This window comes from Aythya marila, assembly GCF_965140915.1.
Source record: "Aythya marila genome assembly, chromosome: 3".
NCBI classification, from domain to species: domain Eukaryota; kingdom Metazoa; phylum Chordata; class Aves; order Anseriformes; family Anatidae; genus Aythya; species Aythya marila.
In genome coordinates this window covers 22,715,558-22,962,910 of record NC_139044.1, presented here as the reverse complement: position 1 = coordinate 22,962,910, position 247,353 = coordinate 22,715,558, and the positions used below count along the sequence as shown (strand labels likewise).

Genomic DNA, 247,353 nt, shown 5'->3' with positions numbered 1-247,353 from the left:
CTGCTGCGGGCGGCGGAGCGAGCTGCGAGCGGCCCCTCCGCCGCTCTCCCCTCTCCTCCCTTCCCCTCTTTTCCTCTCCCTTCCTCTCCGCCCTGGCGTGTGAGGCGCGGGGCTGGCTGCCGACAGTGATGGAGGCGGCCGGGGGGCTTCGCCGAGGGGTGGGTGGGTGTGTGTGGGGGTCCTGTCACCTGTAAGGCGGTGCCTTCCGTCACGACCGCGTGTTTCTGATGGAAACCATATCACGATATCACGATAGTGTGAGCGTGGGCTATGAGCTGAGGTCGACTTGAGCCAGATCTTGAAAAAATGACTTGCCCAAACTTGCTTTTTTTATTATTATTATTATTATTTTTAGTAAGAACGGTAAATCCGTTCCGAGGAGGCCCCTCTGAGGAGGAGAGCATGGCCAGACGAAGGCTGAGGCACTGCCAGGGGTCACCTCTCCGCAGGACAGGCAGAAACGGCCCAGGGGCGATCTGACTGCAACTGAGCCGCTCAGCAAAGTACTGCCCTGAGATTCTTCCCCACAAGGTGAAAAGGATGTTTGCAGATAGGGTAAATAAACGGCAAAGCCGTTTTAAACGACAATTTGGGAGATCGCGCTTTGTGACTTCTGGGTATTTGCAATATCCAAACAGCTAAAATACATGTTTAAAATGAAGGGTAAGCCTCTTCCTTCTTACCTGGTCTTTGACAGCTCCCATAGTGTCTCCAGACATGCCTTAGCCATTTCTGCAGGGAGTTTATTTAAGATTTACAGCCAGTTCTTCTGTCTCTTTGTACCACAGCAGCTGGCAATACAGCAGGTTTGCAGACAAACAAACAAACAAACAAAAAATCAGTAGAAAATACCACAGGTCTACCTGAGGACTAATCTAAAAATATTCTGAAAACCATGGATGAAAGCTATATGTTTGCAAAGTCTTTACAAAACTTAAAAGAATTTCAGTTCATGGCATTATTTTCTATCTACGGGTGGAAGGGACTAACTTGGTTAAAATTATGGTATAGAATTTTAAACATAACATGCACTTCTACCATGAGCGAAGAGTGCTGACTTGAACTGAGTGTCAAGGCTGGTAATTAATAAACCAATCAGGAATAAACTGATGGAAATAACCTTTTATAAGTGAGCTGCTCTGGAATGTGCATGTGATTTGGTGATTTAATTAAGAAGGACAGAACACAGCAAATAATGAGCTTTGCTGTCATACAAAGATGCAGTAAATGTATTGTAATTCCTTGACCTTTTTAATTGCTTTGTATCTGAAATTCTGCAGAGCATAGACTTGAGAAAGTAAAGGGTTTACTCATAACCACACATTTTAAAAAGAGCTGAAAATGAGCTACAGGAGCAGCTTTGGATTTTATGTATTTTTTGTTTTATTTTGTCCTGGTTGCTTTAAAACCTAGATATACATTACCTATGCTAAGACTCATCACAGAACACCCAATGCTTCCAGGAAAACAAAAATAAAACATTTCCTTCTGGAGCACTTATGAGCATGTATGTATACACACACATATATGTATATAAATAAAAATAAAAATATTCTATGGGCATCATTAAAGACAGACATGGAAGCAATGATTAAGTATAAATTTGGAATCTAAGGTAAATATTCTCCTGTTTTCCACTGCCTCTTATCCTCATTTACATTTCAGTTATGTATTTGGAGCTGTTTGATGAACACACAGGTGAAATATGTTTCTCATTTTGCAAAGTGACAGTTCCACATCCAAATGCTTCCAATATTGCACAGTCTTTCCTGATATTGATTTCAAAACATGTATTTCCCATTGGCCCTACTTCTAATCATTAATCATTGTTAATGACTGACTAATTACAAGAATTCCTGATTAAAAAGTTAAAGAAAAAGCTATCAAGATGCTTGTAATATGTTTTTGTCCTATCACCTTCTTACATTATATTATATTATATTATATTATATTATATTATATTATATTATATTATATTGTATCTATACATTATATATACATTATATTATATATATTATATCCTGAGATATTTAACTGATGGAAAACTGTGGAAAGATTTGGCTGTCACTTAGTACATCTCTGAGATTTGTCTAGGCTACACAGTAATCACTAAAAATGGCTTCCTTATCTCCATCTCATTAGAAACTCATTACAACTTAGTGTATGATGCGGACCTCACAGCAGGGAGCCATTCCTATGTAATTTCTGAACTAGATTTCTGCAAATCATGGTAAGTGAGGCAAAAGGTGAAAATAATTTAGATGTGCCTGCCATTTTTTTCACTGGCTTAAGCCCTGAGAACACAGCAGGAACATAAGACTGTCTATTAGCTCTACATTCACTTCTAAGGTCTTAGTCCTAACCTTCAAATAAACTAATGGTTCTGATCCTAGCTTCATGAGAAATTACAGTCCAGGACCCAGCTGTTCTCCTTTGAAGTAATGCACATCACAGAGACCGGAAGGGATGGTTTGAGAGCTGAGGGTGCTGCATTATCAGCTGAAGGGATCTGGAACAAACACAGCAGATGCACAGAATATGATCACCTTTAGAAAAAGAAAATGTTATTTTCAAAACTGTTGTTTTTACACTGGCAACTTTACAGTTGCATTTTACGGATGCGACTTTAAAATGTTGTAATTCATTATTTGAGCTGCATGTTATAGGAAGTCCTATAGCAGGAACCCCTTGCTGCTAGCCAGGCTAGGGGAAGGAGAGGAATTGCAATGTTAAATGATATAGTCTGGTCCAAGGGTGGAGATTGTGATGGATGTACTTTTAAATTGTTGTAAACCGTGATCTTATTTGCATGTTATAGGATGTCACATAGCAGGAACCATTCAAACCAACAGAGCATGAGCATCACAAGAAGCAGCACAACTGCAGCAGCGACACGACCTGAGCTGGCTGTGATGTTCATCTACTGCACACAACACACTGCCTCTCCCATCCTGAGTGACCACCACAACAGAGAAATATAAGAATCTAAGTCATGGGTTAAAAGAACTCAGTGGATATTTTGTGGACATTTTATGGACATCTCACTGGGGTGGTCCATAGACTAAGGGAATGATATTTGTGTGTTTGTTGAAAGGTGGTGATTAATTAGAATGTCTTGTAAATGTGGAACCTGAGCATGACAAAAGAGGCATGGAATAGGTGGTGTATATAGTCCTAGTTTTGGCTAGGATAGAGTTCATTTTCTTCTTAGAGGCTTGTATGATGCAGTGTTTTTGATTTTTTTATGAAAATAGTGGTGATAACACACCAGTGTTTTCAGTTGTTGTGGAGCAGTGCTTGCACAGAGTCAAGAACTTTTCAGCTTCTCTTGCTGCCCTGCCAGTAAGCAGGCTAGAAGAGCACAAGGAGCCAAGAGGAGACACAGCCAGGACAGTTGACTCAAACTGACCCATGACATATACCATACCACATGACAGCATGCTCAGCAGCAAAAACTGGGGTAAAGAAGGAGGAGGGGAGAGATGTGTGGAGTGATGGTGCTTGTCTTCCCAATAAACTGTTATGCATGATGAGCCTGCTTTCCTGGCAGTGGCTGAACATCTTCCTGCCAATAGGAAGCAGCAAATTAATTCTTGTTTTGCAAGGAATCTCTGGGTTTATCACTTCTGACTAGCTGAATTCCTTCAGAGCTGAAAATGGAATAATAAATTTTGTGAATAAATAAGCTACGAGAAACTCTTCAGCCGTCACTGAAGATCTAGCAGAGCCTTGCTGGTTGCTCCTACCTACTGCAGACACAGTTAGGTTCCACTTCATGTCTCCATCATTCTAAAGAAAGAAGCCAGAACTAAGTCAAACATGTAATGTCCTTCTTCTGAGCTCTTCTCAGAAGGAAATGAAATTTTCTCACATTAAATAAAATTTTCTTCTTTCTCTCTTTATACAGAGACTGCTATTGCTAATGCATGCTCATCCCTATTATCCAGAAAACAACAGTCTGATGCAGTAGAACAAAGAGCTGGTATCTTTGCTATAATTTTGAGAATTTTCAGTATTTCACCAAACTGACATATGTGTTCTATCTCAATTCATGGTCTTAGTCATTTTTAACTTGCATGCATAAATGAGTAGCTTCAATATGGTGTTCATAAATAACAGTGTTGACTGATGAATACATAAACATTACTTTGTGTCTGTATTTATTTATTTTAAAAAGTGTGTTGCCACAGGTTTATGAGGGGTGGGTACATCCACAGCATGAAAGGAAGGAGAGGCTACACAGACATTAGCAGGACATACTGCAGTGTCAGTACAAATGGACTGGTTGCCAGCAGTTCAAGACCTTGTAGTTTTGCCTCATTGTCCTCTCCATCTGATAAATTAGTATCAGTTTTTACTTATCTCATTTTAAAGAAGAAAAAAATCAATATCTCAAATCCCAAGAGTTGTACTATTACCATAACAATACCAGAAGTGATTATCAAATGCTGAATTTATTTAAAGATTGTCCAAACTGATCCCCTAAGCTCCTGCAACTTTGAAACATATTCATCATGTTTTGCCAGCAAGAAAACCAAAAGCCCATAAATGGGGATCTTTTTTTTTTTATTTTAATTATAGGAGTTAAACTAATGATGTAGCACTGTATCACTTTGAATTTCAATTCCGTCAAAGTCCCTCATAAAAATTATTTTAGTATTTGATGAGAGCCAAAGAATTGATTCGTAAATTAGGAAAATACCAGAAGAAGAGGTTGGAGGTGGCAATGGAGGAGTGGGAACATGTTTAATAAGAAGTCTCATGAGAATGGCAGTGCTGAAAGATCATTCCTATTCTAAATATAAATCTTCAATACATTAACCATCCTGTTTTTAACAACATATGAAATACTCCTAGTCTGAAGCAGAAGCAGCAAGAGTAAGTGATTCTTTGTGATTTATCCATCTCTTACAAAGAAGAGAAGGAAAAGGTCAGAAATCCTGGCTGGAGGTTCTCGTACCATTTATACCACAAATATATTCTCTTCATTTGGATTCTCTACTTTTTTTTTTTTTTTTCCTGTTATGTTGAAAAGTCTAAATAAATTTGCCTAGACCACAAGGTCAGATAATGAATGTTTGGGTCTAGCTCTAGATTTGCTAGATCTTTAGCAAATATTCAGAATGCTATCTGGAATACTCATTTTAATGGTAGAAATAGCTACAAGAAACAGTGATTGTGATACAGGCAATAAAGACAATTCTTCCCTCTTTTGATCTATTTTTGGAAATTATAAAATCTATGTTATTCTGAGATGCCTTTTGCCAAGTTCTATATATTCTGTAGCTATTTCATGACTGATGACATTAATCAAAAAGGACAAGGTACACTTACTTTTGTTAAACCAATTGTTACTTTAATTTCAGAGGCAAAAGTAGCTGAGCAGCAACAGTTGTCAGCACTAGTCATCCATTCTTTCAAATGGAGCTATCTTGTGTTATTTCTTAAAGACTTTACTTGTCACTCAGTACTCTGAAGCAGTTGTTCACTGGAAGATCAATGAAGCACAAGCCTAAGAAAAATGGAAGAGATAAATGTGATCTTAACTAATCATTACCTGGGAAGAGAACAATGACTCATGTCAACTTCATAAAGTTAAACAGCCTTTAAGAAACTATCATGACTCACAAGTATTGCATACACACACACAAAATAATTCTTAGTTCAAGGTATTTAATTCTTCTATAGAGAAACTAAGTTATCTTCTACATAAACCTTTAGCAGCTACACATTAATGTAATTGCCCTGGCATCAGCCAGCTAAGTGAGTCAGAGTAGTAGAAGCTATCACTATGTTTCTTGCTGACCAGGTTACATAAATTGTTGACCTAGTGGAGGGGGGGTTGTTTTCTTTATTTAATTTATTTTTTTTTTTGGGGGGGGGGGGGGGTTGGTTTTTTGTTTGTTTGTTTGTTTTTACCTAACAGATTTAAGAGTTTCCTTTAATTGCAGTTCAAGCAACATTCAAGATCAAATTGACTTCAGGCAAGTTTTCCTTATGGACTTTTACATGGTTATCTAAACTTTTTTTTCCCAGCAAATATCTATGTGGGAGGTTATTTGGTTTTCTGAAGCATTCATTGTAGTGACAATAATCCTGTATCTATTGAAACAATTATCATAAGCAATATTATTCAGTTAACCAAATCTAATGAAGTCAACAGGCTTGGGCTTGAAGCAGAAGCAAAGATGACAAAGCTTTTGACATGGTCTCCCACAGCATTCTCCTGGAGAAGCTGGCAGCCCATGGCTTGGACAGGTACACTCTTTACAACTGAAAATTGTCATCAAACATGGAAAGGAGTTGTTGCATTAACATGGAAAAGGAGTTGTTGCATTAAAGGAGACTTATCAAATGTTTGCCTGTTTCAGAGCCCTGCTAAAGACTTTCACTGAGACAGCTTTGCAAAGTCAAATGTATTTAATAGGGCGACAGATACAAGATTCTGAATTGCCGTTGACAAATATACCTACTGCAGTAGCACTAACAAATGATAACAGTGCTAGCAAAATGCTGTCCTGGGTATTCCTCACCAAATGTGAAGGCCCTGCATGGCCTACCAAGAACCTGTCCTGGTTCTATCCCCTCCCAGCTTCTTGTGCACCCCCAGCTTCCTCGCTGTCAGGGCAGCAATAGAAGTGGAAAAGTTCTTGACTCTGTGTAGGCATTGCTCTGCAACAACTAAACCACCAGTGTGTTATCAACATTAATCTCCTCCTAAATCCAAAGCATAGCACCATACCAGCTACTAGGAGGAAATTTAACTCTGTCAAAACCAGGATGAAGCTGATGGGGTTGAGGGTCCCAGTCTCTGAGCTGTGGTGGCAGAAGAAATCCAGCGGCCCTCCAGATGATAAAGGTACAACCCAGATCTGTTTTCTACTTTTCAAGTTTTGATCATCTGACAAGAAGAAAATATTTTCCTGCTGTCTGAAACAATAGCAATTACCTGTAAGATCATCCTGTTCTGTACGGGTTAGAAGGTATGCAGTTAGAATTTACCTATTTTATCCAATGAGTGATTACATTTAAAGTAAGTAAACAAGCCTGGAAGCAAAAAACTACTTACTTAGGCATGCACCTAACCAGCTGAACTTACACTTCAGATAAGTAAATGATTCCATGAGTAGTTCTCAATTAATAGATTTCTCAGATTGTCTGCCTAATTGCTACTTGTCATTGCATGTTTTCAAATAAAAATCAAATCCTGAAGCACTTCCAAATATAAAGAATATGTATATATTACATACACAAATAATAGATCTACTTTTCAGACTATTCCCACAGATACTCTGTGTGAACCACTCACATAAAGAAGGATTTTGAATCAGATCCATTCCTCACAGTACACATTTAAATCAAATACTCAAAGAACCATGCAGGAATATATTTGCATTTCATTTTTATTTTGTAGAAGATTTTAAACTAAAAAAAAAATAAGTTGTAAGAAATGTCTTCCTAAATTTAGTATTAGAGATAGCAACTTTCTGGGTGTGAGCTTTGAAGCCTATAGCACCAAAGCGGGGAAGGGAAATGGGTGATGCAAATAGGGTGACAATTGACAGGAAAAAGGTGTTCTACTAGCCAGATTTCTACATTTGTAGAAATTCAACCCCCCCTTTCATTACTGTAGCTCCTGAGAAGAAAAGAGGTGTTTTAAAAAATATCATTGGTGTAAAGAAATTCAAGGAATTAAGCTGTCAGTACGCATAACCATGTCAGTGTTACAAGCACGGCCCCGAATGCTGTCGTTTTAACAGAATTATGCAGATTTGGTGCCCCCTGCTGTCTCTTCTTTTCCTGTCAGAATGACTGATTAAAAATATTCACACTGAACTGCACAAAACGTCCCCAAAGGGCAAATAAAGGATGCTGCACAAAAAGACACATTTAAGATGGAGTGTGAGCCCATATGCTGTTTGGGTGAGGTATCCTGGAGCTACGAAGAGCAGAGTGCTGTGGTGGTAGAATAACGAAGAGAGCAGCACGGAGACTTGAGCTTCAGCCCTGGCACACCGTTGCTCCCAGCAGGCACAGAAACGACTGAGCCTCTTGTGGTGATAAAAAACAAGTGTGTGAAATATCGGCAGTCTGTCTTTCCTCACTCAGCAATGCACCTGCTACAGTCCCACCTTTTACCCTCAAATGGAAAGTTTAAAAAGATTCCAAATACTTCTGTGTTATGGTAGTGCCTAGAAATATGTCTCAAGAAATATTAGCGCCAGGGTATCCCCATCTACATGCTTGTACATCTGCATAAACTTTCTAATGAACTGAACTGGAAGACAAGCCCTAGAAGCCTTCCCAACACACCCACTTCCTGCTCGGGACAAACCTAGAGCTAACCCAAAATAAAACCCCTCCGATGCATACCATGTGGCTCTCAGAATGGCAGCACAACTTGTTTCTCTCCACAGACCCAATCCTCTTGGGCCACACTGGGTGGTAGAGTAGATAGATGACCATTCCCCCGCTGAATGTCACTGCTGCCAGGGGCAGTTGTCTAACCTTCCATTCTGCTAGCTGCTCATTCCCAGTCCATCCATTTTCCTAGCACCACCAACCATCTGTCAACACACATGGCCTGTTTAAGTTACAGACTCCATTAAATACTAATTTTTAGCTAGGTCAATTTTACTGCGTGAGTAAGAAGGGGGAGGGGGAGGAATGTCCCTTTTTGCAGCATTATTGCATGTCCTAGATTGGCTTCAATTAATCTGAAACTTCTGCCCTAAATCAAATAAAGATGTGAGGTGCCAACAGATGCAATGGCATGTTCAGATTAATACAGCACATTTCTAGCACAGCTGGGCTGAAATCCCCGAGTGATCGATGGCTTAGATTTTATATACCTAACTTTTTTAATTTCTCCATTGTTTTCTTTCCTCCTTCCCTGTACTTCCCCAGGAACAGTACACAATCTAAGTGATGACGAAGCAAAGCTACAGTACCCCATTGGAGCAGAGCAGCAGACAACACTTTTTGAAGAAGAATGCCTGGTTATATGATTTTCTATTGTCAATCAGCAACCAATAACTCTGTGTGCTTTTTCTCAAAGATTTCTCTTTAAACAGGACTGTTCAGTAGTTACAGCCATGAATTGGGCAGTTCATTACTTCTTCCCTTTGGTATCTGTGCTTTAAGAGAAAAAAAAAAAAAAAAAAATACAAACAAACAAACAAACACCACACACAAAAATAGCAAAGAGAAGGGACAGTCCTGCCTTGCTGACATAGATGTGTTTCAGTAACGCAGAAGAGCACCTGTTTTCCCTGGCAGCTTCCACTCTAGCACTATTTACAACTCACAAGATCCTTCCTTGATTACTAATGAGTCGATCAATCCAAAATTCTGTCAAAAACATTTGTGTTTTCTCAGTTGTGTTTTCTAAGCTCATGAATTGCAAGTCCTCCATGTAACACAACTGTTTTCAAATCTTCCTGAACCAAATGCTGCACTTGCTCCAGCCAAGTTTGTTTGCAACTTTGAATTAATGTTTGCTCTTATACACGGCACAGTGACCGCGACTTGTTCTGAGCATGCGCCTTTTGGCAAAATGATTGCACAGAAAACACTGGTAGTAGGAAGGCACTGCACTGTGCTTCAGGTGGATGTGTGGCAGAGAATACATAACAATTTCATATTCAACTCATGATGGAAAGCTTTTCAGACTGACATCGACACTACAAGTCACAGCATGTTCCGGGAGGGTTTTCTGGGGAGCAAGATGAAATTTCTGTCATTTGGGGTCTGAGAAGGTCCTTCAGCCTCAAGAAAAAAAGGATTTATCCATCTTCTATGACATTTATTTATATACACCAACCCTAAAAAGCCATTTTCAACTTTTGAACTCCTGTGACTTAGTAAGATGGCATGATCTGTATTACATCTGCTGTAGCAGTATTTAAACAAACATACTTTAAAAAATCTTGCTCACACCCAGTGTCCAGAAATCCTATTTTGCATGTATTATTTTTATACCTCAATATTCAAAACACAAGAAGGCAGGAATTTGACCTGGTAATTGTTAAATGTTATATCCTGATACAGAATCAGCTTGCTTGCTCTGTACTCCACACTTGTTATTTTATTCTGTGTACCATCTGTAGGAGCCAAGTCTAACATTCACGTCTATCTCCTGTGACTGCTGTGTAAGTCAGCAGCCTGTCCTCTTTTCACCCCTCTTCACATTCACATGCAGCCCTGTCAGGGGTTGTGCAAGAAGCAGATTATGAGGGTGGACCCACTTGTTTTGATCTCCTGACAGAGCTCTCCAGCTCACCCTGCTCTCAGCTCTGGGGCTGCTCCCACAGTCACCTTATGGCTTTCATTTTTTCAGTCCTAAGCTCTTTTCTTCTTTCACCTTTTTTTTTTTTTTCTTTTTCTTTTTTTTTTCCTCCCTGAAATACATTAATAAATGAATATGTGCATCTAGCAGCCATCAGCTGCAAAGTGCTGGTTTGTCACAGAAGTGTAGTGTGGAAGAGGGATGTGTCTAGAAGTTTAAGGCAGAAGGCTGCACTATCACTAGGTCTCAGAGCACCAGCTAATCAGTCGGGGTGCAGCTTTATTGAAAAAAGTGTATATTATGATATTTTTGCATGTAACTGAAACATTTTGTTTCAGTGAAACATCAGAGAGCCTTCATCAACCACTGGCCTGCTACATCGTAGTCAGTAATAAAAATTAACCAGAGATTCTCTTCCTGAGCATGCCAGGCCTGGTATGAAGGAAGGAATAAAATACAACAACACTCATGCCAAACATGCTCTTCCCAACACATACACTAAGGTAAATACCTACACACATGTCAGACTTCATTATTCTTTCAGCATATTCTTTTTCCTATGAGTCAAGTATTGGAATATGACTCTTCCAGATAGCACATACCTATATCTTCTTTAATCCGAAAATGCAAATTTGCACAATGTCAATTGTAGTTTCTTATTCATAAGACAAGAAAACACTTTTGAAATAAAGAATATAAAACCATGCAGATGTTAAAAAAAAAAAAAAGGAAAAAAAAAAAAAAAGAAAAGAAAGAAACAAACAAACACTTCACAATATAAACAAAAGATCTTGACCTTACTGCAATCATTAAAATCCTGCCTAGAATAGGATGGCAAAATGCCTGAGACTTTGTTTATGCTGGTTAGCAAAAAATTCTGTAAATAAAGTAAAAGACAAACTGTTTTCTAACATGATTTGTCCATTCTGTGAGGACTAAAGTCAAGCTTTTTAAGGTGAAAAAGCAATGATAACAAACACAAAAACCGCAAGTGAGGTTGAACCAAGCTACCTGTAATATGAAAGAAATAAGAGCAGGCATTATTGATAACCCAGACCCAGCATTCAAGTCATTTAAATATAGATTAAACAGTGAAGGAACACAAAGCAAAAACAAATTTTGGTAGCAAACATCCCTGTTTCAGGATTTATCTCAAGAGCAAAAGATCCATTCACCATCTGCTTCTGAAGACTAAACCAGAATTGCACCAACTGCAGACATACATCGTACATCAGTAAGCATCAGTATACATTCTTGTTTGAACATTATGTCATGTTCCTTTATTCTTATCAGAAGGTGGAAGACAACCACTCTGCTTTTTCTTTGTAGTTCAGTTCAGAACACCATGAGAGAATCTTAGTCAGTGTAGTAAACAATGCATTTTTAGAAGTAGTATTTAATTTTCTTGGGGTGCTCTCCTAGCCATTTCCATCTGTTGTTGCTTATGGTATCTTTAGACTGTAAGCTTTTGGGAGTAAGGACTAACTTTTCTTTGTGTCCTTGTAAAGATTAGGACAACAGGATCTGAAAACAGAGCAACTGGGGTTTACAGGAATCCAAATAATGACATGCAAAAAAAAAAAAAAAAAAAAAAAGTGTTTTTCCTTTTAAACTGATTTAGCTCCAATATTTTAAATATTCCAATATTCCAGTTGTTTTAAAGTATTCTTACCTTGAGTTCGGTATTTAAGCATTTTGGTTACAATTAAATATTTTCTGTCATATGCTTCCATTAAATGTGAAATATTTATGGCCATCAATGACTAAAAAAATGGTGTGAAAAATGTAATATTAGCTGTGGTTTCCCTGCATGGAAACCAAGTAGAGACGAATAACTGGTGGAATTCAGATTTCACCCCTATTCTGGGTGTAGAAAAAGCACACACTCAGGGAGCTGAAAAGCACTCCTGAGGCACACACTATATACATAGCTAACACAGCCAAGAAGAGGGCCCTAGGCAATAACTGACTTTGCAGCCTTGTCTAATCTCCAGTTTTTTAACTGGGTACCTTTTGATGTTGATCCTCTTGCTGTGTAACTCTTTCTGCCTGCAAGGAGAAGCTTCTTTAGTTCCATGAGACATTCCCAAACAACAGATGGAACAATATATATAATGAGCATGTGATGCTGGGTCCACTGCAATTAGATGTTATGAATTTTGATGGTATTTTTTTTTATTTAAAACATGACCAAGAATAAATGTTTTAAGTTCAGTGACCCATAAACAAAATAGAATTGAATCTCTCATTTGCTGCATATATGGGACTAAATCTGTATCCAGTGCTCTGCAATAAAACACAGCACATAAATTAACATTATGGTTTGTAGTATATATGTGATGTATTCAGCACAGAATAAATGGCACAAATAGTTGGAAGTGAATGACTGCCAGACTAATATTAATTACACCTCACACCTTTATGAACATGCTGACTAAAGTACTTATCAACCATTCACACAAGCAATTTGCTCTAAGTCACATAATGAGTCAATGGCAAACAAAGGAGGGGAAAGAAGGTCCTATTATCCTGCAGGGTTCTGCACTTGCCAATAAGCATTAAAAGCCACTGCGTACTTTGCAGTGATAAAGTAATTATTTAAAGTTGCCATACATCTGAGCTGTAAACTCAGCATCACAAGATATAAAAACGCTTTGTATGAGTAAATACAAATATATATATATGTTAAATATAGTAAAGCATAAACTAAATGGATGAAAAATTTATGACTCCTAAAACAAAACTAAATGGACGAAAAATTTATGACTCCTAAAACAGTTTATTTTTACTATACGTACACATTATCGAAGAAAAGAGTAGTACTCTTAGTAGCACACATTCATTGTGCAAACCTCAGTATCTTGTGCAGCCCTTAGGTTCACTGCAGTCATTCTGTACCATATTTCTATCGTTCTTCCAATGACCACTGGGTGTCACAGTTATCAACAGGAAACTGCACTTAGAGGTTTTCTGCAGGTTTCTTTCAAAACACAGTCATATTGTCAGAGGTAATACCCGTTCCTGCACCCGTAATATTCATAGCTAGACCCATCCCAATACTAGAAGACAATTTCCTTAATAAAAATAAAAATCAGTTAGCATTAATATAAACAGTGTTCTTCCAGTAACGTCAGCGAAATGGAAATATGTCCTTTAAATTTAGTCTAGCTGTAAGATCCTATCATACTGCATATTTGAGAAGTATTTTCTCTACTGGAGTGGAATGAGACAATTCTAGACTTCATTGGCTGGAGGAGTGGTTTCCACTTCAAAAATTCTGTGATAGAGGAATCACTTCTTTCCTCTCCATTTTTTAAGAAACCCACTCACTCAAAGAAAATCTAACCATTTTGGCAGTATATATAACAATCCGGCCTTATGGTTCACATCCCAGCTCTTAGAATCATGCAACTAGCTGAGCTCATATTTTTGAATTTACAAGTAAGTTTGTGGTCACAGAAAAGAAAATGTGACCCCAGTATAATCAGTGCCTATTCAAGGTTACAGACTGCAACTTCAAATTGTATGAACTCCTTCATGTCTTCGTACAGTTGTCAGCTCCAAAGGGCCCAGCCAGTGTTATCCCCACCAAGGATCCTGCTGGATGAGGAGATGTACTGGTTTCACCCACCCACTTGCAGACCTTGTATCTGGAGTACTGGAGAGCTGCTCCCTGCATCCACAGCGTACAAAGCACCATGTGCAACATTTAAAGTAAATTATTTGCCATCATACAGACTAACATACTTTAAATTTTAATCCGTCTAACCACTAAGCTTCAGTGCAGACTCCAGACACTCGCTCTCAAGAAACACCACCAAGAAGGGCTAACATGGCTATGGACGCTTGGGAGCAGGCACACAGGATAGCCAAAGTGTGTCAGGACAAGCAGGCCAGTGCTCCTAATTGCCCAGGGACACTGCAGCGTCTGCAGGATGCCTGGGAAGTACCTGCAGTATGTGTGCTGAGGAACAGCAGCTTGGAGTGCGTGATGAGATCAGTCAGGGACTCATGGTGGGGATCACTCTGGACAACAGAGTTTTGGGGATCTTTGCCAGGACATACAAGATGTGAAGAAGGAAGGAGGAAGGCATTTCCTGGCATATGCTGGAGTTCAACAGTTGAGGGCTGAATGAAGGAGCCTGGGACTAATTCTGACCCTTCAGTTTCTGTCTCCACCATCTGGGCAACTTGTAGCTGCTGCAACATTCCAAGATTTCTCATTTCCTACTTTTTCTTACCCATCTCTTATTTCAAGAAGTGAGAGAACTAAAAAAGGAAGCAGAGAAATAACTTAATCCCTAAAAATCAGGCTCAACAGAAGCAGCTGGCCTCAGTTCAGGTGACACTTTCAAGATACAGGCTGAGACATGGGCAGGTGAGACAGAAATGCCAAACAAGCTCTGTCATAACAGATGTGTAACACATGGCAGGCATCAGCCTCTCTCATATGCAATGTGTTTGGGGCCCTAGATTGCCTTAAGCAAATCTCTGTGCCCTGCCCAGCATTTCCAACTGGTAGCTACATAATGCTCCATCTCAGACACTTGCTCCCTAATTGGCTAAAAAGACTCTCAGCTAGAAACATATTTTTTCTTACTTTTTTCCTTTAACCTATTTTCCTCTGAGCCTAAATGTACACAAAAAGGCCTACACTATATTCACTTAAAAGAATGTAAGCATTATCTAATACAAAAAAGATGGATGCAGAAAGGAAGAAAATTAAGCTGTTCGTGCCCAGCATGGCACAATGAGAAGTAATAGGTGTAAACTGCAGGTGGGAGGTTTAGATTAGATATTAGAAATGGCTTTTTAACAGTAGGCATAGTTAATGACTTGAATAGATTGCTGGAGGAATTTGTGAAGGATTTAAAAAACAGGTTGGGCAACCATCTATCAGGAATCGTATTGAAATACTTGCCCTCAGACTGGTGCAAGGAATAGATTGCTCAAAGTCTCTTCCAGTCCTGTTATCCTGTGATTTTATGATCCAGGGTGATGGTGTATATTCTGCCAGTGGTCAGACTTAAACAAACGTCACAGCAAAAATAAAGGCAGATTTTTTTTTTTAAACTTATCATAATCCCAATTCCCTTTCTCCTTACTCAAAAAAAGCCCTCCTACTCTTTAACATGTTCAAGTGCACAGTTGAATGCAGCCATTAAAATACTTAAAGCTTTGTACTAGCAGCACTGATAACTTTGCAGCAATAAAAGAGCAAGTAATCTGAAATCTGTATTTCTTTTGACCAAGTTCTAGCCCCTTATACCCTTGTCTCCTCCTCCTTGTCCTCCTCCCCACCCCAACACAATACCTAATTTTCTAAATTACTGGAGCTATTATGCACACTTTCATTAACATAGCAGGTGCAGTTATTTAGACCATTAATGTCCTAGCAATAGTGTAAGTTGTGAGTGACCCCACTGCACATTAACAGTTCAGACACAAGAGGTGAATTGTGTTTTAAAATACAGCTGGAAATCTTCCACTGTACCCAAACAGGACTCAGTCCAGGGTCCTTTTCTGAAAGCTGCTCCCTTACTATCAGTCACTTGAGTTGGAGGAGGAAAGTGTTATGGATTAATTGGTTTTTTTTTTCCCCTCCTCTCCCTCCCTTTTTTTTTTTTTTTTTTCTTTTTTTGAATTAAGAGGCTCTTTTATTTCAGCTGAAGTTAAAGCTGCCAGCAAGGATCAACAATGTATTTCAAAATTTTGGACTGACTCCTCATGATTTACCCACAGACTTCTTCTCCCCGTGCTATTGTATTACTTCTACACAGTCAGTTACCAAAAGCTTCTCTGACTCAAAATTATTCTTTCTGCCCCATCAATTCACACTAATGTGACACTATTTCTCCTTTTCCCCCTTCCCATCCCTCCTTGGTAATAGCTTCCTATCCCATAGTCTGAAAGACTGATGCCAATGTTGTACTGAATATCTGTGAAAATAGGGTTCATCTTGCCTTGTCCTATAGGGATTACTGGCACACAGATATTACACCCACTGTGTTTACATACTGTAGGTAATGGGATGAAATGTCGATTTGTGGTTATTACTACATACCTTACAAGGAGAATTGAAAAAATAAACAAAACAAAACAAAACAAAAACCCTCCAGGAATTCTTCCTGAAAATAACAAAAGAACTGTGAAAAACTAGATACAAAAAGCACGGTATGATACATCATACTGGGAATGCTCCTGTGCTGTTTACAGCCACATGTCAAACCACACTGACAATTACTGAACACAGCACTGGCCACAAAGCGGGGTCCCGCGGCACCTCTTTGGTATTTGCGTCACTTGTGCTACATATTCTGAATAAATTTGGTTTAGCTACCTGACCAATTACTCATTTAAACCTACAGTTAAATGTAGGATATGACAGCACGCCTCAGCGCAGCACTCCTACCAAACTAAATCCAAAACAAGATGCTGTACAGGTGTGTCATCAGGGCACTCCACCCGACTAATGAGCATGGCCAGCAGCTCGGAAGGCAGCAAGTGCCAGGGATCTGCTGCTCCCACTGCCCCAGGAGACTCTAGGAGACTGGCTGCTTCCACTGCCTAGCCAACAGTTCAGTGTCTGCAGGAACTGGAGTGAGGAGTATGCCGAATGTTCAACCCACCTCACTTCAAAGACTCTAAGAAATAGCCTTCTGATGTCTGTGTCAGACTTATGGATGTAAAGATCTGTCTCTTTTTTGGCTGAGGGACCTCTTTAGGTCAGATTCCAGTCCAGGTAGGCACAGCCATCCTTCTTCTTCCCAGCAGAGTTATAAGGATAGCAATGTGATTAAAAGTTGCGGTAGGTTGGGTTATTGGGTTATTGCTTCATTACATCATTCAAGAAAATGGTCACTTATTTCAGTGGACTCTCCGGTGGCTTAATTCCACTAAGAAATAAAAAAACAACACAACTGCAATGAAGCCAGAAGAATTACACAGGTGCTAGCCAGTCTTACACTAGAATTCAGAGTGAAACTAATGTAAATCTCATTTAAGTAAACAAACAACAGGTCCAATATACCATATATATATAAACTTACTCAAATAGAAACCTATGCAAAGTATCATTTGGGTTAACCACCATAGGCCACACCCAGTGAACTTCGCTCTGATTTTACTTAGTCTTCCTCACATAAGACTTCCATACTGTAAGAAAAGCAGGATTAAGCCAAATGATTCCATGAAATCATTAGCTTCTCACCACAAAAACAAACCAGACACGCGTAAGAATAAAAAGCCAGTTTGGCGAGATACCATAATGCCAAGCCAGGTCAGTCAGGTTATAATAATTTCTAATTAACACTCTTCCAAGTTTCAGTGTTATTTATTTCCATGTCAGTGTCACTAAGAACAATACGATTCTCTTCCCTGCCTTTGAAAACCTCTAAAACAACTGAAAGAAAAATTTGCAGCCTGATCTGTACAAATAGAATATAATGACAAATAAAAGTGATTGTTGAATTTGACAGCTCTTGATGAAAATATCCTAAGAAATGAAAAGACTGATACAAGTCTACTGATTAAGTAAAGAAAAGCACAGATCAGCATAGGTCAAATAACACAGGAGAGATGATTTCTACATCTTATTTTGATTATGTTTACAGAAGCAGCAAAACTTCCCCCACTTCAGAGGTTTTACTGTGCCTGGCCCCTGAAAACGCTCTCTTTTGAAACCTGGAGCAGTACTGTTCTCTAACAATTACAAAGGCCCAATATAAAATTGTGCAGGTTGAACCTGCTAGAAGGCTTCAATAAAAAAAATATTTTAATTATGTTTGGGAATTGCCTGGTGGTACAATAGACACCTACGCAATATTATTCAAAAGGACTTGCTTCAAAAGTGAAGTCATGAAAGCAGTACTGCCGACAATCTGAATCTGCCTCAACTTACCGTATTCAAAGTATCCAAGTTTTGTTTCATACATTAAAGTATTTATAATTTAAATTCACGTTTATAGATACATTTGTTACATAGGTAAAATGATAAAAGACATTAGATGTTGGGAGGCATGGATAAAATTGTAATTCCTATGACAAACCTTAGAGAATATGTAAAATAGCATGGACTATATTTCATGTAATAGCTGCCATACATTTTTGTTAACAATATTAATTTTTATTAATAATATTAAAAGATTAGTATTTAATCAATGATAAAAGTAAGCAGTAGAGTAATATATTAGTTCTGTATGAAAAGACAGATTAAGATGTTTTAGCAATAAGTATCCCACAAGATTTCTACAAAGTCATAATGTGTTGATACCAGACATTTTAAGGTATCTGTATGGTCAGGCATTTATAACAATGAAGTAGATTTCCCTAAGTCTTTTCTCAATATTGAAATAACGCCACTAAAATATTGCTGAAGAAGGCTTTTTAAGTATCTCTTGTGGGGTAAATGACCTTATTAAATTTAAAAACAAATATGAAAAAAGAGAATTGTTTTAGGGAACAAATGGGCATGTTTTGTTAAGAAAGCTTAGCCCAGAAGGCCAACTGCATCCTGTGCTGCATTAAAAGAGAAGTGACCAGTGGGAGAGGGAGGTGACTGTCCTCCTCTGCTCTGCCCTTGAGAGGCCCCACCTGGAGTGCTGTATCCAGGTCTGGGGCCCCTCAGCACAAGAAGGATGTGGGGCTGTTAGAGAATGTCCACAGGAGAGCCATGAAGATAATCAGAGGGCTGGAGCTCCTCTTCTATGAAGAAAGGCTGTGAGAGCTGGGGGTGTTCAGCCTACAGAAGATAAGGCTCCAGGGAGACCTCATTGCAACCTTTCAGAACTTGAAGGGGACTTATAAAAAGGTGAAGAGCAACTCTTTGCTCAATCAGATATCGACAGGATGAGGAGGAATGGTTTTAAACTAAAAGGATGGAGATTTAGATTAGAAGTTAGGAGGAAATTTTTCACTCAGAGGATGGTGAGGCACTGGAACAGGTTGCCCACAGAGGTTGTAGATGCTCTATCCCCGGAGGTGTTCAGGTTAAATGAGGCCAGGTTAGGTGAGGCCCTGAGCAACCTGATCTAGTGGGTGGTGTCCCTGCCTATGGCAGGGGGTTTGAACTAGATGATCTTTGAGGTCCCTTCCAACCCGGGATACCTGATACCTGCCACTGTTCTTATTTCTACCAATGGAAAGAGAAATGAGATAGACAATGACAGATCACCGAGAAGTGATGTGTCAGTATGGCTCCAACACAGAAATCAGCTCTGAACAGCTTGTGAACTGCATGCAGTTCATGAGCCACAGGTTGGCCTCCCAGTAATATGGGAGTAGGTGCTCAACTGTCATACCTTACTGTGACTGTCAGTGTCATATTGGCATCTTTGACCCATGATGACACTCTTTGCAAATTCAAATCTACCATTAAAGTGATTGAAGTTATGCCAGAATATACCTCTTTTAACTTTACTCACCAAGACAGTGATGTAGTCTAATATAGCTGGACTAGGCTCCCCCTAATGTCAATGGAGAGAGGCACCAGAAGGTGATTCATCCCATCCTAAAATAAGTATCTGGGATGAATCACCTCTGTAAGTGACTCCATTTCTCCAGAGGATACCTAGAAACATAGCTTGGGCTAGTTGCTTAACTGACAGATATAGAGAGTCAGATGAGATGAATATCAAAATGTATGTTTTTGTTATTGTGGTTGCTTGTTTGTTTTTTAAAAAAGTTCTGTCAAAATTTTCCTGCTAATAATGCTATTACAACAGTAACAGCAAAATGGATTTCTCAAACTACCTACTTAGTATTTCTGTCAATGCTCCTGGCAAAATGGAAGCCATCCTGTTCAGCTGTGTCATTGGCACTACATGGCTTTGGCACCACACTTCTAACAGCACATGGGGATTCTGTTAGCTTCAGGGACAGGAGCCTTTGTTTTCAGGATAGAAAGTCAGAGCTCATTTCAGAATGTACTGTGAAGTTTCAAGTGGCTACAGTGTGCAATACAGCAATAGTTAAGTCTTACAAAATCTTCTAGGTTGGAAGAGACCTCCAAGATCACCGAGTCCAACCTCTGACCTAACACTGACCAGTGCTCCACTAAACCATATCACTAAGTTCAACATCTAAACGTCTTTTAAAGACCTCCAGGGACAGTGACTCAACCACTTCCCCGGGCAGCCCATTCCAATGCCTAACAACCCTTTTGGTAAAGAAGTTCTTCCTAATATCCAACCTAAACCACCCCTAGCACAACTTTAGCCCATTCCCCCTCGTCCTGTCACCAGGCACATTGGAGAATAGACCAACTCCCACCTTGCTACAGCCTCCTTTAAGGTACCTGTAGGGTGCGATAAGGTCACCCCTGAGCCTCCTCTTCTCCAGGCTGAACAAGCCCAGCTCCCTCAGCCACTCCTCGTAAGACTTGTTCTCCAGATCCCTCACCAGCTTCATAGCCCTTCTCTGGACATGCTTCAGGGCCTCGATGTCCTTCTTGTAGAGAGGGGCCCAAAGCTGAACACCGTGCTTGAGGTACGGCCTCGCCAGAGCTGAGTACAGGGGGACATCTTTCAGATGATAGGTTTGTTATAATTCATAACACTAGGTTCCAACTGTGACAACATGGCAAATAGTACTACACATGGAAGCATGTCTATGTAGGCACTGAAATATGCCTTTGGGACCATGCCTTTGGTCCCAATTTTGAAAATCTTCCCTTTCCCCCTTCCAGCTGGAACTACTCCCAACCATGCCTCTCAGCGTTGTGTGGATCCAGCAGGACATGCTCCACTCTCAGATGTGGCATTCAGAAGAAGTGCTATTAAATAGGAGGTGCTTAAATAAAAGACATTGGTATTTATAGAGAACTGAGAATGAATTCAGAAATTTTATAGGCCTAACTGACTATCTTGTATTAACATGCAGTGACAGATAAAAATAGAAATGGCAATATATAGAGTGTCCTCCCTATTAGTCAAACTGATAATGCCAAATGAATGTTAGCAAAGCCCTCCTATCATGCCATGCTTCAAAAACTCTCTTGGCACTCTTCTTTAAGAGAGAAGCCACAAAAGCATAAAGGTTTAATTTGCATGTATTTGGAATGACTATATTATTTACGAGGCAAAGATTCAAATAACTCATATTAGTCACCTCAAACAAATGTCAGTAAAAAAATATGTCCACCTATATTCCACAGACTGTATCCTCTTGAAAAACAAACAAACAAGAAACAGCCAAGTAAGTTAGAAAATTTGGGGAACATTACCTTTCCTATTTGAGAAACCAGGTTGTTTCATTACCTACGTGTAAAGCCCAAATATTTTTGTCAGAGACAAAAATAAAAACAAAATAAATAAAAAAAAAATAGCAGTTATTTGAAACATTACAAGGTCTTAAGTATGACTAGTAGTGTCAGAGCTGATGCATTGTAAAACTATTACAAATTCAGTGAAGTGGTGAAGATTTTTTACCATATAAATGTATGGAGCCATGTGAATGCATTTTTTCTGTAACTTCATGGCTTTTTATTTCTAATGTAAGTAATATGCGACAACAAGGATGGAGAAGTTTGTGGAAGAAGTTGTACTTTAAGCAAAGACACAGTTGCAGCAAAAACTAGTGATTTCACCTTAAAATAAGGAGCAAGCACCTAAATAGTAGTGCAAAGACATTGTGACTATAACCTTTAATCTCTTTTCCAAAACATGTAAGGAGGGTCTGGTGGTTCGCATACTTTTTTAAACATGGAGTTTGGAAAAACATATATTCCTGATTAAGAAGGAAAAAAAAAAAAGATTACTAAATAATCCCTGGGCTCCAAGGAGCTATTCTGAATCTTAACATTAAGATATAATCTGCTGGTGATTACGTAATAACTTCCCCTCTCTGCCCATTTCAGAGTGGATATGCGATACTACAGCCAACATGCCTGGTCTTGAATTTTTAGTTCCAGGTGCAAGAGCTCATTGCAATATAACCCTCTAGAGAAAACAGAAAAAGGGGAGAGAAAGGACTACCATACATGTCACTCTGGGAGAGGCGGGGCATAATTCAGTGGCTAGGCAACAGAAAGCACAGTGTTACCCCACTCAGGGTTAAGCTCTAGGAGCTATGTAAGAGTTGGCAGACACAATTACCAAGCCTGAAATAACAATTGCTTTGAGAGCAAGCACAAAGTAAAAGGCAGGGGAGCAACCCGCAAGTAGGAAAAGCAAACTAACTGCAACAATAGAATGATAAATCTAGTCTTGCACATAAACACCAGCAACCCATCTGAGTTCTGGACATGAACTCTACACACTAATATTAAGGACTACACAGACTACAGGAGACACTCTAAACAATGGGCCTGGAAAACCCCACAGAACGAAATGAGCTTCTACTGCACACAGAGTCAGAATGTGATTCAGTAAGTGTTAGAATTAACATTTACGCCTATCAAGGTGTCAAGAGAAAAAAAAAAAAAAGTGCAAGGATGCTGCTATTCTGCCCGTTGCAAGTGTGGAAACATCTCTCGGTGACCTACCATCTTTCCAAATCCAGGCTACAAATAACTTTCTAGTGTATCTCAACGTGACTGATATAACACAGTACACACAGACAGATTTTGCAGGCTGATATCTAGGATAGTCCCAGACAGATAAATCATGCATGCAAAGCAAGCCTGACACATAAGAGTCACAGCATATGTGATATTGTCTTGCTGTACATGCTTGGAGAAGTTGCACAGTAAGTACAAGCCTAGCTTCAGACCTCTTGCAGATCCATGCTTTATCTGCCCATAAAGATAAATTCGACTTGCCCCAATACATGGCATCCTGGGCATCCAGAAAGACACAGGAAAATACATGTCATGTATCGTATTTATATGAGAAGTTGTATTGACCACGACAGATTGTCTTAAACAAGATATTCCATACTACATGGACTCTTCAGCACGTTCTGATATTTTTGTTACCATGTTGTGTTGTGATTGCCTAGGAGAGTGCAGAGGTCATCATCAGTCTAATGCACATGACTTTGGTGGACAGAAGACAGAGTGTGATTACCTAATATTTAATTAAGTTGCAACAATAGCTCTAATGCCCTTATCTTTGCCAACACAGCATCCTTACGGAAGCTTTGGGGCATAGTATCAGTAACCCCTGAGACATGACACTTATTGAGTCACAAATATTGCTCCCCCAAACCACAGGGATTCTTCCAGGAAGTATATTTAGCATCGTAGCCAAAAAAAAAGTTGGGAGAGATCCTCTGCAGGTCACTTATTCTACCTCTAGCTGTCTTCAAAGCTAGACAAGGTCGCTCAGAGCTTTGACCAAGGCCTTGTCCAGTCCAGTTTTTAGTATGTCCATGGACAGGAAGTCCACAATCTCTCTGGGAACCTGTTCCAGCACATGACCACTTTCACTTTGAATTTTTTTCCTATGCACAGTTGGAATTTCTTCAGGTGCAACTTCTGATTTTTGTCTCTTGTCCTCTTGGTGTGCACCCTGAAGAGAAGCCTTGTGTTGTTCTCTCTGTGATTGTCCTGGGGAAGCTGACCACTGCAGTTAGATCCCGCTGCAGTCAAACCCACTTCCTCAGCTTCTCCTTGTACACCACCTGCTCTAGTCCCTACCACCTTAGCAGCCTCTCCTGACCTTGCTCTAGGCTGCTCTATGTCTCTTGTACCGGAGGACCCCAAACTGGACACTGGATATCAAATGTGGTCTCTCCAGTGACACACAGAGAGCATATACCTGCTGGGTACAGTGATAATGCAGCCCTATTTCAACACCTGTTGAAATTCCCATGCTGAACTTCCCTTGTCCACCAGGATGGGCAGTCTTCTAGTCTCCTCTACACTCTGCTACTGGCCACAGAAGCTAGGGAAATGCAGGATTTTCTTCCAATAAAGGCCAAATGAGGCATTGAGAATCTCAGCCTTTTCCTTGCTCTTTACCGCTAGGTCAGTGACTAATTCTGCAGCAAATTTTCCTTCCCACATTTTTCTTCACCTTCCTTTAGCTGCTGCTTCTGTAAAAGCCCTTTTTGTTGCACCTCACATTTATTCTTTTTCTGTTTCAGCTCCAGCCAAGCTTTGGCTTTCCAGACTCTCCTCCTTCACTAAAATAGTGACCATCTTCTGCAGAAGGCAATGGCCCAGTGTGGTTTGCTTATAAACCCTCTATCTACTGATTGCTTTCTAGGAATGCTATGTAAGAAAAGTGGTTGTTTTTCACCTGTGTCTCATCTTTTGAAAGTTACAAGCATAGGCAGGTGTCTGTTATTTATTTATAGCATTTATTTAGTTGGTACTATGCAAAATTCCATTATTCTAAACCATTCTTTCTTCCTTTGTTGTTTCTAGTTGTTTTGCTTCCAGTAAACTCAAATTCAGTGCAGAAGGAAAAGGAAACTGTGTGTACAGTGGTGGTGGTAAGGCACAGGGGACTGAAACTCGATGATCTTTAAGGTAGGTGCCTTCCAACCCAACGCGTTCTATGATCCTATGTATACACACATACATCTGACAAGAGGAATCAAGTGGTTCCTTATGCTCATAGTGTAGCTTTGACTACTAACCCATCTCTCCATGATTTTCTCTATTTTGTAGCATTTCAGTTCTGCCTAAGCAGCTTTATATGATTACCATCAAAAAAACAGCCCCTTAATGAAAGAGTTCCTTCCTATTATTCAGATCAGGACTTCCTGCCCCATCCTCTAAAGCAAAACGTACTGTACTTCAGTAACATGGTTGATATCATCATAGCTGTATTTAAGGTTGCCTCTTTTTTTTTTTTTTTTTTCTTGTGTGTGTTCATAAATTTGTCACTTTTCATTGGTGTACTGTTACATCTCTACTTTTGGGAAACTGAAGTTGTCTGGGCACGATGAATGCATAATTCATAATAAAGTCTTCTGACACAAATGAGATGTGTTGTATTTAACTGCTGATTTGCCAAATTGCTCAGTAGAAGCGTGTTTATTTGGACTGCCATTAAATTGGTTGTCTCTCATGAGAGTGTGAAGTAGAAAGTTCCAAATCAGTGCTCAACTACTGACACATTTCCCAAGCACGGTGTCATTGTCCCTTTCCCAGTTCTCCTTTTCCTTTTTGCATTATAAGGAGGAAGGTCTGCTAAGCCACAGACCTGTTTCAGGATCCCCTCTTGGTGATGAAGAGGAAAGGAGCAGGAACTGCTCCAGGAACTTTCCACACGTGGGCTACGATCTGGCTGAGGCACGCTCTCCACACCAGGGGCTCTGAATCATTCTCCTACACTTCTGTGTCAGCTGGGATCCTGAGAAACTTTCAAATGTCGTGTCCCAGCTTCCCCTGGCACGGAAGCCAAGGGCCTGTGCCATTCCAACACCGAGTTTCTTTCTCCAGTTCTTTGTGTTTCTGCTGGGATATTTCCTCCCCCAGGGAAGGAAACAAGGCAGGGTGGGGGGGGGTGTAAGAACTTTCACCGTGATTAATGCAGTAATATGTACCTCTTAAAAGCGGTATTTTAGATTCAACTCCAAACACCGCTCTTACTCCCTTAGAATATTTAATTGAAACGAGTGGGATACATTGCTACTCTGCAGGAGCCTTTCCCACCACAGACAGGTACATAGAGCTGCTTATCCATATATCACCCAGATACAGTAAAGGGATTCTTCTGTCATCACAGATGTGCTCTTCGCAGACTCATCAGCATCTTTCCTCCTTCCAACTCCTCCAGTGTGACTGACACAGCACAGGAGTTGGTGTGTGGGAGCAGCAGGCTACATGCAGGTGATCAAAGCAGTGACTGATGAGGGAAGGCCAGGCTCTCCAGGCACTGCAAGAGGAGCACGGCAGATTAAAGCAGCTGGAGGAACAGTCTCACAAACTGGTAATGGTGGTAAAGGGCTTTCATCCCCTGGAGACTGAGCAGGAAGGAAAAATGGGCAACTTTACCTTTCTAAAGAAAAAACATATTGCTCCTTAGTTTGCTTTGTAAGGCATCGCCACAGGCTCTATGTCGCTCTGGGTGCTGTTCCTGCAACCTTACCCCAGATCATTGGATTATAGGCTCAATCGTGGCAACTAGAGAGTGAGAGGAATGAGGAAGATGACCTCAAGAACGAAGAAGAGACAGAGCAATGGAGATGAGAAGAGCTAACAGCTGTGCTGAAGTGGCTAAAACATAAGCAATGCATTCTCCAGCAGTGGCTGGTGAACTGAGGAATACAAAACCTAAACAGTCCTCTCTCTCTGGAAGACCAATATTGAATTTAATCCTACAGCCACACCTGGGCAGAACTCTGTGTGACAAAGCTTTTTCCAGCCTCTCCCTCTGATTTAAGTGTGCTTCAGCTGTTGCTAGTCAAATAGCTTTTGAGACCTATAAACAGGGGCAAGCTATGGTATCTACTTCAACTGCCCCCATGCAGTCTGGTTTTCTCTAGTTTCATCCTTTTCAAGTATTTTGTCTCTTCACAAACTTCTACACTGGTCTCAAGGCGTTTTCCCTCAGTCAGCCTTCTTCAAAGTTGTACTCCGAAGAAAGCACTATTGTCCAAACTTATCTTTTTATCATTAATTGGAAATATCCAGTGTTCTTTAAACCTTGCTTCCTGAAAGCAGATGATTAGATGTTAATCTCAGCTCCCATTAATGAAAACACTTATTTTGCCCTGCGTTTTGGAGAAAAGTTTGAAAGCATCCAAGACGAAAACTCCAGGCTCTAAAACCAAACACCACACAACGTATTCTTTCACGAAGCTGTTTTCAAACAGGATTTTACTTGTCTCATGACTTTTGACCAGAGGCTCGGCTGGGGGTTTGAGCCGCCATCACACGGGAGGCAGACAGAGACACCTCCGAGGAAAAACATGGAAACCCCCAAACAGCCCATTGTCTTCCTGGCAAACACACCCCACACCTCAATGCTTCTGTACTGTAAAACATCAGACCCCGTGCAGAAACACCATCTTCTCCCTTTTTGGTGCTAACTCACATCACGACTGTGGAAGCCATGCCCAGGTCCGAGCCCTACCAGTGACCCCCCTTGGCAACAGCAGGGGGTGGCTGCACATACCCTCGGCGTATCCCCTTTTAAAACATCTCCCCTTTTTAAACATTTCCCCCTTTTTAAACCCAACCAGACGCAAGCAACCCCCAGACTCCCCCTGACCGCTCCAGGAACTTTCTGCACACCTCCTGCACCCCGGGGCCGCCCAGCTCCCCCCTCCCAGCCCCGACCCTACAGGCTCAGGGCAGTGCCCCCGGGGCCACCCCGGACCCCTCCACCCACCACCGGCCCTAGAGCCACCCTCGCCCCCCTGCCCCTATAGCGCCCGCACCCCACCCCCAGCCGCGGGCGGCGGAAGTGTGTGTAGGGGGCAGTATAGGAATTTCCTGTGACGTCCCGGCCCGGACTCCATTAGGCTGCAGCTGGGCTGCGAGGAGCCAGACCCGGCGGGCAGCGAGCGGAGCGGGCCGGGCGCCTGGGGCTGCCGAGCGGGGGGGGCTCAGGGCAGCGGCGGCCATCGGCAGAGGGAGCCCCGAGCGGGCGGCGGCGGCGGCGCTGCCTCCGGGACCCCCGGGGGCGCAGGGCCCCGCTCCGCCTCCCCTCACCCCCGCCGCCTCCCCCCCTTATCCTCGCCCTCCTCCCCCCGGCTTCCCACCACGGCCGCTCTCGGCGAGGAAACTCTGGCCTCCGCTTCCTCCTCCTCCGACTCGGACACCGGCGGAGCCTCCCCGCCCCCGCGGAAGAAAGCCCGGGCCTCCCCGGCGGCGGCGGCGGCGGAGGGAGCAGGAGAGCCCGGGGCTTCCGCGGCCAGAGCAGGCCTCACCTCGTCCCAGTCCCCCTCGCTCCCCGCCGGGCTCGGGCTCGCCCCCGCCGCCGCCCCTCCGCTCAGAGGCAGCAGCAGCAGCAGCAGCGCTCCCAGCGCCATGCAGGCCAACGGGGCAGGAGGGGGCCAGCAGCAGCAGCAGCCGCCGCAGCAGCAGCAGCAGCAGCAGGGCCCGGAGCTGGGCTGCCTGGGCGCCCAGAACGGCGAGGCCTCGGCGGGCACGGCCGCCGGCGAGCAGCTGGCGCACGCCAACGGGCTGCTGCCCGCGGCCAACAGCCCCGGGGGGCTCAGCGTTAACAACGGGGTGCCCGCCGCCGGGGGGCCCGGCCCGGCCGCCGCCGAGCTGGGGGGTGGTGGCGGTGGTGGCAGCGCCCTGAAGAAGAAGAAGCGGCTGTCGCAGTCCGACGAGGACGTGATCCGGCTGATCGGGCAGCACCTCCACGGCTTGGGCCTCAAGTAAGTGGCCGCGGGGCCGGGATGGGGCCTCCCTTGAAGCGGGGGGAGCGGTGTGGGGGTAGGGCCCCTGCCGAAATGGAGCTGCGGGGGCCTGGCCGTCGGAAAGGGCCAGGCCGGGAGCTTCTTCCTGGGCCGGCAAAATGGAAGTCGAGGCCGATAAGGCGGATCGATAGCGGGGGAGAAGTTAGCTGGGAAACGGAATGGAGCCCGCACAGCTGGGCGGAGAGACGGGGGGGGGGTGGTGGTGGTTCTGGGGGGAGGTTTCTGCAGATGAGCTCCAAGGTTTGGCTTGTCAGCTGGCAGGAATTGAACCCCTCGCTGGAAGAGGCCGGCTGGGTGCTGCGGGAAGCCTCCTCGTCCCTGCGAACGGTGAAGGGCCTTTGCAGATTTGTTCCGGCCACATGTTTTTGATAATAATCTTATCTGGGGGCCGGGAGCGAGCGTGTTGGCTGTTGAGATCGGGATAAGGAAAATAATTTTACGGTATAGCAAAGAAGGCCTAAGAATTTAATCACAACATTTGCGCGTGTGCGTGAGTAAAGCTAAAGGCAACACATCGTCATTTTGGAGCAGGAATCCAAAGTCTTCACGTAGCTACCGCAAAACAAGTCTTCAAAACACTGCGGGATGGGTCAATTATAAAGAGCTTAGTACATAAAATAAATTGCCCCTGACACAAGAAGCAAGTTTAAAGCAGCAGCAGACAACTCGTGACTGTTCATAGACGACGCCACAGTAAATAAGCTATTTTTAGTGTAAAAGGGGGAGGGCTTACAGGTTCACGAGTTTGTTTATTTTATTTTAAGGAGCCAGGCTTCTAATACACAATAAAGAAAAAATTAGGCCTGTGGTAGATGCAGTAGCTGTCTGTGTTGTTTTATGGGAGGTGGGGAGGGGGGCAGGGGTTAGTAGCCAGTAGCTAACAGGTTTATGGTCTGTCTCTTCCTTCATGAAGCCTATCTTCTATGCAGGGCTGGCTGTTTGTGGTGGCTGGTAAGTCACATACTTCATGGTACTTCAGTAAAGCTCTCAAACTAATTGATGACATGTTTTAGACGTAGGCAGCTGTTTACGTGTCTCAGGCAACTGAGATAATCTTTTGGACAAGTGTCTGCATCTGGTCATAGTGTTCTTACTTTATTAAACTTACGTTTGAATATGGCTAACTGTTATCATGGCAGGCGGTGTATTTGTGAGGGTAAAACTGGTCAGGTTTTTTTACACTGTATCTCTCCTGCAGCCAGACTGTTGATCTTCTCATGCAAGAGTCAGGATGTCGTTTAGAACATCCTTCTGCTACCAAATTCCGCAATCATGTCATGGAAGGAGAATGGGATAAGGTAACGTAGGGATTATAGGACTGTATTAACCACTGTTTAAATTCATAGTATCTGTGAGAGTATTCAAAATTCACCCTCCTTATATACTTTTTGTGTTGTTTTTTTTTTTTCCTTATGCCAATTTCTGCAGGCTGAGAACGACCTGAATGAACTTAAGGCCTTAGTGCATTCTCCGCATGCAATTGTGGTAAGAGACACGCTTGAACTCTTTCAGAGCTGAATAGTTGGACTAGCTGTAGTAGTATAATCTTGTACTATGGAGCTAGTTGTCCATAGTTCTTGTTTTCATTTTTTTAAAGTGGCTTGCATGCTGTCTCAAACATCACAATAATTTTAACTTTTAATTCATTTTTGGAATGTGAGATAGAGGCCCAAAAGTATTGAGACTAGTATTTAGTGTACTGAATGTTTAAATATTGATAGGCATCGTTAACTGGTAAAATATAAATCCTCTAACAGTTCTAAAATAAGTCAGTTTCCATAGAAATTGCTTGCATTGAATACTAATTTCAAATTTGAAATAATTCTCACAGTTGCTGTGTTTATTGAAGTTAGGCTTTCTTAAGGAAAGAGAAAAACTTGGAAGTAAAAGTAATACAAATGTGGAGTTGGCATTGTAATAGCACATCCCAGGCATATAGAGGCTGCTATAGAACATGAACAATACTGTTGCTTTTCCAGATGGCTTCTAAAGAGCAAATGTATTTGTATTGCTGTTTGGGATTTTATTTAGAGCTTTTTCTCTTTGGGTGGCTTTTTTCAAAGATGAACCTAGAAATAGACAGATCCCGTGACTTGACAATTACAACGGCTGTTACGATTTCTGTTACTTTGAGGAAAGTGTTTCTTGGTTTATTTTTTCTGTCTTGAAATCAAAAATGACTGCTTAGCTTTGTGGACTGCTTGTTCTGCTGTGTTTGTTTGTTGATTTTAATGACATGAAGTTAGGACAACCATGGTTACTTAGGACGAAAAAAAGTGGCAATGTTTTTTGAAGTGTCTGTGCCTGTAAACAATGAAGAATCAGCTGATGGCTGCTTAGTTCTACTTCTAGCTGATTCATTTGTTGTCAAGACTATTTCCTGTCTGGTGGGGGAGGGAGAGAAAGAGAGAGAACAGGAAGTGAAGTAGGGAAAACAGATGTTTAACAAAACATCAGAGAAGTTCGACTTGAAAAGTTCGCGTTCTGTTCTGTTAATCTGACCAAAACTTAACACTTCTTACTTAGACCAGTTGTACACTTTTTCCTAGCTCAAAGACTTGATGAAAGTAAGATTTATTGTTCAAATAGTTTAGAATATAGCATGCAGCTTTTGATAGCATATGAAGACTGAAAGTATAAAACCACTGTGCATGAATATGAAGGTGGTCATCTGAAGCAAATTTTCTCATGTTTCTAACTTTGGGAAGTTACCAAGTTTCTTCATAGTATTCAAATGTTTTATGTCTCTGAGAATTGAGAGGGTTTGACTGTGTATCACCACTGTACTCTCCAGAAAAACTTACTGGGGGGGGGGGGGGAAGGGACACTTGTCATCTGCTGTCTTGGACAGCTTTGAAAGCATGCTCCTGTTCTTTAATGTTGATGTTTAACTGCTTGAATAAAACTTGGTACAATACCGATACTTGATTTAAACTGATTTTTACCTAAGCCAAATATTAACTATTTAAGTCATTCTTTTTTATCTAAATTTTATCTGATTGAAGACGGATAAGTTTTAAACATTTTATGTCTTCCTTAATACGACAATGTTAATTTGAAAGGATAAGTACAGTTCTCTCTATCCTCACCCCCCTTCTTCCCTATTTTCTTGTATGTGATTTGAGACGATGGGTGGGAATTGTTGTAGTCAGCAACTGGAAAACTAGTACAAGACCATTACAGGTAAGAAGGGATGCTTTATACTCTGTAGGTAATCCAGACTGCAGCGAAGACAGAGCTAATGAAGATGACATGTCCAAACAAGATGCTGCTGCTCATTTTCAAAAACAGAAAATGAGATTTTTGGTTTTGTTTGACTCCTGACCTGTTACTCATACTGTATGACTGGATGTCTTAAAAATGTGTGCATACAAGAAGAATGGGTACCTAGAAGCTTAGATGACGCAGTGTTTAACAAAGTAGGGTGTGTGTGGTTTATATGTGTTTTTTTTTTTCTTTATGTGACCTGGTCAGAATAACCAGGATATATAACTTCTTTTGAAATGTCTATTCAGTGAAGGGGTGATACATGTACCTTGAAAACTCTACTTCTGTTTTAGTTTCCGTGTTTCTGCAAGGTGCTAAAAGTTCTGCAGTTGATAGCACTGATGATGAAATGTCTGCTCTCAATTTGTAAGCTTTTGATGCGTTTTAAAAAGTGGTGTGTGGATGTATGTGTGGGAAGTCTACTATTTCTGTTTGCATCAACACAACTGACGGCTGTATACTATCAGTATCGTCTGATTAGTCATGTTTATTTTTCCAGCATATAAGATACAGCTGTCTTGAGACAAACTGTAGGAAAACCTCAGAGTTGGTTCAAGTATGATAATTGCAATTTTTGCTTTGGTTACCCATAGGAAATACCAGCTGTAAGCCAGCCCAATGTTTTGCTTAGTGTAGGGCTACTCAGATGTACTACAACATCTCTCTTGGGTAACTAATTGGATGTGGGAAGGAATCTGGGGATCACGCATGTAATTATAGTCTAGAATATACTTTTCAGTTGTCTGCACTTTACTTCTTTTCACTTCTTTGGGTTTTCCCCAAGTTCTGGAAGTGTACAACATGCAGCAGGCAATACAACATAGGTTACCTATCTTGTCATGTGAGTGAAGTGCTCCACCTGCCTGTAGGGTGCCTCTCTTGCTACCAGCATTAGGGACAGTTCCCCATTGGAGTAAATTACTTTTTAAGTGACAAGACTTGGTATGGTTGAAGCCTTGTTAAATTCTATAGGGCAGAAAATAGTCTGGCATAATTTTTTTTTTAATTATTTCTATTTTCAATTATTCTTACATTATCAAATCTTACATTTAGGTTTGGGATGGTTTTAAGTGTTTTTATTTATCTGTGTTGTACTTTCACAGGACTATCAAAGTACTAAAGGTAAAAGTAATGGAAACAGGAGTTTTAGTGCTGCAGGTTTATAAGAAGACAGCTACTGTGTTGAGTGTATGTCTTGAAACAACAGGTGATGATTTGAGCATGTTTTTTGGTTATCTTTTTTATTTCAACAAAGAGTTGTTTCAGCAGCATTTGTGTTTATTTTGAACTATCGACTCTTAGTACAGCAGTGAAATTGTTTTGGAAATTGTCAAGATATGGAGGTCATAAATAATAAGAACCTAATTTTAAGGATTAGATTTTATGTGTCTTAGTCTTTAAACTACTGAAGATTTGCTACTGTAACCAGCGATCAGAATGGCATATTTTCTTGACTATGGTGGGATTCTTGTCCTGTCGTTTTTTACTGTTGTTTTGCTGAGGCTTTTGCCTTTAGCTAGTACTGGTAAATAGTGCTTCAGTTAGTGTTGGTGTATATAAAACTTAGGTTCTGCAAGGGGCTTTATTACAAACAGTAAAGAACTAAACCTACATGTTAGTAATTGAAGGCTGTAGTTCAGAGAAAGCAAAATGCTAATAGTATATACACTTAAACCAAACCAAAAACACAACTCTAGTTCTATTAATTCTGTCTTCATTTTGTCCCGGGATGACCAGAGGCTCAGCTTACACTTGTATAGTAGCTTCTGGAAACAGTGAAGTGATGCACTTTATCCTCTTCTGCTCTATAGAGTTGAAAGACAGGATGAAGTGGTACTAACTGAACAAGAATAGTCACACTGCTATGATGATACTGTTGCATTGGGGTTCTTCCATGGCTTCTGTAGATTGAAGAATCTATGCTATAAGCTAAGTGATGGTAGTATCTGGATTTACGTTGTTCAACAGTGAGGAGTGTAATGATGTTGAATTTCCATTGCAAACGCTGAAATGAGAACAACAAATCCCAGGCCCTTCTGTTATGTTGTACGTGGTTTAATTTGGATTATAATAATTCTCATTTCCGTTTTTCAGAAGTCAGCTAACGAATCTGGATAATGAGTAAGCTGTATTTATGTGTGCATTGCATCTGATCAGTTTTATGCTCATTGTGTTCCACTTAAATAGTGGGGTTTCTGCTTTTACTCCACAGTTGTTAACATTATAACTGATTCTTTTTCATCCTAGAAGAAATTCCTTGGGCTCTAGAAAAGATGTTGTACTCAAAGTGGTCTTATTTACCCTGAGAAAATGGTACTGCAAGTAATTAGCAGTGCTATTACTAGGGCATATAGAAGTAGCTGAGAGATAATGAAGGCAAAAGTAACTTATTCAGTGAAACGTTTGTTAGACAAGAGACAGTAGTTGCGCAAAAATAAGCGCTATGAGGGATGGAATTTCCTGATATCAAAAATGGTTTGAAATACAAGGTCACTGAAGTCTGACTCTTTGCTTTAAGGAGGCTGTATTCATAGTGTTGTTTGAGCATGCTGTAGGGTAAGTTTTGGAGCGCTCAAAATAGCATAGGAAACCAATTTAGTTTCCCTGTCAACATTTTCGATAGCATAAAGGCAGGGACTGAGTTCTACAATTTAAAGCTGATTTTCTTTTATTCTTATTCTCCATTATGTTAACAGTAGACTTCTATACGAAGGGTATGGTACTACGTTGTTTTGGATGCTTTTGTATTCTTAATATGCCAAAGTTGCACATGGCACTGTGATTTTTCTTGGAAGTTACATTTTCTAAACCCAAACTGAAGTTCTGTTTCTCTGGATGGCTTGGCAACAGCATTCTGCATGGTACTGTGCCTGTAATGGTTCCATGCAATTGGAGTTGGGATTATCAATGCAAAGAATGTTTTGTAGGTTTTTCTTTTCTTTGTTTGTTTGTTTTTTAAACTTTCCTCTAAAGAAATGAAATTGACATGCCAAGTTCTAAAAGTATGAGAGGGAGTAATTAGTAACCATATGTGTATCTGTCTTTAAGGAAAAAGACAATATAAATTTAGTAAGCACTTTATGTAGTGACTAGAGAAGAAGAGTTGGAGGAATTCTAGTTTCTGTTACAAACTGGAAATATGAGGCAACTTTTACGTGGTTATCATCAATGTCAGGTGACAAAGAGGAAAGAAAAATTGTATGTGACTACTGTCTGAGCACCTTCATGCATCCTTCTGAGCTTGTACACAGCTAGGAAAGAAAGCTCTTTTCCCTCCTGCTGCTGCTATATAAGCAAACAGCGTGAGGTCTGCTGGCCTAGTGCATGGAATCAACCACTGAGGTCAGTGTGTTTTTTTTGGTTTTGTTTGTTTTTAGTTCTGACCATATCTCCAAAACAGTATAAAGCTGCTGTTTTACCTGGAGGAGGGAAAGAAACAAACAAACAAAAAAAAAAACCTGTGCAGTTATGCTCTGTTTTCACACGTAGTTCTAACAATTCCAAATAAACTAAAGAGATCGATAGGGGATGTAATCCAGGAATGCATATCACATAGAGGACAACAGAGTGCTACAGGCATGTTTGAACATATCATTTTTTTTATATAACAAATATAAAATAACAAATTTTCTATGCAATGTTTTATGCTTCACAGAGTAGTGAGGTAATTTAGTAGCCTTGTATATAGAAATACTATTCTTTTGAAGAACTGAATGTCTCTGGAAGTTGAAATTGCTTTGTTTTTTAATTTTAGTTTTTACGGGTTTGAAGCCTTAAACTTCCATGCAAATGTTAATAGGACAGGGACGTCTTAAACTTCCCAATTAGCCCTTTATTTAAGGAGGCTAGCAGTGTGTTTGAAACTAACAAGTAAACATTGACCAAATATGAGCATGAAAATAGTGAGGTACTTGAGATCTGACGAAGCAAAGGAAACTGGTAATTAAAATGGCTGTGTATTCATTAGTAAAGGAGATGTGATTTGCTGCATTTGATATTTGTTCTGTTTCTCACTGGTATGTTTAAGAATGTACATTTTCCTCTAACTTGGTGAGTTCTTATAAGAGGAAAAAGACATCTCTAATCAACTGCTAGCAGTAATGCAAACTATGACTACTTTGCAAACACTGCAATGCAATATATACAAATATATAAATATTCATATATTTTACATATATATATATATATATATATATATATATATATATATATATATATATATATATATATATAAAATATGCAAACACTGACTAGTTGGTTTTGTTCAGAAACAGTCAAACTATCTAAGAACTTAGTATAAATAGGAATTTCCAGGACTTTGGCTTTTTGAACCTAATAAATTAATGCCTGCTTTTTTATCCATAGATATTAGTTGTTAGAGTAGCAGGCTTTATTATTATTTTTTTTAAAGAATCAAAAATTGTACAAGATGAAAAGAAAACTGTGGAATAACAGTGATTACTTCTGATAACTGAAAAGTGAAATGATTCCTAAGTGTAGGAAACTGTATTTTTTTTTTTTCCTTTGTACTCCTGAAAAATGATAAAGCACCCAAGGAAAACAAATTAACGTGTATTATAAAACATGACAATAAAAAATGACATTGCCTGAGGTCTTATGTTATGCAGCTATGCAAACAATCCATGTCCGCTTTGGTGTAAGCAGTTTGAGGACTTGTTGAGTTGGCCTGCTGTGTTCTGTGCTGTCATGCAGTCTTAAATAGGGGGTCAGTTGCTTCTTTCTTGTTAGAATCTAAGATTGGGAAGCCTGTCTAATTCCATGTTTGGAAAACAGTGAAAAGGGTGTGAATATGAAATTGAGACAACTTGAAGGGGGGATCTGAGAAATGAGGTAGGAGGATACCTACATCAGTAACTTAATTGCTATAGTGTTGTTGAAATCCAACAAAAAGAAATTGAGTGATGAAACATTACGTATAGCTTGATTTCTGAAGGGCATAGTAGAATGGTTTCTACTGTTCTGTTTAGGCTCAAACGTTTTCTGAAACTTCAGTCAACCTTTTTCCCCTGACTGCTGCTTTCTGTCATGTCAGAGGATGAAGTTTTTGCTGCTGCAGCAGAAGTACCTGGAGTACCTGGAGGATGGCAAGGTCCTGGAGGCACTTCAAGTACTACGCTGTGAACTGACACCTCTGAAATATAATACAGAACGCATTCATGTCCTCAGTGGGTAAGTGTTCGGACTTTGAGAGCTCTTTCTATGGAATTTTTGAAGAAATGCTGTAGCTTTTGTTAGGTTATGCTGTCTCTTTAAAAAAAAAAAAACAAAACAAAAAAAACCAAAACAAAACAAAAAAAAAACTCAGTTTTAAAGCTATTACCCTTCTGATAAATAACCAGTAGTGAGATGTGCTATCTAAAGTGGTAAGTAAGGAAAAGTGTTCAGTAGATAATGTTCTGTCTTATATGCATCAAAATAGCAATGTGATTTATGTATCGGAATCCAGATGAATACATGTGTGCTCATCTGATCTTGAGAATTGTTAGTTTGTAATCGTACAACTGAATAAGCATGCTTAGGTAGGTGAAAATAGTCTGGATTGTTTTTAGATGAAACTCCTACGTTTTTAACTTTCCAAAAACCTCTTTGGGGCTCTTTTTTTCTATTGACAATTTGTAGCTATCTGTTCTGAAATATGTGTATGTGTTCCTTGCCTCTGTTCCTATCAGTCTAAGCTTAAGTGATTTCAAAAGACATGAACTGGAATCAAATTGAGAGCGTTATTTATCATGTGGGAAGAATGTTTCCAAAAAGACTCGGTTTGTTGGTGTGTGTATGCTTTTTATTTTCTTTATTTTTAACAGGTATCTGATGTGTAGCCATGCAGAAGACTTGCGTGCAAAAGCAGAGTGGGAAGGAAAAGGAACAGCTTCCAGATCTAAACTTTTGGACAAACTCCAGAGTAAGATGTTCTGGTGTTTAGAATTTATTCCTGCCTCTGTAAATCCAGTACACATTACATAATAATGTATTCCAGGGAATTGATTCTAAGTGCATTTACTAGTTGTTTCTTTTTAGTTCTTCGTTAAGGCACCTAAAGGCACCCCCATTAACACTTATTTCTTCTATATCTAATCTTCATCTCTCATTTCTTAGCTCTGTTGCATGCATTAATAATACAGGTTGATGATTAAATGCATGTTTTGGGGTTGGGGGAAGGTTGTTTTGTAAATGCCAGCTGTATTGAAAGGTTGAAACTAAGTGTGTCCTGGAACCACTGTGAATACCAGTACTGACTAATAGTGGTCTGAGACTGTAGTCTCTGGATTTTGGTTTCTCCTCTAATTTCTCGTGACTGGTGTAAAACCATGGATTTTGCAACTAGAATACTATGCTGTAAAATAAATTGTTCATTTTGATAGTACTACTTGAGAATTCCTCAAATGAACACAACTGATACTGTTTTATAATTTGATAGATTTTGTTAAATACTGTGTTGCGAGTGAATTTGTGTAAATGATGCTTGTTTGCCAGGACAGTATATACTGTAACTACAAATAACTTGTATACAGCTCTGCTTACCAGAAGTTCTTGCTTGTAATTCTGGGTGTATACATGTAAATATGATAAGCTGTGTGCTCTCTTTCTTGTAGCTTTTAAGCTTTATTTACTAAAGTTTATTCTAAAAACTTTCAAATCAAGAAATGCTTTTACTTGGTCTTGATAAATGTATTTTTCAATTACTTTTTTTTTTTTTTTTTTTAAAGCATACTTGCCCCCATCAGTGATGCTTCCTCCAAGGCGTTTACAGAACCTGCTACGTCAGGCTGTGGAACTACAACGGGACCGGTGCCTATATCATAATACCAAACTAGATAGTAATCTAGATTCTGTCTCGCTGCTTATAGATCATGTTTGTAGTAGGTAAGAAGCCCTTGCTACTTTTAAGTTGGACAGCAATGTCTTTATTTCTTAAAGTAATTTAATTGTACCTAATATTTACAGAAGCATGAAAAAATATTCTGGTTTGGTTTAACAGCAGTTGACTGGCAAAAGACAGCTCTTGATAAATGAGTGAAGGGGGGATGGAGTAGAAACTGTGTATGAAAGACTTTGGTAGCTGGTTATGGGCTAACGGGGTCAGACTGAAGCTTTAAACAATTTTAATCAGGTGGGTATGAATGAATAGAATATATTACTATTCTAAGCCTTAACTGCTTGTTGCTTATTACTTTGGGTAGCCAGTCTGTTTATACATCAGTACATGACTTCTGTTTTGACTGGAGAATCACTTTTACATTACGTACTCAGAATCTGCGTTCAAGCTTACTGGAATGCAGAAAGACTACCGAAGCACACTTTGTGAAGTCAACTTTCAGCTCTTGATAGTAAACAGAGAGGTGCTTTTAGACAAAAGTTTGGACAGAATAGAAATGCACAGAAAACACTTGTGTTTAATATATAGTATGAATGACAAAAAAAAAATTGCGAAAGTAGCGCTTTATAAGGTAGTAAGAGGTGAATGTATCTACATGTGTATCAGTGTTGCTTCTGAACATTAGAAATATCATACAGTAGACATAAGCAAGATGATGTTGGGGTGGTGTGTTAGTTTCCTTATTTATTTATTTATTTATTTTTTTAACAAATACCTGACTTGAATGGTTTTCTTCATCCATTGAAAACTTGGCCAAGGATCTTAAAAACTACATGTAGCTTCTATAGAATACTGCTCTGCGTGGTGTAATACAGGAATAAGGGTTAGGACACCTAGAAAATAGGGGCCATACATGATCACATATGATAGATACCCTTGCATGTTTTTTCATGTAGTAGGCTAACACTTGGACTTATGGAGGACTCTGAGTTAAGGTTAGTTCATCTGAGGAAGTTAAGTACTGTCTGATAAACTTTGTTTTTAGAAACTTCCTAAACTCAGCTACTTTGACTATATGGAATCTGCTTTTAAAGATGCAGTCTTCACTGAAGCTGTCTTAAGGCTTTAAAATTGTTATAGTTGGTACTTCATTCAGGAAACTTTTTTTAGACTAAATTATATTTGGCTACGTCACGTTAGTCAAGTGTCCACACACAAGAAACTGCTAGAATATTTCCCAATTTAAGAGCTATTGGAAATGGTTAGACGCAGGAATTGTGGCTTCCCTATTTCAGAAGCAAGTCTTAAAATCAGACCAACAGAAAGTGGCTTAGTCTTTCCCCAAGTCCATAAATAGCACTGGATATTCTGTAGGGGGTTTAAAGTGATAGATCAAACCTTAAAGAGCATTCAAGTCAGCTGTAAAGAGCGTGGTGTACTGAAGATGGACTAAATAGATTTGGATATAAAAGATGCCATATGTGACAAAGCTGGACTTGATTTCCACCTACATGAATCTATTTGCTGACATAAAAATTTGGCCAAACTAATACCAAACAAACAAAACATTTCAAAATAAAGGCTTCCATTCTGTCCTCAACTCAACCTATTGTACCTACCTATTGCAGGGGTCTGAGATCAGTATGTGGTGTGCTGTACATGCTGCAATGCTTGGGCATAATGAGGTGAGTTAAAGACAGTGGAAGCCAAAATTTGATTAAACTGACAGAAGTAACAGTAGTCTAATAGTTTAGACAATTTAAGTTCTGTAATATCTTAATGATGGAACACTGACAACTTTCCCTTGTTAGTTAGAATCAATATGTTGTGGATTTCTGGCACTATTTTGAGCAAGCATGCTCGAATTGCACTAATGGGTAAAATGTTTAACTAACTCTTCACTAATCACTTCATAAGAGTGGGAGGTAGAAGGGAGAAGCTGCTGGGAGTGAAGGTGAGACTTTCAATCTTGCTGTGCATCAGATTTTGGTAACAATTGATGCTCTTGGAGGTGAGCATTTATATTTATTTATATATATGTTTATATATATGTGTGTGTATGTATATATATATATATATATATATTATTTTTTACCTTGAGAGTCTTCAGGTTATGTGGTTTGTTTTTGTTCCTCCCTCCCCCCAGAATTCTCTCTTCTAGCTTTCATGTAAATATACTGCAGTCTGAATTTACAAACAAATAATGAATCCCAAATGAGAAGTGAATGCTGTTGCATTCATGCATGCTTCTACTAGGTCAGTGTAGCATTTTTGAAAAAGAACTGTTGCAGAAATTGAAAAATAAGTCTTCCATTCTACATAAAGGGAATAAAAAAGCATCTGTTTGGTGTTAAATTTAGAATTTTAAATTTCTTTATATACAATAGTAGATAACATATTAGATATTTTGAGTATGTGAACAACATGACTCAACTGTGTTGTGCTGAACAGAACAATTGGAAATAGAACCAAAAAAAAAATCCAAAACTTTGAGCTACAGTAGCATCTAATTACCTAGACAAGAAACTGTTGAATGACTGCAGCATTATTTAATGTATTCTTTGCTGTTCATGAAGCCAAACGTGCTGGATTGTTTCATTAGTTAGATCACAGCTCCCACAGAAAGTTCTGACTGGATTGTGAATAGCATGGTTCAACATGGGATATATATGCACCAACTATATCGACTGTGCTTGCTACCCTTTTAAGAAACCTAAATGACACCTTACTCTGAAAATTATGTGCTCCAGCATTACACTGCTTTTTTTTTCCATGTCTTTAAGAAAAGCAGCCAAGGTTTTAACCTTTACAATACAAGCACTTCTTTTCTATAGAGTATTTCTTTTAATGAAATATACGGAAAAGACTTTCCTGAGACAGAGTGTGCCCCTTGTACTTTGTATGAGTTACGAATAAAGAATCTTACTTTCCATAAGGAATTGCTGCTCTTAGGAAAAAACATTAACTTATTGTAATATGGCTAAATAATAATAAAACCTGTAGGTGTACGTGTCTGTGTAAGGACTTGTCTAACCTCCCTCTAGACTTCAAGGAAGAAAAATTTTATTTCATGTGTGGGGCTTTTTACCTACGGCTTGGGGTAGTTCTAGTGACAATCAGCTCCTGGTCAGATTAAGGCAGAATAAGGCGAAGTAGACCTCTATCTACTCACTTTTTGTACAAAAACATAACCGAGGAAGCCAAACGCAAATATGTATATATACGATGTGGTTATCCTTGTCCGTCATAAGACTGGGAGTGAGGGACAGCATGGTGGCTTAGTGTTGCTCAATGGTCTTCAAGCATACGTTAGAAAGCATCTTCAAGTAAAAGAAAATAGACTGAGAGAATGTAGTCACCATATTAAGCAGAAGTTCCTGCTTTAAAAAAAGCATTTTCCAGGTGTCTGTCAGCCTTGCAACCACCGAAATGCACTTCAAAACATAAATGTAGAAGTAATTTTTTTTAGGCTATCTATCTCCAGTGATAAATGAAACCGTACGTTCACATAGATTATTGTTACAGTAGTCCCTTCATGTCCCCGTAGAGTTGTGTTGCTTTGTGCTGGGCAACATAAAAGCTCATCGTAAGGCTAAATCCCTCTAGGACCCCTGCAGTTCAGAAAAAAGTGTCAGTGGTTAGGCAGCTAACTGCTAGCTCATCTGAATGGGAGGGGTTGGAACTAGATGATATTAAGGTCCCTTCCAACCCAGACTGTTCTGTGGTTCTAGGTTCTATCTTGTGATGTTTAAAGTTGCATGTGGTATTCTGCAAAGAAAGTATAATAAACAAACACGACTTACTGCAAAATCACATTCAAGAAAAAGACTATCATTTTATTCAACTTGTATCTAAAATTGTTTCTAAGGATTTTGCAAGATATAGCTCAGATGAATAAAAAAAAAAAGTTTACATGTAAATAAAATACTTCAGGTATGATTCAATGAGTATGTAACTCTAGTATATTCTGTACGTCACAAAAATCTATATTAATAAGCTGTTACTGCCATAATGAGGTCAGTTTTATTCCAAGTTATATGAAGCAAAATGAATTATGTGAGGGGAAGAAAAGTAGCTCTAAGCTCTTAAGATTAGTTATGATTGCTTGGTGATAAGAGGTTTTTACCAGATAAGACACTTCGTTCTGTGCTTATTTGAAGCAGCTGTTAATTGAAGACTTTCCAAGTGGTTTGGCTTCTAAATACATTTTTGGCTTGTTGTGGTTTTTTAATCTAGCTAGTAAGAACTATCTCTTACTGCTTTCTTATTAACCTGTTTAATGTGTCCTTTTCTTTTTCCTAGGAAACAGTTCCCCTGCTACACACAGCAGATACTAACGGAGCACTGTAATGAAGTGTGGTTCTGTAAATTCTCCAATGATGGCACTAAACTAGCAACAGGATCTAAGGACACAACTGTTATTATATGGCAGGTTGATCCAGTAAGTGTGCAGCATGTCTTAAATATGTATGACTTTTGTTTTTTTTGCCTCTTCAATCTCTATTTTCTCTTGGTTGGATGGCTTGAATTTTGTAGGACAGGCTAGTATGTACTGTAGCCTACTGACTAGCATATTTGGAATATAAAAAAACGAAGATCACAGTCAGTATAAGTTAGTGAAGGCACTTGAATACCTGATGCCCTAATGTACCAGGTATTATAGTGCCTGAAACGTTGACTGCCCTGGAACAGGAGATCCTGTGCCCCTAACCAGCACTGCTATGTAGAGCCTGCTGGTGACTTCAAGGAGAGCTTCTCAGCTTGAAGGCCATGAGAAGTGTTGGGTGAGAGTGGAAGGAGCATGGCAGTGATGAGAAATGATCTCTTTTAGAACTTCCAAGTCACTCACTAAGAGTACTTCAAATATGTGACTAAACCTCTTCAGTTATCCTGTTATTACTAGGGTATTTGAGTTTAAATATCTATTTCACCATTTATTACATTATTTGAGTAATAAATTGTATGCGCTTAAGGTTGCATTGTTATACCACTTTGTGCTAGCTAGTTGCTGTTGTGTGATTTGCTTTGTTTTGAGATGAAGATTCAAACACTTTGCAGAATTCACTGACACACAAAGGTATACCCAGCCACTTCCATACGGACCATGTTTTTAGTTTTTGATATTGACATGTGGCACTATTCCTCTTATATTAAATATCTATACTGACACAAAATTTATATTTCCTACCTGTGTCTATACTTATGTAAATAAAAGCTTAAGCAGTAAATCTAAGACTGTTTTAAATTGCGTTTTAGAAATATCTTACAGTATTTCCATATATTTCATAACAACTGACAACTGTGAATAAACTAGAACGTATGCATACAATATTTGAAGTTGTTAATGCTTGTAAAACACTATCAGAAATAAGATTCTTAGTTCTTAATTATACATCTGCAGACTGGTATGCTAAGTGGAAGATGAAAAGCTTTTGCAGTCCCATACTAGCTTTCAGTAGGATTTGAGAGCAGAAGTTGGTTCTTTTCTCCCACTCTGGGTTTTAGGAAGCTATATAATTTTGAGTCCTTTCTTCTCCTATGAAGATATAACAATTATATACAAGCAAAATGGTTTTAAGTTCTTCTATATCTCTTAAAAATTAACAAGTGTTAATTTTCAGGAGTAGAATTGTTGGGGCTTGTTACTGGAGACAGTGTGCTCTGAGCCAAGAGATACACAGCTGCATAATCTGACTTTTGTACTTTGATTTTTACTGATTTTTATTAATAGACAGATCAATTCCAAGTAAATTGAGGATCAAATGATTTTGCTGTTGACCTGTTATTTGACTGTAGATGCACATCTTCCTTTTATATCAGTGGGTTTTAATACACAACAGCTTGGTAGTATGTTTCATAGTTACTTGCTAGCTAACATCTAGTTAATTGAGCCAAATAGATGTTTTGTGAGTGTTTAAATTATTTTAACACTTTAGCCCATGGGTTTTTATGGGAACAAAATCTGTAGTAAATAATAGGAAAGCTGTATAGAGTTCTATCTTCCGTATTTGAGTACTTTCAAAAAAACAAACACCAAAAACCCAACAACTTTGAAACCATTTCAAGGAGGTAGCCTTATAAATAACATCAAGCCAGATAACTCTAATTGATTTCATATTTGCCAGAGAAAATTTCCTGTAGCCATTGTTGACAATGTCTTTTGAACAGTTTAGTTTAATTGGGTTTTCAAGGCTTTACGCGTTTAGAATTATTTAAATCTGTATATAAAGGATATAAGGAAGCATCCATCCAACTCTAGGCCAGAGAAATGAGCATACTATTTTAAATAAAGTATTCTTTCACACATTAATTACTATACTGTGAAAAGAATCCTTTGTTTCCCCCCTTTTTTCCATCACCCCTTCCTAAGCATAATAACCTTGTTTCCTTGTTTTTTCTTCATGACACTAACTTCTTATTTCTTTTTAAGACCTATCTACATCCCTTCTAAACTCTTATCCTGTGCTTCTGTTTTCATTTTCATTTGTTCACTTCACTTCTCTTATGCAGATTCAGCAGCATTAAATAATATCTTGAGTGAGCTAGGTCTGTGTGTGAAATGCATTATTTGACTTAAAAAGTGCAGCAGAATCTCTAGAACACAAAGGATGGGCACAGCAGGCATATCTAGCGTGCATCTTCTTTGATAGAGCTCTCCTTTAACTTGTTTCCTACAGAAACTTTTCTTCTTTACTGCTCTTTCTAAAAGCTATTGATGGGTGTTTTGCTTTTCAGCCAAGGACTTGCTCAACTACTATGGACTTAAATTGGTAGGCTGAATAGTTTTTTGTTCTGCATAACAAAAATCTGGCAAGCTGTGTGTAAGGGATAGAAGTACGGAGATTGCTTCTGGTAGAGGGTGGGAAGCAAAGTGACTAAATTTGGGGATGTTTGTCTGAAATACCATTGACTGCTGTTTCAGTGAGAGCAAAATAGGGTATAGCAGTTCTGCTATATGTGGAGGAAAGTATGAGAGCAGCATGAGAGAGAGATAGTCCCAGGTCCTATTATTAGAAGAGAAATACCGTATGCATCCTGTTCCTCTTGCCTCTCCAATGAGGTGCAGTAGAAGTGGCTGTCTACCCTTGCACTGGGATTAATTTAAAGGAATGCAGCAGTTGCAGGCAAGCCCCAGGATGTGGGATGAAGTCAGATGTGACTCAGTTTCTTTGCAGATCAGTGCAGCAAGAGACACAGCAGTATCTAATGCAGACCTGGAATAATAAAGGGATCTTGAGGAGTTCCATGCATTTGCTTATTTTGTCTGTTCTTTGAAGATTATTCTTAGCCTACTTTCTATTGAAGAATTTAGTTTTCTAGCTAGCAGAACTATCAAAGCTGCAGGCTGACTGAGAATCACTGAATCCCTCGCAGCTGGTCCTAAGAAACCGACCTTTGTGTCAGACTGTTTCTCTGTTGATAATGTTCTTCCTATAGAATCCCAAGTCAAGAGGTGCTCTGCTGATTAATGCTAAAACAAAAGAAAGAAGAGAATTTGAGAAATCAAGCTACATCTTCAAATGAGTCAGACTCCTTTTTGGAGAAGTATGAGGTATAAGCAACGCCCCCCCCTCCAATCAAAAAACAAACAAAAAACAACCCACAACCACCTTTTCCAAGCTACTTCACAAAAACTGTTGTAAGCGGTTTAACGAGATCTGTTCTATGCAGCATGTTTCTGTATTTTGGAAGCTTGTCAGTCTACAAATTCATTTGGAAGCTATGGTTTCACAGTATATAACTATATTACCTTCATAAGAAGCTGCTTGAAAGTAAAGTTCCTTTGACAAGTCATCAGTAGAACAGTTGTAGTGTAAAGGTCATGTAAGATAGTCAGTGTGAGAAAAGTATGCTTTATTCACTAAATCTGGCAGAACGAAAGCACAGCTTGCTGTAGGCAGCATTTAGAAAGAAAAAAAAAAACACCTCAAGTATGCTTTTAAAAATATTTTTCTGTAAACCTTTTTCTTGAGCAGCACGTAAGATGCTCTCAAGATACAGTTTATAGAAGCATTAGCACTTGAAAGTTTTCCCTTCTCAGCAAGCGTGAAGGTTTTGGTTAATTCTGTTTAACCATAATAATTTTCCAGCATGATTGTGCTTTATGTTTAAGAACTAACTTAATTCTATACAATGTGGGTAATAGTACTTTTATAGTCCAGTAGGTACATAGACTTGTTCTAGCATATGAGGTTTCTGTATTATCAAGTATAATTTAATGTACAACTCTGTACACAATTACATTTTGCAAGCTCCACATTCAGAATCTTGTAGGTATTTTGTTCTAGTCTTCCAAATATTCTTGTTTTGCACATCAGATTTTAGCAGCTTTCACTTTAAGGTCCTACTCTGTAAACTAGCAGCTGCTTTTTCAGTGAGGACTTGTTCATGTGACTGACAAAATGCAAAAAGCCAAGTGTCCTTGCTGTGCTTGGACACACTGTATATGTGAAGTTAGTAGGAGCTTGTTTCTATTGTCTCAACAGAATCTCTCTTTTTCAGGATACTCACCAGCTAAAACTACTTAAGACGTTAGAAGGTCACGCATATGGTGTCTCTTATATTGCTTGGAGTCCAGATGACAACTATCTTGTTGCCTGCGGCCCAGATGATTGTTCTGAGCTTTGGCTCTGGAATGTACAAGTAAGTAGTGACTAAGAGTTACAAAATAAAACTTTGTGATCAGCCTACTGCCCATTTTTTTTTTTTTTTTTTTTTTTTAGTAAATATATATGTCTCTATAAAAAGCATGAAGGAAGTTACTTCCACAAAACTTGCTGTGCAAAGGTGCAAGTGTAAAAAAAAAAAAAATATATATATATATTCTTCTCTCCATAATTTGAGAAAAAACTGTGTCAGTCTACAAATTCTGTACTTGCTTTGCACAGATACTGAAAATAGGGTTCAAGTCTGATTGCATGGGACTCTGCAGCAATTCTAGTGCATCTCTTCTAGATAAATAGTGTCTAAGAAGGGATTGCAGAAATCCCAAGGATGATAGGGAACTGCTGAAGAGAAGAAAAGGAAATCAAGAGAAAGAGATAGCAGAATTATCATCTAAGGGGAGGAATTTATTGCTGAAGATTTTAACAAGTGGCAAAGTAAAAGATACTATTTTTATTTTGTGTATCCCTCCCAGTGGTACTAGTGAAAGGTTCATAGAGACTTAGACTTCAGATTTCAGAAGTTTGTCTTTCAGTCAAATACTAGGGCATTTGTCTAGTTCTTCTGACTTCCTCTATGACTTTGGAAACCTTTTCCCGCTGTTGATTTTTATGGGCAGTTGGGCTGATACAAAAGCATCCCCTGCCTCAATTGCAGGCTATATAGTCTTGTGCTGTCTTGGACTCTGAACTAATTTAGTTACCTAGAAACAAAAAGTTTCCTTTTTTCATCCTTTGAATGCTTTTTTTTTCTGTTTTAATTAATTAAATTGGCTTAGTGAAATAAATTGGCTTAGTGGGGAGAACTCGAGCTGGCACAAGGGAATAGAGAGAAGTCCTTACTGTTTTGGCAGTGGTAAGCCATTTGTTGGCTCAGTGTCTTGTGAAGCAGCAACAGTATGAGCTGGAGTGAAAGTTTTGGCATGGAGAGCTTCAGCTCACGGAGGAAAATGTTGTAAATATTATTTTTACTAAATTGTATTTTTGTCACCTCAGTTTTCTTTTGGCCTACTCCTGCCTTCTCACTTTCCATCTTTTATTTTATTTTTACTCGTCTCTTCTTGTACTTAGGTTTTCTCCCAACTTCTTTGAGTTCCCCTCTTTAAATTATAATCTTACAGTTGACTGACATACCCACTACTTCATCTGTCCTGATCTGAGGGACAAAAAATAATCCCTAAATCAAATATGAGGTCACTGGAAATACTGTGGTAGCTCTTGCCCTTTTATTGCATTATCCATAATTTTTGTGTTGCTTTTTAACAAAACTGTTTAAATTTATGTACCTCCAAACCCTATGTATGTCAGATAAAGTTATCAATGTCTTCTGGGGAGAGGGTTCTCCTGGCTGGTATAAGACCTTGTTGCTCTGTTTATTTTCTAGACTGGGGAGCTGAGGACAAAGATGAGCCAATCTCATGAAGACAGTTTAACAAGTGTGGCCTGGAATCCTGATGGGAAGCGTTTTGTAACAGGAGGTCAGCGTGGACAGTTCTATCAGTGTGTAAGTTCTCTGCATCTGTCCCACTGAAAATAAAGCTAGAAAGAAACATTTTGTCACAGTCAAATCTGAGGTTCTATTTTTTTCTTGTGCGTGTACACTAAAAAATAACTTGATTTTCAGACATAGAAGTTTATTTTTAAAACAAAAACGTTCTGATCCTTGCAGCACTTCTGTTTGTGTGTAATAGTTAGAAGGGTTCAAGAATTTTTTTTGCAAAGAGATTCCTCTGCTGAAAGGAGGATTTGTGGGCTGGAATTTTGTCATAACTGCTCTAGAAAATATGCTAATGAAAACGTTTCATGTTTATGCCTTTGCCCACAAATATCATTTATTCCACAGAATTTTGACTATGTCATTCTTAGTTTTTTGCATGCTGTCTTTACTTAGTGCTTAGAAATTGGAAATTTTCAATACACAAATAGAGTTGATTTTGGATAGTGATTTGAAGCCTCACCCATACTCTTGATTATTTGTCATCTGAATTGGTGTTCAGAATGATGCAGCAGTATGCAAACCTCACACACTGCACAAATGAGCTTGCGGATCTTCTCCCCAACACGAAGTAGTTTTTTTTTTTTTCTCATCTGATAGTGCAAGGAAAGGGATTCGCAGCTCTCCAGGACTGATGCCTACAAGAGTTAACACAAGTCATGTTTTTAATTCATTAAGCCCTCTCTGTTAAAGGGTAAGATTGTGTTCACGTGGCTGCTACAGAAAGCAAAGTAAAAAAAGATAGTTGTCAGAGAACTCCTCAGAAATCTGACCCTAACAGTTCAATTTATTTTTTTCTAATCAGGATTTAGATGGTAATCTCCTTGACTCCTGGGAAGGGGTGAGAGTACAATGCCTTTGGTGCTTAAGTGATGGGAAAACTGTTCTAGCATCAGACACACACCAGCGAATTCGGGGTTATAACTTTGAAGATCTTACAGACAGGAACATGTAAGTACCTCTTTCTTTGCTTTTGAATTCCTAGTTTAGTGCAAGAAGGTGATTGAGAAAGGGTTTGTGGGGCAGGATGAGAAATAAGGTCTTAAAAATGCTCTCAGTATTAAAAGAGGAGAATAATATGGGACAAGAACTAAGTGATTTCCAGTTGTAGCTAGAAGCATTAGATCAAGTATTAGAAATAACTTTCTATGCACTGGCATAAGTTTCTTAATGTTTTGGCACCTCCATCATTAAGAGATCTTTACCTCACAATTCCTGATGTATTTTAGTAGATCGTGCTTTAAAGTTAGGAGCTGTATTTGAGCCTTCAGGTCCCTTTTGGTCTTGGGTTTTATCATAAGTATTAGCAAACTAACAAACTGTTGCAGTCCTGGCTTGTATTGACATTGAGATATACCTAATTTCAAATATAATTTCAAATTCAACACTGTCTATACCTGACAATAATATTGCAGAGACAGGACATACCTTTTGTCTTGGTGTACGTTATTCTTTGATTAAGTGTACTCTTAACGTTGATGTGTCTTACGATTTCAGAGTACAAGAAGATCACCCTATAATGTCGTTTACTATTTCAAAAAATGGCCGCTTAGCTTTGTTAAATGTAGCAACTCAGGTGAGTTGGTGATAATAAATGGAAATGCAAATAAGGCTGCTTGCAAGTACTAACTGTTTTTAAATATTTTGATGGAAGCTGGAATACTTGCTGTTATATAGTTGTATTTATTTAATATGAGGCCTTAATGTTCATAATTGTATTGTGACATTCTCTGACAAGAAGGCGATCTTAGTCTTAAGACTGAATTTTTGACTTTTTTGGTAAAGGCTTTGATACTATGAAAAATGCATTGTTAAATCTTAGTATCTGGCAATAACATTGAGAAGCCAGATGCAGCAAGAATTGTGGCAGGTTATGTTTAGTGGGGGGGTGGGGAGAGGTGTTAGAATTGAGGGGGGGTTGTTTGTTTTTAATTTTATTTCTACTTTGGGAACCTTCTGTGAGAATGAGTTCTCAAAATAGAAGGGACCATAGATTGGAAGTTAAAGCTAATAATCTGGTATATGTTTACTTTCTTGATCTAGTAAAAATACTGAAGTCAGCTGAAGTATGTTTTCATTGTGTTTAAACTCATTTACTATTTCAAAAGAATGCAATGGATAATGTTCAATTGAAGAAAAAAAATCCTCTGTACTTCTTATTCCCAGGGAGTTCACTTATGGGACTTACAAGACAGAGTTTTAGTGAGGAAGTATCAAGGTGTTACACAAGGATTTTACACAATTCACTCATGTTTTGGAGGTCATAATGAAGACTTCATTGCAAGTGGCAGCGAAGGTAATATCATTCCTTTTTGTGCAGAAAACTAGAACACTTTATCCTTCCTTCCTATACCTTAGTTTTATAATGTTGTTAGCAGCTGTCATCTCTGAAAGTGAGCAACTGGAACAAATTTTTCACGTACTCCTCTAAAGCATCTGAACTGTTTTAATTAAAAGTGGGTGGGGTGTTCTTGAGGGCTCTTTTATTTTTGTGGTATGACTCTTAGGCTTATGGTTTGAATCAGAAATACTTCTGGGGAGTAACATCTTCATTTCCCCTGTTGAAGATACAGGTGTGGCAAGATTATTTTAATTTCAGTAGATTCAGCTTCATTACAAAGTAGTTATCTCAAATCAGGCAGTTGTTGACACTGTCTAGTAGGTTTTCTTGGTAATCAAAGGCTTTGTGGTGTATTTTTATTCAACTGTCTGTGGCAAAAAAATAAATTAGTTAATAGGTCATGTCTGGAATTGATTTGGTTCTGTCACTATAGTGCCATCACCTCCTGTGGAGGTCACTTAATATTCAAGCCTATGCAGGGCTAAGAATTACACTTGAAATGTGTATGTAATCACTGTTAGTACTTTGTAACACACAGCTGTTAGGACATAGTGTTGCCTAGGATGTTAATGTTACTACTATCCTTTTTTTTTTTTTTTTTTTTTTGGAATAGCAAATATGTCCAAAATTAAATTTCACTCTTTACCAGACCCACTGGAAGATAATGACTGAAGGACAGTACTTCCAATTCAGTGTGAATTTCTTCATGGTTGAACAAAATTATTGGTTTGGGGCCTTAGAACCAGAAAGTTCAAGATTTGTTGAGAGTCATAAAGATGCTGTGAAATGTGTAGGTGTGAATACTACAGCGCACCTATTTTTTTTCTATTTATTTATTTAGATGTTTGGTGTCTAAAACCACCTAGCACTGGTAGAAGCTGAGGGTTACTTAGATCAACTTAGACAAATCTACTTACTTAGGTTTGGACTGTCTGAGGCTGTTGTCTCTGTGACAACTTGTAACTGTTGAAAATGTGGCTACTCAGAAAACCCCTCTCTATGTTTAAACAAACAAAATAAAGCAAAGAAACAAACAAGAACTTAACAGATTACATTGTGGTGACCTCTTGAATTTAGGAAGATGCCTTGTCAGCTACCTAGTTTTTTTTTCTAACACTTTTATCAATAGGAAGAAAATGGAGGTCTCTTTCTGAGAAGGAAGTTGACCGCTGCCTTAATCTAGTTAACTGTTTTGTGTTTTTGTTTTTTTTTCCAAAACAAAATACAGGCATTCTGACAAGCACCAAAATACTGGTTTGTGTTTAGGCTTTGATTCTCCCAGGCAGCAGAGGCTTGCGTGTCCAGTGTTAAAGCAGAGAGTGAATTGTGTTATTTGATGAATAGCATGGATATTTAGTCTCTTGAAATCGTAAGTGGAATGTAAACTCAACCAAAATGTTTGCATACATGTGTATATAAAGGTGTTGTACTCAAATGAGCTGACTCAGCAGAAGACAGTTAAGTTATAATATGATTCCATGATGCTATTCTAGCAGGTAGGTCAGAGAGCAAGTTTGTTTTGTAAGGGGCCGGGAGGAGGAATAGAGAAAGATTGACTTGTTTGCTAAGTCTTCAGAATGACTTCTGCATTGAAACCATCCAAATATATTGAATTAAAGTATTTTCATCTGTTAGTACTAAATACTAAGGTTTTGTGTAATATTAGTGGCACATACTTTTTCAGTTTATAAAGATGTGTTTGGAATATTCCAAAGACATTCCTAGAGAGATCAATCCACAGGTTTGTTAAAGGCTGCTAATCTACAGTTGGAAAAAAAAAATCCTGACTTAGTCACTTATTCTTAAATGTGGTTGGTTATAAAATGCTTAAAAACAAACAAACAAACAAAATGCAATGGAGTGTTTGACTCCACTATTCTAATTCAAGCATTTTGCTAAAAGAAAAATGATTAAAAGCTTCCTATCACAAAATAAGATCTATGGGATTGTTTATTGCATCTGCTTTAAGTACAAATCAATGTCTTGAATACAACGCAAGAATTAATTGTCAGACAGTAATAGCTTGCGATTTCAGACATTGAGCCTTGTTGTCATCACTCGCTTTCTCAGTTTGCACTTGCAGTGGAATATTTCCAGGTCTTCAGTACCAAGACGCATTTCATTAACTGTAGAGCTGTGAACTTCATAGAATCTTAGAATGGCATGGGTTGGAAAGCACCTTAAAGAACATCTAGCTCTACTCCCCTGCCATAGGTAGGGCTGCCAGCCACCAGATCAGGTTGACCAGGGCATCATCCAACCTGACCCTGAACACCTCCAGGGATGGGGTATCCACAACTTCTATGGGCAACCTGTTCCAGTGCCTCACCACCCTCTGAGTGAAGAATTTCCTCGTAACATCTAAATGTCCCCTCTTTTAGTTTAAAACCATTCCCCCTTGTCCTGTCATTGTCTGTTGGAGTAAGAAGTTACTCCCCATCTTTTTTATAAGCCTCCTTTAAGTATTGAAAGGCTGCAGTGAGTTCTCCCCAGAACCTCCTCTTCAGGCTGAACATCCCCAGCTCTCAGTCTTTCTTCATAGGAGAGGTGCTCTAGCCCTCTGATCATCCTCATGGCCCTCCTTGGGACCTACACCAAGAGGTCCACATCCATCTTGGGTTGGGGGAGGGCCCAGACTTGGAAGCAGTACTCCAAGTGGGGCCTCACAAAGGCAGAGCAGAAGGGGACAATGCCCTCCCTCACCCTGCTGCCCACTCCTCTGTTGATGGATGCAGTTGGCCTACTGGGCTGCAAGCTCACACTGCTGGCTCATGTCAAGCTTTTCCTTCTCTGCAGGGCTGCTCCCAATGAGTTCTTTTCCCAGCCTGTACTTAGGTCTGGCATTGCCTTGACCCAGGTGCAGCACCTTGCACTTGGGCTTGTTGAACCTCATTAGGTTCCCATAGGCCCACTTCTCAAACTTGTCCAGGTCCCTCTGGATGGCATCCCTTCCTTCTGTTATATCAACTGCACCACTCAGCTTGGTGTCATCTGCAAACTTGTGAGGGTGCACTTGTTCCCATTGTCTGTGTCACTTCTAAAGATCCTAAGCAGCACTGATCCTAATACAGACCCCTGAGGGACACCTGGACATAGAGTCATTGACTGCAACTCTCTGGGTGCAGCCATCCAGTCAATTCCTAATCCACTGAATAGTCCACCCTACAAATCCCTCTCTCTCCAATTTAGAGATCAGGATGCCCTATGGGATACTTAGGTATTACTCATCAGCACTTCATTACTTCATACAGTCAATATCCTGCCTTAACACTTGTGACTTTATAATGCGTGTACTAATCTGTAAATATGATTGTTTAAAAAAAAATTCTGCAAGTGTTCCTTTCGAATAATGTTACTACCCCATGTCCTTAATTTAAGAGTAGCTCAGTTTGTCTTTCTAGGTTATTTGCACTGCAGTTGAATGTTTTTCTTGCAAGTCTTTTAAAGGAAGCATGCCCCTTTGTGGTAGAACCTTGCCCATGTTCTTTTGATCATTTTTAGAAGAAAACGTTTAGTGCCGTTGCACATTCAACAGATGTGGGTTTTAGAATTGACAACATTAATGCTTTTTTAGGTGTGGAAGTGCTATTTGATATGACAAATTGGTTTGTGCGGAGCAATGTTTCTCATGTTTTTCAAAATGCATATTTTGTTTAGATCACAAAGTATATATTTGGCACAAGCGTAGCGAGCTGCCAATTGCGGAGCTGACAGGGCACACACGTACTGTTAACTGTGTGAGCTGGAACCCGCAGATTCCATCCATGATGGCCAGTGCCTCTGATGATGGTACTGTTAGAATATGGGGACCAGCGCCATTCGTAGACAACCAGGATATTGAAGGTAAGGGTGTGTGTGTGCATGTGTGTATGTTTTCTAATCAATAAAAATGTATGTCAAAGGCAGCTGGTTTGGTGGATTTTCTGTGCAATAATAGAATAGAAAAATGCCCACAAGTCTTGGGTTAGAATCATTGCCTTTACAGAAAGGTCCTATAGAAAACAGTGGTGTCAACTGAGGCCGTAGTATTTTATTAACTGACTTAGGTAGACTTCTTAGAAATGCCGCCTTTAATGCTTTAAGTGCATGCAATGTTACTAAAATTTGAATAGTGCATTCTGACTACACTGGAAAACAAATAGTGGTGTTACTGTGCTTATAAAAGTAACCTCCAAAATGTGGAGAGACTGAAATTTTTCCACCCTAAAATCTGTACACCACTGATTTTTTCCTAACCATCTGATGTTATCAGGAGAGTGATGCTTCTGAAATAAGTGCAACTTTTTTCACTGTCAAAATGCACACTTTTTCCCAACCCTTCTTACCTACCCCCCTAGAACTATTAACAAGATGACGACTAGGGGATTGTTCTGCAGCTTATAGGCTTCTGTCATTACACATCCAATCTCATGCTAAAAACTTACAGTGAATACTAAGCATGGACATGAGTTCAAGGGGAACCTGAACAAAACAATCAAGGAGAAATCCATGAAGTGTGAGTAGACGAGTAAACACCTCTAGTTTAGAATGTCCACTAGATGAAAATGGCTGAAAGTTGGAAGGATATATAGAAGGATTACTTCCTTTCTCTGTTTCTGTGCTTTCTGACACATCTGCTTCTAGTATTGGACTAGGTGGACCAGCCTTGCCAGTCCTGCTTGTAACATCTTGAACATACATGTAGGGACTCAGAGCCTATCCTCCAGCTGGCTTTACTTGTGTTTTTTTGTTTTTTGTTTTTTGTTTTTTTTTGCTTTTGTTTTCTCCCAATTACTTGCCTGCTTATTCTTTCTCATTTTCTCCAGAAAATGAGCTTGTAAACTTCATAAAAATAAAAATGATACAAACTGAATTTCTTGCGGTAGTGCATCTATAAAAGGTATAGGTGCAGAGAATAATGTCCAGCAACTTAGGAATCTTAAATGGATGACAGCTTTGTAATTAGCACGAGCCCCTGGAACTTAAATGTAAATGTATGTAATTTATTGATATCTTCTGCAAAAGATGATTTCTTTGTACCAACAGATAACATGATAAATTAACCTTTGAATTAATATGAATAATGATACCTAAAATTGCTAATTTTTAATGTAGGGTTTAGTTACACTATAAGTTCCGTTAAGTAATGCATGCTCAGTAAAACTTATGTAAATATACTGTATTAGAGACCTTATAATAGGAATGTTAATTACTGATAAAATCTTCAAGGTGTGATTTTTTTTCTCTTTTTTTTGTTTTTGTTCAGAGGAATGCAGTAGCATGGATAGTTGATGGCGAATTTGGAGCAGACGACTTCAGTTTAACTTAATTAGTCGTATTTTAAATGGCTTGGGATTTGGTGCAAACAAACATGATTGATAGCTGGACAGACATGCTCGTCATGAAAAAGAACCATTTCTGAAGCCCGATTGGGGCCAAACATTTACCACCTTGCTTCATAGTAACCAGTCGAGATGAAGCACGTCGTTAGAACGTTGTTGGACACCGTGTTGAAATTACCCCCCCATCGGTTGTGAAGAACTGTGCTACATTCAGGCTAACCATTGAACTCTATATATTTTTCCCTCCTGCCTTTTTGTTTGGCAGGCTACTGTTCTTGTTGCTCTTCTGTGTAATGAAGTTTAAATGCTTGTTTGGAACACTTTATTTAACAGTTTAGAAGGCTTGATAGAAAGAGTGCTTTAGTCTGAAGAGTATACATTGGATAGGAAAGTATTTCCTTCTCTTGTTTCTCAAATCTCTCCGCCTTACTTAGCTTGAGATCTTTGCAGCTTGGTTCATGGATTCTAGCCTTGCCCGTTGCGCATATAAATTGAGATAAACCAATGAACTATGTCAAAAGCACTCTGAATATCACATTTGACAAAAAGTTTTGTACTTTTCACATAGCTCGTTGCCCTGCAAAGGGGTTAACAGCACAATTTTTTAAAAATAAATTATTTATAGGATTAAAACGACTTCATTTGTATACGTTTGGAACTAAAACGATGCAAGAAGTGTTGTAAAATGTGGTATCACTGATGCTCTTCCAGAGTGTCTTGAGACCCGATCAAAAGCAGTGGCTGGAAGGAACTTTATGTAGTCAGTAAAGGTTGTTTTAGAAAGAGAAACTCACTGTCCATATTAACAGATAAAATCGTATTATTTAGCAAAAAAAAGAAGTGTTCAGAGTACACCACCAGATTAAGAGTTTAAACAAGACAAGGTCTTCTTTTTAATTACATAAATACATGCAACAATACGGATTAAAGGTAGGCTACACCTCAACAAAAGAATGTGAAGAAAGTATTCAAAACAAAGTAAACATTTTGTAAAAGTAATTAACATTCAAATCATAAGTAACACTTGTGTTATGAAGGAAAACTTTATTTGATAAACAAAGATGTATAGATTTTCTTTCTGAAAATATACTTTTAAGTTTGCAAATTTAAATGTCTCTCCTAGACCTTGTTGCAAGCTGGTGCTGTGAACATCTTAACGCATTTAGGAACAGTTCCACTAATATGTCATGTTTAGAAAAGAGAAAGACATCACGTGTGGTTTTTGTCCTCAATAAACAGATGGCCTGACATCTCAATGCTTCTGCACTACACACAAATTCACTTTGGGATGGCGCTGGAGTCCATTTCCTACCATGGGTGGAAAGGTAGTGTTGGTAGTGCTGTGAAGTAAAGAGGGAGCAGGAAAGGGCGTGTCACCAAGAATGATGTGAATGGAAGTGTGGGCTTCATCCTTTAATGAGATGGTAATCTAGTGACCTCATTAGTCATGTGTGGAAGAAGGGTGGGGGAAGGTTTGCCAGAGTTCCTGGGAAGAGCAGTGTAGCTGCTTTGATTGGGAATGTGGTGTTTAACATAAACAGTCCCTTTTTCTTTCCCAAAGAAACAAAACTTAATGGGTTGGATTTTTTTTTTTAAGATTCCAGCAATCAGGTGGCGGTGTTTTCCTTGCCCTGTGTGCCATCTGAAACATGATTGAAGATTCCAATCTTCTCATTGAAGCCAGCCCTGAATCTGATGTACTCATTTCTGGTTTAGTACCTCCAAAATGAAATAGGAACTTAACGTTCTTATCTTCAACCTAGTTCATTTTTTCTTAAGGGGAATTGCGCTGATAGCAATTAAGGGAGTTATAGCATACTGGGAGTATGTATGTAAACTGAAGACTACAAATCAGTTCCTCCTTCCATTAGCTAGTTTTAGAAGGAGCTGTTTGTTTCTGTTGCTAGTTCGGACAGCATAAGATTGGTCAGTCTTGTCTGTGGCATCGGTGTTGCAGAGAAGCAGACAACTTTCCTAAGGTTAATTTTTAGTAAAATAAACCTCCGGGTTTTAAATAAATATTGAGTACCTAAATTGCAAGCAGTATTTTCTATCTTCGAAACATGGTGTAATTCTTAAGCGATGCTAGTATGTGAATCTTTGGAAGTTATCCCTGTATTGTCTTACTCTGGACCTCATGTTTTTAAAAAAAGCGTTATTTAGGGAGAGCGGGGGGGAGGAGAATAATCCTGGTTTTGGTGTCTCTTAACAAAGATATTGCGTACAACTCGCACTATTTGCTTACCTCATACTCACGGGACTTAGTAGGAAATATAGGCAAGTGTTGAAGTCTCAAGGTGATCAAGTCTCAAGCTTAGATTTGAAGTCTCACATCCACTTCAACAGGCATTTTTAATATGGCTGGCCGTACCTGGCCAAGACTCCTTACCTGGTACAAGCTATGTGGGGGTATGTATGACCTGATGCCTATTTTCTACTGCAATGCATTGTAATTAAAAATTTAAACTTACTACTACCAAAACCTGACCTCCATTCTGGGTTTTCTCTTCTGGACTTGGTATGTACCTCTAACAAAAAAAAAAAAAAAACAAAACACATCAGGGATTTAGAAGCAAGTTAAGGAGAAACATACGTTCTTGGTGTCTCTGCTTTAATTTAGTTTTGTGGTGAAACTATGCAATATAAGGGAAAGCTCCTTTATCATATAGATAGCATTCTTTCCAGTGTCTAAATAACACCATATTGCATAGATCTCTGCTTATCACAGATGATGTGTGGAGACTAGAGAGAGTAAACTTTATTTGACCACAGTACCTGGTCCCACAGTGATTACGCTATAGGTCTAGTGGTAGTGAGAACCATTCTAAGTGTCGATTAAAGAGGAACCAAGATTATTTCTGACATGTCACGTATTCACACTATGTGAATTGAAAAGTACCAATACTTTTTGTGCACAGACTATAAAATGAGATGGGGGGTGGGGGATGGGGTAATAAGCTTGCTCACTTGCAATGTGTTGATTTCCATGTGCTTAAAAATGTTCATAGGCTGGAGTCTAAGGCTGGAACAACTGCACACCTGCAATAAATTACTGTATTTCTGGTGAACAAACCTATGTTTTTAGAGAGGAAAATACTGTAAGTGTGTACTACTCTTTTGTAACTTTGGTAAGCTGTTAGCTTAAAATACAGTAGCCGCAGGTTATTGTTAAAGGCAGATCTCTTTTTTTTTCTTTTTAATAAATAAAAATGCTAAAGCATTTTATTATCTGAATGCTCTTTAGCTGTTCAGGTAAGTAATTTTCAAGGCACAATGGAGCACAAAAGGGAAAATAAGCAGTCATGCTAAATTTGTCCTTTGGGTATGGGGGGAGGTAGTAGGGGGCAATTACATCTTTGTTTAAATTCCCTGTTTTTTCTCAAGTTCTCCAACTTTAAAGTTGACTTCTTTTTTATGGTTAGAGCAAAGATGCAAGCTAGAAATCTATCCAGATCTTGCCAGTTACTTCTCAAGTTGGCTTCGAACAGGTAATGTTTAATAAAATTCAGTATGCTCTTGGAGGTTGGGTCTAGTTGTATCTCCTTACACTGCTAAGCAATGCTCCCACCCAAAATCAGTTAGCAAGGCTTCCTTAGTACAAAACAAGGACTCCTATAATTAGCTATAGTTTGAAGGGGAGATGTTGTTAGACCCATTTGGGGAGGCAGAGAAAGAAGAATGAACATGAAAAGCTGGATTTACTGACAAACTACTGTAACTCAAGGGGGAGGAGGAAAAATGCACTTTCAATAGTTTGTCCATATTGTTAGCTACAAAATACACCTGTATTTGCTAAATGGTTTTCACTGTTGTTGGCTTTTTTTTTCTTTTTTTGAAACAATTAAGAGGAACATTCATCCCATAAATGGCTAATCCTCCTTTTTACTTCACCCTGTCTTTTCCACATTGGCTTGAGACCATTTTCAGCTGCCATACTTAATTTTGAAAACTGCTACTTTTAACGATATTTAGGAAACAAAAAGATTAACTCTGACACTTTTCTAAACAGGGTGGACTTGATTGAAGTGTGCAGTGTTGAACTACTGCTGCAGTAGCTGCCTCTAGTTGTTGAAATAAACTGTAGACAAGTTTTCTGTTTATCCAGATTATCTGGATTCAATAAAAAGTTTGTGAGAGTGTTCCATCTGGTATGAATGTGTGTGTGCATGTGTTACATAAACAGGCATAGAACCAAACGTTCTAGGTACTTGTCATGTTTTATTGCATACTTTAAGTCGTGTGTATGTGAAGTGTCCTTTGACCTGAAGGTTTTGGTTAATATCAGTATATTTTTATAAATTTGAAATTCATTGTGCCCCATCTTTTTCTTAAACATTTTTCATGGTTAGGGTATATGTGGTAGATATGAATCTTAACATTTTTAGGCACAGATGGAAAAAGCTATTGGCTCCTTGAAAAAAATATGGGACAAAATGGATCCTCAAAGCATGTATGTACTTACAAACCAAGCTGTAGAGATCAAGAAAAGAACTTTATTGTTGATCTCAAGATTTCTAAGTTGTCAAGATTTATATGGAGTTGTGGTGGAACTAGTTTAACACTTAGAGCTTTTGGTATGTAATGACTATTTGCTATGGACTGATATTAAATGTTTCAAAGGATTGCGTTCTTAAAACTTTCTGGATTTTTGTTACTCTCCTTGGATTATATTAAGTAGTTAAAATTTCTTTGCTATATTACATTAAAAACATAAGAACTTTGGGTCTCGTATTTATTTTCACTTGTTTTACTAATTATTTACAGAACACCGTTTTAACTTTTTTATTTTATAAATGTGTAGTATTTTAAACATATCTTTACAACTTGTTCAATTGGAACTACATTAACTTCTGATTTGTTTTTATTAGGATTTTTAAAAAAATACACTTTTTCCATGTTGGTGCACAGCACTTAACAGAAATGTTTGTATTCCCTTTCTTTCAATTCAATAAACAGAATAAATAACTGGAATGAATAGTTCTTAGTTTCCTAAACTTCACTTACGTGAATATCACTGGGATGTTCATTTCTTGATCACTAATTATAGAATTCTTCCTTGGTTGTAGCATTTCATTTCCTTGAGATGAAAAATCATTTGTGGCAGTTCAGCTGAAGATGAGCTCCCTCTTGCTGTGTGCAGGCTTTCCAATTTTTGATGCCTGGCTCTAATCTACCCAACACTTCTGTTTTGACTGCACATTTATGCCATTTAGCACACTACTTGCCTGTGTCCTATTCTGTGCTTATCTGCATTGTTGAACATCTGCTCCTTTGAGGCTCAGTGAGAGCCTTGATTCTTTAATCCTGGAGCTTGCTTAGGTATCTTACACAGGTTGCTAACTGTAACTCAGATATACCTACAAAATTCTCTCCCATAATTAACAAGGTGCTTTTAAAGTACTTCCATTTCTTGCTCAGATGTTTCTTGCCAACTGCTAGTAACTAGAAATCAAGGACATCTTTTATCTGTGGTTGACCTAAGCAGCTCTTGTAGCTCTTGAAGCTGATTCTCAGCTGTTGCTTTTCTTGTTCCAACTAACCTGGTCTCTCCTCCTCGTGCAGCAGAACGGAATCTCGTCTTTGTCCTGTGTTTTCCATATACTGGTGGTGTAGGCATTTTTATTAGCTAATGTTCTGCTAAATGAAAGCTGTGCCTATATTTGTCTTCAAGTAGGTTTTCTAAACTCAAACCTTTTGGTGAAATGCATTCAGTTCTTTTCAGCTTCTGTATTTGATTAGAAAAAGGTCTTTATGGCCTCCAGTAGCACCTTTCCATCAACTTTTATTCCCTCCAAGTTATGCCATATCCATTTCCATGTACCTGTTCTTGCTGCTTCCCTCAGGTACTAGTATTTGTAGAAGAGTTGACCCAATTCAGCCAAAAATTATCCATATAGCAGATGAAGGAAATTTGTTTTTTTGGCTTGAGAAAGGTGAGAAGGTAAGTACATTCACTAATAAAACTAGCTAAATAATCAACAGTCCATAACCGTATTGATTGATTAGCACGTTTTCCCCTATCTTAATTAATCCTCCACTCCCAACTGCAGTACTACAACAGCTACCCAGTCACTGTAAGCAGTTGAAGTACTGACACTGTAGCAAGCTAACTAGGCTCTAGACTGTGAGCGTGGAAAAGAGCTTAACAACCTTGCTCAAAAGTTAGGATCTCTGTAGTTCAAGGGTTTTTTATCACATTTTTCCTGTTGACTCTGAGCTCTGTGAAGGTCATTGTTAAGGCAGAAAATGACTTATACAACAAGGCAGGCTCAAAAATTAGTAGTGTAATGACTCAGCAGAATTGTGGTCTCCAGAATCTGCTTCTGAGGTTTTTACAACAATTAGAAAAAGTTGTTGGAGATGAATGAACAGAGAGTTTATTCAAAAACAGGATGGAAACTTGTATTCATCTAAAAGTACAGTTTGCTTAATACTGGACAGCGTACACAGCTGTAGTTCTTGTTCTATTGTGGTTAGTAATTCATTCTTAAGGAGGGAAGCGGGGAAGAATCCACAATAACATCCCTTAGGTCAGACATCTGAACTAAGATGCATGCTACCCCTTTCCCCCCCCCTCCAGATATTGTTCTTTTCCTTTACCTTTCCATGTCCCCCTCCTATTTCTGAAGAAATGTTTCATGAAGTAGAGGGGAATAGGAGCTTTTCAGAGTGAGTGTGAGATCTTTTACTGGTTCCACAGGGGAATGTGTCTGCCCTAGCTAATGTCATTATTGTAATTGTCTTCAATGATTTCTAACTACTGTATCTTAGAAATATTTTAACTACTAACAAAGTTCTTATCTCAAAATCCATCTTTAGAATAAGATTTAAAAAACCTGCTAGTTTAAGTGAGGGGATTACAGGTTACTTGTCATGGTTCTCAGCATGGAACTTACATGTCATTAATGAAGTTTATGTATCTACTGCTGGCGCTACAGCAAGGACTTACCTCAAGCAGCTTACTAACTTTGCTCTTATAGTAGATAAAGTATAGGTATGTGGTGGACTTTTTTTTCCCTCACAGGAATATACAAGAGGCTATAAGTCAATTAAGTTAAATTGTCTTCACCTACAAATAAGGTACTTGCCTACCACGTGAGCTGCTACAGAAGTCGGTGACTTTTCTCTTCTGAAATTTTGTTCTCTCCTTTTTACAGATCTATATCCTGTCTGGCATAAAGCTTTACAAAGCAATGTTTGCTGTAATTTTTGTTTTGCAGTGCTGTCAGGTAGTCACTTGCATGTAGCTGTGGTAGCTATTTTCTAGTGAGCATGCTTTTCAGTAGTTTTTGGTCTTTACAGCAGCTGAACTTAGACTCCATCTGTCAAAAATTTAAGGCTAAGCTTATCCTAAAACAAATACTGAGTGCAAGATACCTACAGCAATCAAGCTTCAGTGCTGTCTTTTTACCACCTGCTCACAAAAACAAGCTGTTGCACACAGATACCACATTAAGACCAATATAATATGCTAACTATAGCTGTACATTAAATTACGACAAGTTCTTAAAATCTGAGTTTTTTCCTTCTTAGGACTTTAAAATTTGGATTTTTTTTAGTATTTCACTTGGTACATTTGTTTAAAAAAATTTGTTTTTATGCGTATATATAAAAAAGTTGGATAGTGAGGGTACAAACTCAGGTTTGTATACTTGGCGGTGATGTAAGAGCTGCTCAAGAAGAACTGAAATTTCTTGGTGCCTTTGAAGCAGAATCACATCAGAAATGTGGGGATAGCTGGGTTATGGTTTAACAGACCACCTCTCTTAAGTAGATTCCTAAGTAGACATTCTTGATTCACCCCACTGGATATGATTAAAGCAGGTTGATTCTTTTGTTCCATTACTTTTGTTCCATTACTGACTCCAACCCTGATGCACTGTTTACTCTACAGGGAGGTCTATGAAGTATTTTGATGACAAAACAGGAGTTGAAGGGAAAAAAAAAAACAAGTATTACTTGCTTCACAAGTGTTACATTTATCTGCAGCAACACGTTTTTCCACTCTTACAAGTGTCACAGTGACCTTAATTCTGCCATACACTAGACTTCATACAGGTTGGGGTGGGAGGGAGAGGGAATGGAAAATGAGAAAAAGCACAACTTTTATTCCATTGCTTTTTAGCTGAGCACAAAACAACATAAAGATGCAAGCTGTGCTAGTGTTCTGCTTTTGAAATTGATGTACCAAGGACAGCTTCAAACCAGGCTAATTGGACAGCTTGACTGCCAGAGGCATATCCTGACACTTTTGGTAAGAAATAAGCATTATAACTGCTCTTAAATTTGTTCTAGAATTAGTACTATTGTCAGCCTAAGCAGTTGAAATGAGTTTCCCTCTCATCTTGTCATTCCCATAAGATTTGTAAAATGAAATCCTTGTTTACAGAACCAAAGCAGCAGCTACAGCCATTTGGGTTTTAAGAAGGAACAAAAACAACTGCTACACAAATCCAATGTCTTTTGAAAATATTTTATGTTAAAAATACAGAAAAATATTTCTTGTTCAAAAAGGAAAAATATACTGCATGACGACACTGGTCTAGGTATGTTCAGAAGGTGTCTGTGGCTCCACAACCAGTCACTGGAGTGATGACCCCATTTGGCAGCTAATGGTTCTTTGTCAACTTCTCAATCATTTATCAAAGCCAGAATCATACTGTGACAAAACAGAAAACATGAGACCCAGTGTATTACTGAAGCATAGGCAAGTAGGAACAGCTATCACTTTCAGTAGCAAATTGCACTTGATTCTGAAATAGAAAGTCAAGGCAACTGTGCCACTTGCATTATTTATGAAGACGAGGACTGCAGAAGTAATATTGCAGTAGAAGAACAATAGTTCTACCTTGTAGAAAGTACCCAATCACAGAACTCATCAGGTTGTAACTTAACCTGAGCACTTTATTTTCTAAAACAGAATCTGTGAAATAAACTTAGCCCTCAAGATTACCCCGTCTAAACAGGCTGCTTACTCTAGGTGCTAAAATCATGTAGTTTTGTATTTACTTATAGTAGTTTTGAGATTAAGTAGTAGTCTGAGTTTTCAAACAATGTTTGATCAGAAAGCATAAAAGCATATAATAAGCATACAGTTGACTGTCAAAATATATTACTGAAGGTTAGCAGAAGAAGATCAGAATTATGAATACCAGCACAAGCAGAATAGGGGAAGTAAAAATAGCTGGCAGACACTTCCTTTGTTCCTTGGGAGCAATTTTTGAGACTAACCTGTACAGGTACATGAAGAAACAGAGCAGATGAAAGCCTAGTTTAATCATGGCTTCCTTCATGTGCGATTTCAGTTGTCCTCGGTTATGGATCTCTGTGGGATCAAATACCCCCATGTTTCCGCTTGGCACCATAATGAACCTGAAAGTTTAAGAAAGAAAAAAAACACACAAGTATAATCATTAAAACATTAAGGAGTGTCAGGAGGAGGGGAGAAGAATTTGCACAGAAGTGACATTCATCTAAAGCTTGTTTCCTAGTTAAATATAATGGAGCTTTTTTTAAGATTTCTATTTCAATCTCAGGATATTGTACATATCTCTGCCACTACACAATGAAAATCCAGAGGTCAAGCAGTATTGAAAATGTTAGCCCAGCTTCCCAGGTATAAGTGGGAGAATTTCCAGTTAAAAGCCAATTCCAGATCATTTTAATTGCTGTTTGTGACTACTCCGTGTTAGGAAGAAAACCTCTACCCACACTGGAAAGATGTATTAACTGAAAGAGACTGGAAAAAAACTTAAGAATCAGTGTTTTCATTACAAAAAAATTATAGAGAAAATCACAAACTCCAGTGGTCAAAAGCAGATAAGACTTAGGATCTGTGTATTAATTCCATTTTTAGCAAAACTATCCTGTGTTATCACAGCAAATACACAGCTTTCCTATGGCTGACAGGTTGAAAAACTGGGCAGGACTGGAGAATTTGAGTACTTCTTGTCTAAATCCACGTAAGAACAGCAGCTGAGTGAAACAAAGTGAAATGTAAGCAAAAAGAAGAGTAAAATCAGTACAGTAAATGCCTGTGTCTTGTGAAAATTCAAGCAACAGTACAGTCATTCACCATACACATTTCTCAAGAGAAAAAAATGCAAGCACTTGAAGTTGTCACTGCAGCCGAGCCCAGTCTAGAACAAGTACTATTAGTAGTATCTCACTTAAATCTCATACAGGTTCTACCTTCCTGGAAAAATGCTCTTTTCTACACAGCAATTTAACTCCTAAACTCCTAGTCGTAGACCTTGAGCAAGAGCAAGGTCTCTGAACAGAACAGGTTTTCTTTATATACTTGAAGAATGTTACCAAGCAAAAGAAAAAGCAGCCCCTCCCTATCTTGCACCATTCACTGCAGTAACAGGAGCAATAGGAGGGGAAGAGAGGTTCTATAGCAGCAGAAATAAGTGTTATTTTTCTTATTTTCACAGGAACGTTAAAAAGTACTGACACATATTTAATTAGTAACAATTATGTCCCATTAAGAATAGCTCGTGAAATTATTAATTTCGAAGTCTCTTCTAAATTTGAAGCTTTAAGTGATTGATCTATTGTTATAATTCTGACACTAATTTCCATTTTCATGGAAATGTAGTACATTTTATTGAAATAAAAGGAAGTATACAAGTTTCCTGTATCATTTGACCCTAGAAATAAGATATATAGTGCACCGTTTCCTTACATCTCTAGGATACGAGTACCATAAAGATAGTATTTATTCAATTTGTGTTTTAAAAGCAGTGACACTTAAATGACACAAATTATTTAAAGTTTCCAGAACTTGGGAGTTATTTTTTCCAAGAGGCCCCCAGTCTAGTTTAGCTTATGTTACACATCCAGGGAACTGTAGTCATGGACACAATGATGCTAGATGCTGACAAACACAAGTTAGCAGGATGCCAGCCACTAGATCAGGCTGACCAGGGCATCATCCAACCTGACCCTGAACACCTCCAGGGATGGGGCATCCACAGCTTCTCTGGGCAACCTGCTCCAGTTCCTCAGCACCCTCTGAGTGAAGAATTTCCTCGTAACAGCTCCACACCCTTCTTGGGGTTGGGAGTTAGACCTGGATGCAGCACTCCATGTGGGGCCTCACAAGGGCAGAGCAGAGGAGGACAATCCCCTCCCTCACCTGCTACCCACTCCTCTGTTGATGCAGCCCAGGATACAGTTAGCTTTCTAGGGTGCAAGCTTGCACTTCTGGCTCATGACAAGTTTTTTGTCCACCAAAACCCCCAAGTCCTTCTCTGCAGGGCTGCTCTCAATGAGTTCTTCACCCATGTCTGGGATTGCCATGACCCAGGTGCCGCATCTTGCGCTTAGACCTGTTGCAGAAATTCACTCCAGAAATTATTTCTTGAAATACTGTGACACGTGAAGACAATTCAAACACACCCACCTGATGCTGGAAGCTTGCAGCTCTCAGTAACAGGTTTACACAATCTGTTCCCACTTGATTGTAATTTAGTCATTGACACTTTATTCAAACTACTTTTCAATCCACCATTTTTCTGACTACCATACCCTTTGTCCATTAAATGATTGGGTCAAATATAAGTTCTATCCCACACCATCAATCAGATTCCCTTTATAATACTAAACATATAGTTTTATAGTTTAGTTGCTTTTGCCCACTTCTAGCTCCTTCACCATGAATGGGGTACTCTAGGCTACCAGTATGGGTGCAAGTCCCTGATCCTCAGAAATGAGGCAGGATTAACAGTAGTCTTAACATTCTGACTTCTTATGGCAGCATAGGCAAAGTATTACACTGTCATATTCATTTATTACATGCATTGCACATCTACATTTGAGGCAACATCAGGATTTTAGGGTATTCCAAATGACAAATACAAAATGAGAGCTGTCATTTCGAAACAACATTCAAAGCCTACTGCCTAAAGCATGGAAACAGAAATCAATAGCTTTTAAAATTCCTTCTGACCATGTTGAGAAGAGAAAGCAAGTGGCTACTTTAAATATTAACAGAATGGTAAATTATGTTGCTTTAACATATTAGAAGGAAGCAAGGGGGAAACTAGGATAAGAAATCCTCAAGATTTCAAAGAAAATACATTCTCTCTCTCCCCCTTCCTCCCTTCAGTGTCTGTGTAGAAACAGTCTAACCAAAAAAGAAACACCAAATACTAATACTACACTCACCAAAGGGACCATCACTCATTTTGTGCAACTGTTGCACAAACACACATTTGTACCTACAAGTGGCCAAAACTATCCCCACCTGTGCATGGAGGCAATATACAGCCATTAACTGTAAAAGTTACACTGCCTCATGTTTCTCCAACTGAGAAACATTTGAAGGCTTTACTAGAAGTTTTGTGGAAAACAAAAGACGTTAAGTACATAATTATATTTTGCTGAAGAACAATCAGAATATCAGTAAAGGAATCTTCTCTTTTATGAGCTGTAAAACCTCTTGTATTTAAAAAATGACTCATCCCTGCAAATAGTGTTAACGAGGTACAGAGAAAAAAGAATTGTAGCTAACTTTTTATGCCTTAAGTGACACCAAACATTTCACAATTATACAAAATAAAATGCACAAGTTTGAACCAACAGTCCCAGTGTTACCTCATGCAAACCTCTAGTGGGAAGCAAACCATTTCAAAGCGGTAGACAGCCCAGGGTGAAAAGACCAGTAACAATGATGGCTATCATAACATGAAAAGTCTGGAAACCTTTCCAAAAATAAACAGGCAAGACAGTGGACCCAAAAGGGGTCCAAACACACAAGCGGGAGAAACAGGACTGCAGACAAAGGAGGGTGTTTGGGATAACACCACAGTCTGATGGCTTTACAACCATCACTCAGGCTGATGTAAATGGTTTTGTGCTGGTAACACTACCAGGCACATAGGCAAAGAATGAAACATTAGTGACTGTGTCTGCAGTGCTACCTGGTAATCCCAACCAACATGCCATTATTTCCTACAAACTCAGGAATGACTCACAGATCAAGATTCCTAGGCATTAGAGAGAACGCAAGGAAAGGCCCAAAGCTTTATGTCATTTACTCCGCTGGGTTTCTTCTACTTTTAATTGCAAGGAGAGGAGAGTTTTGTTAACCAGAAGACTGTTAGGAACTGAAGAACACAACTGAAACTTCTCATTATGACATATTATCTTCATATTACACTTAAAGCTAAACCAGCAACAGGCAAGCACACACACAACGCTTCACACTTACCTATATATATTCCATGTTGCTATTGGCAAATTAAGGAGAAAGATGAACCAGTGCAATGAAATAAGCATTAATACAGTTACAACAGCATGGCCAATCACCTCTGGGATGACCCACTGTAAAAAGGGAAGAAAAAAAGAAGGTTATAAGGATAAATTTCTAAAAAAAAAAAAAAAAAAAAAAAAAAAAAAAATTGATATGGTGTTATCATCTGATTCTAATCACATCAAACTGACAAAATTCACAGATGCATGTGATTTCATCACAATGCAGGGAAATGAATACCTTCAGACAGATTGCACATGAGTAAGCCAGAAATTATGCCCTAAGGTATTAAAACAGAGGTACTGTGTTTAACACAGCAATTTCCAGAAAGAAACACAACATTGTTTAAACAGTTATACTACACATGCACTTCAGAGCGAGTTAAGAAAGAATACAGTGCACATTTGAAGTCACTGCAGAGAACATTTGGTGTAGGAATGAAAGAAACACATAAGAAGCACATAAGTCCGCATAGACACAGAACGTATAAGCACCTCCAGACTTGGTACAGATAAGAAAGTTGATCGATATTAAAATTGACATTGGTAAACCGGGTCAGCCCAAGAGGACATTTTTGGCTTGAGAGCATCCTGCAGTGTTCTCTCTTACATTAAGAAAGACTTTTAAATCAAAGTGAACACCCATGTGGGCGGGTCACACGGATTTCAGAAGAACAGCTTCAAGCAGATTTGATTAAAATGGAACTTTTCCTTATCACAGCAAAACACTCTGCTGTTCAAGACATTAAGAATTATATACAAGGATCAGGGAAGGTAGCTAGAAAGATTTGAGTTCAGCCAGGAGTAGACATCGCTACTTAATGGCACACATACAAAAAAGAAAACTTGAGAGCTCTGGGAAGAGTCCCACAAATTCAGAGAAGCAGCCCATCTCAGCACCTAAGATTAGCAGAACAGCCTTTTGTGGCTAGTTTTATGGAAGACAGGAGCCCAAAAATGACAAGTGGACTGCAGAGAAACATAAATGCTTTGAATAAGTATTGCCAATCCATGCTCTTCAGATATACATTAAACTCCCATTATTTGTGATGCTGAGATGATGGATTGTTTTTTTTTTAACCCCATTAAATGCAAAGAATAATCATTTACTTTATTGAGTTTTGAGCAGCAAGATCTCGCGTTAATGTAGTCACATTCCAAATCTGATAGCGTAATTATCTGACGTTCAGGATAAGGAAAAAATTGTATAGGAAGTCAAAATATTCTAAGCTTTATTTTCATCCAGTATGTTGGGGTGAGCACTCTTCTGTCTTGTTCTACAAATCTGCCAAAGGCATATTTCAGTTAGCCACCACTCAGTCCTACTTTAGGTGGACGGACAGGCCATATTTTATTATCAGGCTAAATGATTTTATGGTACTTTTTCCAGCAGCAATTGTTGCACAAGTGCTAAAGTTCAATTTAACACTAAAAGCAGACCAGGAAGGCAAACTCAGTATTTTTGGTATCACAATCATTATTACCATGCTTGGAGCAAAACCTTAAAAGCAGGGAAAGGTTGATGCACCTTTTAAACTCTCACAATAAAGCTGGCTATTGCAGCTTCTAGAACTAAATCTCGTTATTTTACATTTAGAGTAGCATAGGGTAATTTCCCAGTTTGCTCTGAAAGAAGAGGTTCATGTTGTTATCACATGAACTTCCAGCACCTGGAATACAAAGGTTTCAGAGAGCCCTATCAAAAAAGGCTTAACACACAACATGTGCACATCATCAGGTTATAGCCTGTAACGCTTGTGTTCCTTTTCTTCGAGGAAAGCATGCATTTTTCCTTCTGTTCTTAAGAGGTGGGTGAAGGCTTTCAATTTTAATAAGTGAAATATCTGTCTAAGGTGAGATTCTTTCAGGTGCTTTTGGGCTTCTTTCTGTTAGGACAACCAGGTAAATTCGGAAACACCAGGATCTGAGCATGAGGGCAGCTTCCCCTTCAATCCGGAACACATAAATGGAGGCATCAGCCCTGTCCTGTTCTAACAACACCCTCCAGCGAAGTCTGCAGGCACTTTTGTAGCAATAACGCAGAAACCCTGCCTCAGGAACTCCGCACGCCCTTCCCACCCTCTCCCACCTCACCCAGCGAGCTGCCCTCCGTGACCAGAGCGCACCGCACCAATTTTTAGGCCCGGGGGGGCCCCAAACCCGCTTCCTCCCCCCCCTCAGCGCCGGGCACCCAGCCCCGCTCCCACCCGGGCCCCCACACACCGGGCCGCGGCCTCTCGGCCGAAATGAGGACCCCAGCACCCCCACAGCACCACCGCTGCCGAGCCGGGCCCGTCCCGCTCCCCCCGCCGGTAAGGATACGAAGTAGACAGCGAGGAAGATGAGCGCGCAGCAGTCGATGAGGGCGAAGATGAAGACCACCGACTCCATGGCGGCGCGGCCGCCGCCCGCCCCTCAGCCTCCCCGCCCCGCTCCGCTCCGCTCCGCCCTGCCCTGCCCTGCTGTGGCGGAGTCAGCGCGCAGCACGCCGGGACCCGCAGGCCCTGCGGCCGCCTTCCCGCACCGGGCAGAGCGGGACCGGGACCGGGACCGGGGCCGGGGCCGGCTGGCGGCGATGCGGGTCCGGGTGCGGCCGCGGGCGGCGGACCCGCGTCTGAAGCAGCGCGTGAAGCAGGTGCGGGGCGGCGGGGCGCGGGGGGAGGCGCGGGGCCTGCGCGGCAAGATGGCTGCGCGGGGCGGCGTGAGGCAGCCCAGCGCGGCTCCAGGCGGAGCGCCCCGCTCTGCGTTTTATAGAGCAGAAGGAGAGCTCTGGTGCGCTCAGGAGGGCTGCCAGCTCTGGTAGCTTCTCTGTTCCCCAGGGCAGTGTGCCAGGGGGTCTCGTCCACCAGGTCTTCAAACAGCTGGGAGTTCGCTCTTCAGAAGTTTAGGGTCTTGCACCTTGAGTTCACAAACTCAGCCAGGATATTGAGTCTGAAACAGGCATATTTGAGCTTTATTGCTGAATATTATATTATTATTATATTACATTGTATTATATTACGCTTTATATTATGAATTTGAAACAGGCATATTAGACCTAGCTATTCCAATGAGGTTATTGACAAAGATTTTATCTTGCTTCCTAACATTTTTCATTTTAGTACCTTGCAAGCAGTAGATGTGGCCAGTATGTTGACATTGGGATTCTAGCGTCGGATTTGCAGAAAACGTACAGGTGAGCAAAGATTTGTATCATTACATTCCACGTTCAGAATATGGAATATATTATTTTGTTATTTTGTACTTGCATATTGTCAAAATTTTAATTTTGTTACCTTCTCTACTGGTTGTTGAGGTTAACTGAAGCAATCAGATCATTTCCACTCCAGTGTTTTCCTCTGCTGATGTATCTAGTAATTTATTGTTTATGATCGCATCAGTACTGCGAGATCTAGTTGCTAATCATTGTTGCTGTTAAACAGCTACAGACACGTTACAGCGTTTTGGTCCTTATACAGGTGATGAGTTTAAAACATGAGAGAAAATAACACTTGGATGCAGGCAGATGGGGTGGGTAACAGGAGTCAGTAAGACACTAAATCTTCCTCGGTTGCTTAGGAGGACAGTCTACCTCACATAATTATTTAAAGGCTTTCTTTGTGGGTAGAAAGGCAGATTATTGATGAATGTGAGAGTAAAGGAATGGAGAGAAGTATATTCATTAATGTTTTTACAATCTATTTTTTGTGCATTGTTAGAGAAAAGGATCCCAAACTCTTGCTGTGGACTTTTGTGGGTTTTGGGGTTAGGTTTTATTTTTCCTCTGTCACCTGTTGCAGAAAAGCAAACGAAATGTTTGCTCCGTAACTGAAAATGAAAGGTTGATGATGTTTGTTTGCAGGTAAGGGTGCTCATTGAATCAGATTTTCTCACATGGGTTTGTTATTCCTTATTGCAGTTGTTCCGTACTGGACTGTGCTTTCTAGACCATACTCTTATGTCCATATGTTCTTGTTTAAATTAAAATAAGAAAATGAGTGTTGTTGTTGTGTAATAGAATCCATTTGTACATTGCTGCTTTTCCATCGCTGCAGAGAGGACCTGAATAACATTTACTAAACATCCTTTTAGAGATGAGTAAATTTTAGTGTTTTTTCATCCCAGCTATCGCAGAGTTGTAGGGTTCAGAAAAAACAATCACGTTTTCAAGTTGGTTCTTAATAAGAACTTACGTAAAAGCTTGAGTATCAACTTACAATGTATTTTTTTTCACTGAGAATAACAGTGTGTTGGGAGAAAAGCACTTGGTGTAACCTGCTACTTTGTGGTTTGTTTTTTTTTTTTTCAGTGCCGATTATGGACGAAGAAAAAGAAATGCTTTTAGAATACAAGTTGAAAAAGGTAGTTCTGTTAGTACTGTGTCCAAGATGCCAAATTCTTTGATTATACTTTGGCTATTCTGTTAATGCTTGAACTTTTTCTTCAGTGTTTGGAATAATCAGTAATGAAAAAGAACATGAAGATTTAACAGTTCTAGAAGCTGAACATGTGGCAAAAAAAGCAAGACATGGAGAAGATAAAAATGAGTAAGAATTTCTATCATTAGCTGACTTCAGTAATGTCATTAATATTTAACATTACTTTAAATCTTTCTGTCTTCATATTATTAAGTTTCAGTAGTTTCAAGTTTACTGGCATATCCTTGATTTTCCGTACACTTGTCTTCCTCAGGAGTTGCCTGTAGTTAATTGAAACATTATTTTTTCTCAATTAAGACAAGCAGATATTAAAGAGTAGATTGTAATTTCTCTGCTGTGGTGAATGCACAGCTCTGAGTGGATGGATATTCTTTTGGTTTACATTATGGTTTTCCATATAAGGCCACAGTCCTGGAAATGGTTCAGTTCCTTTGTTTTGTTCTTAATCTTTCTTGGGTGTGATGCATATTACCTAAATGTGATTAATAAGACTACAGGACAGGCTATTCAGAGAAAGTCACCACTAGGTATGATGTCGGAATTAAGATTTCTTAACTCCTAAAGCTATGTGCAGTCTCATGGACCATTCTGGTTTCTAACCTGTGATAGATACCAATAATCTCATGGGAAATTAATACATTGTAATCAGAAGGATTTAGTATAGTTCAGCAGTGATTTGCTACTATGTCCCCTGTTGTGCTGTGTTGGTGATTCAGCTCATCATGAAACTACACAGTCAGGTTGGTCCAACATCACTTTTTTGTAGGACTGTCTTTTAGCCAGGTAGTCAAGTTGATCCAACTCATTGCAGCCTTGGAAAGAAGTTTAAAACTCTTCATAACAATACATTTAGAGCATGCCAGTTGGGAGTTTGTTTCTGGTTTTATGCCACATTGCATAGTTGTGAGGAACCATGTTGTGGAAATTGCATTTGTTCTGTTTTGTGTGTGTTTCGCTTGCAGTTTTGTGATACATTAATAGTTTTTGTCTCCCCTCCATGTAAAGGACAGCAGGAAGTGCCACAGATATCTCTGATGATGATGATGATGATTATCCAGAAGATCTAGTAAGCTGTGTTTTATTATGATTGCTCGTATTTGTGTATCACGTGATTATGTGTTGTAAAATTGCAGTGCACTTGAAAAGTTTAAAAGTGGAGATGCAGACGAGTTGCAGACAGAGTTGGCCATTCCAACTGAGAATCTGTAGTATAGCTGAAAGGTGGATATTACTGGCATAAAAGGAAGAACCTGTGGTGGGGAATCACTCTTGACAAAAGAATGCTGGGTACCCAAAAAACTTGGCTAGCAGTTGAATGAAGCGATTGAAGGAACTGACACGTCTGACTATAGCTAAAATGATAACTGTCAGTTAACAGGGGTTATTTTAGGGTAAATCATAAAGGCCTGTTGAACCAGCAGATATAGTTTTGTCTGCAGTTATTTGATATGCAGAAGAGTGGGATGGAAGATAAGTGATTACTTTTTCCAGTGAGGTTGTATTTTCATAACTGACCTGTATGAAATATTTTTCACTGGTATCTGTATATAAATAACCCAAGTTATAACTTGTATATTTTCTCTTAAAAATGCATGAATTTGCAGTCTACAAATCACATGAACAATTCCCTGCTGACGTTATACAAGAAAGGAAATCCTGATTCTGTTCCAGCCACTCCAAAAACTGAACCAGTGGAAACCTCTTCTCCTGTGCAAACAGCACCTCAAAGAAGCACCCTTTCATCAGGATCCTGTGCTGTAACTAGGATCTCTGAAGGTGGCTGGTTCATTGATAAAACTCCAGGTGGAAAAGACTTTTTCATTGACCTTTCTGAGGATGGAGAAGGAGATGAGAAGAAATTGACTTCTGAGGTATTGTGTTTTTCAAACACAACGTGTTTTAGGTAGCAAGTATGAGTTTAATTTCCTATGGAATTTAACGTGCTTTTGAAGGCTGATATTATGACCAAAAAGGCTCTCTGTTCTTTCTGGATGTTTAAAATATACCGTTTTTATTACAGATATGCATGCTATATTAAATACAGCAAAAATGTTAAATAGGAAGAAATAGGAATATTAATGTTAAATAGGAAGATCTGGCCTAAGCCCAGTAGAGTACTAACTTTTAGCTTGATTTCTGAAGATGACAAGGCTTAGCCAATGGTTCTGCCCTATCAGAAGTGATTTTTGAGCCTTCTGGTGAATTTCAAGCATGTTTGTCTTAAAGTTAAAAAGTCTTTCTTGTACATTTTTGGGGGGAAAATGTAGTGCTCAGCAGCAGGGCAGCCCCTACTAGTAGTGCCCCTACTGAGAGAAGGGTAAGTGGAACTTAGCTGTTATTTATTGTTTGCTAGTGACCAGCCTAACTAGTCAACAAACACGTAGCTTGTTGTAGCCATAGCATGTAGTCTCCATAAGTGGTTAAGTCTCAGTGAACCTGGGGAAAGCCGAAATTTTTTTGGATGGATTGGGGGTTAGAGAAATTGAAAGGCTTGGAAATCGCATTAGTTTATAAACTATTTAAAAATAAGTGCTATCTAAAAAAAAAGGGGGGGGGCTGGAATCCAGAAGGCAAAATCTAAATAAATCTGCATAAAATACATATTAAGCATTGTAGATGTCTTGGTGTTTTGTTCTGTTAAGTATTTGCAAGAATTCACTGACTCTGAAGGTTTTGTCTGTACAATTCTGTTTTCATACACTAGAAGTCAACAGAATTTTCTGTCTTGGAGAGTGAAAAAAAGAGTACAAAGGGTAAGAGAGCAAAAAGAAAAAAAGAAGAAGTTCCAGATGTGGATGGAGAAATTAATTCCATCTTACTTAAAGGGAAAGGTAAGAAGTTATCTTTGGCATGCCTCTCTAAAGAGAGAGGTGGTGTGTGACCATGAAATCAATTACTAGTGTACTACTACTATTCAGAGGTGTAAAGAAGTGTTTGTTTAAGAAATTTAATCTTTTTATTGCTCTAAAAAATAATTCCATTCCTGTTTCTGCTACCAAAAATAATACTGCTGTGTGTATTTAGCTAATTGTTTAGGTTGAATTCTTTCTTGTTTGGTATTGGCAACTACCATTATGCTATGTCTAAATTTACATAACTTATTTTTCCTCCTCAACAGTTACAAGTAAGAGACCAGAGCTTTACCACCCTTCAGTGAAGTTTGAGGATGTAGGAGGCAATGATGAAACTTTGAAGGTTAGTTAGCATGTAGATTGTGGGACAAAATGCACTCGGAATAAAATGCCATGTGAAAAATGACTAACAGAAAATGTAGCAGAATTCACTTGTAGCACTGAGAATAGTTACTTATACCAACAGCAACAAAGGTTGTTACTTTGTTTGTTTGTTTTCCCTTTGATTAATCTTTCTGAAAGCAGTCACTGAAATTGTATTAATAAAGAGAACCTCTTTTTGTTTTGGCTTGCGTTTACTATTAACAACTTATAATACTGTTTTTTGTCATTTAAATGGAGGTCTGTGTTGTCCTTAACAGGAAATATGCAAGATGCTGATCCATGTTCATCATCCTGAAGTCTATAACCACTTAGGTGTGGTTCCACCTCGGGGTTTTCTTCTGCATGGACCACCAGGATGTGGAAAGACACTGCTTGCACAGGCTATTGCTGGGGTGAGTTAGCTCCAGATTTAGTTTCTTAATTGTATTTAGACAGAAAAGAAATAATCCTCCTTCATTTTTTTCCTCTTTATCTCTTTTTTTCTGCTTCCTATTTTAGACTAAACTGTATTCATTTTTACTTCCTTTTGTTTAAATTCTATCAAATCTGTACATGATAGAACCTCATATGAAGAAGGGATTTAGTGACGGGGTTTTATGTTTGACTTCACTGTGTTGAGGCATTCCCAGGACTGCAGTATAGGCATGGGTAGTGAAAAAGCTGTAAGTGGAATATGCTTCTGGTTAAAATTACCATAACATTTTAAGTCTGGTCTCTACCATCTTTTATGAGTTACTACATTAATTCTATTGTGTGACATTAATTCTACTGGGTGACATCCCTGTTTACTGTTTACTAAAATAGTAAGTTCTGAACTCCAGAACTGGTTGTTGTCAAGCTGATGATTCAAGAGCATGTAACGTTATTGGTGTAGAACTTGGTGAGCAGTGAAGCTGCAGTACGGCTCTGTGCCTGTCATGGATATAAATCTTGGGGCTATTTGGGGCTATTCGGTGTTAACCAAGGCTGTATCTTTTTCATGGTGTATTTAATGCTCTTTTTTTTTCTTAAATTTCCTAGATTGTAACCTTAGATTTAGGTACTTACATATAAAACTACAAACAATTGTAGTGCAGCTTTAACCTTTGAAAGCACTGGTGTTTATTACTTCAATGTTGGTTAGACCCTTCTATCATTATATTTCAAATGCTTTGATTGGAAAGGTTTGCTTATTTTCCTTTTTAATATCTTACTGTGAAATCTTGCCAATTGAATGAATCTGTGTTATAGAATACTTCAGTGAGCATTTGTGTCCTGGTAGGTATCTGGGGGATGGAACACGACAAGTAAAAAAAATTTCAAGGATGAGATAAATGTAATGAATACTTCTTAAATCATTTTGTTAGGAAAGATACTGCTATATTAATTTCCATAATTGTGTATAGTGTTGCTTAGGGCAAAATATCTCCTCAAGGCCCCATGTAGGGCCTCTGGCAGCTGTGGTAAGTCTGGATTTTTCTTATATGTAGCTCAAAGAGCTCGAAATAGGCACTAATGTGAGCATTAGTCTATCAATGTTACAGGTTTATTCATTTATTTTTAGTAGGAGAAAACCTTGAATGTGACACTTGCAAGTATTTTATCGTATTATCCTGTTCATACACTTCTAGAGTAAGACTAAGGGAATGAAACCCGGTGGGAACTCATCCATACTGATAAGCAATGTTTTATCATAGATAGAAATAGACAATTTTCTCAAAGGAGACGAAGCATGAACTGAAATATCTGTGTTGTGAAGTACTGGATTAAGGACTAAAGTGCAAAACTATCTCTAACTGAATCAAGGAAACCTGGCCTTTGTATTCATTTCTGTTCATTTGGCAAAATGTCTTAGACCTGTTGTTAAAAGGAGGATGCTACTCGTCTTTTTTTAAGATAACTTTCAGATTTACTCTTGATTACAAAATCTTCAGGTATAAGAGATATTATATTGGAAAATATTTGTCCTGTAGGACAGCCAGCATTCCTAACCTCTGGATATATCATTCAACATTCCCTGTCTCTTTCAGGAACTTGAGCTCCCGATGTTGAAAGTGGCAGCAACAGAAATGGTGTCTGGAGTGTCAGGAGAATCTGAGCAGAAACTGAGAGAATTGTTCGAGCAGGCTGTGGTGAGACACCCATGAGAAATAATACTGAATTCTTTGTCCTTTTCTTTGTAAAGATTCAACCTTTGTCGCTGTGGTTTGAATTTGAGTGAATTATTAGTGACTGAATCTTTATATTGCTGCACACAAGTCATAGTGTCTCCCTTGCTGTGACCAGAATTCCATTGTACTAAATGTCATGCCATCACAGAACACAAAGATTGCTGTTCTTGACAAAAGATAGTTCATCATATCAAAGTAATGGGAGCAACATAAATTATTAACCTACTTGGAGCTGCTTGGAATTATTTATAAAAATTAAAAAAGATGTAAGGGCAGTTTACTGTGCATTTTTGTTGCAAGCTGTTTTTTTTTTACTTTTTTATTTTTGTCTGGTTTTGCATTTGAGTTAAGACTTTGGGCCTTTAGGCATAAAGAAATAAATTGGAACAGATATCAAAGAGTAAGAATAAAGTCCTGTTCCGGTGTCAAAACCTATTTGAAGCCTTGCTCTGTCTTAATATCAGCATTAGAAGCACAGGAGAACTAAGCTGCTGCTTGGCAGACATTCAGATTGATTGATTGTGATTAGCTAGTCTTGTAATAAGATATTGATGCAACTTTCAGACCTGTTAAGAAGCAAAGAAAAGCAGACAGGTTGAGGTCATTTTAACTGAAATGAATGCAGATTTTCTTTTTGTTAACTGGGTTAATTTTTTGTTTCATGAGCGTGGTTTTCTGTTTCTGATCTCTGAGAATATTCTGGTTTTCCCACTTTACTTCTTCATTCTATCTTCCCCCACAGCTGTATGTTGATGTTTAAAGTACGTATAAAAGAATGCTAAACTGGGCAAAATAATTAATTTTGAAGCTGTTAGATTATTATGTTTTGGGTTTCTATTACAACTTAATTTTTTAGAAAGCCTTGATAAGATGTTGTGTTGAAGAAAAATAGTAAGTGATAGTTTAGATTTAAATGCCTTTTGTATGTATGGTGGTTGCTATAAAAGTTATTTTTGAATAAATATGTTGTATGAAATACATTTTAAAAAATGAAAACCGTTGTCTTTGTTATAGTCCCTTGCGTTTAAGTGGCCTTTCCACTTGGCTTTTGTACTAAATTTTTGTGCAGAAGAAAAAAAGACAGTTCAACAGTACTTTATACACGTACTGTGGAATCTTCATGGTTTAGTTCTATTTTTTTCCCGCTATCAGGTGAAGGAAAAACTGAACGACAGCTAGATGGCGCAGTTGGTACCTGATAAAGCGGCTGGGATTTAAAATGCTATATTTTTGTCTTGGAGTTTAGACTTTTTTTTTGGTGATGATTGTAGTGTCTTCCTTAAGTATTCCTCTGCATCACAAGTATTTTATTGATGGTGTTAATAATCTTATGTCAGTTAAACACTCTTCTGTTAGTTACACTAATTATTATTTTATATTAGCATTGGCTTTTTATTAACGTGAAGTGCTTGGAATGTTAGAACACTCCCTAGCATTGCTCACTGTGATTTTTACTCTTTGAACATGATTCATCTCTGCAGTAATCTTGAAGTTGACAGACTTCAAGTTTTCGTGACCACCTGCAGCTCTTTGTTTCATCATGAGTGTCATTAATGCTAGCTCTTGAAGTTCCACAGATCTAATATTTAAAAAAAAAAATACACAGAAGAGACCTTTTTTGTCTGATTTTATTTTTTGGACTTAAGCAAGTAAGCAGTAACAATAGAATAATAATCATAGAAAACATGAAGCAACATAGCAATATATTTAATTTTTAATCAGTATATAGGGACATTTTGAATCCCTTTGCCTTAGTTATTTCACAGCCTCAGTTCATCAGTTTCATAATCTGACAGCTCTTCAGACAGTAAATGGCAACAAAATTATTCTGGGAGAGGTTGATTGTTCAGTGCATGCAGAAGTCTCAGAGTAACAGCTCTAAAACAAAATCTGAAAAATGATTTCTCTCTCGTAATACAGTATGTTAGCATAATTTGGTAATTATTAATATTTCTTGTTCCTAGTCCAGTGCACCATGTGTCCTTTTTCTTGATGAGATTGATGCGATCACTCCAAAAAGAGAAGTTGCATCGAAGGACATGGAGCGGAGAATTGTTGCCCAGCTCCTAACTTGTATGGACGGTCAGTTTCAGGAACTTGTGTACTAAGCTAAACTTTCTAGTTATCAGTCTCATTATGTTCTTTCATTCCATAATGACTCTTAATTACTTCTGTGGAGATAGTGCTAATCGTTTTTCATCTTTTGGCACAGTTTACCTCTATGGGGTAGGAGGGGAAAGCTTCTAATAAATTTGAGCGAATATTAGTACATTTTCACAGCCTCTCTGTTGTGTAAATAAACTTTAACAGAAGATATGTCAAATATTATTTGAAATGCATATTTCTGCTTGAAACATATCTATTCTAGGTAGTAGAAATAAGGATGAGCATCAGTTTGGTGTGCCTGTTGGTTATTTTGGCTGTGCTGTTCTGAGTATTACTGTGTGCTACCAGAAACACAGTAGCATAGATATTAGAATAAAGTTGAGAAAGTGATTATGGGCATTAACTTTCTTCCTTCCTTCCTTTAGACTTGAATAGTTTGGCTGCCACTGCCCAGGTCCTTGTTATTGGAGCAACTAACAGACCTGACTCTTTGGACCCTGCACTGAGGCGAGCTGGAAGATTTGATCGAGAAATTTGTTTAGGGATACCGGATGAAGCAGCAAGAGAAAAGTATGTGTTATAAAGTTTAACCTTCTTTATTATTTAAAAAAAAAAAAAAAAGTGTATTAACAACTTAAGGAAAAGTACTTTATTGTGTTTAATCCTTTATTTGCCTGCACACACATACATATCAACACACATTGAAAATTGTAGAAGAAATTAAGTGTACATCTACTCTTTGTCTTAGTAGCTGTGCCTACATATGAGGTGATTGTCCTCATCAGTTATCAGACCAGTGTTTGCTCTGGTCCTCTTTTTCCTATTAACGTAATTTTAAAAGCCTTTTTTATTGTCCCCCACACTGCTGGCCATCTTCAATTCTAGCTGAGTCTTGGCCACACAAATTCTCTCCCTACAAAGGCAAGCAGCATCCCTGTAGTCCTGCCGTGTCACCCAACCTTGCTTCCTTGCTTTCACCTATCACCACTTTGCCCACAAGACCCTCCCTGTTCACAAGCAACAGGTTTAGGAAGGCACCTCTCCTAGTTTGCTCTTTTAATACCTGTACCAAGAAGTTATCATCAGGGTGCCTCAGTAATCACCTGGGCCTGTTTGTCACAGCTAGGTGATATCCCCAGTTGACATCTGGCAGGTTGAAGTCCCCCATAAGGACAAGGGCAGCTGATCTAGAAGTCTTCTCTCAGTTCATGTGAGCTGGAAGAGACCTTAAATAAATGCTGTTTGTTTTTGTATGAAAGTAAGAAAAGACCACAGTTGCATCTTTGTTTCACTATTCTTTTTTTTTTTCCCTTCATCAGAATTCTTCAGACATTGTGTCGAAAACTTAAGCTCCCAGAGTCCTTTGACTTTCTTCATTTAGCCCGCTTGACTCCAGGTTATGTCGGTGCTGACCTGATGGCACTTTGTCGTGAGGCAGCTATATGCACGGTGAACAGGGTCCTGATAAAATCTGGGAAGTGGCAAAAAAGCTACGTACAGGCAGGAGGAAACACAGCTGAAGAAAGCGTGGGAATAGGAACAGAAATCCAGGTGGAAGAGGATGCCAAACAGCTACACCTTCCTTCTAAGGTATTTGTTCTTTGAAGTGTTTACCTCTAACGTCTTAAAAGTGAACTATTTTAGAATTGTGAAAGCCTTTGCTCATAAATCTTTAAACATCTTTGGCCAGTGAGATGTTAAATATATCTATAGATCTATCAGCTCTGAAGCCAGAAGCTTCATCCGTAATGACCCAAATAATGGTTATGAACAACAGACTCCCCAAAACTAGGCCTTCTAAAAATGATGTTAGTGTTTTACACAAGGTGTGTGGTTTTGTAAATTTTTTTTTTTTACCAAGCTGTTTGCTGTGCCCTCAGTGAAATAGCTGTCACAATGCCTCAGTCTCTTCTCTGACCTGGTATACTTACAGTTAGCCAAAGTTTAGAAATATTTATGCTGTCTACATTTTCCCTCCAGCTACACATTTACATGAAGTAAATCGCGTGCAGTAGTACCTATAGCAAGTTTGAGAAAGAGGTATTTAAGAACCATCCAAAAGAGAAGTTGTATTAGCAAATGAAACTTGAGCTGCAGAGAAAGTATCTATTAACATGCAGCACAGCTGGAAATCTTGAAAAAAAAAAAATTTTTTGCAGTGCCAGTATTAATCTACGCCACAAGTAACATGCTGTTGTCAGTGAACCATAATGTCTGTATATAGAGATTTCTGGACCTACTGTTCAAAATTTTGAGTTTGTATGTACATATTTCTTGCTTGTGTATTATATGTTGAATTCATGAAGATTTGTCTGAAGAAGTAAAAGAGAAGAGTTTTTAAATGCATGTTGTAATTGGATTCTGTTTTTAGAAGGACTGTCAAAGAAAACTGTTAATGTAATTAACAAAAAACAGTGTAAAAACCTTTAGCAAGACTTTTTATTAGAGTAATGTGGTCATACTGCATACCTCCCAGTGTCTCCTGGGACCTGAAATAGCCAAAAGAAAAGGGGGAGGGACAGGTAGTTGCAGTTTTAAAAACATCACCCTGATCAAAGGAGTTGCTAAGGATAAGGAAGTCTAATTGTAACAGAGACATACTTTGATAGCTGGCTGACATTGTCTAATACAGGGTATTGTCATTAAAACAGTGATATTATATTTATCATAGAAAAATAAACTTACAAAAACCTTTAAAAATAATTCACACAATTCAATAAACAAACCCAGTGGTCTCGACTATTTCACAGTTTCTCGTAATGCTTCTGTTAGGAAGAAGAGGGAGGGCTTAAAGAGGGAGTAATGTGCATTGTAAAATCTTCATTGTGGTCAGTTACATTGTGGGCTATCGTAGTTGCTTCCAATATAAAATGCTATATCCCATATTCTGCTGTAGGGAAAATACAGAAACTAAAAAGATTTTTGCAGCTTTTTATTTCCTTTATCTTAATGAAAATCCCAGAGTAGTTTTGCTTGAGGTGCAATAGCACATTGCTTTAACAATGCCTTTCCATATTACAACTGAGTTATATTTATGTTGTGAACGTATAAACTTCTTTGATCGAGTATTTTCTCAGATAATTTTTCCCTAACAAGGGTCCGATTTTGAATAATTAGAACATACCTGTCTGTCCCCACGCTTCTTGGCAGACTGTGCTTTGCAAGATGGCAAAAAATTAAAAGCATTTTGCTATATCTGTATTGTGTTTTCCCAGACTTTATAAGGGCCTGGCTACAAAACCAGGTCTAATCAGCTTGAGGAAATGAGTTAATGACTTGAAAACAGATTATTTAAGCAAACAATCGTGACTGAAAAGTGTACGTTAAGAATTTTAAAGGTTTATATGTAATCAAATATTCCACAAATTGTTAAGGTTTTGCTGTTTAGCAGAGTTGTTTGCTCTCTTCTGAGAGCCATTTCATACTAAAATCAGAATAAATGTTAAATTTATTTAGTGCTTTCCTGGAGCATTTTGGTTAGTTTTTAATGGTATCTTACACATTCTAAGTGTATTATACATAACAATTTCTTTTATAGTAATTAATATTACACTTGCAGAAAGTATTGCGCTGAAAAAGCCCTAAAAAATCTTAAAATATTACTTGCATAATCTTTTCTCTGCTATTTTCTCTGCTATTATTTTTTCTGCTATTCACTCAGGTTGAATTACAGAGACTTCTGGATTTGCTGAAGAAGCAAGACCCCTTGCCTGAGGAGCAGCTGCAGACACTGTGCATTGAGATGAATGATTTTATTGTTGCATTGTCATCAGTGCAACCCTCTGCCAAGAGAGAAGGCTTTGTCACAATTCCTGATGTAACATGGGCAGATATTGGAGCCCTGGAAGATGTTCGGGAGGAGCTGACTATGGCGATATTGGTATGTGTTAACACTACTTTCAAAGTTTTTTTCACACCTCCCCCTATGCAGAAAATAAAAATATCTCAGTTTCTTTGTTCATATTTGTTTAACGTATAGCATGCTACAAAATAGAAATTTTGCAACATCTTCATTTAAAATAGACTTCTATAACCTGCTTTCAAATTTATTACAGGTCTAGTGCATGTATTAAACACTTCATTTGTTGTATTCAAGGTTTCATTTTTCAATACGTTCATTACTGCTAAATTTCAAGTATTCTAAAAGTTTTGTACCAATAACCCCAGTTAGACAATTGCTACATGAAGAATTTGACACTGCTTAGCTGGACAGTTAGCAGCCTCACTGCTGGTCAGATCAATAATTAACACTAACGCCTTAAGCTGAGAACTTGAATAGATACAGTCTTTGTCTCTGAATAATGATGGGGGTATTTATTAATGCAAGATAAGACGCTGACTGACTGTTTATTCATTTAGCCTGTAAAGAGTTGGAATAAAGAACTTACTTTAAACAAATTTTCATTAATCTCTAACTGAAATCGAAAGTTTAACATTAGCCTTCTGTCATAGAGAACTATGATATTTTCTTGTATAGGCACCTGTGCGGAACCCAGAGCAGTTTAAAGCTCTGGGCCTGACTACTCCAGCTGGTGTTCTGCTTGCAGGGCCTCCTGGGTGTGGCAAAACGCTACTGGCTAAGGTAATAAATTTTTCTAAACATGTTTAAAAATACGGGAGAATCTTGTTGAAGTGGATGTTTTTGTGGGAACGACTGAGTCTGGATGGTACTGTCTGATGCAGGACTTTTGCAATTCCCAGCAGAAAATTAAATTTGAGCCTCTCTGCTGAAGTTGATTTTCTTGTATAGAGTTACAGTTTTGCTTAAATGAGGAGAAATTGTAAAACTTGAAGTATTAAATTAATTATGATAGTAGCAAAGTAAGGAAGAAACTCATTTTGTAGATACCTATTTCTGTAGAATACTTCACTGTAACTAATGTAATTGGAAGTACTGTGCACTTTATGCATTTTTATTTCTTGTATTTATCTTACTGTAAATAATTCTCCTTGAGCATTTCAGTTCTTACAGCCTCCCCTTGAAAATATGGATGTAAATCATACAGGTTTCCAGATTGCTACTTGTTTTTGTTTTCAAATGTTATGTATGTAGTTTCTATTTAACTCTCATTAATCACTGAAAATTCTTCAGCTAGTATGTGATTTAAAAATAAATAAATTCCACACTACCTCATTAAAGAGAGAACACTAATAAATCCTCCAACATCTCCCACTCTTAACTGCATATAGCAATACTTTGTACTGTTTTCTGTGTTTTACACAGTTGACAACTATGCTCCTTCTCTCCTTTTTTTTTTTTTTTTTTTTTTTTTTTTAATAGCTCTGTGGACACAACCAAAGTATACATGAAAAAATGCTTTTCTCTGTGTACATCTCTTTCTCTTTTGATAGGCTGTGGCAAATGAGTCTGGACTGAACTTCATATCTGTGAAAGGTCCTGAACTGCTAAATATGGTATGCACTGATCATTGTGCTTTTGTTATTTATAGAATGCTTGTTGAAAGCCTGGGGCAAACAAAATGCCTAATAATTACACAACTGATACTGGTGCAACAGAAGTTGTCTTCTTTACCCCACTACTTAAAATTTTTAGCAGTGAAAATTTTCACGTGAAAGGGAAAAAGCTAACTGGGGAGTTTAAGTGTATCTTGGTTTAAATTACCTGTCTAGTCAGATACTAGGCATACTTTACTAGGGTAAAGTAGGATTTCTAAATGATCAACTGCAGACATCATTGCTCTTACGCAGATCGGGAAAAAGAAAAAAAAAAAAAACAACACTGAGAAGCGTTGGTGGTCAGTAACTGCAAATTAGCAGCTTTCACTAATCAAAATTTTCAGTTTTCAAGTTTGGAAATGTGTTTGTTCAGTCACTTTAGCTTCTTACTAGAAAACTGAAACCTTGGAGAGCAATTATTTTAGTTAATCGGAGCAACTTTTAAAGATTGTAAGTGTTAACAGATAAAAGTGCTGTAGTCTGAGTTTTTGAAGCACTGGGCTTAGAATTGTTGTAATGTATATTCAATGTTTTCTAGAGTTAAGGGAATGTGTTGAACTTGAACAAAATGCATCTTATATATTAGAAACCTATGGCAGTTACCTGCTTATCAGTGATATGGAAACTAAAAATAAAATACTAGATTTGATTATTCTTTTTTCAAACTTTTTTGTATACTTCAAATACTGATATCAGGCAGGAAATTAACTTCAGGCAGTTCATTAACTTTCTGTAATCCTCTTTAATATCTTTATTGATGATTTGGATAAGGCAATTGAGTGCACCCTCAGAAAGTTTGCAGATGACACAAAACTGGGGGAAGTATTAGTCTGCTGGAAGGTAGGAAGGCCCTGCAGAGGGACCTGGACAGGATGGGTCAATGGGCAGAAGCCAATGGGATGAGGTTCAATGTGGCCAAGTGCCGGGTCCTGCACTTTGGCCACAACAACCCCATGCAGTGCTACAGGCTTGGGGCAGAGCAGCTGGAAAGCTGTGCAGAGAAAAAAGATCTGGGGGTGCTGATTGATGCTCGCCTGAACATGAGCCAGCAGTGTGCCCAGGTGGCCAAGAAGGCCAACAGCATCCTGGCTGTGTCAGGGGTGGTGCAGCCAGCAGGAGCAGGGAGGTGATCGTCCCCCTGTACTCGGCTCTGGTGAGGCCGCACCTCGAGTGCTGTGTTCAGCTTTGGGCCCCTCACTACAAGAAGGACATCGAGGCCCTGGAGCATGTCCAGAGAAGGGCTACGAAGCTGGTGAAGGGAGTTAGCAGGTGGTCCTTCTCCCTTGGAAAGCATCTTAAATTGTGTTTAGAACTGTTTTTTTTTCCTAGTAAAATCTTCATGTCTTACATTGTTTCACTGTGTTTTGTCATTTGTTTTAGTATGTTGGTGAAAGCGAACGTGCTGTACGTCAGGTATTCCAACGTGCCAGGAATTCTGCCCCTTGTGTTATATTCTTTGATGAAGTTGATGCTTTGTGCCCTCGGAGATCTGACCGTGAAGTAAGTCTCAAAATATCTCCATAAATAAATTCTTAGATATGTTTTTTGTGGCATTGTGCTAGCACAGAAATATTTAAATGTGGGGAGCTAGTAAATCTTTTGTTTCTTTTATTTGAAAATATTTACTTCTCTTTGTTTCTTTTATTTGAAAATATTTACTTCTCACTTTTTTTTAATTTCTTTTTTTAAAGTCAGGAGCCAGTGTTCGAGTAGTTAACCAGTTACTCACAGAGATGGATGGTCTGGAGAACCGTCAGCAGGTTTTCATTATGGCTGCCACAAACAGGCCAGGTAAGCACCCGAAAACATAAGGAAGAGAAACAACAAATGAAACATTATTAATTCTCTTGTCATGAAATCATGTGTTCTTACATGTTTAAATTCAGTAATAAACCTTGTTCTGTACTTAAAATTACAATACTTCAAATTTGAACTTCTTCTTATCAATATATTAAGTCTGTTCTGAATTTTTGCAAGTGACAGCCTGAGATAAAGCAACGTCTTTAAAACATGTCTTAATTAGAACCTGATACCACTTCTGTAAAATACTTAGAAAGACCTGTGACTTAATTGAACTTTGGAATATCTCCATGGAACGTAAAAGATTGCTGGCTTCTCAATTTTTGGTAGCTTTTGCAACTCCTGTAAAATCAGGAGTTGTAAAAAAAATGTATGTAAAATAAAAAAAAAAAATAATAAGCTAAACACAGAGATCTACTTTACAAACATTGTGTGTTTTACGGCCAACTTGGTGCCTTTTTGTATTGTGGAGAAGTCCCTTGTTTTATCCACAACAATAAATTTGTTTATTCCTGAATTGGAGCTCCATCTAGATGCCAAGAATTATGAGTAAAGAAGCTTGCTACTAAAAAAAACCATGCCTGAAGATGTTGCATTTCCTCAATTATTAACGTTGTTCTGAATATTGCAACTAAAATTAGATACGTGGTTAATAGTCTATCGTAGTAAAAACGTACTGGTTGGAGGTAGCAGAATTTTGGAAGTATTTGTGTATTTGGTAAATTACCCCTAACAACAGGACAAAATTCATTGTTTTATATATCCATGCATTACATAAGGACAAACCGTAGAATCCTTAAAAAATAAAATAAAATAAAATACTTAGCAAGGAAAAATAGTAGCATAGCTGCTTTGGATGTAAATTTGAAAATGAGGAAGTTAAAATGCTTGAAGTGCTTGGGTCCTATAGACTATGGAAATTTGGTATGAAATCACTTCGAATAGACAGTTTTGTGGTGGTTTTCCAACAGTCAAAAATTCAAAGATTTTGAGGTAAATCTTTCTGTCTCAAATTCTTTGTACCATGACAGATTATCAAGCTGTCTACAGGGTGAAGTATGAACAGTAGATACTTAATCTGTCTTTACCTGCAGAAATTCTTTGACTTAGAGCAGTAAGTTTTCCTGGCATGAGCATGATGATTGTGAACTACCTAATCCCATATTGAAAAAAGGATTAAGGTTGTGTAATATAGGAAATCTATATACAGATACTGTTGAAAGTACCAAGGGTGCTGGTAGTAGTGTCATCATGGTTCCTTAGAAAAGGGATCTCTCACTAAATGAGTTATATTAGTGCAATCATTTGTATTAAGCAGGTTGATTTATTAGTTATTTTCTTGAGGGCTTTATTAGAAGTAGGTACCTAATTGCTGATTACAGTCAACTTGTAATGATCTCTAACTTCTAACTTGGACTGAGAATTCCAACTTTTGTAGTTGAGGAAGCATCAGACTTGAATTCCTGCAGTGCCATCTCAGATGTACCACAAGTGTAAATGAGGCAAATACTTTCAGAGATGTCATGTGCCACTGCTCTGAGCTAATGACTCCTCTCAGAGAGACACAATGTTCCTTCTGCATCTTGGTCTGACTGTTCTGTTATCTGGGATAGCCTAGTCTTTTATGGCTGAAGATCGTGAAGAACTGACGGATTTCAAAGTAGTTTAGTAGATTTATAAGGGCCAGTTCAGAGTGCATGCCATGCAGATGTTAATTGTAATATATGAAAACTTGAGTCGCAGGTTTGTACTAATTCTCAGCTGTCGTGGTTTAACCCGGCTGGCAGCTAAATACCACGCAGCCGTTCGCTCACCCTCCCCCCTCCCTCTCTGGGACGGGGGAGAGAAATGGAAAGTGAAGCCCGTGAGTTGAGATAAAGACAGTTTAATAAGACAGGAAAATAATAATAACAAAAGTAATAATAACAATAATAATAATAATAATACAATGGTGATAATAGGAAAATAATAATAATATGTACAAACAAGCGATGCACAATGCAATTGCTCACCACCCGCTGACCGATGCCCAGCCTAACCCCGAGCAGTCCGGCCCCCTCCCCCCGGCTAGCCACCCCTATATATTGTTTAGCATGACGTCAGATGGTATGGAATAGCCCTTTGGCTAGTTTGGGTCACCTGTCCTGGGTCTGTCCCCTCCCAGCTCTTACTGCACCCCCAGCCTGCCTGTTGGCAGGACAGAGCAAAAGGCTGAGATGTCCTTGGCTTGGTATAAGCACTGCTCTGCAACAATTAAAACATCGGGGTGTTATCAGCACTCTTCTCATCCTAAGCCAAAACACAGCATTCCACCAGCTACTAGGAAGAAAATTAATTCTGTTCTAACTGAAGCCAGGACATCAGCTTTGCCTGTTTTGATTTACACCAACTCTGTACATGTTGTGGGTCTTACTTTCATGCATATATGAAGTATACATCTATGCAATTGTAAATCTGTGACTTTATAAGCCTCACATGGGATGCAGTTTTACCTTTCTGTTGACATATATTGCCTTTGTGTATTGGTAGGTATAATCTCTGGATTTTTTTTTATTTTTTTTTAATTTTTAGTTAAAAGTTACTGTTGTCTTGTTCAGCTGTTGTCTTGTTCTTGAACAAGACTGTTGTCTTGTTCAGTCACAGACTTAACATATTGCTGTACTGGAATAGTTAAAATTACAAAATATTCCTGAGAAATGAAGGTTGAAATAAGGGTAGGCTGGAGATTTGTAAGGCATGAACTAAGCAGTGTATTACTAGCAAATGACCTTGATGTAAAAGCAACTATGAAGTAAAAATGCTTTGCGTAAATAAAATCCTAAGACAAGGATAGCAAATGTAATCATCAAATTGAAGGGAATAAATGTATCTGCAAAATTTGTAAATGGAAATGAATTACATAAAGGAGTTTGCCAATGTAATTTCATTATAATGTTTAATTTCAATGAACATTGTAATGTTCATTTATGAACAGCAAAGCTCGGGACATCCAACTTTTCCTAGAGGATGCAGTTATGTATGTGTTTTGTATAGGATGGATCTCTTACTTAAGGATATCTGTTGTGTATATGAATAACACTTTGGATACATTTACACTACAGACTTCTGCTGTGATACCTGGATTTGTCAGTGTGAAGAAATATAGCTTCCAATTGATGCAGCTTTTACCAGAACAATTTTTACTATAGTTGTGGTTAAACCATGGAAATCATTTTTTACCTGTGTAGTTTATTTAACAATCATTGGGCTTAGGAATAGGCAGTGTTCACCAAAAGAAGTTTTGATAGTATCATCTGTTTACTTAATAGGGGGACAGTGCTGGTAGGTAACAGTGAAGTCCATGTTCTTACTGCCCTAAGACCTAAATGTCCAAGCAGAAACCTGAAGGGGAATGGTAGTTTACATTGGCAAATGCAGTTACATACTTCCTACAAACAATACAAGTAGTGCTTTTTCTTCATTAGTCTGACATTTCTATGAAAGATTTTTCTTGACAAAGCTAGGGTGAGCAGAAATGGTGGGTATTTGTACAATAGAAATCTAAATAATGTGTCCCCACAGAACTTCCCGAATTCTCCCACTAGGCTTGTATTATGAAGTATGAGATATCATCATTTTTTTTAAATCCATGTGAATGTAATTTAATGGGATGCAAAACAGCTTTGCAATTTGCTTCTTCTTTAAAATGGCTGCTTGCATGGTAGCTTTTATACTTTATTGATGTAACTGTTCATAACAACTGTGTATGCTGTCAGCATTGTAGTTTCAGAGACAGTGGCACCAAAAGATGAGTCTTACCTCACAGTATTATTGTTATCATGAATAATAGTAACAGGGTAGTAGTGGTTCAGCCAGTTTTAGCATCAACATATGTTCCTCGCACAGTTGTTCCAGTAAGGCGACTCCCACAGAGGGAGTCCATTGCACAATGGTGGTGTTTTATATGTCCCATGGGTGAAAAAGGACAAATTCTGTTTTTTACAGTAGCTGTTAAGGACCTGGACTGTCTGATTCCCATTTTGTCAAAAGGGCATGCACCACACGTTGGTTCTTTTTGTTTATCATATGCAGTTTGCAAGTGGTAATTTTTATTCCGGGGTCGCTGAAATAAACCTTTAATCAGTGCTTAGAAGAAGAATATTTGAATGTTTTTTGCACTTTCAAAGTGACTTTGAAAATCCTTTGAAAATCTATCTTGAGTACCGTAAATTAGCAGGGCAGGGATGCAGTATTATTCCCAACTCAATCTCTTTGCACCTAAATGCAGAACACTGTCAAACTTTGCCTGAGAGGATAAAATATTTAAAGCCTTCAATGTCATTAAAAAGGGAGGGAGAGGCAGAAATGACATGTCTTGTTAGAAACTTTCTGGCTCAGAATAAATGTATTATTTTTTAGTCTACTTCCTTCCTCAAATCCGAGACTAAACACTTAGAAGAACATCAAGCACTACAGTTAAGTAAGGTCTGTAATTTCCCACAAGTTTTTAGATACAAGTGTGAGTTGCACTACTGGATACTGCTGTTTTCTCCTCTTTTTTTTTACTTCTTCAGGCCTGGAATATTTATAGACTCTTTAGAGAAGTGCTGGCCAAGGCATCAACAGTGCTTACCATGGAATCCAATGAACTGTATTTAACCTAAGAAAACAGCAGTAATCAGTGAAGCACCACAAGCTGATACTGATTTAAGCTCTACGTAATTGCAGTGATGTCTTGAGTTATATTCATGGTCTTTTCTCTAGCTTTTTTCAAATTAATTCTTGTAAAATTCCCCTTCTGCTGTTATGTTAAAACATGGTCCCAGATTCAGTGAGTTTTGTTTTGTTTAGCAGATTTATGTTTGTTTTGTAGAGCTGTTCATCTGAACCACAATTTAAAGCATAATAAAATATTAGTCTTTCCTTGCTATGACAAGTTTCGATTTTTTTTGTTTTGTTTATAAATGTTGCTGAGTTAAAGGCAAGATAAGATCTAAAAAACTACTTAATATGTGATACAGGGAACAGTTTCTTTTATGATAGTTTTAATTCACACAAATTTTGTTGTATATCTTCCACAGACTTTGGTAACATAGACCAAAGATGCTGGGAGCCTCTTTGTGGAGTTTCTGAAACCCTTTTAGAGCTTCTGAGCCTACATTCCAGAGCATTATGAATGTGAGGACTTAGATCTTGTATACTTTGAATATAATTTAAAATGCTGTAGTGAATATAGAAGTTTGATGGACTCAACGCAGTAGTCTTTTTTGCTAGGATGTGCAAAAATTTCCCAAACTTTGTTGACTTGTGTATAATTAAGATAAGGCATGAATTATCAACTGGAAATGAGTGTGAGATTAATAGATTTTATTGTAGGACAACATAATGTCACATTATAGACCTCCATGCAAAGTAATTTTCAATAGAGTTTAATGAAGAAGATAATGTTTTGCAGTAGTTTGGAGAGCAGTGTAGTAACCTGAAATACGACATGATTTTCTGGAGGCTAGTGCCTGTTCTAACCTGCAAAAACAAAGCAAGGGATGGATATACTCTAAATGTCTCCTTCTGTCGCTTTGCCAACTTACATGCAAAAAGGATACTGCTGTCTTCCAGTGGCGTAATCAACATCATTGACTGCATCAGGAAACCAAGACAGAAAGTTACTAACTAAACATTTCTCTTAATAAAAATAAGGCAGTAGTTTCTCCCTGAGACAGCTGCTTGGGAAAGAAGTATTTTGTGCCATCGGTTTTCCATGATTTCCTTTCAGACTTGAAAGATAATATTTTTTACTTTTCAACTTGGAAGATAATAATGCGCTTTGAAACAGGTATCTAAAATAATTAATTTAATTAAAATGTTAAATCTAAAGTTGAATCTATGCTGTTTAGATAAGTTTCCAGATATTAAATATGGAGAGAACGTTATAATTTATCAGGATGGAATGCTATGAAATTCCAAAAAAAGCAGCATTACTTATTCGTTTAAACAAATATGAAGTGCATCTAATGAGTGAGTTTGACAAAAGAGGAAGAAGAAATATCTGTGATATGTGGTTCTAATTTTTCAAGTTTTACAGAGAACTGCAGTCCCAGAAGCTTGAGGAAAGGCTCAGGTCTGAACCCACAGAGTGACGTGAATTTACTCATAAGAAAATGGGAAGTGTAGATCTGTGTTTTGAATTGCAGAATGGACTTCACTGTGTAAACCTCCATGACTGCAGCTTATTGAGTTAGTGGGAGTTGTCTTTGAACGCAGGCCATGTTTACGTACAAATGGATAAATGTATCTTTAGACTGGATCACTAACTTAAAATTGTTGGACAAATAGAGTGGCAAGCGCTATTTTCTCAGCATGTAAAATGGGGATGATATTTTCCATATTAAAATCATTAAGAGCTTTAGAATTGAACATTGAAGTGCATGGCGTTGTGATACAGTCCCTATTGAGAGTATTTGTTTTGATGGTTGTAATTGATCTGTTGTGCAAATTCTGTAATCTCATTTTAATGTGTGGCAAAACTTCCTTCCACAGAGATACAGAAACAGGAAAGTGCATTTGTGCTGAAAGCAAGATAACATAACAGATATAGCACTGTGCACAGTGGTACGGGAAAGATGTTCTTGTCTGGGCCTGCCATGGCAGGGGTTGTGTTTAACCCATGTTTCATCTGTCTGGATTAAATTAATATATCATCTTAGAGGGTTTTTTGTTACTTTCCCACTATTCTTGTCACATTATCGGTATCTGGTTTTGCCTACACAGATGTCTCTGGTCATGACTGCTGTATCTTGGAAAAAAAAAAAAAAAAAAGCTTTTTGCCCAAGAAAAAGGTCATGGAGCAATTTTTAATGTATGCATTCATTCTGTGTTTTGCCCTTTAAGCGCAGGTGTCAGTATAATTTGAACAAACTTCTGTACATCTTTAAAAAGGGAAGAAAGATCACATTGTGGTAGGGTCAGATAGCTGGACTCTTGATAGATTTAAGCAAATGTTTTTCTTTTCAGTTGAAAAAAAAAAGGGGGGGGGGACAACTGTGCTTCCATGTGCATGGTTTTGTTTTGTATGCTTTTAAACATCCCTACAATGAGGATCAACAAGGTAACCTTCACCAGTTCTTCTGCATTAATATACACGAATGCGTATGGTTTGTTTATTACCTACATTTTGTCAAGAGGATCTAACTAAGGGTGTTAACAGCTTCATTTGGAGTTCTTGTAGTTTCTAGCTGAACACTTAGGTATAACTTTCAACCTTTACTGTTGGATACGTTTTTTGCAATAGCTGCTGCCCAAGACATCTGTAGACCTTACAAACATCAAAAAAAGTTTATGTTAAAAATACAGTTTTCTTTGTCTTCTGTGGGTGGTTCTGTGATTTTGTTGTTCATGTTACTGCAGCGTACAGGATGTGGATTTTTAGAATCCCTTAGTGAAACAGAGCAGGTAATGCCATTCTAATTTTTGTAGATGGGAAACTAGGGCATCAAGAAGTTTAGTCATTTAGAAGGATCATCCAGGCAGTTTGTGTTAAAACATGGGCAGGAATGACAGCAATTTAGGTCATTCCCTTGTTAACATACCCTATTTGTATCGGTTGTTGTACCAGTAGTCCTTAGTATTTACATTCTTGTCTGCTGTTCATGGAAGTACAATATTGAAGCCTGTGGTGCTAAAAGGCTGCTTGAGATTTCTATTATGTTTGAGTTTTGAATGTTTTTTTAGAGAACATTTGTGATGACTTTGGTTTCTTACTTCTTTGGATGTAATAAAACCTGGGGTCTGTCGTATTTCCTGGGGAACAAATTTTGTAATTTGCAGCTCGATTTTGTGTTTTCATGGTTATTCTGTATTACTATCTAGAAAATTAATATGTTGTAGAAATGCAAATGAAAAGTAAAACTGAGTTTACGTGGGGGCGTGCTTATGATTGACCCTGTGTACTTCTGAGAATTAGTTTATTGTGGTGGCCTTCGAGCAGATGTGCAGGGGTTAATATGGGTAGAGTTCTTTCCAACTCAGCAAACTGGAAAGCATTTTTTTTTTCATTGTTACACATTACCATGGAATTCCTCACTTGACTATGCTAGCTATGATAGAAAAAAAACGTTCTACTACTATATTTGCAGAGACTTGTCTTCATTTGCGACCAGATGAAACTAGTATTTATGAGCCATATTTGACCAGATGTGGCTTACCTGTACTGGGTAATAAAAGGCTCTTACCCAGCAGAGATGAAACTATTTCAGTCAGCTATTTTAATGCTCAGAGCTGCACATTGCACCAATGCTTTTTTGAATCTCTGGACAAGTATGCGTATATTACTTCTCATGTGTACACTTTCCTAAATGTATATGTAATTTTTGGATAATTGTGTCATTTTCTCCCTTCCCCAAGATATAATTGACCCAGCTATCCTGCGTCCCGGTAGACTGGATAAAACACTCTACGTGGGTTTGCCACCACCTGAAGATCGACTCGCTATTCTAAAGACAATCACCAAAGTGAGTATTTGGAAACAAATCATTATCTTGAACCTTAGTGGAATGATTTAATGCAAATGAAGGTTCACAGAAGAATTGCAGAATTCTGCCTCATGAAACGTTTTTGAATTATAACATAAAGTATTAAAAATAAACCATCAGCCACATCTGCTGGTAAATTTGCTCTGAGACTGCAAAGGGTTGATAAATCTTAAGTAAGGCAACCTGTTAAGCTTAGAAACTGCTGCCTTTACAGTCACAATTTGAAGAGATTTAATTAAAAGATTCCTATCTGTGTGAGTAATGGGCCTAGAAGTGTTTTGTAAGCTTTTTGAGAGGGGGAGGGGGTTTCCGCACACTCAGGAATATGATTCACTAGCCCCAGCTGTATTTGCTCAACACTTAATTGTGACACATAATAATTCCCTTCAGGTCTAATGGGAAGCTTGTAATAGAGGTTGTTTATTTTGTTTTTAAAGGTAACTTGAAGCATTTTTTTTTTTAATTTGGGCTTGTATGATTGTTCTGACTTCTGAATGATTGTATGATTGTTCTGAACAACCTCCTTCTTCTGGAAGAAGTGGGTGGTAATGGTCAGTCATTAGACTTTATAAACAGAGTGGAAGGATTCTCTGGTTACAAGAGTTTACACTTACTCTCTTATCTTCTCTCTTGCTCTTTTTTTTTCTTTTTTTTTTTTTAACACAGTTGTTAAGTCTCACTCTCCCTATTTTTTGCTGGAGAATCTTTGTAGATAGGTAACTGTCTCAAGTTAGTATACCACTAACTTTAATTAGTGGTGTAGGAAAATAATGCAGCAAAGCTTGGTGCAAAACTGTATGGAAGGAGAAAGTGGCATTAAACAAAATTGATTTTTGTCACTCTCATACATACCATTTGCTCACACCCTCACAGCCTCATGTAGTCTCCAAGATACATGTATCCAAGTGGTAGGGACAGAATCAGTTCTGCACAGCATCGATGATAAGTAATTCTGGGTGTTGTGACCTTGCTTTATCTCTTGGCTTCCTCTTGACAGGCAAAATGGCAAACAGAGAAAAATGTTTTCTAGGTTCCCTTTAAGAATGAAAAATTCAGAATCTTGCTTACTTCAGCAGCAATAAATCTTGGGCGAGGTTGCTGCAAATTGTCTTTGTTCCCTCCTTCTGGGTATTTTAAGGATGTAGTCTGTCTTCCTGTTGGGATAACACCAAGAGGAGTGGCATATATGATGTGGTAACATTGTCATCATCCTGTTATCAGAGCACAGGTCTGCTGACAAATCATCTCTGCTTGGGCCTTATCTGATCATGAGCCTCCTTGTTGTCATATAAGCAACACACATTACTCAGTGTTTAGGAGCTTGATTCCTGTGGATCCTGTCTTTAGTTATCAATGTGTGTTATTTTTGGAATGCCAGACACTTCCAAGCATATTTAATTCATACTAGTATTAATATTTTGGCTACACATCTTCATAGTGAGTGAGGTGTTAAGTTTTTATTTGGTTCTTTTTCTCAGCTCTTAATTTAGGCAACATGAAGATGATCAAAGAGCTGGAGTACCCCTCCTATAAAGACAGGCTGAGAAAGTTGGGGTTATTTGTTTTAAAGAAGAGAAAGTTCCTGGGAGTCCTTAAAGCAGCCTTCTAGTACTTAAAGGGGTCCTACAGGAAAGCTGGGAAGGGACTCCATATCAGTGAGTGTAGATAGGACGAGGGGTAACAGTTTTAAGCTAAAAGAGGGGTAGATTTAGATAAGATATAAGGAAGAAATGCAATGGGATGCTAGGAAAACAGCATAGATGAGATGTAAAGTGAAGTATTGTTGTGAAAGAGTTTTGTTAACTTGCACAAATCAGTTAACTTGTACAAATTGGTCATTTTTGAATTGCATATTAATTGTGCAAGAGAAGCATGTATTCACATGCTTAAATTACTAGTGTACTTACGTTCCTGCAAGCTGTATCAGCTTCTCTGGTGCTCGTACCCAGAGCAGGCAGATCATTCCACTCATAAAATGTTTCTTGTTTAGCAGAGGTGTTTCATTGCCTGGCAGTCTTTTACAACAAATATTAAAATATCCCATATGAAATTGTATGGAGCCTCCTCGTGTCCATGTCAGTCTCTTCTCCTTTCAAGATGTTTCAAAATCAGGCTGTTCTTTTCTGTCTGTTTCTTCCCTTCTGAACTGGTGTTCTGCTCAAGGTTCATTCAGTATTGCTCCCTTACTCTGCCTTACTCTGATTTATTTAGGATGGCACCCGGCCTCCACTTGATACGGATGTAAACCTTGAAGAAATCGCTTACAGTCAACATTGTGATTGTTATACGTGAGTAGTTTCTGGTTTTGAGTTTAATATTAACGTGCAGTGATGCATGATAATTCATCAAGAGGACCTTGTAACTTTCAGGGTTTATAAATCTTTTCTCTTAACGCTATTTTTTCATGCTTTAACTTGTGCTTTTTTCCAAGAGCTCAGTAGGAATATATGGACACTAAAAACTTTGTCATCTGGAATAGCCCTTTTCATCTCGCAAATACAGATCAGTAGAGGCTGCTTTTTCATCTTAGCTTTGCTTGTCTTATTTTATAATGCTTGCATAAGCTGAGGATGAAAGAGCCCTCTTTAACTTGTTGATCCATGTACAATGATGATAAAAGCAAATAGGTTAAACGACCAGAACTAACTTGTTCTCTCACACAGCTGAAAGCAATGTGTTTGACACAGTAATAATGAGGGCCTATGCCAACTTGTGCTTTGTGAATACCAAGGTATGTTTTTTTAGGAAAGCTTGTTAGCCATCTCTGCCGGAGTAACTTGCAAAGTAAGTGTTCTACAGTACTTCAGAAAGTTTTAATCTGTTAAATGATTTATTAATAGTTAATGATTTTCTGGAGGTCACAAAAGGTTTGACGTGTATTGTGACAAGCAGCATGTATTGCTTTTTATTTTTCTAAATGGAGGCTACTGTTAGTAACGATTTTTCAGTTTGTCCATGTTTTAGATCTAGGAAAGAGGAGTGTTTGTTCTCTCCCTGTCCTCGAGCAGGGGTGTGGGAAGTGTTTAAATACAGTAGTATCCATAGCAGCACCAATGATGCACAGAAAGTGAATTGTGAACGTTGTTCTTTGGTTCAGCGACTTGCAGCAGTCTGAAGGCTTGTGAAAAGTTCAACAGCTGGAAACTGCAAACAAATATTTCAAAAGGCTGACCAGATTCTGTGGATGCCATTATTATCAGGAGCATGTTGGTTTATCTAGCTTTTGGCAACCACCTCTCTTGTAATAATGGGTGATGCCATTTGAAGCTTTCATAAGACTAATACCAAAACAATCTTATCATGTTCCCGCCAAGTGGCACAATATTGAACAATCCCTTGGCATTTTTGAGGACACTGGGTGGGTTTTGCCTCTTCCCTTGCTTCTCATTTGCTTGACCTTAATCTGAGGCTAAAATCTGGAGGACTTAACTCCTTCCTAAGGTACACAGTGGGTTTACTGCACTCTCTCTGTTGGGTAGATAGAAGAATGCAGCTGTGTATAGGAAAGAAAAGGGAAATGTAGCCCATTGATGCATTTAGCTCTGCACCTAAGTGATTTTAGATATCTTAGTCTGTAAGGTATTGTAGGTTTTCAGGCATAACTGCTGTGACTACTTGATTTTTCATATTTTTTAACGTAATAATTTATGTTGTGGATTTTTTAAGAGGTTTCTGTAATTTCCCTTGCCTTTTGCCAGTCTCTTACAATTATTTGTAGTGTCTTGCCTACCTATATGCCACTACCAAAAAGACGAGATAAATTTATCCTAAAATAACTTGTTCTGTTTTTATCTGCAGAGGTGCAGACCTTTCTGCTTTAGTACGTGAGGCTTCAATTTGTGCATTGAGACAGGAAATGGCCCTGTGTGATAGTAAAAGCAAGAAAGGTAAGAAAGCTTTACAGAAATCTTAACTGAACTGTGAGAAGATAATGGAGTATAAAGTGTTTAATGTAATGTAATAACTAGCACAGAGGCATGCGTGCTGTGCGTAAGTGATTGATGACTTCCATCCAAACAAAAAACAAGTCATATTTGTTTCCAGAAAATGTTAAGTGCCTTTGAAGTAGTTGAAGGGGAGAGTAACAGGAAAAAAACAATTAAGCTGGAGGTTTAGCATAAATTGTTTTACTGAAAAAATTTAACCTCGTAATCTTAAAGAAAAGCCAATGTTAAATAGTAGTGCAAAATGATAATTCTTATGCTAAACTGAATTACGTCTTTGCCTAATTTTCACATAATTATCAAAGACTAATTATACTGACCTATTGACATGTTTGTGTATAGCTGTTACTGTAAACATACTTATCACATACCTTTGGAACACAGTTGTATTGTGTAAATGAATACGTGTATCTAGTTGTAATGCTGCTAGGAAAAGCTGCGAGTGATTTTTGATCTTAGGTGTTTAGCTTAGCAGTGGCTCTTGCCAGAACTTTAACAGGGAGTTGTAAGTTGTCTCAAGTACTATTTCTGCCCGTTCCATATCTCTCAGCACTTCTAAGTTGCTTTTTCCTGTTTTTCTGTTTTGTGCACACAGATAGGAGAATGTAGTTGGAAACTGGAGCCCTTTATGTAATGTCTGTGCATGTTTTTTTTCCAGAACTTTTTTTTTTTTTTTACACTTAAAAGTCAAAATGTAAAGCTAAGATGGAATTGAGACTTGTCAGTTGGACTTAGAAAAGTTATTAATTTTTATTATGTCTCTGAGAACCACACTGGATTTTTAATAGCTTTGACTCGTTCCTTTTGAGCTAATGTGTACTGTGTTAGTTGTTTTTAGCAACAGTAGGTAAGCAGAGCAGACTGTATGTATTTCTTGTTATAAGGGAGTTAGCATTTTAATCTGGGGGGATGGGACTGGTTGCCCATTTTTCTTGCTGTAGACGGAATAAAAAGCTCTTGGTTTTAGATAGGAAAAATTCAGAAATTTGGTTGATTTTTATAATTATTCTGAGTGTAGCAGGTCTGATTCAAAAACGTTACTCACTGGAATTCAGTCTTTAAATTTAGGATTGCAGCCTGACAACTAAATTATATGGATCTGTTGGCAGACAGCAAGTCCACAAATTGTGCACAGATTGATCTGCATGTGTGTAGTGGCTGTTTGTTTGGGATGTTGTTTTCTGAATTCTAAGATGTCAGCCCTGGCTGCTATGGAAGTGCTTACGGTAGTTTCTGATTTGAAATCCTGTTCATTTATATCTTCAGAAGAGTACCGTGCATACACAGACTGGATTTCTTCTGCCAGTGTTACCTGCAAGACACATGCAACTGATTCCCCTCCCACAGAATGTAATGTGGCTGTAGATGAGTGCTACGTGTCCCTTGTCGTTCAGTTCCTTAGAATCACTTCGCTGAGATCACGCCTGATTCTTTTGATTCTGTAGAAACCTCTGTTGCAACCTTCTTATTTCCTCGTGCCTGAATTCCCCCCCAGGCTCACCATTCCAGTGTCCCTCCCCACCACTGCACCCCCTCTCAAAAAGCAAGATCTGATCCCTGTTTGATACTTCTAAATTAAAAGAAGGGAAGCAGTTATCCTCCACTCATGTAGGTCAAAAGTCTAATTTGAAATTTTTAACTATGTAGTCTTATTTTAAAAAGACTATACCTGCTGGTATACTTTAATATTAATGCATCATTGAAGAGAAGATAAATTGTCGTAAAAAATAAGACATTCTTGCTTAGTTATCCAGATAAACGGTTTTGTCTTCAGAAATCAAGGCAAATAATGGGAGCAGCAAAGGTGTAGGCTACTGACAGCCAACTTCACATTAGCAAGCATGGTGCCTAATTTTATAACACAATACACATGAAGCAGCCTAACCTACTTTTGTTGAGGTAAACTATTTCACCTAGCAGTAGGTAAAAGCATCACCTAGCCATAGCTAATACAGTTAAATTTGTATCATACTGTTTCACCATGACGGTTACTGATAGTCATGTCCTAATTGTCTTCCTAGCTGACTAATGCTGTTTTCTCCTTTCCCTTCCCCCCTCCCTGTAGCTCAGACTATATTACATTTCATAATTTGATTTAAGAGACTTCAAAACAAAAGTGAAAGCAAAATGAAATTCTCATAGCTTTCTTTTAATGTTTAATGGAGTTTTGATGAGTCATTGTTAAAGCCATTTGGCTTCTGTGAAATACCTAAGATGAGTTTTTTCTTACTAATAGTAGGTGTTGCCTTGGGCAAATAAATTAAAATACTTACATTCAAACTTTAAATGTACACATTTGTTCTTACTGGTACAACTATATGGTAGTGGAAACCTTGAATAAAAGCTTCAGAGAACTGAGATAAGAAAATGCAGCAAGGTTGTATATTTAGTTCAGTGAACTTTATCAGCATCTTAAACAAATCATCATCTTTAGTGACCTTCATCTGCTGTGTAGTCTCTTTGCTATTCAGAAGAACTTAGAAAAAAATTCTTCTTACCTCATATATCAAATATATTAATGAGAAGTCTTAAGAATTTTTTCATATCTGTATATCCTGTTCACAGTACAAGATGTTCATAAAGGTAGTGACAGTACATACCCATGAAAGCTAAAAGCATCTTAATTGAATGTATAAAAAATTCACCAAATTGAATATAGACATATTTTTATCTACTTCTAGCATGTGATACATGAGCTTTAGCATTGTAGTGACTCTGTATAGTGGTATCTTGGGATTCTTAAGTCTAGACTAACGTCTCACTTGTTGAGAGCAAAGGGATCCGTGATTTATTTGAGGTTGTGCTTACCTGTTAGCAGACCAAAACCAAACCAAAGAATGGCAGCAGCAAACAAAAGAAAGAAAAAAGAAAAAAAACGAGATAGCTTCATTAGACTCAAAGAAGGGATTTACAAAAACTTAGAGGTAATTGAAAAAGCAAAAAACAGCTTTCAGTTCTGTGATGTCAAACAAAACAATGATATGAATTATTTAGCAAGTATCTTGTGGTAGAATTGGGATAATGTTTTCTAGTTACTAAATACAATTCTGTAGAGAAGCTTAATATTAAATATGTATAGATGGTAAAGCACAGAAGTAGAAGCAGCAGGATGAGAAGTTCCTTCTAGAAGGGAATGATGGGTGTGAATTCTAACTGAAGTTGATGTTGCTGACACCTTGACAATGAAAGTGTCAGTCTGCAGGTAGAAACATTAATAAGTAACATAGCTTTCTGAAACAAACAGGGTGTTCTTTGAAAGTACAAGGGACAATGGGGCTTAAGTACTTGCCTGAGGTACAATATATAAGGAGTGCCTGAAGTGACTTGGTTTGTTCAGCCTAGGGAAGAGAGGAGACCTTGTGGTGGCCTACAGCTTCTTCATGAGGGGGAGCAGAGGGGCAAGCACTGATCTTTTCTCTCTAATGACTACTGCTAGGGCCAAAGAGAACAGCATGAAGCTGCGATGGGGAGCATCAGGCTGAATATTAGGAAAAGGTTCTTTACTGAGAGGGTGGTCAGGCACTGGAACAAGCTCCCCAGGGAAGTGATCACAGCAATGAGCCAGCCCAGAGTTCAAGAAGCACTGGACAATGGTTACAGATGTATGTTCTGGTTTTGGGTGGTCCAGTGTGGATCCAGGAGTTGGACTCTATGATCCTTGTGGGTCCCTTCCAGCTCAGGGTACTCTATGATTCTGCGGTTGTTTTACCTTGCTCGGCAGCTGAACTCCACCACAACCACGGTCTCACTCCACCTCCTTAGGAGAAGCAGGATATATTAAATGTAACACTTGAGGTGTTCTTTCAATTCAGATCTCAATTATTCAGTTAGATCTCATGCAACTGATTAGTACATGGAGTTAAGTTTGGTTTCATAAGTGATTTTTGCATGTATTTCAATGCAGCATTTGATTGTCACTTGCCTGCAGTTTTGTCTAGTAACTTTTTACACTTTGTTCTTTCAGGAGAAATCAGGATTTCCCATAAACACTTTGAAGAAGCTTTTAGGAAAGTGAAATCTTCAGTATCAAAAAAGGTAAGAATAACTTCAAGTATGTAAGTACGATCATCCCCCTAAAAGGGATACTCTTTATATGTTGGAGAGTAGTGAGAATACTGATGGTTGCAATACACTTGCATGCATTCTAGCACTTGACATTACCTCTGTTCCAGCGTACTTCTGATATTTTTGAGAAGTTAAGAAATGGAAGTCTTTTCACCTGCAGGTCCTGCAGATGATGCATTGTGGTAGACAGATTACCCTGTTGTCAGTTAGCTTTCAGTGTAGTACCTTGAACTTTTAATTGCCTTTTCCAGATCAGTTACTCACCTGATCCTCACCTCTTACATCTGCAGAATATTTAGTTAGAAGTCAAGGCCTTTAGACTTTATCACCACCTTTCTGGACATGCACCCAGGAGGTGCTCAGCCATTTCTGTTAATGTGCAAAAGACGTCATTCTGAGATATGAAAAGACTGATAAGAATCGAGATAAGTGATTTTTTCCTGATTTGCATTTGTCAAGGAAGTTCATGCTTTAAAGGTTATCTTATGGCTAATTATTTTTAACATCTGAAATTAAATCTGTTCACTAATCTTACTGTAATTGAGAAGGTAATAAATATAGAAATTGTTATTGTTGCAGTTAGTTAATAGGTCTTCATGTACAGCCAAGAGCATACTGCAGTCAAAATACTTTAATATATTCACTTGAACTATAGCCAGAGAGAACAAGGTAACTATTTTAACCTAGTTAGACCAGCAAAAGATGATCTTGTCTCCTCCTTTTGGCAGACATGGATGAGTGAGTAGATGGACAGTTTGGTAACTCACCTGGCAACAACAGCTGTAACTTTCTTGCAAAGCTGAATTCTAAGTCTAGCATGGCAATATTAAGTAGAATAACTCTGCCAAAGGCTTCTGCTGATTACATACCACTGGTGACTATCAGTAGAGAACCTCATTTACAAGGGCAGCAGGATTATTTTCACCCTTAGTTAAGCTTTCATGGTCAATATTTTAGACTAGAGCTAGAGGCTTATGTTTTCATGGTTTTCATTATTTCACATATTTAATAATTATGTAAAGTAACTTGTAAGTGTTGCATGTGTTTAGTGTTGTCTAAAGTGTTTTTTCCCCCTCTTATCTTGGCACTGTTAGGATCAAATAATGTATGAAGAATTGCGTCAGTCACTGTGCAGGTGATACATCTGGACAATTCCTAGAAGAGTCTTATTCTACATGGAGTTTAATATCTGCACCAGATTTCAAGAGACAGATTGGAAAGAAGCTGTACCACATCTCCCTCAACTTTTTATGCAGCACCTGAAAAAAAGTCATTGTAATCTACTGCTGTAAACAATCCTTAATTTAACTACTTAAAGAATAAAAGATACAGTTTCTACTTGTCACCATGAAAAAAAACACTTCTAGTGCTCAAGATCAAAGGCTATTTTCATCCATATTTGGTGCCCTTAGTCAGAAAACCCTCAGAAGCACACAGGCTAACCCTTCAACATTTCTACTGCTCTACTAGCTGTTTTCAACTGTTAATGAAAACAGCTGTGTTTTTCAAGAACAAGGACTCTAGAAGAATTACACGAAGAAAAGAGCTGTGAAAGTAGACAGGGAAGGTGTTGCATGGTTTGTTACCATACCATTAATCATGCCTTTTCCAAACACAGTGACACGTGATGAGCTTCTATCTTCTTTTCATGTTATCAAAAGAAACTATCCAGAGCTATGCAAACTGTCTCAATTATCTAGGAGACAATAAGTCTGTATAGAGCTAAACAAGAACAATTTATGTTAACTAAATTTTTTTCTGTTCTACCTCTACAACTGTAGAGTTTCTTACATTTAAGAATAAATGTTTTGCTTTACAGGAGAGCTCCAACTGTTTGAAAGTAAGCTGTGAAGCCTTTTAGTAAATAACTTAATTCACTTAACCATTTGAAAGAGCTGAACAATGGAAAAAATTCCATCTGGAGCCATATAAAACAATATATGCTACTTCAAGTATCTAGTTTGAAAGCGCAAGCAGTTCTGCATTTTTATAGAATTATAGCTTTTTTAAAAAAAAAATTGTGGCATACATTGCTTTCAAACAAAAAATACATTACATATAAAAACATGATCAGGAACAGAAGAAAAATCTGTGACGCAACTTCAGTGATACAATTTAAGAAATATTTGGCATCCGTTCTTGGAAAAATGCATGGCAAGAAAGATACTCGTTTACAATTGAAAACAGCCACATGAATGTTTTCTCCTTTATGGATGTATAGAGGAAAATCCTGTAGCAGACTTCAGTATAGCTGTAGCTGATGAGCTTATGAATGAGGATGAGCTTATGAATGAGTCAGGTCCTCAAGCCCCAGCATATCCACCAAGAATTTTCTCATTCTTTCCTCTTACAAGAATATTATTCCTGTTCCATATATGGAACAAGCAAGCAGGGTAGGAACAAGACCAAGGAGGTAACATTACTACTGCTTAAACAGTATTACTATTCAAGTAGTAATAACAGTATAGCCATGTCAACAAAACATGCCTTAATATTAAGAAGAATGATCACAAGACACCTTGAAAATGTGACACTGGGGTGCAGGAAGGTTTGAAGTTACCAGAAAAGTTGAAAGATTAAAGGAGATGGAATAACCGTATCCTGTTTGCTTACCTTGTCTGGGCTACGTTCATTAAGGAGCAGGAGAGCAGGCAACTGAACACTTGACTGTTCACACAAGAAAGTCCTGCACCCACGTGGGTACTTTGTCTCATAGGAAATTCTGCTTAGGCTACAATACTCATCAGAAAAAAGCTTGATAAGTGATAAAACACAAGATCACGTGTGCCTGTACATAGAAGACAGGCATTCATACAATACAGAGACCACTACCTTGTTCTACAAATGCTATTTCTTTCCTAGCAGATGGAGCTGGAAGAAGTCGTCCCCCTAGTCCTCATCTTGATCTTGTTCCAACAGAAACAAAGTATCTCATCATTCTCTCACTTTTCCTGAAGCTAGTCACATATCTACATGTAAGTCACAGTAATGATTCTGTAGCAGGGCATGTTAGATGGTAACTTAAGCATAGATGGCATCAGAGCCAGTCCAGGGAACTGTCAACACAATTCACTGCCTTTGGTTTTGGCTCAGTAGGAAACATTTTCAACAATTCTGTCCTTCCTTACATTGCAGGTTCAATTATGAAACATAGGATTTGATAGAGCATTGCATATGTAGAGTTCTGTTGCAGATTGCAATACCAAGGGCAATCTGCAAACCACTGCAATGTTTAGGCACACCTACTTATCAGCTTGCTTGTTTGTAGACAGTCCCAGGAAAAGTCTTGGTAGACCTAGAAGGGGCTCTGTGCTTTGCAGTGTGCAAGGTTAAAAACAGAAGGACTTGCTTTGCCTTAGTTCTTTCAAATTTACAAAGGAGTATACTTCCTAAAATCTGCCTTGGACCACTTACCAGGCAAGTTCACTACCTGAAATGAACTTTTCTTCATCCAATAGGATGAGTGTGATAGAGCCTGCAAATTACCTAGAAAAGATCAATTTTCCAGTATTTGGAGATTTTTATTTTTAAATGTGTCATGTGTTTGCTAACTACATATAAAGATTAACAGAAACCTTACTATAGGCACAGAACCAAAAGTCATAACTACTTTTCAGCTGATACTGGTTCTAAGTAAAAAGTCTCGCCTTGGATCTGAAAGTGGAATTGCACAGCCAGGAAGGTGCAGCCATTTAATCCATGATAATTGGCTGCTGTTCTAGAACAGACAGGTTCAACAACAAAACAAGAAAGCCAAAGGCAAAGATTGTTGTAGATTATTGTGAAAGGGGAATACATCCACGCCTGTCCTGTGGGAAAACTCATGCCAAGTATCAGACTCCAGGATGCATTACTTACTGCACTTAAGCAACTTCAAGTAATTTGGGGGAGGGGGAAATGTTAAAAGCTGTGAGAAGTGCTTAATGTGTTTGTCTGACAAGCCAGGAAGACGCTTTAATTACACAGGAAGGAATAAACCCTAACAAGCATGTTGAAAAATGGTGAAGTTAACCAGTTCCATCTGAATATAATTTTAAAAGACTGTCAAGGTCTTTAGTGCTCTTTAGGTTGTTTGGTCTTCACTTTGCGGTTAGTCAGAGCTTCCTCCAGCTTTCAGATTGCTTCTGGCAAAATCCCTGCTAATGAAGTCAGATGCAGACACCTCTTATGCAATGCATGGGAGTTAAGTTATCTTAAAATAATGGTTACCAATGCTTGCAAAAGTCAGATGACGGTTTAGATCCAAACATGTTACTGGCCCAGATTAAATTAGTCCAATACACGTTCTCCAAATGGTAGCCTGTAGCAGATGTTTCAGAAAGCCTACAGCAAGCACAGGCATTTCTCTCAGAATTCCCTGCTATTCTGCACCTTTTAAAGTGAAAGTGTGTTTATAATCAGAATTGGAAGTAGGTAACTAAGCCTAAGGATGAAAGTACATATCTGATCTGTCTTCAGAGATAAGTATTTAAGAGAATTAACTTCTCCACATTATCTTTTAACTGCAAAACATTTTGGAGAGATTTTACATTGTTATGGTGAGCCATCAACACTGAAGATATTTAGTACTACCATTAATTTCTTGAGTTGAGGGCTTAAGAAGTGACTGCTTTGCAATTTAAACCTATTAAAGTCTTCAAAGTCAATTTTCTTCTGAGTAGAAAGAAGAGGCAGCAATTCTTCAGATCATTCCGCACCACTACTCATTAGGACAGGCCTTCTAGCAACTGCTTTAGTAATATGCTTTATCTAAAAATTCAGTCCTGCAGCATTAGGGGAGTAGTTAAAAAAAACACCGTGTTATTTGAATCTTTGCTTTTTAATTACATGTAAAAATACTGAATAAAGTATATAGTGACATTACACTGTACCCTGAGCAATATGCTGGCTAGCTACTGTATCATTGGCATCACAATGAAGTTGCTTTGTAAGTGGTTGGCACACTTTCATACCATTTCTATTACTTAACTACAGATAAGGGCCCTGCCTTAAAAAAAAATCTCTTAGAAAACAAGACCACAGTCAGCTGAGGGTTCAGATGTAAATGCGTTCTTAGGTACTCAGCTTCTTTTGAAAATAAAAATGCAGAAGTTAAGATATCTAAAAATTAAGTTACTTACAGCAGACCAGTATGGACAGGAGCCTGAGACTTTTACCTTCATCGGGTTCCATCTTTTAAAGTGAAGATGGATAGCATAGAAACACCATTTGAGATTAAAGAGCGACTTGTATCCATCTTCCACAGCTTAAAGCTATCACCAACGCATTACGTGATAGAAGACAAATACTGCGCTGAGGTATGTAGATATTCTCCTGTGCTCAGTAAGTTTCCATTCTCTGTTCCCACTTCAAGAACTTCTTAAGAAAGAAATTCAATAGCATCGCCTATGCTCTCACCACATTTTAATATGCATGAAAGCCAGTATTTACGTAGGATACTGTTGATTTAAAAATCAAGAACACTTAGCAACACCTTCCTGTGCACACAAGTGACTAATACACCTAAAGGGCTGAGTTGCCGGTGGTTGTAGCTAGCATTGTTTGCCAGAACAGTATCTGCTTCATCTGATTCAGTTTTCCATACAAGCCAAGTTTCCAAACAAGAGTCAATATTAGCATTTAAAACCACAGTAACAGCAGAAACAGATAGGTCCTACCTAGTCATTTTACTCCACAAATGAGAATAACTTCAGAACACAGAACTGAGATCTTTTTCCATATTGCAAAAACCTTGCTCAGTTACCTTGTAGCTTACACAAGATGCCAAATGCTGCCTGCTCAAGCTACATGCCAACACAAGCAGTTTAAGGAGTAGATGGGGACCCTCACAGGTCATGATACCATCAAATTCCCCAACTTTTCACAGGGATACCACAAGCCACCTATATTATGCCAGTTTCATATAAGTGATAGAATGCTCCTTTAAGGTGCTTCCTGTAGGACAGGTAGCACTTCCAAGTAATACTTCAAATGGCATTAAATATTTAAACAAAAGGGACTTAACATTTGTGTGAATTTAGTTCTACCCATGAATCAGGAAACAAGTTCAACAGAAGATTTAAGTTAACAAATCATGTTAGTTTAGAATTACCAGGTAAGTACAGCATCTTAATACTACAGTCAGATAAACAGCACGGTGTGGGCAGCGTGCTACACTGGGAACCTTTAGAATATTGAGAGCCAAACAGATATTTTGTACAGACTGAACACCTGCCGGAGTAAATCCTTTAACAAAGTAATTTAGCATGAAGCATATAACACTGATCTTTAGGCAAACATACATACATTTAACCAATGAATCTGAGGACTGCTAGGAATGTTACAGCTGGTAATAGTCTGCTACAAAATCTTTAAGAATGCATTGCTATGTTGCTGTAGATCTTAATTCAGGACACTAGTCAACATCTTTAGCAAGAGACTTTATACCAGTCACTTTAAAGCAAGCAGACATTTCAAAGTTTCTTGTTTGCCAGAACTTTAATCTTGTTTCACTTCACCCTTCAATTGCCTCTTCATGCGTGAATACGGGCTGATTGTGTCATCTATCACAAAGTCATAAAGCACTCTAATCCACGAGTTATACTGTGGCAGGTTGTCATAGTATTCAGCCGCTATCTTCTTCACCTGAAGAGAAACACAAGGTTCATTTACTATTTGTATTAGTACCAATCATGACAACTTTACTATCTCCAACCTGTATCTTAATGCAGATAGACTACAAGTTTTATTTTAGATGTTAGATTCTAGAAGAAAAGCTCTTAGTGCTTTTACCATGTGAAGCTTTCACATACTGAAAGTTTCTTTTTGGTGATTAATCACCTCCTTCACGTGAAGCTCACATACCATGAAGGTTAACCAGGACAAACTAAGCCTAACACTGAAGTCCACTCATTGTGCTACTTAAGGAACAATGCAGCTCACCAACTCCAAGCAAGCAGTTGGATTGCTAGTTGAGGTGAGGGACTCAATTCAGAGCTAATGTGTGTGTATATATACACACACATGTATTTGTGTATATATACACACACACAAACACAGACAAGTATCACTAAAAAAGACTTAGCAAAGTTGTAAGAGGAGTTCACAGCCATTTTCCGTACGTAGTTTCACACCTCAGCACTCAGAAACAACTTGTTCCTTGGAAGAACATCTTGTTTCTATAGTCATTCTTCAATGCCTATCCTTCTAAAGCTTTTTACTCCTCTATGTAAATTTTTTTTTTTTTTTTAAACAGTACACTTTTTTTAAATTAAGGCTACTGGAGTTTGTCAGAAATCCTACAGCCAGCTGTCTAACACCTTTCAAACCTGAATAGAACAAGACTGAGCTTTCACTAAATTCCAGTTTCAGACAGATTATCATCAATGCCTATAAGCAACAAGCAAAATTAAGATATTTACATGCTTGGTTCAGAACTGAAGATGCTTTTGATCTATTACCACACTATCAAACAGGTCATCTAACCAGTAAACTTCAGTCTTCAGTTCACCCCCACTAATTCAGCAAATTTTAAGCTCAGAGCATAGCAGAGTCCAGTCCAATGAAATTAGCTAAGCTCTTCAAAGCAAAGACTTTTCTCATCAAACCTGTAGACTAAAAGTCCTGTAGCAGAGAAGAGTTTTCCTCTCTGCAATGAAATGCTTGAAAAAAATCATTCCATATTTGGAACTTCAGTATTGGTGCATGAAGTGAAACTTGGTTTACCAGCAGAGATCTACACATCAATGGTGAGTTAGGTGAGCTCACACAACTTAAATTATTCATAGACTTAATCTTCCAAATATAGCTTAAGAAATGTTATTTCTCTTTAAAAAGAACTAAGACTCCACTTAAGGCAGTCTTACCCAGGTCTCACTTGCCAACCACAAGGACAAAGCTACAAGCCCAACACTACAGCTTCTGTCAAACTACAAATTTAGCGTGACAAAAAACACATTTCATTGAAGATTACCTTTAGGTGTAGTCCTGGACACCTGTGCTCTCATTGAGAAACAAAGAAAAAATTAAGCTCCAACTTAAAAGCAACTAGCAAAGACTAAAATGGGAGGGAACCAATTCAAAAATTTACATCTGCTACTTAGACTTATGCAAATGTCACAGATCTTAGTTTTGAAGCCTTGCCATTGTACAGCTGATACTTACTTAGGATTCAAAGGTTCTCATTAGAGAAAGACAGCAGCTCCAGAACAGAAAGCTATTAAACATTTGTCAACAATACAAACACCAGCCATTCCTCAAACCGTATCTCCTTCCCCCACCAGAGAACGTCACTGATAAGGGACTGAAAGATAAGCATGCATTGCAATGTTTTACTTAGTATTTCAGAAACAGAGCTGACAAGCCTCTGAAGGTGCCTGAAACTTGACTAGTTTTCTGCATACTTCCAAACTGAAGAAGAATATTGAAGGCTGTCCGTAACAGAGGCCTAAAGTTAGTACAAAGCATAAAGCCAAGACGGCAAGACACGCATTTCCTCTCCTTTTACGGAAGGGGTTAGAACAGATAGCACATGAGAAACTTGTTTGGGGCTTCTCCCCATCAATCTACTCCCATTTTTTGTTTTAGAGAAAAAATTGCCATATCCCATTCTAACTTCCAAGAGCTCTAACTTCCTTTCTTCTAACTATTTATGTTCAACCTGATATTCAAATTAGAGTAAGGCTCATTTGAAGAAAAAAGAACAACCTGGGAAGTAAACTTACCAGTGGGAGGCTCTTGCCAGGAATATTGGGGAAGTCGTGGTGCTCATTGTGATAGCCAACATTAAAAGTGAGCAAATTAAGTGGCCCATAATAGGAGTAAGTCTCATGGCCCTTCAAAAACATGTAATGTTCAGCTATGAAGTGTCCTGAAATCGGGTGCAAACCGAGTCCAAGTACTGAACCAGCAAGCATGTAAAAAATGGATTTGACTCCCCATAAATAATATATCACAACATCGAAGGAAAGCTGAGCCAACAAGTTGATGATTTCGAGTCGAGTAATTGGTTTGGGATTGATGCAGAGGGGTCTAATGGCATAGAAGAACGGCTGAAGAACAATCCATATGAACTTCCTGAAGCGGGTACAGAAAAACCAGCCCTCAAAGTTGGTAGGGATGTCCACGTCGATTCCATCGCCTCCTAAGTATCGATGGTGATCCATGTGGTATCTCTTGAAGGATATCGAATACGGGAGACCAAGAGGGAGGTTGGCAAATATTCCAAACCACCGGTTCCACATGGCTTTGCTATTGCCAAAAGCACTATTGTGGGAGATCTCGTGAATGGCCAGAGTCATGGAGTGGCTAATACAGCTCCCGAACACGTACGCCCAGAAGACCACCCACTTCCAGTCCAAGTCCTTAACCAAGTAAAAGGCAGTCAGCTGCGCCAGGACCATCAGCACGACCACCCAGATCAAGTTGTGGTCTGGCTTCATCAACGCCTTTATCTCGGGATGCTTAGCTACACGGGAGAGAATTCCATTAAAAAAATTTATTTAGAAGCTCTCGTCACAGCATGCCGCCCTAATTAGATGGCAGAGGGGCATATAACCGTTCCTTTCCCTCCTCCTAATTAAGGAGGGAGAGACCCCCATTCCGCGTGGTGCATTTATAGCTATAACGAGCTTTCAGATTAAGCCCAGAACCAAGCCATTTCACCACATTTCCGCTGTTAGCAGCCAGACGATTTCGTGAGGAGCAGCGCTGTCACCCCAGCGGGGCCGGGAAGGAAATGGCTTCGCGCCGGCGGCCCTGAGGTGAGCCCGGCTCCTCCGGCCTCAGGACGTGGCCGCGGCGGACACCGCGCGGCTCCTTCCCTCCCTCCTTCCTTAGCGGGCCCGGCTCCTCCCGTCCCTTCCCCTTTCCTTCTCCTTCTCCTCCTCATCCCAGCTCCCAGCTCCACGCAGGCCCCGCTGCCAGCAGCAGCCTCCGCGTCTCCTTCCCTTCCCCTCCCGCCCCCCCGCGGGGCCGGCAGCCATTTTGCGGGGATCCCCCCCTCGCCACGCAGCCCTCACCGAGGAGCTCCGCCACCACCCCCCTCCCCGCTTATCCTCCCCTCCTCCTCCTCACCCAGGATCTCCTTGCGGCGGTCGGCGTGGGGCTGGTCCGTGTACACCCACTCGAAGTCCTCCCTGGCCACCGCGTTCCCCATGCCTGCTGCCCTGCCCGCCCGGCTGCGGGCGCCCCCCGGCGCGGCGCTTTATAGCGAGGAGCCCGCCCTGCGCGCTGCCGATTGGCGCCGGGGCCGGGCGGAGCCGCCCTGAGGTGCCTCAGGGGGTGCCGAGGGGGGGGTGGAGGCAGCGCCCGGCCGCCTCACGGCCCCGCTTCCACCGCTAGGGGAAGGGAATCCAGCGGGGAGAGCCCGGCAACGGCCTCCGGGGGGCTGTGAGGCAGCAGGGTTGAGGCGGCGGCGCCTTCGTTGCCGGCCGCGTAGCTCAAAATGGTCGAAAGGGCGAGGAAGGCGCCGCCCGAGCCCCACGCGCTAGGTTTGCCCCTCGCCTGCTCCTCTCCGCCCCTCAGCACGGGCTCTCCAGCGAGGCGTTGCAGCAGGTCTGGAGCCGGGCTGAGGCACAGCAGGACGGTTCTGCCTTTCCCTTTAGTTAGGCGCTGATCTGGCCCAGCCGCCTGCCAGCTTCAGTTAAATTCGCGTGGTTTTAACTATCTGTGAGGTTTCCGTCAGGCATCGTGTCCAAAAGTCACTAGGCGTACATAGGGAGACAATGAAGTCCCATATGACTCATTTTCTTAGGAAGCAAGGCTGAAAATAGGAAAAGCATACGACAGCACTGTGTAGTGGTTCCTGAAAAAATGCTTTCTCTTTTCCAAAGGTAAGTCGGGTGTGGCTGTAAGGACTAGCTGCCTCTGGCCAAAATACAAATTTTTGTAAGGTGCCTAAAGATACCTAATTACCATTAAAAATGCTTGCACCAAGGTCTTTTTTATTCACATATTGTGAAGGTAACTACCTGAAAGGAAGCGGTGGGGAGCTGAGAAGACTGCTTATCTTGCAGATAAACAATAGCACAAGAGGGAATGGCCTCAAGTTGCAGCAGGGGAGGTTCAGGTTGGCAATGAGGAGACATTTCTCCTCAGAGCAGTCAGGCACTGGGACAGGTTGCCTGGGGAGGTGGTGGAGTCACCTGGGGGTGTTCAAGGAAAGGTTGGACGTGGTGCTTGGGGACATGGTTTAGGGGGTGACATTGGTGGTATGGAGATGGTTGGACCAGGTATCTTGGAGGGCTTTTCCAACCTTTATGTATCTATGATGTTTTAGGAACTTCATTGACAAACTGCTCTGTAAGAACTAAACTCAATGTAATCTGCACCTGCATCTATTTTTCTTATTACACTTAACTGTGAGCAGTTTGACTACAAAGATTACTTTATGTAGAAGTTAAACAACTATTGCTTGGAATTTTAGTTGTCCATAAATCCATTGATATTCAAATAACCAACAGTAGTGATAACAACAACAGAAGTTACCACAAAGAAAGTAAGACCTTATTCATGACATTAACAGGTATCTCAAGGCTCATGTTGACTCACTTAAAATTTATTGATAATAATAAAAAAGGCTAATACATGCAAGCTGCTAAAAGTCACAGGTGCAGCTGTGAAAACAGGGGAAATATGATCCCCACTTGAAGATGGTATGATCTGAAGTAATGGACAAAGCACAGGATCTGTAAAACATAACAGCAAATGGTTTTGTTTGCATGCATTTTTAATCTGTGTATGTTAAAATATGAATTAGAAGTGAAAAAAAGGAGGTAAGTTAACTCACAGCTTTTCTCTGCTTAGCCACGTGATCTAATTTTGTAGTCTTTCTGAGGACTGCTGCAGCATAAACAGATGTCTAAATTTCATCATGGCACTTTGTCCTGGCAAGGGATGTTTAGAAAAAGTTTTACTTTTTGTTCACTGACTCCTTCACATTAGGCCGGGAAGTACTTTTGTGCTATCAGTACCAAGACCGAGTGCAAAGTTGCCAAGATCATGGGTGTTTCACTCAGCTGCACTCTAAACACTGTATGTAATGTTTCTGAAAATTTTCTCTTATAGTTGTATTTTCAGGTTTAGCACTGCTATCCGTCATTGCACCAAGGACCTTCTCATCCATTGGAACGATACTGCTAAAAGTGTGAATGTCTGCTGGTAAGAAAGGTGATAGCTGGAGGAGAGGGAGAATATGATCGTTCTGGTGTTTGATCATTCAGGCATATTTACTGCACTGTGGGTTTCTGAAGTCACAAGTTTCAGAGGGAAAATTGATTAAAGATTCCAGATTTATAAACTAAATGGTCCTATCAGACAAACATGGCTTAAATAGCTGGGAAATATATTAAATAGGAAAGTTTTAGAAAATTTAGTTGCCCAAGCATCTTAAAGTGCAAATGTTTGTTTATTTATTTATTTACTATGTAATCACTGAGTCTTTCTTTGGTTAAGGCAGTCCACATAACAAATCCAGATTTTTTAGGTCTTCAGCAAGCAGTATTTGTACCTGGCATTTTCTCTTCAGAAGACAGAGAGGTCCAGTACCTAGCACGTCTTCAGACAGCACAAGGCTAGAACAGAAATCGCGGAGTGTTTAGTTACACATAAACCAAACCTGGCAGCACATCCCTGCTTAACCAGGAAGGTGTGATGCAGTCAGCACGCCTCTGCAACAGCAGAGAGCACGTGGACAACAGGGTTGGTCCGGATACAGCATAAAGCAGCGAAGGAATGGAACCGGAGAGTATCAGAATAGCTCACAACTAGTAGGCACATCACTATAAAGTATCCCAAACTAAATTTACTGATGAATGTATGAATGATCCATCACTGTAATTGATCGGTTACCTTTTTAAAACCATCAGGATTACCAACAAATTGGGTAGTCTTCTCTGTTCTGAAGATGGATTTTACAGCTCCCATGCCATACTGTTTTCAAGAGGCCCTTAATGTACAAAATTCCCTAGGTAATCTAAGTGCTCCCTAGTTAACTCTTGGAAGATTGCAGTAAGAGCAACTAAGTTCTGTTCCATGCAGCCTTAACTGTCACATTAAGAAATTATGAAAAGACATCCTCATAACATTAATAAACTTCTGTGATTAAATTAATGTGCTATGCTAAGAGTGTTAGAAATTTAAGGAGTTACTATTTCTATCTGGTCATTAATTTGAGAAATTTATTTTGTTAAGCAGGTAGTGCCTTTCTTCCTTCAGGGCTTTCACCTATTACATCTATTACCCTTTGTTCAGAAGGTGATTGTATTTCTGTATTTACATATTCACAGAAAAATCACAGGTTGTTCAATTTGGGGAGCAAGATATGATTGCGAATGGCTTTTCCCTCAAAAAAGGATCACCGTGCACCTTCTAGTCTTCTGATATCATTTTCACCATGTTCATTAGATACCCAAACTTTTTTTTTTTTAATAATAAAAAAAAAAATCAAAACCTATGAAATGAAAACTTCTGGTTCTTTATTATTACTATTATTATTATTATTTTTTTTTTTTTTTAAAGAAAGGTCAAAAAGGATGGCCAGCCTCAGTTTTAAGCAATTCTCAGAAACTAACTCCAGAAGACCAGTACTATCACTTTCTCTTTCAACTCTGAGGAGCTGTTTCAGCCCTTGCTCCATGTCATAAAACTTGTTGCACAATCTGATAGTTGGCTGCAAATAAAACAATGTTTTCATGTTACTTCATAAAAACATCTTAGTCTCCCCAGCGAGGGGTTCTTCCTTGATACAATCGCTGATTGCTGCTATCACTGCACTTCTGTAGGTTGACATCCTAAACACTGTGAATTTGCACAGAAATCTGCAAAATCAAGTGATTTAGTTTTACTATAACCTATTTATCGACTTGTTCATATATTGCAAAATGCCATTTTTTTCTTATATTATTATTATTAAATAAGGGAAAAGACAGCATCAGAAGTTCGTGTTCCAGCTGTTTTGTCTGAACTATCATTACTTCTGTAGTACTGGTATATACTCCCATCTTTTCAGGACCATCACTGACCTCTCTCCCCCTCCCTGGGAAGTGGAAAAGAAATAGGTTGTACACCTTCATTGTGTACCTGATGGCATTTCTCAGAGCTTGTTTGTAAGCCTTCCCTCTGTCCGTGAAGTTCAGTGGGCTTGGTTCAGTTTGACTATATTTGGCAGGGTGCAGAGGAGCAGGATGCACCTGCTGACTTGCAGCACACAGCACTTCCTTGAGCTGAAGGTTCCAACTTGGCACTGTTCACAGAGAATATTCCATGTAACAATAAATACACGGACGTTCTTTCCACCTCAGTTTCCACAGCTAGAGGTTCACAGACATACAAATAAACAGTACTCCCCATTAACCTGAAACTATTTGTATGTTGTGAAGGGAGGAATGTCGTTGCATCTTGTAGAAGTGAATAAAGAATCTAAAACTGAGGTATATTAAGATAGGTACAAATAAGCCTTTTCAATAAATGTACTTCACAGGTTTATACTTGTTTAGAAGTATTTAACCACAAACATCATCTGGTAATTAGACTATTACATGAATTTGTCATTATGAAAGACCATTAAGTGAATTTGTACCGAGTGACACAAAGTAATTACAGCTCTTACGCTGACCTTTAGAATCATTCAAAATTACGATTTAAAAGTATATGCTATTATTTTAAAACTGCACAGTTGATACCTCTCTTCAAAAGACCTGTAACAGTAAAAAAAAAAAATAAATTAAGAGCCATGGAAGACCACTAATAGCAAGTCATCCTTTTAACAGTTCAACTTCTCCCCCAGATAACCTTGTACCATTTGCTCCACACTTTTCTTAGGAAACATACCTTCTTAAAAGCCTCAATCTGGCAAACAAGTTTATTTGAAAATTAAATGTCTGCAAAAAAAATTAGGCATTGCAGTGTTACTTCTGATACGAGTTAGTATGTTCCAGAAGCAAAAGCTGTAGCTTCCGTTTCAGGAAAAAATGACAGTTCTACAGATCCAGAACATTTGATCAGAAGATTTCTGATTTGTTTGGTGATTTTAGTATAACTACTGTGTTATGCTGACAGCTACACAAACCATAAGAAAAACCTGCACTGGTTGTAGTATTAGTATAGTATTTTCTCTGGTTATAGTATTAGGCTTTTGAACAGCCATAAAAGCAGCATCTGTGCTTTTCATTGCCACATCAAGGTGAATTCAGTACCACCTAAACCCAAACCAGTAGCTGATTAAAAAAAAAACAAAAACAAACAAAAACGTAAGTCAAATGATAAAGCTACATAGTTTAGTACAATAAAACAAAAACAAGGACAATGGTATTTGTATAAGGTTCCAAAAATATACAGATGGGAAAAAAATCACTGTACACAACTCTGAGGTTGTTAAAGTGACCAGAGAGACTGAACAGTGCAAGACATGCTTTTCCAGTTACAAGCTCAAAACAGAAGTGCAAAAGAAATTAAAGCTTTGTCTGAAGTGATTTACCTTTTAGGATAAAGAAAGCTAGAATATTGTCATCAGTATTACAGAGGAAATCTCCACCCCACCCCACCCCGAACACATACACAGAAAATAGTTTAAGTTTTTCCATAATACAGCATTTCATTCAGATTATGTCCCCCTGAGTTCGGTTATTGTAGGGACAATGTGTCTAATATTTATTTAGATGTTGGCCTATGAATCAAGCGATGCATAGGCAGCTTCTCAATTCTCCAGCTTTGGCTAGCAACACCTGCAATTTACAGGCAGTGAAAGTGGCAGACAGCCTGGGTTCAAGTCCTCCTGCAACTAGCTTCATAAGACAACCTCATTTGAAGAAAGCAGTTGTGCTGAAAGCTGATGCTAAGTTATGGCTGAGGAACAAAGAAATTGCTTTGTAGGTCTCTGTACTCTCTCCCAGAATTTAGAACAATTTCAGGCAAGAGCTTTTAGCAGGCTAAGCTGTACATGCATCTATCCATGCAAACGTAGAATATGGCTCCCAGGACCTAAGAATTACTAGGGTGTGCGCACACGAAGACTGGATAGAAGGCCCTTCCTTGTTAAGTTTACAAAAATATATAGCCAGTACTGTAGCTTAAGAAGTCAGTTTTACTCATTACAGAGATCCCAAAAAAGTATTAACTGCTTTTCAGACATTCCAGACAAGGTCACTTGTAACAAAAAAGGTCAAGTTCTCTAAAACAGGATTTTAAAAGCGGGTCTTTTCTTCAAGTGAACAGGACATCTGTTTTTAAGCTTAACTTTTTCGTCAGTTAAGACTGAATTTATTTAAGAGTTTATGTGAACATATGCATAAACACAAATAAGTTTACTTTAAACACATCTGCACAGAAAAAAAAAATAATTAACCCTTCAAAATGTAACAGAGCAGGTCTGGTTAGTATGTATCTATTGCAAATCTTAAAGATCCTGTGCATTAGGCCCACCCATACAGGAAGCAGGGGAAAAGTCTTAATGAAAGAAAATTACTGTTCGAGTCTAAGTGGTGTTTTGAAGAGCCAGCAGCCTAAGGGACACCATGAAACTAGTCACAGTATCCACACAAGCAGAGCTGCTTGGGCTACTGAAGCAGTGTATCCTCCTGAAGGTGTCATTTACTCCCAAGTTATTTTCTGTTTCGAAGGCGTTTAGATTTCCTAGGACAGTCTGTGGATTCAACCGCCTTCCTCCTTTTTCTAGGAGATTGTTCGTTTGAGCCAGAGCCCGAAGAACTTCCTACTGCACTCTCCATCACCTCTCGCAGCTTGCGTTCAAGCTCAGCCAGTCGGGCGTTCTGTTCGCCTATGATTTGTGTTTGCTCTAGCAGTTTCTGATCTTGATCTTGGAGTTGTTTCTGTTGCTCTTGCACTTTGGTGCGAAGCTCTGAGATTTCCCGCTTGAGCACTGTCACGCCCGCACCATTGGCTTTTACTTGCTGCTGGAGTTTGGTGACTTCTTGTCTCGAAGGGTTCTGCTTGGAGAACAGCTGCATGGTTGTTAGTGCTGCTGAGGGCCCTGGAACTGCAGAGAAAGTTGGGATTAAAAAAAAAAAAAAGAAAAAGAAAACTGGGAACACAAAAAATGAGAACTGGGACACAGTTTCTGCTTTTCTCTTAAAAATGGGTGGTGCTGGGTTCTGGGAGGGGGGACGCTGGGTTCTGAGGAATGGGGGGCAAAGCGTTCCAGGTGGGAGGGCTGGGTTCTAGAGGATCGTGGACGCTGGGTTCTAGGTGGGGTCATGCAGGGTTTGGAGGGACGCTGGGTTCTGGACAGAAGTACAAATTGTATCCCAGTTTTCATATTTTCTTTATCTCTACACCCCAAATAGGAATCTGAATACTGGCTGGAAGTTAGGTGAACATGTAAACTGACTTACAGCTACTTAAGTGTCTAATGAGAGCATATGGTATTTCAGGGCCCAACTACTTTAATATAAAATACTTAGAAAATGAATGATAAGTTGTTTTCAGTACTACTGAAAATATAAATATGATCCCCCTCCCCCCCTTTTTTGCTGGATCAAAAATGATAGAGGGATTATGCTCTCAGCTAGACTTAGGGTCACAAATGTTATGTCAAAAACCCACAGCAACATGGCCATAAATTAAGTGTATTGCAGAACTGCTATATTAAATATTTCAGTAAAGCAGTACAATTCTGCTGTCATAGTTGTATACAGCTAAAATCTAAAAAATTGTGTTCCAGGCCTTAACAAGGTATTTCAGTTTTAACTTTGTTCAGGAAGGGGAATTTTTTCCCACATTGCTGTATGCTTATTCTTCTTAAACCCTAAAACTATATGGGGTTTTGAGCTTGGGCTTGTTGTTTTTGGTAAAGTTCCTGCAAATCAAGGACACTGACAGCTGCTGCATCATTTCTTTCACTTTTTTCCTGTCATAAATTGGATCGATCACTTTTTCTATCATTTTCCTCTTCTACCAGTACAGTGCAAGTAAGATACAACTTTCAAGCACTACGAAGACAGAACAATCTGGAACAGCCTTGAACAGGCATCCTCCTCCTCTTTTTTCTTTACGATGACAGCATAGTTTCGGTTAGTTGACACTAAAGGGTTGCCATTAGGTAGATTATTTCTTCCCTCAACCCAAGGTAGGCATGTTTATGCCACATAAAGCCTTGGGTTTGGAGAACCAATTGATACTGGTTTTGGGCACTGCTCCCACAGCTGAGAGACTCAGTGAAACTGAGATATAATTAAGAGGATATAATTAAGAGGTGGTATACACAATTATGGCTAAAAGGATTGACAGGACATACCAGAAACAACAAGCAGCTCCTACAGTTAGGCCTATCATTTTTGCTTAGGGTCTATTTATTTATTAAGTTATCTTTTCAGAGAATTTACTTCATAGTTCCTAAGGTTACGCAACAGTGTGGAACAAACTTCAGTAAAGGGAAAACACTGCAGTTCTACTAAACTTTTGCTTCTGGCCATTAGATGGGATAACTATGTTAAACTTTGTTTGACAAAAATTAGAGAAAGTCTGACAGGTCATACAAAGAAACAGCTTATTTATTTATAGACTTATCTTAATCGCCTTTTCAGCATTATTCACAAGTTTTTTGCTTGTTAGTATATGCCTTAGTGCCCTGGCAAAGTGGAAAAAAAGCACATACAAGTATGTTCTAGCTCTGTATGCACTGTAACATCTTAGGCTAATTTGCTGATCATACTAAATATAAAAGGCATCTTGAGTTGTTATCTCATATGCCAAATTTCAACCAAGTGCAATAAGAAAGTCTCATTCATTGGTGGCACAAAAGCGTTTGTTTAACGCATACACACTATGCATAATTATAACATACATTCAAGTGACCGTTCTTTTGGTAATACAAAGCCTCCTTAAATTACAAAGCAAATGAATTTCACAGTTGGCATTCTTAAGAAACAAGTATCATTAATACTTATGTGATAAAGCTCACTTATTTAAGGGATGGAGCTTTAAAAAGACAGTGCTGTGAGTTTTTGCATACACACACACAAAAAAAACAACAACAACAAACAAAACACACACAAAAACACCTCAACTACACGTTGGAATTAATACCTGGGGCAGCTCCTATAAGACGTCCTGATACATCTGACCCAGGCAGCTTCCTTTTCAGTATTGGAACAATCTTCTCATCAAAATATTCCATAGCCATGGAAGAAATGTCCCTTAGTTCCTGGAGAACTTCATGAGCTCTCTGAGGAGCTCTTGTAGAGTTTACATATCTTAGCACACGGTAAATTTCATCTATTACCTAAAACATTTAAGAATATTTATTTTTTTCTGATAAAAGGAAGATTATTTCACATCATTCTAAGAGTGTTGGCATATTCAGGCATATTCCAGTTCCAGGACCTTCTGCAGCACCAACAGCAATGCAAAATCAAATATGATATTTATATCATACTTTACTACATAACTGTTACTCTTGTATATCACGATGTACTTAATTTCAAAACACTGATAAAGAACTAAAGTCCTGTTTGTGATATACCAGAGAAACCATGCACTTGAGATACCACAACTCTCTTCAAATTCATGAAATAACACGTTTTGTGTGAAATTGTTTTACTGCATCCATACTTGAGTTTTATGTGCTCAGTAGAGCATAACGATTTATTTTTGGATAAGCAAGATAGTAGAAGCCACACAACAGAGCAGTCATTCCCACAGCCAATCGTGAGACATATAAAACATATGAATGGAATAGCAGTAATTATAGTCATGTCGGTCTGAAGAGCTCTATGTATTTACATGAATTCAGCTGCACGATCCCAAAACATTGCAAATTCAGATTACATGCACAATGTATTAATTTATGAAATAACAATCCACAACTAGCAGAGAACATAAGCACCTTCTTTATATGCTTGAAAAGCAAGCCTGTTGTTTAGGAGAGATGAAAGTTGCCTTGCTGATCTAATGAATTATAGTCTAAGGAGGTCCAGATAGGAGTGCTGGCTTCTTAGTACAGAAACTACTGAGCCAGGTATTTTGCACATGACTAAGAATGGCTTACGATCACAAGAATTTAGAATCATCATTAAGACAACACAGCTGCATCTTGTGTTTTAATAAAGGAAGCTTAGCTAAAAAGTTGCAAATCCTAGATATGACTGAAATGTGCCATCATGCAACAAGCTTACAGAAGACTTCTCTAATTTTATCCACCTTTTATTCACATGTTCTAACACAAATTAACATCCTGAAAGTTTTGCATTCTTCTTTCAAATGGAAATTTCCTGAGGGAAACAGGACAGGTGGGGGAAACCACACACTTCAAGTAAACACTAAGCCTTGAGTAGGCTTGACCAAAACATGACTTTCTGGTGAATTGATAACTGTGCAGAGAAAGCAGCAGCATCAGGCTTGTATACCAAGTAAATAATTTATAAAAATCTCTTTAGCTGTTACATCAGAATACAAACAAGGCCTTTATGACTCAGTGCCCAGAATGAAAACAGCTGGTAAGCTCATTTGCACAGCTCCTGTACACCTCAGGTCTAGCCTGAGCATCGCCTTTCTGTCTATCCCTCAAAAAAGTAGGGCAGTATTTCTTCTTTGTGTTTTATTAAGAATGTGAGTACCAAGGCCTTAAGTTTATTTGACTTTTATTAAACTACAGTGTTTTTAAATATATATATACATGCAGTATCTATAAACGTAAATAAACGTAAATATAATAAACTAATAATTTTAGTATCAAGGCAACAACTGTGTGTAGAAATCATTACCTCTTCAAGATTAAAAAAAAAAAAATCATGCTGATAGCCTATCCTGCTTACTGAATGCAGCAATGCCTGCCATGCTTCATCTCAACCCAACAGCTAACTCGCATTTGTCCCAGTGCAATTCAGTTTTCTTCCCTTTAAAAATTTATATCAACAGATCCAAACCTCACATAGAAAGATCAATGAATCGAACATCAGGCTTATGTTCACAGATCTCGTTTCAACCCTAGGCTATAACAGCCTTCCTCAGATTATGATTTTGTCAGTTTCCTTCTGTATACCTTCGTTTTCACAGCTTATAAAATAGTGGTATCACTGTCATACATCTCATTTGGATAATTTATACTTTATGTTGGGGTAGCAGTCTAAAACACCAGAATTGTTTAGTAGTAATATTATTTAACAAAGTTTATCTACACTTAAAACTTTTATTCCATCTAATGTACAGACACTCATTCACTATCACAATGAACAGAGTTTCTGCATACTATGTATCTTAATTTAATTAACCTGAAGTACTCAGAACCTTAAGAAAGGTCCTTAAAAGTCTTCTTCATTGACCAAGTCCCTAGTGTATACATGGTCTAAGGTATTACATCCTCTGATGACCTAGCCTCCAACTGTTTTGTACCGTCAAAATTCAGAATTAAACCCTATGTATCCTGGTTTCTCATAAAAATCCTAAGGGAAAATATAAATAAAGTTTAAAATAGTACTGAGACAGTCTGGTTCTTTCATTTCAGACTGACTGCTATAGCAGAGTATTGGCTTGTGTGTTTTAAGTATGAGAAACAGTTTTAGTATGAACATACATTATACAATGTGGGACAGCCAGGACAAATTTAAGTTACATGATCATGTTTTGTAAAAACATAAACATTCACATAATTTAGTCTACATTTTACCTTTCCAGGTATGAAGCAGCAGAGATTGGAATCCACATACTTCATGAAAGTCATATTTAACAGAGAAAGTCGTGTTTCTACAGCAGCAAGGATGTCTGCATGACGAGCTAATGAATGGTTTCTTCTTTCTGACTCCCGTCTAGAAGACAGACCATTAAGTGAGAGTAATTTAACAGTGAGTCAACAAAATAAAACTCTAACACTCATTTATCCTTAAAACCCTTTAGAGGCTTGAAAACAACCACCAACATTGTTCTGTCTGCATGGGAAAAAAAAGTGATATAGATTAAAAATCAGCTAGTAATTATTTAGTACACTTTTTTTAAGACAGTATTTTCTCTAAATAATTACCACATCTTACATGATCCATAAACACTGTATGTAATTTAGGACTCAAAGAACAGGCTTTCAGCAGTAGACACTGAGTCATGGTGCATATTTTTATCCTGGCATATGCCTACAGTTAGTATCTCAATGTAATACACAAATTTAATACAATATTACTGCTTGTTACAAAATATAAGTTGAGGTACAAGTTTTTGAGAAAGGATCACAACAGTAAGTAGCATTTAGTTTCTTCACCCTGAACGGGAAACCTGACAGGACATAGCAGCAGCAACTGCACTTATTCTCTGGAAAGAGGAGAAAAGACACTGCCTTAGTGAGAACCTTAAGCTCCCAGTAATGCTCACACATTAACCCCCCTCCCTTTCCCTGATTTAATCCTTGGCACTGAAGAAACTTGCTTTTTTAATCAGTCATAGACAAATCACCACCAAAGGCAGTTTGTCTTGTAAAAGAATGGCATTTCTCCATTCCTAAGAGCCCCTCCTGGCTTTGCCAGAAGGGTTGAGTAATATAGGGCCCTTCTTTTCTATGACACATTTTCCAATATTCCAGCTCCTAGGACTGTATACCACAAGTTACGTTCATGCACAACATTATTTTGTTATTAGATCTTAGGTTTATGGTGGTTTGGAAAAAAAAAAAAGGAAAAAACATTCAAATTTTCAAGATATTTAAGCTGAATTAGCTAGCAAGAAATTCCTTTTTAGCATTATGCTGAAAAGAATCTAGCACTCTGAGGTTTAGCTACAGTTTTAACTGGTACATACCTTGGAAGCTGAGCTTTAACTTGCTTTTGACACAAGTTGTGGTATCTCTCCACTTTTAGAAATCCCTGATTCAGCATTCGCTGGCAAACCAAGTCCATTCGTTTACAAACCTGTATTTAAGTAAAAACAAAACACACACACAAGACACCCCTTAAGTTTCAAATAATACCACAAGTCACTTTTATCTTATCCATACTTGCTGAGCAGTACTAGATTCTCTTTCTTCCATTTCAAGACACAGAAACTGCAGTGCAGCTTAATGTATCACCATCTCTAACAGTGACCATGATACCCCATAAAGGAGCAGCTCCATTCCACAGTTAATAAACGAATTTTCTGATACTGCCTAACAAGTGACAGTAGTCCAAATTCCACCCGTATATAAGTAGACATGATTTCCCTCTGATAATAATCAAAATTGCAAATGCCTGTTTCTAGATTCTAACTTGTTCTCCAGAGTGATTTTGATAGATAAAGTTAATATTTTGTTGTCTCATAAAGATGCCTTAAAACCAAGAAAGTATGTTTTTTCCTTCAACATTTAGGACTTAGGTTTTGGAGACAGACAAAATTAAAGAATGAAGCACTACAGTGCACATGAAGCAAGACTCCGTTTTGTATATAAGTCCTCTCTATTTAAGAGATTCCCTTATTGGCTATGTTGCATACTGATAGCCTCATTTTTTTCACAGCTTTAGGGAGAAAGGACGTTAATAGCTGCAGATGGCATAACGAGCTACTACATTTAAACCTTAAAAAGTAACCAGTCACGAGACAAAGCCGATGTGTACAAAAGTTTAAAGTATTTGCAATTCACAGCTCTGATGATGCAAGAGATTGGTTAACCAGCTGTCCTTTCAAACTGCTTTTTTTTTTTTTTTTTTTTTACATGAAAGTGCACAACTCCAAGTGTGACCCCGCTTTCCAACTGAACAGCTTTGCTCTTTTTAAATTTATTTAAACAAGCACTCCTTGCTCTCCATCCAGTACTCATTTCATAGCTTTGAAATCTACATAGTTTGTATCTTGAGAAAGAAGGTTCTTACTTCTAGAAAAGCCACCAATTATTTTTTGCTTCTATGGAAGGTACCACTTAGAGAAGTTCTACTTTCTCTTAACCACAGAGAATCTCTCTAGTCACAGCTAGTCTAAGTTCTCTGAGTAAGCACTGACTCTTCTCAAACACATCTGTCTTTGAGACATTAAGTAACGGTTGTCAGTCTGTCCGTGTTTCTTCACATTCAATCTTCCTTGTGAGTAGTCGAAGGAGGGTAACCACCAGTCACACTAACTCCAGAGGTAGTCTCAGTATATTTGTCCCCCAAATTCACTAGAATTAGCTAAATTTTTTCCAGTGGATGAAACATAACGCTAGCCCTTCAACTACAGCAAGGATGAAATTCTCACATTTCTTCTAAGATATTAACTGCATTAGTGATGCTTCGATCTGACACCATTTTAAAGTATAAGACTTCACAGCTTACATTTAGTTCTAATGATATCAAACAACCAAAATAGGAATAAGTACTTGCACACAGGCTACATTAACTATGCAATTGTTCAGCAGAAGAAAACCAAAACGAACATGCAATCCTAGATACATTATTAGTGACAAACTTTAGAAGCGCAGAGATATCAATCATGTTTATACTGACATCTGGTGGCAGAAAGTACCTTTTACTGCGTTGAAGCTCTCGCACATCCAAGTGAGCAGGTAGGCCACCATGGGTTAACACAAACTGCACTAGATTTTTAAACATTGCCTTTTCCAATCTAACTCATTTGCTTACACTTCTCAGCATGAAGAATTATTTGCTCCAGTTTCTGGACACCGCCTGCATTTGTCATATAAACAGACTAGAACCCTAAGAGACTAAACAGATACCACCAGAAAACAGAAGCTTTTGCATCTTATTTTACCAGTCACCTCTTAGTTCTCAGCTGTTTCTCGATTGCACCATTTAAGAACATGGCATCTGAAGCTGTAAGAACAATACATGTTTTAGACTGCATAGTTAGCAGTCCTATATAAAGCAGCATTATCACGCTGGTCCAAGACAGCTACAGGCCATGTCAATAGACTGTAAGAAATTACAAAAGTTCAAATTTGCTCAATTTGTTTTTGCCAATTTTTGGAATATTTTCTTATTCTAGCCATAAAATTATAACAGTACAAGCTTCCTCAAATGTCAGGTCCAACTAGAATACTGTGTTCAAATTTCAGTGTTAAAAAGTTGTTCCAAGGTCCACACAAAATCCAGAATGAGAAGGCAGCTGCTTCTCAGCATGGTGACTTGCATACAATAACTACTTCTGTAAAAGAACTGATTTTCCACTTTATTTGTGACCAAACTGACACAATCTAGTAGAGGACTACCAGCTTCCCTTTCCTCAAGCATGTCTTACTTCTTCCCAGCTTCACTAACAGATGACCACTGTCAAAACAGAAAGCAAAAAAATAAACTAAATTATTTAGATTCATTACGTGCTGTACTTATTAGGTATTTAGAGGCTACACAGGACCTTATTTCATAATGCCTTCGTAAGTTGAAGAACAATGCTAATGACTTCAACAAGAAGCCTGAAAATATAAATGCCTATAAATACAGATTTACTGAAACTGTGAAGATTAAAGCTGTGCCGTCCAAAGGATGTCCGTCCTTATTTGTGCTCAGCAGAACAGTAATGCGGGTTGGCTGGACAATTTAAGACACTTATGATGCGTGTCAGAATCCAAGATAACCTTATCTTCATAGGAGGAGTTCATAGATTGTTTTTAATCATGGAGTGTTTGTTTTCTGTCATGCTCACTGTAGTAACAGCCTGAATGGAAGTGCTATTTCCAAGCTCAGACTAAGGATTTCGTTATTACCCCACTTTGGAAGCATCCAGCTCTCATCCTCTTAGCTGACTGCATCTTTAAAGATAACAAAGCAGCACAAGCCCATTCTACTGTTTCAGGTCAACTGATCAAAGTTCATCGCGGTATCACCACCGTTGTAAACTGTTATATGGTATCCATGCTCAAAACCGATCGTCCTTCTCTAGAACGAGCATTTCAAGTGTTTCATGTCAAAATGAGGAGTGTTTCTTCCAAACATGATGTCACCCTATTTAACAGAAAGAAATCACACACATACTTTTATCAGTAGAATTCAAAGTGCTTTACAGAAGGCAGTATTGACTCCATTTTACATTTTGCTCCATTTTATTTGGCTAAGTGGAGGCCTAACTTACGTGAATATGGCATAATATGAATAAGGCATAATTCAGTAAAATGATTTATTCCAGGATGATGCCAAAGCATGAATGAAAACCTACAGCCATTCTCCTATCCACAGCATGTAAGGCTTCCTACAGAATAGAGCAAGAGTGTTCCCCTCTCATGCTTATGACCTGAATAACAACGCTTTACTTGCTTTTCTGACTGCCTTCCAATAATCTTGTTGTCTCAGAACTGCTCTGCCGTCTCAAAAACATGGTCAAAATTCTAAAGCTTCTGTACAGACACTAAAAAATATTACAGTGAAATAACCATTCAAAAGCTGGAAGGTACACTGGCTTCCACATCAGCCTGCATACTAGGCTTTACCTCCTCCTGAGCATTACAGCTTCAGCCACAATGATCTTTGGGGCTTCTGCATTTCTCTTATGACAAGGTATCAAAAGAACTAGGTTAAGTAAATATTCAAAACGTCAGAAAGTAAAATGCTGTTCCTTTGCTTTTCATTCACTTTTTCTGAACAGAAGATTGATACCTCAAGATTTGCATTAAGGCATAATTTCAGACATGACTGCATTCTGAACACCTACTTGTTTAGTCTCCACTAGTCTAGCTCTCCTCCTCTGCTTAACCAGTTAGGTACCTCATTTATGCTTTAAAACGCTGTGACATCAGGCACAGCAGAAGGCATTGTGTTAAGTATAGCAAGTGCTTCTTCGTACATGGGCAGGCCCATGCTCTTGCTTTGCCCAATGGTAATCATAAGCAGGAAACATCCTTTACCTCATTCTTCAGTCACTGAAACAGACTTACATATCCTAAGCCTTAGATTATATACCTCATTGCACTCTACATAAACAATGCAGGTTCCTACCTCTATTTTAATCTGAAAACTTGCTGGTGTTCCATCCCCTCCCACCCAGCCAACTCCTTAGTCTAGCGCACGCTCTAGCTTCAACACCCATTCAACTCAAAAGACTTTGTTTGCATCTGTCAAGACGATCACTAAGATGATCCACAAAGAGAAGGATTAGGACATCCATTTTCTTCAACGCTGAGCCCCAGAAAATGCATTCAAATTGATCTGTTTAGGGAACCCATGCTTACTGCCAAATATATGTATGATCAAGCTTTATTTAGGTCAATTATGTCCTGGATCACACCTTCCTACCTTCTCCAAGCTATTTCAACCCCTTGCAATGTGGCATTACGTGCAATAAGGAGTCCATTCTGGGGCACACTTTTAACTTGCATGAATTGCCAAAAGAACACTTTTAGTTCTGCATGGCAAATCAGAAGACCTAGCTGATGCAAGTAGACGTGCTTATGAGCCACACTTTTGACTAGGCCAAAGAAGGGTTTCTTGACAGAAGGTGATTCTTGACATTAGTGCCGATTAACGAGGACAAGTGTACTTTCATCTCAGAATAATTCTCACATTTTCTGATGTGTCTTAAGCGTAAAATGTGGAATGTGATGCAAATTAAGTTTCTTGGCTGTCACTCAAAAATAAAAAGAGGAGAAGATCAACTGAATAGTTTCCTTCATTTTACATCTAGTATTGTTCCATGTGTGTCTAAGTCGATACTTATCCAGTCTGGTTTTGCCATTTCTAAAGCTTCTGCAAATGACAGTCTTCTTGAACAATGGACTTGTGTTACATGAAAGAGGTGTTTCACTTGTTAAGAAGCACAAAGAGTTAAACAGCTCTTTTAGTCCTTACACCCGCGTTTTTCCTATTCTGAATTTCCCTGCTGACAAAGCATTGCTTACAAACACTAAGTTACCCTTGCGAGAAGAAAAATCCTCCTACTGACTAATGACAGTTCTCACAGCTACCATTTATAAAATGCATTGGGAAAACTGCAGTGAACAGTGCCCAGTGTGGCAATACAGACCATACAGCACTAAGCACACCCAAACAGCACACATACTTCTTGTCATCCAAGCTGTAAAGGCTGCAATCCAAAAAAAGCTGTACTAAGTATTTTTCCACAAATCCCCTACCTACTCTTAGAGAAGAAGCAAAAGCCTTCTGAGATTACTAGGCTGACAGCATGCTAGAAATATTTAGGCACAGCATGTTTGGCGCAGTACAAATAAAAACAGAGTTTCTGCTCGAAGAGCTTTCAGTTTAAAGGTAGAGTCAGCTTGCCACACTTCAGGTTGCTGATCAAGGACAAGCAGAGCCCAATTCTCTGCAGAAATGTGCTTGTAACACTACCTAGTTTAAGCTAATGAGTTCTTAAAATAGCAGCAGCACAGGCAAGTTCACCGAGGGCGACATAAGCCCCATGTTAGCTCCATCGCTGTGTTTCCATTGACGATCTCCTCAGAAATGGAGCAAGGCAGCAGCCGATCCCGTTATGCTCGTATCATGACCATGCTTTACACGAGGCTCCATGCAGGCGGTTCAGGACTGCTAAACACCCATCTCCTCGTTGACACGTGAGCTTTTATTTTTTTTGATATGACGATGCTTGGCAGCGCAGGCAGCACCTTTCCTTCGATCCGCCAGCACGGCTGCGAGCAGCAGGCGGCCCCTCGGGCCTGCAGGGCTCCGCTCCGTGCCCCACAGGCGGGGCTGCGCCCCCTGCACCCCTGGGCCTCCCCCCCCGAGCAGCAATAACCCCACAGGCGGGACGCGAGGCGCTGCCCCCTCCACCACCACGCCCCCCGCCACAAAGCGGCGGGCACCGTAAGGAATTAAAAACCCCCCAGCCCCATCCCGGCCCCTCCGCACCCCCGGGCACGGGGCCCGGCCGCCACAGGGCCCCCCCCCAGCCCGGCCCGGCCCCTACCAGGCGGAGCTGGCTGGTCTCGTCGTAGGACAGGAAGCTGAGGATGCTCTCGATGGCCACGATGGGCAGCCCCATCAGCGTGTTGCTCTGCGGGGGCTGCTCCAGCAGCGCCGGGGCCTCGGGAGCCGGCGGGAGCGGGGTCGGGGAGAGCCGCGCCGCGCACAGGGCGCCGCCGTCCCCCTCCGACAGGAGCCGCTCCTCCGCCGCCGCCGCCATCTTGGAGCCCGGCCTGCCTCCGCCGGGGGAGGAGCGGGGGGCTTCCGATGACGCCGCTTCCGCCCGCCGTGCCCGCCCCGCCGCTGAGGGGCGGCAGAGGGCGGTGGGCAGGGGTGGAGGGAAGGGGTGTTCACGCAGCGTCCCCGGGGATCAGGAGGGGAACTGGGGAAAAAAGGCACGGCCGGGCATTGAGACCCCCGTGGGGCCGCTGTAGAAGGGGGCCTGTAGTGGCACGGGTGTGGTGGGAGCTGCTTGGAGCTTCCCTGAGGTAGTGGGACATGCACCACAAGTGAACAACTGGGAGCAGCCTTAAGCATAGTGTGCCCTGGAAGCAGGACAGCCCGTGTCAGCCAGTGTGGTGGAGGGTAAAAGCACAAATTGTTTGTTTTTAAAGGGCAGTTTGATAATGGTGTGTGGAAGCACTGGGAAATAACACTGTGTATCTGGTGGGTCCCTCACCCCCTGCACATAATGCAACCACTGCAGTTGGAAATGGCACGCTGAGCTCGATAAACCAGCAGCAAACGACTGTTTGTTTGGTTTTTGTCCTTGTTAATCTTACACCAGTCGTAAAGCTACAGGTTTCTGTGTTTTATATTTTTTTTTTCACTCTACAGAGGAACAGAAGCAAGAGTAAGGCAGTCAAGGATGCTGTGGGAACGGTGTGAGAAGGGCCTCCAAGGATGTAACAGCTGCAAGGAGACCTAGTTGCTGTTGAGCAAGAAGCCAACAAGGCTCCCCCAGCGCTATAGGAATAGCAGCAGCTGCACAGACAACGCTGCAGCCCGGTACAATGAGGTTTAATTCCAGAGAGTGAGCTACAGTAAGGAGAAACATGTCTGCACCTACAAAGTGAGGTGCAACTACGTAACTCTCACCAGCGTAAGAGTTACGTAGATATTAATGAGGTGTCTTGGTCATAAGAGCTATATCTGGAGCAGCAAAGGGATGGGACCAAGGGCTGTTTCTAGAATATTCCTAAATAATTCTAAGTAGGGTCATGGGCACTTGCACCATGGCTTCACAACCGTTTCTGTGGCAGAGCAAGGCACAACTGTTGAAAAGTACAGTGCCAGTCTCCTCTTTTCCTTCAGCTGCTGTTGTTTGGCGTTTTCCTTTTTCATGTCAGTAGTGTTGAGCATGCACGTTTCATTAGGAAACTGGTGCTCCATAAAGCTGACTTAAGAAAAAAAATCACTGTATGAATGCTGGAAGTGACAGTAGAAAAGCATATGGGAAAAAGTCATAAAATGTTTGTGGCGAGTGGGACTGCTCATTACAGTAACTGTACTACAAGGTAGAACAGCTTTAATTGTTACAGAACTAAAGCACTACCTGCCTGGAGTACCCCTGCATCCCTACACCTTTTCTTTTTCTTTTTCTTTTTCTTTTTCTTTTTCTTTTTCTTTTTCTTTTTCTTTTTCTTTTTCTTTTTCTTTTTCTTTTTCTTTTTCTTTTTCTTTTTCTTTTTCTTTTTTCTTCTAGGCTTCTTCTTCTTGAATTTTAATTGTGACCTTTTTTATTTGCAACTTTCCTCTTTCCTCAGAAACCCACCTGGAACCTGCCTCTTATAAGAAAGAAATTCACTGAAAAAAAAAAAAAAAAAAAAAAAACTTGGAAGCAGGGGAAACGCAAGGGCAAGCCTTTATGTGTGTCATCCTAATGGCACTCCAAAAATGTACACTTGGTATTTCCTTTTTTGAAGCAAAACAATTTGTGCCATGTATGTATTTGGAAATGTTTTTCCTCTTTCCCCCACCCCAACTTGTCAATGCTGCTGTAAAACTGGCTATCTTAGAACAAGTTTTTTTTATGGCTGTAGTTTTAGGACCTGATCTCCTTTCATATGCATACTCAGCAATTTAAAACACACTTAGGAGAATTCTTAATAAACTTGTGACTTGGCACAGGAAGGTTGTGCTGGCAGTCCATTAATAATTTAAAAGCAAGTGTTTTTCTCCCTCTTCTTAAGCATATATAATTTAAAATAGTTTCAAGAATGCTTTTTGTTTTGTCCTGTAATTTGAGAAATTTGAGATTTTGAGGTACTCCTTTATGTTTGATGTTATGTTTAATAATATATAAACTGCATTTTCTATATGTTTATTATGTTAGTAAATATAGTGTATTAATGGTATAAACTACATATTTTACATTATTAGCTACAACTACATAAATGACTTTTTGTTTAATAAGTCTGTCTCAGCACGTAAGATAATTCTGCTGTCTTCCACGTTTTGATTCACATAATTGTATGAGGTATCTTGTATCATTTTTCTGAGCGTACATCACTGTCTTAATTTGCAGAACTGCACACCACACATACTTTCACAAAATCCTTGTCACAGATTCACTTGTCCCTTATCTTTGCAGTTACTATGGGATAGGGTGAAGCCAGATAACTTTAATAGTCCCTGGAAGGGATGATATCATGTTATGTAGATTCCATTGCATATGAAGTAACATGCAATCTCTGTAGACAATATCTGTAGTTAAAGCAGGATACATACCTTTATTTGGGTTGCTGCTCCTTTAGGTTTCTGCAGTACTTGTAAGAATTTTAAAAATCTTGAAATAACCTTAGTTCTCATTATACCATGTTATAATGATAAATATACTTGGACCAAGTTTTGAGGGGAACGTTTCAGTGACTGACAAGAAAGATGTTAGGGGGAATATATTACTTTGCCCCTTTAAAGATGCCTCTGTACTTTGTACTAGGAATATGAGATTTGAAGGAAAGGCCACTTGGGCCAAGAGTGTGTATTTTGCTTTCTTTGTAATAATCTGCACATTTCTGTACTCAGAAGTCTTTGTCAAATCTCATTAGTTTTCTAAGTATTTGTTGGATAAATTTTTAGGCATATATACCCTGAATAGATTCAGCCTCTTGCAGCTTACTACATGCTTATAAAACCATGTTTATTGTGCTCCCAACTGATCGGAGTATGGTCTGTTCAGAACAGCAGGGACTGTGAAATTTTACTGAATCTACGTAGAATATTTTACCTACATAGAATATTTTTCTTGTGATCTGTGTGGCAGCAAGCATTGCCAAGAGGCATGGGGAAGCGGAGGGAGCCTACCTGAAATACAAGAAAAGTTGTAAATATCAAATGTGAGAAAAGGGGAGGAATTCAATGAAGGGGAAAAAGAGAGTTTGAAGCAGGAGCTAACAAGTGGACATCTGGGAAGACAACAGTAAAGGAAAGAATTCTAGTAGCAGGAGCTGAGGTTGAAGGAAGGTGTGCAGCTAGGTCACGAACAGGGATGTTAATGGGGAATATAGGAGCAAAGAGGAGTAATGTGCTCAGAAATCGAGGCTAAGAGCAGAAGTTGTGTGGGAGGAAAACAGATTTGTTTTATCAAGTTAGGGTAATCAATAGAAAAATAGAAAATGCCTTCCCTCGAGGCAGGTCTTCTTTTCTGGGGTGTCAGCAGTTTGCTCACTTTATGAATCTTACTCTTTTTAAGAGGTACTAAGTTTGAAAGCAGACTGTTATATTTGAAAAGTCATATATTAATTCAGGCTGCTGGATACTGAGGCAGAGTAAAGTCCAAGGCTCAGACAAAACACAGGGTCTGGCTGGCTTATAACAGAGAACAGTTGCATCTGGGCATATCCAGGGACTGTGACTTTTGAGCCTGAACTAAAAAAAATGAATAAAAAAGAAAGCACACTGAAATTTCCTTTTAAATTGTTTTTAACAAGTGTATGCCGGAGTGTAAATTTGCAGAGATTCCTGTTTTGCAACTAAAACTTTTGATCCAGTAAAAGATAACTTAATACTTTGAATCATTTGGAGTTACAGCTTCATATATGAATGTAATATGAGTTCTGTCAAATCAGTATAAATATTTAAATAGATGCTTCACAGATTAACTAGTTTCAGGCCCAGTATTGCTATATGTTGTATAAAAAGCTGGTTGAGTAACCACCTCTACAATCTACATCTACCTCGTGATTTATTTGTAATACCATACATAAGGTATCTGATAGTAATCATGCAATGAAGTTGAAAAGAAGAGTGAGGATGAAAGAAAACATATTCTCTGTAGATTTTCTCAGCTAAAAGTATTGGGACTGTATGATCTTGAGTAGCTTTTGTGGGCTAGGCATGTTGCACAGTCAGGCTTTTTTTTTAATTATAGTTTTCTATTTTAAATAAAAAAGAACAAAAAAGTGTTTTCAGCTCCACAAGAGAGTCAGAGTTTGTAGACATGTAATACATTTATTAGGGAAGCTGATGTACTTAAGGGATAAAAAAGACAAGCTTTCAGGCAAATAACCTTGCTATTTTCTTGGAGTCAAAGTGCCTTCCCTGAAAGAGGGCTGCAGAATTACGTACTACCCAGCCAGTCACCTCATCATAGAAGGATATCAGATTGGTTAAACGTGATTTCCCCTTGGTGAATCCATGCTGACTATTCCTGATCACCTTCTTGGAGATGACCTCCAGGATGAGCTGGTCCATCACCTTTCCAGGGACGGAGGTGAGGCTGACTGGTCTGCAGTTGCCTGGGTCCTCCTTCTTGCCCTTTTTGAAGCCTTGCTTGGGGACTCACACATAGCTGCCTGCTCAGCACTGGCTCATCAGCTGGGCTCAGGGACAACTGTACACAAAAGTGATATGTGCAGCAGAGAAAGAGAAGCCTGGATGTGCTTGCACAGTGCTGTTTGCCTGGTCTGGTGTAGCGGCTGGCCTCAGAACCTACCTATTCAGGAACAAGGGTAATACAGCTGCTGGTGAAGTCCCAGAGGGTGTCTGGTAGCAGAGGGCCTTGGCCACAAAAGGCTTGCCCAGCCTCGAGGTGCACATCAGAAAGGCTGTGGATTTACTGGTGTAAATGTTAGGGTTAATGTAAGGAGTAGGGTTTGTTTTAGGGTTAGGGCTATGGTTAGGGTTAAAATTAGCATTTAGTGTTAGGTTTTAGAGTTAGGACTAGAAATTAGGTGTTAGGATTAGAGGTTAGGGTTATGGTTGTGTCATTAAGGTTAGTTGTAATGGTGACCACTAGCATAAGGGTTAGCCTTAGGGTTGGGGTTAATCTTAGCTTTTATCATTAGTTTCTGGTCAGTAGGATTAAGGTTAGAGTTAGGGTATATTTATGTAAGGCATAGATTTAGGGTTAGGGGGCTAAGGTTAGGGTTAGGGCTAGGGCAAGTTTTTTGGTTAGGGTTATGTGTTTGTTTGTCTGAGTGTTAAAGTTAGGGTTAGAGTTAGTTATAAGTTTAGGGTTAGGTTTTAGGGTTTTGTTTAGAGTTAGGGTTAAAGTTAGGTTTTAGTGTTAGGGTCATGGTTAGTGTTAGTCCTAGGGTTAGAAGTAGGTTTTGGTGTATGGTTTCGGCTAGGTTTTGTTTTTAGTTTAGAGTTAGGATTTGCTGTGTCTATGGTCAGAGTTCAGGTTTTGAATATTTTGGGGGGTGTGGGAGGGTTAGCATTTGCCTTAGGGTTAAGGTTAGGTTTATTGCTAGGGTTAGGGTTTTGGTTATGTTTTGGTGTAGTGGCTTGTTTTAGGGTTAGTATTAGTATTATTATTAGGGTTAGGATTACTGTGTTAGGGCTAGGAGAAGGGTTTAGTTTTAGGATTATGTTTAGGACTAGGTTTAGCATTAGGTTTATATTTATGTTTTGCTTAGGTTTATTTTTTTTTTAGTGAAAGGATTGTAGTTAAAGCTAAGATTTAGGGCTACGGCTAGAGCTAGGTTTAGGGTTGTGTTTAAAGTTTGTTTTAGGGTTTGACTTAGGGTTACAGTTAGGGTTAGTGTTAGGATGGAGTTAGGGTTAGAGGTAGTGTTAGATCTATGTCTAGTAGTGTTAGGGCTAGGACCAGGGTTTGGACATAGAGTTAACTTTAGGGCTAGGTTTAGGTTTAGTTTTATATTTATGCTTTTATAATTATGTTTTGTCTTAGGGAAAATTTTGTTGTTGGTTTTAGGGCTAGGATTAAGTAGCAGATTTGTTTTAAGGTTATGTTTCTCATTATTATTTAGGTAGAGTTTGGGTCAGGATTATGGTTAAGTTTATTTATTTATTTTTTTTTTTTAAGGTTAGGATAAGGTTTAGGGTTATGGTTAGGGCCTTTAGGGTTAGGTGTTAGGGTAAGGGTTATGGTCAGTGTTAGGGTTTAGATTTAGGGGCTTAGGTTAGGTGTTATTGTTAGGGTTAGGCGTTGGGTATAGGGGGTTAGAGTTAGGGTTATGGTTAGGGTTGGTGTTAGTGTTACAACTTTGGTTTGGTTTAGGATTCGTTAGTGTCAGAGACAAGGTTATGGTTTCTGGTTAGTATTAGGTTAAGAGTTAGGGTTTATGGTTAGCATTAGGGCTAAGGCTAGGGTTAGGGTTAGGATTATGACTGGATTCTGGTTATTCCTAGGCATTAGGAGTTAGGGTTAGTCTTGTTAGTGTTAAGCGTTAAGGCTAGGGTTTAGGGTTAGGTGTTGGGTTTGGGGTTAGTTTAGGCTTAGGGGTTAGTATTAGTTTGTAGGGTTAGTGTTAGGCATTAGGGGTAGGTTCATTTGGTGTTAGTGTTAAGATTAAAGTTGTTAGGGTTAGGATTAGAGTTGGTGTTGGGTTTGGGGTTAGCTGTTGGGTTATGGTTAGGGTTGATGTTCTGAAGACTGCTGTGTCCCAGCTAGTTGAGTTCTGGCGATCAATTCTCTCGCCTTGCTCTCTTCTTCTCCCAGCTTTCTTATTTTAGAAGCTTTCCCTTCTTTCTGTAGCCTTAAGCTTTATCCTTCAGAAATGAGCTCTGAAGTTCGATATGGTGCAATTTCAACGGTAGGTGGCAATGGGTAGCAAAGCTAAAGCGGTTGACATCCTCCTCCTGTTGCATTGATGTTGTGTTGATTTCTGACAAACTGTTTCTCAAATTACCGTCATAGAAACAGTGTTAGAACCAGGTTCACTACCTTTTTCCTGAAGAATTCAAGAGGTTATAGCAATATAAACCACTGACAGGCACAGCATTTACAAATAATAATAATAATAAAGTTTACAAGATATTGCAAATGATGACAAGACATTACAAAGAGATGTTGTCTGATGTCTGCTGTTTGATACTTCTCATAGTCGTGTCAGGGACTGTAAAAGAAGACTGGTCTGGAGACAGTTTTAGGCACACTGAAGAAGAAAAGAGTGTGAGAAGTTGCTGTTGAAATTGCTTAGATACTGCTCTGAGAAAATTAACTGAAGGTTTGGAGTAGTGTGGTGAAGGCATGAAATACAGTAGTGTCTCCCAGCCTCCCACCTAGATCCATCAAATGAAAAGACTAAGGGCAAGAAATGCTGATGATTTCTACTTACCATCACTACAACTACTGCCTGTAAAACCTTCCTGCTTTTGCAAGCTTCTGCAGTTCAGACCAAGTAGATCACTCACAGAGAGAAAAAGAATGGTTCTGGTATATCTTTTCCTTACCCTTCCTCTTTCCCTTCCCCTTCCCATTCCCTTTATTTCCCTTTCTATCTGTTCTTTTCTCTCCTTTCTCTTTTCTTTTCTCTCCTTTCGCTTTTCCCTTCTTTCTTTTCTCTCCTATCTTCTCTTTTCTCTCCTTTCTTTTCTCTCTTTTCCTTCTTTCTTTTCCCTTCTTTTATTTTCCTTTATTTTTTCTCTTTTTTTCCCTCTTTTTTTTTTTCCTTTTCCTTTCTTTCTCTTTCCTCTCTTTCCTCTTTTATTTTCTCTCCTTTTATTTCCTCTCTTTTCTCCTTTTTCCCTTCTCTCCTTTCCTCTCCCCTCCTCCCGGTGGCTGTGACCCCGCTTTACCCGCACTCCCCTGCCCGCCGCTCCCCGTGCGCTGCCCGCTGGCCCCGCGGAGCCGGGCCCCGCAGCGGGGCAGCGCGCGCCCCTGGGGGCTCCATCCGCCAGCCGGCGCCCAATCAGCGGCGGGGGAGGTGATGTCATGGCCCGGGCGGCGCCGCCTCATTGGCCGGCCCCGGCAGCGGGGCCGGGCGGGGAGAGAGGGGGCCGGGGCCGCCCGCTGGGCTCCGGCCCCTGAGGAGCGGGGCCGCGCTGCCGCCGTGCGGGCGGTCCCGGAGCGCCTCGTTTTAAGCCTGTTATGAAATAAACGCTTACACGGGTTCCGTCTGGGCTCTGTTCTCCGCTCACCCGGCAACTTCTGGCCCTCCCCCGCCCCGTCGAGTTACGGGGAAGGTTTCACCCCGGGAGGAGGAGCAGCCGGCGCCGCTGCCCCTGCGAGCCCTCCGCGCGGCGCCCCGCGGACCCCAACTTCTCCCCCCCGGAGCCGCTCCAACGCTCACGGGCTCCCCCCAGGACCCACCGCGGGCTCCCCGCACTTTGGGCCCCTCCCGGAGGCGGGCGGGGCGCTGCACGGCGCCGCGGCTCCTCCTCGCCGGCTCGGGGCTCGCTCCGGAGCGGAGCCGGGGGCGGAACAAAGCGGAGGAGCGGCCGGGCAGGGCGGCCCCGCAACAGGTCTCCCCCCCCGCGGGTCCCGGCAGCGGCGGCAGCAGCAGCAGCAGCAGCAGCGCAGGCCCCAGGGCTCCCAGCTCGGCGGTCTCCCGCTCCGTGCGGCGGGGCCGGCACCGGCCGCCCCCATGCGGTTCGGCTCCAAGATGATGCCGGTGAGTGCCGGGAGGGCGCGGGGGGCGGCCCGGCTCCGGGGGAAAGTTGGAGAGAGGGGCAGAAAATGGAGCCCGCGGCGCTGCGGGAGGAGCAGACCCTGCCCCCGCTTACCCCTCCTCGGACTTCCCCTCCCCCTTCTGATTTTCTTCCCTTTTTTTTTTTTTTTTTTTTTTTTTTTTGGTGGATTTCTTTCTTTATTTTTTTTTCTCCTTCTTTCCAGATTTTCTTGCTGGGCCCGACTCGTTAGACGGGCTCGCTGGAGCGGGGCCAGCGCCGGGGGGCAGCCGGGGCAGGGAGCGCTCGCAAAGTTTCCCCCCTCGCCCCTCCTGTCCTGCCGGGAGCGGGCGCCTCCGCTGTTCACTTTCTTTGTTAAAAAAAAAAGTAATAAATCTTGGGGTAAAGTTCCTCAAGTTGGCTCGCAAAGCGCCGCGCCTGCTGGCGGGGGGTGGCTTTGTTTCCCGGCGGAAGATGGTGTCCGTCCATGTTGGCGGCGGCGGGAGGCGGGGCCGGGGGGCGCCCCGTCAGGGGCAGGGGGCAGCTCGGCACGACGGCTTCGTGTGATCCTCTGTGGAAGGGTATTTCCCCTTTACCAAAGGGAATTTTCCATTTTAACTCTCCCAGGAGCTGGCTGGAGCCAGCCAGGGGTGATCTGTCCCAGGAGGTGAGGAATCCGTGCCGTGAGGGCAGGGGTGTTGCAGGGATGCTGTGACCTCCGTGTTTAACTATCGGCGTGGGGCGCTTCCTGTGCAATTAGGAGGAAATAACGAGCGATAATTTGATGGCACAGAGCGCTGGAGAGGGCTGGGTGACTTTACTGCTGTCGCTAATGAGGGAGGAACAGACAAAATATGAGCTTAACTGCGGGTGAAACAGCCAACGTGTTGAGCAACTGTGGTGATGTCGGCACGTGAAAACTCCAAAGAAAACAAGCAGTAAAGTATAACGAGGGGTTAATTCAACCCACGTCGAAACCGAGCTAGGTAGGCACCCTTGTATAAAATCAAAACCTCCGAGAGATGCTGCTACTGGCCCATTCCGTGTCACCGAGTTCAAATCAGGGAGAAAACAAGCAGGAGCCGTCTCATCCCACCAGCACGGGCAGGTGGCAAGTTCTGGAGCAAGCACTGCCCTTGTGGCTCAGGCTTTTCTTTGGCAGATGACTCAACTCGTTAGTGATCCTGGTTTTTAACCCCTAAACAAAGGGACGGATACAGCCTTTTCATGTTGCGCTTACTGTGGATAATGAAAGATTGGCGAAAGCTGAATGTGACTGCAGGAATTAAAAATACAAGTGTTATGAACACTACTACTGTAATCCACCTATTAAAAAAAAAAACAAAACAAAAAAGTCAAACTGAAAACCCAAACAAATTGAATTTGGATATAGTCTTCAGAGGGTTAAGGTTTCCAACAATTAGAGTGCAAAAGGGTATTTCAAAAGTTTTGTGGTCCATTGGCTGTAGGGTGCCTAAACAGCCACTTGCCGCTTTGGAAACATCATTTTATAGTAAATATACTCATGTGAATACGAAAGTGTGGAAGAGGTAATGCCAAAAGTAATTGCTACTATTTTAATGAAGTTTTTTTGCAGATTTTCAAATCCTCTTATTTTCTATGCTTTTTAATTTTTTTTTTTGGCTGAACTCATTCTCATTTTTCTTTACAAAGAAATTGAAAGTTTGGTGTGGGAGGAAAAGGAAGGTACAAAGAAAGTCAGGAGGGAGCAGGGTAATGTGATACCAGAAGGTAATGTGGACAAGGGATTAAATAGCATAGCAAGGCTTGTGACCCCGAGTAGGGAATACAGTAATCACAAGCCCAACAGGAATTCACCTCTGTACTGGTGGCTTCTGAAAAGCTTGGAAACTGCTGTAACAAACATAACTACTTGTACTCTTTGGAGACTTCCCTGAAATTGGAACGTTTTCCTTGTGGTGATGACAGATAGGAGCTAAACTGCTGCTCTAACCATATGCCAAGACAATGTGATTAATAGTCTGCGTAAGAGTGTAATACGAAGTAATTTGTGTGTAGCTGTACTGATGAAGGTAATAACAGGGTTAACACTGTCAAGCTGTGTGAAGTTGTCTCACCTTTCATCTGCCAAAGGCTTGTGGGAGTGTGACTGGTACTGCTAAGTAGTGAAAAGGAGTTGGATACACTTTCAAAAATAGCATGTTTTTTTTTTGCAGCATAATTGGTCTCTCTCCCTGGTTTTACATTATTACCCTAAAGATGAGTATGTATTGAAAAATAATTTGCGTCATGCGTGCTAGATAAAGGCTTTTCTCAGATTGTAGGAGGTAACAGAAATTGAGTTATCCTTTAATGTCCAGTGAAGTTTTTGGATCAAAACACCTTAAATATTAGACAAGATTCCAGTCGTTCTCAGTGGTCTTCTCTGAACTGCTATGCCCAGCAGGCACCTTTTTAAATTAGGGATTAAAATAGGGACTTTCATTGCAGTACTCACCAGTTTGTGGACATGTGCATTTTAAAAATATATCTTAAACCATATATATGTAAGTAAAAGGTTTATTATATATATATATATATATATATAAATATTTATATATATATATATATATGTATATATAATTTTTTTTTGCTTGTTCCAACAGGCAGTAAATTGGAACTGCTGTATAGATCCTGAATTACTGAAATAGTGTAGCGCTAGTCCATCTAGGGCGATTTTCTTTGGAAATGCTTTTCTTACTGTTTAACTAAGAAGTTTTAAAAGAAATGAATGTCTTGTACTTTGCAAGATGAACATAGAATTGTTAAGGTTGGAAGAGACCTCCAAGATCATCTGGTCCAACCATCCCCCTACCACCAGTGTCACCCACTAAACCATGTCCCTAAGCACCCTGTCCAACCTTTCCTTGAACACCCCCATGGATGGTGACTCCACCACCTCCCTGGGCAACCTGTTCCAGTGCCTGACTGCTCTTTCTGAGGAGAAATGTCTCCTCATTGCCAACCTGAACCTCCCCTGGCGCAACTTGAGGCCATTCCCTCTAGTCCTGTCACTGGTTATCTGCGAGAAGAGGCTGACCCCCAGCTCCCCACGCCTTGTGCTCCAGGCCCTTCACCAGCTTCGTAGCCCTTCTCTGGACACGCTCCAGGGCCTTGATGTCGTTCTTGTAGTGAGGGGCCCAAAGCTGAACACAGCACTCGAGGTGCAGCCTCACCAGAGCCGAGTACAGGAGCACGATCGCCTCCCTGCTCCTGCTGGCAGTACTGTTCCTGACACAAGCCAGGATGCTGTTGGCCTTCTGGGCCAGCTGGGCACACTGCTGGCTCATGTTCAGGCGAGCGTCATCTATAAGTCTATAAATAAACTGACCCCCAGGTAGAGTTAACAGATTGCTACGATACCAGTAAGTCATCTGTGGCATCTCAGTCCCATTTCCTGTAGTCTGTTAATTATTTAAGCAGTGATCAAGTTTATCAACCACATAGCGCTGTTTTTCTCATCTGCCTCCATGGATTTCAGTGTGTAAATGGAACTTTAGAGTGAGCTCTTCTAAGCACGTGCCTTATCTCCTAATTTGATTTAGTATCTGTTGTATGTTCCTTTAACTGAATTTCTGGGTATTGTTAGACATTTAAAAGCAGCAGTATTGCAGTTGTATTCAAACATTTTCACGTGGTATTCAGTGTTTAAAGCATTTTGTCTGGAATGCTGAATGACACTTAGGGGGCTGTTTTGGTGACCTTTCTTACCTCTCACACTTCTCTTACAGTCGGTCATTATTAATGATAGGAGAACATTGCCTTGAGTTTTCTAGGGTACTTTTTTTTTTCTTTCATGTTGTTACAATGTGATCTTTTCTGTTTCATGAATTATATGAAATGGTTTTAGCTTCTCAGGTGGCTTTCTTAAACACCTTAGACCTCCATCTGAAACGTTGGAGCCAAATTACTCAGCTATATGTTGAACACCTTTTGTTTCTTCGTGTGGCTTTTATTGGAAATGGGGGAAGGGTAATATTGTGAATTCATGCCAGATCAAGCTGTGTAGGCCAGGAGAGCTGTTAATTATGCTGCTTCTGATTTGTTCAACAGCTCAGGGTGTGAGCGCCCTGTGGGACTCTTGCATTTACTGTTTCAAGGGCTAGCATGCAGAGGTGAGGTTTGGGATAGATGGATAATTTATGGGATTTATTTTCCCCCAGATGGGATTTCTGCTTTATTAGTGATTGAGTCTGTTTTGTGAGATGAATTTACATGCAAGTCAGTCAGACTTTGAAAGAGGCAGGTACAAAGGTTGCCTCAGAGGAATAACCCAGCAGAGTGGAAATGGTGTTGTGCACAGCATTCCTTTCAGGCTATTGATTGAGAAACAGTCTCGGAAATGCCCCGTTCGCTTAGCCCGCTGTCCCTGTTAGCAGTCTGCCTCGGGGACTCCTTTCTCTCCCACAGCTTGTTTATTTAATGCCGGTCAGAGTCCTGCCGTGCAGCCTCTCAGAGGAGGCAGCGCTGTCACCCCGAGGAGCCTGACTGCAGCTGCCCTGCGAGGCTGGGTGGCAGAGCTCGTGGAGGGCTGCTTCTGCCTGGGTTCACGGGGGCACCTCAGGACTCTTCTCAGCTGGGCACCGTCAGCTTCCTGCAGAAACTTATTTAGTGCTCTGGAAACTGAAAGGAACTTGTAATTACATCGCAAGGTAATGAGCAGATAAAGCTCTCCTCCTTGCTCTCAGTTTTATTATCTTCAGGCCTGCTTTCTCGCAGCTGAGTCACTTCTGAGTCAGGCAAAACAATTTTTTTTTTGATCTTCAGTTCTCAGAGAGTCAGATGCTATGTGTATAAAGGTCACCAGAACTCCTGGACGTCACATGAAAGAGACCTAATTACCTTAGTCACTGTTGCTTACCTGTTTTAGGAGTTTCAGTGGAACGTGAAAGACCTGAAACGCTGTTTAAAACAGTGTCAGATAACTCATGCTGTGGTTTGGGATTAACACTTACGGAGAGAGCACAGTAAATGAATTGGGGAAAGAGCAGTAATCATGACACTGTCGTGATGCTGGGCAGGCTAAAAGGCAGAAAGCATTTTTCCACTTGGTTTAGTTATTTGCTTTTTGTTAATCATTAATATTCCGGTTCTCTCTGAGTGTTTAATTAGTCATGCCTGTGTCCTCATCAGTTGTTTCACCATAGTAATAGTGTTACGTGGATGTTTAGCTCAAATCCAGTTATGTATAAATGATGAGCCTTGTTGTTGTTGTTGCTGTGGCATTAATGCCAAGTATTTCATTAGTGAGATGGTAACCTTGTTTCGGAAGCAATTTCTTCCGTGCTACAGTGATGCTTCCAGGTGTTCACATGATCCGAACCTTTGATGAATGGCTGTGTTGTACCCTAGCTTTTATTGGCATCTAATTTGAAAAAGGGGAATTAGAACACTTCTTGCCTTGACCTCTTACGTAAATCCTACTCTCTCATTTTTATATAATCTTTTTGCAAATTAAGACACACAAATGTTAAAATCAAATATGTACTGCAGTATTAAATGAACTTGTCTACAGGAATTATGTCTCCTCGGCGCCTACATCTCCTGTGTCCCTCCTTCTGTAGGGTAAAAAAGCCTGATGGTAGTTTGTTCTGTTGATGCTTGAGATCAGTCCACAAAAGAGATGTTTGTTCATACATCTTTTACATGTGTGTAAAGGGAATGTTCCCCTTTCACTGTATAAGAGGCATGTGTATGGTTTTTCTTTTGTTGTTTTTGGCAAGCTGTGATTTTTTTCTTGTTCTCTGATACTTTTATTTTGTGAGGCTTAACTGCTTAAGGAACAGTTTAGATCTTGGCTTAGATTACCAGTTTCCCTCTACTGCAATAAATCCCATTGTTTCTTTAAATTGAAAGTTAAGGCAGAGTCTCAGGAGTTGTGTATTTTTCTTATCTTAAGTTTCCCTCTGTCATTAAAAGAGGAAAATCATGTTTTCTCAGATCTTCAGAGGGCTCTTTTTTAATGGAGTCTTTGTTATCCCATTTGAGTCCAGTGCTGCACTGAACTACCTGTATGCTGCAACATGCAAATCAGAAACATGACCAGACTCAGGCACTGATGTAGAGCATCCCTATTGCAAAAGGGATTGCAGAGTTGTGCAAATGGGTTGGGCCAACAGACTATGCAGAAACGTCCAAGAAGAATCATACTCCCTGTAGCTGGGGCTGTTCTTCAGCTGCTCCTGTCATCCCTGTGCAGAGTTATAAATCAGTGATGGTTTCCTTGCTGCTTGAAAGTGGCAGTCTGTCTGGTGGTTTGTTTTTTCACAGTGTGTCCAGACACCTCTCTTCACTCTGCTTTCCACCTTACATAAGTGTGTGCTGCCCCAAATGCAGAACCTCACCCAAACTGCTATCTGGGTCACGCAGGGCAGTGATCCACAGCCCCTGCCCTGGCTTCTCAGGAGAGTGAGAGGCTTTGAGCATTGCAGGGCTGGGAAAACCCCGTAAAGTGGGATTCCTGCAACTTGGTAGAGATACTCTGATCTCAGCTGCAGTGAGACTGTTTCTCAAGGTAATGAAGCACTACAGGAAAGCCTGGCTGACCTAGCAGTAACTGTGACTGATTTCTGGCTGCAAGAGGCGAGCGGATGGGGAAGGGAAGAGGTGTCACAGAGTCACAAAAAGCAGGGTGCTCGTGGGCCAAGCAGAGTATTCCAGACCCCCTTGGAGGTCTCCATGAATCTCTATTGCGAAATAGGAAAAACAACAGAGCAACACTGCCACGGGTCATGTGTGAGCAGCATTCCTGACAAATGTTACACCACAAACGTGATCCCCTCCTCACTCCTACCTGTGGTGTATCTTCCAGCATTTTGAGAACAGACTCTACTATAAGTAAAGGTTTGTGTGAGGAAGCTGTGGGAACAGAACCGCATGCCTCTTGTCCATGCAGCGTTGTTCCTGTGCTATTGTGCATAGGTCTTGCCCACGAGGCCTTTCTGCAGGGTGGTTTCCCACTATTGCACAAAACCATTGCTGTTTAGAGAGCTCTGTGCAAACAGCAGTCGGTGAAGTTGGGGTAGAGAAAATATTTTCTACCTCCAGGGAAGCTGAAAGAATGACCAAATAGTAATGGGCCGAGGGGGATGATTTCTGGAGTTCTTGGGGTAAAAGCAGCCTGTTGAAGAACCCTGTGTAGTACAAATGTTGATTTAATTAAACTCCTCTTTACTTTGTTATTATCAATAAAAGTTGCTGTGACATCACCTCAGTGCCCACCATTTCACACACGGCCATCTGTGAGGACCTCTGTTGCGACTTTGCTCGTGACAGGGTGCCACGCTGCCTTGTGCTGGTGAGCTGCCCTCCCTGCCTTGCTGCTCTCCCTGCCTCGCCTTCTCAGCTGGGGTCTGCATACAGCCTGGTCCTGCCTGGAGAGGGCCCTGGGAGTGAGTGGTTCTTAAATAAAACCCGTCAGACAGCGATCAGCTGCACAATCTGCCAGCCTTCTGCAGCTCCTGTCGTAGTGCTGTAGAAGCCGAATGTTTGAAGATGAAAGTTAAAAGCGTGAACTTTAGAGAAGCTCTGTGTTACAGGAGCAAGGGTTTGATCAAGGGAGGTGCTTGGTGGGGTGATAGATTGGTGGGGAAGGTTTCTCCTGTGGTTCTGCTATAGTTGGTGAGTTGTACGTATCCTATTACAATGTGGTTGACTATCTATCATTTCCCCACCAGTCCGTTTTTTCTTGCAAAATAAAAAGATCCTTATGCTTTGGTGCAAAAGCTCGATGTGTCTTCTGTGCCTGTTGAATATGTACCACTATCGTACAATTTTATTCATGGTCGCTAATGACTTCCTGCATGCTTGCAGCCCAGAAGTGTTAGGACAAAAGCTCTTCTTTATGGCTTTGGATAAGAAGTGCAGTTGTTGTGAAAAAAATATGGTCACCAAGCACAGACATTTCTGGTGATTGTCTCTGACACTACTGGTGGCTGTGTTGGTTGCCTGCACTGCCATCCATGGGCAGATAGCTCTTTAGTGAAGTAGCAGTCATCTGAGTTTGACAAGTGGAGGTCATTCTTCAGGGCACACTCCCATTGAAACAGGAGCGTGCTCCCACCCGGAACTGGTGGTAAATTGGAAAGGGTTACCCTGCTCCAAGGGTATGGTGTGATGCTACACCTAATTAATTTAATAGTAGGGTGCTGCTCAAATGGATGCTCCTGTTCCTTTGATTTCCATCCCCACCCAAAGCCACATGTCTTTTGTAGCTTCTCCTTGAACTTAGCAAGGTGCTGGGTGACAGCAGAGTGAGAGGGGAAAAACACCTGCACTAAAGGCAGAAAGGAACAAAAAAAGTTCAAATAATGGAAGTGATTTGCCATGTGGCTGCGTGATCTGACCTGATGGGGGAATTAGAGAAGGACACGACGGTTGCCTCGGGCAGCTTACCGTTTAGGTGGGTTAAGCTGTAGCAGTCAGAGGCTGCTGCCGCGTGCTTTCCTTGACTTCCATCTTGTCTTGAGAGATGGTAACAGAGGGTGTTTCTCCACCATCTTTGGGTGTTCTCACTTACTGCAAGGATTAAGTTGGACTAAAACATATATTTATCTTGGTGAGAGTGAGAAGCTCGTATAGCAGGAAGCCTTCTCTCCCTGGCAGCCAGTATATAGGAAGCCAAAGCTGACCTTGAAAGCAGTAAAGCATGCAGACTTGTGCTCTGGGGTCTGAAATTCCTGTTTTTTCATTTCTATTTGTCCTGAAGGAAGGTGATGGAACAGCATGTTCTAGAGTTGCAGCATAAAGGAGATGTTACTAAAGTGCACTACAGGAGCAGTGCACTAAAATGGTGGAGTTTCACATTGTAATGCACTTCTGGATACCAAACTGGTCAGCCTGTATCATAGAGCAGCCCAAACAGTATATCCTATGACTCTTCCTGCACAAAAATTACCCGCGTGGTTAGACGTGTGTCATTTTTTCAGGTTCCAGAAATGGTGTGTTCGCTGACCTACCTCTGCAGGTCATGAGCGTTTCATTTTGTCAGAGATTTGTCATGGAAGTAGGACTCAAGATTTTGACAGCTGTGTTCTTGGAGGAGTGTCTTAACGTGATGTAAGGAGTGGTATTTTCAGAGTTGTCTGGTGCTCATCTCTGTGAAGTAGTTGGGAATGGAGTAAACCTCCAACCTGCTACATAATTTGCTTCGTTTTACTATTAAATTGCAGAACTTGTACTTTTTCTTTTTTTCTTGTTCTTTTTTCTTTTTTTTTGAGACTGCTTGATATAGATACCAACTCACGCAAAAAAAGAAGGTAAGCAGAAGGTGATAAATGAGCTTGGTGTGTGGGCTGAGCACTCGTCACCTGATGAACGTGGGTTCGCCCTGCGTGTTCTGGTGGGCTGAGGCACAGTGCTCCCGGGTACGAACGCTGCTCATCTTTTAATTGGTGAGATTGTTATACGTTGGCTGGAAGAGTAGAAAACTCTTGGGTATTTTTAAACCCAAGAACAAATTGCTGCCTTAGCCAGCAGGCAGTATGGTGTGGGTGGTAGAGTTGCCACTTTGCTATGATAACCTACCTGCTCTTTTGAGGTGTAGGTTGTTAAATATGCTTTCATCCCTGGTACAGGTGCACCTTCACTTTCCTTTGTGAAAGAGTCTTATCTCATGCAAAGTCTGCTTCTTTTAGCAGGGAAAAAAAAAAAAAAAGTATATATTTTTCCACTGCAAGAATATATGTGCATCTTAATGGGGTATATTGAGAGGTGTCATTCTCAGGTGTCCCAATGGGGAGCACTTGGTATGGCTTCTCATAGGCCTCCAGCTGTCTAGGAAGCTGAGCCAACAAGAATGTTTATTCCCAACGGGAGGATATAATGCTCTAGAACAGCAAGAGCAGCTTAGTTTCTTTTTGATTTTATTAATTTATGTATTTACTACAAAGACTGTCTCTGGGTTTGGTGCAAGCGCAGAAAATTGAGATGATTCAGGCTTGAGTTGGAGTTCATAACCCCATTCATTATGCATGGACATTGTCTTGGCTTTAGGCTCTTCTGCTAGGTGCAATGTGTTGTGATACTGAGGAATGAGATGAGAAACAAATGTAAACCTCACTGTAGTTTACAGGATTTAGACGGTTATGTTTGCCAGTGTAGTAGCTATGGTAAGAATTAGGTAGAAGTGTATCACTTGCAGGCACACAAGACATTCCTCATGCATACCAAGCCTTCGTGGCTGTGTTCAACACTGATGACAAGGCAGAGCCTGACTGAAGGGGCCCGTCTCCAAAGACCAAATCCTCCTTTCACTGACTCCACGAGGAGAGGAGGAACAAGCTCCAAGCAAGACACCAGCATCGGCAGTCCAAACACTGTGTGTAGGCTGACTTCTCTGCCTGTCAGCTTGCAGTGTTTTTTTTTTTGTGAAATGTCTAACAGCATGGAAGTGGCGGCTCTACTGAGCCATCCGGAAGGATCTGGGGAGAGAGTTTCTGAATGGGGTGAGGGGAAGAATACTTGAGGGGAACATGTGAACGTGAGGAACCCCAACGCACAGATGGTAACGGGAAGAGGCCCGTGAACATGCTGTGGTGTTGTACGATGTAAAGAACATTGTCAGGATTTGTTTACCCTGAAGTCTTGCGGTTGTTTAACAAAATTGGTGTAAATCCAAGCGTGGAAAGTGTGGATTCAGGTCTGAACAGAATGAGCCATGCGTGACACGTTGGCAGCTATGGGTGCTCAGTAAAAGGCTGTGATTTCTAACATATGTTAATGAAACCAATTTTGTTTCTCCCTTAAAACAAACAAACTGGCCCATATGTTTTGGAACATTTCCTTCTGCTCAGTGCCAAGGTTGTGATAAATACCTGCAGCGTTAAGGTACAAGTGGCTTTAAAAGCTCCCCCTGAATTGAGACGCCCTTGCCTTCAGTGCTACGTGGTGGTTTAACCCTAGGCGTGCGGAGTGTGCAGAAGCGTGGTGCTCCTGGTTTTGGTGTTCATCCAAAATCGCAAGCTTTGTTTGTCTGGACCTTTCAGATCTCTGGGAGGACTTTTGCTCTGTTCTTGTGCCTAAGGATGATGGAAGAAAATAGGTCAGGAAAAATGTAATGTGGATTCAGAGTGAAATTCTTAGTTTGGAAAGATCGCCTCTTAATGACCTCATGTGTAATGCACTACTGAAAGAGGAGGGTGTAGGTTAGGAACCCTCTATTTACCAGTCACGAGCTATGTCTGACAGATTTTACAAAACTAAACCAGCTAAACTGGGATGATGATGATTTTCTGTTAAATTTGGCAGGAAGGTTGTAATTTTATCTTCCTCATCAGTAGGTCTGAACTGAAGCACTGAATTTAGTCTTTGGAGTTGCAGCTCATGAAGTAGGTGGGTCCCAAACCCACATCCAGTAACTTCAGATGGTAACAGCGCTTGGCCAGAACTCAGCCTGTTTTCCATGCAGATCTTCAAATTCCCTTAATGATGATTCAGAAACATGCCTGATAGTGAGATGTAATATGGCAGAGATTAATGTTTGTGCTGTAGCTTTTGCCCAGTGTACTAATGTATACCAAAAGCAGATGGCTTTCTTTCTGTTTTCTCTATTTGAAGGATTTATAAATAAAAAGGAAAGGAGGAAAAGAAAAGCAGCTTTCTCTTTGCTGTTTCCTACTCCCTTTTTCATGCCCAAAAGTGCATGGAAGTCTACATTATGTTTTAAACCCTGGAAAAACTGACAAGTTTACCAAAGATAAAATACAAATACATAATAAACTTATCTTTAAAGTATACAAGCAGTAACTACCATGCCTTTGAGAGTAAAGGCTGAGTCCTGTTTTCTCCTGCGATACAATTGAGAGGGAAAAAGGCCATGCTTTATATAGACTGGGAATAATTTGAACAATTCTATGGTGCTTCCTACAGTACTCCACCTACCTTGCATCATAACTTCCTTTCTCACATTTATGGCTAAGAGCCAGTACAATATAAACGGACCAGTGTATGCTGCAGATGAGACAGAAGGAACCTGACTCGCTGTATTTGGGTGTGGCTATAGGTAAATATTAAACTTCACTCTGCGTTTCTATTGAACCTAACTTTATTGAACAGCTGCATGCGAAAAAATCAGGGATAGCAATCGTCCTGTGTGCCTGTCTTCTAGTAAGTCTATTATATAATCTTTTGCTTACCTTAATTTTCTGGTACAATAAGTGACTACGTTGCCTACTAAAGGACTGGTTTAAGGTTCTGAGGAACTTCATGTGAAAGGCTCATAGATTTACTTTATTAAGGTGTATTTTGCATTAAAAATCAAACCGAGGCCCCGCAACTGCATGCCAGTTCTGAATGCTGTTTTTCAGAACATGAAAATCTGCAGTTGTGCAGCCTGTCTTCTGTTGTTTAGAAAGTTGCATCAAGTCAGCAAAAATATCTCTTTTAGCAGCTGATTCCTTCATGGCAATCTAGGAAGGTGCAGTGTCAGTGTTCCCGTTAGGTAAGGTGCTTCCATGTAAAACTCTTTGTTTGAAGGCATTTTATATTAGGAAAAACTGACTTGTAGTTAAAACTTTAGGTATCAGGTCTGTGGGTGGAATCAGTTACTTCTCATTTGTTATCTATACTTAAAATCTGATAATCTATTCATTGTAAAAACTGTGGTGCTAATTTTTCAGGCAACTAAAATTATCTTCTAAAAATATATTTTATTTCAGGATGTAAATTGTGTTGTCATTCTTCTCCATCCCATATGCTGTTCAAAAAGCTACTTTGCATTTGAAACAATGGCTTTTCAGTGGTATACATTGCTGCTTTGTAATCATACTTTGCAGTGAAGTTGTTGAAGGACATGCGATGAGCTCTTTTTTGGAGACTTGTTTATACAGCACGTCAGGTGTATATGCTCTCCATGTTGTAGGAAAATATATTGTCTATCCTGAACCATTTGCAGCTTCATATAATAGGCATAACTCAGATAACAGTAGAGAGAATATTGCTGTAAAATGTTGCATTGTCAACCTTAAGAGTGACTTTTAATGCATCTTTAAAGGTGAGATCTAAGAATTTGTTATGCGAGTTAAGACAACCAGCCAGCAACAGGAGTATTATGTGATTCAAGGATATTAACGATCACTCTAAACCACAGAGAATATGAAATGTGGCACAAAAATTATATTATTAGCTCTAATGCAAGATAATAAAATGAATCACGATTTCAGAGGCAGTGCGCTTGTTTGGCAAGCAAATAACGTTTTTGTCTCTGTCATTGCCTTGTATGCCTCAGTCTCCCAGTCTGTAAAGTAGGAAACTGCTTGCTTGTGTCAGGACTTCCTGGTTATAAAATGCTTTGAAGATGAAAAATAGTACATGAATAGATGCCACTGTTCATATTGTATATTGCATGGTATGCAGGAAAAGATTGCAGTAGATTAGGAATTAAGGAAATAGTGAAAAACAGGGGTAAGTTGGTATTTTTAATGGACCATCTATTTGTGTGTAATATTTTATAAGTTAATGAGTTTTGCTCTAGAAGATTGTTGTCCGTTGTTGAAATTTAATGAACTGAATTAGATCTTTGGGGGGAAAATAGTATGCTTATCCTTTAAATTTCAGGGATTCACCAAGACCTTGTTATTTTAAACCATATCATACAAAATAATGGAGTTTTCTACTGAATATGTGCACTCTGAGATTACTGCTCAAGTAATTTAAGCAGCATAATTTAATATTGTTTGTATATTAATTGGAAAATGTCCAACTTCACAGCCTTTTAATAGCTAAGACATATGATGTCAGTTTTACAAAAAGTTAAGGAGTAAGATATCTCTGATCCTTTCAGAAATGCTCTCAAAGCTCAAGAGTAAAGTAAGCTGCATTTCTGTGTCTCTTCCATCTTAATCAGTAATTGAGGCCTTCTTACCTAAGGGAGAGATTGATTAAAAATATATATATATACGGTATCTTGCTGGATAGATGTAAATTTTAAGGCATGTGTTTGCTCAGACTTGTATTCCAAACAGTTCTGGAAGCTGTTCTTTGTTTTTAATGTCACCAAGTAGGAGCCAAAATGCAGTGTGTTCATAGACTATTGCTTTTGTAGAGCTATCCGTTCTTAATATCTCACTTTAAGTTGGAGACTGATTAGCAGCTGTTGAGACCTGTTATGGTTTATTTAATGTCAGTGCAATTATATGAAATGATGCTGTTGATGAGCTTACAGCACACGTGTCTGATTGTCAAGTGTAAGGCTATTTGGAACTGGTGTGCAGGAGAGAGGTGGAGGATTATAAGGTGGGGTGTGACTGGCTTTAATTGATACCTTCTTCTGACCTCCTTTATTTTGGTTGCTTTTTTTTGCTACATTCTCTTCCTGTTCCCGGGTGTGTTACAGTCCCGACTTGGTGGCTATATTTGGAGGTGATGCAGAAATAATACAGGTTGGAACAAAATAATACATTTTATGCTGAGAAGACTTAAAGTTGTAATTCACGACAATTTGGATTTTCATAGGTTTGTGTCTTAAATGTCAGGCTTTTTTGAGACTTAGTCTTCCTTTATGTCTGGTACTCTGCTTTCCCATCCAGTTGCTTGTAAGTCATTCATCACAGTCATTCCTTGCAAAAATGATCTCTTGCTTTAGCTCATGTGCCCTTGGTCATCCGTTTGCCCTTGGTGCACCCGATCGAACTGCCTCATTTGGTGGCTCCATAACTGCAAACTTTATTTTCTAAGCTGTAGCTGAGTCAGCTGAAATTTGTGGTGTGACTTTAAAAGGAACTGCTTTGCTAGATGTACAGCACATCCCTGGTGCCTTGCAAGAGTGCTGCAGTACTGGGATGCTTCTACGGTGTAAAGCCTTTCAGTACTTAGAAACGGTGAATACATCTCGGGGGGAGGAAGTATACTGGAGGGATCCTTGGTTTAGAATTTAAACCCTTATTTTAGAATTTAAAGTCAGGTCCCTGATTAAAAGTTCTCAGCCTTCTCTGGGCATTCCTAAAACTCAGTCCTTAGAAAGAATGAAAAACCATAATCCAAGACTATATGGAATTGTCAGGTATTTCAGCATTTGCCTCAATGCTGTTTTTGAAATAAAGTGTAAGGTCTGAATGAGGTTTGTCTTCCCCTTGTTTTAGTGTGTCTTTAGTCTTCAGTCTGCTCTGTAGAACCACAGAATGGCTGAGGTTGGAAGGGACCTCTGGAGGTCATCTGGTCCAACCCTTGCCAAAAGCAGGTTGCCCAGGACCATGTCCAGGCAGCTTTTGAGGATCCCCAAGGAGGGAGACTCCAAAAACTCTCTGGGTGACCTGTGCCAGTGCTCTGTCACCTGCACAGTCAATAAGTGTTTCCTGATGTTTGGATGGAAACCCTTCTGTTCCAGTCTACCCCCATTGCCTCTTGTCATGCCAGGTGCGACCTCACCACTGCTGAGTACGTGCCTTACTTATGCCTACCTTGAAACTGAGTTTGATTTTTACCTTTTGCATGTTGTTTTTATTATTTTTTTCTTTCCATATTCCTGGGTTTTTGTTTGCAACTGTTCTAACATCTTCAGTTTCAGGGAGCAACAAATGACCACTTTACTCTAGCTTGATGTAAGGTACAGGATTCAAACTTCCAAACAAGGTGTCACAAGAGTTGTCTTTTTATTTTTTCTCTTTTGTTGCTGCACAACAATCAAACAGGAATATAAACTAGCTGGTAGGGTGGTTAGTGGATGCTTTATTTTAACCCTTCCAAGGGGAAGGATGAGTTACTAAATCCTTTCCCTAGATGTAGCCAGTCTGAAGCAGACTACCCCTGGCTGGAGTCCTCATGGAAATGTGGATAGTGGAGGAGAGGAGGCATGGAGATAGATGTCACTGCCACTTGGGTGAGAGAGGAGGGGCACAACTGCTTGGTGGACTTCCAAATGGTCTCAGAGTTGTCCCTGGAGGTAGGGGGAAATGGAAGGAGGTAACTGCAAAAGTCTCATCCATTTTGCGTTCTTTTTAGTTACTTCAGACTCTTCAGAATTTGGGGCATGTTTTTAGGGAATTTGCACAGAGTGGTGTTTCCCTCTCACCCTCAATCCCAAGAACACACCTGGTAGATTTACTGCAGGTACCACCAAGTCTCAAAAATGGCCTCCACACAGCAGGTTTGAGCACTCGTGGCCTAATGTGTTAGTAATTATCTTGAGCATTGTGGATGGAAATCACAACTCGTGATCCTTCCTGTGTAGCTGTCTGTGCTGGCAAATCCTAAGGATTAATGGCTGGAGATAAACAGGCACACTGGAGAGCGAACAGCCCTGCTAGGGTCAAATTAGGTCTGCTTTGTGTGTAATGCCATGCTTCTGTATAATTTTTTAATTCTCATCTATAAGCTCTTCTTTTAAAACCAACAAATCTTACTGCTGACACACCACCTGTGCCGTTAAGCGTTGTTGTGAGTTTAAGATTATCTAGCATTAAATGTGAAGCGTTTGTGTTTTGCGTTCCTACGTAATCCTGCTCTAAAGCTATTTGAGAGCCTATTTTTTATTTTATACTTCTCTGCCCCAGTTTCTGTGATTAAATGGCTTTTTTACCTGGTTGCATACGACATCTCTTGCCATCAGCCTTGAGAAATACTAAATCTAAAAAAACACAAGTGTTTGGTGCTGAAAGACCAAAGCAGAATATCGGAGGTGCTATTTGGAAAGCTTTGTCTCCTAATTTAGGTCAGTACATCAGCATGCTGCACAGTAAACAGCACAACAGTTGTGCCTGTTTTCCCAGAGTAATAATAGGCATGTGGTAAGCTGATCCTACCAGCATGCCTGTGGTGTGTTTCTGGCCCACACAAAGCATACCAGGGAGGGAGTAGCAGCAAACAAACCTCTGAACTGAGGCATGTGGGTGAGCAGCCGTGGTCCTGGGGGCAGGTGGAGTGCAGGGGATGCTCCCCTCTGACTGAACAGCAGCCCTCAGTCCAGCTGAAATCGGCGTGTCCCACTCTGTCGGCCTTCCTGCCCTCCTCGGGATTCGCTGGGTCAGCAAAACAACAAAATTTTTGCTACCTTTGCTTTTTTTTTTTTTTTCCACATTCTTTCTACTCATTCCTCCTCTTACAAGCTCTGAGTTGTTCTTATTACTTTTTGCTATAACGCAACAAGGAAATGGTTGAGGGGTCTGAATGGTTTTCAAAGGATTAGGGGCAGTTTTGAGCTCTCCTTCTGCAGGCTTTTTGCTTTTTGTGAATAGAAGACCTTTTGTAGAAGGTCTTTAGGAATTTATCAGAAAGCATTGTCTTGGGGAGCTGTGTAAAATCAGAGATCAGAAACTGTGTATGCTGTTGATGCTGAATCTGGTGCTGAATCCCAAGGCCTGAAACGCTCTTCTGAAGTGTTTGTGCTGCCAAAAGTGGGACAAATGTTTGTGCTCTGTATAATAACACACATTTGAGTGTGGAAATGTTTTCATAGAAGTTCTTTAAAACAATAAAGGTGGCTTCTCTCATAGGAGTGGAGGGGGTCTTGGCATTTGAAAGACCACTGCTTTGGAGGCTTGAGAGATGTTTGCATTTCTAAGCTGGTGGAGTCACTGAGGGGAGCTTCATAAAACTGTGAAGACAATGGGCTAAATTCCACTTTTCATCAAAAATGACTTGTTCTAGAGTATTCCCACAAAATCACAGCATAACTGCTTGTAGCAATGACCTCTTCTTTAAACTTAGAAGAACGTTTTATGCATCTCTCTTGCCTTGTTTGAATCAGACTCTTTTTTTGACCTTTGAACCATCGTTCATGAAGATGTAGGCCCCTTCTACCCTCTAGAAAAATGAGGAGACACAAAGATTCTCTAACGTTATATTTGTGCCTTTTTCTGGCATAGACAGGTTTTCCATCTGTGTGGAAAAGGCTGAATTGTGTAGCCTTTTGATAAGGTTTCTCTTGCTTGAAATTTGTAGTGGAGTAATTGCTTTCTGGAGACATTTAGCTGATTTTTATGATGCTGGGAGTTACATGATGAGCTGGCACTTGATCCTGATGTTCAGAATAGATTTCAGAAGAAAATTGATGTTCATTTTTAGCTAGCAGCTCAACTTTGGATGTTTAATATTAATAGCATACAGCAAGGTAACTGGTGATCAATATGTTTTATCAAAGATTAAATAAGGAAACTAATTCTTAAAATGTGTGTCTTCTAGTTGTGTCAGGAAAGACATGAGCAAGAATAACACCTAGCTGTGTGGTGTGTTTATACAGAATAACAACCCAAGATAAAGGATCCATCTACAGCAGTGAAGAGAAAGCCAAGTAAAATAGCACTGCTTTCCTCTTAGTGGCACCTGGGGGGAACACCTTGTGTTCATAGAATTGTTTTGGTTGGAAAAGACCTCTAAGATCATCAAGTCCAACTGTTAACCTAGCACTGTCAAGTCTACCACTAAGTCATGTCCCTAAGCAGGGCAAGTCAGCTTGTGTTTCTGAGAAACTTTTTAATGCCAAGTGTTATGGAAGTGCAAATTGATGCCAATTCCTTTTTGGAAGGTCCAGTCATCTTCCACGGATGTCACTTCCCTTGTTTTTCACAATAAAGAAAATTTCTGAACTCTAGGTGTCTGTCGCGTCAAATGGATGTGTAGTATTTAAGTATGGTAAGGTAGAAGAAATATGATAACATTACCTTAAAAGAAAAGGAAGGAGCAGAAGGTCCAGTTAAACAAACAAACAAAAAATACTTCAGTAACATAATTGAAGTGTGCAGAGGATTACTTCTAACATCTCACTGGCTTGTACCTGAAAAAGAAATCTGGGTTTGTTTTGAAATTCAATATGCACAGTAGTTCATGATGAATGGTACTATTATGTTGAAAATAATGCAATTAATGAAAATTGTGCCCTCGATATGCTGCCTGGTTTTGTGTTCTAAATTAATGTATGCTGTTGTCTTTGTCTTTTCCAGATGTTTCTGACAGTATACCTCAGCAACAATGAACAACACTTCACAGAGGTGCCAGTCACCCCAGAGACAACATGCCGAGACGTGGTGGAGCTGTGCAAGGAGCCTGGTGAAAGTGAGTGCCACCTGGCTGAAGTGTGGTGTGGCTCAGGTAGGTTAAACTCCTGCTTTGTCACCTGCTGGGCATTCACTGCTGCTGTTGTCGTAGGGTACAGAGACCTGAAAGACATGGTTCTGTCCCAGAGAGTGTCTGCCTTACATTTTTGTTAATCTCTTCATCAAACTGGTGTATAATAACACATCTACAGGAAGGTACACACATACAAAAAATGATTGAAAATAAAAGAAGCAAAGCCAAGCATGTGGATGTTCTTTTACATGGGCAGGTAGCTCTTCTCCAACTCAAATGAGTCTGTGAAGGGTGTAGGGGAATTGTTTTTCATTTATTCTTCTCCCCAGTGGTATAATCAAAGTGGGTTGTGTGGGCTTTTTGGAGTGATAAATATTGTTAGTTCTATGGAATAGACGGTCTTCTAAATTCCATAGACATTTTCAATTGCTTTGGCAAAGGAAAACTTCCTTTTTCAGATATTGACTTTGTTGTTCACGATGGCATTAATTGATTCTGGGAGGGAAGGAGTGTTATTAGAAGCAGCTGCAGTTATACAAAGTATGAAATACTTTCTAAAGAAGATACATAGCGGATAGGAGGGATGAGATGAGGACAGGTCAGTAAAGTAGTTTGTCTGTTGAGCTGGTGGAAGAGGATTTTATGTTTGTGGTTGGTTTTCTTCCCTCCCTCCTGCCCCACTCTTTTTCTGTGTTCTTGCTGATTTTTGTTTTGGAAATTCAGGTCTCCATAACTTGTAGTGCTTTGTTGGGACTGAAGAACATGTCAACAAGCAACTCAAAAGCTGAAGTAGGGCTAACTTGTCTGGCTTAAATAGGAAGGGACTCTTATCTCTTGTCTCCATGGTACTCATTAGATCCTGGTAGCTGCACAGAGGTGTAGAAAAGATGAATCACTGTCAGGATTTTTAAGTCATGAAAAATTATGTTATTTGATCCAGCTATTTTGAGATGCTTTAAAAAAATTATAAAATAATTAGACGATAAGAATAAAAGTTCCTGTCTCTCTGCTGTTGTCTCAGGCCTATACCTCTTTAAAGAAGTCTTTGGTGAGATGGATAATTTGCATGAGATACTCGAGTCTGGTCTCTTGATTTTTAGTCGTTTCTAGTGCAGATGTAATGTTTTTGATACTTCTAAGTTTTAAAAAATACAATAGATTTTTTTTCCTTCTTAAAAAGACATAAAGAAAATAAAATATTTTTTTCTGTATAAATGATAGTAAAATAAAACCACAACCCAATGTGGAAAGAGATATTTTAGGAAGGTGGTTTTACTGTATGTCTCTGTCCAGGTCTGTCTAAATCAACGCAGTTTCAAATTCTACAATGGAAGACAAGTAAAATAAAGGTTTAGGTGTACATGTATATATGTGTAGTTTCATACTCTGAAATTATGGTTAGTCTTAGCTCCATGCTCTATTATAGAGCAAAAGTTGTGATGGAAAAGAGTAAATGTCCTCCAAAACCAAAGTATCCCCCAAAACCTCCTTACCAAAGTCGGACTTCTACTGAACTGTGAGCAGTTTCTCACTTTTTTTCCCATACCTGGCTTCTTGACCTGCTTTTGAGGTGCCTGTGAAGGATATGTCAAGGACAGCCTGTTTACAGTTACACAATCAAGTTGTCAGCCTCTCTGGTACTTGAGGAGATAGAAGAAAATAGAATGGAATACAGAAACAAAGTGAAGTAGAATTTTTTTTTTCGGAGATTAGCAAAATTTCTTTTCTTTGCAAAGCCTATTCTCATTATGTTATTTGGTTATTATTGGTTACTGGCAGTTTATTGTCACAAGACCAAAAAAAAACAAACAATAAAGTATTGTTTGTTTATACAATAAAAATATTGGCACTCCTTTTAGAAATCAAATTACTCCTGTTCCCTTCACTGGTCCTGTCATATTGACTAATTATATACTTCTTTATATGGACACCGGTGCATGTATATCCAAAATCATATGCCATCAAGACTTGACTACTGGCTGGAGCATATGTGTATTTCTAATAAAAAATGTCCTTTCTTAAACATCTGCGTAACGTTCACCAGCAATCATTTGCAGACTGTATTTTAATTTATATTTTGGATTTATTTTTTTGGAAAAAAAAATGCTCTCAACTTTACCTTATTTTGCTGTAGGTGTCAGCAAAATTCACTGTCTCATTTTGCCAAGATGGTATTGTGGCTTCTATTACACTGAACAAGTTAAACTTAATTTTAAAATAAACATGGCACATGCCAGCCATCCTTATGAGGTAGAAATGGAAGATGTATGCTGAAAAATGAATGCTTGGACTTCAATTACTAACATTGTTCTGAGGTAGCTTGTCCCTCCCTCCTGATGCATGCTGAGGAATTTTAGCTTCTGTTGTCAGACAGTATTAAACATAGTTTGAAACATTGCTGAAAGTTAGCTTGAGGCACTCAGTTTGCTGAATGAGGGCAAGTTTACTGCTTTCCCTGTCCTCCCAGTTTTGCTTGAAATTTGATGAGTATCAGCAAGCTTTCTTGATCTTTCTATTATCATCAGAATTCTGTTAGATGACTATCTTGACCACAGAAAGCAGCCAAAAGTGTGTCTCTATATGTAAAGGCTTTTGTCTTTTTTTTTTTTGTTGTTGTTGTTTTGTTTCCCCTCCAAAGGGGCAGGGTATAAAAACTGAGGTTTGATAATTTCTTTTCTTCTTGAACTTTTCAAATGTAGTTTTGTTTGGTATTTGGAAATATCATTGACCTTCCTTTGAAGTCACTGAGTGGTATTGACAGAATCCTTGGGTAAAGGGCATCTCCCTTGATGATAGAGTTTCAGTTGAAGTATTGCCTAGCTGCTAGAAAGCTATCTCATAAGCCTGTTGTATATTCTTTAAGATGGAAATCTGACAGTCACACTGTTTTTTTTTTTTTTTTTTTTTTTCTTCTCAGAGAGGGGAATTAAGGTTTAGCAGATGAAGAGCTTTTTTAGCTGTCTAGACAAGTAACTGCCAAGAGATTGCTTCTTCTGTAACAGTGACCTACTTGCTTATTCTGTAAAGCTAATCTCTTTTGACAGTGACTCCAGAAATTTTTCTTCCTAGATTGCTTGAGCACAGCTGCAGCACTTTTATTTCATTTAAAGAAACCCTTTTATGTTGAAAAAAGCTCTTCACATGCTGCAAACGTGTTAGTAGCTCCTCTTCTTATGAAAGTGAAAATATTTATTCTTAACACGAACAATTTTGTCCGTGAAATGATTATTCTTTATTAAGGTAGATGCTTTGAAAGGCTCTCTACTGAATATGAATGAACTCTACTCTGATTTCTTCTTTTTCTTATTCCCTTGCCTAAGTAATGAAAGGAAATATCCAACAAAACCGTTGTCAGAACAAATGGAACTAGTGGTATTTAATTTCAGTCTTTGTCTGCTTGCCTTGTTTCTCTGAATGTCTCTTGTCCATCTGGTACCCCATGCAAATGGATCTAACCTGATCACGAGCCTCTCAGATACTGACAATATCCTGACTATGTAAAGTTGACCTCTATAACATATTAGTCAACTGCATAGCTGCAATCACTTTTAAAATAGGCATAAAAACATATGTTAAAATGTTTAGAAGAACAAAAGCAATTGCCTTTATGTAAATATCTGAAGGACAATAAGTAATTTAATTATATCCTGCCTGTGAATGCTCAGCTATGAAGTGTGTAAAAATTGAAAGAACAGTGATACAGAAAAGGAGTGTCAGTAAATGAAGGCCATTGGCTTAGGCTCCCATTGGATTTTTGTGATATTGAAAGGCAAAGAGTAAAGCTTAAAAATTAAGGTGGGACTAAATCCTGAACTTGGGAACAAGAGCAAGAAAAGCAATTCAGTGGAACTCATGCATGTAACTTTAAGATACTTTATCTCAACTGTCTGAAAAGAATAGCTGGTTCTTACCTGAGTCACTGTGTTGTCTCACAAAGCAAATTGGCACCTGTAGGAACTGGGGTGAAGAGCCCTTGAAGAGGAATGATGGAGCAGTAAGTTTGAGGTACCACAAAAGTAGGGCAACAGGTCCACCAGTTTTACTCCTGTGGTGGTGAGTGGGTACAGTGATTTGCAAATACAAAACTAAGGCACTTGAGCCAATAGCTCTGAATTGCCTATTTGTGTTCCCTTGGGCTGCAATGGTGCATCAGCTTTTCCTTCCTTTAGACTTCTAAAGGGCTCTATCTACTTTTCAAAAGTGTTGGTTCACCTTCAGAAGCAAGGGTGTGGTGCAGAGCCAAAGAAAAGTTAGAAATGCCTTGGATGAGGGCAAGGGTTAGGACCACACTGAACCTCAGTAATAACAGTTCTGGAATGAAAGATGATGGACAGATATTTTTGTTTTGTTACATGCCCTAGCTACATAGGGATGAAATAGTAAGCTGGCTTTTTATCTTTCAGAACGTCCTATAGCCGATAATGAACGGATGCTGGATATTTTGCAGCGCTTTGGGATGCAGAGAAGTGAGGTTCGTTTCTTTCTTCGACATGAGCGCTCTCCCTGCTGGGAATCAGGTATGTGTTGGTCTCAGCTGGTTCATTTGCTGAAGTAAAATTTCATTTCATTCCTCAAGGTTAAGGGAACACCATGAATATATTTTATGTTGGTGTCACAACCCTTTCTGGTGTGACCTTTATTTTCTTATGAATAGGGAATGCTAGTAACAGCAAACTGCTCTTACTGTTTGCTCTCCTTTGGGTTCTTAATCATTTTTGGTAAAGACTTCATCCTCTCTTGCCTGGTCTAGGCAATGTTATATATGAATGGAGAAGTTAGTAGCTTTTCTAGAGCTCAGAATTACCATAGCATCCAAAGGCATACTGTATTTAAATGTATTAGAGGCATACTGTGTTTAAATGTATTAGCCAGAGTTAAATATCTAGAGGTCTGTGATTAATCTCCTAAAAAAATGGAAATCTCTGCCGTTTAATTTAGTGACTACATTGTTTTCTGGTAATGTCATTTATTATGTGAGCTTAGTGTGTTTCACCTGGATAATATTTTACAGGGGGGATAAACTTAGCATAGTTATCAAAAAGTAGAGTTGTTTGGTGTTTCTCCCACAATCAAAACATTTGTATTAGTTTCAGGAATATAATTAAGCAAAATGGTTAGTCTCCAAGTTCTCTACAAACGAAATAACACTGCATTGTAAATCTTAAGTTTGAATCCTATAAAAAATAAGACATTTTGCTTTTCAAGGTTTTCCATATATCCCATATTAATCTATTCAGTAGAAGAATCCTTAAGACATTTACCTTTAAATCAGTCTGTTGGGTTCTTCCTCCTCCACTTTTCCTTTTGGTCTTCAGTAATCTTCCCATGTTTCAGAAACATTTTATTTGTGTTAAGTGGCATTGTACCCAGCGTATTTTAAAATAGCTGAACATATCTTTGTTTGAAATGTGTAATGACGATGGAATGAGTTCATTAAAAGTTAAAGCTATGCCACTTCCATATAGTAGACATGCTATGGCACAGTTTAATTGTCAGGTTTTATTTTGTTTCAAGCTCAATGTACTTAGTACTCTTAATATAAGTATTATAAGCATTTTATTGTCCATAACATAGCTAAGCACTATGTTTGAGAGGGACCAAATGAATAGTTAGGAGCTCTGCTGCACTTATTAGTCTTGCAGGGATTTGCTCAGCTAGGCAAAAAGCTAACAGAAGATGGCTTCATCCTGTAGTGCATGTATGTCCTACAGGGAAATTAGTGAGCTTAGTTTTAGGCATCTAAGCACGATTTGTATGTGATTTGATGGAAGCATTTAAGTAGGATTCTAGTTAAGTAGCATCTCTCCTGTCAGAATGACTGTCACAATGAAAACATTTTGTGATATTAAACTTTACACTATGTGCAAATAATTAACTACAGATTAAATGGTGCATATTTCATGTTATGTGACTGGTAACTGTTGTTCATGTTATTTTGTGAGACAGTTTAAAAAAAGAAACCAACACAACACCTGAACATCTAGATGCTTGGTTTTAAGACACTAGTCCAAATGCATCTCTCTGAATTAGCCATTTGCAATGTCATTTGCAGAAGGCAACCCAGTTTTGTGACAATGCTTTTCTAATGCAGACTTAGGAGGGGCCAGCTGCCTGTTGATCACAAGAGAAATATTGAAATAGCCTACCTTTGGTTAAGCTGTTCTTGTTTGTCTGTTTTTGAACAGCTTTATGGTTTAAAATAAATGTCGACATTGAACAGCAGCCCCTTCATAAAATATCTTGTGTTATCATTTAAACTTATCTTAGAGATAAGAACATGGGAAGAACAGTTCAGATTATAAACGAAGAATTATTGAGCCTTTTCTCCTTTTTTTTTTATATTTGAATGCTATGTTTAAAAGGATAAAAAAAATCCCAAAATGTCTTACTGTTTATGTTATCCTGAATTTCTATCTAGGGACTGGGCAGAGGTCTCAAGATCCATCCCTAAAAAGAAATGGTGTGAAAGTGCCTGGTGATCGAAGAATGGAGAATGGAGTAAGTGCTTGATGTAATGGACAGCACAGCAAAAACAGAGGCTTCCCTTCCTTTAAGATACTTGTGCAAACCCTACCCTGGAAACTAAGAGACGATTTCTAATGACTGCTCTAAAATAGACATGAAGTCTCTAACAGCTATTGCCCTTGTTTTCAGTTCTTAAGATCTCTCTGAGATCTGTTAGCTGCCAGATATGTGTTTGTATGAGTGATCTTAGAGCAGCAAATTCAGCACCACTTTCCCTTCTCTACTCCCATTCACATTTCTCTTCTTCAATTCACTGATTCTGTCCACATTCAGTTTGGTGTCAGAGAAATGGCCTGACATAGTTCAAGGTTTCAATTTGAAACCAGTTAGTGTCTTAGTGTCTGTCATTTGTTCTTGCTCTAGAAGATACAATTATGGCTATGTGATAGAATCTAGATTAAGAAAAGACATGAACAGATGACTAATGTAATAGTACTACCTTTGATTTCCCCATGTCCCCCATCCCCAATTTAAATTTTCCAGTTTCTTCAACTTAAGTAGAAGTGCTTTGAATTGCAATGGTGTACCTGTAACCACCAATCCATCCTGCCATGGGCTGATCATTCTGGGCTCAGTCAGTCAAAGCTGAGTCATGCTGAGCTTAATTATAAATGGCTCTGAAACGCCACTTTAAAACGCTGCTGGTATTTTGCTGGAAATATTATTTTTTCAAGAATGTTAGCTTACGTGTGTTGCTGGATTGAGGCACGCATCTGTAAAGGCTTAAAAGTTGTTATTTCTTTAAAGTAGAAATATGCCATTTCTTTCTAATTATTCGATCGAATACTTGGTTGTTACTATTTTTAAAGACTTTAAACATAGTTTTCTGCAGTAGCTCCATTGAATTGCATGCTAGCCCAATTTGAGATTCTAGAATGCTCTGGATTTTCATTGACAGATCAGCGCTCCAAGGATGGATATGACACTGGCTGAACTTCAGGAAATGGCATCACGTCAGCAGCAACAAATTGAGGCTCAACAGCAAATGCTGGCTAACAAGGTGAGTTTGGAATAAGATTGTTTACAGCCAAGAACAAAGTCAGTAGGAGTTGTATGAGGTAGAGGGAGGGTTAGAGATTTGTGTGTTGTTTTTTTTTTCCCACCTCTTTTAAACAGGTGTCTCCATTTCTTTGGCTCCCACTTTTTAAATTTGAAAGTCAATCTGTACAAATATCCCATAGTAAAAGATTAAAATAATACCAGTGATTGAAGTGACCCAATAGCTTACTAAAATGATGGAGCGTATAGCATTAATATTGCCATTCATCCTGGCGCCTCTGCTAGCCCTGTTTGTTCAGTGTGGTGACCAGCCATTCACCAGCTTGATCACTGAACAATGCTTTTGTTTCTGGGTATAATGCTGTCCTGTAATGATATCTCGCTTTTTACTGATAGAGTTCAGTGTGCCTGGTTTCCTGGGGCAACTGTCTGGAAAAGATGGTGTGCATGTGATAGAAATAACTAGGACAGTGATTTATAAAATGCTTGCTGAACAATAACAGAAAAGCTAATGATGGCACACGGGTTGCTCCTGAATTGTTTAGGGAAAAAAATATTTTGAACATATCTGCAGAATGGTAGCATGGATTTTGTATTTGGCTTTAGCATTTTTGCTGCACACTACTCTTGAAAATACCACTGTCAGTGCTGCTGTTGGCAGAGAATCTTTACACGCAAGCCCATCCTAAGGAACGTTTAACTATCTGGGTAGATGAGTTCCCAGGCCCTTCAGAATGTGCTTTGGTGGCAAAGACGGCTGCTGGGGCTCCTGTCTCACTCCTTTTCCTCTCTTGGAAGCCCTGTCTCTCTTGGCTGATTCACTCAGGTGATGGTAATAGAACGTGGTCTTTGTAAGATAGCTCTGAAAGTAAGATAATCTTTGTAAGATAGCTCTGAGGTCTCTGTAATAACTCTGAAATTGTAGTCACTGTATATGTAGAACCAGAAATACAAACGTTTTATACGCTTGGTGTAAAGGAAGTCATACAAGACATAAAAAAAATAAAAATAAATAGTTAAGAGCTTGAGTATGATGGATGGCCACCCATCAGGTAGGTGTCTGTTGCCTGTGGTTGGTAGCAAGCGGAGTGGCCTTATGGTTGTCCCACTGGAGAATTCTTCATTAATTTTTCATTCTTTTGTTCTAAAGGGAGGCTTTCCATTGCCACTTTCCTGCCTTCTGAAATCAGATGCAGTATTAAAAATAGATTCAGAAGGAAAAAGACACTTTCTTTTTAGACATGGGCTGTAATATATATATTTTTTTGACTCTTTTTCCTGTATGGGAAAACATAGCATATACTGTATAAAGTGCAGATACTGCAGGTGCTGCCTGGTTTTCTCTGGAAAGCAAGCTTGCTTTTCTTTTTTAATCAAAATGCACAAGAACCCATGTTTCTAAATATGACTGGTATGTGTTTTGTTTTCTTTTTTTTTCCCCCCACAAATTAGTTTTTATATTTTCTTTTGGAGGAAATGTTCTAATGTTAGTAGCCGCTGAAAGTTGTGTCTGTTGGTCTTTGGCTGGATGCTTGGGAAAGTCTTAGTAGTTCTCCTACTACTGGAATAACCTATAATTTCCAGAACTGACAGTCATATCTATCAGCCAGTAACTTAAAATACGGCTAGTACTTACAGGATCATCTACAGGTGATCTAGTGGTTTCTTTTAGCTCTGAACTATAGACTTCTATATATATGGAGACTAATAGTGCACCACACTACTCGTACACTCTTGGAGAGAAGAATTCTCTCCATTGAGATGATGTCTGTTGTGTAAGTGGGGCTAGGTCACTATAAAGGTTTTCCTATGTCTTGAATTCTGTTTTGTGATGTTGGTGATTATTACCTGGAAATGGTAAAATTTCAGAGCTTTGCTGTGCAGTCATTCCCCAGCTAAAGGAAGTTCTAACTGAACTGGAAAAAGTAGAAAGAGTGAGACAAGTGATCAATAATTTATGGAATACCTTATATATATATACAATATCTAAATGACTATAGGTCATGTTTAAATGTAGCATATGATAGAGAAGCGTAACGTACAGCATGGAGAAGGTAGAGAGGAAATAACCACTAGTTCTGGCAACTGAAGAAAAAGTGGTGATTAAATGAAACTCGAAAACATCATGGAAAGTAAATGCTATTTTTTTTTTTCTTAGCTTAAAAGGATTTGAGCAATGTCATGGAAGAAAAATGTACTAAGGGCTGTTAGACATGGCTTTGTTTCAGGAGGCTCTCGCATTACTGAATGGTGGTTCCTGGAGGATGGTATTGGGGCACATGTATTGGGGTATCAGGAGGTGCTTGCCCTGTTCTCACAGGCTCTCCTTGTCACTCTGGGAAGTCAGGATACTGGGCTGTAGCAACTGATGATCTGAGCTGCAATGGCAATTGTATACAAGTTTTGACACTGTTGCTGTCAATACCTTACCATAATTTCTTTTTAAAAATAAGTAAGTAAATAAATTCCTTATCTCGTCTATAGGAACAGCGTCTGAAATTCCTCAAACAGCAAGATCAGCGACAGCAACAGCAAGCTGCTGAACAGGAAAAACTTAAGCGATTAAAGGAAATTGCTGAGAATCAGGAAGCCAAACTTAAGAAAGTGAGAGCACTGAAAGGGCACGTGGAGCAAAAAAGACTCAGCAATGGAAAGTTAGGTGAGTTGGAGAAAGTAGGCTGTGATTTTTCATGGAGCATGGCTCTTGGAAGTCTAAAATCTGTGGTGATTTCAGTGATTTAGATGAGGTATTTGCAGTATTCCAAGAAAAATTAATCTTTGTTTTCACATCTCACATTTAGCAAGAGCACTCCTGAATGACCAAGAACAAAAAGTGTTCTCTTATCATATTTCAAAATATCCCATAAGTGCATTTCTAGCCTGTTTTGAGCCTAGTGTTTCTGCTCTTTAATTTCAGTGTAGGTTGTTTCCTTACTTGAATACGTTTGTGTACCACAGTAACTTTTTCCACTCTTTATGTTAAAACTACACATATATTTAGACTGCTATTTTCTTCTTGGCCTGAAAAAAAAAAGATGTGATTGGCATGTTACCTGTGTTGCCTCTTACGCAGGAGGTAACTTAATGACCAAAGTGGCTGTGTATTTTCTTTTCAGTTACAAAAATTAGACTGGTGTCTGTCTTTCTACAGTACTAGTTGGGTGATTGCAGTTCAGCAAGTTGATGCAGTATTAAATATTTTATTTCAGACTTCATGTCAACATACGTTCTTTTGCCTCTCTTTTCTTCCTACCTCTGTGTCTGTGTCATACAGAACTTGACATTTTCATGTGCACTGAAATGAAAATATACTGCTTTATTAGAATAAAAAGATAAAAATGGTGTAGTGCTTTCCAGATAAAAACAAAAGATTTTCTGTGGGGAGAATGCATTATCTGTTTGATATTTATCTTGTTCGATACAACTCAGTTTGAAGGAAGAGCACCACATTGTAACACAAAAGACACGAGCTGAGATCTGAGAGCATGTGTGATCATGCTTCCCTGCACCATCCCAGAAGGTCTGGTCTTGGCACTTGCTTGAACAGCTACTGCTTTGGGTTTTGTTCTGAGATACAACAGTTTTGGACAGTAAGAACAGCTGATGACAGCTGTGTGTAGTAAACTCTAAAAAGGCTTTGTTTAATGTAACAGCTTGAGTGTTTTATCATTATGTCATTTGTCTTCCCTATGACTGAAATTCAGAGTTATAAGCATCATATATATGCCTTGTGGCTGAGTGAATGTCCTCTTGTGGAATCTGAGCGTTACATAAATTTTAGCAACACCCCCCCAATGAGTACTTTAAGTAGCTGGGATTTCCATAATCTCACTACCAAGTTTGCATGTGCAGCTCCCGCAAGGAAGAGCTGGTTTGCCAGAGGCCCTGGGCTTGCAGCAGCCGGCCACAGCCTTTGTGCCGCGCTGCTCCAGGGGACAGCAGGGCGCTCTCTGCCCCCGCTGTGCTGCTTGGGAAGCAGCCCACGCTCAGCTGTTTCTCAGGGCGACTATTGTGCTCTCTCGCCCTCTTCAGTGGAGGAGATTGAACAGATGAACAGCCTGTTCCAGCAAAAGCAGCGTGAGCTAGTGCTGGCCGTGTCAAAGGTAGAGGAACTCACCAGGCAGCTGGAGATGCTGAAGAACGGCCGGATTGATGGCTACCACGACAACCAGTCAGCCGTAGCCGAGCTCGACCGCCTGTACAAGGAGCTGCAGGTAACACAGGGCTTGTGGGTGACCCACAGCTTGAAGGGTGGAAAGTTGGTTAGGTCGCTTCTTGCCTTGCTGGGAAGAGATCCCGACGCTCTCACTCTGGGCAGAGCTGTGCAGTCGCCCAGGTGCTGCAGATGGAGGACTGGAGGCACTGTGCTCGAGGCAGGCAGGGGATGGGGTTTTCAGTCTGCACCTCCTCCCTGAGCACAGCTTGGAGACTACCCAGCATTTTCTCAGGGGATTATAATCTCAGGAGTTTGCAAGCAAGGCTTGACTTTTTAGAAGGGTTTTCCCTTTGTAGCTGTTTCCTGTCCTTCATCCTGAAAGTTAATTTAGTTAATTTGTTTTGGTTTTGTTGTCCTCTCCCCACCCCCCTCCACCATGAATTTATTCAGCTGAGGAACAAACTGAACCAGGAGCAGAATGCCAAGCTGCAGCAACAGAGGGAGTGTTTGAACAAGCGCAACTCAGAGGTGGCAGTCATGGATAAGCGTGTTAATGAGCTGCGGGAGCGCCTCTGGAAGAAAAAGGCAGCTCTGCAACAGAAAGAGAATGTACCAGTAAGTGCTGGATGTTTTAATTAAAAATATGTATGTATTATTTGTGGCACATATGGACTGAAGTAACAACTTGCTTGTGGGGAGGGCTGTTCAGATGCTAGAATTGTGATTTTTATCTGTTTGTGGTGGAACTCTTGTATTATTAAAGTACTTTTCATGGTACATTGATGTTAACCTACTTACTGTTTACAGACAAGTCTTTTTATGCTGTCATGGAATCTTTTTTGTTGTTGTTATTACTGCATCATATTTATATCTGTTAAAGTTTTAAAAAAAAGCTTCATTTTTTATACTGGAATATATTTTTTCACTTCCTTTATCCTTTTTGACTTCTAGCTCTAACTTTCTGATGCATGGAAGCTGCAGCATAATTTTGTTTTTTTTTTTTTCCCTTAAATGTTTTAAGGTTTCTTCAGATGGGAACTTACCCCAGCCAGTGGCTTCTGCTCCAAGTCGAGTGGCAGCAGTTGGTCCTTACATCCAGTCCTCTACTATGCCACGTATTGCTTCCAGACCTGAACTTCTGGTGAAGCCAGCGTTTTCAGATGGGACACAAACTTTGCAGGCACCTGATGGTCCTCTAAAAACACAAACTCTGCCAAACATGCGAGCTGGGAGCAGTTCACAAGCTAAAGCTCTTGCAGGTAATAGCTTGAAATTAAGATTTCTTCTCCAGAACTATTTCATTTTCTTCTAATTTACCAGCCCTGATTTTTTTTTCTTTTAAAACAAAATACTATTTTATGTGGAAGTCTTCTTGCAATTTGCCTGATCCAGTGAATATATTTTATAAACACTGAGGCTATAGGATTCAATGCGTTATAAATTAAGTAATTGTCCCAGTGAATAATTAGAGTTGTTATACTGCACAGAACATAGGGGGCTTCTTCTATAAATTAGTGATCCCTTGTGTTTTTCTTACTCTCCTAAAAACTGTACAATAGTGTTTGTTTGACTTTCTAGACAGTCTTACGGCAGACATGATTAACAACTAACAAAGCCAAGTTTTCTGATCATGCATTTTTGAAGTGACATGTAAAAGATTAACGAACGTTGCCTTCTTTACAACATTTCTTGTAGTTGATTGCAGCACAGAAATAGCAATAAGCTTGCTGACATGTTGGTGACACAGGAGTATAGAGAGACATAAATTCAACAAGTGATGTAAGGCTTGGCCTCCGTTGCTTTGAGCATTGATGGAGGTTTACCTGGCTTCTCTATCTACCTCCTGTGAGATAAAGTTCAGCTCAGTGAAAGTCAGAAGAAGCTGGAGAGATGCAGATATCTCTTCTGTGATATCTTTCAGACTTGCTTTTCAACAGGGAGATAGGAGAAACTCAAATCTTCCCAAAAGGAAAAACGGAGGCTGTGCTAGTAGACCAGTTTTGTTCCTTTCTCTCCCTCCCCTCTCTCCAGTGTTAGCAAATGTTTATGAAGTACCAGGTTTCTTTTGCTCTGCTGGAGGATGGGGAACAATTTTGTTTTATCTAGGTTTAGATTGTAAAACTACTGGAATGGATTTTAGCTCTGGTCCAAGCAGTATAGAGGTTTCTTGGCCTCTTTTCTCAAGTGACAAGTGACAGGATGTGAGGAAATAGCATCAAGTTGCATCGCAGCAGGTTTAGATTGAATGTCAGGAAGAATTTCTTCATGGTAAGGGAGATTAGGCATTGGAATGGGCTGCCCATGGAAGTGGTGAAGTCGCCATCCCTAGAGGTGTTTGAGATGTGTATTTGTGGTGCTCAGGGACATGATTTAGTGGTGGATTTGGCAAGTTAGGTGAATGTTTGGTCTTGGTGGTCTTGAGTCTTTTCCAACCTGAATGATTCTCTGAAATGAACTGTACCTTAAGTGATAGGTTTTGTAGCAGTTAACCTGGGCGTGATACTTGTATACTGTCTAGACCTGAGTACTACCAAAAAAAAACACACAAACAAAACAAAATCCTGTAATTAATAAGTCAACAAAGCAGTATCTTAGCATAACCTGATAGAATGGCTTGGGTTGAATGAGACCTTGAAGATCTCACCTAGTTCCAACACCCCTGCCATGGGCAGGGACACCTCCCACTAAATCAGGTTGCCCAAAGCCCCATCCAGCCTAGCCTTGAGCACTTCCATGGATGGGGCATCCACAGCTTCTCTGGGCAACCTGTGCCAGTGCTTCACTGGCTTCTGAGTGAAAAATTTCCTCCTAGCCTCTAATCTAAACCCCTCTTTTAGTTTAAAACCCTTCCCCCTTGTCCTGTCATTATCTGACTGAGCAAACCTGTTTCATTTGTTCTCTCCTAGGTTCTGTGGTCCCCAGTTCAAAACCTTCCCTGTCTGCTGCTGACTGGAATAGCTTAAATGCAGACAATCATGTTACTCAAGGATCAGCCTTAACTTCAGGAAAAGGAATTGTGGCTGGTGAAGGTCAAGGTATGCTCTTATGTGCTCGGCTAAAATAAAATATGAACAACCAAGTTAATGACATCTGTTTTTCCTAAATGCCTCAGTAAAAAGTAAAATTAATTTGAGAGCACAAAAAAGTCACAGAATCACAGAATTTCTAGGTTGGAAGAGACCTCAAGATCATTGAGTCCAACCTCTGACCTAACGCTAACAGTCCCCACTAAACCATATCCTTAAGCTCTACAAGTCAAATACTATTGCAATGCAAACTGTAGTGTGGTGTTGCAGGGATTTTTTTTTAATACCTTATTTCAGGTGGTGAAGTAGATACTAATGCCTTCAAAACTGCTACAGTTCAATTTGCAAGACAGAGCATTTGGTATACCCTTGGGTCCTTAGCACAGGGCAACAAGCATCCCTTATGAACGCAGTCTTGATTTTTGCACAGAACAGGATTCTAATTCTTATAATTGTGTTATCATTTAAATAAAATCTTCCTCCCTCTCTAACAGCTGAAGGAGAAGCTTTCTTGCGAGACAAAGAGAAGAAAGTGCGGCCGTTTTCAATGTTTGATTCTGTGGATCAGTCTGCTGGGCTGGGCTCACTGAGGAAGAACCAGAGCAGCGAAGATCTCTTGCGAGAAGCACAGGTATGCAGGGAACACAAGCTACTGCTCAGCTCTGAGCTTTGCTGGGTTTTTCTGTATTTCATCTGATAGAGATTACTACATAGCTTTACAAATACTGCTATCAGGAAGCTCTTTGAAAAGTAACTAGGTCTTCTTTTAAAAGACTACTTCTAAGGAACAATGTATTTTAGGCTTTTAATGTCAGCCAGTAACTCAGTCTTTCCCTACAGTTACTGTGATGAAAATCTATAATTTGATCACATAAAAAAAAAAAGCTGTGTTACTTGTGCTAGTGTGTGTGCAAATATTTTTTCCAAAGATTTTATGTACAGAGGCATTTGTATGAGGCCTTTTTAATCAGTTATGTACTGTTTAATTCAGCAGAGTCCTTCAGATGTTTGATTGCAGGAAGATTTCCCCCCTAAATCTTGACTCAAGGGTGTGATTTGATTGCGTAGGGGTGAAGTTAACATGGGAGAACTGGGGATGTCGGGTGCTCCATTGTAGAGCAAGCTTCTTGCCTACAGATTGTTGTCTACCTCTGCTTTTAGAGAAGTTAGTGTGCCCAGTCATCGTTTGATGTTCTAAGCATGGCTGCTACAGGAGAACAGGTTCCAAAGTATAAATAACTGTGATAACTATGATGAAATGTTTTGAGAAGCCTCTTTGATTCCCAGGAGGTTGTAAACAGTTTTGCAGAAATAGTACAAGTGCTAGATACCATGTCGTTCTTTGGGGATCTTTGGTCCTTTCTGGCAGATTTCTTAAAACAAGTGTTTTTTTTTTTTTTCTTTTTTTCTTTTTTCCCAGTTTAATCTTAACTAACTTCTTTCTTCTTTCAGACAGCCAATAAAAATGTAACAAAGGTACCGCCACCTGTTCCTACTAAACCAAAACAGATAAACTTGCCTTATTTTGGTCAAGCCAGTCATCTGCAACTTTCTGATACTAAGCTGGATGGAAACCCACAGAAGCTGCCTTTGGCTGCCGTAACTATGGGGAACAAACAAAAACCAGCGGCACAGCAGCCCTCTCATCCTTCCCAGCAGATACAGCAAAGAATTTCTGTACCACTCGTAGGTCCTTCTTCTAGCCAGGAACAAATCCTTCCCTCCTCCAAACAGGAAAGTCCCCCAGCAGCAGCTGTGAGACCTTTCACCCCTCAGCCATCCAAAGAGACCTCACTGCCACCGTTTCGAAAGCCGCAAACTGTGGCTGCAAGTTCAATTTATAGCATGTACACACAACAGCAGACTCCTGGGAAGAACTTCCAGCAGGCAGTGCAAAGTGCTTTGACAAGAGCACAGACCAGAGGACCACACTTCCCAAGTGGTAAGCCTGTAGTTCTCTACCTCTCTTCTGTCTTCATAAGCCTCAGAGAGAGAGACTTTCCACCTGATCTGTGGGTACAAAGCTGTTCTTGGGGGAATTAAGCAGGTTAGTGCAGCTGTAAGAATCTTAGGTGGATCTTGTCTGTTGTATGTAAGCATTAACAAGGAGCGCAGAGCATCTGTAGTGTGTTTGCAAGTTAATTAAGTACTAACAGTAAACCTTGTTAATGGTTTAGTTCTGTTTGGTTGATTCTACTGTTGTGCTGCTCTGCCTTAGGTACGTGAATCAGGTTGTGTGTTCTTGTTATATTCGTTGATCTGATACTCACAGTTGTTTTTTGTTTTGTTTTGTTTTTTCTACCCCTCTCTGAACTGCTCTCTAGTGTATGGAAAGCCTGTGATGGCAGGAGCTGGTGTGCAGAATCAGCTGCCGCTGTCGGAGAATGTCTACTCAAACCTCCAAGGCAAGCCAGGCAGCCCAGAGCCCGAGACAGAAACGACGACGTCTGCTCATGAGAATCATGAAACTGAGCGAATACCCCGTCCCCTTAGCCCAACCAAACTGCTGCCTTTCCTGTCCAACCCATACCGCAACCAGAGCGATGCTGATTTGGAAGCACTACGGAAAAAGCTTTCCAACGCACCCAGACCACTGAAGAAACGTAGCTCCATCACCGAGCCAGAAGGACCTAATGGCCCAAACATTCAGAAGCTGTTGTATCAGAGGACAACTCTGGCTGCTATGGAGACTATCTCAGCTCCATCACATCCCTCCAAACAGATGGCATCAGCTGTCAGTCCTGAAAGCCCAGTGGAAATCCCAAACCCCTATGCAAGTACGGAATCAGAGAAAGAAATGGTTTCTTCAATGCCAGAACCAGCAATTGCTGAGGAAGCAGAAAACACACCAGTGGATGAGAGCGAAGCTGTTCTTCCCTCCTCAGCTTTGGAGACGGTACCTGAGGCAGTTTCAGATGTTGATGAACCCACACAGCCAAAAACAGAAGAACCAAGCCTGGAGGCTTCACTGCCACTGGAAGTATACATAGAGGAGTATCCTCCGTACCCACCACCCCCATATCCGTCAGGGGAACCAGAGAGTTTGGGAGAGGACTCATTCAATATGCGGCCTCCTGAAGTTACTGGACAGTTTTCCTTGCCTCCTGTGAGTATTAGCTAACCTACAACTTCAGTGCTCTGTAAGTCAGCTCAAGCTTTGCCATATATCCTGGGTCTATTGCAGAGATGAAGCGTATGTGGGAGAACAGGTCCACAAACAGGCTGGAAGTCTCTCTTTGGGTGTCTGCTCTGTCTGTGTGATACTTGTTATCTCCAAAATGAATGCCACTAATGAAAAGCTCTGACTCTAAAGTGAATGACATGATGAAAAGTTTAAAACGAAATTTTATGTGCAAGCTCTTCTGGGCTGTAAAAAGCATCCCGTATAGAAGTTTACCTATTATACCAAGTCCAAACTTTCTTTTTTTTTTTTTTTGAGCCATACAGATTTCAGAGTGTTTCCCTCTATTGCTGGGATGGAAATTAATTATCTTAATCCTGGATTGTACTTGTTTATTTGAAAGTGCATTCCTTGAAAAGTATGGGGAAACTGACTTATTTAGTTTCTGCTCAAGTAGCTCTTTGTAGACATCAGCTGCTTGCACTTTCTCAAGTTCAAACTTTTCAAATGTTTTCTGATTATTTTGTGTTTGTTTGGAACTTGAATTTGACACCAATTAATTCTCAGGTTGCATCAAAATGGAGTCCTTTGGGCTAAGTGTAGGTGGCATCTTAGTCTTGTTTGGTTTTGGAGGTTTGTGTATACATGTGTGGTATGGTGTTATCTCACGGTTGTACATCTGAAATGCTTAATGCTTTTGGTTCCTCATAGTTTCTTTAAAACCTATCATGAGTGTAATTTTAATAACCAGGTACATGAAAGTGCTTATACCTCCATCATTTCACTGCAGAGGAGCTGAAAGCTTTAGCATGCTTTTTTAGCCTTAGAATAGTCATTGCAAGTTTTCATGCTTTTAAGACTGTGTCCTTGCTGCCTCTTAAAAGGAAACTCGAGTGGTAGATTTCTTAAATTGTAAGAACTCTGTTCTGGTTGTTTTTATAATAATTCTGTGATGATAAGAAAGCAGACCAATTTCTTAATTTCGTATTTAAAGACTTGGGTTGTGCTGACAGGGTCTTTCTTTAAAAAGCCTGTACTTCTGATATGCGTAGAAACCAACAGGCAAAAGAGTAGTTTCTAGGAATCTCTTATAAAACTTAGCTTCACATGTTTGCTTTTGCAAAACATGACTCATTTCTATTCATCTTTGCTCGGACATCTGTTGGAAATTTGCATAGCCTTGTGAATAGTGTTTATTGCTGCTGCACAGCCAGCTGGGGAGAGCGCTGATCTAATGTATGCATATTCTCTATAGGAAAGAGGACAAATTCAGCTATATAGACATAATTTCTTTCCAGTATCATTGGGAGCATCTAAAGCTGTTCTACACTTAGTTCTACATTCTTTCCCTAACCATTTTCCCTGTTTTTGTTCCTGTTAACCTCTGCTAAGCTTTGCAGAAGGTTAGGAACTAAGCATCCGTGCTTAAGGAAAAAGTGTACTTTGTAGAGCCTTTCAAGTTTTTTGGTTTGTGTAACATACCTGAGTGTTAATGCTAAAATAATTTGAATACAAAAAATATGCATCGTTTTCCTGACCATCAGGTATTTGAGAATTTTATGATATTGATGACTTCAAAGTCTTTGCCTGGAGATGAAGGCAGAGATCTTTTTGTAATGTTCGTAACCTTCTCTATTTGTAATGTATTGGGGATGTGGTTAAAAATAGTCTAAATTTCATTAATTTCACTGTCTTAATTGGTTGTTTCTGCTGTCATTCTCACATACACAATTTTGTATTCTTGCTCAACCTGGAAAAAATGTCCTGTAATTGTTACCGTTTTCACAGGGGAAGAGGACAAACTTGCGTAAAACTGGCTCTGAGAGAATCGCGCATGGGATGAGAGTGAAGTTCAACCCCCTTGCATTGCTTCTGGATTCGTCTTTGGAGGGGGAGTTTGATCTTGTGCAGAGAATCATTTATGAGGTACAAATGTTGTCTTATAAGAGAAGGAACAGCAATCCCAGTTCAAACTGGAAAGCAGTAGCTCTTCTGGACTGGGCTGGGAAGCTAAAATAATAATGCACGATGGAGGTCTGCCCTTGAGATGATAAGCAATGACATGGCCATTTGAAGGCTGTTTTTTATATGTGTTAAATCCGAAATGGAAATTTAGCACCAGGACAGTAAATTTGCAGGACAATTTCTTCTTCTCATTTTCTTATGTAGTGTTCTGTCCCCTATCTGTCATGTTATCAAATCATTTGATAAACAAAATTCACATGGGTTTTGCTTAGATAGGCAGGTGTCTGAAATTTGTTATAAATGTTTTTACTAAGTTATCAGGATACTATTTTTCTGAACCATTTTAGCTTCTTGCTATTTAAGGGAGCCTACAAGCTTATACATGAATCTTCTTGTGGGATTGGTTACTGCTGTAGTTTTCTTCCTGTAGCTCAAACACTTAAGAGAATTACGGTTCAAAATCCTATTTCAGAATAGGCCAACTGATTTTTGTACAAGGATATTATTTTATTATAATTTCACCAGAATGCAAATGGTTCCTTTCTCTGGCTGAATAGGTTGAAGATCCCAGCATGCCCAACGATGAAGGGATTACTGCGCTGCACAATGCTGTGTGTGCTGGGCACACAGAGATCGTGAAGTTCCTGGTACAATTCGGTGTGAATGTGAATGCTGCAGACAGCGATGGATGGTAAGGCTTTTAGTGCTTCTTTATGAATCCTGTCTGCAACAGAGCTGCAGCTCGGGGCTACCATAGCTCCCTCTGAAGGTAGTGGTGGTAATAGGTAATAAATAGGTAAATTATACTGATACTTCTTATATGAAAAAAGTATGTGTTTGAGGCCCAGTTTTTAGGAAATAGACATAACAATTTATTTTAAATATTGAAGGCAAATTATGCATAATGAGCCATTTGCTGAAATTCCCAGTGTCCTCTCTGTGTGATAACCATGTAGGCTATGGGCAGTAGTGTACAGCCCCACAAACTTTCCTTAGTTTTCTGTCCAACACTCAAACAACTTAAAAATGAAAGAAAGCAGAAAGCCTACAGCCTACAAGCCAGGCATGTTACTGTTAATGAGTTACAAACATGTCCTAAAGGGTATTAGATAGCTTATCGATTAAAAGGTTATGGCGGTGATTTATTATTATTTTTACCTATAACAAAAGCATCTAAGGCCTGAGACTGAATACAGATGTTTGTTGTTCCTCCACCTCAGCAGTTACTCCAATTACCTGTACTTGTCACCAAGTCAGGTTTTGAAATCATTGTCTAGACTGTAATAGGCTTGATTTCAGGAGGATTTCTGAGTGTGGGGTTTTGGTTTTGTTTGTTTGAAGTTTTTTTTTTTCTCCTTTCTTGTCCTGGGGAATATTCTTAAAACATTGACGGATTAGAAGAGGATAGAATAACTAGAGATCCATTTGGAAACCCAGCTTTAAGGCTCAGGCAGCTCTTAATAACCCCTGTTACCTGTGAAAAGCAATTGCTCTTGACAATCCTGGTTTAAGTAGTTTGGGTAGGAAGCTTTCAGTGATAGAGTACCAATTGCTGGAGGTCACACATGAGGGTGCTTTGCCCAAGGGAGCCTGTAAACACTGCTATGAGCAATAAAAGTAATTGTGTCATCTTTTTCTTCTTGGCTTGCAGGACCCCATTACACTGTGCAGCATCTTGCAATAATGTGCAGGTGTGCAAGTTCCTGGTGGAGTCGGGTGCAGCTGTATTTGCTATGACCTACAGTGACATGCAGACAGCAGCAGACAAGTGTGAGGAAATGGAGGAAGGCTACACACAATGCTCCCAGTTCTTATACGGTATGTTGATGACAGCTGAGTACTGGAGCTTATCAGGGACTTTGCACTTGTTGGTATGTTTTTGGATGAGAAGTGGTAAGTTGCATATACTTGGGTTGTGTACCCATGCCTAAAATTCCTCTGGGAAAGAGAAGTTTTGGCCATCTTACTGTGACAGAATGAGGCCCACTGAGACGAGCTTCATAACATTGGGCCTGTGAAGAACATCTGAGTAACAACATTCTTCTATTTTAATACAACCTTGAAATGGGTTAAGTATGTGTATCAACAAATGCATTGATATGAGATGATGGTTAGGTGAACTCCAGCATGTAAATATTTTTACATACAAAAAAAAGTGATATAGATCACTTGGTAGGCAGTTTGTATGTGCTGCCTAGTGTCTTTTAAATGAGAAATACTTCCTAAAGTGAACTTTAGAACCAGGAAAAGTATTGCCAAATTTCTGCCTAAACTGAGGATAGTAAACACTGAATTTGATTTTCTGCTGCTTTTCTTTTCTTACATTGAAAAAAATAATCCCATATTAAATGTAGGTTTTATTCAAGAATATAGGGAAATTTTTTTTTTTTCGGAGAGAGTGAACAAGTATGATGATGAGTCAGTGACGTTTTAGATTACTTTTTTGTGTGTTTTGTATGTAGTTCTTGTGACCTCCTCCCACCTTGTAGCTCACCAGCTAGAGTATCATCTGTAGGTAAGAGGTTAGAGTAATAGCAGTGAAAATACCAGCTTTTTGTTTTTGTGTAACAGGAGAAGTCTGAGTTTGTGTAAGCTGCTCAGACAGTGTATTTCAAAACAGCCCAAGCTGTTCTCACCTGGCTCGGTGCCAAATATACAGTTTTCCCTATGAAAGGAAGAAGCTTATCTAACTAGCAGCAAAATCTGTGTGTTAAACAAAAATACAGTAATTATGTATCCAGATTCCAATGGGTTCTCATCAATAGTAAATGCCCAAGGAAGGTTATAGGACTAAATTAACAATCATAACAGTTATCCAATATTTTGTACTGGTTTTAACTCTGAAATGAGTTAAGAGATAGTGTCTTTGTGTTCAGTAGGCCTTGAGATACTTCTTTTGTGAATTTTTCTAATTCTCAAATTCAGGTTAAGAGCTCACAAAATGTTGTGGGGACTGATTTAATTTTACATAATTAGCTGGTATTAGCAGAAATGAAGAACTTCAATTGAACAGGTACTTTCTCTATCAGACATTGGTAAAAATCTGTACAAAATGACAGAAAAGGAAATGACAGATTTAGTGATACCATGTACAATGTATTTGCTCCTGTTAATACCAAACAAACAACCACAGGATTCACTGCTTTAAAATGGAATAATTAGCTAAAAGGATTTCATATAACAGTTGATTAAAATACCTTTTTCTATTTTCTGCTTATAAGCTGATGAATGTGTACAGAGTAATTTTTCACCTTTGTTTACAGCTGGAAAATGAGAAAATTCTAAAAAAACATCTGTGCATGTAACTATGAATTATCTTGGTCTAGCAGCAATTTAACAGACTTGTGTTTCTGATGTCAATGTTTAAAAAATCATTGACACAGTGGCAGAAAATAAGAACTGATGAGTTAAGTGTTTGACTTAACCAAAAGCAGGCAGACCTTTCAGGCGTAGGTCTGAGGTGCAACTTGTTTTAAAGTTGAGAAATAAAAGTGACACTGGCAGAAAATGACACCCGAGAAACAAAATGAAAATGGTGGTCAGCATATGCAGGTATTGCTCTTTCTGGCAGAAAGAGATGACTGATGAGCTAAGAGTGCAGACAAGTGTTTCTTGCTCATCACTTACATATAGGAAATGTGAACACCGGCATGAAAATTTTACCTCTTACCAATCAGTGCTCCTCTCATGCTTCCTCCCTGTTTACCTTGTGTTCTCTGAACACGATGTAAGGAAGGAATGTTTGCAGTGTGCAGTGGCAAACTGCAGTACCCCCTGTTCCAGGACTGACTTCCAGTAGCCTGATGACAACAAGGAGCTAAGCGTGATAGATATCGAGGTATTTTTTCCTGAACTGCTGTCCAATAAGAGTACAGCAGTCTTTCCAAGTGTCATGTTTTTATATTGAGCTGTTGTGTTTTTATCATTTTTCAGGAGTCCAGGAGAAAATGGGAATAATGAACAAAGGAGTGATTTATGGACTGTGGGATTACGAGGCTCAGAACGATGATGAGCTCTCCATGAAAGAGGGAGACTGCATGACAATCCTGCGCCGGGAAGATGAAGATGAAATTGAGTGGTGGTGGGCACGGCTGAATGACAAGGAAGGCTACGTTCCCCGCAACCTGCTTGGGGTGAGTGCTTGGCATTTCTGGAATTTTACCTGAACATGATGTGTACATAAGGTTTTGCTGAGTATGCAAAATGGGTTTCCTCACTTTTCAGAAGTTATACATGGGTACAAAGGACCTTCAGAACTGCCACTTGTATTAAGAATGAGTCTTGAGTCCATCCCTGTCTGTATTCAGGGTGCCTCTTGTGCTGGGAGATTTAAAAGAAACGCGCTGCGAAGTTCTATGGTTATCTTTTCTCTAGTGTTGAAAAAGCAACCAGATTGTCAAATACAGATCATAGTCTGGGTTTTGTCCTAAATAATATTTTTACTGTATGTCGAAAGCCTTGAGTAAGTGGCCTTTCATTTCTTCACCCTTTTCTGTGCTACTTTTTTTTTTTTTTTTTTTAAATAACAGTGTACAGATAATAGGTATTTGCAGTTATCTCCCCATAGATCTCCTCGTGGTGCTAGAAAACTGCAGTGGATGGACATGCATAAAAATTCCATTAAGATTTTTTTTGACATATCCACTAGCCCTGCTGCAGGAGATGAGAGGTTCTGCTGATGCTAAGGATTAACTACCATGAATTTCAGCTGATTGATATATGATGGTTGAAGGAGGCTGAACCTCTCTCCTCATGCAGATAATTTGTACTCCTAAGGGCTACTGTATCTAATGCGAAATCAGTTTTCATTTCTGTATCACTTTCAGGTCATGCTTACCCACGATGTACTCTTAAATTTGTCCTAACATAGTAGTACTTCTGCTTAGTTTTCCATGTAAATGTAAACATTTCTAAACTGAGAGCAGTCATCAGCCCTGCATAATCAGGTCAGAAACACAAGCTTTGTCCTTTTTTTTTTTTCTGCCCCAGGGTAAACTGTGCAAATGCAGCTTCTTCATGAACTCACGCACTCAGCCTTTAGTGCAGGTGTGCATGGAGTGCATGAGGCACCCCTGTGCTTCTGTACTGAAAAACACAAGGCAGCAGAGCTCAGATCGGGGATCTTCCTTGCACAACACAACCCCAACAGAACCTTTGGGAGCACTGCCCAAACCCAGTGTTAATTGTTATGTTTCTGTGTCTGTTCAGTTGTTCTACCTCAGTATTTGATGGTTAGTCTCAAATATAACTACTGGACTCTTCATGTTGCACCTGAAATCTAGGAAAAGCTGTTCAGCCTAGAGAAAAACAGTTAGTCATTCATATTCTTATATTAGTCATTATATTCTTATATTAAGCTGTACTTTTATCACAGCACTTTTTATCCTTTTGCAGTTAGGTGCACTGAAGAAAAACAAAGATGAATTAATCTGCCTCTGTACTCTGCCCTTAGTGACTCACTAGCTCCATAAACTATGCAAGAGCTCTAAAACTAAATGCAAATAGGAAAATACTGTCAAAATACTGAATTCTCAATACTAAATGAAATCTTTTGAAGACTATCAGGTGTTACACTACTGTTAACTTACTGACTTCATCTCTGAAGTCAGTCTCTGAACTGGCTAAGTCTTCGCTAGGTGAAGTTGCTGGTCTTCCATTAATCATCAGTAGCTAACTAGGAGAAAGGAGAAAGCTAAATTCTGGTTGTATAGGGAAGAGGGTATCTTTAAGGAGAACTTTACCTGAAAAACAGCAAGGTGTAATGTAGACACTTACCACAGCTTAGAGCATGGAGGATGCATCCTTCCTACTTGTATGAAGTTCATCCTTTTATTTTTGTATGCCAGTAACTATGTTTTACAGAGCAGGTGTTGTTCCCAAAGCCCTTTGCTGCTGAGATCTAAGAGCTTCCCAAGCACCTGACACTGCTGTGTGCTGTGTCAAGCCATCTTCCATCCATCATCATCCTGCATCTGAAGCAGGGGCAGCCTCCATACCTCTGTGTGCAGCCAGAACATGTAAATGGTACACAGCTTAAGGGCCACAGAGTGGCTGATAGTGATCTACAGCCAGGCAGCAAAGTGAATTCAACTGGCCACCCATTAAAGCATGGCATCTGCATTTCCAGGGTCTGTGTGCAGACAGCTGTGTCCAGCTTGCCCAAAGCTAGATCAATAAAAGCTGATACGCACAGAGAGAGAGAAAACAAAACACTTTAATACCTCTCTATTTCCATTTATAGAGCAGGATAAAATCCCATACTTGATTGAACACAAAAGTCTCTTAACTTACAAAGCCACACACTTTTACTAGACCACCCATCTGTGTAGAGAGGAAGGCTCTGAAGTATATGTACTTTTCAGTGCCTTCATTTGTACTGGCAAGGTAAGTATTTCTTTACGCTTGCCCAAGAATGCTGAATTTACTTTTGTTAGTGCTCTGGGTGTTTTTTTATAAGCATGCTTATATTATATTATATTATATAATATATATATTATATAGGTTATATTATAGAAGTGTATTGCCGAAGAGAGGTTTTAAAAAAAAAAAAAGTACCCTTTTAAAGCACTAATTTTTTATCTCATTTCTGTTTTACCCTCAGCTGTATCCGAGGATTAAGCCTAGACAAAGAAGCTTGGCATGAAATAGTACAGAAGCCAGATTCTTGAAGTACTAATCATGGATGACTTACAATGAAAAAATTCATTTTGTGTTGGCTCCAGTATCACGAGACTTATTTCAATGACAATGTAATTTGAAAGCTATGAAGAATGTGCTTTGAAAACAAATGAAGGATTGATACATTAGCAAATGGATGAGGGCATTCTACAAGCTGAAATAATGCTTTTACAAGCAAATGAAATTCTTCTGCCTTTGGCCTAAGCAAACCTAATGTTCAAGTACCCACTCTGATTTCTTCAAACATGGCAGAAAAGAATTTCACATTTTTCTGCATTAAATACAAGGATCCTTTCAGTTTACTGTTGGAGGGATCGTCATAAGACAGACAACTAGCTTTGTCCAAATCTATCCTGAGGCTTTTTTCCAGATGGGAGAAATGAAAGTGTACGTGTACAGCACCCAAATGCTTATTGCTGGAAGCAGAACATTTGCTACAGAAGCTAAGATTGAAGTGCATCTGAATAGTGAAAAACGTGACCTATCCATTAAGCAATAACTTTTAAAATACTGTAGTATCTTAGTAATTCCATGTATTCAAAATATTATAACAATGTAGTTTTAGATTCCTCTTTTTACAGAGACTCATGTATTTATTACTTTTTTTACTTTTAAAACTAAATGTAGAAATTTTCTGTAGTCCTTGACAACTTGTTTTTATTTTACCGTGATACCATTAAACTTTTGTCTCCTCTTAAACTTTAACTCTGTGTTTTCCTGTCAAATTTTTATTAGACTATCTGAAGCTGTTAACAATTTCATACTGCTGTTCTACATTATGCTAACATTTGACTACTTTCTGTATTAAATTGAACCCCTCCTTTCCCATTCATTAAAATGATATTTCTGCATTTGAAATTAAGCCATAGCTGACACTCGCATATAACTGTTCTTAACCTTAGCTTCTAAAGGACACATTTGAAGAAAAAAACAACAAAAAAACATGGTACAAATATTTCCCAAATGAAAGAAAAAAACGTTTATAGCTATCTCTTCAGAAATAACCATTTGGTAATAAATATTATTTAACACAGAAGATCAAATCTTTCCTTAAAGGTAAGGAATTTACTCACCTTCAGGCTTGTGTTTTCTTAATAAGTTTTTACTACTTTCTGAAACGGTGCCCCTAAATACAAGAAATCATACGAAGGAGGATATAATTCCTCAAGTGGATGAAATTACATCAGCTGTAGTGGGAGCTCTGGTCATGTTCACAACTTCATAATTTTGATAGCTCAGGAATGGGGTATGTGTTAGTGATAATCTTTCCTGGAAACATTTTTTTGAGCATTGACCTTTTGTGCATTGATCACATGTCAGGCTAAGACTGCATTAACTGATACACATTCAGTGTCTGATAGTGCCTCATCAGCTCTGGAATGTTGTTTTTCCCTCTTAAAAGGGAAACTTACTGTCCTGGACAACTGAAGCTCTGCATATGCTCTGTAAGCCCCTAAGGAAAACGCTTATTTTTCAAAAGGAATAATGGTCTTGCAAGCCTTATTTCCACTGTTATCTTTTTATTTAAGTTCTTTCTTGTATTTCAGAGGAAGATAAATAAGATACAGAAACTCAAAACCTGAGAGCACGTGCTTTATCTTGCAAGAGTCTGGTTGCCAACAGCCTCCTGCTACAGCGACATAAGGAGTCAGGATATAAAGTCCTGTCTTCAGTTTGTTAAAATGTGTACTTGTTAGTCAAATCCTTCAAAGAATATTTAACCCAAATAATGCTAGACTGTAATAGAAAACAGCCAGGGGACCCAGATCTTGTCCAACCATCTGTATGCTGAGATAATGCAACACCATCCCTTTTCTAACTTCAGATAGGTGGGGCCTTGTGGTGCTGCTATGCAAAAAGAACTTACTCAACCAGCCCATTACTCTGAGCTTTCGTTCAGAATTCATGTAAAACATCTTAAATATATTAGCAAAGCAATATTTTTAAAAGGTAGACTGAGAATTTATACTGAATTAAAGCTGTACAGAGGATATATAGTAGCAAATAAAGACTGTTAAGCCTATAAAATGAGGTTGTAGATTCTTCTGCTCTTGCACTAGCCCTTTTTCTTCTTTCTAATGATGTGCAAAATTCCTATTTGTAAGTTAAGGCACATTCACTTTAGGATGATATTGTTTTTGTGTTGTATGTTGCTTGATTATCTCCACCTGATCTTTTTGAAGCATCTTGGGCTTATGGCAGCAGCTCAAATGACAGTGAAGCACAGCCACTATGAGAGAGGAAAATGACATGGAGTTAAAAAAAAAAACAAACAAACACAAAAAACTGTACTAAGTATGCATGTTTCCACCTCTAGAATAATGAGAAAAGTCTTAAGTCAGAGAATCATAGAATAGCCTGAATTGGATGGGACCCACAGGGCTCATCAAGTCCAACTCCTGGCTCTACAAAGGATCACCCAAAAAGCAAACCATATGTCTGAAAATGTTGTCCAAACACTTTTTGAACTCCGGCAGGCTCCCTGAAGAGCCTGGTCCAGTGCCCAACCACCCTTTCAGTGAAGAACCTATTCAAAACATCCAGTCTGAGCCTTCCCTGCCATAGCTTTATGCTGTCATTGAGAAGAGTGCGTGCCCTTCTGCTTGCCCTCCTGAGGAAGCTGTTGGCCACGATGCCCTCTTGTTGGCCCTCTTCTCTAGTCCCGCAGAACCCTACTAGTGATGGGCTAACAGCCCAGTGTAACCGCATTTACTATAATGTTTTGAGCCCAACCCATCACATCAGCCACTTGTTCACCTATTGTATTATGTATGTGCTTATCTAGCTGTATGCTACACATGTTGTCCAGGAGGAGACAGTGAGAAATGGTATCGAAAGCTTTGCTGAAATCCAGATCACAACTGGCTTCTCGATCAACCAAGATGGGTGACCTTGTCATAAAAGGAAAATAAATTAAATAGGAGTTTCCCCTAGTGAACCCATCTTGGCTGTGACCAGTGACACAAACCCATCCAGCTGGAGCAGCAGAATCCTGCACAACTTTGGGGTTGGTTGGGAGTTTTATCGTTACCACAGTCACAGTCCTCTAGCTCAGGGGTCCAACAGTCTATTGTCAGTGTTGAAGACAACAGAGTCAAAAATGGTACTAAACTTCTCTGCTTTGTCTATGTCCTACTTGTGAGGTGACCATCCCCACAAAGTAACATACTAATGTTAGCTCTGATCCTACTTTTTGCTGTTAACATATTTAAAACCCACCCTTTTTATTGACCCCCTTAGTACTGGCCAGCTTCAGCTAATTGAACTTTGGCCACACAAATTTTCTCCTTACAATAGCAAACAATCTCTGTAGTCCTCCCACGTTGTGCAACCTCAGTTCCAGGGGCGGCCTCACGCTTTTTTTTCCTGGCTAAGCACTAGAAGAACCCTGTTCAGCCAAGCTGACCTAATAATAAATATTATCACAGGAGTAATTTTAGGATATTGCCTGAATGATTTGATTATATATCTCAGTTAAGGCAGAGGGATTTTGGAATGATGTGCACATTCCTCACTTAGGTCCAGAACTAAATTAGGTTCAGGTAATAAGCAAGTCAAACACATGCAGCAGGAGGGTAGTTTTCTTCTAGCACAGTCCTCTGCAGATCACACATGGTGAAGAAAGCCTATGTGGTCAATACCATGAGTCACTACTATGCCTACATTTTTACTGTGTTACTGGCAGAAAAAGCAGGGAAGAGACATGCATAAGTTTCAGTCAAAATTACTTCCAGTAAATCACGAGTGACTTCTGGTTAAAATAACCCATCCTGAACATGACATGATGTAGGTACGGTTTAAATAAGGCTAATCTTTCTTCAGGATGCTCATAAATACACAAGCTATATAAATCCATCGTACATGCGAACACATAACCAACCATAACCAGTCAGAATAGAGTAAAACAGTCTCTACTGTTAATCCCCACCACCCACCCCCAAAATAAGAACAATTTAGAGCTAAATGAACTTACAGTCACGAGGTTCAGTTCTATTGTTCCAGTTTTCTCAGTATCCAATTTTCTAAACATTTCTGTGGTAGTAGAGAGAGATGACAGACAAGAATGAATACAGGAACAATGACTGGAAAGATTTTCTCTTCCCTGTGAGGAAAGTTTTCCCAGATTACAAGTTTATGACAACAGCCTATAACCCAAGCCACAAAGGGCCACTGTGAAGTCATCTCACTTCAGACAGAAACATTAGAACTGCAGACAGCGTATGTGAGCTACCTGCAAAACAGGCAGAAAAGGAGACTGAACGTTTTTCATGGTTCAGTCTGTAATATTAACATTCTTTGTCAACATAAAGCTGTTAAGAAGCATATTTATATTTTTAAAATCAGCATTTAGTTGTGTGCGCAGAAGACTGACCCTGATTCTGCAGCCTGGCCTAAAATACTGATGCCTGGTTCTAGAAGTAGCATGTGGGATGGGCTGCAGGATTTGTATCTCGGCTTAAAGCTGCCTTGGTTCCAGTACAAAGCTTTCTGCATAAAATAACCTGGGCTTGAAAATGCAGAGCAACAGAGTCTGTTTAGTTATTAAACCTGTACTCACTGAACAAGGTTTCCAGACGAATCAAACACCGGACAAAGTTATCAAAGTCAATGATGAGATCTTCGTCAGCAAAACGAGCCACGATTATTTGATGTAACTGGCAGTTCAGCTTGAACCCTGAAATGCGATGACAAGGATTTAAAACAAAACAAACAAAAACAACCACAGGAAAAAAAAAAAGTATGCTGCCAGAAATTCAGTGAGCTGCTCTGGGTTACCCTCCAACCCGATCCATTCTATGATACTACGAATACAAATACCTGCTGCTTCCAGCGCTCTCCTCATCTCATACGAATTCATGGTACCGGATTTATCCACATCAATTTCCCTGTAAATTTTCTGCAGGACACAAAACGTTATCAAAAATTCAGAGTGTGTTTTGGCTTTAGTCAGAAGTCTGAAGGCAAGGCTGACATAGCCATGGGCACTGAGGGCTAAAACCTTGGGGGCTGAGGACACACGATGCATGGTGGGTGAATGGTGGGAGGTGAGTTATGAACCTGCCCAGCAGTGTCCCTGCCTTGAGAACTGTGACTGCCACCCAACTTCTGGCCTCAAGCAGACAGCAGGCTGCCAAGCAAAATGCCCCAAGAAAACTCAATTTTTATTTCCTACTGCCTTATGTTCTGGTAGACTCTGTTTGGGGGGAGTTTTTGGTTGCACTTTTGGTTTTGCTAGGTAATTGACTTGGTCAATTAGTAGGACAGATGTGGGGATTAAATAACTCTGGGTTTACTATACCCATTTAACTGCTGTTCTTGTTTCCTTGTCCATTCTGCCCTGATCCTCTGAAACTAACATCACTGGCAGGGGAGAGAGGCTTTGTCTCTCTCAGACTGAAAGACATTTACTGACTCTTTGATAGAGTAAAACACAGCTTGCACTGACCATACACAAAGGTGCAGCATACAGAAACTCACAGTTAAACTCTCTAATACCTATATATCGTATGAGACAAAGCAATCTACAACCACCTATACATTTTATTTACAAGAAGTTTACAAGAAGTTGTGTCTTACCTGATATTTCTGAATCTTTGTCCAGAGTGTGTGGAACTCCTTCAGTCCCAGTTTTCCACTCCCATCATTCTTGTTTGAGTCAAGGTAATATCTTTGGAAGGAAGGAAAAGGATTTTCCTTCTCTGTGCTGAGTTTTACAGGGACACACGTGACTTAATTTAAAAAAAAAAACAACCTGCAATTAAGAAAAGGATGCAAGTCCTCTCTGAAGTGTGCAGTTTTTTGTTTGTTTGCTTTGTTTGAACAAACTCATCCTGTAACTACACAGCTGTTCTCCAAGGCTTCTAGTCTTTCTAAACCAATAAAGTGACTGATTCATTTAAACTACAATCAGTTCAAAAGCCCTTCCTGCTTCTCCTCTAGCAATTTTCTATCTTTTCAATATACATATAAAAGAAGCAAAGATGATGCCATTTTGCTCTGCATAGTTGGTCAACATCTGCAGTTGTAGGTGCACGACTTACAAGTCTGGATTATAAACAGGAAAAGCCACAATCAAGCCTTCTATTTTGAGATTTCTTGCACAAACAGCTAACAAAAGAACTTAGGCACTCATTGATTCTCTCCCTAAAACCACTAAAGAGTCCCTTGCTAACTGCTGTATTTTACACCAGATTATAGCAGGGCATCACTTTGTTTTGGTAATTTTCCTTTCTTTCCTGAGTACACAGTTCAACTCCCACTGTGCAGAGAAGCTGGACACAACTATTCTTAGGCTTGAGACCTTCATCCTACACTTTCGCACTTATTCTTAGATGCAGAAGCTCCTAAAAGCCAGCACACTCTCTGGCTCCTGGTATTTGTTTGCCTTGTTTTCTAGTTGCTAGGTCCTTTTGATTTTATAATGCCCTTACCAACCCCAGCCAGATAAAAAAGCAGTTAAGTGCATGTTCAAACTCTACCAGCCAAGGCTATTCACACCACGCTGAAAGCCAGTGCCTTTTCCCAGCACAAACTCTGTCACCGGATAAACTGTAACACGCAACAGCTAGGAAGACTTCAAAGCAAGTGGCCCTGTCTGGAAATGGACTTTTTTCCCCATCACCCGAAAGGATTCACTTGTCATGGTCAGCAGCTAAAACAAGTGCTACCATTTTTATTTGGGGGAATCAGAGGAAACATGCTTTGTTGCCTCAGGAGGCACTGATATGATAGTATGGACCTCTCGCTGCAAAGGCAGCAGCTCACCTACTTCAGGCAGAAAAACAGCATCTAGGAACAGCCTGAAAGGATACATCTAGCATGTCAACCATTATTTTGCACGTCTCGATACTAAAGCCATCAGATTTAATATCTTGGCCTGTAAAGAAAGAGCGAGAGACAGGATTAATGTTTCTTAATACTGTTTCTTCTCCCCCCCCCCCCATATGCAGAGGCACAGTTGGACTCTGCAATTACACAAATTGGGATGCTAACTACAGTCACTGAGGCACTTGCAGCAGGAGGCGCCCTTATGGCCATCACTCCACAGTGCTCTCACAGCAGGATTCTGCAAGGATGTAAAGATCCTGCATGATTCAATGCCAAGTACCAACAACAGCATCCCTTGATTACTATCAAGCTCTAATCATAAAATCATCTAGGTAGGAAAAGACCTCCAAGATCCTGAAGTCCCACCATCAGCTTGGCCTACCAAGTCCCATCACTTAATCAGTCCCTCTTGCTGGCAGTCAATTCCCTGTAGCAGGCACTGGGATAAAAGGCACCCATATGCACCAGGTACCCAAACACACCTCACTGAAGTGCACACACAACCTGCGAAACAGCTCAGGCACAGTCCAAATTTCTCTGCAACCCCCTGAAGGAGTAGAACATGTGGTCTTGGCCATACGGACAATCTCTGCTCATGTGGTGCTCTCATGGCCACAGCAGGGCCATGGTATCCACTGGTATCCATCTGAAGTCACTGTTGGAGCAAGGTACTTACGTTTAGCCATGATTTTATTCAAGATACTGCGCAGCTCGAAGGCAGAGATCTCTGCATCCTGTGGAACAGAAGAAAAGAAGCCTTCACTAAGAGCTGTGGACACCATCTCACAAGCATCCTACATTTGCTAGTTGCAATTAGCATCTCTTGGAGTTTGTCAGTAATGTGGGTCTACCTTTACCTCCCATGAAACCCACCTGCACCATGTGCATTGTATAGTTTGGACCCCACTGGCCCTGAAGTGGCTGAGAGTTGTTCCTCTTACCCACTCAGCTGTGCCCCCAGTAAGACATAACAAAATACTCACACTTCCTGCTAGCTGTCCAAAAAGCTTTTTGAAGCTAGGTTCAATGTCATCTTCACTGATCTCAGTCTAGAAGAGAGAGACAAACACGGAATATGGAAAGGAGGAACTTTTCTGCCTGAGAAGGACTTGACACATTTCCTTGCCCCCAGTAAAACACAACTTAAATGGCAAAGTTGAAGGTATGGAGTGCATTTACTTTGATTTTAATCAATTTTTTTAGGGTTTCTTCAAAATGTTGGTGTTGCAAACACTGCAGGAACTAAGAACTTTTGCAATAGTTTTCATTAAAAAAAAAAAAAAAAAGTTAAAAGACACAACCAACTACAGAAGTTTACTGTTGCTGCTACTACTGTTGGACTAGCTGTCCTCGTTTTAAGAAAAGATTGCAAAAATTAAGCTCTCATTAAAAAAAAAGAAATCCTATAGACATACAGAGACACAGTACTGGAAGGAAGACATTCTCAGCCTTGGCATGACTGAAAAAACGGTGATCCAATTCTTATTCATGAAAACAAAATCCCATGCAAAATCACACCTATGGCTAAAGGCCTGTGCTTCCAGATTCCCTGAGAGCAAAGGGAATTTCCCATGGCTTCAGTTACATCTGCAGACAGCACCTGATCCTGGGCACCTGGAAGGTCCAAGTTCACCACCACAGAAAAGGGACAACAGTTGTTTCCATTATTGCTTACAACTCTCTTTTTTAGACATAGAACTATGCATATCCAAAGATTTGTTTCCAAAGTGGGAAAACAGTTCTTGAACATGCCTGCAAAAAAATGTCACCTGACTAGGCCATGCAGGGAACAAGACAGTCCAAACCCATTTATTTATGGCAAAGATATCTCAATTTAAAATATTTAAGATATACCTCGTCAAAATTGGCCTCAATTTCATCATCTATAACCCTAGAAAGATAAAGAAATTGATATTAAAAACAGAAAAGTCACTTTTCTGGTACTTTTGCTTCAATATTTAAACTCTTTTAATTATCATAATAACAATGCATGTTCAAAGCTGGAGTGTTGAACCACAGACACACAGCTGGCATCCCATTTTTTTCACTGCTACGGAAAATATGCAAGGAGAGGTTACAGAATAGTAGAAAGATTTGTGCTTGCTGGGAAGTTGCTATGGGGATATGCTATCCCATACTCCTTCCCAAGGCCTCAGCCCACATGCTCTCTAGGACAAGACACATCTACAGCTAATGGCGTGCTCTGAACCAGCCCTACTGAAACCCAGCTTAGCGTTATCAAAGATAGCATCTGACTGAGCAATTCATTTGAATTTTTTTCCAGCATGATTTCAAATGCGTGAGCTGTTTCTTGTGGTCAGTGTGCTCACAAACAACAGAAAGCACACGTGTTGCTCCCTCTCCCTGGGGCTTTTTTGTTTTAACCTGTGCTCTGGGACCCAGCTGGCTACAGTCCAACAACTAAAAGCATCTGCCCAGACAAGAATTACCACAAAAAAAAAAATAAAAATCATCCCATTCCTAGTAAATAATCCAAAGTAAAAAGCTACATACTTTGAGTCTGCATTTTTCTCAGAGAAGACTCGGAGGCAGAAATCTCCGTTTTTGTTGGGTTCGAAGGTAGATGGTACAATAATATATTCTCCTGCAGGGAGCTTGAACCGGTTCAGCACTTCTCGGAGGTTGATAAAGGTATTAGATTTTTCTCTTGCTTTGTTTGTCAGGAAGAAGTTTTTGCTCAGATGAATATTCGTCTGGCCAGAAAACTTACAAAAAGCAAAGAAACAGAGAAAACCCACTGTTTGCATGTATTTGCATTTATAAATGACAAAATAAAGATGACAGCTAGGTCTGAAAAAAAAGATATCCATTCCTGCAAAATGAAAGAGGAAAGAGGAAGAGGGTGGGTGTCTCACACCACAACACTCCTGAGCTGTAGGTGCAAACTATCTCATCTCACTAAGATATTCAGGCCATGCTTTTATTTTGCAGATTGTGAAGACATTTGGCAAACTCTTCCACAGCACATCTTGAAGGCTGGATGTCTTACAGCTGATGTCTCTCTGAGCCCCAGAGCTGGTGCCACCAGGGTACCACAGCTCTGCTCCGCCTGCAAAGTCAGGCTGCCTTCTGACAGAGAGCCCAGTTATGCAGGGCTCTGGGAATCAAATAAATGTTGCATATTTTAAAAGTGTATTTGGAGTGTGACATGCAGAATACGCAGGGTTTTAATGTCTGGCTGTCTCAGATCTAGAAGTAATCACTAGCAATGTGCACAGCTCAGAAACATCCCCTTCCCCTTTGCCCAGATTTTTAAGAATGCAAAACCCCTCAAACCTGTTTGTGGTGATGTTGGGAGAAGACAGTTAAGGGACTGTAGTTCAAGTCTTTTTTTTAAATGCAAATCGGGTTTTTGGACCACTATGTCAAGAATTGAGGGGCTGACAGAATATTGCTAAAGGATTCAAAAGCACAGCATTTCCTTTATGGTGAAACCATGTTTTACATAGCAGCCACTTACGCCACATGCCGTTCCTGTGCCTCAAGAGGGATTTGTGTGCACCCACACAGGTGCAGGAAGCCATGTCCTAAGGTCACCCTGCCATTTTGCTCAACCTCATTCATTCTTTTGAGGAGCAATGACTCAGGTGTCTACAGCCCTGCCTCATATTGCACAGCTATACAACCCCTCTTTGATCTCTGGGGCATGCTATTAACCACCTGAAGGTACAACCTGAGAGAAAAGAAGGACAGTGCTTAGGGAAATGGGAATAAACACCTCTGTGGAACATTAATTTTGTGTCAGGCATGAACTCTGTGCAAACCAGGAACAAGTGTGGGTCTTAGTTGGGAGAAAAACCATGAAAGAGAAGCTTTTGTGAGTTTCTGCTGTACAGAGAGCGCTTACCTCAACCCAGGACATTTTGAAAATGCAACATGTGCTCAAGCCCACTACCACAATGAAAGGCCACTAACTTTAGGCTCTGCATAGCCAATATGGTCCTTCAGTGAAGGAGGATCCTCTTAACTGTTTCTTCCCACAAGTCATTCAGCCCCATCTCTGCACCTTGAATACCAATGCACTCTACATACCTCTGGGGGCACCTGCAGGGAGAAAGGAATGGTGTTAGTTGTGTATTGAACAGGGCTCCAGGGCTACTGCTTTTCATTGCTGGTTACCAGCTACATCCACACAAGAAAAAAAATAAGAGCTTGAGAGTGAAGGTGAGTACTGAGCCCCTGTGTTTCTTTGCAGTTTTCTGCTTCCTTACAGGACCAGGGAACCTATTTCTGCATTAAACCTTATTTGCCTCTGGGTACCAGATTCTTTGGCAAACCTTTTCCTAATCTGGGATACTGAGAAAGCAAGCAATTACTTATATCACCTACAGCTACAGAGCAAACCCCAGACAAGACTATTATTCCTACTTCCAGTGGCAGGTAAGTGCTGCTTTGTATTTCTGAACAAAATGTCCTGGGTAAGGAGCTACCACAGACACACCCCTGAACCTTTATTCAGCAGAAAGGGTTTTGCAGGTGTTTTGGCTGGTTCTGCTGTTGGGTTCACACTTCCCAAGCTGTGCAGGTGTCCCAGTTAGCATCACATCCCTGTTACAAATGCTCTTCTTCAGCCTCTCTTTACCACAGCCTGACAAACAAAGCTCAAACTGTATTTCTGTACTTTACAGGTGTTTTTTTCATTTTTAAATTAATTTTCTGCTCCTCCATGTGGAAGCACAGAACAATAGGTGGGAAGGGGTCTCTGTGTGTCATCTGGTTCAAACCCCTACAAACCCCTGTGCTTGACCAGTATTTTGGTGGAGGTTAATTTTATAAACATATAAGTGGAATTTTCCTCGCATCTGCTGGTGTCTGACTCAGCCCTGCTGAGTTTGGGCCAAATGCCCAGGTTTTTTTTCCTTTTCCTCCCCGTGTACCTTACTTGCCTCATAAATTGCAAAGCCGATAGTGTGCATGTCCTCTCCCATCTTCCTCTGCTTCCTCCGATGCTTCTGAATCAGGCCAATGAGGAAAGTGCAGCCCCTCTCAGGATCGTCAGGATCCTCATCTTCTTCCTCCAGCTTGATTAAATACTGTGGATTTGTCCAGAAAGTGTCTGGGAAGTGGATTTATACAAACTGCTCAGAGTTTTGTTTATCAACACGGCTGCTTTCAAAGATGTCAGCTAGGACAGATGCAGCTCTGGCTTCCAAATCAAGCTCTGACTAACACTCTCCTCCCAGCCTTGCAACCACAACTAGACCCTTATCAGGGAGCTATGTCTTCCATGAATGTACACTTTTTGGACATCAGTCCCCACTACCTCACAGTCACATCCACAGTACACCCCAAACCAGTGAATACGAAGGACAGGAATTTGCAGCAACAGGGCAGGAGGGATATGTCAGGCATGCAGGGCTGACCATGCCACAAAGCCAGCACCAGGTCAGATGCAGAAAGGTCTCACTGCTTCACCAGGACCATGGCTTTAACCCAGCCCCTTGCACTGGGAGAACAACCACCCGGACACTGAAGCTCCCAGAGCAAGAACAAGCAGGAGAGCAAGCGTTTCTCCAGGAGAGCAGTGTCTCCACACTCTTACTCGGGTAATTCCTGCAGCCCCCTGCAGTAGCTCCTCGCCTCCAGTTCCCATCCAGCTTCAGCAGGCTCCACTTCTTGTACCTGTCACTTGCCAGGGTATCTGGAGTCAAATTGCAGATCTCCAGGCGGGAGTAATGCCTCAAGAAGTCGTTGAACGCCATCCTGTGGGAGGCAATGCCACAGAGAGCATCTCCTCAGCATGGACAGTTTTTCCGGCTAGCTACCTTGTCCATCTCCCCCCTCTCCTGCTGCAACTTAGCACTAAGATTTTAGATGAATTTGCTCACTCATTTTTGAGAGTGTGGTGGGAGAAGGTACTATGTGTGGAAAAAAGGCTTACTTACCAGAACTCCCCATCTTCATGTCTCCTTGTCAGCCGCTCCCGCACCTCTGGGTCAACACCACTCCAGTTTGGGCAGCTGAGAGACAAACCCACATTAGCTACAGATTAGTAAAGGATAAATCCTAATGTAGCTGATCTGGCTCAACATATTCTCAAGTTTTCAGAAGTTCACCACTGAATTTGTTTGGGCTGTTAAAGAAGCAGAAACTACACAAATGCTTGCAGGAATCACCAACCAAATCACTGTAGCTAGGACAAAAGCAGGTGTTTGCACAGAGGGTGCTGGACTGGTGGGAGATACAGTGGTGGGATGCTTCTTTTAAATAGCTCAAAGTGATCACCACAACCAGATGTGACTTTCAGAGGAGTTTTAGGTAGGGAGAAAACAGAGGACAGCAGAAATAGAGCCACATCCCTGCAGCCAACACTAGTAGGCAACACGCAAACCTCTGACTCACTTGTCATTCCATTTTCCGGTCCATTCCACTTCCCCCCAGGGATTTCGGATTCTGATCAGCTTTTGAACACTTCCTCTGAAGTTCACCTGAGGGTAGAAATGTATGTAGAGTTACCCAGGGACTCAGCACTGTGCTCCCCTTCATCTTTTTAACAGGAGTTAAAGGACATGGCAGAGTAAATATTTCAGTGCTACACACGATAACGTATATGCACAAGCACACACTCAGCTAGTCCACAGACATAAGTCCTGAGTTAAACTGATTTTGAATGAGCACCCAAGCATGTCCAGAGAAAGTTTACAGCATGCACAAATCAAAGCTCAAGTCAACCAAAATATCCATTTTGTGCTGCTAAGGAAATACCTCTTAGAGGATTTCAAGCAGAAATAATGTAAAGCTACTCCAAGACCGGCAAAAAGCATGTGCAAGGGGATATTTCTTAATAATCATCATCTTTATAGTATAAACTGCCCGCTCACATTGAAATGTTCCCCCCCCGACCTGAACTAATCAATTACAAGGGATGGGGTACTCAGCGTGGCCCTGGTGCTGTCAGCCACAAGCCCTCTGACCACTCATGCGCCCCGCAGTGCAGCAGTACCTTCTTGCTCTTTGAAGAGGCCCTGGCGTGTTATCTGCTGATCGCTGTGCACACAGAGCCCGGGCCAAACAAAGCGTTATGAGTTTCAATAGGAACAGCCATTATTTTTGGGAACACACAGCACCAACTGGCGGCAGGAGCTGGGGCACCGCTAGAGCTTGAAGCAAAGCAAACAGCAGAGAATAGGCAGAGCACAGAAGTCCAGGGATGGGGTTCCAGTGTCCAAGATGAAGTCTCCTTACACAGCCTGCAAATATCTCCAAAGGAAAAGCTTGCATAAGTCATGTCCATTTGTGAATTAAGGCCAAATTCCCTCTTCACTGCTGCTGCTGTGAGAGGAGGACCAAGTACAAGCACACCAACCTGCCTGTTAATGCTGGTCACCCCCATGCAGCATTGTGGCTGCTGACTCACCGCACCTCACTCTGTTTCAGGGACTTCACAAATAATGACTGAGGTGGCCAGAAGTCCTTTACACATATGAAGGATGCCACGGCCTGTCTGCTTTCTTCTGGTTTTGCTCACCTTAACTTCACCAGTCACCTACTCTTTGATAAGTACCTGCCTTTCAAACACTGTGCTCTACTGAAAGGCACTGCTTGCTATTATTTAAGGGACAACAATAATTCAATTATTATTATTATTTTTTGCTTGGCACCTGTCTCACACACGTTGCTGTATATTTAAGGCCGCCCACTGCAGACGTGTTGAGGGCCACATTGTCATCAGAGCGTAGTGTGCCCTCTGCAGACAGCTTCTCACCTCCCTGCTTACTAGGAATCAGCAGAGAATATATATACATATATGTGTGTGCATATATATAAGATTTAATATAATAAATGTATATATTTTTTTTTGGTCAAAAACTCCAAGAAGTCAAGTTTGTGTTTTTCCAAAACACATGGATTAACTCAGTATTTCTTCAGAAAGAGACTCAAAAAACTGTTTCTGCAAAAAGGGTTAGACTGAAGAATTTGTGTCTTTGAAGGCAAATCTGTTGCTGCTACAGCCCAGGGAGGACTATGCTCAGGGCTTGCCGTGTTTGACCCTGTCAGGGCAGAGCACCTACCTCTTCTGCCCCGGTGACAGAGTATGCGTGTCCCTTCACCAGCTTCTGGGATGTGACTGCCTCCGTTTCGGCCGCACTGGTGATCTGGAAGAGCAAAGAAACTCAGCATGCCTGGTGCAAGGGGGACTCAGAGGTGAAACTCCAGCCTCTACAGGAGCTTTCAGCTCACTGGGAGGTGGCAGAGGTGGTTTGGCTGCTGCACAGGAGCAATGAGAGCAATCCGGAGTGTTGTCAAGGGACCAGCAGGAACACAGTGGATAACCAGTCTGAATCTGCCAAGGTGTCACCAGGGATCACACACAGATCCAGTAAGCCCCAGTGCTCTGCTTCTAGACCAAAACACCTCCTTCGGCTCCACAGTGGAGTGGGAGGCTCCCCTTCCCTTCCCCAGCATCCTAGGGCCTGCCACACACAGCAACAAGGGAGAAGGCTGCACTTTGAATGCCACTCATACCTGAAGGTACACCACTGTCTCTTCTTTTTGTGACTATTGCAATAATTGTGCAGTCTGGCCTATGAACACTGCAGAAAAAAATCGCTTCTTGCTAGAAAGTGACTGCTTGATATCCTGCTCTAAAGCCACTTCAGCCTCTATTAAACATGTTTGCAATTCTCCTTCTACCTTTTCAGAAAGCATATGATCTTTAAACAAGCACAGCTTAATGCTTAAACAAGCTTGATGCTTAAAAAAATAAAAAAGAGGGTGGGATCTAGCAGACAGGATTCCTGCTGCCAATTCCTGCTCTATTACTGATCCACGGAGCTTAATTTGTGTTTTCCTGTTTCTCTGACAGACAAGAAAAGATTTTAGAGGATTTTTCAGAGACTAAAGTCACCAACAATCAGTTTACAACATGTAAAGCATCAGCACTCACCAACAAAGGAATATGTTTACTTCCTGCCACCCCCAACAAGAGATTTGTATTATTCTGGGACAAAAACCCAGATGTCACATTCTTGTATAAATGCAGACTAGTAAAACAGGTCTGGAAGCTCCTGTAAAGTCACATGTTGACATTAACAAAGTACTTGTCCTACTGTGAAGTTTTCCTCTCTTATGACTTGGATTTAACATAAAAAAAAATAGGAAAAAACACTTGAGTCTGCATTATGAATTGAGTTCTTGTCAACAGTTTACCTTCCCTTTAGCCATAACTAAGATCTAATCTCCTTTGAGTATGTTGGTTACCATAACAATACTCAAATTCATCTCACTGGAGCTAAAAGTGATGCTCAATTGCTGTAAGCATAGCCAAAGCTCGTCTTACACTGCAGATTCAGATTTTGGCAACATGTTTTCTGACAAAACCTTTTAAATGACTGGCAACAGCCCTAGCCTCCCTTGGAGAACATACCCCAGGTTGTTTTTTTGGAACCTTCTGGTGCAATTTGTACGACAAGCAGGCTGTGAGATGGACTGAGGTTGCCACATCTGAGCACAACAGGAGGAACCATTAGCAGCAGCTTTCCGTCCAAAGCCACTTAGCCTGCGATAGCCTGCTGCCAACAGTCTTTCTTGAGAACAAAGACTTAGATCAGGATCCCTAATGAGTTACTCATACAATTTTTCACCATGAACCTATGAAACAGCAGAAACTTTAGGTCTCAAGGAAGAACAACAAGTGAGGCAATGAGCTTTTACATACAAACTAATGAAATCTATGATTCAACCTATTCTCTGTTCAACCTTTGACATGTGTCATGCAAAATGGGTCAAATTCTCCAGGCATAAGGGTGAGCAGAGAACTGGTCTTCAAGATGCAGAGGAGAAGAACATCCTCTGTGGACCTCCTGCAGGTGGAGCACAGGTCCACCTTCCAGCCAACCACCCATATAGCAGCCAAGTGTCCAGCAATAAGCCCACTAACTCACATCGATGGAGCAGCCCAGGAGAGAGCCTTTCTCCAGTGCTTTCTGAATGATTTTGAAGAGGTTGGGTGGTGCCTTCTGCAGCTCATACCATTCTGCAATTCCACCAGTGAAGTCCTCAAAGCCTTCAGTGGTGGTGCCGCCAGAGAGAGCCTCATATGATCCGTTCAGCCTGCATGAAAACACATGCACACACATCAGGTTCTCTATTCTCCTTTTCTTTTGGAGACAGGCATTCTGCTGTGTGAACTGTCACAGCATTTCTGCTTCCAGCTGCACCATGGCAGCTACAAATGTGTAGTATCTGCACAGTGGCAGATGCTATGGTGAAACAGAGGCATGAGGAGTTCTTGAGCAGAGCACAGCAGCCCCCTTTGCCCAAAGATACCCACCCTGGCCCTTACTCACTTGGCATAGGCCTTCTCCAGCAGCGCGCTCCAGAACTCACTGCCCTCTGCTGAGTGCACGAAGAGCAGCTCCCCGTTCTTGGTGGGCAGCCGGTCATCCACCACGACATCCACCCACTCCCCATACTGCCAGAACTGGAAGAGAGCACAAACTCTTTGTCACTGTCCCATGTCCACCAACACCAATTTCCTGGAGGAAAAGCAAGCCTCCTGGCAGTAACTTCACCAATGCTGTACAGCTGGATCTGCAAATAGAGGAAAGACCCCAGACAGAGCCTCTGCTCCTGTGGCTCTGTGATCAGTGGCCTTTTTCCTTCCATCACTGTCACTCTCCTAGAGTTTCTCTGTGTTTTCAGCCTGTCTTTTCAACATTCCTTAAGATGTTGCAAGAGGTGTCCCACACATAGACCTGGCCAACCATGCAGGTTCCTAGCCAACAGCACCTGGGGGAAGGCAAGACCCAGTTTTCCTCATACCTGGAAGTGGAAGATTCCTGCATACTCATCCTGGAAACTTTGGTCGTTGGGAACAACACGGGCCAGAATTTCTTCATTCAGGGTGAGAGAGGCGATAGCTGCTAAGAGCCAGCAGTCCCCTGTAAGAAAAAAACAAACAGAATTGACAACTCATTATTCAAAATTATTCTCTAACTTACGTACTCCCTAGGGATTGATCATTTTAACTAGCATGAGGATCACCATGACTGCTGAGGCAATTGATCGCCACTCAGAAGATGAATCACTGCAGCTGTGATGAGATGATCCCTTCCATCAGTTTACCTCTGAAACAGATCAAGTGTATGTACACAAATACATGCCATTTCCAGGCAAATGTGGTATTTCCTCAAGACCAAAACAAACAGGCACCCATGCTGGGACTATACAAAAGAAGATTTAATATTCAATAGAGTACCTGCAGGTTAGGAAGCAGCATGGTGAAAAGGCAAAGCGCAGGGCCTGTGGGCACACACAGGTACTCTGAGGTGCATTATTTTCCTCAAAAGACCAGTGTTTTCTCAAGGATAGGCTGCTTTCCTTTCCCTTCTCCATGCTTCATAAATGCTTATTCACTTGCCATCTAGAGGTCTACCCTAGGGATGAGCTTGCCAGCCTCCTACCAAACAGGAGCTCCTTTGATTTTATACACCTCTGGAGGCTCTTGCCAGAGACCTCTTTGTCTAGTCCAACATCCAACTCTGGCGCTGGCCACCAGAGAATCAGGAGAGGTCTGAAGGCAGGCACTGTTTGCCAGTCTTACACACCTCTTCATCCTTCTTGGGATGGAGCCAACATACACCAAGCCCGTAGGCCAGAACCCCGGGGTCCCGGTTGTCTGGACAGTATTTTTCCACACCATCTCTTACAGAGCAGGAGGCTGCAACTGTATAAACATTACCTCTGTTTTTCTGTAATTATTTTCAGAAACAGATGTTATTTTAACAAAGTGGCTACCTTTCATTTACCATGGGCATGACCCTCTTTCCTGCAGCTGCATGAGGGCCTTAGTAGTGACCCTTCGTGGCAGTTCTCCTTACAGAGCAGGACCCTACAGGTCTCTGTAAGCAAACTCTTGGATCAAAAGGTAACAGGACTTCAACTGCAGCCCAGACCCGTGCTCTCCCATGCACAGCCTGCCCACACAGAGTGAAGGATTGCTGGGTTTTGTTTGTTTGTTTCAACAAAGGTGTTTTCAAACAAACCTGGCAACACAGTAAGCACTTGGGAGATGATGCCCGGAGACCTGTTTGGTACCAAGGATCCCTGATTTTAGATCTCCGAAACAGATTGCGAACTTCAGTACTTTTACAGAGAGTCCTAGAGACAGCTCCCTGCCAGAGAACAGCCCTGGCACTTTGGGGCTCTTGTGTGGCTGAACTGAATGAACACCTTACCACCTCTGAATTAATACCTTATTGCCTCCTCCCCTTCCTCCTTAACATTTTTTTCCTCCCACTGGCACTCACTGCACAACAAGTCAATTCATTAATCCAGACAAAAAAGTCCTTCTGTTGGCTTACTGAGTTAAAGGAGGTTACCACAAGAGAACAGCGGGTTATTATGGACTTACAGTAGAATTGTTATATACCAGAGACACTGTGGGCAGTGGGAGAAGGGGTTGGATGTACACATATACATGTACACCAGATCAGCTGCCTAAGCACAGCAAAATGCTGCAGGAACAACTACAAATTAGGGTGTTTTTAAGACTAACATAATCCTAAGAGAAGAAAGAGAGCTGGGATCTTCATCCTCTCATTTGTGCCACTGCCCCTCAAGCAGGGACACACATTCATACCTGGGGAAAGTTAGCAACCCTCAGTGCAACATTTAATTTATAACAAACAGGCAATCTCAAAGCACCCTGAACACTAGGAACATTCATGAAACACCTCAAAAAAACAACAACAACAAAAACAACAACAACAACAACAACAAAAAACACACACAAAAACCATAAACCGATAGATTAACTGGTCTCACCTCAGCACAGATGCCAAATAACCTACCAGCCTCAGAGTTACAGGTCCCTGGATTAAAGTTTATCAGCAGGACTGTATATAGGAGCTAGACATGTCTTTATCTGAGCTGACAGTTCTAAACTTTATAAGCAGCATCCAGAGTACACATACACAGCAGAACAAAGATGCTGCTGCTCCTCCTGTTGGGGGTGTCTTTCCTCCCAGTTGCTCAACCTGTAGCATAAACCTGAATTTTACATACTGCAGAGCTTTGCTCAACTTGGCCACTACAAGAGGCTTCCAGAGCATCTGACATTGGTGTTACTAATCTCAGAAAAGTCACAGAGGATCTCTAAGCCCTTAAGCACAATTTAGGAGTAATTTTATTTTTTTCTTTTTCCTTTTTTTTTTTTCTTGGTTGCTTCCTGTGTGTTGCCGTCAATATTTTTTCTTATTTCTATAAACAACGTTAACAAAAAAATGCTACTGCAAGGCAAGCATACATGTACATAGCCACAAGGTGTTTGGTTTGAAACAGGCCATTCTGGAGAGCTACGAGAGGCAAAGCTTCCCAGTGAAGCATCTGGAGTGGAGCACTGGGAGGGCAGCCCACGCAAGAGTCAAAGGGGTGCCATGGACCCCATGCAAGGGGTCAAAGGAAAAAATGTACATTCACCGAACCTCAAAAAAAAAAAAAAATTAAAACACTCATAGCTATAGCTTAGCAACTACATCAATGGCTGAATGTATTTATATTAACACCCTGGGACTCCAGGAAGCTGTCTGGCTAGAAACAATAGGCTGTGGCAACACACCAACAGTACAGTGGTTCCCAGTTTTGGAAAAACATGCATATAATTTTCTAAATTCAACCTACTGAATTTACTATCTTTTCCACATCTGTATTGAAGGAGGAGACATCTGTGTCTAACAGCAACTAAGAGATACCGTGCTCTGTATGCCCCAGTGTTGTGATACCATGGTGACATCCCCTCCAAAGAACAGGGTAAAGGGTGAATAAGCTTCCTCTCTGCAGTGACTTTGGTTTCTTCCCTCTGCTGTAGTGAGTCACCAATTCCATTTGCTGCCGTTCTTGGCCAAATAGCATAATTGACTTCAGACCTGATACTGCAAAACTGATTCCAAAACTGCCTTAAAGAGCTTCTTATAAAAACGAACAAACAGGAACAGAACAAAGGATAACCCAAAGCTGAAGGGGAAGAACTTTGGTGTCTAGTGAAACTAATGATCTTATTGCTCTGTGTTAGCAATCCAGGATGCCTTTTGTGTGTCAGAGCATCATCCAGCACCCATCAAAACCGATGAAACAAATCTGTCAGCTATACCTGGCCCACAGACCAAAGGCTCTTGGGTAAAAAAAACTTCTGCTCACTGATAAAACTGTTTGGTTATATGGCCTGTGCCAAGAAGCCTGTCACAGCAGGGATGGGCACATGTGCTTTGGACACCTGATCTGACCCTTCAATACTCTCAGATGCTCTGAATGGCTTAGCAACAGCTACACAGCTCCCTGTGAGCACAGGTCTGTTACTCTGTGGTCAAGCCTTCTGGGTGATAAATAGACTACAAAAGTTTTCTATGAAAAAAGCAGCATAATAACACCAAGTATGGTGTTCTAAGAGCACCTGAAGTTTTCCAGTACAATGCCCTCCAGAATATCCCAAAACGCGATGGGACATCAGTGTCAACACAGAAAGTTCTAGCAAATGACTAGCAAATTTACCAAATCTAGCAAAAAGACACTTAAGCAAGTGTCTCAGTACAAATGTGATTGTCGAGTGAAGCAGTGGCAAAAAAAACACATTTGCATGAGACAGTTGTTAGTCTCACCATGTCAAAAAGCGCAGACCCAACAAAGGTCTTAGTAACTCGGTGGCTATGCAGAGGAAAGATCAATAGCATCTGATTTTTAATCAACAGCTGACACAGAAGACAACTCCTCTGCCTAGATCTATACGAAGATAGTGAGGTGAGTCACAGCAATAGTTAGTCACATTGAAAACAGGAACACACACATGAACACTAATACTCTCCTATTCAAATATTATTTCAGGACATAAAGAAATACAAGCTGTGACTCAGTTCATGATCTTCGGTGGTACAATACAACCACATGAAAACATCTGACTGATCAACTACAGCAACAAATGCTTTCTTCAACTTTCAGCAAGGCTCAGCATTAGCAACAGCACCTCCAACATTTGCAAACTAAATTACTTCCCCCCTTCCTCCCCCGCAGTACTGCTGCTTGACAGCATTGGAATAGAAAAGCTGGAAGCCTGCAGAACGCAGAAAGCAACTAAGTGCCTTTGGAAACACTCATCTCTGCAAAATGCTAGCTGCTGAAATGAAACGACAATAGACTGCAATTTCAAGTCGAACAGTAACTTAGCTGTAAAGTTGCACATCAAAAATAGAGGACAAGTATCTGGCATGTGTGCTACACACTTGAACATGTGTTATGCCAAAGCAGTCATCATGTTACCAAGCAGAAGGAGAACACATGAAGGAGGCTGACAGAAAGCTCACAGCTTGCTCTTCTGACATAGCAATGCCAGTGACATGCTAAGGACCTGAGACACACAACGGAGCCTCATCCATGCAACTGGTGATACTGAGGTATAAGGAGAAATGAATTGACAACGTAAGGGTTTATTTAAGTCTCGGTGCTTTTTATGCAAATTGTATCTTACTGTTGAAGTACCAACCTGAATAACTTCTGAAAGAAAACATGAGCACAAATCGTTAGAAATAAGCTTCCCTATCCTAGTTTTTTACAATAAAACACAAATAGCTGCATCAAGAACTGGAACTAGGACTAGAAACTAACTAGCCACGACATCCCTAACTTTACGCTGACGAAAAGCAAACAGGCAGACCTGTCAGCTTCATTCTTTTGCCACTCTCACTGAGAAAGCACAATGAATGGAGCATATTACTCACGTTTCCTCACACTGAGACCAAGAGTTTTCCTCAACTGCACTATCAGTCGAATCCAGAATCCTGAAAGCTCTCCCTGTAATAAATGCTGCTTTTATAGAAATAAAGCGCTGCCGTACAAACTCAGTAGCATGCATGGCAAAAGCAGAGAGCTTGCAGGTGGGGCTGGGCATGTACACCTGCTTCTCTCCAGATAGCGCAGGTCTGCTGTCCCGGAGAGCCGGCAAGCAGCAGGGAATCCCTTCTTGTCTGCATTCTGCGACTTGCCAGGTTTGCAGGGCTGCTGCCTGCCCTGCAGCACGCTCTCCCTCTTGCTGGGGGAAGAAGCACCATGCTACAGGCACAGCTGCTCCCAGCAGAAATGCTGTTTCAACAGCAAAACCAAGATGCTGAGCTGAGGAGCACAAGCCAAGAGCTGGCAGCATTCAGAGACACATCAGAAAACCAGTCTGCATCATCTCTGCTCAATCAGACAGGAAGAAATCCGGTAGGATGCACAAAGATGTAGGAAGCACTGGTGCGGAAAAGTCAGATTTCTGCATGTCCTCCCTTACCTAGGGCCCCTTGGCAGATGTCCGTTCGCGTGGCTCCGCCGGCTATGAACTGCGGGCTGGCACACAGCTCCTGGGGACGACAGCAAGCCCGGCATCACTGCACCCGCAGCACCGTGGGGGGCACCCACCCGGCGGGCACCCACCCGGGGCCGGCACCTACCGTGGGTCTGCGCCACTCGACGCCCCGCGTCTTGAAGGAGCTGGGTCCCAGCTCGTTGTATCCCAGCGCGGCGGGGCCGGCGGGGAAGGAGGGGTCGTGGAAGAGGCGCCCCGCCTGCAGGCACTCCTGCCGCAGCGCCCCGAAGCGCTGGCCCAGGTAGGGGACGGCGTGGCCGTGCCGCCCCGCGCCCAGCGCCGCCGCCCGCTCCTTCGCCAGCGCCTCCGCCATGCCCGCCATGGCCGCGGCCTGCCCCGCGTCACGGGGAGGGGGAAACCAAACCACACCACACCACACCACACCAAACCAAACCACACCACACCAAACCAAACCGGTGCTGAAATGATAATCGCTGCTATCACACTGAGCGGTTACGGCCTGCCGTGCCGTCCCGGTTTTCTGTCAGTGCTCGTCCGTCCACAGCTGGTGCTCGGCGAGGGGGGGGCTTCAGCTCGGGGTGCGCTGCTGCCGCTGGCACCAGCACAGCGCTGCATTCCTCGCAGGGAGGGTTCAGAGTGTTTGTTGCATGTTTCAGGTCTGACTCACGCCTTCAGAGCGCTCCCCAGGCGGTGGTGGGGAGGCTAAGAGCACTTGGTAGCTGCACCCACCACCTGCACTCGGCGGCTGCCTGCCTCCAAAGGACAGGCACGGCATTTGGTGTGGTGTGTCCCGAGGCCTCTACGCACCGAAGAACTGTTCAGAGCCATTCTAGTGGACTAAAATTAATGCTATTGATTGAAGAAATGTGTAAAGAATCATAAAATACCACGTGCTGAGATGTGGTGGGAATTGTTCCTTGAAAACTGCAAATTGGTTGTTTTTCTTCGTTGATGCACCAAGGGCCACTTTCTGTCCACTTGCTTGGTGGCTTTGGACTTTTCGGATTTCATAAGCAAGAAGGCCACTTAATCAGGAAAAAAAAAAAAAAAAGAGACAATAGCAACTCACCGCTTTATAATTTAACCAATGAGCCAGTTGCATCCTGCTGTGAGGGATCCAGTAACCGTAGTGCTGCTCAAAAGGCATTTGTTTGGCTCCACACAGTGGCTCAAATCTGTACAGCTGCCACAGATCAGACCTCTTTTTCCAGAGCTGCAGTAAAAGCAAACGAGGGTCAGTTTAAAGCAGTGGTTTTCACTGGCCTACAAAACCAGTTTTGTTTTGTGAACTCCTCTGGCCAGTTTCCAGTAGATGCAGAAGTTTCAGTGAGGTTAAGATTTGTCACGTAATAGCTCTTTTTCTTACTCATCTACTCTGTACCCCATAGGTGACATTCACAGACCATCCTGGGGTCTGCTACAGCATGCCCAATGCCTTTGCTTGGACAATGATCAAAAAGATCAAGTGTGTACAAGAAACTTACATGGTCTCTCTGTGCAGTCAGTTACCAGAGTTTTCTTAGAATCTCTGCAGTGGGACAGGGGCTAAGACAGAGCCAAAGAGAGGAGAACAGAAAGAAGCAAAGGCAGAAGGAAACTGAGCCAGCAAGAACGCAACCAGGAGGCAGTAGGAGAGGTCCCTGAGATGGTGCAGAGAAGGACATTAGCCACCAAGGCTTGTTAGGGTGGCCCCAAACATTCAGGGACTGTACTATCTCAGGTGGTTTGATGACAGACAAGGACATGTTGGTGTAATGCAGAATTTCATTCACTCTGTGGGAAGCTGACTGTGTAAATAGCCAACTGAACAGCCTACCCACCAAGCCCTCCGCAACCAGCTATGTTGACAAGTCAGCTGTTTCCAGCCTGGCAGCAGGTGTGGATATGTGAGTCCACAATTCGGGAGAGAGAAGTGATTTTGAGTACTACTTGAGTCAGTACAGTATTGTGAGGATAGAGGAGAAAATATGGCCAATGGTCCAGGGAAGGGGAAAATGGGGCTACGCACCTGCTGGGCTCCTGCTCTCCTCCCCCAGGAGCACAGTAGGATGAGGGTGGTGTCCCAAAGGAGGAGGCTTGCAGCAGTGATGTTTCACAACAAAGAATTGCTTTCTCCACTGGAGCTAGAGGTTTCTTCATCAGTGCAAGACTGCAGCACCAGCCAAGAGAGCGAGAGGTGGTGGCATGGCCTGGGTCATGGTCTTGTGTAATGCACTTCCCAGCTCTCTACAGGGCTGTAACTCCACCCTTGGATCAGCCCCTCTCTGTTGTGGAACTTCATATCTTGGGCAATGACTGTAAAAGAATAACCTTATAGATACATGTTTAGGCTGTTTCATAGCTGACACTGGTCTGCCTATTAATAGCCACTCTATTTCCAGAGTAAAATGATGCATAGGAGCCCATATATCCAGAACACGAGGATGTGAGCTCTCTAAGTCAAGCTAATCCCTTTTCACAGTGGAAGGTCTACAATACTGCTAAGCTGCTTTAATTCTCATTAGCAGAGTGCTGCAGTGCAGGAGGGCTATGACATTTCCCTCTAATGCACTACAGCAAAAATGTCTAGAACCATTAGATAAGTGGCAGTTATTTTCTTCTAAGGATTTCCACAGATATGGAACAGTTTTGATTTAATATAATTTGCAGATTCTTCTTTGAAACCAAGATGATGCCTTTTCCTGGTTCATTCTGTTCTTCTCTATTATCTCACCCTCTTGCTATTATCAAAAAAGGGAGAAAGGTGAAGAAAAGCATGAAGAGCTGGACAAAAATATGTAAATTCCAGAGGTAACACATTAGAATAATTTTTTTAATCTTCCCCCCCCCCCCCCCCCCCTCCTGGTTCCTATTTCCCGTAGGGGTTAATACCACTCTAGCAGCAATTTTGAGTCATGGAAAACCTAAAACCTTTCCCCCGCCATAGCACATATGTTAGTTGCTAAGAGAAGTCAACTGTAGTGTCATCACCTTTTCTTCTTCTTTATATCCTCTAGATGGTGCTTGTGTATCATATGCAGGTCATGCTGCTGCTAATCAAGCTTGGAAATGGATTTAAAATGCACTCCTACAGATTACTGGGAGCAGTGGTTTGTGGTGGACATACTGGATGGCTACCCGGTTCAAGCCTCCATCAGAGAAAATAATTGTCCTCAGCCTCTTCCCAAATGTGAGATACAGAATGGGAAAAATCCTATGGCATATTTTCCTGCCATTTCTGAAGATTAAAATTTGATTATATTTGCATCATATCACACTTCAGCGTGCTAGTGATGCTGTAGGTTTCACCCCTTCTGTGCCACTCACATCCAGTGGCAACTGGAGTTACATTTGATACGCTGCATGCTCTGTATGACCAAAACCATACATGGGAAACAAAGAATTCTTGACCAAAATGGCAATTTTAAAATACCAGAGCACCTTGCTTTTCCATGTACAACATTGCCAAGGCTTGCAGCAATCACAGCAAAATGGAAGCTTTTCTCTGGGCCACAAAAACATAGGAAATAGAGTAAGAATTTGGTGCAGGGAGCGAGTGAGACAAGTATTCTGCCCCATGATCAGAGAAAGGGAGTAACTCCAAATGAGTCTATTTTTCAGGAAAAAAAAATCCATAGTGGAAAAAAAACAACACCCTTTTCAGCCCTTTCTTAATCGACTTTTCATTCTGATTCAATACACAAACAGATGTAGAAATACTGAAATGTAATAGAAATGAAATCCTGACCACTCTTCTTTACTCAATTTCAACAGCATCTCGTTTAGTTTTTAGATATCCAGCATAATTCCCTCATCCCAGTCTTTCCTACCGGTGCCCACTTGGGACTGACCGAGTCATTTCATTTCCTCTCTTGCATTCATGCTCTTCAAATATTTGCAGACAAGAAACTCGGCTAGCCTATGTTTGGACTTCTTATCTCAACAAGTTTCTTGCCTTAAAAATTTGCTCTTCCCTTTCCCACACCTTCTGTTTAAATGTACCAAGGTGTAGTCATCAGCCATGTCCTCCTGCAAACAAAGCAACAGTTTACCCAGCTCCCAGCTGTACAAGCAGTGGGCTTTCCTAGGGAAAACTGACCATGGAATAGGAAAGCAGAGTGCAGGTGTGCTCTGCCCTGCAGAAAGTTGCTCCTGCTTCAGTTCTCAAGCCTACAAACGTTTCAAGCCAACTTAGCAAGGAGGTGTGCACCCGTGTATCAGTGCGAGATGAATGACACAAACGGGAATCACTTCTCTTTAAGGTCCAAAAAGCCTTCTGTACCTTTTGCTGCCAATAAATTCATTCATACCAATGCTTTCCTTTCAGAGTGCCGAAGACTGTTGTCTAGAATAAGATCACCTAAGCCAGAAACTAGTTCCTAGTGCTGCTGCTACTCAGTTTTTTAAAACTGTCATCTCCGTAGCCATGCAGATGACATCCAGCCCTAGGTTTTGTGGTTGTTCTGCCCTCCAACAGCATAGAGACAGATGTTGGAAGGAAGGAAAGGAGGTCTGAAGCATCCTCACCTGGGCACTTAAAGACCTGGTCCTGGAGCCTGACATTCAGTGTACAATTATCTCAGTGTGCAAACAGGCGTGCCTGCAAGAACACCATTTTCCCTTGCTCCTTGTTAAAAGCATGCTTTAGAAACGAGATGGGAGTTCACAAGCTTTTAAGCAAACCATTGAGCAGTCACACAAATCAGTGCCCGCTCCCCCAGCAGCACAGGCTGGCTGCCTGCTTGCCTCAGGTACATATTTACACTTCTTAAGCCTCCTCCCCTGGGGCAGCCCCAGCTCCACCCCAGCCTGCGACCTGCTTCCATCCTCCTCCTCCTGCCCAGCAGAGGCTGAGGAGGGAGCCCTGCCAGGCAGACATGGCCAGGGTGGCAGCAAGGCTGTGCCAAGACAGAGCAGCCCCAGAAGGGCTGGGCTCCTACGGGAAGGCAGTCAGGTATTTGAACCAGGACTACGAGGTCCTGAAGCAGCGGTGCCTTCAGGCTGGTGCTCTCTTCAAGGATGAGGAGTTCCCAGCCTGTCCATCTGCGCTGGGCTACTGTGACCTGGGACCCTACTCCTTCAAGACCCAGGGGATAATCTGGAAGCGCCCCACGGTAAGAGTGCTTTATCATGGCATGTTTGGTTGGGGCCAGGTCTAATCAACACTCACCTGGACGCATCCATGCTAGAACAGTGCTGATGCTGAATGCCTGCTGCTCCTTTATGTTTTGTTTCTATGTTCTATTCTATCCTGCCTTATCTTCGTGGTTTTAAACAGAAGCAGGGTTGAAAAGGGGGAAAGCAAACAAACAAAACACCAAAATCAGCATTTTCTAAGCCCTTCATAAACCAAGTAATCCTATAACTGCCTCTTGGGAATCTGATTTCTCCCTTTTGATCCCAGCTCCTCAGAGCCACATGTTCAGAGTGTAATCCAGGAAGGACACAAACTCCCTCTGCATATCTAGGCAGAGCAGGGCAGCCCAAGAGCCACTGACCATCAGTTGCAACAGTACCGACACCATGGTCCTTCTGCTGGCACCCCAGGAAATTAAGTTAATACTTCCAAAAGGCTATCTGCCCCACTTCAGTCTACCTATAACAGATGAAAGGCAGCTGACTGAAACTGTTATTGCCCAGACACATCCCCTAAATGGCTTTTCATTTAAAATAGTCATTTTCATCAGGAAAAAAAAAGGCATTGAATTTTTAAGACACTGTGTTTTTATTTATTTATTTTTAAGCCACAAAATCTGGACTTCAAAGATTTTTATGCGCTTTCATTTTTCAATCATTTGTTTCTGTACATACTTTGCTACTCCTCCATCATTTTTCCCCTCCCGGCAACCTCAAGAAAAAGTAAGAAGAGAAGGAAGAAGGAAAAAATAACAACAAAATTAATTTACCTTCCTCTGATGGGGGGTAGGAGGTAAGAGTATGCAGGAAAAGTTCATGGCCTAATTTTTTCCCTACCTAAAAATTAGAAAAAGAAATTTGCAGATTCAGTAGCTGAGTTTCTGCCCTTGCAAACCCACTTCAACACATCACCAGGTGATTCAGCAACAAGCAGTGTGAATGTACCCCTTGATTTTGCCTGTCTTGGGCAAAAGGAAACCTCAGATAACTCACTAAATTCTATTTTGCTCCCCATGCAAGAAAACTGTGTCTGCTGCAGGTGGAGGCCATTACAAATGTAGCATGGCTAGCAATGACTGAGGGCTGAACTCTGGTAGGATTACAAATCCCAGCCCTCCCTCTGCAAACAGTGCGTGTGGCTGCAGGCTGGTGGGATCACTGTTCAGTTGTGGGGGGCCTGGAGGAGACCTGCTGAAGAAATGGCCCCCTGCAAAATAAACATCTACTGCCAAAGTAATCTCCCAGTGGGTTGTGCCTGCTGGTTTGCAGACAGCAAATGCCAAACACTCCACTGTTGTAGACTTATTGGGTAATACAAGAGGAAGAGCTGGTGATACAGTTGTGAGAAAGGTGTATGTGGCACTTGGCAGTGGCTCAGAAGGAACAGGTGTCTAAGTGAGTGATATGTCATATCATATGTCATATATACAGCTGACTGTCTCCAGGAGCTGTGACAGATCACCAGTCTGGAGGGAGGAAAGAAGGAGGAAACAAACAAACAAAAAGAATCTTTTCCGTGTGGTAGGTAACCTACTGCTGCCTCCTAGCCAAGACATCTGTGAGGCAGCTGACCAGCTGGATAACCTCAGAAGCAAGCAGGATGTTGCTGAGATCACACCTACCATGAAGAGAGATTCATGATCTGACACACGTGCAAAAGGAAGCCGTGGGTTGTTCCTGCCTCCACAGCCCAGACACATGGGACACATATGAGACAGCTGTGCTCATAGCTGACAACTCTTGCTTTCCGAAAGTTCAGGTGGCTGCCTGAGCTGCTCTCAATGTGAGGCACCAAGTTAAGCTTCCTGGGGACTGACCATTTCTGCCATCTAGAAAGAGACTCATGGGGAATGCCTAGGAGGAAGGGGAGGCTTTTGTTTCCTGAGGACAAAAGTTATATAAATACTTTCAGGAATGATAAAACTGATTAATATTTATTGAACCTTTACACAGAAACAATGAACAAGAAGTAGGAACTTTTCAGACCAGAAGGGGTAATGCATACTTTGAAAACGTGTCTTTTCAGGAGTTATGCTCAAACCCTCAGTTTATAGTTGGAGGAGCTACCCGAACAGATGTCTGCCAAGGAGAGCTGGGTACGTACAGCACTTTTCCCCCCCCCCCTTTCTTCTTCCAAAACATGAAGCTTATTTTAAAAATTTCTCATAGACAGATGATTTTCTTATCTACTTATAGACAGGTTAAGGCTGAGCATCCCAGCATCTAGTTCACAGCCCTGAGTCAGGCACCCTGGCTGTAGTATAAAAGAAGGCAGACACCCAACGAGGGTGCTCATTTCCCATCAAGGCACTTAAACAAACAGCACTGCTGCCTAGGACAGGGTGCACATAGATTTTTAAGAGCTGTGTCAAATCTGGCACTCACCAAACTGTCTCCTGCAGGTAGTAAGCAGATTATCCCTGGTGGACTGCAAGACTTCCTTGCTTTTTTAACCTTTTAAGACAGAGCTGGACACTAACCTTATAACACTTGCCCTGAAGCAAGAGACTTGGTTTCATGCCTGTCCCAGGAAGACAGTCTCCAGAAACCCAAAGGACACCAATGAAGTTTCACCCTTTATCCAGGTCATTGAGGATTTTTATATGGGAGGCAGAACAAGATCCAGCCACAGTTTCACACAAGGAAAAAATACACAATCACCAGGAAACAGAGTAGGAACTGGTTTAGTACAGGGGCTGGAGCTATGATGTGCCATTTCAAGCCAAGCAGGATGGCCCATGAGTTAGGAACATGGACCACATCATAAAAAAAAATAAATAATAATAATAAAAAAAGAATGGAGCACATCAGGTTTGTAATGTCATCCATAACAAGCAAATTTTTCCAAGCCCTTCATGTTGAATGCTCCTACTGTTTGTACAGTGTTTTGGGTAGAGCTGTGAGCAAACACAGGAAGGATCAAATAACAAGGAAGGAACAACCATGCACGCTGTGCAAAAATACAACAACAACAAAAAAAAGCAATGCTGCCCAGCTCTATGAATTGGGGCCTGATGCTGACAAGATGTCTCTCAGACAGCAGTCACCCTCTCCTGGACCCACCATAGCAAAACCATCTTTCTTACCCGTTTTTCTCTAGTGCTTGCTATCACCTGAACAAAGCTCCTATGCAAACAGTTTTTATCCACCTCCTCCCACTGCCTCCCAAGAGCTGATGCATTGGCCTCTTTCCTGCCTGCCTCATTGATAAAATCCAGCTGCAGAAGACAGCGGCAGCACCCTCTCCTGACTGCATACAGAGCCGAAAAGGCTGAAACTCTTGTAATGAGAATTCAATAGATGAGACAGGGAAAAATCAGCCTTTCTCCCTTCTGCATTGCTTACCACAGTACTCCTGACCTTACTGCTTCTCCATCCCATCTGTTGTGAAAATGAGATTCAAACAATTTCAGCAAGTTATTGACGATAAATAATACCAGTGCTGTTCCTGTAAACACAGCACCATTAAAGCAATCACCAAGAAATTCCCTGGTGTGTGGGCCTGTATGCTAGCTGCTAAAAATAAGACGCCCAATCTGCTAACTCCAGGATATTTATTTGGTGGATGCTGGAGCAGAATACAGGGAATCACTTACTGTATTCTAGGAGAATTGTTCAGATAAGTAATAAAAGCAACATTTCTTGTCATCTCCAATTCACAATTTTTCTATAACAATATTAAAAAAAAAACAAAAAAACAACCAACCTAATTTTCTTTGACAGCTTACAAGCTAAAGGACTGAAGAATGCTACCTGCTCTCCAACTAGAAGAGGTTAATACACTATTTGTGTTAAGCCTAGAAGCTGAATGCAAATACCCTCAGCCCCTTTTCAATTCTGTCACTTCCTGAACATCTCTTTGGAGTCCCAGACCTTTGTGCTAAACAGGCTTTCATTTCACAGGGCAGTGCCCAAAGGCACCAAATAGTGGTGGCAACAGATCTGGGCCCAAATGGCTCCTATGCAGCTGGGGAGGGTGCCTGCTCCTGGGATTTCTCCAATCAGCCTTTGGTGGGCTGCAACCCAAACGCTGGTCCTGAAAAATACCCCCAGGTCTGGAGGAAAAGCCCAATAATTTGCTTCTGCTTCTATTACAAGCTTCCCTTTGTCACTAAAAGTGGAAAAAGAATATTATATATATGTTCACACAGGCAGAAAGATCAAAAAAGAGGGGACAAATATAATCTACTTTTGTTTCTGAAGGGCAGTTTACAATTGCTTTTTACAGAAACTGATCCTTTACAAAATAAACTTCAGAATAGAGGCATGGGACTTACCTTTTAGTGTTTAGGTGTTTGCTTTACATCTCAGAGGTGTATACTATGCTTTTCTGTTATTTGATCCAATACCTCAAATATCAAAGGACTTGTTATTAAAGCTGTCATGCGAAACACTTCTGTTGAAACAGACCCTTATTACATATGTACATAAGCCATGTGTGTGACCTGTTAACAAGTCCTTTAGGGAAACAGAACCTATTTTTAATAATCTTCTGTGACATATTTCATTTCTTTTTAAAATAACACTGCAGGTCAGGGTTTATATGAACAAAAGGAACAAAAAACCCCATAGTCAGTCTCACTCCATTAAACTTAGTTCTTTGACAACAGTATAGGCTAGATGAGTATCAGCTTGGGAAGTTTCATGGGAACTTGAAAGACTTGAAATATTTTAAAAGTGCTTTGAACCATATCTTTTTGATAGCCTAGTAACAACTTGAAATGCAGTCACAGTCTTCATTATTAAAGGTGACTTAGAAAGTTTCCTTGCAGCTATCTGAATAAGTTAGCTGCAGAATTGTTTGCAGGGGGTCTCAGGAAGGAAGTGGTATAAATTTAATTTAAAGAATAGAAAACATACTCAAAAGCCTCTCGGATTAATATAGCTTTTCAGATCCACACAAGTTATATTCATGGAGCACCTTTGTTTTGAAGGCTCAGGAAGCAGCTTCCTTGACCTAGGCTGCCACCACAAGTCCTCTGAAGCCAATGCAGCTGCAGCCAGTGCACCTCAGCTGAGGACCCCAACCCATATGCTTTGTCTTACTCTTATCTCAAAAGCAGATTTGAAGAGATTCCAGGTAGACTGGAGACCAATCCAAAGCTTAGCAGCTCTACAATAGATCTGATACTTGTTAATGGAGCCTTTGGAGCTCCTGTAGGCAGCAAAGTGCTTTATAGTACTGGACTTGTTCACTAATTTTGCTATAAACATTTGCATATGTACCTCCTGAAGTTCAGCTCCACAAGTTCAGGGGTATTTCATATCCTTGTTCTACTGGGTTGATTGCCTGGATCTACAAAATACACTCACAGCTAACTACAGGTCCCAAAGAGAATAAAACCTGTTCCTTCGCTGGGTGGTCCTTTGCTGTTCAGTACACAGCTGCAGATCTTAATTTCCATAAAACAACAGGAAGCCTTTCTTTGAAACCTCAAATCAGATAAAGCCTCCACTGCCAGAAATTGCAAAGAGGGTGATGTCTGGTAGCATGCTACAGGTACTAGGGGCTCTCAACAAGCCCTCCCAGCAGAAAGTAAAGTCAAGAGTTAAATCTGCTTGACAAAGCAGGAAGCAAGAGCAATAGTATTGCATTCTGATCCCTTCCAAACACCTAGCATTGTTGCTGCACCCAGCAACAAGCGAGGATGCAGTACAGAAGTGTTCCTATGCTGTCTGTTTAGATTGTGGAACTCAACACTTGGATGTCTGGTTTAAACTCCTCCATTACTATTTCATTGAAAAGTGCAGATGTTCTGAGCATAGACACTTTGATAGCAGCTAAACAGAAACCAAGTGCTGCTTTATAGCAACTGAAACTAATCAAATTTCTCATTAAATTTATGGCTCCTGTGCAAGCAGTGCACTTGGGTAAACATCATCAACACAGATGAGCCACACAGCTCCAACATCACCAAAGACTGTGTATCCATTACAGCAACTTGATTGTCACTGAACCAGGAAGCACCTACGTAATGTTGAGAATGAAGGTCATTTCACTGCGTCTGTGTGCAGGCAGAGAGAGTATTTCAAGCAGGCTAATAGTCAAAGCAGTGCTTCAAAATAGTATGTGTATATAGGTACTTGTATCTATGTGTATCCACAGCTAGGTTTCACATTTACCTTCTCTAGCTCAAACTCAAGGTCATAACTGTCCATTTCAAAATAATAATAATAAAGAGTATCACCAACATTACAAATTACTTTGGATCCAGGAATCGGTCTGGCTTCTTTTTAGCACATTCAGCAGTAACAGCAGTAAACATTGTAATTAGCACTTGTCTAATACTTCATGAAATATGAGATTGAGCAGGAAGCAGCATATGTGCCTGTAGGTGATTTAGCCTCACAGGTCTAATGCTGAGAAGACTTTTTTCATTTCTAAAAGCTAAAAGGGTACAACTTAAAATGTATGTATGTGAGCAGAAATTTGTCATTTTTCTGACTATAATTGTGTGGGAAATATAGTCTAATTATACATATAATTCATTGGCCAGTTGGCCTCTTTTCCTCTCCTTCCAAAATTCACTCATTTAGGAAGGAAATCAAATCATTTCCTCACAATTTGGAAATTGACTTATAACCTTTAGCTGTACTGTGACAAGTTTTAGGGGTCCTACATCAGCTGCCTTTCCAGAGAGCTTATGTTGCCACACTATACTCCAGGCACAGCACCATTAGTGCTAAACAAAACAGTAATAGCTGCTGCCAGCAAAGCAATGGTGAACTTTGAGAAAACAAAACAAAATAAACACTATGATATGTCAGTAGATATTCCCCCCCCCCCCTTTTTTTTTTTTTTTAAAAAAAAAAAAAAAAAAAAAAAAGGAACCAAAAAGCCATAAGTATTTATCATTATCACAGGCTGAGAAGCCTTATTATTAAGCCAGGATCCCATTGTGATTTATGAGAAGAGGCAACCTGCACAATTCAGGCTCCACCCTGGGAGCACCTTGATATGGACAGCTTACTGTATCTTCTTCGATTTGTGTTAATGCTGGCATCACAGGAACCTGAACATAATGCATTACTTGTATATAAAGGTGGTCCCAATCCATTCGCATCTAGGCACCCCATGTGAACCATCTTATTTTACCAAGTTACTGCAGAGCAGCCAATTCTCAGCTGATTCCTGTCAGAGGGAAGGTTAATAGCTGCTCAAACACAAGCTTAGCCAAAGATATTACACCCCCAAGTAAGGTTTAGAGACAGTGCTCTGCATTGCTCAAGGCAGGCAATGATATTTTTAAGGACAAGCTCACTGCTGCAACTCTTCCAATACGATTCTTCCCAAGCACATGTTAAACAGATTTGCCCCTAGTGTTTCCGCAGGAAGTTGGATTGCACAATGAGTTTTTAGGAGACTGAAGTGCCAATGTCATTCACTCTCCCAGATGCTAAGATGTTAATTCATACCATAAAAGAGCTGTAAAGGATTTCATGCTGCATTTGGCATCTTGCAAGGATGAGATTCTGAAATTGCTTAGTCCTGAGTCAGAGAAGTAAATAGCACATCTAAGTATACCCCTCTCATTTCACTGACTCTTCTGCCTAATTGTGCATCAAACATGTACCATCCTCTGCAAAGCCCAGAGCAATTTCCCTTTCACCAGTTGTAAAAACTGGGCCTGAACCAGTAAAGAGGAACCCCTTACAGTTGTTGCTTGTTGGGAAAGCACCAACTCCTCGCTGCTACAGACCTCTGGCTTCACCATGGTATGGAGGACATGGCAGGGACACCAGGAGTCCCGCTCTGCCATATCCCCAGAAACAGCTTTCTGTGCTTCACTCAGGAACAACAAGAATGCCTGGAGAAGCTGGAAAAATTAGGTCTTCTGGTCTAACCCTATAAAACTTTCCTTCTTCCTCTAAAGGGCCACTTCCCAGACTTACCACCATTATTTCTACATCTACAAGGAAAAGGCAGAGGTTATAACAGCATAAGGCATACACCTGTACCAAGAAAAGACTCAAAGAAATAGTTACAAAACAAGTCTGAGCATTCTCACTCTCATTTTTTCCCTGCATCTATGTTTTCTTGGGAGAGAAGGTTCTTTTATTTTTATATTTTTTTCACACCACCTTAAATTCTCCAGTTTTACTTACTTCACACACAGATGTCTAGGGCTAAGAGGAACCTTCTAAGCCAGTGACTTAGGTCCTGTCCCACTGAATGCATAGTAATTTCAAAAATAATTAGGTTGAAGGTGAGCTTGAGAAGGTTTTTGGTCATAGCTGCTCTACAGGCTGAAGCTTTTTGATCCTCTCTTCTATATGTACAGCAGCAACTTTTTTCCTATTTCTAGTTTAAATATTTCATGACGCTTTTATTGTGATTTATCCTCTTTTCTGCAAGGGGAACTTTACCTTTCAAGTAAGAGCTCTTGGCTGAAACAGCTTTTTTGCAAGGTCCTGTCTCACACTTCCTCTTTAAACTTGAATAGGAGGAGCAAGATTTTTTTTTTTTTTTAATTTATTATTATTATTATTATTTTAATAAGAGATGCAGATAGATGGGGATAAAAAGGTAACCTTGACATCTTCTATGCCCTTCCAGTTTGAATGCTATTCCCTGAATGTAGCAGCCAGGATGGCAGAGAGAAGTGCTGGGGAAGGCTGGTGATACATGTACATTTTCTCTCCCCATTGGAAATGCCTATGCTATGAACATTGGGTGGGTGACCTCTACCAATCAGATCAGCCATCACACCAGGGGCACTTTTTTCAGATGTTTCACAAGTTTTTGCATGCCTGTCTGGGATCAGCTGTTTCTGGGTCAGCTCATAGGAGGCATCCAGGTACCTCCCAGGGAGTACAGGTAACAGAAAGCACTATAAAAGTCCCAGTATCTTATCTTTACAATCATAATAATCATGGTACTGAAACATAAAGCCTAAGTCAATATAAATTGTTATCTGCTGCTCTAAGATATTAAATCATGCTACGTATTGAACTCTTTCATTGATTTCTCCATTATCTTATTTCCAATGAAGCAAGAGTTGTGCCACTTCATTCTGCAGTATATGCACCTACACAAAGAAACTATGTCTGGGCACAAATAATCCACAGGGAACCAGGATAATTTAGCACTTTTAGAGCAAATTTTTTTCCTAGACTTTGTGCACACCTCAGAAAGTAACACAGAACCACAGAAATGCTTCCTACTTTTTGCAATATGCAAATACACCAAGAAATCCATGAGTCTCTGAATTTCCCAGTAGCAAGCAAAGGCTTCCACCTACCCAACCTTTGATCCACAACAAGCTAGCAACCCAGAAAACAGCTTAAGCTATAAAACACCTAGTCTCCAGTACAGGCTAGGCATGCCTACCCTTCTCAGGACAGCCAGTGAGCCAGAGAAAAACTCACCTGATTTCAGAGTTCCCACTAGATTTCAGTTTCCATTAGACTCATAAGCAGAGCTGTAATAGTCCTTGGTGCTACTTCAAGTCAGACCTTCAAAGAAAGAACTAAAATGAAATAGCTAGGTAAAACTTCATTCTATCAATTAAATCTTCTCAAAAAAAAAAAAAAGGAATGAAGAACCCAGCACCCTCCTTCAAGCAACACTGAGCATTTGCCCTCTGCTCACCTTCTAAGCCCCTACCTCTCCCAGCTGCACTGGTTTGGGACTAGTTAAGGTAGCACAGGTTATCTACTCTGCACCACCCAGCTGGGCTTTGCAACCCACAAACCCAAATGCTTGCTCTCTCTGGCTATGCTCTTTGTTTCCTGAAGATATTAGAAAGCTTAGCTAAAACTGCCTGCTTTCACAGCTTCATCAAAAAATCAAAATAACAAAAGCCTAACTAGACCATTAAAATTACCACTGTGTTCATCCTTAGAGAACCTACAATACACAACAAAACAAGAATTATTTGCTGAACCAATATAGAATCTGACAGGATCTTGCAAAACACATAATGCTGGCATTTTAGTCTATGTAGGAGTGTGATATAGTGGTGAAAGGACCAGCTCAGCGAAATGTTATTTTTTAATGAGCTTTTCCACCTTGGATTGTGTATGTTTTTAGGTGATTGCTGGCTCCTGGCTGCCATTGCATCTCTGACTTTGAATCCAGATGTTCTGTACCGTGTTGTTCCCAAAGCTCAAAGTTTCCAGGAGGACTATGCTGGCATCTTTCATTTCCAGGTATCTCTCTCATTAGTGTACTGAGAATAAAAGAGGAAAAGCAGGTTTTTTTTTTTTGTTTTTTTTTTTTAATCTTTGACACAGGCTGAATATTCAAGAATTAGTGTGTAAGTGAAATTGATAGGGTGAAGAAAAGAACAGAGTTAAATGCTGTATAATGTTAATCGACATTTACTCACTGGGTAGGCTCTGCTGTCTTACAGCTGATAGGGCTGTAGCAAGTTACACAGTTTTTGTAAACTGAGCCAAACTATCATACCATGAGAGCCATGCCAACATCTGTCTTGCTGACTGTTGAGAGGGAATCTAGGCTGATGAGGTTACTTCCTCCCTTCCCTCTCCACTGCTTTGTCTACATTTCCTTGCTTGCAGACCATAGAAGTTAGACTCAAGCATGAGCAGTGTGGATTCACCCTGCAAAACTAAAGGAGGTGTTTGGGTGAGGACAGATGTTATAGAGCACATACCTATACCTTCCTCCTGCTCATCTCAATAGAGGGGTTATTGTGTTTATTATCCTCTTTCCTTTACCTCCAGGACTGTGTCAGATTCTGTAAATGAACTGTAAATGGTTCAAGTGCTCATGCAAAAAATTAGTCTTAGCAGTGTTTCACACATTTCCCAATATTTTCAGGAGGCACTGGCACTATTGAGTGCTTCCCCTTTTGGGTGACATCTTGCAGCATTTTTAGAGGCATGATTCCCTCCCCCCGTGGATTGGACCTTAGAAGACTAGACAAGAAAACAGGACTTTTGAGACTCCTGTCAACTCACTAGCTTTCTGGACCCTTCACTATGTAATCTCTGCATGGAGAATGGGCTATTCTAGATGTTATGTAGAAGAAGTTACTGTTAATGGTACCTATCAGCAACTCTTTAATAGTGTTTAAGGAGCCTGCTCAGCATTTCACAGGGATTTGCCTCAATTGCAAGGAAGAGGAAGGTGGTAGTGCAGAGTCATTATTTATACATCAGCCCTAATCATCTCTTCATCTCTTCTTTTTGTTAGTTCTGGCAGTATGGGGAGTGGGTGGATGTCGTGGTGGATGACCGGCTGCCTACCAAGAATGGGAAGCTGCTCTTTGTGCACTCGGAGGAAGGCAACGAGTTCTGGAGTGCACTGCTGGAGAAGGCCTATGCCAAGTATGGTGGCTGGCTGGGAGGTAGCACTCCTGGGTGTTCAAAAGTTGTCTGATCACACTGATGATCAGACAGACCTACAGATAATCAATTATTTCTTTCTGCAGTGCACATGCTTACAAGTGGAGATGGCCCCATACATATCTCTGTCATTTCCCCACACAGGCTAAACGGCTCTTACGAAGCTCTCACTGGAGGGTCCACTGTAGAAGGGTTTGAGGATTTTACTGGAGGCATCTCTGAGTCCTATAATCTGCGGAGGGCTCCTTCAAACTTGTACCAAATCATCCAGAAGGCTCTGAGAGCTGGGTCACTTCTCGGCTGTTCCATTGATGTGAGACTGCCTTCTCTTCTCTTCTCTTCTCTTCTCTTCTCTTCTCTTCTCTTCTCTTCTCTTCTCTTCTCTTCTCTTCTCTTCTCTTCTCTTCTCTTCTCTTCTCTTCTCTTCTCTTCTCTTCTCTTCTCTTCTCTTCTCTTCTCTTCTCTTCTCTTCTCTTCTCTTCTCTTCTCTTCTCTTCTCTTCTCTTCTCTGAAGGCTTGTACCAATGTTAGGCATAAGAAGGAAGGTCTGAATTAAAAGCAAACAGAAATCAGTGGCAGACTTAATTGATTTCAGTTATAAAATCTTTGGACAAGGTCCAAAAAAAGAACTCCCATCATGCCTCCATTTTTATAAGACAGTCTGTTATAATGCTTAGAATAATGAGCAAGGGACTGGTCTTCCTGAACTCTGTTCTCATTCTCTGAGTATCTTTTCCCATTCAAATCATGTGTAACGTCAGCTCCATACACTCCTTGGTTTGTACCTGACTTGGGTACTTTGCTATAGTTTGTACTCTGACTCTGGCTTTGATTTTCAATCAAAAAAATAATTGATACCTACAAACTCTCTCAAGTTACAGACGATGTCTGTATGTGTTTTGGAAACTCCATGCCTTTCATATGCTGTTTCATAATCTTGTTTTGAATCCTGGCTTATGGCATGTAGGATTGCCAGAGCTCTGATTTTGATATGCTGGATCCTAACCAAGGTGGGTTTGAGCTGAGTTCACATGTGCATATCTCTGCAGGTGACTGGATCTGTTACCTGAAAGGGGAATTGGTTCTAGATTTAAATTTAATTAAGTCTCTGCTGTTCAGACTCTCTGACTGCATATTTGAGGGCATGAAACTCCGGAGGTGAACTCTTGCTGTGAATCTCACTTCTATTTAATATACATTGCATCAGGAATATTTATACTTGTTGTGCATACCACTTTGTATATCTTCCCCCATATTAACCTGCTAATGAAAGCTGTTAGTACACAATATATGGCCGTAAGTGTGAATATTTTTAATGCCCAAGGTAACTCGTGCGTCTGAAACAGAAGCAATCACAAGTCTGAAGCTGGTAAAGGGACACGCTTATTCTGTCACTGGAGCAGAGGAGGTAAGCCAGCTTTTCTGCAGCTCATCCAGACTGGCTGAAGTGTTTGTACCAGCCATTATACAAAACAGCTTGCAACGGTGCGGTGACTTCAACTTTCTGATGTCTTTCTGTGACTGACCAATTAAAAATGCTTCATGTATTCATGCTGCATAAGGTGGGAGCATGTACTTTGCCAATCAACTCTAATGGGAAAGGAGTCAAAGCCTCTAGTGAACAACTCCAACAGTCTCACCTGCCCAGCCTGCCACAGATATTCACATTTCTCTGAAACTGGAGTCATTACAGAGATGTCCGTGCCAAGTAATCTCTTTCTAACCTTGCTGTGTTGTACAGTATCTTTTAAGGATGTAGATATTCCACTGTTTTGTAGCTGATATTTTTCCTTGCAGGTTGCTGTCATTATATGAAATGGTGAGTGCTGCAGTTAATGGCTCACTTGGTGGCACAGGATAATGTAAAAATTAGGGTGGAAGACATCTAACTATTGCAAACTGTAATGGACTGCATCACTCGAGGACAAATCATGTTTTATCCTTTCTGAAAAGCAATTGCTCCACGATGATTGGAATAATGGGAGTGCTCAGGTTCTGTTTGTTGTGGATCTTTTAGGTACATTACCGAGGACGGCCAGAGAAACTTGTGAGGCTTAGAAATCCCTGGGGTGAAGTGGAATGGACTGGAGCCTGGAGCGATAAGTAGGTGTTTATATGCTCATGCCTCTCCCTCTTCAGTATATTTTGGTATCTTTTAAAAATTAAATTAGGAGTATGCAGTTTAATCAAATCACAAAGCATGTTTAGGAAAGATAGTAAATCAGTTGGAATAAAACGCTATTAATTTGTTAGGAAAGTTAGGTATTGATCCATTCTGCCTCAGGCAGAGCTTTCTAATAAGAGAGAACAGTCCAAGTTTTAACTGCAAGCAGTCTAATGCAAGCCATACCCATGTCATTTTGCAAGATGACTTTTCTCAGACTGATCCGATTGATACTGCCAAGACCTTAACAGGACAGGCAAACTAATTCCATTGCTGAAAAATACAGCAGGGCTACAACATTGAAGCAGGCCTCTGCTTCAGCTCTGAGTTTGCTGGGCTCTAAATCTGGCAAATATTTGAATTCTACAGGAGAATCACGAAAGAAATGGGGATGTTGACTCAGCTAAGGACAAGAAGTTTGAATAGCTATCAAAAGCTGTCAGGGCTTGGAATCTCATGGGAGTGGCAGTGACAACCCCTCATTTATTTTTATTTTTAGAATGGCATGGGTTTTACTATTATTTGGGCCAAGATGTATTTTTTGCAAGCACTTATTCTGAGATCTCATATTCCCTTCCTAACCACAGTGCAGGTGCTGATGTAGAAAATACAGATAAACATCAGAATTATTCATATCTTTATCAGAGCTGCTTCGCTCAGCCCCTGCCCATGGCAAGGAGGGGTTGGAATTAGAAGATCTTTAAGGTCTCTTCCAACCTGAACCATTCCACGGTTCCAAGATAATGTGCCTCCAGCACACACATGCCATACCCTGATTTTGCTGCACCTGTTTAACCATGGGACAACCCTGCTGAGACAGGTACCAAACTGCACAGCCACGTGGGAGCAGATTGAAGCAGAATCTGGCTTGTTGCACAGTATTGAAGTGGGAAAGAGGCAATACTGTTTTTTTTTTTTTTTTTTTTTTTTTTTTAAATCATATTTTCTAATTCCGTCTTTTTGTGTTCTTGTTCATTGGTGACCCCAGCAGTGAAGATTTTTATCATTTCCCTAGGGAGAATATGAGGCAACCCAATAGCTCTTACAATTGAGAAGCTCTGCCCAACTTTCAGGCTGCATGTTACTTAATCCAGACAGTCTGTGATTCGTACATTTTGGCACCTGACAGTGATGATTCAATTCAAGGCTTATTTGTTGAAAATATGGTTGCAGTCTGATTCCAGCCCTGTTTGGTATGTTGCAGTGTGTACCTCCCCTGGAAGGGGCAGAAGGTCTAGTTGTTGCAGAAATACATAGTCCTTTGTCAGGTGTGACTGAAAGCAGAAACTGTCTGATCTTGTTGCAAAATGAAATACAGCTGAGCAATACTGCTTTTGTCTTTTGTCTGCAGTGCTCCTGAATGGAACTATATTGATCCCAAACAAAAGCAGGCTCTGGATAAGCAAATAGATGATGGAGAGTTTTGGTGAGAATCATTCAGTTAGCTTATTCTTTTGGACATTTTATATGCGTGTATAGTTTTTAAGCAGTCCTTTCAGTTGTATGGAGGGAAACTGCCAGCACCAGAAGAGTTAATAGTGTCATGCTTGAGTTGTTTGTTAGCCTCTTGTTTATCTCCCTTCCCATTCAAACATTACCTTTTGTTAGAGCTTGCATAACTCAGTGCTTACCCAAAATATAGAGACCAGATGGTAATAAAATTAATGATGTGGCAAGAATGAACCTCAGATGCTCTATATTTTGAGGCTTTTTTTTTTTTTTTTTTTTTTTTTTTTTTCCTAAATGCTACACACTAATGAAAAGGTTTAGATTGGCAGCAGGGGAAGAGTCTGTTTACCTAGACCTAATGGAAAGCCCATCCAAGCTAGTTGATTATTGTGGGTCAGTACTGAGCCCACGTCACTCTGTCCTAGACCAGAAAGATAATTGCTCATCATCTTTCAGTGCAATCAGCAGTGTGAGACACAAGGTAGCAAAAGCAAAGAACAGACCTCTCCCTGCAGCATGGGGTGATCAATGTCTATCACTCATGCAGACCTACTAGGAATGGTAAAAACAAACATCAACAAGTGAATTAAAACAAAATACCAAACTGAGCTAATTTTTCTGCAGAGTAACTCTTAAGGACCAAATCTTGCTCACATTAAGTAGCATCTTACTGCATGTTTTGATCTATCAGTTTTAGTGAGTTTAAGTTTACTTACAAATCCACAAGGTATTGCCCATGACCAGGGATGACAGAAAATGGTACAACTGAGCCCATAATGTGTAACAGCTGTTGAGAACGGTTGTCTTCACAAGATACAGTTAATTCAGGGAGTGGGAAATTTTGCTTCCCAAAAGCCTATTATAAGTTTAACAGTTCAATTAAATGGGGATTTGGGCAGCTCTGTAGGGCCAATGCTTGCTGTTCCACTGGGAGAGACATCCATCTGCAGTTGTTTTGACTGTAACAGGCTGATGAACTAACCCTGATCTTTTCGTGCACCAGGATGGCGTTTTCTGATTTTCAAAGGCAGTTCACGCGACTGGAGATCTGTAATTTGACTCCCGACACACTGACAGGCAACCAAGTCAACAAATGGGACCTGACCATGTTCAATGGACAGTGGAGACGGGGTTCAACTGCTGGGGGTTGCCAGAACTACCCAGGTGGAGACCCAGCTTAGTAGTTTGGTGAAACAACCAACGAACCCATGAAAATTACTGCTTGTGAACCAGGGGGTTGCCATAGGTGGGAAAGGTTTGGAGGTTCAGTGCTTTCTGTGGGGTTTAGATAGCAAGCAGAAGTTTGGCAATCTAAACTAAGATCTAAGTCACACTTATTTCCTCATCAGGGGTTGTCAGCTCACTGAGTGTTTAGTTCATAGCAGAATTCTTTTTTTTTTTTTTTTTTTCTTTGTGTGCTTTCTTTGCTTACATAGCTTTTGCTACTGACTGGAGCAATCCTCCAAAGAGAAAGGAAGGCCAGGAAAGTGGCACAGATTTGTGGCAGTGTTGTAGTGTTGTTTCACATTCACTTTTGGGTTAGACCTCTAGAGAGGCTGCCTGGCATTTGGTCCTCTTGCAATATCAGCCTTAGCCAAGGATATTTCCTGTAGATACATGGCTGGCTAGAATTAATGGTATCAGTTCCTCCTTCTTTGTCATTACACCCCAGGAAATACCTTGGTGCTTTGATTTGCCATGGCTCCAACTGATACTCAGCATAGCTGTAGAAGCATGAAACCATATGTTACATATGTACTGGAAAGGTTTGGATATAATCCAGGCAAAAGTCTTTCCAAACAGTATCTGCAATTCTATTGACAACCACTTTGGCTACAATAACAAAATCTTACCCTTTTTGTCTTGTCTTGGGGATTTTTAGCAACATACTGGATCAATCCCCAGTTTAAAATCCGTCTGGATGAACCAGATGATGACCATGATGGGAGTTTGAATGAGCCATGCTGTACTATACTGGTGGGCTTGATGCAGAAGAACCGCAGGAGGCAGAAGAAAATGGGAGAAGGTCTACTTAGTATTGGTTATTCACTCTATCAGGTATATATACATATATATATATTTTTTTCTCCTCATTTAAGGTTTTATTCTCTGTTCTGTTACCCTGGAAAAAATTAGCCATGTGCTACATCTTGACATTCAGCACTACAATGCAATAAGAACTGGGTTTTACAAGATGGTTGAAAACCTCTCATTTCTTCCTGACCCACATAATATGGGAAGATTCAGAAAAAAATTGGTTCAATTTTTGTTCCATTTTAACAGGAGAGAGGTGTAAAATTGGAGGCAATTAATTTAGCAACAGTCTCATTGAGAGACTTCTCTTTTCAGCATCTGAATGGGAACAGGCTCAGGGTGCCTGGCAATTCCAGATAAGTGGTTCTGATTACAGCTTATCATTAGTGCTCAGTAGTTGCTTTCTTTATTTCTTTCTCCTTTTATTTGAAAATTGTTTTGATTCATTGTCTATGATGCTATTGTTCTGTTTCAGTGGGTTTTTGGTTTTCTTTCTTTCTTTCTTTCTTTCTTTCTTTCTTTCTTTCTTTCTTTCTTTCTTTCTTTTTTTTTTTTTTTTTTTCCTATTTTGATTTTCACAGTGTTTCTTCTGTCTCCATAAATATAGTGTAGGGAAAAAATCTACAGTGCCACCTCTAACTTCTGTGATGTGAGGGCAGAGAAATAAATGGAATAATTTCCAAACAGTATTATCATTCCCAACATCATATCTGGAGAAAAGCAATTAAATGTTGTATAGATTCCTCTGGATAAAGATTATTAAACATCACAGGTGGGCGCAGATGGGAATGGCTGTCTTTTAGTAATAAATCTTGTGAAGGATGGTTCTAAACTCTGAAGGGTTTTTCCTAGTTTCTGAAGTAAATGGTTCTCACTGTGTACATTTTTGAGTTGCTATCTGCATGACATCAAGCACCTCAGGCTATTGGCATCCTAGGATTTTCACATTAAGGATGTTTGCCTGCTCATACCACTGAGTACAACCTTGGAGAAGATAGCAGAGCATCTATTTCTTTCTATTTACATCTATTTCATCCCATCTGCCTCCTCTGGGACCTTTTCCATAGTAGGATAGACCTAAGTGACTCTTAACAAGATGAAGGATTTCTTTTGAAAGAAATAGCTGCTAGATCATCTCATGTAGACATGCAGCTATGATCCAAGTTCCTCAGGCCATGTGCTGCTGCAGATTTATATCATTGCAGTTGATGCTGTGTCTGAGAAGGTCCAGTTAGAACAACTTGGATGGTGATCTAAAGCAGATATCTGTATAAGAGAAGGTGAAAATGCGTGTGTTTAAACCTACCTGCCCTGCAAAGATTTTGTAAGTTATGTAGCTCAAACTATGTAGTGACAATTACTGTAAATGTTCCCATCCATGAGCTTCTGGCCTTCCAATGTGTTGGATAAAAGGAACAAGATCCATGGTCCCCAGAGGCCATCTCAGGCAGTTCGGAAGCATTGTGTGAGTGATATTTCCAAAAATTCTTCTGGGACTTAGGAGCACACTCTCTTTGGCTTTCAATGGAATCTCTGCTTCCAAGACCACCAGCTGATTTTGAAAAAGCTAACATATTTGAAGGTACAAATTTGTACATATTTAGTTAATATAGGAAGGGACAAATCTTGAAATTTGTCGCTTGTTTTATTTGCCTTACAACAATCTAGTCATCCTCAGGCTAACTGCTGGTGACAGTAACCTTATATTTTCATCAGCATTCCAGTAACAGCAGGCTAGCAGAGTCTGCTGTAATAAATTCTGTTTGTCTTCATTTAGCAAAGTAGGGCTAACCTGTTGACACTCCTGACTGAATATTTCAAGGCTTACCAAAATGTATCCAATGGATAGTATCATTCACAATACCGTATCTGGAGAAAAGCAATTGTGTAGAATCCTCTGGATGAAAATCACATTTTCTTTTGGAACAGTTCTAGTTAGTGCAAGCCAGAACTTCACGTATAACTGATACTATACAACCTGTTTGTAAGTGGAAATGAAAAATAAGTGTCTGAAGGAGACTTTATGTGATATTTTATTTCTAATGACAGAAGTGCCTGTGTACCAGCCCTTTAACATCAACTCATTCTCTTCCTTTCAGATTCCTCAGGAGGTATGTAATCGCTGTGGAAGACTTCTAGCCTACGGATGAGCACCTCCTGTGTCAATTTAGCTACCAGGAGGATTTCTTCCTTACTAATGACAGTTCTTCTGGAGAGCTTTGTTCTTTTATCACAGGATAACTATTTCATGTTCTGAATAACCTTTTCCAGGGGACTGTGGGGCATGAGGCTTTATTACACACATCCAAGTCCTAATCCTGATCTCATTTATACTTGTTGAAATTTGGCTTCCACTAATTGTGTACAACAGAGATCAGAATTTGCCTGTTTAGGAGAAGTGAAGGCACAGTCTTTGCACTCCAAAACTGAGAAAATGTAGCTGATGTTGTTTAGAAGAACTGCCAGACTCTGTGGACTCATTCCTTTTATAGTTCTGAGCTGGGGCTCCTAGTAATGAAAAAACAAAAACCAAACCAGCTCAACCTTCCCTAATCCTCCCAAATGTCAATACCAAGTTAAAGAGATTTTTCATTCCTGAAGAAAGAGACCCCAGGGATGTCTGGCAGTAGGAATAGTCTGTACTCATTACTGAGGTCCAGCACTCTGTACTGCCAATTTCTCCTAGGCTTTTCAACCCTATTCTTCCCTCTCAGTTAATGAATATGTGGTTTTGTAGCAATTAAGTATATTCTTTTAACAGCCTTGCAGATGCAAAGAGAAAATGAGCTTTAAATGTTGAAAAAGATATGGGATCTGACTTCTTAATCTTTGCAGTTCCCACTTAACTTATGGTAGAGTGGAAAGTTGAATAAATACCAAATCCAATCTTATCTATGGAACAAAAGAGGGGAAAAGGGCATATTACTCTACAGTTTACAACAGAAATACTGATTTATTTTAAAATGTTTGATAACATCTTTCTATGCTCTGATCTTACACAGCCAGAAATCTTATCTGTGTGTAATGTTTTATGTTCTGTGTCAACAATGTAGCAGTTATTGTGGATCACTGAATCACACTTTTTGAAAGACATCCCTGTGGAGCTAAAGTAATGAATAGAAGATTTAAAGCAAAGATGTTATTCATACACTACTGTTTCTTGCTATATCAGTTTTCTGTTTTGTGAGCTATTAGTGTTTCACATTTAATAATATATTGATATCAAGGAGAAGTTAAGTACTATTTTCCACATAATCCAAAGCAATAACTTTAGTATTGCTAACAGAAGTAGGGTAAATCATCTAATTTAGCTACGAAAGTCTCACCCTTACGACTTCTACTTTGTCCTGTTTACTGTTCTTTTCTGTCTGTTTAAAGAAATTAGAGACTACAACTCCTATGCAATTAGAACATTTACCCCTTACCATAAATGGTTTAAAGACATTCAACAATTTAAACTTTTTTACATGAAGCCTTTGGAAGCAAAAAATGCTCAATAGATGAACAACATCAGTAAGAACAGGTATTGGTTTGACCACGTTTGAGTGCACATTATGATTTTTTTAGTTATTCTATATCACACATTACAAAGACACATGAAAAGATAATCTTTATAGAGAAAGATACATATCTCTTCTAATTATCTGCCTGACTGTTTCCCATGACCGAACCCTGGTGGTTATCTTTTATACCGTCACTTGAGGGTTTATTATTTTATGCTAAGAAAAACCTGAGATAGCTTTTAAGCATTGAAATTTAAATAGGGTGTCTGGCTTGCAAGTGAATTGTCAAATGGTTTCTAACATAAACGCATTTCCCACAGCTGGAAAATAGCACAGATATTCATCTGAACCGTGCTTTCTTCGCAAGGAACCAACCAATAGCCCAGTCTGGGACTTATGTCAACCTACGTGAGGTCTCCAGCCGTATTAAATTGCCCAAGGGGGAGTACCTCATTGTGCCATCCACATTTGAACCTTACAAAAATGGAGAGTTCTGCCTTCGAGTTTTTTCTGAGAAACAGGCTAAAACTCAGTGAGTATCTTCTTTGTAAAACCTCCTCTTCTGCTGGTTAGACACATGAATGCAAAGGTCAGATGTTGCACTCTGTGTGAGAGACCCACGTCCTGTGCTCTATCTACCAGCCAGTAAGCAGCAAAATAGGCCCATTTCTAGGACCTGTTTTCTTCTGTGGCCTACCATATGTGACACACACATCCATGTTGCAAAGTCATGGCCCTTCAAGTGGCCTACAGCATATACTGATGTGGTAACTAGATACCTCAGGTCTATGTAATAGAAGTTCCCACAGCTAAAGAGTGCAGAGGAAAGACCTGGGAGTAGGATAATGGTTTTAAGAAGGGTTGTTTCAACAGCAGCCACTGAGTGAAAAAAAACAGGAGCCAGGATCCAAGATAAGAGCAACAAGACTGGATTTGTCAAGGAAAATATTGTCAAAAAAGTCGGAGACAGAGGAAGGATGGGGAATGCAGGGAACAGGGAACCTGGAGGCTTGCTTTGTGCGTTTGGTAACACCTTCTATTAAAACAGCTTGTTTTAATGATGATTTTAAGTGCAAAAGGTACAGTCATCATTCCTGTTTTTTTTTTTTATTCTTTTTTTCTTAGGATGATTGGTGATATGGTGGCTGCAAAACCATATGAGGTAAACAACTTAACTGGGCAGACTGTTTTTTTGTAATGGACTTTGCTCCACTATCTGAAAGAAAAATTAATGCAGGATTTTTATTTATCTCCTGAGCTGAGATCACAGTAGGTGTTTATGCTCAGGAAAAATATATTTTGGTTCCATTGATTCTTTACTTATCTCTATGGCTTAGTTTCACATGTATTTTCATGTACCTAGGATCACGTGGCACAGAAACTGCACCCTTGTAGACTTGGTTGAAATACAGTAAACTGTCCTTTCATCCCGTACAGGTAGAATAAGGTGAGGAGGGCATTGAGTGATCCTTTTCATAGAAACAAATAGTATTCCCAAAGCCTGAGAGAAACTGCAAATGCAGACTTCCAAGAAAGTACTGAATTAAGACAGTCACATTATTGCCCTGGCCATGTGCAGGAACATTTTATCTGCAGCTATTTTATAAGACTATCTTGGTAACAGAAGAAAAAATTTTCATCAACTTTAGAAAGTATTTACTCCCAAATAAAGCCAGTCCATGACTCTTCTTGATTTTGCTTCTGTCTTGCTATTTCTGTAAAGCAAGTGCTCATTTTCCCTTGTCATAGATTGTTCCCTGTAAAGGTACTTTACCACATGCCCGTCTTGCTTTTTAGAACCATGTTGTAAATTAGACTCTTGGTCATCTTCTTCCTGTAGCCTCATGTTGATAACAAAGATATAGATGATGAGTTCAAGACTCTATTTCAAAAACTCTCTGGAGAGGTAAGTGGATTAAAATGGAATTAAAAAAATGGGATCTCTCACTGTTATGATTATGCAAATATTTGGCCTGCCAATTCCTCCTACTGTCTGGTCTTCAAAAACCAGGCCATTCTCCCCTTTTATTAACTCACAGCTTCAGTTCAATTTATTTTACAATAGAACAGTTCTATTACATTTTCCCTCTTATTGGTGCAAAATGTGATTTGTTCCCATAGTAATTCTGGCATGCAATGACTGAAAATATGGGTGATGGGAGTGAGGACTGTGAAAATATTATTGCATAGTGAAATAAATTGCTCTTGGAGCTAGCATATAATTCTGACAATTGGCTATTTGGCCAATTTCTTCCTTTTGGCTTAGAAGTCCAGGAATCAGAAAGCTGTTGGCTGAATGTTCGCTCCCTTACTGTGTTTTATAAACCTCAGTATCCACTGGCTGCTATGCTAACCTGTGGCTACTACTTTGCTCTTAATGAACAAGTGGCCAGTGTCAATGAAGAGGGAAAACACCTTATTAGTTAGAAAGGCGTTTGTGAGTTTTGAGAGGGGAATTTTATTTTTTGACTGTAGTTTCCTTAAGCCTGTAAAATCTCAAATACTCTTCTGAACTTTTATAGATGAAAAAATCCTCAACTCAGTCAAACCTGCTAAAAAGTTAACATTTACTCAGTCATGTCCCTATGGCACCTAAAAAACCTTGTATTTCCCACTTGAAAGGGTAGGAAATATTCATGGCTTCTGAGGAACATCTATGTGATGTCAGCTGGCAATGGTGGTGTTAAAAAAAGAATAGAAGGTTTTGCCCTCGGGTAGGGATGGAAGTAAAATAATGCTGATGTCTGACAGTGAATGAGTTTAGTTTGCTTCAAATGCTTTTCATGCTAACACCTAAAACTTGTTTTCTGTCCAGGACTGCGAAGTGACTGCAATTGAACTTCAAACTATTCTAAATAAGGTTTTGGCGAAGAGTGAGTATTGTTATGTACTTTGCATTGAATGGAGCTCAAAGGCAGGGGCTGAAGTGATGAGACAAAGTTGTTCTTTTCTCCAGAGTGAACATCTTCATGTCAGTATTTTAGCACACAAATGGGATCTATGCTTACAAAACCCAGCTTTGTCAGCTAAGGACAATGAAAAAAATGAGGTTTTCATCCCGGCTGGGCTTTTCCTGGCTTGTTGAACTTCTAATATGGGTGATAGACTTTTACCACTCCCAAAACCAAGAACATCTCCTGCTTCTTTGTTTAAAAATCCATGTAAATCAGTTGGAAGGAAATAGTTGAAGAAATGGCAGAGCACTTGCTTTACTATCAAGATTTTAAGGCAGCTGGCACCTGGATGGCCTGCAGAAAAGTATTTGTCTAAAAGTATTTCTGACTTTGACTTCTGTTTTGTACAGGAAAGGATATTAAAAGTGATGGATTCAACATTAATACTTGCAGGGAGATGATCAGCCTTTTAGATGTATCCTTTGAACGTCATTTCATCTTCTTTAAAGTTTCTGGAATTCCTTAGCAGAACTTCTTAACAAGATAAGGCTAAGTTTATACTTCTATTGTCTGGGAACATAAAATTGAGCCAAGCATCTGTATGCTTAGGGTGTCAGAAACCTGAACCATTTAATCCTCAGCTGTTTCTCTCACCTAATCTGTGTCTTGCATTGCTTAAACTTTTTCCGAAAAATAGAGGAAGAGAAGCAGGAACCTTCTGCCTGGATGCACCACTGATACAGTTTCAGATATGTACACAGCTTGCTTGGCTGGAGATAGGTTTCAAGCACACCCCCAGCTTCCATCTCTAAATCAGGTACTGCTTACAGACCACAGAGCTCAAAGCAACAGAGACAGGCTGGAGAGCTCTTCCCCTTCTGTAAAGTTTGTGGGACATATGGGAGCTAATGATCTATGAGTAGCCAGAGGGAAAGGGGAGGTCAGCCTGTCTGAACAGTGCTACTTTGATGCATGGGGAAGGCAGTTAGTGCAGTAGGAGGGTCAAGAGCTGTGCTGCCAGGATTGTACTAGTGTTGTTTTCGTGATGTGTTTGTGCTGAGGTCAGAAGGGATCAGCTGTGGAGCACTGGCTATTAGGAGAACTGATGCCTCTGCCCTGCACTCCACAGTATCCCAAACCAAAAGAGCAGCTCAAAAAGTACAGTGTCATGGGGGCCAACTCATTGTTTCTGCATAGTTTCCCGTAGGAAGGGAAGTTCAGAGACATGGGTAAGCACTGTGTAGCCTACTGTTGACTCTCTGCGGTTCCTTCTTCTCTCTGGTTTCTAACACTTGTCCACTACAAAGCCAATCCTTTTTTTTTTTTTTTTTTTTTTTTTTTTTTTTTTTTCCAAAGTCCTTTGTTTTCCAGAAGACCTAAACCTACTGTTAACTATATAAAATTGTGCTTGTATGTTTATCAATCCATATGTCATTAATTGAGACTGCATATAGCCTTGAAATTCTTGGCATACCTGTAGTTAAGGAAATATAAAGCTGTGGGCATGGGTGATCTACTTTTATCTGAACTGGTTGCTCTCATGTTTTGCTAAGGATAGACAAATTCTGACTTTTGAACCATTCCTTAACATACCCAGACTAATGGGACTGGCTCCTTGGGACTTATAGAATTCAAGACTCTTTGGATGAAGATTCAAAAGTATTTGGTAATATAACATTTCTGACTTTTCTCTCTTCTCTTGCAACTCTGAAGTGCAGATGCAGAACAATGAGAAGGGTTAAGATATGTATATGGAAGTTTTCCTTCTCATAGCTGAAGTTTGTTCCAGGGCTCAGAAGCATCTCTGATTTAAGAGGGCACCAGCAGATCTTCTTTCACTTCCTCACGGTTCTCCGTAATCCACAGTACCTTCTGGAAAACCAGATTAATGCTCTTTTGTTGTTGGCAAAGACAGCTCTCTGCTGCCTGCTGTATTAAAGCTCATATGAACATGTCTCTGCTGCTGAGGTATGTTACATTGCCAGCTGAGCCCTAGCATGCACAAGAAACATATTTTTAGGACCTATCAAAACTTGTCTTTGTATTTTTAAAACCTTGCACAAATGCAGAATTATTTTTTTTTTCTGACTAAATATATAATATCCCAAGAAGTTCACCCAGAATCAAGCAGTCTAAACGAACATCAAATTTGGACCTGCTTTGTTTAATAACATCCTTTTCAGAAAAGTCTGCTGCTATCATGCTTGATGGTGGTCAGCAGAGAGCATCTGTCCTGGAGGCTCACAAAGAGACATTCATTTCTCCTTTGTCCTGGGGCTGGTGTTTGCAGAGTGAGCCCTGAGAGCCAATTCCAATCTGAGCTGTAGGTCTGGGTGGTTTCTAATTCTGGATAATAAACCTGCTGGCAGTGGGAAGCATCTGTCATCTTGTCTGAAATATTAAGCAAAATGGACTTTGTCTGTTGCAGTGTTTGCCAAATGATAGGATATTTTCCTCAACAGCCTGCCACCATGTAACATGGAGGCAGGCAGACTGCCAGCCCATGGGAATGTGTTTCCCAGTCTGCGTTACTTGCCAGTAGCTACTTAAAATGTTTCCTTTGCTCATTAACATTTCAAAGAGCTTTGACTGGTAGGGGCAGCCCCTGGCCCCAGACATCAGGAACCTGAGGTTGTATCTGCGAGTAATTGAAGACCTATTTCCAAATTCCCTCATTCCTCTGCTGCAGGCAATCTATAAGAAAGTGGACAGTGACTACTCCGGTGCCATCAATGCCCACGAGATGCAAAATGCCCTCAGAGAGGCAGGTGAGTGCACTGCTTAGGGACACCATCAGATTGATGCTATCCCCCACTAAAAACAAGCACCAGCAGAACAGTAGAGACTTTTCACGGCTTTACTTCTCTCCCATCTCCTAGATCACAGCACTGCAACTGCCATTCTCTTGTCCAGACAGTCACACACTGCCATGTCCTTTTGCTGTTATAGACATCAAAACCCACCCTCTGTTCTGCATTTGGAACCATTGATATTTTTGTCCATGCTGTGATCATTTCTTATGCATCTGATTATTGCTTGTTCTATTTTTGGCCTCATTATTTCCTAACATAATTGTTCCTTTTCAGAACTATGTCCAAGCCTTCCTTTTCCTTTATTTCCTCCCACCATCTTTCTCTACAGTAGAGAAGGTGCAAGTGTGATAAAGTCATGACCAAGCCAGATCCTCTTTTTTTGGAGCAGTGCTAGCCAACTCAGTGGTATCTACAGAACCACTATTTTTTGATCTTTCATGCTCAGTGGAGTCTATGTGAAAGATCCAGAGACAGAAATATCACTACCATGGGCCTGAATACAACCCAATGTGCTATGTGAGCAATTGGCTCTACTGCAATCACTGCTATTCAGATGCTGCACCAAGACTGACTAATTAGGGGTTTATCTGGGGAACATAGGACTGCTTATGCTGTGAAACAACGTGAAATATGCAGTCTGACAAAATGCTGTGGAAGAAATTCATGACTCTCTTCACCCAGCACAATGGGCTTTGGAAAGGACCCACAGCAGAGGTGAGTGATGGAGTCCAGCAGACCTTCTGGGAGGAACAGTCCTCAACCCAGCTCTGCCCGCAGCTGCAGTAGTTCATGGATAAGTCGCATCAAAGACAACATATTAATCTGCTGTGGCAGTGATTTTTGTTCTTCTCATGTCTTCAGGTTTCACGCTCAACAGTCAGGTGCAGCACAGCATTGCCATCCGCTATGCCTGCAGCAAGCTGACCATTGACTTTGATGGTTTTGTGGCCTGTATGATCCGCTTAGAGACCCTGTTCAGTAAGTGCATCTGTTTGTCAGTCAAGGGGGATTCCTGACAATTTTGGGTTTTCATTAAATTTTTGATTTTTTTAACTGTGAATGTAACAGATTGCACAGAAATGGGAGAGTGCCAGCAAAAATGCATTTGTCTGAGAAATCAGAAGAGAAGTAGCAAAAGCTTTACTGGCTGAATGATCATGGAGCGTGAGGATATGTTTTCATAACCTACCATGATCTTCTGCCTTACAGTTATCTCCACTTTATGTTCAGTGCTCTGCCCACCAAGTTGTCCCATCTCCTACAGATGGTACCATTTATCACTTACAGTCCTCATTCAGATCTGATTTACAGGTTTGTTACTGTATCATATCAGATGCTACTGCGTCGGATGCTGTCCTTGTCCTGCTGCCAAACTCTCAGTTTGCCGCTGTAAATCTAACTGTTCTACCCTATGAAGTGGTATACAAATTACTTATAAGGGGAAAGAACAGCTGTAGTATTCTCTCACAGAACCAGTCTAGATTGTGGCAAAAGGCCAGTCCTCTACATTTTGTAAGACATGCCAAACTCTGTGGTTTACATCTATTTATTTTTTTTTTTTACTCTCTTCTCCTTTTCAGAACTGTTCCATCTCCTAGATAAAGAAAAGAGTGGTGTTGTCCAGCTCTCTTTAGCAGAGGTGAGGTTGGTTGGATTAAAATACCATGTTTTTTAAGATACAGTAATGGACTGGAGTAGAATATTTCTTTAACATAAAGTAGTAAACATGACAATGATTCAAAGGGAAACATCTCTTATATTGCAAGGCTCTTCAGCTCAGAAGACTTGTCTGAAGTAGTAGAATGAATGTTTACCTTATATACTCAAAATACCTAAGGTTTCTTGAGAAGGTGTTTACACAGTGTGTTTCACTGTCTGCTTTGGAAGGCAGTGGTCACCTCATCAGAAAACACACAGCAAGAAAATATTCTTGTCTGGCAGAGAATGAACTGAACAATCTGCCAGAACTAGAAGAGGCCTTTTAAAATGCCAGGTCTCTTTTTTTCCTATTATTTTTCATGCAAATTTCTCCTGTTGAAGCTTTTATAAAAGCAATCAGCTTGAGTCTTCCCTTTGCAGAATACAAATATATCTCAGGAAACAGCTGGAAGAGACCCCAAGAGGTCTATCCAATTAATCCTTCCAGATGAGGACTGACTGAAAGGGAAGAAGATGGCTAGGAAGCCCCATGACCTTCAGTCACAGTTAGTTAAATCTAGCTGAAAGTGTATGTTGCATAATCTCAAATTTTTCAAAGACCATGCAGCTTGCCCTGCAGAACAGGTCCTGCCTTGAAAGAGGCCCCACTTGCATTGTCTGAAGCCAAACCTGGCAAAGAATTTCCATGAAGTTTGAGAGCAGATGGACCCTTAACATAAAGCAGATTACAACACGGTGACGGTCTTTCCAAGCTTTTTCTCCCAGAGCCATCGTGGAGTGCCCTGGTGGCACCCTATGGACATTCCAGATGGTCTGACTTCTTGTTCTGCTTCTCCCGCAGTGGCTGTGCTGCACTTTGGTTTGAACTACGATCAATGAATTCAGCAGAGACCTCTGAATGCAACATCGCTACTTTGACTTCTTCTTGTTATGGAAAGCAGAGACAGAAACTTGTTTTTTATTGCTGGCAAGTTATTTCTAAGCCCATTAAAAATGAAGTGATCTCCTGTCAGTTAGAAAGTAAATACACTCTTGAAAGAAAACCCAAACCAATAAATAAAACAAACCTAATCCTAACCTCCTTTTTTTTTTTTTTTTTTTTTTTTTTTTTTTTTTTTTTATGCTGAACTGTCGCAAATTCTGACTTACCACAGATACCACAGATTGACCCAGATGGCTTTGATTTGACTTCTAACTATGCATAGAAATTCAGCAGAGTTCAAAATCCAGGAAGGGATCTCTGCTGACAGCAATATCTAGCATGTGCTTCACAGAGAGAAGCCCACACTCAGAGTGTGGCCAAAATTTGTGTTGCTGCTCTGACTAACTCCCTTACTAGCCAGTTGTCCTCTTTGGCTATGCCAAGTGCCCGCAGAAGCTAGGGGTTAAGAGCTCAGCCTCAGATGAGCTGCTGAGAGCCCAGGGAAATTGAGTGTGGACACAGCCCCAAACCCGAGCAGGGAATTAAGTAAACATATTGCAATTCCTCCACAAGTTACCAAAGTTACTTCAACTGACATTTTCTCCTTTGAATTCTTGCCCATAGTTGTATTTTGGTGTCCAGAGGTGGGGTCTGGAGTTTTAGGAGAAGAGGATGGAAGCCCAGAAGCTCATAAAGGCAAGCATAGGGGGAGGAATCTGACAGGTGCATGTAGAGAGCTGTCGAGTTTGAGTGTATGAAGGATGTACTGATGTGGGTCATGATTCAGAGAAGAAGTTAATAGTCACTGGATAACAGTGCTATGCTTTCCGAAAATCTTGTAAAACCTTTAAAAGTATAAAATTCTCTGTGTTTAATTTCATGGTATTATGAAGAGCAGATAATAGCACAGCAATGCAATCAAGATAATCTAGGAGTCTTTTTAGCAATCAGAAAAGTATTTCTGTAACTTCGAGTAATGATCTGACAAGGTGACATATCTTTGACACTTCTCCCTGGGAGTTGAGGAATGCAGGCAAAGGGTTGTGTCCCCAGGGCAGACATGGGGCTAAGGCTCTGTCTACCTCTCCTCCAAGAGTGTGCTTAAGAGTTGCCTTTCTCCACACCCACTTGTTCCTGAGTTCTTTCTTCAAGCAGGAAGAAATGCCTTGTGACAGCCCCCAAGCCTCAGTTTGGCATCTCTGAGCATTTCTTGTTAGTACTGGCTACAGTTGTCTGACAAAAAGGGGAGCACAGCCTGTAGCAGTGTGTCCCTCTACCTTCCTAATTGACGGTATTCACTTCTGTCATTTGGAAGTCCTCTCCCAGTAAAAGAGAAATAAATACCTTTTAGTTCAGGATGCAGGATAAAATCAGCCAGTGGGGAACTGTAGGTTTTACCCTGCTGTTGCTGTCCATTTATCACCAGCCATGACATGCACACAGCTGTCTTGGGTTGCCACCAGTTTCTTGGGGTAGATATTTGCCTCCTGAGCAACAATAGACAACTACATACCTCCACCTGCCTGGAAAACAGAGAAGCCTGGGGCAAGCTGAGGTCTCAAAAACCTTGAGAATTTTCTAGTGAGTGCTCTGCCTGTTTGGTAAGATGAACTTGTCCTTCTCTGCCCTATATCTTGAGTATGCAACACGTCTCCTTACTTACCATGCAGCAGGGTGAGCTAACAGCTTGCAGCTTCGGATTTGCTTTCTGCTCACATGCACTATTCATGAGTTCATTCCAATTATGATCACAGAGAAGCCTCTCTAAACAGGACTGGGAAAACTCTCATATACACAGAAACCCACTGCATGATCCCAGTTCTCCCCTTACATCAAACAAGATGCCCCCACCACAGTAATTCTCACAGTTATCTCAATGACTCTCACCCTCCTGTACAGCATGGG

General features: G+C 40.2%; 8 protein-coding genes across 11 annotated transcripts; 4 read left to right on the top strand and 4 right to left on the bottom strand.

Moving 5' to 3' along the window:
• Positions 1–27,638: 27,638 nt before the first annotated feature.
• On the top strand, positions 27,639–61,457 carry WDR26 (WD repeat domain 26). 2 transcript variants are annotated; one of them, XM_082756042.1, is made up of 15 exons: positions 27,639–28,510; positions 29,751–29,850; positions 29,981–30,037; positions 36,873–37,009; positions 37,645–37,742; positions 38,548–38,704; positions 40,286–40,342; positions 42,960–43,098; positions 47,160–47,300; positions 48,705–48,824; positions 49,621–49,766; positions 50,313–50,391; positions 50,982–51,111; positions 54,814–54,999; positions 56,402–61,457. In XM_082756042.1, exons 1-15 carry the CDS (start codon positions 28,155–28,157, stop codon positions 56,425–56,427), a joined length of 1,929 nt encoding a protein of 642 aa, XP_082612168.1. In that variant the 5' UTR covers positions 27,639–28,154; the 3' UTR covers positions 56,428–61,457. The 2 variants fall into 2 exon arrangements, with proteins under 2 accessions (XP_082612168.1, XP_082612167.1); XM_082756041.1 differs by lacking the exon at positions 40,286–40,342 and having other exon boundaries at positions 28,006–28,510.
• Positions 61,458–64,934: 3,477 nt separating this feature from the next.
• CNIH4 (cornichon family member 4) lies at positions 64,935–72,209 on the bottom strand. Of its 2 annotated transcripts, none has more exons than XM_082756045.1 (5): positions 72,057–72,208; positions 70,845–70,913; positions 69,694–69,806; positions 65,709–65,849; positions 64,935–65,136 (listed from the first exon to the last, which is right to left on the bottom strand). In XM_082756045.1, the coding sequence occupies exons 1-5, from the start codon at positions 72,123–72,125 to the stop codon at positions 65,109–65,111; spliced, it is 420 nt and encodes a 139-aa protein (XP_082612171.1). In that variant the 5' UTR covers positions 72,126–72,208; the 3' UTR covers positions 64,935–65,108. The 2 variants fall into 2 exon arrangements, with proteins under 2 accessions (XP_082612171.1, XP_082612172.1); XM_082756046.1 differs by lacking the exon at positions 64,935–65,136 and adding an exon at positions 65,429–65,576 and having other exon boundaries at positions 72,057–72,209.
• NVL (nuclear VCP like) lies at positions 72,106–107,048 on the top strand (the record flags this gene model as incomplete). The annotated part of the gene is made up of 23 exons (XM_082756040.1): positions 72,106–72,369; positions 72,836–72,909; positions 74,023–74,075; positions 74,161–74,260; positions 75,158–75,218; positions 75,757–76,023; positions 76,857–76,983; positions 77,271–77,347; positions 77,646–77,780; positions 79,398–79,499; positions 81,503–81,620; positions 82,070–82,214; positions 82,964–83,234; positions 85,306–85,524; positions 86,122–86,226; positions 86,997–87,059; positions 88,482–88,601; positions 88,793–88,892; positions 97,281–97,387; positions 99,620–99,696; positions 101,207–101,295; positions 105,317–105,387; positions 106,512–107,048. The coding sequence occupies 23 exons, from the start codon at positions 72,106–72,108 to the stop codon at positions 106,554–106,556; spliced, it is 2,790 nt and encodes a 929-aa protein (XP_082612166.1). The 3' UTR covers positions 106,557–107,048.
• A 324-nt stretch (positions 107,049–107,372) lies between these two features.
• On the bottom strand, positions 107,373–115,610 carry DEGS1 (delta 4-desaturase, sphingolipid 1). The gene is made up of 3 exons (XM_082756044.1): positions 115,471–115,610; positions 114,120–114,862; positions 107,373–112,041 (listed from the first exon to the last, which is right to left on the bottom strand). The coding sequence occupies exons 1-3, from the start codon at positions 115,550–115,552 to the stop codon at positions 111,895–111,897; spliced, it is 972 nt and encodes a 323-aa protein (XP_082612170.1). The 5' UTR covers positions 115,553–115,610; the 3' UTR covers positions 107,373–111,894.
• A 6,006-nt stretch (positions 115,611–121,616) lies between these two features.
• On the bottom strand, positions 121,617–134,375 carry FBXO28 (F-box protein 28). Its single transcript, XM_082756043.1, has 5 exons — positions 134,155–134,375; positions 128,131–128,240; positions 127,016–127,154; positions 124,438–124,633; positions 121,617–122,389 (listed from the first exon to the last, which is right to left on the bottom strand). Exons 1-5 carry the CDS (start codon positions 134,368–134,370, stop codon positions 121,995–121,997), a joined length of 1,056 nt encoding a protein of 351 aa, XP_082612169.1. The 5' UTR covers positions 134,371–134,375; the 3' UTR covers positions 121,617–121,994.
• A 7,960-nt stretch (positions 134,376–142,335) lies between these two features.
• Positions 142,336–189,145, top strand: TP53BP2 (tumor protein p53 binding protein 2). Its single transcript, XM_082758274.1, has 18 exons — positions 142,336–142,951; positions 161,840–161,987; positions 166,370–166,483; positions 168,385–168,464; positions 169,390–169,491; positions 171,975–172,149; positions 173,523–173,704; positions 174,097–174,261; positions 174,668–174,905; positions 176,553–176,681; positions 177,167–177,303; positions 178,125–178,614; positions 178,997–179,778; positions 181,582–181,719; positions 182,316–182,449; positions 183,410–183,576; positions 185,692–185,891; positions 188,360–189,145. The coding sequence occupies exons 1-18, from the start codon at positions 142,925–142,927 to the stop codon at positions 188,399–188,401; spliced, it is 3,450 nt and encodes a 1,149-aa protein (XP_082614400.1). The 5' UTR covers positions 142,336–142,924; the 3' UTR covers positions 188,402–189,145.
• A 777-nt stretch (positions 189,146–189,922) lies between these two features.
• Positions 189,923–211,955, bottom strand: LOC309877139 (calpain-2 catalytic subunit). The gene is made up of 20 exons (XM_082758275.1): positions 211,707–211,955; positions 211,547–211,616; positions 206,050–206,168; positions 205,575–205,708; positions 205,170–205,338; positions 203,298–203,381; positions 201,628–201,713; positions 201,171–201,245; positions 200,828–200,988; positions 200,163–200,341; positions 197,779–197,990; positions 197,119–197,155; positions 196,248–196,313; positions 195,941–195,998; positions 195,249–195,313; positions 194,014–194,082; positions 193,255–193,333; positions 192,995–193,111; positions 192,410–192,468; positions 189,923–190,666 (listed from the first exon to the last, which is right to left on the bottom strand). The coding sequence occupies exons 1-20, from the start codon at positions 211,941–211,943 to the stop codon at positions 190,643–190,645; spliced, it is 2,100 nt and encodes a 699-aa protein (XP_082614401.1). The 5' UTR covers positions 211,944–211,955; the 3' UTR covers positions 189,923–190,642.
• Positions 211,956–216,404: 4,449 nt separating this feature from the next.
• Positions 216,405–245,597, top strand: CAPN8 (calpain 8). Of its 2 annotated transcripts, XM_082756036.1 has the most exons (21): positions 216,405–216,675; positions 218,724–218,793; positions 226,731–226,849; positions 227,859–227,992; positions 228,155–228,323; positions 229,335–229,418; positions 230,028–230,113; positions 231,526–231,600; positions 232,627–232,787; positions 233,506–233,681; positions 235,757–235,768; positions 237,481–237,692; positions 238,286–238,322; positions 239,001–239,066; positions 239,976–240,033; positions 240,465–240,529; positions 241,652–241,720; positions 242,744–242,822; positions 243,729–243,845; positions 244,448–244,506; positions 245,368–245,597. In XM_082756036.1, exons 1-21 carry the CDS (start codon positions 216,439–216,441, stop codon positions 245,389–245,391), a joined length of 2,109 nt encoding a protein of 702 aa, XP_082612162.1. In that variant the 5' UTR covers positions 216,405–216,438; the 3' UTR covers positions 245,392–245,597. The 2 variants fall into 2 exon arrangements, with proteins under 2 accessions (XP_082612162.1, XP_082612163.1); XM_082756037.1 differs by lacking the exons at positions 243,729–243,845; positions 244,448–244,506; positions 245,368–245,597 and adding an exon at positions 243,468–243,581.
• Positions 245,598–247,353: the final 1,756 nt, after the last annotated feature.

Bases quoted from the DNA above. Each gene is read 5' to 3' on its own strand.
- CAPN8 (XM_082756036.1), top strand. From the start codon at position 216,439: ATGGCCAGGGTGGCAGCAAGGCTGTGCCAAGACAGAGCAGCCCCAGAA. The intron at 238,323-239,000 runs GTAAACAACTTA...TTCTTCCTGTAG, and splicing joins TGGCTGCAAAACCATATGAG to CCTCATGTTGATAACAAAGA. The intron at 242,823-243,728 runs GTGAGTGCACTG...TCATGTCTTCAG, and splicing joins AAATGCCCTCAGAGAGGCAG to GTTTCACGCTCAACAGTCAG.
- DEGS1 (XM_082756044.1), bottom strand. From the start codon at position 115,552: ATGGGGAACGCGGTGGCCAGGGAGGACTTCGAGTGGGTGTACACGGAC. The intron at 114,863-115,470 runs GTGAGGAGGAGG...TCTCCCGTGTAG, and splicing joins CCGCCGCAAGGAGATCCTGG to CTAAGCATCCCGAGATAAAG. The intron at 112,042-114,119 runs GTAAGTTTACTT...GTTTCTCTTCAG, and splicing joins CTGGCAAGAGCCTCCCACTG to GTGAAGAAGATAGCGGCTGA.
- WDR26 (XM_082756042.1), top strand. From the start codon at position 28,155: ATGCAGGCCAACGGGGCAGGAGGGGGCCAGCAGCAGCAGCAGCCGCCG. The intron at 48,825-49,620 runs GTAAGTTCTCTG...TTTTCTAATCAG, and splicing joins GTGGACAGTTCTATCAGTGT to GATTTAGATGGTAATCTCCT. The intron at 51,112-54,813 runs GTAATATCATTC...TATTTTGTTTAG, and splicing joins CATTGCAAGTGGCAGCGAAG to ATCACAAAGTATATATTTGG.
- LOC309877139 (XM_082758275.1), bottom strand. From the start codon at position 211,943: ATGGCGGGCATGGCGGAGGCGCTGGCGAAGGAGCGGGCGGCGGCGCTG. The intron at 197,991-200,162 runs GTACACGGGGAG...GCTTTTTGTAAG, and splicing joins CAATTTATGAGGCAAGTAAG to TTTTCTGGCCAGACGAATAT. The intron at 192,469-192,994 runs GTGAGTACAGGT...CTACTACCACAG, and splicing joins TCGTCTGGAAACCTTGTTCA to AAATGTTTAGAAAATTGGAT.
- TP53BP2 (XM_082758274.1), top strand. From the start codon at position 142,925: ATGCGGTTCGGCTCCAAGATGATGCCG. The intron at 172,150-173,522 runs GTGAGTTGGAGA...CGCCCTCTTCAG, and splicing joins ACTCAGCAATGGAAAGTTAG to TGGAGGAGATTGAACAGATG. The intron at 182,450-183,409 runs GTAAGGCTTTTA...CTTGGCTTGCAG, and splicing joins GCTGCAGACAGCGATGGATG to GACCCCATTACACTGTGCAG.
- FBXO28 (XM_082756043.1), bottom strand. From the start codon at position 134,370: ATGGCGGCGGCGGCGGAGGAGCGGCTCCTGTCGGAGGGGGACGGCGGC. The intron at 128,241-134,154 runs GTAGGGGCCGGG...ACTTAAATACAG, and splicing joins AGACCAGCCAGCTCCGCCTG to GTTTGTAAACGAATGGACTT. The intron at 122,390-124,437 runs GTATTAATTCCA...CTTTCTCTGCAG, and splicing joins TCTTATAGGAGCTGCCCCAG to TTCCAGGGCCCTCAGCAGCA.
- CNIH4 (XM_082756046.1), bottom strand. From the start codon at position 72,125: ATGGAGTCGGTGGTCTTCATCTTCGCCCTCATCGACTGCTGCGCGCTC. The intron at 70,914-72,056 runs GTATCCTTACCG...CCTGAACGTCAG, and splicing joins TCTTCCTCGCTGTCTACTTC to ATAATTACGCTATCAGATTT. The intron at 69,807-70,844 runs GTAAATGATTAT...CCCTTTTTACAG, and splicing joins GCTGCTCAAAACTCAATAAA to TGGGTCATCCCAGAGGTGAT.